General features: G+C 42.5%; 3 protein-coding genes, 1 long non-coding RNA gene and 1 other non-coding gene across 14 annotated transcripts; 3 read left to right on the top strand and 2 right to left on the bottom strand.

Annotated features, from left to right (window-relative positions):
• Nucleotides 1-32,488: 32,488 nt before the first annotated feature.
• On the top strand, nt 32,489-41,357 carry SYT2 (synaptotagmin 2). 2 transcript variants are annotated; one of them, XM_042926038.1, is made up of 9 exons: nt 32,489-32,681; nt 33,637-33,819; nt 34,859-34,863; nt 35,148-35,267; nt 35,737-35,904; nt 36,275-36,442; nt 37,773-37,890; nt 38,824-38,957; nt 41,072-41,357. In XM_042926038.1, exons 1-9 carry the CDS (start codon nt 32,504-32,506, stop codon nt 41,276-41,278), a joined length of 1,281 nt encoding a protein of 426 aa, XP_042781972.1. In that variant the 5' UTR covers nt 32,489-32,503; the 3' UTR covers nt 41,279-41,357. The 2 variants fall into 2 exon arrangements, with proteins under 2 accessions (XP_042781972.1, XP_042781971.1); XM_042926037.1 differs by lacking the exon at nt 34,859-34,863 and having other exon boundaries at nt 33,637-33,803.
• An 8,050-nt stretch (nt 41,358-49,407) lies between these two features.
• Nucleotides 49,408-268,844, bottom strand: PPP1R12B (protein phosphatase 1 regulatory subunit 12B). 6 transcript variants are annotated; one of them, XM_042925731.1, is made up of 25 exons: nt 267,723-268,831; nt 212,527-212,657; nt 206,820-206,938; nt 200,023-200,182; nt 198,600-198,744; nt 196,646-196,720; nt 193,935-194,014; nt 193,142-193,281; nt 187,297-187,409; nt 184,407-184,610; nt 183,259-183,341; nt 181,917-182,042; nt 179,035-179,217; nt 175,528-175,710; nt 145,988-146,078; nt 141,468-141,671; nt 139,412-139,601; nt 139,212-139,324; nt 137,177-137,218; nt 76,924-76,940; nt 73,779-73,929; nt 72,776-72,880; nt 69,268-69,321; nt 67,986-68,036; nt 49,408-56,917 (listed from the first exon to the last, which is right to left on the bottom strand). In XM_042925731.1, the coding sequence occupies exons 1-25, from the start codon at nt 268,404-268,406 to the stop codon at nt 56,831-56,833; spliced, it is 3,531 nt and encodes a 1,176-aa protein (XP_042781665.1). In that variant the 5' UTR covers nt 268,407-268,831; the 3' UTR covers nt 49,408-56,830. The 6 variants fall into 6 exon arrangements, with proteins under 6 accessions (XP_042781665.1, XP_042781666.1, XP_042781668.1 ...); XM_042925735.1 differs by lacking the exon at nt 49,408-56,917 and adding an exon at nt 62,586-62,819 and having other exon boundaries at nt 267,723-268,834; XM_042925732.1 differs by lacking the exon at nt 179,035-179,217 and having other exon boundaries at nt 267,723-268,830.
• On the top strand, nt 137,178-145,978 carry LOC122212062. The gene is made up of 3 exons (XR_006198963.1): nt 137,178-137,282; nt 142,249-142,408; nt 145,319-145,978. It is a non-coding gene; the product is annotated as an uncharacterized LOC122212062 (long non-coding RNA).
• LOC122212540 lies at nt 147,006-147,112 on the bottom strand. The gene has a single exon (XR_006199209.1). It is a non-coding gene; the product is annotated as a U6 spliceosomal RNA (small nuclear RNA).
• Nucleotides 268,845-273,913: 5,069 nt separating the features above from the next.
• On the top strand, nt 273,914-282,367 carry UBE2T (ubiquitin conjugating enzyme E2 T). 4 transcript variants are annotated; one of them, XM_042925738.1, is made up of 8 exons: nt 273,914-273,994; nt 275,657-275,814; nt 277,500-277,672; nt 278,242-278,311; nt 279,405-279,510; nt 279,629-279,727; nt 279,871-279,954; nt 281,995-282,367. In XM_042925738.1, the coding sequence occupies exons 3-8, from the start codon at nt 277,564-277,566 to the stop codon at nt 282,118-282,120; spliced, it is 594 nt and encodes a 197-aa protein (XP_042781672.1). In that variant the 5' UTR covers nt 273,914-273,994; nt 275,657-275,814; nt 277,500-277,563; the 3' UTR covers nt 282,121-282,367. The 4 variants fall into 4 exon arrangements, with proteins under 4 accessions (XP_042781672.1, XP_042781674.1, XP_042781671.1 ...); XM_042925739.1 differs by lacking the exon at nt 273,914-273,994 and adding an exon at nt 274,030-274,297; XM_042925740.1 differs by lacking the exon at nt 275,657-275,814 and having other exon boundaries at nt 273,932-273,994; nt 278,251-278,311.
• The last annotated feature ends 5,991 nt before the right edge of the window (nt 282,368-288,358 follow it).

Below are 288,358 nucleotides of genomic sequence, written 5' to 3'. Positions count from 1 at the left end.
GCTCTGGGGCGATGTGGATGTCGTGGGGCTGGGCCAGGGAGAGGGGATTCGCTGCAGGTATTGGGACTTCCCAGGGCTCCTCGGACTCTGTGGAGATAAGAAGCCCTGGAAAGCTCTGAGTGGGGCCCTCCCCAACACATACATATAAGGGATTTGGGGTGGGGTGGGGGGAGTCACTTCCTGGGTCAAACCCCAAACGTGATGATTCTTGACTCTGGGTGTGCAGTACAGGAGCAAGGTGAGAGTGAAGGGGAGGCTGTGGGGATGAGGGCAGGGATGGGGTGGGGCTGGGAAGCTCCAGAGACGGGCGGCGTCCTGACACCAGCAGAAATTGCACAGGGCTGAGCTGGGGGGCTGAGGTCTCAGTGGGTGAAGGCTGGGCATTGAGGGTGAGGCATCGGGGTGAGACTGAGGCACGGGAGCCATACCTGGGCCTCCAATCCTCCCTGCCCCTCCTGCCTGTTGAGTGTGGGAAAGGCCCCGTCCTCCCGGAGGGTTGAGGCCTCCTAGCCTGCAGCAAGAGGGAGAAAGCGGAGTTGTGGCCAGCGGGGAGGTTCCGGGTCTACCTGGGAGCCAGGCCCAAGTCCTGGGCAGCACACGCTTCCTCCTCTCTCCGCAGGGGCCCCTCGACCCGCTTCCTCCCTCCCCGGGAGGCTGGGGGAGAGCCCCCGGCTCCAGTCCCGACTTCACCCTCCCGCGCGGATGCTGGGGACCGCAGGCTGTCGGAGCTCCCCGGGCCAACCCCCCTCACCTCCCCTTCCCCTCCGCTCTCCGCCTTTTGTCTCTATCACTCCTCTTCTCCCTCCCTTTTCTTTTCGTCCCCGACTCGGGAAAACCTTCATCCGTATCCCCTGAAGCAAATCGGCTCCTTCCTACCCGCTAGCCCGTTCCCGACAGCGCAGAGATCCCCCTCCCCGCCGCCCCTCCCCCAGCCAATCCCCGCTCCCCAGAGGCTCGTAAAGCTCGTGGGTGGCGCGGGTGGGGTGGGGAGTGTCGCAGGAGGGCGCGGAGTGGGAGGGGACGCCTCCGCATTGCCCCTGGAGCCCCGCGGGCCTCCGGGGACCCGAGGCCGGCCCCACCCACCGCAAACTTCTCTAGGGGCGCGGCGGGTTGAACCCCTCTCCCGCACGCCGCGCGTTCTCTCTCGCACACACCTCCCCTTCCCCGTCGCCGCTCCCTCCCCGCCCACCGGCCATCCGGACGGGAGAAAGGGGGGCGCGGGGCGCGCGGAGGCGGCCTCCCCGGGGCGGGGATTGCCGGGGCGGGGGCCCTGCGTCCCGGTTTGCGGGGATCGCCCTCGGAGGGGCCGGCACGCGCTGTGTGCAGGCGGATGTGAGGAGCATCTCAATTGGCGGGCGGGGGAAGCGGGTTCGGGCTGTTACTACTGCAGAGAGAGAGAGAGCGCGGGCGAGCCGGCGAGCGGGGAGCGGGAGGAGAGCCGCAGCGGCCCGGCCGGCCGCGAAGTGGGAAGAGGGGACCTCGACTTCGAGACCCCGGCCGTCCCCGCGCTCTGCTCTCTCGGTGAGCTCTGGCCGAACCGCGCAAGAACGTCCCCGGTAAGAGGCGCCCCGGGCGGGGACACCCTGCGAGGGCAACCCGTGGTCCCGAGCGGAGCCGCGCTCCGACCATCGGCGGCCACCGGGAGGGCCTGGGGCGCGGGCGGGCGCAGGGTCGCCAAACTGGGACACTCCGACTTTCTGGGCTCGGCGCTCACAGCCAGATAAACTAAGTGCCGGACGGAGCCCGCGGTGGGGGAGTGGGCTCCGAAAATCCACTTGCGTCGGCACCGCCCGGCTAGTCCCGGGGGAGGTGTCCCGAATTATCCCGGGAACCCCTCGCCCTTGCCCTGCTTCTCCTCCCGGGGAGCCCGGGACGCGCGCCGGGAGAAGGCGCGAGAGGCCGCGGTGCATCTGCGCGGGCACCCTGGGCAAGCAGGGAACCGCGGGAGGCGGTGCGGGGGAGAGTGGATGAGGTGGGCGTAGGGTGAAAAGTGGGTGCGGGGCGCGCATGGGACCCCCCGCCCGCGCCGCAGTGAGGCTGAGCCGAAGCGCCCCGCGCTCGGAGCTCGGGAGCCCCCTGGCGCAGAGCGGGACGAGCTGGGGACACTGGCGGTGCGCGGAGCTGGCTTCTTTTCCGCGCCCCCTGCCCTGCCGCTGCGGACCGGGTCTGGGATGGGCGGCGGCATCTTCGCCCCTTCCTCTTCTCGAAACTTTTTCATACTCCAGCAAACGCCGCGGCTCCGTGCGTTGGAGGAAGCAGGGTCCCAAGAATTCTGGCAAACCGCAGAGCTTGGAGAGACCGGGGTGGGGGGTGGGGAAGGGGCAACGGGGCAGTAGGCGGGCATGCTGTAGTCAGTTTGCTGTGTGACCTTGGACGAGTCGTTGCACCTCTCTGAACCTCACGAAGAGGGAGACACTTGGTGCCCCCGTCGGGAACGCGGAAGAGGTCGGGGGCAGCGTGTTTGGTGAACAAGTCCGCAGGGCGCCTGCCTCTAGCCTTGGCGTTTAGGAATTCATGCCTTTGATGCGGGCCTCTCTGCGGAGAGGCTCACTTCCTGGGGAGGGGGTGGCAGTGTGGAGCTGTGTACCCAGCGTTCCACGGGAAGTCACGAAGCTTCCATTCTGACCTGGCCTATGACCTTGGACCACTCACTTACCCCTCTGAACCTCAGTCTCTTCAATGGGTTTTGGAGCTTATGGTACCCAAGGTCTCTCCCAGTTCTGACACCTGTATATGCCCCAGCATGCTGGGGAGGCCAGTGGAAGGAATGGGTGGGGTGTGGCCTCACCAGCTGCATTCCTCCTGGGACATAGCCTCTGGGGAAACTGTAGGTCCCCCCGCCCCCTAAAAAGTCACCAGGGCCTTGAGACCCTCAGCCTGCTCACCTATCAACTGTTCCCACCTGCAGAATCTCCAGTATGGCTGTGAGAATGTCGGCTTCCCTGCACTAGCACAGCCCTCTTGCAGGGCTGAGCCTTCCTGGGGGAAAGATGCCCAGTGACAGTTAAGAGTCGCATGGGTTAAAGGGGGATGTCAAGGATCCCCCTCCCCCCAAGATCATGCTGTCTGACTCTCGGCTCTAGGCTGCATCCACTGCAGGCAAGGATGATCTGAAGGAATCACGTTTAGAAAGATCCCTTCTCTGGCTGGGGAGATCTCCACTACAACAGCCCGTAACACCCCATTGTGCCACCGACCTCACAACCCTTCGCCAGAGGGAAGCCTCATCTAACTACTTCTTGGGTGAATTCTGGTTTGGTCTGCAGTGGAGATGAAACGTTAGTTTCTCACTGGGCCTTAGGGTGTTGTAGGGAGAGTCCTGGTTTAAGACAGGAGGCCTGAGGGGCACCTGGGTGGCTCCTTCGGTTAAGCGTCCAACTTCAGCCCAGGTCATGATCGCGCAGTTTGTGAGTTCGAACCCCGCTTCAGGCTCTGTGCTGACAGCTCAGAGCCTGGAGCCTGCTTCAGATTCTGTGTCTCCCTCTCCCTCTGCCCCTCCCCTGCTCGTGCTCTGACTCTCTCTGCCTTTCAGTAATAAATAAATGTTAAAAAAAAAAAAAAAGACAGGAAGTCTGAGTTTAATTCTAGGCTCTGCCTCCCAATTTGTGTGACCTTGTGTGACCTTGGGCAAGCCCCTTTCTTGCTTTCCTCACCTGTACACTGAGAGGGTTGAACTAGATAACTTCCCAGGGTCCTTCCAGCCTTGCTGTTCTGTGGCTGAAGTTCTGGGCTGGTGTCTGGGTAGCAGGAAGTGGGTTTGGCTGGGTGATGGGGGCGGCTGGTCTCCAGGAATTCCCATGCACTTGCCCTCGCACGCCCTTCTGTCCCCAGGGTGGAGACAACGCGAGACTAAAGAGTCCATATGAAGGGGCCACTTTCAAGGCCTTGCACACCCCTGCAGTGAACTCTCCCGAGACCCTGGGCTCTACTGGTTGCTAGCTGCGTGACCTTGAGCAAGTTACAGTATTTTACATCTTGGAGCTTCACGTACTCAGTTGTCAAAATGAAAGGAGAACAGTGGTGGGATTTTAGGACTGTTGTGAGGATTAAACACAAAACAGCACATAAAGTGCTTCGGCCGATGCAGAGCCCTCGGAGTCCTCAGTGAGTAGCATCTACTGGACATAATCACAATAAAGCCCGTGGGGAGCAGGTGGCGGGGCAGTGGCCCCTCCCTGCGCCCATGGCCCTCGGGTCTCCCCTGCAGCTTCCAAAGCTTCCCTGTGGGGTGGGAACAGCAGCACTGCCTCAATGCCTCTCTCCCTCTCTGCCTCTGTCTCTGTCTCTTTCTCTCTCTCCCTGTCTCTGTCTATCTCTGTCTCTTTCTCTCTCCCTGTCTCCCTCTTCCTCTCTCCGTTAGGATCATTCTGCAGCAGAAACTTCATGTGAAAGGAAAAAAACGGCTAGACTTTCCTATAACCTCACACCTGTCTGCCTCTAGCTCTCCCTTCCCCACTTTCTGCCACACCTCTGGTCCCTTCTGTGGTGAGGACACATGGGCATTTTGCTCCACTTCCTGAAGGAAGGAGCCAACTGAGGCCCAGGGAGGGCTGAGACTGGATCCCTGGAGGTGGGGGAGCCAGAGGCATGTCTGGGCCAGGGGGAAGGGGTGGCGGGGTGAGGGGGTAGAGGGGGGACTGGCAAAGGCTTGGCCTCAGGGGGACTCCCAGGACCCCAGATCCCAGAGCCAGACCGAGCGGGCTGGGTGCAGGGATGGCAGGGCCAGGACTTGGGGTACCCCAGACTCACTGTGTGATGTGACCTTAGGCAAGTCCCACCCACGGGCCTCAGTTTCTTCATTTGCAAAGTCAAAAGATGGTTTAGATGAATCAAAGGTCCTTCTAACCCTTTTGGTTCAGATCCTGGTTGGCACTGCCTCGGGTGAGGCTGGGTGGGGTGGGGTGAGAGGTTTGTTGGAGTCATTTGGGCATCAGCACTCACCGCCCCTTTGTCATACTTCTGTGACAACCTGGGGAGGTGAAGCCATCTCTTTCTTAGTAAGAATGCTGAGCGTTAAGAGCAGAGGCTTTGCAGATGGACAGACCTGGGTTCTCATGTTGGCTCTGTCTTCTTATTAGTTGGGTGAATTTGGGCAAATCACTTAATCTCTCTGAGCCTCAGTTATCTCGTCTGGGAAATGGGAATAAAATCACCTATCTCCTAGAGCTCTTATGAAGATTATGTGGGAATAACTTCTATAAAATTCGGGCAATATGGGGGAGTTCTTACTGTGAACTGGGTGCTGCACAAGGAATGGGCTTTTGAGGCTCTCTGTCATCAGGACGGGAGGCTCAGGTGAAAGGAAGGGTGGGGACAGAGCCCACAGTCTTGCACTTGTCATCATGCACAGGCTTCCAAGAAAGGGCCCCGGTTTCCCGCATCCTCTTCCTGCTGTGCACTGGCTAGGGGCTTCAGGAGTTTGAACTCAGCTGGTTTTTGTCACAGGGCCTGTGGAGGTGCCAGCTCAACCACAGGGGGGGCTGCAGGCAGAGTGTGGAGCTGCCAGAGAGAACAGCGAGGTTCACAGAACGCTTCTGGTGAGGAGGGGGATACAAGCCGGAAGCGTGACAGCCTTCCATGCGTTAGTTGTGAAGAAAGGGCGGTAAAATGTGGTCTTGGAGAAAAGGCATCGCCACTCACCGGGGTGTGTTAGGTGAGGGGCACCACAGCATGAGGCACTGCAGGAGGCCGTAGGGTTCATCTTATCGAGTCCCTGACTTTGATTATGGGGAAACTGAGACTCAGAGAGGGAGAGAACTTTGCCCGGTATCACACATCATGTTAGCGCCAGAGCTGGGGCTGTGCCTGCACTCGTGGACCCTCCTCCGGTGCTCTTTCCACTCTCCCCGTTAAGCACCAAGCAGATATCTTCCAGCCCTTCTGCCATCAGACCTCAAAGAAGGATGCCTTGACTGCAGCAGAAAGGACGTGGGCCACTGACGGGAAGAAACATCTTGACCTGGCACTGAGATCATCAAGTCTGACATTCCCATTTTGCAGATGAGAACACTGAGGTCCAAGAAAATGAAAAGACTAGCAGAAGGTTGCCCAGTGTCTGAGCCCAGAGCTCTTCTAGTTACGCCGCTTCCACGCAGCTTCTCTGGGGTCAGACACGCTACGTGGCCACGGGGTAAAGGCAAATGCACTCGAGAAAGGAACAGAGGACGGAAAGACAAAGCAGAAGAACGAAAGACAGAACTGTTACTCCCAGGACCGTGATTTTCCTTCTAGGCTTTCTTTCTTGACGTGTCTGTCGGCCGCTGCTTGGAGCTGTTCTGCTGACAGCCTGCCTTGCCCTCCCTGAGGAAGGAGACAATAGCCAGATCCGTTGGTCTCAGTTCCACTGGCAAGGCTGAGTGAAAGAAAGTCAATATTTGCCCAGTGGCAAAGGACAGGAAATAAGTCTGACTTGGGATGAGGGTTGGGGGAGTGGGGGCGGGTGGGGAGAAGTGATTCTGAAAAGGAAGGTTGCAGAGTATTGGGCCTCCTGTGTGAGCACTTGACTTCTAAAGGAGCCTTTGGGTTTACTGCATTAAATAACCCTTTGTATCTCGGACAGCTTCCGGGCCCCATCCGCAGGCACTGTCCTCCTGGCAGCGCTGATCCCTAATAAATTTCCCCTATTGTTTGCAGCTGACGCCTCCCCAGCTTTCAGCTCCCTGGAGAAATGGGACTTTTAAAGCTTTTGCAGAGAGGCCTCGGAGCAGATGGCCCATTGAGCAAAGCTCAGGCAGAGAACCGTGCAGAAGCTGCGAGAAAGGCTCGCTTCCTTATCTGGGCCCCTGAGCCCAGGGAAAGATGTGGAAAAAGTCCTTGGCAGGTCAGGAGAGGCTGTGAATGATTCCCCCCCACCCCCCATGCCTTTGTTTTGTTATCTTTCCTTTTTATTTTTTTCCTCTGCCTCCTGCTTCCTCTGGGTCCTGAAGTTGAGTAGGGGCTAGGGGGAGGAGGGCTGAAGCCCCCAGCCTTTCCTCAACTGAAATGAAATTCTTGAACCCGGCAGCAGCTGCCGGCTGCTTTAATGGCTTTTGTGATTGCTGTGTTGCTCATGGAGTCGCATCTTAGGGATTTAACAAAGGGTGCATTCGCAAGCAGAAGGCTCCTGGTCTGAGGCGACGGGGCAATACTGCAGCAGGAAGGGCTCATGTAAGGTGTGAGGTACAAGGGAGGACTTCCCATGCTGGGGACTCACCAGCCCTCGGTGAATCTGCTAGGGGGAGACAGCAGGGGGGGGGGGGGGAGAGAGTGGATCCATCCAGCTCACTCCCCACTCTGGGAGTGAGCTAGCTTTCTTACCTGCCGGCCAAGAGGCTTCCTGGACTAAACATGGTGCCATGGCTCCCAAACTGATCAGCAGGACTGGTAGTCCCTGGAGACCATAGAGCCAGTGTGACCTCCCATCCCAGGGTGGCCAGCTCTGCCGGCTGCTGTGGGCTTGGGGCTGAGTGACTGAGTCTGGGTGGGGGGTGGTGGGGGAGAGAAGGAGGGTCCTGGGCTTCTACCCAGCCAGCCCCACACCCACAGGGGATACTGCAGTATTATAAGCAGCTAGGAGGCAGGAGAGTCCCTCCCAGCTGCTGCTCACCGTGGGGCCGGCCAGGGCTCCCAGCTCCCAGCCTGCCTTCAGCCTGCTCCCTACTGCTTGGCTGGGGCTGGGACTCAGCTGCTCAGAGACAGATTGCAGCCTGTCCCCAGCCCCCACCTCCCCCCCCAGCACACGGCCCCTGGGCAAGAGCACAGCCCAGCTTCCCTGCAGCGGATTTCCTGCAACTATGCTCCATCTTGAGCAGACTTTCTGAGCCTGCCGTGGGACCTTAGCCCATCTTTTAGGTGTACTTGGAACATATAGTTCCTCGTACCCCATAGATACTTGGCACTGTTGCGCAGTGGTCGAGAGCTCAGGTGCCAGGGCGCCAGGTTGCCTGGGTTCAAATCCCAGCTCCACTGGGATCTTGTCGTTTAAACACTTGGTACTCAATTTCTTCATCTTTAACATGGAGTTAAATTCATTGGTATGCCTTAGGGTTGATATAAGGATTGAGTGTATTAATATTTATATTAAAAGCTCTAACAATAGTGACTACCTGGCATGTGGTGCTAATAAAGATTTAGCTATTGTTGGGGAGCTTGGGTGGCTCAGTCCGTTAAGCATCCGGCTCTTAATTTCCGGCTCAGGCCATGATCTCACAGTCTGTGAGATCGAGCCCCTCATCGGGCTCTGCGAGGACAGTGCAGAGCCTGCTTGGGATTCTCTCTCTCCCCCCCTCTCTCTCTGTCTGCCCCCTCCTCAGAATAAATAAACATTAAAAAAAAGATTTAGCTATTGTTATGGTGTTTCTTAAAACTGAACGGGGCAATTTGTAGAAAAAGAAATGTAACACTGGAGCTAGGGGTGGGGTGAGGCAGGGGTGTAACTGTATTTGAATAGAAGGATCTGGAATCCAGCAAATTCACTGCTAAATTAGTACATATGGTCCCACACAAGCTGTTTGGTCCCATTTGAAAATGTGGAGAAGGATGACTGTCCCCCTCACCTTTTCCAAGACATCCTGGGAAGTGAAGTGGGTGATGATAGTCTGAAAAAACCAGTCGGCCTGGAGGATGCACACATTGGTGTCTTCCTGTCACCATGTAGGACACATGCATGTGGGACATGTGGGACACATGCAGGCTTCCTGGCTGAGGCTCTGGCCTGTTGGACCTTTTTTTTTTTTTTTTAACGTTTATTTTATTTTTGAGACAGAGAGAGACAGAGCATGAACGGGGGAGGGTCAGAGAGAGGGAGACACAGAATCCGAAACAGGCTCCAGGCTCTGAGCTGTCAGCACAGAGCCCGACGCAGGGCTCGAACTCACGGACCGTGAGATCGTGACCTGAGCCGAAGTCGGCCGCTCAACCGACTGAGCCACCCAGGCGCCCCTGGCCTGTTGGACCTTCTACAAATGGCACCAAACCCAGTGGGCCGCTCTCCCAGGGAGGCCCCTCGGACTCTGGGTGACTCTGGGCTGAATCTGGTCTCTCTGTGTCTGCTCTTTTCCATCTGGCCGGGAAAAGGGGTGGTGGTTTTGTGTCTCCAGAAGCTTCTTAGCGGTGGGGCAGGAGTGTTTCTAGACACAGGCCATAGTTGTGCAAGCAGAGAACAGGAGGGCTGGAGAGAACATCTCCTTGAAGCCGGAACACCCTGGCCAGGAACCCCAGACAGACCGGGGTGATGCCTTCCCTTGGGGGGGGCCAAAGCAGGCAGCTCTTCCTCCTCCTACCCTCGGCCAGGCTATCTGCCGGGCAGGGCAGGCAGGGAAGGGGGCTGCCTGGAAGCAGGGCATCGACTCGACGTCATATTCAGTACCTGTCCTGCCAAGTAAGTCAGGGACCCTGGTTGATAGCGCTTTTGTCCCCTCCCTCGTCTGTCTCCTTCCCAGCGTGGGACATGGTGCCCACCTGACCTGCTGATAGTACTGGGTTGATGATTAGGCCAGGGGTCTCAGGTGTTGTCACCAGAGTTCTCTGCTGAAGACCGCAGGGATCCCAGACCAGCTGCTGAGTGATGTCCGCCGTCCTCCCGGGGCTGGTCATCTGGGGTGAGTGGCAGGTATGGAGAGGGGAGGCCACTTTATTTCAGAATTACTCAGGGCCTTGGAAATGTCGCCTCTGGAGCCCTCCTCAGAGCTTCTTTCCAAATATCATTTTACCAAGAGCCCCAGAGATGAGGTTGCTTTGCCAAGGTCACCTCCAAAGTCAGCCGTGAGCTCATGCCTCAGAGTCCACTGTATTTCATCTGCTCCATTTTCCCCAGGCTTCCTAAAGAAGGCATTGGGCATTGGCTAGAAATGCAGGGTCGCAGCCTGGTGCCTATCTCCTGTGACCTTGGCCTTGACCTCAAATTTCCCTGTACCTCATACCTCTGGAAGTTGGAAGGACTTAGATTAGATAGCAAAGAGAATTTGCTGAGTGGCCTTGCCAGGGGTGGGAATGGAAGATTTTCCCAAGACATTTGGGAGTCCAGGCTGGATTAGGTCTTAGCAGAAGCTTCAGGAAAGAGCCCTGGACTTGGAGTCCATTAACACAAAGCCCGAAGTCAGATCCTGCAACCGGCTAGCCGTACTGGGGCAAGTGCTGGATCTCTTTGAACCTCATCGCCCTCCCCCCCCAAATGTGATCAGACACTCCTTACTTTATAGGGGGCATATAGATTTTTTACTTAAAAAAAAAAAAAGATGTATCGAGATATTCACATACCACACAATTCACTCCTTTAAAGTGCACGATTCGGTGGTTTTTAGTACAGTCACAGAGTTGTGCAAACTGCCACCACGATCTAATTTCAGAACATTTTTTTCCCACCCCAAAGAGAAAAACTGTACACATTAGCAGTCATTCCCCTATTCTTCCTTTCCTCAAGCTTTAACCAAATGATAATCTATTGCCTGCCTCTATACATCTGTCTCTTTGGAACATTTCATATAAATAGAATCGTATAATATATGTTCTTTTGTGTCTGGTTTCTTTTCCTTACATCATGTGGTCAGGGCTCCTCCATGGTGCACCAGGCATCACTATCTCCTTTCTATTTACTGCTGAATAATAGTCCGTTGTATGGATATACCACAGCGAGTTATCCTTTTATCAGTTGATGGACCTTTGGGTTGGATTTTTTTTTTTAATTTTTTTTTAACATTTATTTATTTTTGAGACAGAGAGAGACAGAGCATGAACGGGGGAGGGTCACAGAGAGAGGGAGACACAGAATCTGAAACAGGCTCCAGGCTCTGAGCTGTCAGCACAGAGCCCGACGCGGGGCTCGAACCCACAGACCGTGAGATCATGACCTGAGCCGAAGTCGGACGCTCAACTGACCAGCCACCCAGGCGCCCCTGGGTTGGATTTTGACTATTATGAACTATTACAGGTACGATGAACATTCATGTAAAGGTTTTGTTTTGTTTTGTTTTTTAAGTAATCTCTACACCCAACGTGGGGCTTGAACTTACAACCCTGAGATCAAGAGTTGCACACTCTACTCACTGACCCAGCCAGGCGTCTTTCATGTAAAGACTTTTGAGAGAACATATATTTTCATTTCTCTTGGGTACGTACCGAGGAGTGGAATTGCTGGGTCAAATGGTATAGTTTTTTGTTTTGTTTTTTTTTTCATTCAAAATAAGTTTTATATCTTAGGTAGCCTTTATTTATTTTTTTTCTGCCAAATTTTTATTTAAATCCTAGTTAGTTCACATACAGTGCAATATTGGGTTCAGGAGTAGAACTCAGTGATTCATCAATTCAAATGGTATACTTATTTTGAAAGCTAACTTTTATCAGACCTGTTCTAAGTATTTTATATGGATTATCTCCTTATACTCTATAAAGTAGGTACAATTATTAGCCTCATGTTACAGAATGAGGTTCAGAGACATCAAATAACTTGTCCAAGGACACTCAGCTGACAGAGCCAGGACTTGAGCCGGATAGTCTGGTGGTAGCTGTTTCACCACCTTGCTTCTATATGCAAGTAAATGGGATAACGTACGAGAGTGTTGCCAGCCTACCGCCTGGCCTACAGTAGATACTCAATAAGTGTTGCATCCTGGGAAAGATGACCAGACGCCCCGCATTCCTCTGTCTGACCTGTTGTGTGGCTGTAGGAACCTCTGTGTCCCTTTGAGCCTCTGTCCAGTTCCTCCCAGTATATAAAGCTTTTCAGTGTGGAATTTAAGAGGCGGGGTCAGGGTGTGGGAAGTGCAGCGTAGTGGAAAGTGTCCTGGATTCTAGCTCTGACTCTCTCACGGACTTGAAAGCAATCTCCCTTCTCTGGGCCTGGGTTTCCCCATTGTTCAGTGAGGGGCTGGAGTAATTGACCCTGAGGTGCCTTGCAGCTCTTTCGTCCTATGTAAGTTCCATCCTGTCTCCTCAGCAGTCCTAGCCCCCCCGGGGCAGGGGCGGGGGGGTGGGCGGGAAGTGAAGCCTGGAGTACAAGTCCAGGGTCTCAGGTCACTGTGGGTGCTCAGACTTCACCCACTCAGTGTGTTGACAGGCCAGGTTGGGGGCTGAGTCAGGTGGTGGGCGAGACCTCCCACCCCCTTCATCATAGAGCCCTTGTCGTGGGCCGGGGACCTTCTCCTAGGATCCAAGCCAGGAAAGAGCCATTTGACCTCCATACCTCCCCACCTCCTTCTTGGTTACCCTTCTCCGGACTCCTGCACTTCTGAAATCCGGCTCCCTAGGGTCAACGCGGCCCTCGCACCTGTCAACTACCCAGCTGGCTTCTGGTGCTTGGCCCCACCTCCCGGTTTGGGAGTGTTTATGGCGAAGTGCTGAGCACGTGGTCAGTGCCCTGTGTCAGTTGACTCTGAATCTGGTTCCCCTGGTCTTGCGCCTTTTTCAGTGAGAGCGTTAATTGTGTTTTCCAAGCCCGATCTGGCACCACTGAGCAAGGCAGCCGCAGTTATTCTGCGTCCTCCATCCAGCGCCACCACCTTTCCCAGGCCTTCCGTTTACTCCTCATTCCCCGCTTCCTGGAACCTGCTGGTCAGAGGTCCTGCTGCAGCCCCAGTACATAATGGAGAGTGCATTTAACTCTATGCGGTGGGGATCAGTGGCATTTCTATCTCATGAAAGAGGAGCCCGGTCCAGGATAGGGGAGTGCCTTCTCCGAGGTCACCATGCTGGCAGGTGGCAGCGGGAGGGTTTGAGCAAAGGCTGTCTAGTCCCAAAGCCTGCACAGCAGGCCGATAAGAGAGGTGGTGTAAAGGCCTTTGGAGGGATGCACGGATCCAGGGAAACCAAGTAGAGTATCTCTGAGCGGGTGGCCTCTGAATTCCTCCGGGGTAGGCATGTGTCAGTGTGTCTTATCTCTTTTTACCTCTGCCAGGAGCTCAGTGATCCTCCGGGCCTCACCTTCTCCTGGCCCAGTGGGGCGTGGCATCTCCAACAGGGTCCCGCTCCTAGCTTGCCCAGAGAATTCGGGTGATGGCTGAGCAGCCTTCCTTACACTGGCGATGGCTTCAGCGTCTCCAGGGTTTGCCGTCCCTGCCTTTGGTGTGCCGAGCTGGAGTTTCGGTCCCCAGCGCCCCTCCCCCCAATGCCTGCATGCCTCACTATTTTTAAGCTCCGTGGGCTTAATGAGCTGCCTGCCATGACACGTCTTCAACATTCACCTTTTTCTCTAATGAACCTCAGAGAGCTAAGCTGGCTCCCTTTTCACTTGACAACCGCCCCCAACTGGGAGGCCAGAGCCGGGCTGTTGCCCACCTGGGTCCAGACTCCACTCACGAGGACTCACCCTGCGGTGTGCCCCTAAACTCCCCTGGTGGTGGCAACCTCGGAATCCAGCACCCCCGGACCTGGCCTCTTCCAGATATGCTGTCCTTTGTCCTGTGTTCCCCCCATCCTACCCCAACCCCTGTCAAAAACCCAGAAACGGCAAAATTTAAACCGCCAAACCATTAAATAGTATTTAGCAAGAGTTTATGATGCATTTAAGAACAGTTCGTGAACTGAGAGCTCTTAAATTCAAATACTGGTAAGAAGCTCAGGGACAGGACAGCACAGGACGGCTTATCAAATGGGAAGGAAATAGTCTACTCTTTACCTCAAGTGCTTATTACCGTGGGGGTTTCCGCTTGGCAGGGGCTTGGATAAAGATGATTATCTTATACCATTTTTAGGAAGAACGACTTGGTTTTGTGTTGTTTTTTTTTTTTTATGATTATCAGAGGCATTCACAAGAACTAATCTAAGTTAAAATTTGCTTGTGTTCATGAAATAAGCTAGATTTAGTTTTGCTGATGTGGCCTAAATGGTCTTGTCTGCTCAGGGAATTCTCGAGTCTGGTCTCCATTTTGTATTTAATTTCAGCATCCCCGAGCCATCCCTACGCGAGTGTGGCGTGTCATAAAGAGGACTGTTGAGCTCCCCCGTGGACTTGGGTGGTGGCCTTCCTTGAGGACGAAGTGCCTGGAGAGCTGGCAGGGCCTGGATGAATGAGGCCAATTGACAGTGAGGGGTGGGACGGAGGGGTGAGAGATTTGGAGACTCACAAGGTTGGAGACGGGACCTTGAACTTCATCTAGGCCAACGCTGTGTCCCCTGTCTATGGCCTCCCTTCCAGTAGTTTCTAATCTCAGCCTGAACACCCTTCGTGACGGGGCACTTGTTACCTCACGGAATTCGCCATCCTCTCAGGATTTTTGGAAGCGCTGTGTAGAACTCCTCCCTCATTTTGAGGCTGAATCTGTTCTCCCCACCATGAGATGGGGGAGCCCCCAGCAGAGGAAGAGCTCAGCTTCTGCTCCAGCCACACTGCTGGAGTCGGAGAGGGGAAGTGGAGGGTCCACGGCGCGGTGTCCGGGGCACGGGCTGAAGGAACAGCGCTGTGGTCCTCACCTGGGAGGTGACGTTGCTCGGGGGAGTGGGCACCAAGAAGAGGCGGGCGGGCTGGTAGAGAAAACTGAAGTCAGATGCCTGAAGCCCTTCCTGCTTCAGGTGTGTGGCACCTTGAATATGTGGCAGAAAATTAGAAATACCGAAACAGACCAGCTCCATGTGGGGAAAAGGTTAAATGCTGCCTCCCGCGCCAGGGACTGGGGGTCTGATGGGAGCCACACCAGGAGTTCCAGTTAAAGCTCTAACCTGGGGCCACCCCGCAGGGAGACCGAAACCCCTGGAAACTCTCCGACCAAGCCTGAGGATGTCACTGGCTTAGAAGACCACGGAATCGGGAATGAACTCTGTGGCCGTGGGCAAGTCACTTCCTCCCTCTGGCTCTCAGCGTCTCCTGCTGTGACATGTGTTGTGTGTGGACCTTCAGAAATGATGCGGGAGGCTGGGCGCCGAGGTTGGAGGTTGCTGTGCATGAGGGCGGCTGGGCTTCATCCAGGCCCGCGCTCCGCGGGGCTCGGTGCCACCGGTTGTATGAAGGGGAGGATCCTCTGTCCGCTTCCTTCCGGCCTCGGGCAGAGAGCTGGACACCTGTGCATTGTATACCTGGCTACCGCAGGGCCCATTCTCCGTGTGCTTGGCAATGGTGAGTGTAGAGTGATGCTTCAGCTCCCGTGAGAGAAAGCCTAGAGGCCTCTGGTGTCCTGGGCCAGGGAGGCTGTCCTGCCCCAGGTCTGGCTCTGTGGAGTACGTCCCAGAAGGCGGGGTCTCTCGAGGCGCCTGGGTGGCTCAGTTGCTTAAGTGTCCGACTTCGGCTCAGGTCATGATCTCACGGTTGGTGGGTTCGAGCCCCGCGTGGGGCTCTGTGCTGACAGCTTGGAGCCTGGAGCCTGCTTCCGATTCTGTGTCTCCCGCTTTCTCTTTGCCCCTCCCCCACTTGTGCACATGCTCTTTCTCTCTCAAAAATGAATAAAGTTAAAAACGTAACATTAAAAACAAACAAAAAAAAGAAGGTGGGGTCTCTCAAGCCAAAGGCAGTGTCGTGCTGTACCACCTACCCACCAGCCAAGGTCAGCTGTCATTCCAGCACCTTCCAGGGTCATGGTGGTGAGTGGTCCCATCCTGTCTTACAGTTGTCAGAAACCCACCCCTGCCATCTCTGCCAGATTTCTTGCCTAGAACTGTCCAGCCCTTTCTAAGCCCACCCCCATATCCCTGGCTCAGGGTTCCTTTCTAGGAAGCCTCCCCAGAGTGGTGCTTCTTGGCTCTTTATGCCTTCGCTCCACGGTCTCTCAGCGGGATCACCTGCACCTCACGGGGGAAGCAGGTGGGCCACCTGGTGCCCGGTGCCCTGGGCAGGGCCCACGGTAGCTCCCACAGCAGCCGTCGAGTCAAGCTCTTGCAGACCAAATGGAGCACGTAAATGCCGGGCTGGAGCACCGACCACAGGCAGATCAGCTCGGAGAGCTTTCTCTTCTGCCCATTCTTTGTTCTGTTTGATTGCAGTATAGTTTAGATTCAATAGCGTGCACGACTTATTGGTACATTCTCCTGCACAAGCACCCCAAAAGCCGCCTGTGTCCCCTGCCCTGTCACTGCCCACCACTGTCTCACCTCTGTCACCACAGATCAGTTTTCTCTTCTTCCTGGCTCTCCTTCCACCCTTGGCTGTTCTTCATGATGCCTTGCATTTCACCTTTTCCTGCGAATCCTCTGAATGTTGATGTTCCCCAGAGCCTGTCTCTGGTTTCCTTCTCCCCAGGAGACTGTTCTCCCGCCGCCATCCCCCTGCACCCTGCCCAGCCACCTGTGCTAATGACTCCCGGACATTAGTTCTCCCTATAGCCCCCATTCTGAGCAGCACACCGGCCCACCAGCCACCTGCTGGACGTCACGGCCACTTGGTGGCCCAGTGGCATGGCTAGGATGCGGCTGGGATGTCCTTGGGCATCAGTACGACCTTGCCTCGTTGCCTCCGAGCTCTGTCACTGCAGAATGGGAGTGATGGCCAGAGGAAGAAGAGCCTGACTCTTCTAGCTTCTGTGGGGAGAACCCTGTCAGACCCCTCACAGAAGAATTTGAAAACTTGAGCAAACAAAATGGAGCCCCAGTGGGCCCAGTCCGAGAGGCGGGCTGATGCTGAGTGATGGACAGCGTGAGCGTGTGTGAGGGCGGGTTGGAGGTGGGGGAGGGCTCGTCTGGACACAGGACAGTGCAGTGGCTCAGAGACAGGAATCAGCCCAGAGATGGCCTTAAAAGGCTGCTGGGCTGGAGTCGAGGGTACGGGATGGGGAAGGATGGTTTATTAAGAGAGGCCTGGCTGCCAGCACAGAGACCTGCAGTCTCCAGGCTCAACCTGGGCCACAGTATGGTGTTCAGGAGAAGCCCACCCGCCCCCTAGGGCTACCCCTGTGTGCTCCTTGTGGCTCCCAGCCCCTGAGGAACAGGCTCTGGGCACAATAACTTGCTTTACGTTCATCGTCTCCGAGCCTCACAAGCCTATGAGGCAGGTACTGTTCTCATTCTCACTTTACAGATGGAAGAGCAAGACCCAGAGAGGTTAAGCTACCTGCCCAAGTTCACAGGGCTGCAAGCGGCAGAGCTGAGACTTGAAGCCAGGTCTGTTGGACCCAGGGGCCAGGCGCTCATCTGCGCCACGTGGCTGCCCCCCAGGCTTGACCTGGCTCCGTTTCCTCGCTGGTTCTGCCTCCCAGGTTTGGATCCACAGAGAATCCAAGTTGGACTTTCCAACTTGGAATTTTCCCGTATCTCTTCCCTCCTCCAGCCTGTTGGCATTTTGAGGACATGGCTTGCCCCTGTGGGCCCCCGTTTCCCATGTCTGTTCTGGCTCCCAGGTCAGGCAGGAGAAGGTTGGCTTCTTCGGGGAATATAATTGTGCCCCCGGGATTTGCATGACCCACTTTAGTTTGTGGAGACCATGAGCTGTCAGAGGTGTTGGCGGTAATGGGCATCTTCAATGGAAAAGTGAAGGGCACATCTTTTTCCCCAAGGGCCTGTCCGGCCTCTGGGAGGAAGAAGGCATTTGTGGAAATGGGGGGAACAGACTGCATCCGCCTTGGCTGAGCCCCTCCCGGGTGCTGGTTCCCATCTCCCACTGAGGGCACACTGGGCTCCCCAGACTTCTGACTGTCCCAGCTCCCTCCTTGGCCCCAGATGAAATACTCTGCTACCTGAGGGTACAGTTCTTTCCATCCTGTGGGGAAGAGGAAACTGGACACAGTGTGAGTAAGCAACCTCTTTTACCCCACTTAGCCTCGGTTTCCTCATCTATAAAATGGGAATAATAGTATCTACCTTACATGACTGAGCATGAAATGAAATTGAGTGAGGCAGTTACTAGAACCTCAGGGAAGGTTTCCTTCCTTTCTCTTGGCACACACCCCCACCCCATGGGCCCAGGGCCTTCGTGATATCTCTCCCCCACAATGAGTCCCGTGAGCCAGGGCTGTTTGTTAGGAAGGAAAGAGCCCTGGGCTGGATGCCAGGAAGTCAAGGTTCAAGTTCACAGTGAGTGCTTGGGTAAGTTGATTTCTGAGCCTCAGTGATCTCTTGTCATGGGGAGGATCCCATCTGCTCCCTGAGAAGGCCTGAGTTTGTCATCTTCCTCGAGGACAGGGCTGAGTTCTATTCATCTCGTGTTCCCAGCACTTAGTGCTGACAGGGTTGGATGTGAGGGCTGACTTCTGCCTGGCCCCACAAAAGTGAGAGAAGTAATCTTCAGGCCCTTCCCCGGCCCTAGACTCTCGGGAGGTCTGAACCGCAAGGGACTCCCTTTCCCAAGGAAGAAACCCCAGGGAACAGTCTGCCCAAAGGCTGCCGTCGTCTCGTCCTTGTTGAACAGTCCATGCCAGCAGGCTTGCCCACCCCAGGCCAATGACCGTTCGGGCCCCGGGGTGGGGGGGGGGGTCTGGCCTTGACAGGCAGGCCCCCAGCTTCGGTGTCTCTCTCCTCCCTTCTGAAGAAGGGGGGCTTGGTGGACGTGGTTGCTGGAGGGGAGGGTGCAGTACCTGGTAAGACCCCCACCTTCTCAGTTCCCTGCTGCCAAGCTCAGGGCTCAGGGCCGGTGGGGCCTGGCAGGAAATACAGAGGCAGACAAGACACGTTCCACCTGTAGCCCTCACCATCCACAGGGAGCCGAGCCGCTCACGCAAGTAAGTCTGGCACGGGCAGGAGCGGTGCAGTGTCTCTGGGAGGAGAATCCCTGGGGCCTCAGGCTCTCCAGCCTCATGCCCTCCGAAGTGCCGCTCGCTTCCTGGCTGGTGTCGCAGCCTCCTTCCCGGGACGCGAGGCCTGACCTTGTGCCCACGGTCAGCCGGCCCCGCTGAGGAGCAGCGAGGAGAAAAACCACAGGTGTCCAGGGCGCGTTGTGACTGATTTCATTCTCACGGTGCTCTGGGGGGACAGGCACCCTGCCCTGTCTTTGTAGCTGAGGAAATGATGCCTGAAGCCCAAGCCCATCTCCCAGGGTTGCTGAGCTCTGGGCACCAGGTTCCAACTCAGCCCGTGTTCCAAAGTCCACATTCTCCTCACCACACTGGCACCCCTCGTGAGGCTCATGCTCAGAGGCTGAGTCTTCGAGCATCTCAGAAGGTCCCTGGACCACTCTGGGAGGTGCAAAGGCACTTTCCAAAGCGTGGAAGTGTCGAAGGGGAGAGGCACCAGGTCTCCTGATGCCTCCTTCGGGTCCTACACCCTGCCAGGAAGCAGGGGACTGACAAGAGGTGACCGTGATGCTGTGGGGGGTGGGGGGTTGCTGGGGGCCTGCTGTCTCTCCCGCCTCCGAGGCTCTGTGGCCCTTCAAGGTGACCCACGTTGGAGTCTGTCCCCGCTCGCTATTAAGTACGGGGTCTTCACATGTCACCCCCCAGTTCCTGGACAAGCGGTGTGGTCAGACACCCCCAGGGCTTCTCTTCCCAGGGCTTCCCAGGGCTTCTTCCCAGGGCTTCTCGCGTCCCTGCAGGTGGCTCTGTGGCACACACATTGGCTCGCTTGTGTAGACACATGTTCACAGTGCCGTGCAAGTGTGTTAGCAGTCACAACACACACACGTGCACACACGCAGAACCTTCCCGGCACCCCCTTCCCTATCCTGTTCCTTCACTGGCTGCTGTCGCCCCAGTCGCCTGGGCCTGAGAGATGCAGAAACTCTCTCCTCTTACAGCCGCTGAGCAAACACGGCCGCGCCGCGGTTCCGCTCCATCACTCGGCTAATGGAGCCTTCTGCCAGTTGCCCACCTCCTCCTTTCCAGGCCGTGAGCGTTGACTGGGGCCTAGGAGGCAGTCATCTTGGGCTGGGGGGAGCCCACTTCCCTGTCGGGGCGAAGATGGGGCCGTGGCAGGCTGCAGGCTCCTGGACAGACAGGAGCCCTGTCAGCCAGGCCCCAGGGAGGAGGCTCCTAGGTCTCTAACCTTCTCCCTCGGGGGCCACCTAGGGCCCCTGCCACCCTGCCGTGGCTCCCCGCCCCTGCCTGCCCCTTCTCTCCCCCGCCACCCCCACCACCCCCACCACACACATGCGCATGCTCACCCCCTCCGACATGCTCAGAAACACATCACACGCACTCACCCCACACCTCCACACTCACACACTCCAATTAAAAGACTTTTGCGTTCAGCCTGAGCCTCTCACCCCCGGTCTCTTAGCGGGGCTCCCTTAGCGGGGCCGTGCTTAGCAGAGCTAGTGTGTTCAAAGCTTGTAACATTTAGTCGGGAAGAAGATGCATCAATTTTTAATGGTTTTCAGCTCAAAATGAAGATGTGCATTCGCCACGAAGGATAACAGGGGACCGTGCTGGAAAGGACGGTGCGGCACAGCAGGGATCCCATTGATTTGTGTCAGATCATCACTGCTGAGCCACAAGGACTCCTCTTCCCCGCGCTGCGCAAAGCAGCGGCCCCCTCCCTGGCCTGGGTCCCGCCCTTGTGCCCCACACTCACGGCACACTCGAAGTCTCCATGACCCTTGGGCTGGCAGGCCTCTGCACCCCCTCCGCACCAGGCAGCCTGGGGCCCTGCTGGTCCCTAAGCTTTCGTGTATATTCCCACTCAGTCACCCGTCCAGGATCCCCCCACCCTTCCTGGCCTGTTCCCAAGTATCCTGACACCCAACCCATGGAAGACCTCTCCTCCGCCCCAGGAGAGCTGCCCACAGGTTTGGGAGACACTGTCGGGTGCTGGGCAGTGGGGGTTCTGGATGAAGGCCCAGGATTCTGAGTCTCGGGAGAAGGGGGAGGGAACGCAGCAGGTCTAGGGGTAGAGGGACCCCTTGGAGCGGCAGCGCTAGAGGCCCCGTAGACTGCCCTGGGCTGGCCAGAGCGGCCGGAGGTGACTCAGCAGCTTTTCCCCCTGCTGTAGTGAGCTGCTGTAGTCTTCACTCCCTGTGGGAAGTCTGGACTCTTCCCCCAACGCGGGGGTCCCCTGTCCTGGTCCCGGCTGGGGTCTTGGCTGGGGTGGCAGAGGGAAGCGGGACCCCAGGGGCCTGGCCTGATGGGGGCATCCCTGCCCTCCACCGCCGCACCCCCTGCACCCGGCTATCGGCTGTCGTTAACCAAAGATGAACTGGAACCCGTGGGCTTGCAGGGGGTGGAGGGAGGGGGGCACCAAGAGCAGGGAGTCAGGGACTGGACGGCTCACGCCGCTCTGCCCCCACTTGCCACGATACTTGTGAGACATGAGATAACACACGTCCCTTTGGGGCCTGTTTCCTCATTGTTCAGATGGGGGGTTTGGGCTGCATTGTCAGCCGGGTGCCCTCAGCGCTCACAGTCCAGGGCTTAATTCATCTGTGACGGAAGAATATCCACGCCCTGAGTCTAGGTTCAGAGACAAGTACCCTGTGGGGGGGTGTGCAGGGCTGCAGCGTTCCAGGGGCCTCACACAGGAGGCCCCTGCCTTCGTCATCACAGGCCAGCAGAGTGGCGTGGTTGACTTACGGATGTGCCAGCAGACCGGCCCAAGGTCACGCACAGCGATTGAGTGCTGGGATGAGGACTCAGCCCCGGCCGTCACATCCTGTGCTTCAGAGCTGTGACCTCTGCCCAGGGCCTCCTCTCGGTGGGCTGGGATTTACTGATCTCAGCCTAGATGCAAAAGAAAGAAAACGAGCGTCGTTGCAGCGGGAGAGATTGAAGTTAGACACTGGGAAGGACTTTTCTAGCTCTCCGGAAACTTGGAGTGGGTAGCTGCCCCGGAGCTAGTCAAGAGCAGACCCTGCCTCGCTCTGCCAGCAGTGACAACCTTGTTCCAAAGTGCAGGTGCATGTGGCCCGACCCGGGAAGGCTCATCAGGCCTTGGTACACAAGGAGCTCACAGACATGGGTAATTTATGTTCCCAATGAGCTAGAAAAATAATTCATTAAAACTTTATCCTCTGCCTCCCGGGACCAAACGTCGGACTGGAGCATGGGTTCAAAAAACAAAGAGATGCACTTACCCTTAGGCATTGATCTTTTTAGCCTGCTAGCTTTGGTGAGAGGCATCTTGCTGGTTAACCTATTTCCATCGCATTACTTTGGTTTCTGCAACTACAACATGAGGAGAGATTAAGTAAGTTAACTCCCCATTATCTGTATTAATGGAGGCCAGGCCTGAGTGTGACAAACTGCAGAAGCGTATGGTCCCCAGATCATATTGACTTGGTTTGGAGTGGCAGTTGGTAGCGAGTGTGTGTGTGTGTGTGTGTGTGCACGCACACACATGCACATGTGCTTTTGGTGAGGGGTGGGGATCAAACTTACTCATGTTTGTTGTGGGGTCAGAATCCGATTTTTTTTTTTAAGGTGGTATCTGATATGAAGTGCTGGGATAGTTGAAAGGGCAGAAATTACCTTTTTTTGGTATTTTTATGTAATTTATTTTTTAATTTGCGTCCAAGTTAGTTAGCATATAGTGCAACAATGATTTCAGGAGTAGATTCCTTAAAGGGCAGAAATTACTTTAAAAAAAAAATGTTTATTCATTTTTGAGAGAGAGAGAGAGTGAGCGGGCACAGGCATGAGTGGGGGAGGGGCAGAGAGAGGGGGGTGACAGAGGGTCCCAAGCAGGCTCTGCACTGATAGCAGAGAGCCTGATGCGGGGCTCAAACTCACAAGCCATTAGCTTATGACCTGAGCCAGAGTTGGACTCTGAACAGACTGAGCCACTGAGGCGCCCCAAGAATCTAATTAAAAAAAAAATTTTTTTAATGTTTATTTATTTTTGAGAGAGACAGAGCACAAGTGGGGGAGGGGCAGAGAGAGAGGGAGACACAGAATCCGAAGCAGGCTCCAGGCTCTCAATTGTCAGCACAGAGCCCGACGCGGGGCTTGAACTCACGACCTGTGAGATCGTGACCTGAGCTGAAGTCGGACACTTAAGCAACTGAGCCACCCAGGTGCCCCAAACCCCAAGAATCTGATTTTGAAGGGAGTCTCCTCTGGGAGGATATCAGTGGAGCCCAGAAGCCAGCTGGAGGCGAGTGTGGGGCTTTAGAGCTCCTGACCCATTCTAGGGCACAGGAGAAGCAGGGCGAGGAAGCAGGGTGGCCTCTGGGCAAGGCAGGGAATGTCTTGACGATGCCTCCCAGTCTGGGGCAAGTTAGACGACTCCTGGCTGAGCTACATAAGCCCCTCATTTGTTCTGTCTCTTGTGAGGCTGGGAACTGGGCTCCTGATTCCGAAGCACCCCGGGGAGGGGGAGGGGACAGGCAGATATATTTGTGTGGTTCGAAATCACAGAAATACAGAAGGGTTCGCAGTGAAATATGTGCCAACTACTCCTTCCCAACTCCCCTCCCCTGGAGCAACAGCCAATGTCACCAGCTCCCTGTGCGTCTTTCCAGAGCCAGTCTGTGAATATCTCAGCACGTATATACACACAGCTCCCCCCTTTCCCCACGGATATTATGCTTAACTCGTGTGCATATTCATTTTTTGGTTAACATTCTCTTGAGATCATTCCACATCAGCACCCAGAGAGTAAAACCCTGGAGCACCTCCACGATGCTCCCGCATCAGCTGACCACGAGCAGAGCAAAGGTCCTAAAAGCAGAGCATCCGGGAGCTTATGGGAGTGGGTGGGAGGCCAGCTCACGCCGCCTTCTGCAACTAGTCTAACCCCCTTCCCATCCTACCTGACAGGTTATGGTCAATGGCGTCTCCCTTTAGACACAAGGATTACCGCTCGGCTCTGAGCAACCTCTCCGTGTTTGGAGTCAAGGGGACGCAGCCTCCAGACACAGGCTGTTTTCACTTGTTAGGACACCCTACCTGGGTGTACCCCAAGGCTCTCAGTGCATATGACCCTTTTAATACCCACCGGTGGGCCTGCTTCCTGCCCTGCTTCAGGCCTCTTCCTCTGGGTTGGTCCTATGGTGACAGAGAGAAAAAGGGATAAGATAAAGGATTCAATCAGGTCGTCACTAGCCCTCCACCTCCTGCCCCACCACCAGGCCAAACGTGGCCGTTCCCCCTGCCAGAGGGGGCCAGAGGCAGCTAGCTAGTGCTCGGAGATCCCAGCGTGATCCCAAGCGTGTAAGGATCCTTAGACCACACACATCACCTCTCCTGGCCCTGTTCACCCGAGCCCGGCCCCTCTTGGTGCAGCCACTTCCAACAGCCAGGGTGTCCAGCAAAGCTTGGCTGAAATGGCCGTATCGTTGCTTTTCTCAGTGACGGTGCAGGGGTGAGGGAGGACGGTAAAGCCTAAAGCCGGGGGAGGACGTCGGGGAGGGGTACGTGCAGGGGGGGAGGGCTAGGTGAGTGGTGGCTGCAGCCCAGAGTGGGACTGACTTCCCCTGAGGAGAGACGCAGAGGCCAGGGTGCCCAGAACTGTCACAGGAGCCAAGTGGCCACCCTGGACAGACAGACAGACAGGTGGATGGCAGCCAGCGGGCTGGGGGAGGAGGTCCTGCATGGACTCTCCGCTCTAGCTAGCTCCCTAGCTTCCGCTCCACCCGTGCTCCTCACTGGGGGAGACCCTGCCTTCCTGAGCTACCCCAGAGGCCTGTCCCCCAGCCCCACCCCGGGGCGGGGGGTGGTGGGATAGGGATCCGGAGAGCAGGAGACTTGGCCTCAGGCAAACTTAGGCTCCAGTCTTGATGCTGACTGTCCGGCAGGCACTTAGCTGAGCGGAATGTGCCTTGTCTCTGAATTGGAGCTCACAACGGTGCCCTCCCAGACGGATTAACCGAGAACGAGAACAGAGACTTAACTGATTATTAAGTGTGTCGCACCTGTGGTTTCCTTCTGCAGCCTTTGATGGGAGCCAGGTGGAGGGCACTGTCCAGGTGCACAGAGCCTTCAAGGCTTAGTTTACTTCCAACCACTGGTCTTGGACTTTTGCTTCCCCTGGCAAGTCTTTCTGACTTCTTAGAACCTCGTTTTCCAGGGTGGCCACTGACCACCTGCATCAACGTGAGCCAGGGTGCTCGTTGTTAACCTGCGGGTTCCCGGGCCACACTTCCAACCCGCTGAGCGAGGCTTTGAGGGCGGGGTGTCGTGGGGGGGGGTGGTCTGCACTTCGACAAGCTTCCCAGGGGCTCCCCAGGAACGAGACCCTTCCTCATCCCTTCCCCTGTCTGTCTGCTCCTTGCTGGGTCTCCCGGCCCCTCCCCCCCTTCAGACCTTGACCCCTCCCGCTGCAGGTGCAGAACAGGTGCCTCCACCCAGCCCCCCGGCCTGTCTCCCAGGTGTCCTGGTTTTGGTGTCACGGCACCTTGCAGCCGTCCCTGCCTGATGATGCCATTTCATGCTTTCCTGCTCGGGTGATTCTGACCAGACAGAGGAGTTCAGTCTGTGCCGGGAGCCCCTGGAGCCTCAAATCATTTATCATCCTCAACCCTTCCAGCTGGCTGCCTTCCCCAGGACTGCAGCCTGAGCCACAAGAGAGGCCAAGACAGCTGTAAATCCCTGAGGATTTGACTTTTCCTCCTTGCCGTGCTTGTCTCCGCCTGTGCTCCGACGCAGGAAGCCTGCATTCTAGCGTGGGGAAGAGTCCTGGAGACGGAGGAGGCAGCTGTGCTGCGGGGGAAGGAACTGGACGGGGTTCCAGAGACTTAGATTCTGCCCCCAGCGCTGCCAGCAGCCCGGGCTGTGTGGCCTCGGACGAGGCACTTCACCTCTCTGGGCCTCTGTTTTCCGCAGGAGTCTTGGGAACTGGTGCCAAGTTTTCAACAGCTTGTTTCCTTAGCTTCCGGTGGACTGAGGAGGAAAGAAGAAACTGACCCCTTGGGCTTACCCAAGAGGGAACATAAAAGTCGTTTTTATTTTTTTTTTTAATTTTTTTTTTAATGTTTATTTTCGAGACAGAGAGAGACAGAGCATGAACGGGGGAGGGGCAGAGAGAGAGAGAGGGAGACACAGAATCGGAAGCAGGCTCCAGGCTCTGAGCCATCAGCCCAGAGCCCAACGCGGGGCTCGAACTCATGGACCGCGAGATCGTGACCTGAGCTGAAGTCGGCCGCTCAACCGACTGAGCCACCCAGGCGCCCCAAAAGTTGTTTTTAGAAACGCTTAGGAAATGGTTGGTGATGTCACAAGCATTCACAACTGCGCGAGGTCTGAGGCACGATAGCCCAGGCATCGCGGACGTGAGGGGTGTGCGACTCATCCATTTCCCGAGGATATTTTTTGAGAGCCCGCTGTGTGCTAGTCAGAAATGCCTACATTCGTGAGTCTTGAAGTCGAGTGAGTGGAGACCAGATAAAATGTGTGGTGTGTCTGTTGGTGATAAGTGCTGTGCAGAAGACGAAATAAAGGGGGGCTGAGATGCCAGTGGTCGGTGGGAGCTTGCCTTTTCAAAAATGGTCATCATGGATGACCTCGCTGCGCTGAACACACAGCTGTGTGGAGGCCTGCAGGGAAGAGTGTTTCAGGCCGAGGGAACAGCAGGTGCCAAGGCTCTGAGCTAAGGGTGTGCTTGGCATGAGTGAAGATCTGGAAGGAGGCCAGCGAGGCAGAGGAGGGAAGGAAGAGAACCAGGGGGGAGGAGCGAGGGCACGGGGCTGGCTGTGCAGGGCCTTGAAAACTTCTGTGAGGACTGGGTACTTTGAGGGAAGTAAGCCGCTGTAGGGTTTTGTTGTAGTAATAGGACCGCTCTGCCTGCTGGGCTGAAAACAGACTGGAGACAGACAAGAGGGAAAGAGGAAAGACCGGCTAGGAGCCTCCCATCATCCTTGTCCTGATAGAAAGGCCCCCTGAGAATGGTGGGCCGCAGAAGGCCTCAGCGTGGTTCAGAGGGGCAGAAGGGCTTGGAGGGTCCTCTGGAGGGCACCGTGGGGTCTTGAGGTGGGGGGAAAAGGGCTTGCTCGGCTTTCTCTCTTTTTGCATTTTTTAAACTCTCTCGACTCTGGAAAAGACGCAGAAGAGCTAAGGGATAAGGGTCATTGAGTCACATCGGAGGGAGCGTCTCCCGAGAAGAAATGCCCAAAGGGCAGCCTTGGAAAGATGAGAAGCACTTCTCAATGCTCTGGGCAGGTTCGGGCCGTGGAAAGGGCACTCACCATCCCCGTTCGTCTTAGCCTCAGCTGAAGGCATTAGGAATGCGGACTCCTTTTGACGGTTCGGCGGTCTAAGATTGGAGAGGTAAAAGAAACCATCCAGGGTCCAACGGCTCATAAGGGAATGTGCCTGACCCCGTAGCACGAGAGGCCAGCTGCAAAGGCAGAGGGTGGAGGGACGGCTCGCGGAAGCGTGGACAACGCCACTCACTTGTGCCGACTTTGGAGTCTCATCACGCACACGCGCGGGTGCACACACGCACACGCTCCCCAGGCCTCGGGGGGAGCTCCCTGGACCCAGCCTGGTGACTTGGAGAGGCTAGATCGAGTCTTAACAAGCCTGTGGAAAGAGCCCTGAGTCCGAGTCCTAGGCATTCATGCACCGGGTGGCCCTGGAAGGACGGGCTCCAGTGTCATCTTGCAAAATGACATGACGTGTCCAGTGGTCTAGAGTCTGTGTCCTGCTCATTCATTTTTTTCATCACGTACCACATGTTTACTGAATGCCTCTCATATGTCAGACAGTCTGGTATCTGCTAGGGCAGGGTCGGCAAAATTTTTCTTCAAGGGCCAGACAGTAAAGACACGAGGCTTTTCAGGCCACCCAACGTCGGTCACACCTACTCGACTCTGTTGCTGAAGCGCAAAAGCAGCCAGAGAGAATGTGTCAAGGGATGAGCGTGGCTGTGCTCCAATATAACTTTATTTACGAAAATCAGGCCGTGGGCCCCATGGGGCCCGTGGGTCATAGTTTGCCAACCCCTCTGCCAGGGCCGCGGCGGTAAACAACGCACGTGTGGTCTCTGCTTAAATACAGTCACAAGCCGTGTAAGTGCTGTGAAGGTAAGGACAGAGCTATGAAAGCATATCAGGCCTCAATCTGGGGGCGGTGGTGGCAGGAGGCACGAGTGGGAGGAGGGGCCGTTTGAGCTGAGCCGAGAAAGACGTGCAGGCATTAGCTCAGTGAAGTTGGGGGGTGGGCCACAGCATGTACCAAGGCCCTGTAGCGTGTGTGTTGGTGGGAGGAGAACATCTGTATTAGAAGAGAGAAAAAAAGCCATGTGTGGTTGGTATTTGAGACTCAGGGCAGGGGACGAGGAAATGATGATGCTGGATACAGGACACGAGGGCCTGGTAGGCCGGCCACCTTCAGGATTGTGGCTTATGTCCCTGGGATGGCTTGTACCCATAGTGACATGATCAGATTCATGTTTTAGGAAGATTGCTTTGGTGGCACCTGCAGAACTGATTGGAGGTGAGCAGGAGGAAACAGAGTATGGGTAGAATGGGTATATCGAGGGCCCAGCTGGACCTCTGCGCCTGGAGCTCAGGAGCGAGTCGGGCTTTGGCAGCCATCAGAATGGGGATGTGGCTGAGGCCAGGGTGTGCAAGAAGTCACCCGGGGGGACACTTGGCCTGGGAAGAGAAGCCTTGGGGGCAAACCTTGAGGCAAGCGATGGAGTCCGAATTATGATGACAACCAGGAGTGGTTGGAAGTGAACATGAGAGAAGTCAAATACAACCAAACGAAAAGCTCTGCTGGGTTTAGTGATGACCCTGTGGTCACCCGCGACTGTGCAGAGAGCCATTTCAGTGGAGTGATGAGGCAGAAGCCACAGTGTGGGCGCTGAGGAGAGAGAGTTGGGGGCGAGGAAATGGAGACCATTGGTGGAGTGTGACCCTGAAGGGAAGGGGAGACTGATGCAGCTGAATGAGGAGGGGTGGGGAGGCTCTTCATTGCTTGGCTGGTGGTATTTTAAAATGGGAAGAACTGAGCAGAGGGAACCTTTCTGATGCCCAACCTTTCCTGTTCCTGTTTTTGTTTGTTATTTGCACATTTCAGTCGTTTTGTATCACTCAATAGCTGCCAATGCGTAAAAATATGGTAGTGGCTCAGATGAAAACATTCACTGTTCTAAAATAATCACTGAGCATACAAACAACTTTTCTTAAAAGTGTATCCTCTACCATCTGAGAGGTTGTGTGGTCTAGAGGAAAATCGCATTGGGCAGGCATTAGGAGACCAGTCCCAATATGCTATAGGTCAACTAGATCTGAGCAAACTGGTTGACCAGGAAAAGTTGGGGATAAGAAAGCACATGCATCAAGAAGGTGGCCTGAGAAGGTCAGAGGGGACCCCTGCGATGTGGGGATTGGTCTTAAATAGGAGGAAAGTACTCAGCCGAAACAGGAGGTCAGGAGGAGAGGGCGGTTTATATGCAGGAAGGTCTGTGGTTTGGCGTAGGGTGGGACATTGTCAGAGATTTCTCTTCAATGGCTTCTGATAATGACAGGCAAGGTGTTGGGGCCATGGGAAAGCCACGGGACTATGAAACAGAGGGTCTGGAGTGTCCGTTGTGAAGGAAGGCAGAGCGAGTTGATGGGGAGCATATATTAAGGTTCCTGTGCAGGGTTGAAGGACTGGGTGGTGTTGAGAATCTACGGGGTGCCCAGCTGCCCTCATGCAGGATGCTCATCAGCAGTGCTTAGCACTCTGGGGGTGGCAATGGAGAGGAAAAAGCTGATAGTGGGTGTCTTAGGTCAGATTGCTATAACAAAATACCATAAACTAGGAGGCTTATCAACAACAGAAATGTATTTCTCACAGCCCTGAAGACCGGGAAATCTGAGATTGGGGTGCTGGCAACGTTGGTTTTTGGTGAGAGCTCTCTTCCAGGTTATAGACTGCCGACTCCTGGCATCCTCACATGGCAGAAGGAGCCAGCTAGCTCTCTGGCCTATTCTTCTCAGGCGCTAACCCCATTCGTGAACTCCACCATATGCCGGGTCCCACCTCCTAACACTATCACGTTGAGCAGTAGATCTCAATGTATGAATTTGGGGGTGGGGGCGGGGCACAAAAACCCAGTCCCTAATAGGATTTCTCCAGGAGCGGTGTTTTGCCAGGTGAGTGATGGTGCCTCCGGGAGGTCAAGGAGATTTCTGGAGGAAGAACAGTCTAGGCTGTAAATGCAAAGGCTGCGAGTTTGTTTGGTGAGCCTCTGACTGGCAGCAAGAAGGCCAACATGGCAGGAGCTGAGTGGCTGAGAGCAGAAGTGTTAGGAAATGCATTTGGGGAGCTAGCCAGGGGCCAGAGGCCAGACCATGCAGAGATTTTATCTAAGTGTGATGAGAAGCCATTGGAGGGTTTAAAATAAATGGATCTGGCTGCAGTGCAGAGATTAGACTAAGCAGAGGAGAGTGGAAAGCTTCCAGATAGGTGGCTATTGTAAGACTTCAGGTAGAGGGGTGGGAAGTGGCTGAATTTGGAAAACATTGCGAGTGGAGCTGAGAAGTTTGCAGATGCCTTGCACGTGGGGGTGATGGCAGGAGAGAAGCTTAGGATGACCCCAAATACTTTCTAGATGTGTAGCTGAGCAGGTGGGCCCTGAATCTATAGACCCCATCCATCTCTGGGCACATGGCCCTGAACCTGCCTTTTTAAAAAACATCTATTTATTTTTGAGAGACAGAGAGAGACAGAGCATGAGTGGAGGAGGGGCAGAGAGAGAGGGAGACACAGAATCCGAAGCAGGCTCCAGGCTCCGAGCTGTCAGCACAGAGCCCGATGCAGGGCTCAAACTCACGAACCATGAGATCATGACCTGAGATGAAGTTGGACGCTTAACCGACTGAGCCACCCAGGTACCCCTGAACCTGCCTTTTATCAAGAGCCACGTTCTCAAGCATCTTCGTTATTCCCCTGCTATCTGGGCAGCTTTGTCCTCATGTCTTTTGTTAAAGGTGGATTTAAAAGGGCCTTCCAGGCACCGGACCCTGGAAAAGCCACTGATCTGTGCCGCTGCTTTATTAACAGCCCTATGTTCCCTCCGAGTAGCTGTATGTCATTCCCCTCTGGTGATTCCCCTGGAACACTGGAGAATCTTTCATGGGAACTTGGGGATGACAAGACATCCATTATTGACTGTTTTAAACTCTTTGCCCTTCCCTCTGGAGTCATGGTGCATTCTAGGCTTTTCCTCACTGCCACCGAAGTGCAATTTTCAAGATGTAAATTTGTACACATTACCTGCATCCTTAAAACCCTCTGACAGCTTCCCATTTCTCTTTGGGTAAAGACAAAACTCTTTGCCGTGGCCTGTGAGGTTATGTGCCTGGGCCATACTGGCCCACTCTGCCAGCCCCATTTTGACCCATGCTCCTTTCACTCTGGTCTTCTTTTAAGGTTCTGTACTAATCACACTGCTTCCCACGTCAGGGACTTTGCACATGCTGTTCTCTCTGTTTAGGCTGCTTATTCCTCTCTTCCTCACCTGGATACTTCCCAGTATCCTTCAGGTCTCAGTCCGTTCCTCAGGAAAGCAATTTTTCTCTCCCAGATTAGGTCGCATATGCCCCATTATAAACTCATACCGCCAAAGATACCAAAGAATCTCTCCTTTTTGGCATTTCTCAGAATTACAATCTTACATTCACTTATGTGCAGTTATTTAATCCACTTTATGGTAAGTTCCACAAGGGAAGCATGATATGAGTTCAATAAATTTGTTTGAATGAATGAATAATGAATGGCTGTCACATTTGCCCTCTCTCCTCCGTCCCCTACATTCCTATTCTCATCTGGGTCCGTGTCATCTCTGGCTGGTCTGTTGCACCAGCCCCCTCCTGGCCCCCAGCCCCAGCCCCACCTCCTCCAATGCCTGTGGAGCTATCTTCCCAAAGCTCCACTTTTAACAGAGCAGGCCACTCCTCTGCCTTAAATGAATGCTACCACAGTAATATTTTTTACTAGCAAAAACTTGGAAACCATCTAAGTGTTTAATAGCAGAATATTAAACAAATATGGTACTTCCATGTAATGGGTATTATTTAGCTACTCAATAATAAAGGAAATTTTTAGTGATAAAGGAAAAGACTTATGATAAAATCTTATGTTAACAAAAGGTAGAATGTCGAATTACATGTAACCTGGTCTCAATATGTAAAACACACTCTGAAAATCTACTGTTATAAAATGCTAACCCGAGTTATCTCTGGATGGTAAAATTATGTGCAGCTTGTCTTTCAACCTCCTTTCCTCTGTTTTCCAGAGATGTTGATGTAGATTGGAGGCAGGGATGATGACATCCAGAATGTGATAGAGACAGGCAGAGAATCTAGGCAGAGTGAGGTCATGGAAGAAGTTAAGGAAAAGAGAGGCTCGAGAAGGAGTCTTTGATAGTAGAATATTGCCTCCTTCCTAGAGTTGTGCAGTTGGATTTAAACGAGATATATGAAAGTGATTAGGTTTACAGGCTTTGGAGTCAGGCTGACTGGCTTAAATATCTAAATGACCTTGGGAACCTCCATTTCCATATCTGTTAAATGGGAATAATAATCAAACATTAGGCTTTGTTTGGATTAGAGGAGATCATGCACAGTGCCTGGCACATATAAGTACTAACTTAATGATGACTGTTATTGTTGTTTTACCACAGTTGTTAATATTATGTTATTATATTATGTTAATATTATGAGAAATATCTTTGAATTATAATGGGATTCTTAATAGTCTTTAGCTTTTGAAGAGGGTTCCCCAGTCCTTTGGGCAGAGCTTTCTGCACTTGGACCTCTGGGTTGTTCATCTGCTCCCATCATCCCCTCTCATCTGCAGTGATCCCCTCTGCCACCATGAGGAACATCTTCAAGAGGAACCAGGAGCCCATTGTGGCTCCTGCCACCACCACCGCCACAATGTCAACTGGGCTCTTAGACAACTCTACCGAGAGTGGGGGCGCTGGGGAGAGTAAGGAGGACATGTTTGCCAAGCTGAAGGAGAAATTCTTCAATGAAATCCAGAAGATCCCCTGTGAGTGTCCCAGGTGGCTGAGAGGGCCGGGCAAGGCCAGGGTCAGTGCAAGGCCTTATGGGCAGGGCAGAGCTGAGGAAGGGTGGGGAACACCCCTGAGATGTGATTGGCTGAATGTTTGGATTCCAAGATGGATTATTTGGGGAGCCCCTTCAGGAATGGGGGGTGCCTGGCACTAATAAGGGGAACAAGGAGGCTTATGTGCCCCCGTCTCCTAAGGGGGAAGAAAGTTCTTACAACTTAGAAAACTGTCAAAATATGAAACCAAAAGAAGATGAAAAATTAGGAAACAGAAGCCATTGTTGAAGTTTCCCAGTCACACTTTGAAACTACCTTAGTTTGGAAGACAGAAAATACGCCCCCCACCCCTGCTTTCTGAATTCTTGGCAGTGGCTGTTCAGGAGTCACCAGACATTAAGGGGAGCAGCCCTATCGGGGGAGATGGTTCTTCAGGACCATGGAGAGCAGCCAGGGCCCATCCCCAAATATTTGAGCTCTGCAAAGCCAAGCTGCCTAGGTCCTTAAGGAGCTGGCCTTCTGGCTTAGGTCAGCCCTCTCAAGCCTGGGCATAAGGAATGGGTCAAAGGAGCTCTTCCTACACCTGGGTCAGATAAGGACCATCCCATTCTTTCCAATAGAAGCCAGTTTTCCGTAGATCAAATGAGTCAAAACCCAATAGAGGCAAATTGACGTTCTTCCTTGTTATACACCTGACCGCTATCTCTCAGTTAGTAGGCTGTATTCATAAGGACGGTAGGCTCAGGAGAGAGCAAGTATTAACGAAAAGGCATGCAAAGTATAGGCAAGTTGCATGTAAATCACTCATGGGTGTGTGGTTAAAAAATGTGGAGTGTGGACATTGGGGTTCATCTCTCCCCCCATTTTTGCTGATGCTTTGGGGTCAGGGACTATAAGGCAGAGCACTGCTGACTTCTGGGGTCCTCTCTGTGGGCAGTACCACCCTGGGCACTGATCGCCATTGCTGTGGTCGCTGGCCTCCTGCTCCTCACCTGCTGCTTCTGTATCTGTAAGAAGTGCTGCTGTAAGAAGAAGAAGAACAAGAAGGAGAAGGGCAAGGGCATGAAGAATGCCATGAATATGAAGGACATGAAAGGGGGCCAGGTAGGAGAAGACAGTGGTGGGGGGAACTGAGAGGGGCCCAGGCCAGGCATTCCAGGTGCTGAAAGGTGAAGCAAAGGCTTCTGGGCTGTTCTACAGCCAAACCGGCTTCCCTCCTTAGAATGCCACATGACCCTCCCTATTGGCTGCATCTCTGGTAAAATGTTGTCTACCCATCCCACAGTGGAAAGGGGGGACTTTTTCATGTGTGATCATGGATGCATCCTTGAAAAGACAGAGGAAGAGCATAATATATTGACTCCCCCGCCAAAGAGGCTATTGGGACAAAATGTTGGAAAGAGAGCCCCTCCAACCTGCCAGAAAGTCACCATGGGAGTGACCCTGTGTTTTCCTGCCAGAGACTAGAGGACAGAATCTCACTGGAGGCACCTGCTTGGTTGGGGTGGGTGGGGAATCGGATGGGGTAAAAGAATGGTCCTGAGGCACCAAGACCAGGGCCAAGGGGAATCCATCTCTTGTCATCTAATAATTTGGTTTCTTTACCCCTGTTTTGGGGGTGTTAATCGGCCTGGAAAAGTCCTTTGATAAACCCAAGTGCTTCCTTCTTAATGTTTAAGTTTACAAAGGCTTCTCTGTGCTTCTCTTTTGCCCACATCTGTTCTGAGAGTGACTAGGAGAAGTCTCTTGCTCAAGGAATCAATATGGAGGATGGCAGGAAGGGTCTGATCTCAAGAAGTCAGCCAGAGATTAAAATGGCCTTTGAGTGCTGTGTGTGCGTGTGTGTGTGTGTGTGTGTGTGTGTGCCTGAAGCCTGCAGTGCAAAGTCAGGGAAGGGGGACCTCCAAGAACGATCTGGGTGTAGCCCGACCTGGTCTCACCAGGTGGCTGTGACTTCAGGGGCTGGTCTGAGATGTAGGATGTTTTCTTACATCACTTTCTTCCTTCTCTTCTTACCTCTGGGGACTCACCCTGCTCCTGAATTCCTGGAATGCACTCCTGGTAAGTCTTGCCTAGAATGGGTGGGGCCTGAGCTGGGGGAACTTTTGGGGAGGGGCTAACAAGGGAAGCACCCCTCCCCCACCTCAAGAAGTCTAGAGCATTGGTGCAGCACCTGGTCTCATAGCACTGTGTCTTGAAGGGAGGGAGGCACACCAAAACCAGAACTGGGTCTTCCAGACACGGTCTGGGGTTCTGAGGGGCTGTCTGGGGACTTTGAGGGGCTGTGCAGAATCAAGCCCCCTGCACAGTGCCACATTCCTTCCTGTTGCCCCGCACCAGCTCTGAGTCAGGATCTGCACAGATGGGCTGGCTTCCTGATGCCCCTGCGCCAGGCCACGTGGCTCCATTCTCTCTTAACTCGCCCCTCCTTTCCTCCAGCCTTCACAGGATGACGACGATGCAGAGACAGGCCTGACTGAGGGAGAAGGTGAAGGAGAGGAGGAGAAAGAGCCAGAGAATCTGGGAAAACTGCAGTTTTCCCTGGACTATGATTTCCAGGCCAACCAGGTGTGAGGGTGGGGCTTGGCGGCAAAGTGGGGGATGGGACAAAAGGGCTGGGTGGGAGGGAGATAGAAACAGCTCCACACTTCCACAGCCCTCACCCCCACTTTGGCCCATAGGCATTCCTCCTTTCCATGGAGTGGGGTGGGCTGGAAACCGCAGGCAGGTACCCCTGAACATTGACTCTGCCTTGGCCACCAGCCTGCTCTAGAGAAGGTTCCCCGGCCCAGATTGGCATCCACCAACCTTGGGCAAATCAGTGGCCCTTTAAGCTACTGCTTCTCCTGATGTCATTGCAGATTCCTGGGGGTGGAGATGGAGACCAGTCTTGCTCTCTAGCACCAGCCTGTTCCCACCTCCCCAGCTGCCCGCCTCTGGTGGTGGTGGTGGGGGAGTTGGTGGGTGCTGGGTCTAGGGCCAGGGCTGGTGTTAGAGCAGTCCTGAGACTCAAGGCCCACCCTCACTCTCTCCACAGCTTACCGTCGGCGTTCTGCAGGCTGCTGAATTGCCCGCCCTGGACATGGGAGGCACCTCAGACCCTTATGTCAAAGTCTTCCTTCTTCCAGACAAGAAGAAGAAATATGAGACCAAAGTCCATCGGAAGACATTGAACCCTGCCTTCAATGAAACCTTCACCTTCAAGGTGATGTGGGCTGGAAGGGTAATGCCACGTCCCTCTCTGATCCCAATTCTGCTGGGAGTTCTACAGACCTTTCCTTGGTTCTTAGCTGTGGCTAAGGCCCTGGAATGAGCTCAGGCTGGAACAATGGCGGGCTGGACTGTGGGCTTATGTGTGAGGTCACTGCTCAGCCTCCTGTAGGACTGGGACATTCCCCTCCCTCCATCCACTCTGCTCCCCCAGAGCCTGAGGTCTTCTCTCTGTCTCTACAGACTCACCAGGAGTCCTGCAGGGTAGTAGGAACAGAGCTCTAACCAAAGGATCTGCCCACAGAAGCCTCTGGAGGTGCATGAGTTGGCTTTGACCCCTGTCTGATCTTGCTTGTGCCCTTCAGGTGCCATACCAGGAGCTAGGAGGCAAAACCCTGGTGATGGCCATCTACGACTTTGACCGCTTCTCCAAACATGACATCATTGGCGAGGTTAAGGTGCCTATGAACACCGTGGACCTTGGCCAGCCCATCGAGGAGTGGAGAGACCTGCAGGGCGGGGAGAAGGAAGAGGTGAGAGCAGAGACCATGTGGAAGATAAGTGTGGCTGCCCACCTGGGCCACCACCTATTGGCACGACGGAGATGGTAGGCTTTAGAGTTGGGTGAACTGGGTTAGGACCCTAGCTCCACAACCCCACCTGTGTGACCCTGGGCACGTCACTTAATCTCTTTAGATCTGGATTGTCTCCTGTAGTGTTTTTGCAGATGAGAATTAACTTATCTCTGTAATGCACCTGGCATCCAGTAGGTGTTCAAGTGAAGGAGAACACCATTATTATTTTTACTCCTAAGTTTCTGCTGTCACTTAGGGCCACCGGTTTATGACTTTGTGCCTCAGTTTACCCACAAGGAAAGCCCACATTTATTTTAAAAGATTCTCAGCATGGGGGCTTGTCCTCCCAACAACTGCTACGGCTTCAAGCACTTACCCAACACTTATTGGGCACCTACTGTGTGCCAAATATTCCATTTTAGCCACTGCTCCTTCCAAGCATCGGTCATGTGTCTTGGCCAAGCCCCTGCTGTGTGGCCAGCTCAGTACCAGGTGGTAACGGAGGGGGCGAGAAGGGACGCTGAAGACACCCTTTCTTACCTTGGGGCTCATGCTGTGTGAAAGCAGGGCTGGCACACTCGAGCCGGGATATTGGCCTGAGCGACCTGGTCTCTGAGAAGCTTGACTCTGGCGTGATGTGGGCAGAGCTCTTAGAAACCAGGAGTCCAGCAGGTTTCGTCCTGCCCCCAGTGCTAAATTGTTGTGGGACTTCGTGGGAGTCTCACTGGTCACAAAGAACCCTTGCCTTGTCTCCATGAAGGTGTTGCACTGACAGCACATAAGAGAAGGGACACACTGTGCTTTGAAGACCACAGGTCACACTGCGAGTGAAATGGTCGACAGGGGGCTATCGAAAGGGTTGGGAATAATCAGGGAGGAAGGCTTCCGAGATACTCACTTTCCCACTGTCCTTGGAAACGAACCCTTGGGTACCATGCCCACACCCCAGCCTCCTTTCCATCTCCCCTCGGCCTGGGGTGGGAGCCCGACCATGCCCCGCGTGTGTCCAGATCCACCCAGACATCACTCGCACATTCCTGCCCACAGCCTGTACTCTGCTCCCCTCACTCCTAAGGGTGTGGCTCCTGCAGCATCACTCTCAGGGGCTTTGTTGAACTGCAGCAGGAGGCCCTGCGACCTTCTCCAACATCACAGATGTGGGGACTGGGGACTGAGAGGGCTGGGGATACACCACCGCCTTGCTAGTCTTGACAAGATGGGGGTCCGCCGTGCTAGAGGCAGTGGGCTGACTAAGATGACCCTGGGTCCTGCTCTTCCCCCTGGACAGCCAGAGAAGTTGGGCGACATCTGCACCTCCCTGCGCTACGTGCCCACGGCTGGGAAGCTCACTGTCTGTATCCTGGAGGCCAAGAACCTGAAGAAGATGGACGTAGGTGGCCTTTCAGGTACATGCAGAACTTCTGGCTGCCATTGGGTGGCACCAGTGAGCCGGTCACTGGCCTGAGTTTTCTGTTCACATACCCGTTGTAAGAGCACTTTCCGGCCCTGGGATACAGAGAATATCTCCGAGCAGCTGTGGGTCTGAGCGCAGGACTGTGGAGCCGGAGATGTCTGACTTTCCCTCCTTTCTCCACGGGTCCCCTGCCCCCACTCTGAGCTGCTGGGCAGTATAAGCCATGGAGGGAAGGACCAGAGAAACTTGTGTAGGAAAGCTTGCCTCTGTCACGTGTCACAGTCCGGAACACTTCTCCGGAAGGCGCTCTGCTGGCCCTACCCTGGAAGGGGACTCGGGGGGTGGGGGAGCACACGGAGCGGGGCCAGCCCACAGCACAGGGTTCTGGTGGGACAGCGGAGCACGCATTTTCCCGAGAATCAGGCCTGTGCCTGGGCTTCAACTGGTGGGGCTGGCTGCCGGCTCTGTCACTGATCCGCTGTGTGACTGGGGGCACATCACGTCACTTCTGTGAGCCTCGGTTGCTCATCTGCGAGGTCAGGAGGATTGGATTGAATCGGGGATGGCAGATGTGTGTGGTGCCTTCAGCACTCCTCTGTCCCCTGCGTAGGACAGATATCACCAAGCGACCCCCTCGCTCTTTCTAGACAAGGCCTTACTTAGTCTCAGGAATGTCCCCAGTGTAATGCTCCAGGCGTTACACGAGGCCACAACCAATCAGCCCGAGGTGGTCCTTGAAGTGAAACCTTTTTGCCGCCCCTGAACTGGACGCTCACTCTGCTGCTTTTGGACTCAGCGGCCCACGCGTTAGGGCTTGCTGGGTGCCTGGCCTTGGTGGGGTGGGTGCTCTAGGCGGGCAAGTACGTTCGGTGGGAGGGTGGGGCACTAAGGGTGCCTTTCCGGGGCCGGGATTCTCCCTGCACAGACCCCTACGTGAAGATCCACCTGATGCAGAATGGGAAGAGGCTCAAGAAGAAGAAGACGACGGTGAAGAAGAAGACCCTGAACCCCTACTTCAACGAGTCCTTCAGCTTTGAGATCCCCTTCGAGCAGATTCAGGTGCTCGGGTTTTCGGGCCTGGGGGCACAGCAGTGGGGGCATGAGGGAACTCACCCAGACGCCTCGAGCCACCTCGCTCGCCCTGGTGGGAAGGGCTCTGACTCTCATGGTGCCGTCCTGGGTCCTCCTTCCCGGGGCCCCTGCCAGAAAGGGCTTCCCCCTTTTCTGAGACGAACAAGAACCACTCCAAGCCATGCTACCCATCATTCCTTGGGAACTGCGACGTACGCGGGCGTTCAGTGGGCCTGTGGGGTTGGAGCTGCCGGGGAGGTAGGGGTATAGCCTCGTCCTCTTCCCGCTCCTCCTGGTGCAGCCGCTTCCTGCCTTGGCCAGCCTTCTCCCACTTCTGCTGCCCCCTGGGTCTGCTCCCAGGTACCCCTCTGCCCCCTTCCTCTCTCCTCTTCCCCTCCATCCTTCCCTTCTCTACTGTCTCCTTCCTTCCTCCTACCAGCAAGCTCGGTAAGTGTTGGAGGTGAGGTCTGTTTTTCACCATGAGGGGGCATGAGTGAGATCTGAATGTGGCAGGACCAGACACCCACCGAGCCATCTGGAATCGCAGAGTGCTGGATCCTCTTGGAGTCTTGGTCCCTCCCTCTTTGGAGTGAGCTGCTCCCTCCTCCCTTCCTCTCCCTCCCTGCCCCCCCCCCCCCGCCCCCAGGACTGGGAGGCGAAGGTGTCAAGGGAATCTCAACGATAATGTTAGACCACGAGAAGTCCTTGTGGAAAACTTAAGACAGACATGAAGTGTACTGGCCAGGAGTTTCAAGTTCGACACGCCAAAAGCCAACATAATGATCTTCCCCAAACCCCTTCTCCTTCCCCCGCCCACACCCCAAACCTGCTTCGTCTGCATTCTCTTTTCAAGTGACAAACCTCGGCATCATCTTAGACCCCCTACCCTTTTGCCTTTCTCATTTACCCAACATGCTTTGCTGAGCATTCCCTAAGCGCCTCCCTAGGAACTGGCTAGGTGCTGGAGAAGCATGTGCAGAAAACATAGTCCTTGCTCTCGAGGGCGTCACACTCGCGAGGGGGAGCAGGGACAGGCCACTGAAACAGGTGAGGCTTCCTGGACAAGCTTGGTCCTAAAGGTTGAGCTTGAGTAGCCTGAGTGGGCTGTGGAGCAGGATGAATAAAGGTCCCGAGTGTCACCTCGGCCAGTCCAACTGACCACCAAGTCCTTTTGATTCTCTCCCCTCAGTGCCTCTCCAGCCTGGCCCCTGCTTCCATTCCCACCGCCCCCCCTTGGTTCAGGCATTCACTACCCAGCCCCCACAGCTCCCCCCTCGGCCCCCGGCCGGCCTCCCCACCTGTCAGTCCCCGTCCTCCTCCAGTGAATCTCCCGCCTCGATGTGAGGGGTCTCTTCCTGAAATATCCATGCCGCTCCTCCCAGGAGTCTTTGGGAGCTCCCTGTTGCTTGCCTGAAGAACAAAAGGCACACTCCTTAGCTGACCCCACCCTGCACAGCCCACCCTGCTGACCCTATTTCCTGCCTGGTTGTTCTCACACTCAACCTCAGTGACTCTGAACTTCTTCTGTTTCCAAGATACCAAGTGCACACTTCTATTTCTATGCCTCCGCCCAGGCTCCTCTTGCTTCTTGGGGTTCTCTTCTCTCTCTGCCTAGAGAAGTCCTCAGCCTTCACCTCCCAGTTTCTATGTCACCTCCTTGGCGAAGCCTTTCTCGATTGACCCAAGGAGGACTGTCGCCTCGTCTGAGTTCCCGTAGTACCTTGTGCTTACCTCTCTAGCAGAACCTGCATCACTTTGTGTTGTAAATTTCTGAGTATGGGTCTGCTGCTTTCGTTAAGGTGAAGTACCCCTCTTCCCTTGTCTTCACCGCCCTCCACTTCCAGGCACTCAACAGTGGCTGGGGCACAGCACATGCTGGGTAAGTGCCTACTGGTAGGGAGAAAGGCTGTTTCCAGAACGTGCAGCCTTCGCCCCCCTTTAAGTTCAGTCTTGGAAGTAAGTTCAGAGGTAGAAGCAAGCCGCCCTGGGAGGCCTCTCCTTGCGGGGCATTTGGAGTAGAGGATAGAGGAGGAGAAGTTTGGCCACGGGATCGTGCGTTTCCACCTGCCGACTCCCTCCCTCCCTCCTCTGTTTCCCCGCAGAAAGTCCAGGTGGTGGTCACTGTGCTGGACTACGACAAGCTGGGCAAGAACGAAGCCATTGGCAAGATCTTCGTGGGCAGCAACGCCACGGGCACAGAGCTGCGGCACTGGTCTGACATGCTGGCCAACCCCCGGAGGCCCATCGCCCAGTGGCACTCCCTCAAGCCCGAGGAAGAGGTGGACGCGCTTCTGGGCAAGAACAAGTAGGCAGCAGCGGCCGGGATCCCGCGCCGTTACGGACACTGACAAGATCCAGAGCTATCAATACCTCAGTTATGCAACCTTAGAGGTTTTCTTTCTCATTTGTTTGTGGTCGTGTCCTTGTTTTTCCTTCCTTTATCTCTTTTGAAAGACCGACTTCCCTCTGGTGGCTGTGTGAGGAGAGTCCCCTAACAGGTGAAAGAGAAGCCTGGCTCTTTTCATCGTCCCAGGAGCTGTCCTTGCTGCATGCCCTGTCACGTGTCCCTCTCACTCTTTCAAAGCTTCACTTAAACCTCACCCTGAGTGAGGCCCTCTTTCAGCAGAAAGTCACAGCACTTCCTGTGTTTTGAGTGTTCTGGACCAACAAAACGGCAGCACATCCTGTTTCCTGACAGGGAAGGCAACACAGTGGCCTATGATGTGTGTGTGTGTGTGTGTGTGTGTGTGTGTGCATGTGCGTGTTGGAGCATCTCTCTGCATTCCTGGGATGAACCACGGACAGCGAAGTTGTGTGGGAAGAGAAGGCTCTTCGGGGACCCTGAAGTGAAGAGACGTCCACTGTCTAAGTGGGAGATCTTCCGTCAGCTCGTGGAGAGGGCTCAGAATCCCGGTCGGGTGCCAGAAGCTCCCATACTCTTTGTGGGTGGCTATTTGGGAGGCAAGATGTGGAGACTGGACTTGTCCAGAACTAGGACCAAAAACCTGATGCCGTCATAGACTTCCTCTCGTCAGGCCTTGTTTCCCCACAAGTGTGGTTTCTGGGACATTCGTGGACATGAACTATTCACTAGATTGGTTAGACTCTAACAGGGACCATCAGTCCTGGGACCTCACTGTTGTTGACAGTTAACGTCAAACTATGAAGAAAGAAGACCCATTACCTAGAAAGACCAAATGAAACTCCTGGATCTTCTTTACCCCCTTCCAGTGGGAAACACAGATGCTTTCTCCCTTTCCAGAATATAAGCTGTGCGGTTCATTTGCATTTTTTCCCCATCATGCTTTTGCTTCTGTTTTCTCTTTTAATCTAAGTGGAGCAACACTATCTGAAGACTTTTCTGTACAGAGCCAGAGACTCTAAAAAGAAGGTTTGAATTCTTGTCCCCCTGAGGTCCAGGTAAGAAGGGGGAGGATGGTGGAGAGATGGCAGAGATTTCCCGGATGAGATAGGTGGGGGTGCTGAGATCCGTGCCCCCCAGCTCCCACTCCTCTGCCTTCCATGCCAGATAGTTTGTGGGTGGCTGACGTGGCCCAGGGAGACCTGTGGGGAGGCCCCATCCTACTATTCCTTGGGGAGGCGTCTCTCTATGAATGCCAAGAAGCAGGACATCCATTCCAAATGGGTGGTGGAGGACACCTGCCGGGGTTTCTACCCCACGCTCGGTTGTGTCCCTTTCCCTCTTCACCTTTTGTCCCCAGCATTGATAAAAAGCCATATATATGTCAGTCAAGTTTGCACTGAGCCTCCTTCCAAACCTTCAGCCTGGGCAGGAGAGTCAGGTCCCACATGACCTAAGGCCAGCACCACTTCCTTTCACCCCTTTCTCCCACCCTTGCCTCCCTTCCTTCAGCCTCTCTCTTCTATCCATGAAGCCCTCAGGCCCTTGCCATTTCTTCACCACAGAATACTCATAGCTTCCCCAAAGCTTGGGGATCTCTCTCTTTCCCAGCAAAAATGGCAGCACTTCCTGTCCTGTCCCATCTGGACCACCTCAGTTTTCTATAGGTACCTGAGACAGACGGACAGTGTTAGAGAGACTCAGGGTTTGAGGGTCCAGAGCATCTTTTTATTTTATTAAAAGAAAGGAAATGGGTTTTTTTTTTTTTGTTTCTGCTGTGCCATGTGTTTTGATTAGAGCAAGGAATGAGGGAACACCTCTGCCAGAAACAGACTGGGAAGCAGGGCTGAACCTTGCCCATCTCTCAGAGACCCTTCTCCTTCTTGCTAGTGGCCCTTGGCACATGGGAGGTCGTATTTTACTGGAGCCTGTGTGAGTTTGGGTGTGTACTTAATGATGAGAAGGTAAGACTCTGACAAGGACTATGAGCTTTGGTCCTCGGGACCAGAGTTGTGATCCTGGTAGAGAGTTGTAGGAAAATGGGGTGCCTTCAGAACCCAGCTGACTGCAGAGTAGGATGTCCTGCTATGGGCATCAGGAGTCGCTGGGCTCTTCTCCAGTCTCCAGAGCTGTGAGGTTTTGGTGCTTTCTCAGGGTCTCTCTCCCCACCATATCCCACAAACCTTGCTCAGAGGATTGTCCATCTTGTTTTCCTTACCTTCATTCTTTTGCCCTTTCCCGATGGGCTTCCTACCGCCTGAGATTCTTCTCAGCCCATGAACCTGATTCAGCCCTTCCAGAGGCCGAGATTTGCCACTCTCCTGATGGGGAGGAAAAGAAATGGTGGGCACCCCTAGGTGGTGTGGGTGCCAAGAGACAGGGGCTGCATTTTGTTACTCTGGGCCCACCTCTAGTGAGCAGGTGGGGACAGGTTGCTGAGAGACTGAGTGTTGTTGGCATTGGTTTAGAGCCAGGGCGAGACCTGTGTGTGGGCAATCATTCCCCCACCCCTGCACCCCACCTAGGTTCTGGCTGGTCCTGAGATGGGTGCTTGGCCCAAATGAGCCATCCTAGTCAAGGCATCTATCCAGCTCCATGAACTAGGCAGGTAAACTTAGAGTCGTGAGTTTTCTACACCTGAGGGCTGATGTTACTCTAACTCTGGAGCATCATTCTGAACCCTCATTGCCACGCAGGTTTATTTCTGGAGACGTTAGGGTGGGCTGTAGGCCCTAATTAGGAGCTAGGGTTTGATTAGAGAAGGGTTCTGGAGGCCTCTGTGGTTATGAGTTTCCCATCTATTCCAGGCAGGAAATAGCATAGAAGAGATTTTTTTCCAAAGGGACTGAGACCACAAAGACTCAAACCCAATCCCACCCAGAAATGGGGTGAAGCCAGAAAACTCGGGCTTCTTTCTCCTTGAATAATCATCCCAGAAGGGAAACTAACTCCGCCAGAGCCATAGGCAGATTGTTGGTCTTTGAAAGTGGAAGCTGAGGCCTGGGGAAAGCCGGGTAGAGAACCCTCGGGAAGCTCCAGACTGAGCAAGCAGATGCTTGGCATGGACGAGAAATGACTTTGCAGGGGTCCCTCAGGTGGAGGACGGGACAGCAGGGATTAGAGCACAGTCTCAGGTGATGATCTTTTTTTTGCTTCCCAGGCAACCATACATGGTTGTGTTTCTGCAGAATCAGTTTGGGATGATTTTGCTGGCCCAGGGCTTCAGCGAGAGAGAAGAGAGGGGTTGCCTCAGTCCCTCCGGTGGGTAAAACCAGCTCCCTGACAAACCTGCCTCCATGCAGCGGGGTGGTGGTGGGTGAGCAGAGAGGTTAAGAAACTCCACTGGGGTCGGAAGTGAGAGATTCCATGATCTTTTAATGTATGCTAACTCTCGGTCTCACCCAACCATATAGAGAGAGAGGCTGTCTTTTTGTGTCCGCCCCCCCCCCCCCCCCACGTAAAGGTAGGAAGAAATCAAGCCAAGACCTGCCCTCCCACCCTCCACTCTGTTCCTTCTACCCTCCCCCTTCCCACCTCAGGCTGGTCGGGGACCCTGTCTCCGACCCTGTGTGGTGGCAGGCAGCGAAGGGTCCCAAGGCCTGGTCTTGGTGGCCCAGAGCCCCATGACATGGTTGTCAGATTGGGCAAACAAAAATACAAGATACCCAGTTAAATTTGAATTTCGGGTAAACAGAAAATAATTTTAGGGCTAAGTATGGCCTAGGCAGAATTTGGGACATACTACGCCAAAAGTGATGTGTTGTTTACCCGGGGTTCAAATGCAACTGGCCGTCCTGTGTTTTATCTGGCACCCCTATTCTATGACCACTTGTCCCCTCTGCTCCCCCCCCCCCCTCAGTCCCAGGGGGCCAGAGACTGGTCACCAAGGATCTTACTGCTTTTCGAGCTGCAACATTGAGAAGGGGACACTGTGACTTGAAGACACACGAATATTCTTTATTTTTCAAGCGACAACAAAACAAGACCCTTCTGAAGCCATTCGAGCCTCATCTGACCCCTTCCGTGTGCATTTAGTTATCTATAAAAGACAATAGTGACCTATAAACATATGAACCGAGTCTTGTCTACTCAACATGCATGTCTCTTTCTGTAAATAGCCGCATGGCCGTGCCCCTAACCCCTAACCCCTAACCCCTGACCTCAGACCCATTTCACACCACTCGTTGAGGCTGCCCCTTCGATTTTATGTCACGTAAAGTCTTTGTCCCCAAGCCCCACCCGGTCTCACCCCATCGGGAATCCCCTAGTGGGAGCTGTCGGCGGTGGTGGGGAGTCGGCTTCCGGCTCTGGCACCAGCCCTGCCTTCAGGGACGTGGGACAACCACCGGTGCCCTGAAGTCCCGTCCGTCCCCACTGCCTGCCGCACATCCGCCTGCAGAGCTGACCCTCCGTGTACTGTGCACCATGTCCAGCCGGGTGTCTGGTGTCCCGGTGGCTTCCGTGTCCTGCGTGTGTGTGTGTGTGTGGTGTGCCCCTTCCTCCCACTGTTTGAATTAACTGAAAAGCCATAAAGGGGGCCTCCTGCTGGAGACCGCCCTCGGTTCCTCCCAGGAGCCCCCCGTGTCCCTCTGACTGGCTCCCCACAGAACACTTGTGAAGGGCTCACCTGTTGTCACCCCTCCTGCTCTCTCAGCCCCACGTCATGAGGACGGATGGTGTCCGGGGGTTCCGGCAGGACCCTAGGAGACGTCCCACCTGGCCCTGCCCGAGCAGGCTCCCTCCACCTGGGTTTGACAGTCCAACTCCATTTCCCCCCCTGCGCGTGGACAGGGCAGTGGTGGGGACGCCATAGTTTTGGGTAACTTTCCTAAGGGCACCGAGGAGGCAACCAGGGTTTTCAGGAGCAGCTAGTCAGCGGCTCGGGTTCCCATTACCATCTGGCTTTGACAGACCCAGCCCTGCGTACGTGACACCGCGGGGTCGGGGTGTGTGGGTGGCGAGGGAGGAGGGTCTCTTGGGGTGACACCGGAGAACGCCATGGGTTATGCCCTTCCCGCCGTGTCCCCTCCTGCAGGCTGACAGAGAGCGCCCCAGAGTGGGCAGCTGAGGGTTGCCAGGGCTCCTTTGAGAGTGGTGGGCAGGTCTGGCCCCCCCAGACCCTCCTGTCAGCTCCCCAGGGCAGCCCCAGCCAGGAGCACCCAGTGGTAAGAGGTGCTGAGAGGGACGTGCAGCTCCCGGCCCCCGGGGTGCCGATGAGGGCAGACAACTCGTGGGAATAATGCCAGGAGGCCTCAGGCATGGCGACTAGTAAGCACGAGGAAGAAGAGAGACGAGAACAGGAGGAGGACAAGGCCAAAGGCTGCGAGGTGACTGGGTATGCTCGAGCGCGCAGAAGCCCCAGGGATCTTTGCGCTGGGGACCATCTCCGGGTGGGCTGGGATCAGGAGCTTGGAGGGGTGGAGGGACGAAGTGTCTAACCTCTTTCTGGCTCTCTCCGGGACCCTCCCACTGTCCACACCCACAATGCAGGCAAGAATTGAGGGGATCTGGCCTGGGGAGGTGGCAGAGAAGTGTGCGTGGGGCCGGGGAGGGGGTCTCTCCATCCAGCCCTCCTCAGCCATCAGGACTCGAGGAGGACCCTCTTCAAAGAAGCCTGACTAGAAGTTCTGCCCTGACTCCTCCCCATCTAAGGACTGGATTTGCTGCTTTCTGAAATCCCAGGGATCTGAAAACTTCAAAACCAGGGTGGGCAGACTGCCCCAGGTCACCCCTGGAATGCATTGGCCGCACCAGGAACCCTGCCTTTGTCTTCATAGGAAGGACTCATGTATAGCCCTGCCCTCCCCCCACCCCCCCGCCACCGTCCCCGCCCCATGCTTGGCAATGCTCTCCACACCCCCCCTTATGTGGACTCTGTTCTTGTCCGATCTCTTGTCAAATTGTTATTTTGTAATGAGCTGCGTCTCCTTATTAAAGAAATGAGCTGAAAGAAACCTGGGGGTGGGGGCTGTCTCTAGTTTTTGCTGGGCTGGGGGGAGGGGGCAGGCAGGAGCTGCCTCATGAGGGTGGGTGAGGGTGAGGGTCTGGCCTCTAGCCCAGCATCTTCCTTCGGGGAAGCAGTACAAGAGGCCTGAGACCCATTCTCTTCTCGGGGACGCACCCCATGATGGGTGGTGGGGCACACATACCCTCACGACAGCTTTCTGGGGGCAGGACTGTGGTGCTGGGGAATGCATTGTGGGAGGTTGAGGGATGGACCAGGCCCTTGATTTCTTTCCATGGGGGTTGGGCTTGGGGAACAGCCACAGTCTGAGCACTACACAAGGAAGCTGGGCCTGGGGAGGGGGAGTTTGAAGAGTGAGAATGTCTTTTTTTAATGTGTTTATTTTTGAAAGAGAGAGTGTGAGCGTGAGCGGGGGAGGGGCAGAGAGAGAGGGAGACATGGAATCGGAAGCAGGCTCCAGGCTCTGAGCTGTCAGCACAGAGCCCGGCGCGGGGCTCGAACTCACAAACCGTGAGGTCATGACCTGAGCGGAAGTCGGACGCTTAACCGACTGAGCCACCCAGGCGCCCCAGGAAAATCTGTTTTGCAGAGTGTCCAGTTATCAAGAATGAGGACGCAGCAGGCCCGTTTTCACTCATATGCCTCTGCCTAGTTCAGTAGTTCAGTTCCTGTTTTTAAAAACAGAATGAAGTTTCAGTCCCCAAAACAAGTCTCTCAAGGTTTTACACAGGCTCACCACGCCCCCAAGAACCGGAAAGGGTTTAAGTTCCTTCCTCAGTTCCCTCTACAGCCCGTGGCCCTGTCTCCTGGTCTTGAAGACCGGCGAGCCTCTGCCATTTTGTGAGCTTAGCCCAGGCTGAGATCCCAGCTCTGTGTAACGACAGCCAGGTGGGAATGGGGCCTCCGGGCCCAGGCTGGGGCTGGCCGGTAAGGCCCAGGCTGGGGCTGGCCGGTAAGGTCCAGGCACAGATCTGGTCTTGCTGCTTTAGTTCCTGAGCAGGGTAGGCTGGGTGGCCCGGTAAGGTGAGGGGCAGGAGCCTGCTCAGCCCAGGGACTGGGGATTTGTCCAAGGCGACTCTCCTGAGAACGTGAGCTCTCCACCGTGGGCTCGTCCCCTCTGCAGAAGACTGGACCACTTGGCCGCTAGGGGATACTCCGGCTCTGCCTACCTCAGCAGGTCCAGCAGGGGTGGGGTGGGGGGGGGTGGGGTGGGGGTGGGAATCCAGAAAGAGAAAGGACACTTGCTGTTTAGAAGGCCCTCGCATCACACGCGCTGCTTTGCCTCTGTTTCGGGCCCCAGGGCAGGTCTGAACTCTTCAACCATGACATCATGTGTGTTTGTTCTGTTGCTGCTTGGGCTACAAGCAGCTGGGTGACAGCAAGGGAAAAGAATCTTTCCTCCCCGACTCCCTGTGCTTGCGCCAAGTCAGTGACCAGGGATTTCTGCTTGGCAGAATGCACAGGGCTGAGAAAGCCAGAGGCAGGGCTTGCTGGATGGAGAAACCAGACCCGAACGTTGGCCGAGCGAGGTCGGACCTGGCCTCCCACCTGCCAAGGCTGCCAGTGGGCCTGAGCAGCCTCCTCCCTGCGCATGGCTCCTTTGTTCGGAGCTTGGATTTAACCTCCGATAACCCCCAAGTTAGCTACCTTTGTAGTCTGAAGCTACAGAGTGGTTTTGGCTCTTTTGAGTCAAACAGCGACCTAGGGAGGGCCATTATGTATATGGCAGAGAGCTAAGGGTGAGAGCCGGGAGACCTCCAGGAGCCCAAGAAAGCTACCGCCTCTCTAGCCCTCTTTTGTCCATTCGCAAGAGGACAATAGTGTCCATCTAGCCTGCCTCCACACCTGTCAGTGAGCCTTGCTCTCTTCAAAGAAATAACCGTATTTCTAGTCACTCGACACTGGGAATCTTGATTTCTTCTAATGGTTCTTTTGAACCTCCAATCTAGGCTTTTCCTGGGCCCGACTCCAGAGACCCTGCTCTCAAGGACAGTGATTCACTTGCGGCTCTTCCTGGGACAGAGGCAGGAGGGGGAAGCCCTCAAGTATTGGAAGGGGCTGCCCCAGATGGGAGATTCTATAAACTCATTTCCTGAATTGTGGAGACGTAGTCACAAAGTTAAAACACGGTTTTATTTACTCATTTATAAATATGGTTGTGTTTACAGGCATCATATAGATGTGAATATTATTATTCCCAAACTTTCAAACACAGAATACTTAATAATACTATATAATAACAACCAGTAAAACAAAATCATTCATCTCAGGGTTGAAAGGCCACTCAAAATTGCATAAAAATACATTCAATTCACAAAGCGAATCTGGCTCCCCTCCCTAAATGCCCCTAGCCCGCCCCAGGTGTATTTACAAGGGACTGAAATTAATCCACACAACTCAGCTGGAAACGTTACTTCTGGCGCTTGAACTGCGGTGGAAGTGAGGTTGGGAGTAAAGAGTGGAGTGAGTGGAGAAGACACAAAATTCAACCCTGAAAATGGGAGAGGCATGAAGACCCCAGAGCAGTTCTTATAAGCTCTTCTCGCCCCTATCTGATCAAGGTCAAGGCAGAGGAAGAACGGAGGGAGGGAAGCCGTAAAGACAAAGGCTGAGTCTGAATGGCGTAAGTCCGTACATTCTCCGAGAGCAGGGAGTGCGTGGGCAAAACGTGTTCCCTCCCTCTTCAGGGAGATGACGGCCCTACTTAGGTGCCAGCTAGGTGGCAGGCCCGATCGTTCAAGGGCTCAAGGGACACGAACTAGAAGCAGAGTTATTGTGGATTTGTGCATCCTTCCAGAACCCTCTCCTACCCCTGCTGGTGTTCTGTGCTTGAGCCCCTACGTCCTTCTTCCTCTAATGGCTCATTATTTGGCCTTCTTCACCAGAGGACACACTGGGATCTGTCCCAGGCTTCAGTGGTGTGGGAGGGAGAAAAGGCAAGGTCAGATATGTTAAGGTGAGAGTCTAGTAAATGCTGACATCACATGTCCCTGTTCAGGATCTGCACTCATCCCCCAACTCTGGTTTTGTGGGACTTCAGAGGCTCAGACAGGCTCACTGCAGTCACTGTGCCTTTCCTGAATCTTCTCCTGCAAGGCAGCAATGGGCTGAAGTTTTCTTCTGAGAAGACACTCTGTCTCTAGCTGGAAATAGTCAAAACTCTCAGAACAAAAACTAGACACGGCTACCCATGGTCTCTCTGGCCAGTCTGTGGAGAAGTCGAACAGGCCCGCCATTCAAACCTCATTTCCGAGAGGCCATTGGCACAGCCAGGGACCTCTGAAACTAGAAGAGGGTGGTGGTGGTGGTAGTTGTTGGCGTATGGAACTCCTCCAGGAATCATGGCTGATTTGTGGAAAACCTCCTCCCCTAAGTACCATCAGCGCCAAGTGAGAAAAGCAAAGAACAAAGAATGGAGGAAGATGAGAGAGGAAGGGTGAATGGTATGTTTTCCCGGGGGGGGGGGGGGGGGGGAGAAGGACATAAGAGCACCCTCATGTTACTTTAAGGGGACACCCAAGAAGTTTATTGGAAGCGTGAGGGGGAAATTTGGAGAAATAACGGAAAGTATCACTCTGGAAGAATCACAGTCCAAAATGATAAGCAGATGGGAGAATGGCTCAGGGAGAAGTCCTTTAGGGGACTGGAACGGCAGGGGGAAAGCAAAATATAAAATAAAAAGAATGAACAGGACAATACACTTGGATAAAACTGGTTCATCAAGAATATGCCAGACTTCCTTCTGAAAGCTCTGTGCTAGCAAATGTGCATGTGTATGCACACAGGCTGGAAGCCAGAGTGCTCTCCAAATTGTTAAACCTCTTTAGGTAAGATCATTCGTCAATTTGTCACTCATCGGTGGTGCCTGTCTGTAAACACAGCCTCTTATTACAGTTCTTCCTGAGGGGCTTCCGGGACACTGGGTTGCAAGCCACACTAGGTACAATTTGACGCTCACCCACAAATCTCAAAGGACAAGTGAATGCGTCTCTTCCCCTGTAGTCGTTGGCAGGCTAGTCAAGATTCTCGATTTGGTTTTTCTCCGTCCCCAGAGACCACCTCCTTCCCGAGTAGCTGTGACAATAACAGTTCCTGGGCAGCAGCGAAGTTGATCTGTTTTCCAATCTAATCAGAACACAAGCGATCAATAGCTGTTCCCTGATAGGGTCCGCTGCTCCCAAGCAATGTCGATACCCATTAGGGAAGCTGATTAAAATCTGCGCTCCGCTGGGGGCCAAAGGATGAGGGCACCAGAGAGCCAGCACTCATTCCCCTGCATGCGGCTCCACGGCTCAGTGACCCCTTCCTCCGGGGCTGGCGGCCTCCACGCTGCTCTTTGTTCTGCCTTCTTCCCACCTTCCCACTGCAGCTCATGGCCACCTCCCCTTTCAGGGTCTCTGTCCTTCCACTCTGCTCACACCCGGTCCTGCAGGAGGCTTGTCAGGGCTGAGTGCTGTTCTATGCAATACGGCTGTGTGGACTTAGGGTCTAAAGCTTTTGCTGCCCTGGTAGAGTGCTCCTGCAGACCTGCTTAAAGGAAGGACCATCGTGAACAGCACTGGAACCTCCTACTTCTAGTCCAGAATCCAGAGGAGCTCAACAGAACTAAAGGCTGAGGTTCTCACTGAGGAAAATTCTCTTGCTGCTACAGGGCAGAATTTAAGACTATGAGCAAGCTGGTGCTAAGCAGAAAGGCAATGTCTGCTCTTTGGATGCGAACGGCCACGTAGACCACATTCGAGAAGGTGGAGGAAAGGTAGGTGGAGGAAATCTATGAAGGAGCAGCTCTATTTCCTATTAAAACAATTTGTCCAAAGGCTGCCTGCAACAAATTGCTTTGTATCCATTTCCCCATGAGCTCCAATTTCCACCTCTGCAGGTTTTAATATTCTTACCCAGCCATTAGGAGGAAAAGCAATTGCCAACACCATTCAATTACCCTCAGTATTAAATTCACTTTCTAACAAGGATGAGAAGCCAACCTTGACTTGCTGATGTTAAAACAGTTTGAATCCAGAAGAAACCAAGAATTTTTGCCCTTGGAAAGAGCAAAAATTCTGAGTGTAAGAAATATTCTGAAATTCCTAGGTATAAACAAATCACAGAATCTGAAGCCTAGAAGGGATCTCAAGGATTATCAGTCCCACCGCCATTTGCAGACAGGGAAGGTGCCTTTCCCAAGGTCCCAAGAGTTGGCCCTCGAATCCGATGTTCTGACTCCTAGGGGCTTATCCCTTCATGTTGCCTTATTCTGCCCTCAAAGCTGTCTTGCTTATTGGGCCAGAGGAATCACATCCTTTGATGGGTTGAAATCTGCCTTAAAAACCAGCATGGAGGCCAAGATCTGCAGTTACAGTTGGGCCTACATTTGGGCAGGGACCACCAATAATTGACAACTGTGTGTCTAAAGTTAGGTGCAGTGTTAGCACAAACGACGGCCCCTGAGAATGGTTGGAAGAGAAGGACACCAGCCGGGGTCCATGTAGTGTGACGTCCTTAAGCTCTAGTGGAAATGGTGGCTCACTGGGTGGGGTGGAATTAGGTGTCCCCCCTGCCTATTGGCTCAGTTGCCGAATCCTTTACACACTTTCCCTTTTGTGGTGCAAAGCAGCCTGGAGGCCGAATAGCTGACAACACATTAAATAGTTCTCTCATGTCCATGCCGCTTCTGCTCACCTTGCACCCACCACCGCACACGGAGGGCACCCACGTCGCCAGGACCTTCTCCTGTGCCAGCGGCCGGGGCTGAAACGCTGGCCATTCTCGGAGGGGAGGCAGTGTATCTGTCTGTTTGGTGAGGAGAGGCTGCACTGGGGCCAGAAATCCAGAGACCGAACCAATTGCATGGCCTTGAGAGTTTCTTTTCTCATCTCTGGCTCAGTTAAAAGCCCCTGATAGCAAGACAGTTCACACACATTTTTGTGGGATTCATAGGCTGATACGTGGGGTTTCAGCCTTCTTGGAACTGCCCAATAAGCACGTTTTGTTTTGGGCAGGGAAAGCATGTGAAATGATCCAAACCAGAGATCTGAAGCCTCCTTCCACCAGTGGCCTCAGACAGCAATGCATGCATCTTGGTCTCAAACATGGAATGGGGGACAGGAAGGCCCAGAAGAGAAGAGAACACATCCTGCTGTTGGATAGGACACGGCAGGGAGGTTCCAGGAAATATCAAGTGAGACTGCCCAAAAGAGAATTCAGTGCACTGAATAAGCCCAGGGCAGGTCTATTCTTTAGATTCTTTCAAGGCAACACCCCAAGATTTGCATAACCCTGTTGCACTAGAGACCGGGACTGGGGTCAGAGGCCATCATGCCCAAGAGCTATCTGGAAAAGAATAAGCAGCCCTTGAAAGACAAATAGGCAAGGCAGTGAAACTTCAGCCAGAGAATCTCTGGAATGGCCAAACCATTACTCCCAAAGGTGTGGCTTGGTTTTGAAAAATATCAAATTAATGAGAACAGAGGATATAAAGCTGTACTGAGAACCTTCTCCTCCTCATTCTGATATTTCATGTAAAGACTAAAGTGACACAGCCGGGCCCCAAATTGTTGGCCAGACCGGCAGTATTCATGCAGCTTTGAGCTATCTGGGGTGCTCATGGGCATCCAAACCAGCAGGTTGAGGACAGAAGTTCTGTGGCCACCAGAGAGACCAACAGCACAAGAGAAGGGAGGCCTGCTGTGGCTGGCACCCATGGTGCACAGCTGGTCATTAGGTCTCTAACCATCACTCCTGGGGCTTCCAGTCAATCCAACTGTGAAGAAAGGGTGTTTTATTTTCTGGAAAGGGACCAGAATTCAGAGTCTATCTGTCTAATAAAATTAATTGCATAGGAGAGAGTGCCTGAAATTACCTAGCGTGGTTTACACTTTCATGAGCTCTTGGCCATAGAATTCAATATTCCTGAGATTGAGAAGCTTGTTAATTTTTCATCACAAGGAAAACTTTTCTGGCAAGAAAAGGCATCTTTAATGTGAAAGGGCTGTGTGAAGCAGCAGGGGCATAACACCACCCTAAGAGTTTTTAGACTCTGTCCCACGCTTTTGAAAGACACAAACAGATCTGAGGGAACTCTCTGTAACCCCCTTTACCCTGTCTATCTAACGGAAGAGGGTCAAAATGTTTTCCTAATAATTCTTTTTCTGAGAAAGAGGCAGCAACCACCCCCATCCCTTGCCCAACGTCCAGGATGTGCCAGGAGAACCAATTACTCAACACCTTGTGTTGATTTCCCCTCTCCCTAGAATGAAGGAGATGTTTATAGTGGAAGCGAGGAAACATTTTACTCTAATTTAGCATTCCCTGAGAACTGAGTGCACAGCGCTCCCATGATCATACAAAATCCTAATCAGTAGCAGCTTCTCTTGGAAAATAGTTGGAAATGGAAGAGAGACTTCTGTATACTCTAAAAATGGGGTTTTGCCAGGGGAGACATATTTCCTATTTTGGAATTAGGATCTTGAATTATAGCCTCTGGTTTAAAGAGCATGTAATGTTTCAAAGAGCCATGGAGAACTATATTGTCATTTTCTGGAAAGAAATAAAAAATGGACAGAGGTAGTATATGTTAAGAGAATGGATCACTCAAAGCGCTGAATATCACGGGCAGCTCTAAAATGAGGAGAATTTAAATGACTTGCACACTCAAAATAAACAAACCAAGGGAGAATACCGATAAAGAGCAAATACGTTGAGTATTAATATTGGGTCATCACCAAGGACCAATGGTTTAATTTTGTGCTAATGGAGTATCTGTCCAGGTCTGGGCATATTTTAAAAGGCTGTTTTTTTCCAAGAGACGACAGACGAGATGTGACAGACAGGAAAAGTATGCCATGTGGGGAGTGCCCCAAAGGACTGGGGAAACATCAGCTGGAAGTAAGGTTAAGGGGAGATCCCCGCCTCCACATATCTGAAGGGTTGTCACATCAAAGGGCAGTACTGGACAACGTGGAGAATCCACAGGCAGACCTTAACTCATGTTAGGAAAAACTTTCTGGTTATCAGAGTTGCCCAACTTCCAAGGATTAAGTGCACAGCCACCAGGGAACACCTGACCGTGGTATGTGTGTGTGTGTGGGGGGGGGGTCCCTGTGACACAACAATGGAAAGCTCCATCATACGATCTCTGGGCTTTGCCAAAGATTCCATGACTCTCATGAATGGGTTGGAAGGATCTCATCACTTTCAACCTCTGTTAAGAAGTCATTGTTCCTGCTGGCTTCTAAGGAAACAAAGGTCTCTCCCCTAAATCTAGCCACCAGAAACAGTCACATTCACCACCATTATCACAGCACGATGGGCTGCCATCTTGTACCTTCTTTGTCACGAGGTTGCAAGTGTCCCCAGCTACTCTACTTTATACCATATGTCTTTCCAACCTGCTTTCACTCCCTAGTCTACCTCCCATCAATCTACCCTCCTCAGCTCTCATGCCTCCTTGCGAGGACTTCCTTTTTCATTAGGAGCAGGTGCCAGAGTGAAGAGAGGAAAACAAGGTCAAAAGGCGGTGAGGCGGAATGGGGTGTTCAGAGCCCAGATTTTCTACTAAAGAAACTCACTGTGTAGGGAAAACATGTAGGAGATGAGAACAGTGGGCTGACATTTATGCCATGGTCTGGCTTTTCAGCGAGAAGGCCGGTGGTGCTGCCACCAAGGCAATTCTTCTGGTCTCCAGAGTGCCCCAGGAGAAATGACTTTCCATAACGGCCAAAGGCAAGGGAGGTCAGATGCTCCGTTCTAGCTTTTACACCATGTGGTGAGGTGGTGGAGGGGAGACAGAAAGAAAAATAAAAGGATAGAAAGGAAAGGAATAAATGAAGCCAGGGTCATCTGAGCCCTGGGGAAGGGGACGAGGCATGAGGGAGGAGTAGGAGTTAAGACTAGTCAGGGATGTTACTGGGTTGTTGATAGAAAAAATAACAGTAACACCAGCAAGGAGTTAGAGAAAAGTCAGTTCCTGAGGTGAAGACTAGCAGAGACCTTCAATGCAGAGTCACTGTCACCTTGAATCTAATGGAAACACAGCTCCAGAAGCTGTCGGATGATTTTGCCAACATCCTGTTTCTCTTGGCATCCCAGACAGGATCCTGGAGTGGCCACCATAAGACTCACCTATATCAGAGGACACTGGAAGAGCGTGAAAGGCTGTGGGGTAGTGGTTTGGGTAGAGGCCTTACGTGTTTGGACCAAATCCAATGTGGACAAGTAGCTGAGCAGCAGGAAGTTGGGGTCCACAGCTGAGCCTGGTGTACTCCCCAAGGCCTTCTCCAGATGGCTCGAATGGCTCCAATTATCACAATCATGCTTCAATTAAAACTGTCATAAAACTCAGGGGGTGGGGGTATAGGAGGAACAGGGCACTGAGAGTGCAGAGGAAATGTACAGTGCAGAGAAGGTGACTGGAAGAGGGGCAGAAAGAAGTGGTCCTTCCACCAAAACATTCACTTCTTTTGGTTGGAAGACAATGGCTGGAAAAGAGGCATGGGGGCAGCAAATGCCGTCCTATCCCTCCTAAATCTGGAGCCTAGTCTATTTGGACAGTTTGCTGATGACTCTGATGAGGGCACCATTTTCATCTTTCAGCCTCTGGTTGTCGGATTTCAGTTCTGTTAACACCTGTAGGTGACAGAGGGAAAGGTGTGTTAGAGCTTGGCATGATCAACTCCTCTGCCCTCCCTGACCAGACCAGGCCAGCCCAGTGGGCGGGGCCTTTGGAGGCAGCTGATACAGTGAAGTGTCCCCATGCCTTCTCCCGGGGATGAACTTCCCCTGAATCTTCCTACTTATTGAGTTGGTAATGCTCGTATTAAGGGAGACCACAGCCCCTCCATCTTTTGAACTAGCATATTTAGCAGTATCTTATTTCTTTGTATGCAGGCTTCATGTTCCGCACCATGTATCCTTTCATTCTCCTGAGTCAGTTACTGTTTTCATTGATTCGTGCCCTTGAACTCACTTCAAGTCTGGAGAAACTGGGGAGAATGCCAAAGTGAGCTGCTAGGGGCACAGGGAAGAAATTTAGAAAGGAGCATTGGGTCAACTAAAAGAGTCAAAGACAGACACTGCTTCACACCCCATCAAAAATAGGAATGCAGGGGAGAGGGGGCACAACTCAGCTTTCTGTCACACCCACAGGATGATTTAAGGTCCTCCTTCTAGTGCCTTCTGTGATAAAAGCCACCAAAATTCTCGCTGGTCATACTACACGTATCCACTTTCAACCACTAAACCCAGGGGGCTTACAGATTTGGCCACCACAGAGCTGTGAAGCACAATGAGTGGTGGGTATATGTTTAATAATCCTTGCCCAAAGCTCCCCAGTGGTAGTTACCAAGGGATACCAGGGTGCCTTATTGGCAATTTTAGGGAATTCGTGTTACAAATCCAGGAAACAGGTGCTTTGGGGGATGGGGGAATAGAGGTTTCAATTCTATTGCAAAACAAAGAAAAATAGCAGCCTTTGTTTTCAATCTTTGCAAAACAAAGGCAAAATAGCGGCCCCAAGCCCCAGTCTGGATATCCAAGTCTTTATATTGTAAACAGGCACTCTGACAGGTATGTGACGCATCTAAAAACCATAATGGGATGTTGATGAGGATGTAGTTTATGTGCGGGCCCTGCTGGCAGTTTAGGGAGACTTAGGTTAGAGGGTAAGCACATCTTCACTGTGAAGGCTACAAAAATCCACATCTATTCGATACAAAAGTGCTTTGATTGATTCGTCATCAAACCAGTGGGACTCCTGCAGCAGGTGAGGTCTCTAGTAAAGGATGGCCTGGGCTCAGGTGTCATGAGGCCAGTTTCATTCTAGTTCTGGCTCTGCTATTAACCGCTTAGGGGATCTGACTGTACCTCAAGAAATAGAATTTTCGTTTCTTCAATCTCTTACGGAGGATGTAGATTAAATGATACAAATACATATGTGTATGCGCACATGTTTGTATCACAGAGACGAAAGGATTTGTATTAATGGAACAAAAAGAACACAGTATTGAATATCCATACTGTGGAAGGCACTGGACCAGAGGCTCTCACTCCCATGGTCTCGTCAGTACCTCATGAGTCTGTGACACAGTTGCTATCCTTATGTCTACAAATGAGGAAATGAAGAATTTCGTAACTAGTCCAAAGTACCCAGCTATTAAATGGCAAAGCTGATACTGAGCCCCTGTGTCCCTGATTCCGAAGATTATTCTTTCATAACAGAGGTCACGTGGGGGTGGAAAACAAAACACCAGCAGCCCAGAAATTCCAGCACTGTCACTGTCATTAACAATCTCTATTACTTTAAGCAAACTCAATTTCTCTGAGTTTCCAGTTTTGTGTCTAAAAACAATAATCATTTCTGCCCCAGCTGCGCATCAAGCAGGGACTCTGTGAGGGCCCCAGGAGGTCCTGGATGTGAAGTGTGCTGATATGCATAATGTGCTCTGCGGCACTCAGGACTCCAACTACCATGAGTCCTCCCACGAATATGGGATGGCAAAGAGCTAAACTACAAATCTTACTAAAAAGACTTTCATCCAGAAAATATCAAAATAAAGTTTTGGTCCTCTGACCCTACCTCTCCAACCTCCAACCTAATCAAAGCTGCTCTGGCTGCTCTCCTCCGTGCCTCTATCCCTGTGGCCTTGACTACCTGAACTCAGTGCTAGGAAACTCATTCCAAGAAGACTTTTAGAAAAAAATCAGCCAGGATGGCCTCACAATGCTTTACCTTCCCATTTGCTCTCCAATGGCCCCAACCTGGGTCCTGCAGCCTGGGTATCAATGAGACTCTGAAAGTCATATTTCCATAATAGGATTCCATAGGCGGGGGTGGGGGTAGGGAGGGTACGGGGAGAAGCTATACATGTCAATAGATTTCATTTCCCTGCCAGCAGCCCATCAAATCAGAACTGAGCTGACCCCTCCCTGCTTTTTAAATGTATAAACAACTCGTTGAACCTTGATGATTTATTTCCGCGTTAAGAACTCAATTCTTAAAAAAAAAAAAAAAAAAAAAAAAAAAAAATTGGACAAGGCAATTTCCCAGCTGCAATATACTACAACTGACATCTTGAGGGAGTGTCAAAAAGTCCAAGAAGTGGAATGTAGAAATCAAGCGGGGGGGGGGGGGGGGGGGGAAGTCTCATAAACTTGACTCTCAAAAGAGAGAGGAGGAAATGAGCAGTGTTATCTGATATTCACTTGAAGTTAAAGAATGATTAAATAAGAACACATGTGGAAGCACTGTACAAGTATGAGGTTTAACAAAGCTTTATCATTTCAACCCCCTGGATGTCAGCTTTCTTAATTTCTTTTTTTCTTTCTTTCTCTTTTCTTTCTTTCTTTTAATTTACATCCAAGTTAGCAGATAGTGCAACAGTGATTTCAGGGGTAGATTCCTGAATGCCCCTTACCCATTTAGCCCATCCCCCCTCCCACAACCCCTCCAGTAACCCTCTGTTTGTTCTCCATATTTAAGAGGCTCTTATGTTTTGTCCCCGTCCCTGTTTTTATAGGATTTTTGCTTCCCTTCCCTATGTTCGTCTGTTTTGTCTTTTAAAGTCCTCATATGAGTGAAGTGATATGATATTTGCCTTTCTCTGACTAATTTTGCTTCGCATAATACCCTATCGTTCCATCTACCAGCTTTCTAATTTCTAAATTTCCAGTTTATCATAGTTTGGCAGTAAGTTATCTTGGGCAAATAAAATTATGTACATGTGTTTTCCCAAATATTACTTCATACAGCCTTCGATGAGGAATGTGTTGAAGAGGGAGAGGATATAAGGGTCTCTGAGACCTAGGGCAAGGCTAGCTGAAGGCGGACAGGGGCTCAGAAGGAGCTGTGCCCAGGCTGCTTTGCTTCTGACTACTCGGGAAGTGGGAAGGAAGTCCCACTGCTCACATCCTGTTGGAAGTAGCCTGTACTGCACACCGAAGCAAGATGATTTCCCTAGTGGATTATTAACAAAACAAAAACAAAAAACAAAAAAAGGCAGGGCCAACTCTCTGGACCACACTGTCAGTCTGGCTGAGTTATCCAATCTTTCCTTCTGGTAGGGGTCGGCAGGCGTTTTCTGTAAAGGTCCAGATAATAAATATCTCAGGGTTTGCAAGCCACATGGTCTCTGCTCCAACTATTCAACTCTGCTCTTGTAGCACAAAAGTACTTATGAACATAAGGTTAAGATATAAACAAATGAGCATGGCTCAGTTCCAATGAAACTATTTTTGGACACCAAGATTTGATTCCATGTATTGTCATGTGTCGTGAAATATTATCCTTTTTCTTTTTTCCGCCAAGTGTTTGTATGGCTCACGGGCATACTGATGGGCCACAGTCTGCTGACCTGTTACAGAAGGCCATATACTATGTAACAGTTTCTTTAAGTGGTGAAAGCTTTTGGGAGGTAAATGGCTGTTTGGAAGTGAACCTCCACCAGGGAAGTCAAGAGTGCTGAGGAAGCAGAATGTCCTTCATCCTTTAGCTGCAATGGTGGGGCCACACTGTCGTTGTTTAATAGACTCTTGCACTGTTTAGGCCATATGCTTAACAAATGGCTAAAACTCTGTGCCAAATATGCAGACAGCTAATGTCACAGTGGCTGAGGGCTTGGGTTCTGAAACTGACATATTTGGTTTGAATTTTGGTTCTACCACTTACTCTTTGAGTGACCCTGGGCAGGTTATTCAAACTATAACTCGTTTTTCCCCCATATGTAAAATGATTGTTCTGGGGAATAAGTGAGAAAAAGCATATAAAGTGCTATGCATGGGCCTTAACAAATGACAAATGTTAACTTTACTCACTGCTGAAAGCACAAGATCTAGTTTTGCCCTATATCCTATACTATCTTGCACAAAGAAGGAACTAAAAATAACTGGGACATCTTCTGTGGGTCCCTTGTTCACCCCCATCAAATTTTCCCATAATCCTGAGGCTTATCTTAAAGCATGGAGTTTGGACCTTACAGGGCACTCAGTAAGTAGGGTAACTAAGCCGCTTGGTGTGCCAGGCCGTGGTATCCCTGCCCTTTCAATTTTCTTTCTGTGTGTGACAGCAGCTACAGCAGGATATTAGCCCAGCCCTTATGGCAGTTTGGGTGCTGCAGATCTAGTGGGTATTAGTTGCCAGCTACTGACCCTGAAGGCACAAGCGAATAGGCAGAGAAAAGAACAGGCGTTGGTCAGGACTAATTAGACTGTTGCTGAAAATTAAAAACTCATGTCAGGGAGTGAAACTGCTCAGCAGTGGTGACCCATCATACCATCGTTGGGTAGGAAAACAAGTGATCTGTGAGCTTGTCTTTCAGACCGACATCCAGAGAAAGGCTCCAGTTTACCAAACAAATTTTTTTGGTTCTCGGTTGAAAATAAATCCCCACTCTCTGCTCCACTGACTGTCATCAACTTTGCAAAGCTACCCCCATTAGGGAAGGTCTCACTGTGTGAGGGTCTCATTTATAAAAGCTGTGTTCTGCCTCACAGCCCACACACTGGCTAGGGGTGGGGTTGAGGGACACATCCCTAAGGCACCGAGATTTGTGGCAGGGATCAGAGTGCTGCCTCCCGAGAGGGGGAAGAAAGCAAAGATTATTGCAGAAGGGAGGCAAAGAATGCCTAACCAGTTCTACTCAAATGGTGGGATGGGCGGTGATTTTGCTGGTCATGGAGCTCTAGCCTTCAGTGCTAGTCGTCCCCATCCAGCGTCCTGTCAGATGCGAAGACTTAGTTCTGTCTGTTATCCAAAGGGCCATTTTCAATCCTGGTTTCACAAAAGAATCAACAGTGGAGGCTTGAAAAAATATTGATGCCTGGGTCTCAACCTGGACCGCTGATTTTTGGGGGTGTGGGGGTGGTGGGCCCAGACACTACATACAGCAAAAGCTCCCAGCCCAGGTTGAGAGCGCCTGCCTTTGCTTACCCCAGGCCCAGCTACATTTGGGAGTCTAGGACCAACCCCAACTGCTCTAGTGATCAGGTTGCACTTGGGCTGCTGCTGAGAAAGTTCAATCTCAATTTGGCAATGACCCCACCAAAGAAATCTGTATATACACACAGGTACGTGCATACGTATGTGTGTATCTATGTGTAGCCAAGTAAGCGAATCCATATTCAGTCTCCAGGGGAGGAAAAGGTGATGTGGTGATCTTACCAAAAGGACCACCAGCCCGGGCAAGGTTTCCCCCACTGCCTCCCTTGACCTCAGCTATTATGTCCCACTCTGTTTCTCAGTCCTGGCTCTTTCCATTTCCAGATGACCGACCTTTATAGGCACTCGCATATGGCGGCTTGGATGGAGGGGGATGAGCACAGGGATTCTGGGCCCAACAAGAAGACTGAACGTGCCTGGAGTGGTGGAGGAGGAAAGTGAGGTGGAGAAGAGGGGCAAGAACTAGAGCTCCTGGGTTTCCGAGGACTCGACGGACTCCGAGAGTCGGGCCACAACTCGGGTCAGGGCCCTGTTCTCAGCCTGCAGTTGCTCGTTCATCTGCTTCAAGGTTTGAATCTGTTTTAGCTGGTGGAGGTTCTGTAGAGTGAAACATGGAGGGGACAGACACACAAGAGAGAGAGAGAGAGAGACAAGACAGACCAGAGGAGATAAAAGTAGGACAAAGAAATCACGTGACTTTTTGTTTTTGTTTTTAGTTGGCATGCAAGAAAGGAAATGAGAAAGGCAGGAGTAATGGTGGGGGTGGGAGGAGGGATAATGGAGAGAAGCACCAACGAGGGGGGAGAGCCGGGCCTATGATTCCTGGCTAAGGTCTCACTATGTTGAAGATCAGCCATCTGAATACAACCACCAGGCTCTCAAATAGCACATCTGGATGGCTTTTGAGAAGGACAGCCCACCATGTGGCTTGGGGCCTTCTGAACAGGTTTAACATGGCTGAGCCATAGCCTTGGGGCCCCTTCTTCATCATCATTGGGACCTGGAGTTCAGGACTCGGTGTGTCCCCAAATCCAGCTACTGCCCTTTTCTTTCTCCCTCCTCTTATCTTGGCCCCCTACTCCTACTGATTCTCTTTCTGGGTCCTTCTCTTACCTCATTTATTTTTTAATTTAAGAAATAAAACAAGGAAAATAAAAGAGGGGCTGTTGTTCAAGAGTTTTCTGTACAAGGCATGTACTGTTTAGGAGGGTGAAGTGGCACATACCAAGATAAACCGGCAGCTGTCAGGTGGTCCTCTAACCTGTTTTGTGGGATGCTTCACTAACCCTGCTAGCTCTCCACTGCAGTCTGGAAGCTTGTTCCAGGACCCAAGAACTGCCAACCCACCTTTGACCTGCCGTACGACTACCTGCAACACGAAATTCACAGCTAACTGTGCTCTCTTTGTCCCAGTTCATGAAGAGGCTGGGAGCTGCTTCAAAGTGTTCACGTACAGATTCATCCTCTGAAAATCACAGCTGTGCACAAAAGTTGGAGAAATCACAAATGCCCACGATAACGGAATTGGTTGGACTGATGTACTAGTCCAGACCTCACTATTTGTAAGTGTTGCAAATGGAACAGAACAACCAGCCCCCAGATATTTTTCCTAACACCTCGTATCCTCTAAAGGACCTAAAGACTGCAATAAATGGCATTATATCACAGGCCTGCTTACTGTCACTTGTCCTTTCCTAAGTGGTCATCTGGACTGACCCTGTAACTGAGACCATCAACTCTTTGGGAGGAGGAAAATGATTTCATTATGCAAATGGAGCTTCACAGAGGAAGGTGAAAAATCCTGTGGGTTACAGTGACTACGAACCAGAGAGACGTCTCTCGTACCCACACAGATGTGAAGGACAGAAATGAAGGATTAGTGGAGTTATAGTTGGAAGTGAAGAAGCAAGAAAATGAAAGGTAGCATGAAGGGGAAAAAACAGTGAAAAGGAAAAACAAGCAGAGACAAACTGCTCAATAGCTCTTTCCCCAAAGAGGGAGAATGAGCGCCTTGGAAAAAAGGCTGAGCAGCCAAACACTTCCACGTGGCCATTGAAGGGCAGGGACCAAGCAATGCTCTTTACCCTCTGCAAGCATCTCGGCCACGAAGAGGACTGAGATCAGAGGAGATCATGGTGCAGCATATGGAAATATTTAAAGAAATGGGCAGGGACCAAACATAAGAACCAATGGAAAGTCCCTGGCTCTCACCCTTCTTTGGTGTTGACATTGGACCAAAGCTTTCAACGTAATCATTGTCATTATATAAAGTGGTCCTTGCCTCCTAGGGAATAATATTAAAGACATAAACTATGAAAAGTATTCAATCTAACATGTGAGTACAAGCAGATCGAGGTGGAAGGATTTGGAAGTTATCAGCATGAGGGAGAGAGGCAGGAAACAATCTTGTGGAATGTTCCATAGGAAAGAGTACTGAAAACAAGGCACGGCAAGTAGGAGGGAAGGGCAGGGCACAGAGCAGGGTGGGCAAGGGCAGGATCAGCTAGTGATATTTCTAGAGTGAGTAAAAATAAAAATTCCAAGACCAATCTAAAAGGGCAGTGGCTGCTGGGCCCCTCATGCAAGGACCTGGGAAAGGGAAGAGAAGGTCTGGAAAGGAGGCTGATGCTGAATGGAGGATGCAGTAGAAAAGTCCTCGGGTCAGATGTGGGCAAGACCAAGTGCAGCCTAGCACAGCTCACGCTGACATGCACGCCTGTCAGAGGCTGGCATATAATCCTACTCCATTCCAGGATCTGAGTGGAGTTTGTCCTGGGAAGAATTCATAAATACTTACCTTTCAAGTACGGCCAGAAAGGCACAACCTGTGTCATAAGCACAGAGCCTCACATACACCTGGATGAGCCCCTCTCATGGTTCATTTCACCTGGCCTTTGTACTTTATTTGCCAGAGTCACAAAAACAGGCACCAGAGTCACTTTCTGTCCTCGAGCACCTACTTTATCTTCAGGGTTCACTGGAGGTCAACTCTCAACCTGCTCCCTACTGATTGCTCCAAGAGGTTTGAGCATCTGTATGAACCAAATATGCAACAGGCATGGGGTCTAACTGGTCCTTAGTTCTACTGGGCCCCGGATTCGACAAGACAGTTACCTGTGCTGTTGCCTGACTACCTAGAACACACAGATTTTGCCCACTGATCACTCCCAAGATGTTGATTACCATAAACTGTAGCCTGGATGAAGAAGGACTTGAAGGCTAACCAAGCAGCTTCTTAGACTCCTTTAAGGCCAGTGATATTGATTTTATGATGTCTGTATCTATATATCTGAAGTTTTTGCCTATCTGAAGGTACAAACACAAGCATCCTGAAATTGGTGCTGACTGTGAGGCTTGTATGTCCCTCCCCTTTTGTCCTCTAGGGGGAGCTGGACGATTTGTAAACCTGGTATTAGGCTTTGATGTAAGCAAAGGGTATTTAGAGGCTTTAGAACTTGCAGGTGTTTCTTCATTTGACTTTGCAATTGGTAATAAAGAATAATGGAAACTGACTGGGTCGATTTTTTTAACTAAAAAAACAAACAAAAAGCAGTTTCAAATTGGTGTACCTATTGGCCTGAGGTCTAAATAATCAGGATCTGGTTCCACTTGATGATTTAAACTGAATTTGAAGCTGGCTGGCAAGTAACTCATGGCTGAGAGTGCCAACACTTTCTTTCTTTCTCTCTCTTCCTTCCTTTTTTTTTTTTTTTAAATGTAGGCTTCATGCCCAGTGTGGAGCCCAATGTGGGGCTTCAACTCACGACCCTGAGATCAAGACTTGAGCTGAGATCAAGAGTAGGACGCTTACTCGACTGAGCCACCCGGGCACCCTGGGAGCAAATACTTTCATGTATTATGATCTCTACTGAGGAAAGAAAGGAACTTGTGGCCTAGTTTAGGAAATCATAGCCTGATAGGATAGGGAGAGAGAAATACATAAGCCTGTCTCAACCCATAGGACTGAGAGCAAACAGAACCACTGAAGGGGCTCTCATACTTGGCAATTAGAATTGGAATGGAGATAAAGAAGGGCCTCCACTGCCCCAATTTGGGACTTTCTGGGTCTTTGTGTGTGGGCCTGGGTGGATGTGGTGCAGAGTTCTGTGACTAGTGGGTATGGGCTGGTTTTGGGCTCCTGGGTACTCATTAGAAGGCACCAGCTTTGGCCTCATTTACATGTTCCTGCTCAGCACTTAGGCTATTCTTTAATGAGTACCACTGACAGCTGCTTAATAGCAGAGTACAGATGGCATAGCTCAAGGGGTTTCAAAAATGGTGGAGCCCCCAGTGCAACCAAGAGCTGTGGGCATTCGTTCATCAAGAACTGTTTAGCTCTACTAACATACTGCTCTAGATGGGAGAGAATACTTATGTGTGGTAGGTGAGGTAAGTCTGGAAAAAGCAGAAGATGGAGAAGCTAATGGTGTTGGATCATCCTGTTTTTATCATCTCAGGAGAATCAATCATTTCTTATTTAAGTGCCACTTTTTGGAGATATAAGTAGGTATTGTTTGAAATTCTATGTGAATGTGATCAGTTATAGCCTTGGGATGGTAACAACAGAACTCAAGGACAAGGCTTGCCACATCTCCTTCATTCTGGAATTATAAAGAGTTACAGGACTATCGGCACTGCATCGTGTGTAAACTTTTACCTTGTCAGGTCCTGAGAAGTTTTCAGTAAATAATCAACTTTTTTGGACACTGGAATAATAAACGTCTCTCCTAAAGCGCTCCAATTGCATATTAGGGATGCTTGCTCACAGAAAGGGATTTGGGGCTCTGTCTCATTATCACCCCAGTGCTTCTGGTTCCCAGGTTAGAAAAAAACAACCAAATAAACCCCTGTGTTTCACCAGATGAATGCTTTGTATCACACGTCATAAAGTAAGATCCTTGAAGGAAAAAAAAAAAAAAAAAAGCCAAGCAAGCGCTAGGTGATTATGGGCATGTGGCATCACGCCCCGCAGGGCTCAGATGCTCCCAAATCATAGCCAGGTGGCTACCCCGAGCAGCTCTATATTCCCTGCTGCTCTACATCCCCTTTTCAAGGCAGCGAATTGACTCTTCTGGGTAGGTTACCAGTTCTTAGCACTCAAAACTGCCTATGATGGCAGTTGCTCGTTAAAGTGGCTAATGGAGATGATGGTCACTGTAGGTCATGGCAAAGAGAGAGAGGCAAGCAGTGAGCCATGAAGTGTCGCTGGTGGCATGAGCTAATTCTAGTGGGAGAATCCCGAATATTACTGAATGTTGCAGGGGAAATGGACCGGGGCAGAAGATTGACATGCAAATTAATCTGCATTCCACTGCAGAATGTCTCAAACTGTGTTCCTTCCAGCAAAGGGCTGAGACAGGGAGGGGCACCAGGCAGGAGAGTCTCTGGCCATGTTGAGCCTTCCCTAGGCACCTAGTGTGAGGCCTGGGAAGCTGGAAACCTTGTTTTAGCCTTTGTACCCAGCCCCTTGAGGGGCAAGTTATTGCTTGGAAAACCTTAGAAGTTCAACTTAATTTTGTCTCCAGCCTGCCAGACGCCTCTCCTTCAACCAAAGGCAGCACTGGCTCCCAGAAGGGCCTTGAGGTGTCCACAGTGGATGCTGCGTGAACCGAGAGAGTCTATGAAATGGCTGAGAGGCGCTCGGCAACTCTACACATCGTCTCTTCTTGAGGGGGTTGAGGGGTGGCCCTATGCTCAACCACCCAGTCCTGGCAGGCACTCAGAGAAGGGGCACACAAAAGGAGAAAGGAGAGTTCTCCATACCTTCATCTCCTCCTCCATCTCGGACATTTTCCGCTCCAAGGCTCTCCTCTCCTGTTTAGAAACAACGAGACTGTTGAACATCTACTGGGCTTAGAAGGGAGTCAAAATGCTGCCTTCCAGCTGCCACGTGATCAGCAGCGTCATGTCTCAGGCAAACTTCAGGCAGGAGACTAAGCACTGTCTGATCTGTGGATGAAACTACTTCACTGAGAGAAATCACACGATCTAAATCTCCCATCAGACGATTAGAAGATATACAAATGGTAGGACCAGGGTACTCAGGGCTATTCTGTGGAAGCTGAAGATTTTGTGGAATTTCAAATGACTGCAAGTGACCAAGACCCTTGCTCTCTAATAACATAAAGTCATCATTATTTTCAGCAACTCTCCCCTCAAATTCCTAAGAAACTGCTTCTACCATGATGGGGAGCAGATGGTGAGTGGGGAAGTAGCCATCATTGTCTATGAAGAAATAGCACCCCTCCCCCTAACCCATTTCTTTCCCAGCAACTGACTCCTGATTTAGCTTCGACTTGATGAAGATTCCTTGATTAGATGAGATAGCAAGGAGGTTTTGTTACAGGCCAAGGAAATAAAATATAAAACTTTGCTGCTTTCCAAATTAAACAGGAGAGATGGGAACATATTATACCCTTAGGGTCACGTCACAGCTAGGGTTCATCAATAAATCTGAGTTTTCCCAATCCAAGAATGTCAAATACTAGAAAAATATTCTGAATGCAGTCGGGAGGAGGTCAGCAATTGAACCAGAACCCCCCCACACCCACCCTCAGAGAATGTAAAAGATTCTGCCAGCTAGTATTTCAAGTTATAAAACCTAAATCAATGGCAGAGGGTCCTGCTGAAACTTCCTTTCTGTTCAAGGCGATGGGAAGGGTAAAGAGACCTTGGTCCTGGGTCTGTACATGTGTGCTGATTTACAGTAAACCAAAATACACTGTAGGGGTGTGTGTGTGTGTGTGTGTGTGTGTGTGTGTGTCTGTCCAGTTCTGTCCGTACGCCAAACCAATGCATGAAATGACCTTCCGAGGACCCTTCTCACTCCAAGACTGTAATATGTGAAAAGTACTGACCATCTGAAGAAGCCAAAAGGACTAGCAATCAAATTGCTGTCCAGAGTCACACAAAAAGAATTTATTATCAAGCTGGGAATGGAATGTGGCAGAACTCCCGCCTTCTTAAGATGAACTTTTTCCACTGGCATGAACAACAAAGTCAGAGAAACTGAGATGAAACAGAGGGGAGAGAAACACACACGTACCCGTTTCTCCATCTCCAGCATCGACGATCGGTCAGAGGTCTTTTCTTGTTTCTGCTAGTGCAAATTGAAGGGAAACAGTGGTCACTTAGGTTGTCTCAGGGTCACTAGGAAGCCCAGTCTGGTTCGGCTTCACCATTGGGCATCCAGAAATAGATGTCAGGGCTTTGGGCTCTCACTGTGACTGAGGCCCCTAGTAAACAGATTCTGACAGATCTCTAAGCCTAACGTTATCGCCTCTCTGAAGTTTACAGGATTCCCACTGGGGAGCGGAAAGCAGCAGTAGTGTTCCTTGAAACTTAACACTGCCACAAATGCAAAGACATTACCAAAACACACACACAAACACTTGCTAGGTCTTCAACACAACTATCTTCTTATACCTCACCACCCCCTCCCTTCCTCTTTTCTGTGAGTCATCTCACGACCCAGGGGAAATGAAAAGTGGCTTTCCTTCTTTGAAAGCTAGAGACTCATGAGCTTGAGTGTCTAAGCCCTATGGCACTCTTCTTCTTCCTTTTTTTTTTTTTTTTTTTTAATATTTATCTATTTTTGAGAGACAGCAAACACAAGTGGGGGAAGAGGGGAGAGAGAGAGAGATAGAGAGAGAGGGAGGGAGGGAGGGAGACACAGAATCTGAAGCAGGCTCCAGGCTCCGAGCTGTCAGTGTACAGCCTGATGCAGGGCTTGAAGCCACGAACTATGACATCATGACCTGAGCCAAAGTCGGATGGAGGTTTAACCGACTGAGCCACCCAGGAAGCCCTCGCATGGCACTCTTCTAAGCAATGCCTTTGCACTCTATTCTTTCTGCTTTGGGCACTGAGGCTGTTTTTCTTTTAAAGTGGTGGTTTTCACGTGTGGGTGGGCCTCCAGGGCTTTCAAGGAGCCCACTCATGGATCCGCCCTGCTTTGAACTCCACAGTTGCACTCTTATGTGTTTTGTATATTGAGCTTCCAGGTAAGGTAAGATTTTATCTGAACAAAAGATTAGAACATCTTATTGTTATTATTATTTCAGAACGTCTTTGACTGTCATTATAAATTTTACAGAAGTGCTAAAAGATTTAGCCACCGTAGCTAAACAGTAGAATAACTTCAGGTAGTGAGTGACTCTTAAACGAGGAATGGAAACGAACCCTTACGTTCTTTTTGGCCTTAGCATTGTAAGATTTCCTATAATTAAGAAACACAGGTGATTATTTTTATTTTGTCTAGTACTATGCACAGACAACATTTAACAAATATAGAAAGTATGCTGGTCTTCTTGCAGAAACTTCTTAGTAACTTTCAAAATACTAAGGAGTAGCTAGAACTAACAGTAAAACTCTTGCTTCCTGGCTCCTGTCCTGGGCTTTCACCTTCTGTTCTGAAGGTCATGGCCGTCTGCCTTGACACTGAATCTACTATGAAGCGGAAGGAAAAGCAAAAAGGCAAAAGTAGATGCTGGAGCTCGTTTATATCCTCGTCAGCCTGTGAAGCACAGAAGCCGTACTGATTTCACTATTTCATTTAGTCCACTTCTACAAAGAACTAGTTTCTTTCTGTTTTTTAAATCTCAACCCCCTTAGAGTTAGGGTGGAACTTTTACGTACAACGTCATGTGTGTCCATGTGGTAACTGTCTCCCTACAATGTGCGAGGCTGACAGGCCCTCCTCCTCTCTGTCCTGCCAAACGGCTCCATTTGTGGTAAACAGCAGAGACCTGGTTTGCAGCACCATTATTTCTTCCGAATTTCAATAACTTGTATTTGGCAAAACTAAGTATATTCTGACACACCCAGCAAAGCAGTTGGCTAGAAAGTAAATCGTTTTCCCCAGTGACTGGAAGGGCTGGTTTTATTTTCAGTGTCCTCTGTGCAAGTCAGTGTCAGCAGCTTGTTAGACTGCTCACTGCTCTGAAGCGCAAGCTGGTAGAAAAGCCAAGAACCCCTAAAGGTCAAGAAATATGCTGTCAGAAGAGGGCTTCTGGACAGAGTGGGGAGCCGGTAACAGTGGGTCCTCCTGTGGTTCCTCACATGACTGCTCCCCAGTTTTCTGTAAAATAGCCCCAGTAATTCCTGATCAGAAGCAGCATACAATCTGTACTAATTAATCACTGCTAATTGGTGGCACTCTTCAGAGTAAAAGTCAGTCCTAGGAATCTTCTGAGGGTGTACAGTGAATGAGACATTTTGCCCAGCTCAGTAATGTTGGGGTCAAAATACACCCTTGAGGTTTATTTAGTTCTGTCCCCCTGCCTCGTGTGTGTGTGTGTGTGTGTGTGTTTCCTTTTGGATGGAGACCCACTTTTCTTGTCCTACTAAACCACTTTATGCCCAGCTGTCATCTGTGCTGCAGTTGGTCTTACAAATCCCCAGCACAAGAGGCATGCTCAGCTATTATAACCAGGCAGAGGGGGTGCATCTTCCAAACTGACAGGTGGCTCACAGGCCAGGCCATTCGTTGTGCACCTGACCAAACCCTTCTCTGGAAAATGTGGGTGTCGTGGCTGTCCTGTTGAAATTCCATGCAGTTCCGTGATGCTGGCTTCCAAGTGCTGGCTTGTCCCACTCCAGAGGGATTGCAACAAGATGTTCAGAGGGCACTGAACCACCCCTGCCCCCACACCCTGCGTATCCAGTACTGTACAATCCTACCGTTTTAGTCTTTGCTTTTGGATTATATCAGAACTACGAGCCATCTCTGGTTTTCATTTATGCTTTCCCAGTAAACAGTCGGTTTTTACCTCAGTTCAGCTTTCAAAATTCTTAGTCCTGGGCATTCCAGGAAGGCAATAACTCAATAGGTTTCCTGTTACCTCAGCAATAACCCAAGATAGCACTTGTTTCAGCTTTCAGCTGCGGCGTCTGCCACACTGTTGATGAGGTTATTGCCTCCAGTGTCCTCCAGAGTGTCACCTAATTAAATCAGGCCTGGCAGTAAAAGGAAATGGTTTATCTGGTCTGTTTGCCACTAATATTCCTTATTCCTCGGCTGGAAAACACTGGTGACTCGAGGAGGTAACATATACTTTGGGACCTGGTCGTGTGTTCTAACAACACTTGTGTCCTTGATTTCTTATATGACCTATGCAAGCCACTTATTTCTCTAGGCCTAATTTGCTACCTCTCTGTACTGGGTTTAATGGTGTCTTCTTCATTCCTCTCTAGGAGGTGACTGTACATAAACTGGACTGAAACATGATGATCAAGACAGGAGACACTGTCTAGGACTAATCTTGTGATGCTGATTGATACTTTTCTACTAAGAAATCAATCAGTAGATAGTCCATAATATTAATTATTAGCATTCAGGCCATTAGGAATTGTTAGTGCAGGAATTTTCCATTTTAAGTTAAATGCTGATTGAACCCTGAAATCAAATTAGAATCTAAGAGGCTTCTGTCTCCCTGTCTCTGAGGAGGGTCAATCTTAGTTCTGTATTACTTCCCACCTCTAGCCCCCTAGGTTACTTTGCCTCCTCATACTCACCCCTGCCGCCCAATCTTTTTCTTCTTCTTCTCCCTTACCTGGGCCATCTTCTCAAGCTTGGACTTTATATCTGCTAGCTCTAGCTGGGCCTCTTGAAGTTTTGTTTTCAGTTTTTGGTTTTCGGTTAGGGCACTCTCGTAGAGCTGAGGGGAGGGAAAGAGAATCGGGTCACCTACTAGGCACGCCTCCCAGAATTAGAACCCACTCAGTTTCATCATATGAGAAACCCCCCAAACCATCACTGTGGGGCAGATGGAGAAAATCTAGGAAACAGAATACATTCAGCCAACTGGTTTCTTGCTTCGTAACACTGAAGTCCCAGGTCCCGAACACAAATACAATGGCTTCAATAATGTTAGTCTCTGGGGGAAAAATAGCCATTGTGGTTCCCCATACAAAGAGAATTATTTTTTTTAGAGCTGGCCTAGCGTGTATATTGATTTCAGTCAGGTTCTGCTTAACACAACATTAACAAAACAAACATTTCTAACAAAAATGGTTTTCTCCTCTGGTATCTAAGCACTTGAAAGGGAAGGTTTTAAAGTCTGCCCTGGGTGCTAGGTACTCTTCTGCAAGAACCAAAGGAAATGAACTGTAAAGTGTTTTAAACCCCCTCCAAACCAGATTACCATGTACTATCATCAAGAAGTATTCGGTTTGGCATTCACGGGACCTCATGAAAAGCATGTGTTCGTTAATAGTACCAGAGTCTACCAAATGATTCTCTGGGGCTCAGACACACAGCATGACTTTTATTTCCCCTTTCTACAATTGTCAATCTTCACTTTTTCCTACACCTCAACATATCTGATTCTAGGCATATATTTACTGCACTAAAAACAATCACGGAGTGGTCTTTAGGAAGCTGGTGGAGAGGTGGAGCAAACCGAGAACCTGAAAGGAATTAGATGCTACTGTTTGTCATGTAAACACCTTTTCTTCTGCCTCATCAGAACTACACTCATTTTTCTACATTGGGGAAAAGGCCAAAAGGTCTGCATGTCATAACCGAAGAACAGACAAGTTGACAAGGGATCCTACTTTTTTATAATCCCTGTTGGTGTCCTCTTCCGCGCGGCTGCTCAGGCTGGCGAGGCGGGCCTCCCGTGCCTCCCGTCGGGCTCTTGCTGAAGCCCGGTCACGGTCACCGTAAGAATCGCTGCTGGTAGAGTTGCTACCTCCTGATTCCAACCTGTGGGAGACACGTTAAAGGTAAACATTGGTTTTGAGAACAAAGAAATAGGATGAAGATAATGCTTAAGGGTAGTTTAACCCCCTTTCTAAGAAGCACTTGAATGCTCTGGCTGGAAACAACGCATGTTCCTTCCCTGAACCTCCCTCCTGTTCTCGGACTTCGGGGCTAAGCTGCGACAGCTTGGAGGAGGCTGTCATTTGCCAAGAATGGAGCTTACTTGAAAAGTCGGTGGTTTGGACCCATGTGCTGGCTTAAATCTTAGAGCTTTTCAAATTAGTTTAGGGTTGAACGGCTTTCCTCAAGAGTGAGCTTTTAAAAGCAGAAGTTTCTTGGATCTCAATGGCTCTTAGAAAATGATTCCAATGAACTTTCAATGAGTCAGAAACATATGGCCCCGGAGTTCTGAGCTGGAGGGTGGATGGGGGAGGAACGGAAACGAGGGCATGGTACGTACATTTTGTGAGGTGCGCTGCAGGTTTGTTGGAATCTCAAGCATTTCAGGGTACCACCACCGTGCCCAAACAGCTGTTTTCTACCCTCCATTCTATATTCCACATTGAGACTGGTGGGCTATGATGAGGATTTCTACATCTTGCAGCAACTGAGCTCTGAGAGTGGATGGTAGTTCATTTTCAGTAGTGGTAAGTGCATGAAGGGCAGGGTCTGTCAGCTGATTATCCATTTAAGTGCACAACTATCATCCTGATTCTTCGCACTGGCTTACGTTTTTCTCAGACTCTGTTCTTGCCAAATGAAAATGTGGCACACGAGACCTCTATGTACAAACCAGCCCTGCAGAGCTCTATATCCCCAAACCGGGATGGTCTGAACAGTCACGGCTGGGGAACTTCCATCTGAGGTCTCTGTCCTGTGGTAGCTATTGCCAAAGTTGGGGCTGGGGGAGCTGAAGTAAGTATTAAAAGAAGTAGACGAGCAATAAGGAGGACACAGTGAGGAGAGGCAAAGCTCCTAGTGACATTAACGATCGCTTTGTCTTACAGAGATGGTAAGCCCTACACCATTCTTCACAACTTTGTTTCTTCTTATGCTTCATTAAAAAAAAAAAAAATGTAAATAGAAACCTCCTTACTGACTTTTCTGATTATAAAAGCAATACATGCTTGTAGAAAAATTTAAGTAGTACCAAAGTATCTAACATAGGAAGTGAAAGTCACTCCATAATCCTGCCTAAGAAATAGCCCACTATTAACAGTTTACTTCGTATCCGTGCAAAAGGTTAAACACATAAATATGTTACAATATATATTGCTGTAAATAAAATCACATAATACATACAGTTGTCTAACTTTCTTTCTCCTCCCTACACTGATCACTATTCCTGGAGGCATCTTACTGTGTAAGTAAACATACATCTGCCTCATTAAAAACAAAATGACTGCACAGTCTTCCACCGTACTGCTGTATGATCATTTAATTCTCTACTGATAGACACCTAGATATTTTGATGATGCTGTAGTGAGAAGACTGGTCTATAAATCTTAGTGCATTTGTCCATTTATTTTCTTTGGATAAAATTTTAGAAGTGAAACTCTTTAATCAAGGGGTAAGTATATTTTCCCACTTTTTATTTCTGTTTATGGCACCTTTTACTAGCAGAGATTTTAAATTTCATGCAACTAAATTTGACAATTTTTACCTGCCTGGGAGTGTCTCTCCTATATAAAGATTATAAATATTCTCTTCTACTGTTTTTGTAGTAAAATCTTTGTCTCTTAAAAACTGTAATCCATCTGGAATCTGGTTTTGTTTTTGTTTATTTGGTATGGCTTCAGGGAAGGATCTACTTTCCCAAACAGAGAGTCAATTGTCCCAATGATTACTTATTAGATAACTCTTCCCCTGCTGAACTGGAAAATCACCTGATACACAATGACTCTGGGGGGGCTACCTGCTGTGTTCCATTAATATCTTTGTTTATTCTTGAACTAGTACCTCACTGTCTTAACCATTATTTTTATAGCACATGTTGAGGTCTGTAGGGAAAGTCTCTTTTCATGAATGGCCATTAATAATGTACCAGAATTCACAAAAAAATTAACTATAGCAAAATACTATTCTGCACCAATTTTACAAAACTAATTTTCTGCTAGGTTAGATGTAAATTATTTATCTTCAGCTGGTGCCTGGTGAGAGGGTAAGCAGGAGCAGAATGCATGCAAGCTGATACATTTTGAAATACACCATTAAGGTAGAACCAGCTCAATTATCAAACAAATCAAGACTCATTTGCTCTATGCTATCCCATAAATACATCTTCTCTCAGTCTCTTCTTAATTTCCCTATCAGAGGAGCAGTGGAAAAAGAGAGATTCATAGTTTTGACTCTACAGTCTTTATTATTTTTCATTTTGTTCTTCAGGAAGATGAGTTTGGTACCCTTAGATGCTAGGTGAAAAATTACAGAGGATCATGCCTCAAACTCTGATAGGCTTCCTTAGGATTTCAGCAATTGCAAAACTGCTCTTTAGTTCATTCAATAAATTATTACTGAGCACCATCTAGGTACAAGGAATTGTGTTAGATCCACTATTAAATGACAGTATCTAATAATCTCAATTCAGGCATCTCCCCTGCCAGCACCATGAACTACCAGATTAGGTTAACGGCCTCTTCTCTCTGTTCCTAATACCTGTCCATACTTCTATCTTGGCCCTCATGGAAGGTGAGGATAGCATTTTATTCATGTTGTTACCCCCACACAGTGCCTGGTAGGTGCTTTAGGAAAATTAACATAGTGGAAATACACAAAATGAAGTGGAAGTAGGAGAATATGAAGGAGGAGGTGAGTTGAAAAGGCACTGCATTAACTTAGGCAGGAAATAATAAAAGTATGAACTACTTTGGTGGCTGAGGAAATGAAAAGGAAGGAAAGGATGTGAGAAATACAACTACACTATATAAAGCTAAGTTTAATTAGACATGCACTTCTCACAAGTATTAAGCATGCATATAAAATAGGGAAAGGTCTTACCTAGAAAGTCTTTCATGCTAGAGAAAGGAAGAGACAAAACAAAAACAAAACCAGCATTAGAAAGGGACTGATAATTATTATTTCCATTTATAAATGTACTTTTCAAATCAGACGTCTCAACTTCACAGTTGCAGATAGGGGTGCAATTTAAGAAAAGCAATTCAACTGACTGCACAAAAGGCTACTTAGCTCACTAGATTTGAGACTTTGGGGGAGAGCATCTTTTTTAACTGGAAGTCAGCAAACTGTCAACTGACCAAAAACTACACTGTCTACCCCTATCCACCACATGACCAGCATCCTTGTGTTCTAGGAGGGACCAATTTTCTATATGGCATTTAACCTCTCTGGATATCAATATCCATTCTATTAACTTCCTTCAGTTCACCAACCTCCAACCCTGCCCTGAGTGAATACTGCAGTCTAGAAATATTAAAACTCAGGACAGTTCCTGGCTTTATCCTACATCTCTAGTAAAAGAAGACGAGTGAGAGGGTGCAGGGAGGGGGAAATCCCATCCTAGGATGTTGGTTAAAAATTGAAAAGAATAAGAGAGTACTCTGAAGTCTCAGAAGAAAGGAATTTTATAGATGCAAACTCTCAGCTTGGTTATCTATCTACGGTCACTGTAAATAACAAGAAATGATTATGTTGATATGTCACATTTTTAAAAATCATAGATGACTGTGACACTCGTTTCCACTTTTTTTTTTTTTTTTTTTTGAGGAACTCAGGCAAATAAAAACTCAGTTGATTTGAATATATTTACTTATTTCCTCTTTGGAGGTACGGAGGAACGACCAAGTCCTCAAGCACACACAAAAGAAGGAAGAAGAGAAACAAGGGCCCGATAATCTATAAAATGAATAATAAATCCTTCAACTACTGAGGAGCTACTCCAAGACACTGCTTTGCTGAAGCGTTCAAGTCCCTGGAAACCACTGGTTTGTCAACCAACACAGCATGACACTGCAATATGCCACCCCCAAAGCTGTCCAGAAGTGTGGTGCAACAGCACATCTGACTAAAGAGGGACCAAACAGGTAAGCTTGCTGAAAGGTGGAATTCTCTCTCTAAATCAGAGGTTGTATTCACCAGAATTCTTTCATGTACTTTTTAAAAATGTGCACATCTCAGCCTCAATCCTAGAGATTCTCTTTCTGTAGGTCTAGAGTAGGGCCCTCATACACATATTTATTAAAAAGTCCCCCAGGTGATTCTGTTGTACAGCCCTAGTCAAGCACCATTGTACTAAATAAAGGCTTTTTAACGTGAGGATGTGCCCCATTTGAGCTGGGGAAGCCAGTAAGAAAAGTATATGGTGTCTCTTTAACGTTCTCATGCACTTGGAGTTGAGTATACGAAAACTTGCAAATCTGGAATTCAGGAATTCCCCTGTCTCATATTTATAGCTAAACTTCAGTGAGAGTCATATGCATATCCTGCACTATCAATTGCTAACTTGTCAACACTAAAGTTTTTTTCTCTTACCTGAAGCCTATTTTCAAAAAAGAAACGAAATTTTAATCCCCTCCCAAGAATTACTTAATGGATAAAAATTCTTCAAGTATGCCCAAGTAAAACTGAAATGCTGGACTGTTGGCTATGCCCACTCACCAGCTTAGTGATAAGGTCCAGCCTTTAAGGCATCTGGGTGAATTTGAATTCACATTGCAGGAAAACTGTAAATTGTGACATGCCAAAGATTCATGAATTAAGAATGGACTCCACATGAGCAATGTTAAGGGTCTATTGAATTTAAGAACTCACTGCATGCAGGGGTGCCTGGGTGGCTCAGTGGGTTAAGCATCTGACTCCTGGTTTTGGCTCAGGTCATGATCTCACAGCTTCACGGGTTCAAGCCCCATGTTGGGCTTTGCGCTGGCAGCTTGGAGCCTGCTTGGGATTCTATCTCTCTCCCCCCTCTCTGCCCCTCCACCACTCATGCTGTCTCTGTCTCTCTCAAAATAAATAAACTTAAAAAAAAAAGAACCCACTGTGTGCAGAGCACTGTAGAAGAGGCACCAAGGAGGAATAAACAGAATCAGCTGCATGACAGAGTCAGGAGAGCACCATGAACATAATAAACACGCTCGTCTGAAGCAATGTACGGAAAACATGTGAGTAAGTGCTAAGGAGATAACAGCGGTAACCAGTGGGATCCAGCTACAAAGGCTTCCAAAAAGTCACGAATTTTAAGATAAGGTTACAGAAATACAAACACGTACATAGACACATTCTTTAAAAAAATTTTTTTTAATGTTTATTTATTTTTGAGACAGAGAGAGACAGAGCATGAACAAGGGAGGGGCAGAGAGAGAGGGAGACACAGAATCCAAAGCAGGCTCCAGGCTCTGAGCGGTCAGCACAGAGCCCGATGCAGGGCCTGAACCCACAAACCGTGAGATCATGACTTGAGCCGAAGTCGGACACTTAACCGACTGAGCCACCCAGGGGCCCCCATACACACGTTTTAAAAAAAACATGTTGTTATGGGCGGGGGGGGGGGGGGGGGGGGGGGAGGGGGTTCCTTATCTGTGATCCATGCACTTATTCCCAGTTATATCCTCAGGGCCTACAGTGCAAGAACATGATAGGTGCTCAGTAAAGACTCACTGAACTAAACTGCTAATGCTTCTGGGAAGAAGCGTGATATCGTTGGCTGCACCTGAGTTCTAATTGTTGCTCTGACATCTTACTATGTGACCTTGAGCAAGTTACCACTTACTCTTACAGTAAGAACTAAATGTGATAGTTATAAAAGGAAGTGCGTTCTTAAAATGTCAGCTTCCTCTCCTGCCCTCCCTCCCCTCCCCACCCCATTCCCTTTTTGGTTGTAAAAATACTATATTGGCTGCTGGGTTAGAGTAGAAAGTTAACTTAGGACCTCTGATGCAGGGAACTGACCAAATGAAACAATTTAGGAGACCATTTACTTTCTCTTGCTGCTTCTAGGCAGAACTGCCTCTTTCAAACTTCATTATCCATATGGGAGAATAATTATTAATTTTTTTTTCCTTGGGAGAACCATTTGTGTCAGTTTCTCCAAAGACATTTCACACCATCTCTTAGGTATGGAAAGAGACCTATTTACAATCCAACTGCTCTGCCTTGTGCCGTCTTTTGCTTCCTCCTACTGAAATATAAGTCTATCTTGCATGGTGTGCACTAAGGCCTGATTAACTTACTGACAAATCATGTTTCTTTATTGATTTTTTTATTCCTAAAATGTGGGACTTCACTTGAAAATGTATTAGTTTCCTCTTTGCAAATATCTAATTTGTTGGGTAGGATTTTAGTTACATTTTCAGCTTTAAGTTGGCAGGCCAGCAGTGTAGACTCTGGCAGTTGCCAGCACAGTGAAGAAACAGTGTTTCTTTTCACTAAGACAAGGACATTAGGATTTTACCAGGTATCCGTCTTAGCCATGATATATATATAATATATATATATATATATTATATATATATAATATATATAATATATATATTACATATATACATGAGTATATATATATATAATATATATGTATATATTATATATATATATATATATATATATATATATATATATATATACATGAGTATATATATGGAGCCCAATATATATGGAGCCCAATGCAGGGCTCAATCTCATATATATATATATATATATACATATATATATATAATAGCCATTTATACATATATAAATGGTTAGCACGCTAACCATTTCCACTGATTTATTCCTATAAGAAGGACATGTGATTAACCTTTTTTGATTTAGAATGGTCTGGAAGCACTATGAAGCTATTTATGTCCTGTCATCACACCCAACAAAGTTCTCAGATACGTGACAGGATGGTAGGGCTGTGTGTACCCGCATGGCCTCCACTAAGGAGGCTGATACAAAAAATGAACACTTAAAAACAAAAAATCGGTCAGAGCTACCAAGCAGCCATCAGGTTTCTGCATGTGAAGAGGTAGATTCCACAGGGTTTTCAAGAGGCCTAGACTAATGTCTCCACAGATGACAGCATGTAGGGGAAGGTAATACGAAGGGTGCTCCAACCTGGGTGCTCCAACCTGTGCTTGTCCTACTTGTTCTTGTCCCCATGGGCATGCTTGCAGGACAGGTTTCCCACAGACAGCCACTTAAGAAGCTGATGAATGACACTGGTTTCTGCCTGCAAGGAGGCAGCAAATATCACAGTCTGTTGTTTATCATTGTTTTTAAGGCAGGTTAAGATTTGTGTTATCAATTGATTTTGGGGTGAACTTTAATAAACAATGTCTGGGTGATGAGTGATCCAGTAGACATGAGAGTAGACAATGTGCCTAGATCCAGATATCAGAGGAAGCAGGACAGTTTTTAAAAAATTTATTCATTTTGCATAAAAATGAGGAGGAGGGGCAGAGAGAAAGGGAGAGAGAATCCCAGACAGTTAGTGAGAATCTGCACTATTAGCATGGAGCCCAATGCAGGGCTCAATCTCATAAACCATGAGATCATGACCTGAGCCAAAATCCAAAGTTGGATACTTAACTGACTGAGCTACATAGACGCCCTGAAAGTATGACTTCTTTTCCAAAAACAAAACAAAACAAAAAAAAATTTATTTATTTATTTATTTATTTATTTATTTATTTATTTAGTTTTGAGAGGGAGAGACAGAGCGAGCAGGGGAGGGGCAAAGAGAGAGGTAGAGAGAGAATCCAAGCAGGCTCCTCACCGTCAACATGGAGCCCAATGTCAGGCTCGAACTCACAAACCATGACATCATGATCTGAGTTGAAACCAAGAATCGGCGGCTGAACCAACTGAGCCACCCAGGGGCCCTCCAAAAGTAGGACTTCTTAATCCTTGAGCTCTCCTCACTACTTCTGATGTTTCTCCCCCACCCCCCACCCATGCTTTTACCTGACTTTTGGAACTATCTGGAATCCTTGGGTTTTTTTAAATTACTGTTTTCAAGGGCTACCTTAGCTATGTCCTGGGAAGGTCAACCCAACCAATTACAGGAGAATATATAAACCTCATGAATGGAGATGTGGATGCAGTAAGAGGTAGTGTATTACCATAACACAGTATCTTTTCAAAGAAGGAAGACAACTGGGATTTCTAAAGACGATGGTTTTCTCTTTGTAATAGAAATTAGCTCGAGTGTTCCTATAGGGCTGAAAGGCAAGCCAGCTTAAAAGTATACAGGATTTAGAGCTCAATCCCCCAGCTTCTGATAAAATGACTTTTAAGTTTTTAGGTCATACTTTCTCATTTTCACTGGTGGAATACCTCTAGAAACTATTGCTTTGCTTGGCTTCTTGGTATTCTAGATAATCTGGTATCTGATAAAAAACAACAACAACAACAACAACACTAGTTAGATTTAGGGAGAGAAAAGTTTGGGTTTCTTGGGTGAAAGGAACAGAGTTGCTGAATTGGTGGAGACTTAACTTCAATTTTCCCTCTTTATCCTGCTGTCAATCAAACTAAGCATAGTTCACTGTTACCCTGACACTGCTTCTCATTCTAAAAGGCTGACTGCCATCCCTGCAGGGAGTCTAGTGAGTGAATGGGGAGAGCGGGAGACAAGATAGAGTGGGAGTTTGCCTAAGTGGCCTCAGGGGAACAGTGAGCCAGGAAGTGACATCATAAGAGGTGAGCAGAACACAGGCTAGGGAAATGAACAGTGAAGGTTCTCCCAGAGAAGATTCTAAGAAGTCAGCCTACTGGGCAGCAAATAAGGAGAGGTCCTACAACACAGGGCTCAGGGACCCCGGCCAAATCTAGGATCTTTTGGAAGCTAGGAATGTGAGTTCCTCTTACCTGTGTTCTGGCAATAGCCCTATTTTTCTCTGTAGGCTCTCTTTTAAAAACAGAACAGTTACTCTTGTTCTATTCTTTCAATAGGGTCTAAAGAGCTTATCTGTACATGACGACACCATATATTTTAGAGAAGGCATGAGTTTTCTATCCTATTTGCAGGTTAACACATACATGTATTATGTCACATGCTCTAGTCAGGAAGTCTTAGAAGGAACTTCTCTAAGTATTTTAGTTAAAGATTGTTGCTCTACCTTCTACTGAAGACAAATGAGTGATGGCCATTAAGGCAGTATTCTTCAGTGTGTCTGAACTAGATAAAAACTGTTCACAGAAGAAATTACTTTCACAGCTTTTATGGCTCAACTGGGGGCATTAGATATTGTGAATGAGACCCTGGAGCGGAAGAGACTAAAAGTTGCTCAGAAACCGGTATGAATACAGAAAACAGAGATAAAAAGAATGATTAGCTAGATAGACCATAGTTTTTAAAAAATGCTCTAAAACCAAGAAGCAGGCTCTCTCCTTTCATGCCTCATGAAATTCTCCCACAGTAATCTCATTGGTTGGGACCTGTTTCTAATAAAAGAACAGAGTGAAGATCGCCAATAATTCAGATGGCAATCCTGGAAAGGGACAGGAACCAGGCCGGTTTTGATTTGTGAAATGTGTAGGGCTCTCAAAACACCAGAGACTGGCTTAGAAAAATCCCACAAAAGCTTTTAACTTGAAAGTTATCGGGAGTTCAGGAAGGCACATAATTAAAACCAAAACTCCTTTGACCAAGTTTAAAATAAAATTGTGGCTCTGGAAAGCTGGGCCCAAGGGAAAGGAATGAGACCAAGTCACATGTCCGCTGCCAAGACTGAAACGGGTTTAACTTATGTTCTTTTGGAGTTAGGGCCTGACCCCACAGTGATGGGAAAAAATCTCCTATTTACATTTTCCCTGAAAGGGACTAAGCAGAAAGAACATTTTATATCATGTTCTCGTGCACTAGCTGAGCCAGGGGAAACAATTTGAGCTATTCTGGGATGGCCTACAGAGAACCAGCCTTTCCCTTCGGTGTTCTCAGATTAATGACTGATGATGAACAAGTCAAGGATGGGAGTGTGGCTGCAACATGGACCTTTCAGATTTGTAGGGCTACTGCACATCTACTCATTATCTGAACTAATTGCAAAGTAATGTAATTCTATAACTTCTTGAGTTTAAGGATCATTCTGGTTTCCTACATACGCCTAGGAGAGACACAAAGCTTTTTTTAAGCTTTCTACCTTAAGGGAAGAATATAACCTTTATAACTCAAACAGATAGAGTTCTTGAGAAACTTGAGAGTCTCCTGGTATCCAATTTTGAAAGGGATCTTTCTGAGTCTCTGTTGTTTCTGAGTCTCTATTTGGAGATCCTGCTTAATTTGGAAATACAAAAGGGGGTGGAATAAAATTTTTCAAGATTTACATACAGATGTGATAGTAGAGGTCAGTGATGGGGAGGTCTGTATCAGGTTTTATTCCTCCACATCAAAAAAACCCGAATAATTCCTTAATATCATCAAATATTTCAATTGCATTAGATTTCTATTGCTGCTGTGACAAATATAATAAATATAGTGGCTCAAAACATCCGTTTATTGTCTCACAAGTTTTGTAGGTCAGAAGTCCAGCACTGCTCTACTGGGGAACCCTGCGCTGCTCAGGTTCTCCCCAGACAGAAATCAAGGTGTCTGCTGGATGGATTCTGATCTGGAGGCTCTGGGGAAGAGTCTGCTTTTAAGATCGTTCAGGGTGTTGGCAGAATCCAGTTTCTTGTGGCTGTAGGTCTTAGATCTCCGTTTCCTTGCTGGCTGTCAGCGGGTGGCTGCTCACTGCTCCTAGAGGGGCCCACATTCCTTCCCACGTGGTCCCTTCCGTCTTCAGGCCAACAGCGGCACACTGAGTCCTTTCCACACTTCAAATTTCCCTGGCTTCCCCTTCTGTCAACAACCAAGAAAGCTCTCTGCTTTTAAGGGGTCATGTGATTAGATCAGGCCCACCTAGAAAATATCTCCCTGTCTTTAGGTCGATTGTGTCACATAACATAATCATAGGAGAACTACCTCACCATATTTATGGACTCTGGAGATTAGGCCAGGACCCTGCTGGGGAGTCATTTTAGAACTCCAACTACCACAAGGACCCCCTTTAAAAAAAAACATGGTTTTATAGTTTATAACTTCTTCAAAGTAAGAAATGTCAAGAGTATATGGCCAATTAACTACAGCTGGGTGATCATATGCATTCACAGTTAGAATAATGCTGAAAGCACAGACTTATGCTGGAGAAAAGTGTGCATCTGTGTATGCAGCTGTGTGTTAGAGTATACTTCCAAACAAAATTTAGCTTTTAAAAATATTAAATTACATATAACTTTATCATATTATGCTCCTCGATTTATCCTTCCCAATTACTTAATACATAGGGAACAAAACGAACAAGAAATACAGTACTTAACATTCAGTTTATATCATAAATATCTCTGAAAAAATATTATTGCCAGACTGTGACTATCCAATGTAATCTTGCATGTAGAATTGAGATGATGTAATGCCACCTCATGTTACTCTAGTACATCTCACTTTGTTTCAAAAGATAAATCACTGTTTACTAAATTATAGAAATAGATATCTTTGTTAAATCTATAGATCACGCTACCTAAATATTATTGGAATTTTACAGTTCTTAGTATCTTTCTTTTTATTTAGTTTTGAGAGAGAAAGAGAGAGCATGCACACATATGCATGTACAGCAGAGGAGTGGCAGAGGGACACAGGGAGAGAGAAAATCCTAAGCATGCTCCACTCTGAAAGAGTGGAGCCCGACATGGGGCTCAGTTGCATGAACCATGAGATCATGACCTGCACTGAAATCAAGAGTCAGATGCTTAACTGACTGAACCACCCAGGTGCTCCTGTAGTTCTGCTTTTCTGCAGGCCTATACCTTTTCTTTGTCGATATTCCTAGCTATTGAAGAATTTCTAGATTTTTTGGAACTCACAAATCACACTTATTATGGAAGGAAATTTATGAATATACTAAGGCCTCTCTAAAATATCCAGGGCAAGCCATCTTATATTTAAGATAATTCATAAACTGTTATGATCCAAGAATATGTCTGAAGGCTCAGGCCCCTTCTCTATCTAGCCTTTCACATGCTGCACACCACATATGATGAAAATGAGAATGAGTAGCTCTAAAACTTGTGACTCTAGCACGTGGGCCACATATCTCACATTTAACACATATTTTTCCTTTCCCCATAGCTCAAGTTTTAGGTCCGTACTGCTGAGCACAGCCACCTGAAACTATGGCAGCCCATGAAATACGTTCAGATGATTTTAAAAAACCAGGCTTAGAGAACACATGAGAAGAGATGCCTGATCTTCGCCCTCCCCCCCCCCCCGCCAATATTGTTAGGTATTGCATGTAATAAGTCATAAATTTAGAAGCCTCTAAGTCAGTTTCCAGCTCTCAGCCTACTCCTCTGTTAAAGTTCTTCAACAGATGCTGTTACTGACCACCACTACACTTCTTTTGGGCATTAAGGTTTCCATTCCCAAAGCCTGGGAAGAGATGGAATTTTTTTTTTTTTTTTTTTTTTTTTTTTTTTTTTACATTATACATCGTTGTGTAGCATGCCTGTTTAGGTAGCAGTTATTTTAAATTTGGTGAATCAAAACCTTTGCAAAGGGGTTAGTGAGGCTCTCCATACCTCACATTTCAAGAGGAAATAAATACTTGGGAAACTAAATAACAATAAGGCAAAACTTTTTACTTCTAAGTAGGTCCCACACAAGGTCAGGGACTTTCTTCGTTCTTAGCCTTTTCTCTTTCTGTCCCCACAGAAGCTCAATTTTAACTCCCATACTTTAGAGCTATAGATACATGAGCAAATTGAAATAAACAGATATCTGAATTGTCTTGGGAAGACCTATGGTTGGCCTTCATTGCAGAAATGGGGATTTCTAGTATGTGTCCTCTGACTCCTTTCCAAGTGGCCAAATGGGGTAGGAACAGAGAGATCAAATGTTAATTAGGCAGTAGTGTCCATTTCTTATATTTATATTAAGTGTCTTTGTGTGCCCAGCTCTGTGAGCGATACTTAGAGGAATAATATGGATATTTGCAAGGGCGCCTGGATGGCCCAGTTGGCTAAGCATCCAATTTTTGATTTCAGCTTAGGTCTTGATCTCATGGTTCGTGAGATCAAGCCCTACATCACGCTCCACGCTGAAAGAGTGGAGCCTACTTGGGATTCTCTCTCTTTCCCTCTCTCTCTGCCCCTCCCTTGCTTGCATTCTCTAAACAAACAACTAAGTAGACTTAAAAAAAATTTAAAAATGGGTATTTGCAGAATCTGACATGGCTCTCTGATTTCAAAGAGCCTTCTTTGAGGAGGAAAGATAAGTATATCCATAAAACAATGAGGGTGATGCAAGAAAGCGATCCAACACTAGACTTCCTGCTACATATGGCAAATAAAAAAGTAGGCAGAAAAGAGAGAAACCAGTACTGACTAGAAATATTCAGCAAGGCTTCATGAAAAGAACAGGCCTAACGAGGTGGTCATGAAGACAGACGCTATCATGAGTGATTTATAAGATGGGACCTTGTTAGGGTCACAGTTATCGCAAAGTGCTACCGGAAGCTCTAGAAGATAAAGAACTGAAGCTTTTCTTGATTCTGCCACTAAATTTGACATTTTATACCCCTCATATGGATTTTAGGTCTTCAGATGCATAAGATTCTTTGGATTTATGGGGCTAAATTTTGCTCCCAGAGCAAAACAAGTATTTTACAATGAAGAAATTTGGGAGAGGGGATGTATTTGCAATTTGTTTGATTTTTGGCAGGAGAAGGGTCCCTCAGATAAGAAAAACTTCAGTAATTCAGGCTCTTCAAATTCAGGACTTGTTAAATTATAACAAGTCCTGAATTCAAGCATATTTTTGTGCCATCTGTTTAAAAATTACTTTAAAAGCAAATTAATAGCATAAACAAAATAAGAGAAATGACTTCACTTAAAAGGATCTACTTTTGAGCACTGATACATGGCCTTAGAGTAACTACTTATGTACAGTTAATACACTCACTAAAAATTCTAGACTATAACCCTTTAAGGGTATAGCAGATCTTTGCTCCTTAGCAACAGTTTTATCATAAACACTTAAAAATAATAAACTTATACTTATTTTAAGGCGATGCAAAATTCTTACTTTTTACTAATTTATGTTTGTTTCTTCCTAAATTATGCTGTGAAGTTTTTCCTCCTTTAAATAAAGTTTAATGGTCACAATCTCTCTTTTTGAAATAGATTCAGTAGTCAGGGATAGTAACAATAATTCAGGAGCTATTTAATGGAGACACGGTAGTTTTATTGGATTGGCTACACAGCTTACTGGTTAAACGCTCCAGCACAATTATATTCATTATTTAACTTCTCCCTGCCTCAGTGCCTTCATCAGTAAAGTGGTGGAAACGGTACCCAGTGTTTAATGTTATCAAAAACACTAAATGAGACAATAAACGTAAGGGCTTGACACTGTGCCTGGCATATAGTAAATGTTCTATAAATATTTAGCTATTGATATTCCTACAGTTTTCTCTGTTTTTCCATTCTCTCTCATTCCTCTTTGGTCTTTTGGCTCTGCCAATGCTTGTTGGCTGCAAGAGTAATAAGCTCGAACAAATTCCTTGGCACTCAAGCAAAGGGTTTTGATTATTTGTAGATTTTGATTATCCAGGCTAATTCCTACTTACCCTTTTTCACCTACAGACATTTAAGGTCATTATTTTATGTCTGGATAGTTACACTCTCTCCCAGATAACCAACCACGTGAAGTCAATAAACGCAAAAGTGTAACAACTCCTATATGAAAATGTTGCTTTCATAATGAACTATACAGAGGTTAAAGTCCAGACATACTCTCAGTACCTTTATCTAATCATTGAACTGGTAGAACCCCCTGCATTGTGTAACCAAAGACTGCTGTGCTGAGAAAACCCCTGGTTGTGGATAACTGCTATTCACTGCATAACAGGTTGAGAACAGAAACAAAAAGGGGCTGAAAAAGAATAAAAGGCAAATGAAAGCCAACTCTAGTTGCTTCCCTTGGGTCTTCTGATGATAATTGGTTGTCGGCTCACACAAATATTATGAGATTGCGAAAGAGAAGTAAAAAACACTGCTGATTAAATTGGGAACTTTTTCAAATTTGAAAAACCACCCCAGGTCACACAGCTGATGATGCACTGAAAACAAAACTAGAACCCTAAACTCTTAACTGACCCTAAACTGATCTAAATTTCTGGGTTCTTTGGGAACTAAAGAAATAAACAAACAATATATAAACATTATACATACATACATATATACACGCACACAAACAATATTATTATATAAACAATATATATAAAATATATATAATATATAAACAATATATATAAATAAAGAACCAAACAAACAATATATAATACCTGCTTTCCCGCATGTGACTCCAGCGATAACCGAATAGGAAAAACCATGGGAAGCCACACACCTCTATCTGCTTGTTGTTACTACCTACACCGCCAGCCCCAAGGTATTATCCTCAGCTTTTTCCTTATGCTACATCTACTTCTTAGACAAGCTCACCACTCCCATGGCTTAATCATAAATATCAATGTTTTCAGCCCATAATATTCTCCTGAGGGTTAGACCAATAACTTCCTAGATATCACTATCTAAATGTTCCAAAGTACCTCTAACTCGACATATCCAAAAGTGAAATCATTTCCCCACCTCACACCTTTTCTTCCCTCCCGCATATGCCAACTAAGTTTTGTCATGCCATCTTCTAAAGAGTCATCTAAACCAGAGACCTGGGAGTCATCCTTGATTCTGCCTCTTCAGGCTCATCCTTACCCCCATTTTATTAATCCCCAACTCTTGTCAATTCTGCCTTCTAAACAGCTGAATGCTTCTCTGTACTGCCCGAAGAATGTCTCTGTTCAGGACCTTATCATTTCTCAACCTGGAGTACAGCATTTGGGGCAACTGACTTAACCCCCAGGCCCTGCCTCTATAATCTAGCCTCCATACATGCCAGAAATCTCCCTCAAATAAGCAACTGATCACAGCAATTTTACTTCAACTTTTCAATCCTTTATCTACAGGATAACTCCCCAAATCCTTAGAGCGACATACTAAGAACACATATGACATGGCCCCTGCTATGTCTCCAACTTCATTTCCTATTATACTCCTAAATGTATCTTTTGTTCTAGCCACATTGATCTGCAGCTCAAAATAATTCTATACTTTCTCATATATTTTTTCCACTTTTGTAATTTAATTTCCTTCTTTTTTAACCACCAAGCCTCTACTGTTCTTTAAACATCAGCTTAATGTATTTACCACTCGATTGACCTCCTAAAACAAAAACACCCTGTACTTAATTTTTGTTTTTATCTCCCCAATTAGACTGTCAATTCCTTGAAGGTAGGGACTATAAATTTCATTTCTGAATCCCAGTGTCCAGTATACAGCCTATTGCATAGCAGATGCTCATGAAATGTTAATTGTGGGATGATTCAAAATAAAGTAGCTGGCCTTGATAAACATTTATCATGGAACAAGAAGACTGGAGGGCCACGGGTAGAACAGGGTTTGCATCTCTGTGTTGTCACCTGGAAATTCCAGGAAAGGAACCAATACCTTCAAAACTCCCTGTCTTTCTGGTCGAGAAACCATGACTTCAGATGCCATCTCATTCAGCTTTATGTAGAACATGGGTTAACTACTCTACTGTTTATCCAAGATTCCAGACAGGGAAACTGCTTTTGTTTTTATGGGTTCTACCACTCTTGCATAGAAGATTCCTTGGTTACAGAATTACTGCTTTGATTTTTCTTGAGTGGAATTTAAAAAAAAAGAAAAAAAAAGAAATGAAACAGATACACTAGTGGTTTTAAGAGAAAGAGAAAAAATGGTTAACAGATTGCATCCTTAATAGCCTTATTCACCCAGACAAACGTTTCTCATTCTATGACAATGGATTATAAAGTAAAGTTAAAAATGAATTCTGGATTGGTAGTGCCCAGATGCAGTATGAGAGGTAGAAAGGATAAGATAATAAATACACTAGGGGTGCCAGGGTGGCTCAGCTGGTTAAGTGGCCAACTCTTGATTTCGGCTCAGGTCACGATCTCACGGTTCGTGGGTTTGAGCCCCGCATCGGGTGCTGTGCTCACAGCATGGAGCCTGCTTCAGATCTTCTGTCTACCTCTCTCTCTCTTTCAAAAATAAATAAATGTTAAAAATATTTTTTTTCTTTATTTTTTTTTATTTTATTTTTTTTAATGTTTATTTATTTTTGAGACAGAGAGAGACAGAGCATGAACGGGGGAGGGTCAGAGAGAGGGAGACACAGAATCTGAAACAGGCTCCAGGCTCTGAGCTGTCAGCACAGAGCCCGACGCGGGGCTCGAACTCACACACCGCTATATCATGACCTGAGCCAAAGTCGGCCGCTTAACTGACTGAGCCACCCAGGCGCCCCAAAAATATTTTTTAAGAGATAATACATACACTAAAGAACTGTTTGGTGTTTGCCACAGGAGAGCAGAAAGGACATGCAAAGAATGACTATCAATGCTGACAGTCTGGAAGGCTAAGACGCAGAATGGAGCCTGTTAACCCGAGTGGCCACATAGACAAGGTCTTGTGAAAGCAGCAATCTTTCAACACTCACTTGTTTATCAAATGTTCTCTGATTAGTTTGTAGAGCTGGTTATAAAACAAGTTGGTTAGTTGTTCTTTTTATTTATATTAATGGCTGGAGTGAAAAACATTATGTAAAATCTTTGTATGCTTTTCAGTTGAGATATAAATCCTGAAGGAGTAGCAATTCAGATTAAATGGGAAAATGCTACTGATTTTGTTTTATAGATACAGGTCCAATCCTATTATCGTAAATACCAACCAATTCAAGAAAATCTGTCTAATTAAACGATTCCCAGGTTTCAGCTGATGACCTACTTATTTCAAGATGATTCAATATAATAAATATCAACTAAGCAATACAATTTGGACATTCTTTAGTATTGTTATCTTTGGATAGGCCTGTATTAAAAAAATTTTGTTAAATTAGCAAATAATTTGAGAGTATTGACCAATGATTACCTGGCTCTTGCTTTCAAGTTGATTTAAAACTGCTAAACCATCTAAATTAATTTCTAAGTTAAAAGAATTTATATACTTGAGACCCAATAATATAAACAGTGATTAAAAACCATGAGCCAGAGGGGCACCTGCGTGGCTCAGTCAGTTAAGCATCTGACTTTGGCTCAGGTCATGATTTCACAGTTTGTGGGTTCGAGCCCTGCATTGGGCTCTGTGCTAACAGCTCAGAGCCTGGAACCTGCTTCTAATTCTGTGTCTCCCTCTTTCTCTGCCCCTACCCCACTCACGCTCTCTCTCCCCAAAATAAATAAACATTTAAAAAAATTAAGAAAAAAAACCCCATGAACTAGAGGTGTCTAACATATTTACAGTTCAGAATTATTTTTTTTAATGTTGGAAAATTACATCAAAAGGAAGCTTTTCTACTAATTGTGTTAACCTGGCACATCAGGTGGTTGCTTCAGAGTATGAGAACAGAAGCTAAGCCTTCAAAATCTCGTAAATAAATACCTGGTGTGGTTCCTATTAGAAATCTGAATGAACCTGGAAGTTGTTCTGCTTTCCCTGAGCAAGAAAATCAGAGATGAGCAGATCCGTTACTCAGGGAGCTCCCCACATTTTAGAGACAAAAGAGATGTTGAACTAGAGTGAACCTAGTGTGGAAGCCAAAAGACTAGTTAAACAAAGTTATTTCACTACCCACGGTCAACAGAGACCAAAACCGCAATATTAGGAGCCTACCACTTAGAAGAGCCATTTTAGCGGAGGATGGGGGCGGGGGGGGGGGGGGGGGGGGGGGGGGGATTGGGGATACTAAAAGAATAAATGATGGATATTTTCTTTATGGGAAAAGAGGTATGTATTTTTAAAAACCATGTTTAACAGTGCGATTTTGTGTTCAGAGAATGAAAAATACTATTTTTGAAATACGAACCAGAGAAAGTAAACAAAATCTTAGCTGGTAAGACACATACCACCTTCCATATATAAGTGATTTTTTATTAGGGAGGATACTAGTTGTACAACCTCTAGGCAAGCATTAGATTTTTATACTATTAAAAAGGGTCCTAGGGGCACCTGAGTGGCTCAGTCGGTTAAGCGTCTGACTCTTGGTTTCGGCTCAGGTCATGATCTCATGATTTGTGAGTTTGAGCCCTGCATTGGGCTCTGCACTGACAGTGAAGTCTGCTTGGGATTCTCTCTCTCCCCGCTCTCTCTGCCCCTACCCCAATTGCGCACCCTCTCTCTCTCAAAATAAATAAACTTAAAAAAAAAAAAAAAGGGGCGCCTGGGTGGCGCAGTCGGTTAAGCGTCCGACTTCAGCCAGGTCACGATCTCACGGTCCGTGAGTTCGAGCCCCGCGTCGGGCTCTGGGCTGATGGCTCGGAGCCTGGAGCCTGTTTCCGATTCTGTGTCTCCCTCTCTCTCTGCCCCTCCCCCGTTCATGCTCTGTCTCTCTCTGTCCCAAAAATAAATAAAAAACGTTGAAAAAAAAAAAAAAAAAAAAAAAAAAAAGAAAATGATCCTAGCTTACTGAGTACAGAAACACTGAATTACATAATGTTAAAAGTATCAGAAGCTTCTGAGAGTTTAAAAGTAAAGGTAGGTAAGATCAAGTTTTCTAGTACTGACAAACCATCCTACTATTTGTTTTCTCAAGTTACAAATAATACCTGTTTGAGTTGCAGTTTATAGTTTGCCCATCACGCTTCTTGAACATTTGACTAAGAGAAAGGTGTCCAAAATACTCTTCCCATGTGAATAGCCACTCTTTAAAAGTTTCCTTTGAGGGCATTTTCCTTATATGGAAGCACTTAATATTTAGCCTCTTTAACAACAGTTAAGAAAAAAACCATAAATATTTATACGCTGGCTCAAGATTTCAATGTTTGTCTTGAAGAATGTTGGCTCCAGAGGCTATACCTCTTTGTGCAATTTCTAGCAAAAAACCGAAAGTGCACAAGTGAAGTTTGAGGGGAGTGAGAGTTGTTCTGATCTTAACTCTGAAATGTGCACAGACATTTCCCAGTCTCTTTAGTCAAGCATTTCTGCCTCTGAGAGAAATATGAAGACCTGAAGCCCACAAGGTCTCAGGCTCTGTGGGGTCCGTGGTTCATAGGCTCTAGGATTTGAGAATCAGGCGTGGGAGATTCAGGATAGCCTGTCAATGCCCTCCCTTGGTCTGTAGCTGCTGCCTGCCTCCTTCCTGCAATTTGTTTCCTGGGTCCTCATTATGCCTGAATTTTGGATTCCCACAGATACCCAAGCTTTTAACTGTCATCTGTGACCCTAGCATGTCCTTAACCTTCAAGTATATTTGATATGTAATCCAGTGTTGTGGATAAAGATGGGTTTTGGAGCCAGAGAGACTGGGCTCTATTGCTTATTGCTGGCTGACTGATGTGGGTAAGCGGATTTTCTTCCATGTATCTCAGTTTCCTCAGACATGAAATGGTCACAGCAACACCCACCTTTCAGGGTGACTGAGGATTAAATGAGGTAAGGAAAATGAAGTGGCCGTCAGTTAAGTAGCCAGGCATCAAAAGGCATATGAGCCCAACATCACCACCACGACACTAGGTGTTAAAGAGCACCACGTACTGAGTTAAGAGGGGGGATGGTCATAGTATCCAAAACCAGTTTGTAAGCAGCACCCCAACTAGTCAGTACACGAGAGGAAACTAGGCTACAGGGGAATCGTAGGAGATAAATCTTAGTTTTATAGCCCGTTCAGAGTGTCAACAGCCTCCAAATTAGTCTCACATACCTTTCACTCTCTCAGACAGTAAAGACACCAGCAGCATAATGGCACATGAATGATATACGAAAACCAACACTCTCTATAGTATAGCCTCAGGCCATGTGGACCTGGAAGCTGGTTACAGTAAGCAGATGCTATTATGGGAATCCACAGCCGCTGACCACTACAATTGGGAAGTAGTCTCTTATTAAGGCCATTCACATTTTGGTTTCCTGTAATCCAAATTTTCAATTTCTCTCCCACTGTGACCTCTGTCTAAAAAGTCAGGGATGGGGGGGGATGGTGGAAGGAGGGTGGAAAGGGTGGATGGCAGCTCTCAGGACCGAGACAAGAAGAAAACACTATTTAACTGTAAAGAAGAAATGCACTCAAACAGGGAAAAAAGGGGAGGGGTGTCACCAGACAGATTTTGTTGAATGTTCGCGAGCCATCTCGTGCACTGCCCTGGGAACGCTGGTTACAGTGGTGAGAAGTGCTAACAATGGGCTCTTTACACCAAAAGGTATTGCTGATTGGGTAAGAGGGAGGGGAACAAAGGGAAACACTAACTGAAGTAAAAGCGCTCCATTTTGTGGACCTTATTTGGTAGCCACCAAAAAGTACCCAACAGCTGCCGAGGAGGAAGCATTCTGTGGCTTCTTCGAAAAGAAAGGCACGCCATCCTACGCGTTGAAGAAACTGTCCCCGAACTCAGCGATGGTGGCACTGGAGCCTCCTAGTCCACTCACAACAAGAACTTATGAATGAAATAGCTTTTTAACAAAACGCTGAATATCCCTAGCTGATGTCCGAGACCAACGTCCCACGTACCAAATTCTACTCCATGGTAATTTGCCCCATGAGAAAGACATTGAAAATGAATATAAAATAAAAGAAACACAATAGTCAATTCAGGTTTCTTGCAGATTTTTTCCCCACAGCTCCCCAAATAAGGAAGCTATGACCATCGTACTACTTACTCTGTACATATACTACAGCACAACCTTGTTCCCTAAGAAGGAGCTCTACCTTGCCCGCTACCTAATATGCCCATCAGGGTTCTCATCACTTGCTATTGGTAGCACTCCTTGCTTTTGTGAGTTTCCTACAGGGGAAGACACTGAATCAGATGTAAATCACTTGTACAGAAACATTCACTAGAGGAGGAAAAAAAAAATCTCAGATGGATCTGCCTGGGGTATTACAAACACTTCCACACAGCTGGTTGTCAATAGCCAGGAGTCATTTAGAACTTTAGAAGCACAGGGGCGCCTGGGTGGCGCAGTCGGTTAAGCGTCCGACTTCAGCCAGGTCACGATCTCGCGGTCCGTGAGTTCGAGCCCCGCGTCAGGCTCTGGGCTGATGGCTCGGAGCCTGGAGCCTGTTTCCGATTCTGTGTCTCCCTCTCTCTCTGCCCCTCCCCCGTTCATGCTCTGTCTCTCTCTATCCCAAAAATAAATAAAAAACGTTGAAAAAAAATTTAAAAAAAAAAAAAAAAAAAAAAGAACTTTAGAAGCACAAAGTTTCCTGAGGGTGACTGAGAAGTAAAGACTCCAAGTGTTTTTTTCTCTCTCTTTATCACTCAGTGGACACACAAAATAGGCAAAGGTATACACTCTCTCATATACACACCTACACAAATGTTCATGAGGAACTTGCCCATAACTGAAGTTTAACATCTATAGTTTCATGGCCACTTGGGAGCTTTATCTCTGGAAACGTAGTATTTGACCCACACAAAAAACCAAACAGGAAACGCAGCAATTAAAAACAGCCACAGAAATTAAGAAACGCCTGTAGGATATAGTGACAAGGACTCTAAAATCGTACTGTTAGGCAGCTTACAACTGACAGTTAAAAGCTAAAATACAGAAACCGTGGTCTGGCATATTTAAGTCTGCTTTTACTTAAGACTACAGTAAGTATTATGAACCACAACCTCTTGCAGAAAAGCTCACAGGGTCTTTACTTGCAATTTTTTTCTCCTCTACTGATTCCCATATGCTCTGAAATGCCTTTGCTCTAAACCTAACTCCCCAAGTTACATATACGTTTTCCATCTCTGACCCAACTAAGAACATACGTAAATAAAAACTGCTTACTCGGAGCGTCTTGGCAGTCGGGGAGGGAGATGCTGGGGGAGAATCAGACTGAGACTTCCTATTCCGAGTGAATTCTTTACTTCGGGTATATAAAGAGGACATGATTCCTCAGGATGTAGACAGACACTCAACCACTGGATTCTTCACACAAAGCTGAGAAAGTGCCCCTGCAGGTTACCCTCACAGAATCTCTCCTTTTAGTTGATGCAAGAAGACTTTGGATAGAACTAAATAAAGGATAAAAGCCACCCTGTAAATTATAGTCTTGCGCTCTAAGCCAGTCCACAGTTAAACAGAGTCTGAGAGGCGTGCTCCATCAATATTTTCAGTTCAGCTTCAACCACAAGTGCCCAGGACTTGTAGCTTACGGTGAGGGTGCTGTGCTGAGCCACACCTTTTATGCCTAGATTGAGTCCTTGATTCTCCCAAAAGGACACTTCTTATTGAGACTTGCTCCCCAGTAAAACCTGAGTCTAGGTTCCCGATGACACCAGATTAAATCCCAGAGGAAAGATGACCTTGGATCCTGTCGGAGACGAGCCTGGGACGAACTACCATCGCTTTATCCAGAGGGAAGAAATAGAAATCCTCTGGAAATCATGCCGTCTTTCCTTAGCTGGACTCCACTGGGCTGGAAGGGGTTTAGAACTGCTGTGATAAATTCAGGTTAAACAACTCAAAAAAACCCCCCAAAAACAAAAAACTACAAATAAGGAACCAAGAGTTTATGAGAAGGAAGCCGTCTGAGGAAGTCAAGTTTCCCTGAGTCCTCCCAGACGAGGCTGCTTTTACATATAAACACTCACAGTCATACACACATCTTTTCCCCTCCCCTCTTCTATTTTCTGACATTCCAAATCCCTATTCGCTCAGCGAGGAATGCTGGAGAAGAGCCAAGGGCAAAGATTCACTTTCAACTCAGAATTCGGGTTGCCACTTGCAGGAAGAAAAGAAAGCCTGCCAGCTTCTAGGAATAAAGGGAGGCTCTTTGGGGACATGCTCAGGGGCAAAGCCCACCAACCTTCTGGTATCCACAGCTTCGGCTGGAGTAAGCAGCACGTTCAACGGCGGACTTCTCTGAACAGTTTGCTAAATATCAGATGGGGACTTTTCAACTTCTGGATCTCTTAAGTAACAAAGCCCTGACAGACACATCAGTCAAAGCACCTTCAGGCCCTTTGTGTTCCATTTTAATGACCTGTCGTTCCTGCCGCACCACAAGGAAGCCCAGCAAACTGAAACTTTGGCCCACTGCAAAGGAAGCTCTCTGTATATTGCAGACTTTCATGGCTGAGTCTCTAAGTATACAGCTTACCAGAGTTTTCTGAAACACCGTAATCAGGGAAGACCAAATGGGAAAGGGGTTACAGGTAAGGGAAAAGAAGGGGTCAAAAATGAAGAGAGAAAAGAGACAGTAGCAGAAATGCAAGACCACAGGACTGAGTTACCCACAGGGAAAATTAAGAGTTAAAAAGAAAGGAATTTATTTGCTTGGTGTTGAAGGTTTTTGGATTTGGCCTTGAAACATCTCAAATTTAATCTTTTGCACTCTGTTGTCATCACTACCCTATCCAACATTTCTAGGCCAAATGCTTTCTAAGCCAATGGGTTTATCCCCAAAGTAACAACTCACTTCTCTCTGGGCTCTTGGAAACTCTACCCTGCTCTCCCTTTTCCTACATGAAATTTATACTTTTTCCTTCAAATCTTCCTAGCATGCCACTCTTTTTTCCTCTAATTATCTTGATATCTTCATTATTCTTATGACAAATTTTGTTAAATTAATGAAGGGAAGTGATCAGCTATTTGGGGGTTGGTCTGAGGAATACAGGTTGACAAGGGTTTATAAGAGCACCTGGGCACCTGGGTGGCTCAGTTGGTTGAATGTCCTACTCTTGATTTTGGCTTCGGTCATGGTCCCAGGGTGGTGGGAGTGAGCACTGCATTGGGCTCAGTGCTAGGCTAGGCTCAGGGCTAGGCATGGTGCCTGCTTGGGATTCTCTCTCTCTTTCCCTTTGCCCCTCTCCCCAACTCATGTACTCTCTCTCTAAAATAAAATAAAATAAAATAAAATAAAATAAAATAAAATAAAATAGGCTTTAATTCATTCCCAATCTAAAAAACTTAAGACTGATCAATTCCACCACAAATCAGATTATACTGTGTCTGAAAGGCCAGTTATTTTGGGAATTCAGATCTATGAATCTCACGTTTTAGATCCTACTTATACAGTTAATCTCATCTGATAAGAATGAATTTTTCTCTATTAGATCTCTTCACCTAGAAAAGAAATATTGATGTAAATCTAAATAGTAACATTCCCACAGCAAGCATGATTGTCTAGGGAAGGATTAAGGAGGGATACTTTTCACTATCTAGAATGAAAGTTACCAGGTTACATTATTCCTCAAAGAAATGGCAAGAACAAGTCTGATCAGTTTCCTGACATGTTTCTGTAGGTTTATACAATGATTTCATTTCTCATTGGCAACTGAAGAGGAAATGTAAAAGCCTGTTACTCCCAATTATTATTCCTGTCTCTTTTCACTTCTATCTTACATCTAATTCTAGGCAGTACTAACAATGGTAAACTCTCTTATATTTTAAAGTGTTTTAACATACATTATCTCACTTGATCCTCTCAATGCTGACAGGCAGTAACCTGGTCTAGTTAGGAGATTGGCTTTATATAGGGGAGTTGAGCCAATAAATAAACATATTGAGGGTAATGGGACCTAGATTTCTCAATCTTGGAGAAGGAAGGTATAAATAAGAAAAAAGGTAAAGCTAGAATAAACCTTGTGATGATATGCAGGATTGAAGGTATCGGTGTGAACCAGTGATTTTCAATATATACCGACATAAGTAACTAGAGATGTAAGTGTGTGTGTGTGTGCGCGCGTGTCTAAGTGAATGTATCTATATGTGTATTTCCTAGCTCTCTCCACTGCGAGATGGGGGAAGAGCAACACTCCAGTAGCATTTCACACACCTAGTGCCCAGATCATCGTTTCCACATGTACTCTCCAATAAAAGGAACACGGCTCCCTGAGAAATGGCTAATTCCAGAGCTGGGGCAGGGAAAGAAAATGAGCCTGGGTCTCTTATGTCAGAAAATAAGGAAGCACTTTAACAATAATGGGAACATAACAAAAGGACATGGAGACCTGCTTAAAAAGCCAACTTGAGATAAATTGAGCATCAAAATATGACAGTGAAAAGTTATAACCCACTGAACAAAAAAGGAGTCCGTGAGCACACATTAATATAAATAAATGAGGAGAGAAAGTTCTTCCTTACAATAGAATACCTAATAATAATGTAAAGGAGTAATGAAATTTAAAAAAATCACCATTTGGTAAACACCAATGTAAAGTCAATCCAAGGAAGGAACATTAGTGGATACCAAAGCTAGTAGGTTAAAACAGGGTGAGGAACTGGATTTTACATAATCTCAAAGTATTGCCTATTAATCACAAAAGTGGAAAAGGGAGATGTACTATGGAGAAACCTAGCAGACACCATCTTACTCAAGTGGCCAAAGGTCAGCACTACCAGTAGTGGGGCAGATTGTTAGGGCATAATGAAAAGCAAAGGACTGCTTCTGTAACATTGTGGTAGAAAATGCATAAATTGGGTCTACTTAAGAGGAAACACTGGGCCCAAACTGAGGGACGTACTTGACAGGCCTGTCATCTTAAAAATATCAAGGTCATGAAAAGCAAGGAAAGATGGACTAAAGAGACATGAGAATCAGGTCTAATGTGTGATCCTGTATTGGATCCTTCTGCTACAAAGAACATGATTGGGACAACCTGGTAAAAACTGAATGTGGTCTCTGGGTGAAGGATATACCAGAGTTCTCTGTACTATTCTTAAAATATTTGAAATTGTTTCAAAATAAGAAGTTAAAAAAAAAAACAACCCAGTTCTTTCATACTACGAGGGTGGGAAATGGGCCAAATGAGATAACTTCTTTGAACTCCAGAGAACTTTTGAAAGACAGTCTCTCATTACAGATATAATTAAGATGGTGTTCACCAAAGAACTGCGTTTATTAGTGGCAGTAAACAATCACTTGGGCTAAAGACATAATGACTATGAACTAAGATTCAATAGATGGCCATGAATCAATTTCGTGGTTCACAATCAGATCAATAAAACGTGAAACAGAACAGCAAATATGATAGCACATGACACAGAACAGAGTAAGGGAAGGCTTCCATGGAACCGTTGTTTTAGTTAGGCATAATACGTTTATAAGCATACTGGGTCACAGTGTAAAATGCATTTCTTTTTTTTTTTTAACTGTTTATTTTTGAGAGACAGAGACAGGGAGAGAGGGAGAGAGGGGGAGAGGGAGAGAGGGAGAGAGGGAGAGAGAGAGAGAGAAAGGGGGACAGAGGATCCAAAGCAGGCTCTGTGCTGACAACAGAGAGTCTGATGTGGGGCTCGAACTCTCAAAATACGAGATCATGACCTAAGCCAAAGTCGGACACTTAACCAAATGAGCCACCCAGGCACCCCTAAAATGCATTTCTTATTGTGGGTCATGGTCAAAAAAGTTTGAAAGTCAAGAACAAAGAGCTAGTACAAGTCCTTTGCTGGTGAGAAGAGAAAGAACAGTTTCTATTCTGGCATGACAGGAGGAGAATTATCTCATCCTTGAGTTATCAAACTGGCAAAGGATAGGTGCTTTGAACTAAATTTGACCCAGTATTACACTGCTTCATCAGTAAAATCTGAAAACGCTATAAAAAGTCATTACTTATTCTGCAAAATTTGGGATCTGGTGGACAAAAACCAGACAGAATGATTTTGTTATGGTTGATACAATTCCCAGAAGCATCTCTAGTGTCAGACTGTCAGACTTTCACCATCCAAATATTCAGACTACTCAAATGCACCCTGCAAATCCTTTGTGTGTTCTATGGCATGACTGGAGAGTCCTTGAATGTCACTGAAGGGCTTTCACTAGAGGAACCAGTATACTCCTGACTATCCTGTCAAAAAAGCATGTTTGGAAATCCAACTCTTTCTCCCTAGTTGAAGAATATGGTTTCCCCCCTTTCCCCAATAAACTGATAATTCAAGATCAATCAACAGTGTTTATTACAACATGAAGGGGGAGACTGTAGTCAGAATTTGTAAGCATATTACATTTTGGGTGTCAAACATGGTATTAGTATTAAGTTCACAGAAAAAAAACATTTTATTCTGCTTGCTGTATTTGCTATTCAACTGAGACCGGTAGCCTGCAAAAGGGTCCTGATATTTATCCAGGATAGATAAAGTAATTAAAAATATTTCTTTAAAAACTTCATCTTGGGGCGCCTGGGTGGCTCAGTCGGTTGAGCGTCCGACTTCGGCTCAGGTCATGATCTCGCACTCCGTGGGTTCAAGCCCCGCATCGGGCTCTGTGCTGACAGCTCGGAGCCTGGAGCCTGCTTTGGATTCTGTGTCTCCCTCTCTCTCTGGCCCTCCCCCCGTTCATGCTCTCTCTCTCTCTCTGTCTCAAAAGTAAATAAATGTTAAAAAAAAAAATTAAAAAAAAATTTCATCTGGTAAAGATTTTGAGTAGGGCAAGGATTAAGAGTATAGAAGGTCAGACAGAATGTGAAAGCACAGGTAAAACAATAGCCAGCTAGAAAGAACATCATTTGCTCTTTGGCTCTGAGCCAAACTAAGTTTTAAAACTTTCTGAGGGTAGAGCATACAAATATAAATGGGTGTGCAGTGGAAGGGGGTAGATATACCCGCAAAATGGTATATTAACTATGAACAACTTCTAGAAGTAAACCTCATAATTCTATTAGATTGTAAAACCCGGAGGCTTTATATTATCATTCTGCAAGTCATGCAAAATCTAATTTCTTGGAATTAGTTACATTTAAAATTAAAATGATCTCAGAGTGGTTTCCCAATCTCAAATGTTCCCTATCTATATTTTTCAAGTTCTTTTGTTACAAAAAAGAAAACAGGACAACAGAATAAAGTTCTGAAGTGCTTCTGGCTAAGAGATCAGAAAAGACCCTCTCCATTAGCACTTGTGAATGTCAGAATCGAGCCCAAACTATGAGATGTGTAAGTCAATAAGTAAATGTTGTATGACTGTAGCCAGAAACTTCAGCCCTAGACTTTTCTATGGGGCCCCAAACATGAAACTCAATCATCTAGAACTGCAATCTCTAAAATTCTATTTTTGGCATAATGCCAAAAGAATCTTTACCAACACCCATTTCATCAGATACAGCAAAAGTATAGGAAAGTTCTTCTTGGAAAGTAAGTATGGCTTCCAAACCACAAGGTCTTTAAAGCCTAAAGGAGATTGTTAAATTGGCAGACATTACCTAGTCTTTCAAAAATTCTTATGCTGCTTGCTGCAAATCAAATTTTTTGGTAGCTTAGTTTAAAACTTCTGAGTAGTCACAATACACAGTATTTTAGTTCAGATTTTGGAAAGAAAGTAATGAGTCAAATATGAACAATTAAGAAGTATAAGTAGTTTAAGATCCCTGTGCCTCCTTTTGGAACTAAGAGTTTGAAACAGAGCAATCATTTTCAGTCCCATTTATGAATATAAGTACCAAAGAAAATACTTTTATTTTCAATCATCAATCGACACTTTTCTTACATCAATCCATCTAACCCTATTAAGTACTTACTCCATGCAACATACTATTAGGGTTATATAAAATTCTTTAAGACATGATTACTGTCTTCAAAGAGATTACAGGATATCTCAAGATTTATATAACTGCAAAGTGAGGGCTCCCTACTGCTAAAATTAACAACACTACAATCATCTCACACCAGTCAGAATGGCTATTATAAAAAAATACAAGAGGGGCGCCTGGGTGGCTCAGTCGGTTGAGCAGCCGACTTCGGCTCAGGTCATGATCTCACGGTCCATGAGTTCGAGCCCCGCGTCGGGCTCTGTGCTGACAGCTCAGAGCCTGGAGCCCGTTTCAGATTCTGTGTCTCCCTCTCTCTCTGCCCCTCCCCTGTTCATGCTCTGTCTCTGTCTCAAAAATAAATAAAGGTTAAAAAAAAATAAAAATTAAAAAAAAAAAAAGAAATGTTTTAATAAAAAAATACAAGAAATAACAAGTGTTGGCAAGAATGTGAAGAAAAGGGAACCCTCGTGCACTGTTGGTGGGAATGTAAATTGGTACAGCCACTATGGAAAACAGTATGGAGGTTCCTCAAAAAACTTAAAAGCAAAAATGCCATATGATCCAGTAATTCCATTGATGTAACTCATGGAAAGAAAATGAAAACACTATTTTAAAAAGATATATGCACCCCTATGTTTATTGTAGCATTACTTACAATAGCCAAGATATGGAGGCAACCTAAGTGTCCATAGAGAGATGAATGCATACAGAAGTGGGGTATGTATATACAATGGAATATTACTCAGCCATAAAAAAGAATGAACTGCTGTCATTTGTGATAACATGGACAGACCTAGAGGGTACTATGCAAAGTGAATTAAGTCAGAGAAAGAGAAATACCGTACGATTTCACTTACATGTGGAATCTAAAAAAAAAAAAACAGGGCACCTGGGTGTCTCAGTCAGTTGAGCATCCGACTTCAGCTCAGGTCGTGATCTCATGCTTTGTGAGTTCAAGCCCCACCTCAGGCTTTGAGCTGATAGCACGGAGCCTGCCTTAGATTCTCTGCCTCCCTCTTTCTGTGTTCCTCTTCTGTTAGCACTCTTTCTCAAAAATAAGCATAATAAAATAAAATAAAATAAAATAAAATAAAATAAAATAAAATAAAATAAAACAGAAACAGATTCATAAACACAGAGAACAAGCTGGTGGTTGCCAGGAGAGAGGGTGGTAGAGGGATAGGCAAAACAGGTGAGGGAGGTTAAGAGGCACAAACTTCCAGTTATAAACTAAATCACAGAGATGAAAAGTACAGTCGAGGGAACACAGTCAATAATGCCGTATTAACCTTGTGTGGTGATCGGTGGGGACCATACTTCCTGTGGTGAGCACAGCATAATGTACACAATTGTCAAGCCACTATGCCGCACACTTGAAACCCACATAACACGGTAAGCCAACTGTACTTCAATTAAAGAAAAAAGAATTATAAGCACAAAAAACAAACAAAAAACCCAGTCGAGCCATACTCTTCCATATGTTCTTAAGTAATCTCTAATTTCATACTGAACAAATAAGGTGCTTTTAAAGGAGACCACCAATAGCTCACAGCCAAGTCTGAAGAACAGAGTGCAGAAGAGCTGCATTTACCATTCCATGTATTTATACTGTGGTTTTTATTACTGGGCACCTAGAGGAGCCACACGCATTATTTGAGGGATAAAGGGCGTATGTGAGAAGTTCTGAAGAGAACAGGAAGTTCTTTGTCACGTGACTCTTTTGTCCTTCCATTTTTCCATCTTAATCCTCATTCTTAATTTATGTGTTACGAAAATCTTCCCCCTTCTTGGGGGGTAGGGAAGATCAATGATGTGAACTCATGTTTAATGATTTCTCCTGTGTAGATGATTCTGAGTGAGGTAGAAATACTAGGGATTTTACCACAAAATGAGTCTCTTACCCTCAACTTCTCCTTTGAAATGAATCACTCTAGAGTGAAGTATCAGCCTTATTCCAATATACGGAAATAAAGAGCAGAAAGAAGCCATGCAATTCTTTCCACTTAATAGAGGGCTTCCAACATGTGTTCTTTATGAAAAAGCAATAAAAGCTAAAAAATCAGACCAACAAAACACATTCACTGAAAACTCTGGTGGGTTGCTTAGGGGTGAGGGAAAGAGACAGTGCCATTTTCAGGCACGATGGTTCTCACAAAGACTGGAGGGTGCTATCAGCATTTAGCAAGCCAGGATCAGGGACAATGAATGTCCTACAACACTCTAGACAGAGTGTCATCATTATGATGAAGAAGTAATTACTCTGCTAAAATGCTCACAGGGCTCTGATGAGAAAAAATGCTGCAAACGATCAAGAGCACTAACAGAGCAAATTACATCTTTTTGATTAGCTTAGAAGTAGCCCAAAGAGCTTTATAGGTTACATGGCTGGTTAAACACCAAATAAGTAGCTTATAAGACTATGACTTATCTAAAACTTTTGTTAGAACTTACTACAACTATAGATGTTCAGGAAAGAGTTGTTTAAAAAAGTTGTTTATCTCAATAAGGTTGCTTTAAAAAGTCAAGGAGAAAGATGTTGAATACTACCATAGTTTTATAATACTATAAAATACTTAATTATATTTTAGAGTATCCTTTAAAATACATTTGTTTAGTGTGTAAAGATACGTTTGATATTTATGTCGTGCTTGTAATCTGTGTGTCAGGCAAAACACTACCATCTGGTGGCATGTCTAAAACGTAGGCTCAGTATTTAGGAACAGTGAGCTTCTTGATAGTGAAACCTATACTTAAAGGTATAAAATCAGAGAACCATCATAAGCCGTGAGTAGTAGAAGCCTATAAAAATAAATTATAAACAAAAAGGTTCAGAAAGTCTACTTTAAGTTCAAGTGTTTTAACTATCATCAGCCTGATTTAGTTACTTTTTAATATTTTGGTAATTTTCTTTAAAGCCTATAAATTTGGCTGAATGCTCCATCAGGTGGTAAGAAAAGGAAAAATATTTCCCATTACTTGTAGTTGGCAGAGTTTTAAGGAAGAAGGCCATTATTGTACTAAGAAAAGCATCTATGTATGGATCATGTAGAAGTTTTAATTCTTCAGCTACTTTTCCTAATTGTGAATTTATAGTTGGTTCAGAAATAAAGTCTACTCCATTCATCTAAGTTTACTGAGAACCCTCCTTCCTTAGCATTAAAAATGTAGTTACAAATTCAACATTTAATTTTCTTATTTTTTAAAAAGTTTACTTATTTTGAGAGAAAGGAAGAGAGGAGGAGGAGGAGGATAGAGAGAGAGAGAGAGAGAGAGGGCATGCATGAGCAGGGGAGGGGAAGAGAGGGAGGTAGAGAGAATCCCAAGCAGGCACTGCACTGTCAGCCTGGAGCCTGATGCAGGGCTTGAACTCACCAACCCATGAGATCATGACCAGAGCTGAAACCAGGAGTTGGATGCTTAATCAACTGAGCAACCCAGGTGCCACAACATCTAATTTTCTTATAATAATAGTACAAGTCCCAGAAAAGTACATAAACGAACATTCCTAGTCTACGATGAACTGGCATACACCCTTTCTGCTTTGCAGATGCTGTTGACAAATACAGTGTAAATGTTTGTCCATATGCTTTAGGAGTTGTCTATATACCATCTATATATGCTTTATGTCCATGCTCTCAGTTAAAAATACTTCAAGATAGTTGAAAATGGAAGACGCCATTGCACTGCTAGGTTTAGTTTTTAATGCTCTCATTTCTCTTTTGCTCAAATTATTTTCTTCTGTGCCAACTGAATCCTCTCAACATCTAAATTTTTCCTTTTTCTGCCTCTCTCATTTCCACTGGACATAAGTTTGCCCCTTCACTAGAGTTCTGCCAAAGGAAGTTTAAGCTTTCGTGCAGGCTAAACAGAACAGCTATAACTCTGAAGATGACATAAAAGTTTCTCCCTGGGCCTAAGATACAAGAGATTTAAAAAAAAAAAAAAAGCCATTCATTACAGAGAAAAAGTTGAAAGATAAAATATATCACAGGGAGAGTACTATTTTTTGTCCAGTTAATTCCAGTTAATTTACTGCCCAGGTAAAGAACAGTCTATGTGCTATTTAATAAGAAGTCCATTTCAAACTCCCACAGTAGAATCTAACCAGAAACACAGCTCCTTCAGTCAGCCATGGGGGGAGGGGGGAAACAACTCCCAGGGTACGCAAGTTAATAGTCCTGTCAACCCTGTCATTCCCACATTGCAATGCCAATGTAATTACACACAAATACAATTATGCCGAGGCAAACACTGTTGCAGAGTGTAAGAGCTACATATGCATTTCTCTAAGAAACACAACTTGTGAGGCCCATGAAGCATGGCAATGTTTGTGGCAAACAGGACCAATGTGGGGATCAAATTAATTAGATTCCGGGAGTCTGCTGCTTAGTATGCAATTTGGGAAAGAACTAAGCTCCATGATGACTGACTGACTGGCATACATCGAACCACATACATATTGTTTGTTTTGGCACAAAGGGCATATAAGAACTAATATTTGAGTGCCCTGGGCTCTGTTCTAATCAGTTTGCACGATTCTGCATGTAATGTTACTATCTGGTTAGTTAATTTGGGTGGTGCTAATAATGTGTTATTGGAGTTAAGTTCACAGTCTCTATATGTTTAGTTAGCACATATTTAAACAAACAAAACAACAAATAAAATACCTCTTCCATACCACAGACTATTGGTGACCTAGCTATCTTACAAATACATACCACTGGTCCTAATACAGACTGAGTGGCAATATACAACAGTGTCATTAAAACTGGAATCAAAACTCCAAGAGCAAAGCGTATCTGTTTTTAACCACTCAGAAGGATGATCACAAAGTCTGGTGTTCCAATCAGTGAAACTTGCACCACCTAGGTATAATTAGTTGAATGTCCTTTTTTTGTTAATTTTTAAATGTTCTGAGTATAATTGATACCCAATGTTACAACAGTTTCATGCGTACAACATAACGATTTGTTAGGTTTACACATTATGCTATGTTCATCTCAAGTGTAGCTACCATCTATCCCGATACATCACTATTACAATATCATTGACTATATTCCTTATCCTGTGCCTTTTATTCCCATGATATATTCCTTCCATAACTGGAAGCTTATATCTTCCAACACTCTCCCCTCTGGCAACCATCAGTTTGTTCCTAGTACTTACAGATCTGATTCTGGTTTTTGTTTTCTTACTCATTTGTTGTTGGCTTTTATTTTTTATATTCCACTTATGAGTGAAATCGTATGGTATTTGTCTTTCTTTTCAGTCTGACTTATTTTACTTAGCATAATATTCTCTAGGTCCATCCATGTTGTTCCAAATGGCGCAATCTCATCTATTTCATGGCTGCATAATATTCCATCGTGTATATATACATATACATACACACACACATATACCCCATATCTTCCTTATCTGTTCATCTATTGATGGACACTTAGGCTGCTTCCATACTTTCCTTGGCTATTGTAAATAATGCTGCAATGAACATAGGAGTGCATGCATCTTTTCAAATTAATGTTTTTGTTTTCTTTGGTTAAGTACCCCAATAGTAGAATTGTTGAATCATATATTTTATTTTTAATTTTTTGAGTAACTTCCATACCGTTTTCCACAGTGGCTATACCAACTGACATTCCCATCAACAGTGTATGAGGGCTCCTTTTTCTCTATATCCTTGCCAACACTTGTTATTTCGTGGGTTTTTGATTTCAGCTATTCTAACAGGTATAAGGTGATATTGTGGTTTTGATTTGCATTTCCTTGATGATTAGTAATGCTGAACATCTTTTCTTTGTCTGTTGGCTATCTGTATGTCTTCTTTAGAAAAATGTCTATTCAGGTCCTCTGCCAATTTTTTGTTAAAAAAAATTTTTTTTAATGTTTATTTTTTGAGAGAAAGAGCATGAGTGGGGTGGGGGGGGGGCACGGAGAGGGGGACAGAGGATCCAAAACAGGCTCTGTAATGACAGCAGTTGGCCGGATGTGGAGCTCAAACCTGCAAACTGTGAGATCATGACCCAAGCCAAAGTCAGACGCTCCACCAACTGAGCCACCCAGGTGCCCAGCCCCCCTTTCTAAAATAATTTTTAAAAGTTTATTTTATATATTTTTGACAGAGAGAGAAAGAGAGAGAAAGAGCAAGGACAGAGAGAGGGAGAGAGAGAATACCAAGCAGGCTCCATGCTGTCAATGTGGAGCCCAATGTGGGGCTTGAACCCACAAACCGTGAGATCATGACCTGAGCCAAAATCTAGAGTCAGATGCTTAACCAACTGAGCCACTCAGGCGCCCCTCCTCTGCCCATTTTTTAACCTGATTGTTTCTTTTGGTGTTGGGTTGTGTAACTTCTTTACATATTTTGGGTATTAAGCCCTTATTGGATATATCATTTGCAAACATCTTCTCCCATTCAGTAGGTTGTCTTTTTGTTTGGTTTGATGGTTTCCTTTGCTGTGCAAAAAGCATTTTATTTTGATGTAGTCCCAATTGTTTATTTTTACCTTTGTTTCCTCTGCCCTAGGAGACATAGCTAGGAAAATGCTATTATGGCCAATGTCAGAGAAATTACTGCCTGCAATCTCTTCTAGGACTTTTATGGTTTCAGATCTCACATTTAGGTCTTTAATGCATTTTAATTAGGCAAATATCTTTATTGTTCTAGTTCTTGGTCCTCTTCTCTTTCTATATTGTCTTCCCTCCATGTCATATAGTCTTATGGCTTTCCACTATGTCATATAGTCTTATGGCTTTAAATACCATCTAAATGCTCCAAAGATGCAAAGAAGATGCAAAAGGTCTGTCAATCTTTCCAGTTGGATATCTAATAGATATCTTAAACTTAACATACCTAAAACTGGATTCCTGATTTTCCTCCCCAACCTTCGTCATCTGCAGACTGCCCCATATCAATTGATAGCAACTGTATCTTTCCAATTGCTCAGACCAATAGACTTTGGAGTCATCTTTCCCTCACATCTCACATATTCAGAATCTTATCAACTCTCAGAACCTCCACCACTCCCACATGATCCAAGCTCCCATTATCTCTTGCCTGGATTACTTTAATAGTTCCCCAGCTCATAAACTTGTCTCAAGTCAAATCTCAATGCAGCAGCTACAATGATTCTTTATACACACACACACACACACACACACACACACACACACACACACACATATACACACACACTATATATAGTATAGTATATATATAGTAGATACTATAGTATATATCTAGTATATACTATATATGTATATATAAATATTTTTATATATGTATATATTTATATACTTATATATTATATATTTTTAAATTCTATAAATTTAGTGATTCATCACTTACCTATAACACCCAGTACTCATCCCAACAAGTGACCTCCTTAATGCCCATCACCTATTTAGCCCACTCCCCCCAACTCCCCTCCCGCAACCCTCAGTTTGTTCTCTGTATTTCAGCATTTCTTATGGTTTGCCTCTCTCTGTTTTTTATTATAAATTTTTTAAAATTTATTTTGGGAGTGAGAGGAGATAGAGTGCTAGCAGGTGTGCGTGAGTGCACACAAGTAGGGGAGGGGCAGAGAGGCAGAAGGAGAGAAAATCTCAAGCAGGCTCTGCACTGCCAATGTGGAGCCTTACATGTGGATTGAACCCACGAACCATGAGATCATGACCTGAGCTGAAGTTGAATGCTTAACTGACTGAGCTACGAGGTGTACCCCACCTCTGTTTTTATCTTATTTTTCCTTCCCTTCCCCTATGTTCATCTGTTTTGTTTCTTTTAAAATTTAAGTCAGATCATGTCACTCTACTCAAAATCCTGCAATGGTTCTTCATTTTCCTCAGAGTAAAAGACAAAGGCTTACAGTACCCTATACCCACACGATCTGATTCTCTTTCCTACTATTCTTCTCTATGACTTCTTATATGTGCCAGTACTTTCCCACCCTATGGCCTTTGATCTAGCTGTTTCCTCTGCCTGGAACACTCTTCCTCCAGATATCTTCGTGACTCCTTCAGCTTCTTTAAATCTTTGTTCAAATCTCAGTCTGTCAACAAGGGTGATTCAGACAACCTACTTGATACTACAACCAGGATCCTTTCCAGCAATCCTCCTTATCTCACTCTTTTCATTTCAAACTGCATCTATCAGTGTCTAACTTGTTATATACTTTATTATGTTTGTTGTTCACTGCCTGCCCCCTCTTCCTACTCCCTACTAGAATGTTAAGCTTCATGAGGCCAGGATCTTTGTTTATCTTGTTGACCAATGTATTCCAAGTGCCTAGGGCAATGTATGGCAAATATCAGGCATTCCATAAATATTTGGTGAATAAATGAGTGAATGTTGATTTTAAATTTAATGGGATCCCCATGGTGTACACATTCCGTATGTACTTTATATCTATTGGATCAAGCTGGTTAATTATGTTCTTCAAATCCTTTATGTCCTTATGTATTTTTTGCCTGTTTGACATTAGTTTCTGAGACAGGTATGTTAAAATCTGCAACTCTGAATGTCGATATACCATTTCCATGCTATTCTGTCAGCTTTTGGTTTATAAATTTTGAACCTATATTTTCAGTATCTGTAGTCCATTATTTTATATCTTCTTTGTGGATTGTTCCTTCCTTACAAGTAAGAAATATCTTCCTTCCTATAATTTGATGATTTTTCTTGAAATTACCTTTTGATGGAAATTAATGTTGCCATATCAGTTTTTTCCTGGGTATTTGCATGCAATTTTCCCCATATGTTTTTACCTCCTTCAGTGTCATTTTGAAGACCACATATAGTAAGTAGAATAATCTGTGTCTCTCTGGCTTTGCAGATGAATTTATATTCATTATGATTACTTACATATTTTATATTTCCTATTTACTCTGTTTTCCCTTTGCTTCTTTTTATCTCTTTTCCTGCCTTCTATTGAATTGAGTAAATAAATTTTAAAAATTACCTATTTTTTCCAGGGGTGCCTGGCTGGTGCAGTTGGAAGAGCATGCAACTCTTAATCTCAGGGTCATGAGTTCAAGCCCCATGTTGGGTGTAGAGACTACTTAAATAAGTAATTAAATACACTTAACTTTTTTTTTTTTTTTTAGAAATAAACTATTTTTTTTCAATGTTTATTTATTTTTGAGACAGAGAGAGACACAGCATGAATGGGGGAGGGTCAGAGAGAGGGAGACACAGAATCCAAAACAGGCTCCAGGCTCTGAGCTGTCAGCACAGAGCCCAACGCAGGGCTCGAACTCACGGACTGCGAGATCACGACCCGAGCCGAAGTCGGCCGCCCAACCGACTGAGCCACCCAGGCGCCCCTCACTTAACTTTTTAAAAAGTTATCTTTATTTCCACTACTGATTCAGGAGTTGTACCTTCTATTTATATACTTCTATTACTTTAGTGGTTATTCCTACATTTAATATACGTAAATATATTTTTCCTTTAAAAGTCTATAAAGTTAATCAGATTCCTCTCTACTCAAAACAAGGGACTTTGCATACTTTTCTATCTTTAACACATTGTGGTTGCTAGAATTTTAGATCCATCTTTTTTACATGTAAAAGAAAAAAATTAGCTTTATTACCCTATTTTAATACTTTTTGTTTCTAGTATTCCACTGCTTTCTGCATGTGCTTTTTTTTTTGCTGAAGAATATCCTTTGGTTCTTTCATTAGTGAGAGTTTGGGTGTTTAGAAGTTAGCCCTGTGTATCTGCAAATGCCTTTATTTTGCTCTTGCATATGGAAATCACTGCATGAACTGTAGGTTCATAACTGTTGTTCCACAGCACTTTGAAGATACTGTTTTCTGGTACCTACTGTTGCCAGAGCCTAACGCCAATTTGACTACTATTCTGTAGATACATTACCTATATCTTTTCTTAGCATTTAAAAATTTTCTCTATATCATTAACATCTTACAATTTCATTATGGAAATTATTATTAATTATTGGTTTATTTATCGTGCTTTACAGGTGAGGTTTTTCTATTCTGAGGACTCCTGCCTTCATGGATTAATACTCAACTGCACTCGTCATTATTATTATTATTGCCTCTTTTTCATTCTCTCTCTCTCTCTTTCTCTCTGCTCCTTTGTGCCTCCTGGCAGATGTGTGCTCGAGTTCCTCAAGCTATCTTCCCCATCTTAATTCTCTTTCATGTTTCCTACCTCCATCTCTACAATGCATTCTGAAAGATTTTCTCCATCTTATTTTCCAGTTTACTAATTTTTCTCTTAAGCTGTAACAGTATGTTGCACAGTCTATCTCTTCTGTTATTCAATACTGTAGTATTTTTTTTCATTTCAATATTACATTTTTCACTTCCAAAACTTCTACGTGGTTCTTTTTCACATCTTTCTGTTCTTGTTTCATTACCTGTTATTCTTGTTTTATGGGATCTAACTTCTTTTGTATGTTGAGAATTTTAACTTATTTTATTTTAAAAATTTTATTTTAAAAATTATTTTCAGACAGAGAAAGAGTGCAAGTGCGTGTGCAAGTGGGGGAGGGGCAGAGAATGGGGGTGGGGGAGAATCCCGTGGGTTTGATCCCAGGAACTGTGAAATAATGACCTGAGTGGAAACCAAGAGTTGGATACTTAACCGACTGAGCCACCCAGGCACCCTAGAGAATTTTAACTTATTTTAAAACCCTCTTTAGATTGCTCTATTATCTTTTTTCTCAGGTATAAATTCTCTGTTTTTTGTGGTCCTAAATTTTCTGAATTCTTTGTAATGTTTTGAGTTCTCAATTTTTAGGATTGTTTTAAAATACAAGTACCTGTCTCTATAGGGTAGTTTTAAGTTGCCTCAGCTTAGGCCTGATAAGATGCTGGTCTTAAACCAGATCTTAAATTGACAGCTCTGGGTTCTATGTTGAGTGAGTCCTTGTTCGTGCTTGCTTGCTGCCTCTGGCTGCTCCTCCTTATTTCTGGTCAGGCACAAGCAGTGTATTTCTGTGATGCTCCTGGGATGAGCTTAACTAACCCAGCCCCCATCTGCGGATAGCATTGTGGGTTCCTGGCTCCTGGATTCATGCTCTCAGTAGGCAGAATCCTTGCAAAAAAACCCTGACCCAATTGCCTATATCCATTTATAGCTCCCTTACCAGAGTGACTTTTGTCTCACTATTGGCCCAAAGAGACTTTCTTTCTTAAGTATTATTGTGTATTTTTAAAAATCTTTAAAAAAAATATTTACCCATTACTTTTTTTTCTTTACAAAATCAATTTATCTTGTCTTTATTTTTTTACTTTTTCCCTTTTAAAAATTGTTATTTATTTTTGAGAGGGAACATATGTTGGGGAGGGGCAGAGAAGCAGGGGGTGGGGGCAGAGGATCTGAAGCAGGCTCTACGCTGACAGCAGAGAGCCCCATGTGAGGTTTGAACTCACAAACCATGAGATCATGACCTGAGCCAAAGTTGGACGCTTTACCAACTGAGCCACCCAGGTGCCCCTCTTTTCTTCCCTTGTCTCTGTTCTTCCTTTACAATCTCACGCTCCTGAAGAAAATGAGTCTACTTTTTAAATTATGGTTTTTATATTGCTATTAATATGAGGGATTTAAAAAAGAAAATTTTACTAATATCTAATATGTATAATGTCCTCTCCTTTCCCCAACTCTCCCTACAAAATGGAATTGAGTGAGTCTCAAAAAGGAACAGTTGACACATCTATACAATTCACTGAGAACACATTTTGATAGACGTTTCCCCTTTGCATCTTAGCTGACTTCACTGCCTGGGGACAAGACGTACCACTTACAATGTATATTGAGGAAATAAAATTCCTTCTCCTATGCCTGCGATGGTATATTATTTACCGTACTGAGGAGTGACAGATTAACTACAGGATGCCCAATTAAATCTGAATTTTACATAAAGAAGAAATGTTTCTGGTATAAATGTGTGTCTCAAGTACTGCATGGGACATACACTAAAAATTAGTATTTGTAATTTGAAATTCAAATTTAACTGAGTGTCCTGTACTTTCATTTGCCAAATCTAGTAACCCTCACTGCACACAAAAATAAAATAAGAAAGTGTGGATTACTTGCAATGTGAGAAATATTTTTTGATCATGCAGGTTTTTGTGGAGTTTTCATCTATAACTTGAATGAACTATTGCTTGAGACTTCGATTAAACAAATTGCTGTGATGATTGACACTTACCTTGATGACAACCCAGGTATGGGGGTTTCTTCTCTAAATCTTAAGGATTGTTACTTTGATTCTGTACCCATGTCTGTTGGCCCTTTTGGTAAAACTCAAATTTACATTTTAATAGTACTGGGCCAGACACAGCTATTATCATAGAAAATGTGTTAGGACTAAAAAGAGTCTGGATTTCTCAAAATTTCTCCTTGGCTCTTCCATCATTACCAAAATGGGAATTTTGTTGGAAAAGAAAGGATGTATCCTACATCACAAACTTCAGAAACCAGCTGAAGGAGAAATACGTCAGAGAAAGACAAAGATCATATGATTTCACTCATATGTAGAATCTAAGAACCAAAACAGATGAACACAGGGGAAGGGAAGGAAAAATAAGATAAAAACAGAGAGGGAGGCAAACCATAGAGACTCCCAAATACAGAGAACAAACCAAAGCTTGCTGGAGGGGAGAAGGGTGTAGGGAAGGGCGAAATGGGTGATGGGCACCCACTGGGATGAGCACTGGGTGTTATATGCAAGCGATTAATCACTAAACTCCACTCCTGAAATCATTATACTATATGTTAACTAACTTGGATTTAAATGTTTAAAAGTTAAAAAATTAATAACAAAAAAAAGAAACAAGCTGAAACTGGGAGTTAGCAGCCTACTCCCATTCCCTGTGGTTTTCATCTTTACTCTTCCCAGAATGTTGATTTCACTCTTTTCCTTGCAGATTCTTGTCGGCTTCTCATTCCACATGATAAAACAGGAGCACCCCAAAATTCTAATTGTATATGTACAGGTACAGTCACAACCAAAGCCTTCATATCATTTCCAATTCCCTAAGAATAAAAAATATCACTATCTCAACATGGAACAGATGAACACCTCCGTGTTAATAAGCTATGGTCAGGGCTGGTGTTATCCATTATATGGTCAGCTGATGGTGGTTTACTCTTGGAGAGTAGCACCTGGTTCTGTTTCCCATCTCATTTCTTAAATGTCAAGTTTTCTCCGCTCCTTTGCCCTTTTTTCTCTCCAGGTTTTCTCAATGAACCCATGGTTTTCCAGCATCAGCTCAATCGCTTCCAGAGAGTTCCTGAGGAGTGCCCCATTCTTCATGGACTTTTCATTACTTCTTAATTTTGTATTGAGAGGGACAGGATTCAGTATCCTTACTCTGCCATCCTGAGTACTAGAGTAGCTTTTACTTTTTTTTTTAATGTTTATTTTTGAGAGAGAGAAAGAGTATGAGTCGAGAGGGGCAGAAAGAGAGAGAGAGAGAGAGAGAGGGAGACACAGAATCTGAAACAGGCTCCAGGCTCTGAGCGATCAGCACAGAGCCTGACACAGGGCTCGAACTCATGAACCATGAGATCATGACCTGAGCCGAAGTCAGACACCCAACCGACTGAGCCACCCAGGTGCCCCGCTTTTACTTTTTAAATAATAGTTCAATTCTCATAACCCCACCAGTCTGTAGTCATTAGCAAATACATCCAAGGTTCAAAATCAAAGTTGACCGTAGTAGAGGAATATTCTGATTATTTGGAAGTAGTTTGCATGGAAATAAACAACAGATACACTGAAAAATCAGAAATGGAGGGAAGTTGATTTTAAAAAGGTAAGAAACTTGGGACAGCAGCAGACTTTATTGTAGACCTTGTGTATAAACTTTACCACTGTTTTCCATAAATGGAATCAGACTGAACAAAAGAAAAGGGTGCTTTCCACAGCACTAGGCCCAGCACTGCAGCCAGCAGAGTCCTGTAATAAGCACCACCTGCACTCCTACACCTGGAAGACAGCCATCAGCACAGTGGAAAGAATGCTGGTCTGGGAATTCAGAACTGTTCTAGCTCATTCTCTGCCACTACGCTATTGTACAGCATAGGTTAAGTCTTGATCCCTTTTGGGGCCCCAGGTATTTTATCTGTAAAATAAGGGAGTTGGGCTAGAATAGCTTCCACAGTACCTTCCAGAAATAATTTTCTGTGATCTCAACAGTTTGGTACTTCGTAAGTATGCTGAGTCCTCCATTCTTCAGTTTGCTAAGTAAATAACCTGCCAGGTACAGGAAGAAAAGCATGCATTCCTGAGCTCAGTCTTCAAGAATGGAGACTCACCATCAGCAGACATGTGGCATTGTCTGATCACCACTCTGCAAAGGAACAGCCTACTGGTGCCTAGTGACTGGATGAAGTTTCCGTGTGGGTGTAAACACAATCTAAGTTTTAAATAGAGAAAAGCAAACCAACCCAGACCAAAACAAAACCCCTACACACAGTCTCAGGCACAGCAGAAGAAAGCATGTCTTTTCTACAAACATGTCTGTCACTGACAGTTGAGAAGACAATAAAAATAAATCGCATACTGAGCATATCAAAGCGCAGAGAGGGACAAAAGTAAGCAGCAGGCAGCAAAGTCATAGGATGTGAGCGGTCTGACCCTGCACACTGTAAAGTCTGCACAGCCAGAAATTTCATGTGAATCGAAATGCAGGGAAGAGAATCAGGAAGGAAAGAGAAAAGTTGGGAGTTCGACTGAAAAGAAGGACGAATGGATTAAGAATGTAAAAATTGGGTTAAGGTGGCAAGGAAAACTCAGTAATAAATCTCAGAGTTTCTCAGAGCGTTGACTATGGTTCCAGTGTGAATTTTTACGAACTACTTAATTTCACGACATTACACTAAAGACAAGTAGATTCCAACTTGGGAGGTGTGAAGGATGGAGAAATAGCATATAACCAGCCCCGACCCCAAGCAGTCTTCAGATAACATTCTAGAGACATTTCTAAAAACAAAAACAAAACACATTCATTGAAAGGCACCTTACCATCCACACTGCTACACGTGAGGCTCAGTACATTGCATCTACAGTGCTGTTTGTGTGAACGATATTAGGGGTGGGGTGGGTGCCCAGCAGATTTCGTAACTCCACTATCCAATACTTCCACTCCATCAGAAACACGCAACCCATCACCAGCCAGGGAAAAAAATGCTCTGGCAAAATTCCCACTCGGTTCAAGCAGTCTTCACTTGCAGGCAAGCCTTCACTTTCTGGAAGTTTGTGTGGCCAAAGCATTTAAGTAAAAAACAAGAAGAGAAAAAGAAAAAAAAAGAAACAAGTAACAGGGGAGCATTAAGGAAAGTAGAAAAAAGCCAGTCATACTTAGTCTCACCTTAGAAACACAATCACTGTTAACACTGTGGTGACTGTACCCCTGGTCTTTTTACTTGGGCCTGGGTATCCTCTATACCTCCTATTACATATATGATTGTGGATCTAGTTCATTCACTAATCTTTTATCATAAGCATTTATCCAGGCTATTACAGTATCTTTGTAACTCATTTTTAAATGGCTGCCTCATACTCTCATCTGTTCCAAGGAAACACTCCGAAATGGCTAGTAGGGAACAGTAAAGCAAACTATGATTCATAGTATTCCATTGCATGGATGAATCATAGTTTACTTAACTGCTGCCAGAATACTGGACATTTAGGTTGTTTCCAATTTTTCCACTGTTACAAATAACTAAATGGACTCAATTTGTTTTGTTCAATAGTACCTAGCAAACAGCTTTCCATATAATAGGTACTCAAGTATTTATTGAGTGAATAAACGTTTATAGAGCTACATACATACAATATATCCTGTGACAAAAATCTCTGTATATAAAGCTTCCCTTGACCCTTTTTATATTGAGGACTGTTTCTTAGTGAAAGATTTCCATAAGTGGAAATTCTGTATCAGTTTGGGGCTTTTCATAGTTTGACAATTTGCTTTCTGAAAAGGAAGTATTAACTTGCATTCTCAACAGTAAAATATGAGGAGGCCCATTTCATTACACTCTCACCTGAATTGAGCATTATCTTTTTACCTATGTTGGTTAGTAAAAAACAAAAAACAAAAAAAAACCAAAAAAACAAAAAACAAAAAACAAAAAAACCCCAAAACACTACTTCATTACAATACTAATTCATAGCTTTGAACACTAGTGAGGTTATATACTTCCCCTTATAGATGTTAAACAGTTGTCCATTTTGAAATAGTTTTCCAATAATCACTGCTATCTAAATCAAATTTATTCTCTGAAGCTCAGTGGTAGGTTACAGTATAAAAACATTTTTAGGAAGTAGATTCTGGAAGAACTTTCTTTAAGAAACTAACCTGAATATATAGCTGAGAACATTATAACCTGAATATATAGTTTCTTTAAGAAACTAACCTGAATATATAGCTTATTCATAACCTACTTGTTATTACGCTGCAATGTGCTTTTATTAATGGTAAAGTTGGAAGCTAAAACTCTCAGTTCTTGACTTTTCCCTAATATTTCTCTGTTACATAACTTTGTTTTGTTTGTGATATCTTTCTGGGGTAATATCATAACTGAGGAGGGGGAAAGCTGGGAGGAAAAAGTTCCCATATTATTCTTCTGGAATTTTTCTTTTAGGAAGCCATTCTAGATTAATCCAGAACCTACAACTGCACTCTATCAAACTTCTTTAGCTAAGATAATCTTGAGGTGGCTTAGCAGAACTTTGTCAAACTTGAATCAGGCTTTCTCTCTGAAGGCACTCCGTAAACAAGTGAAACACAAAAAAAGGGAGAAACACGGTCAGAGAAAACATGGTAGGTCTGGACAACATTACCAGTAATGAGAACATGACGATGACTGACAATCGCATCTCACTAGCTAATCCAATAACTAACTCCTTTCATAATTGCTAGCATAATGTGGAAAATGCTCCTCTGGGGTAGAAGAATGTTTGCTTTTCATTCCTTCAAAATATGCTTGCAGGATCAGGCAAGAATGTTGATCTATCGTCTGTTCTCAACAAGGGGAGGAAGCAGAAATGTGGAATAAGGATTGTTAGGAGGAAGCCCAATTCAGAGTAAAGCATGGAAGCAGAAAGTCATCACAATCTGCCAAATGATAGGATGATTAGATATGTCTGAACTCTTCAAGGCTTTATGAAGACTTTTCTTTTCTTTTCTTTTTTTTAACAGCAAACTATTTTGGAGCTCTGCCCACAAAGCAAATGGCTACTAACCAGATGCTATTAACCCCCAGGAAACTTATCAAAATCATTATTGCAGAGGATCACAAAGAGAAGGTACCACTGCTTCAGTGCCATCCAGGCCACCAAACTGTTCTCACTAGCCAGCAAAATCTCCTTATTGCCAAATCCACTGGGTACTTTGGGGTTCTCAGACTCTGTGTGGATTACAGAATCAAACTGGATGTGATTACAGAGGACTAGGGTAGCTATAGTTTGTCTTTCCAGCACTTTATCCCTTTCTCTTCTTTTGGTAACAGAACGCTTTCTTTCGTCCTGTGGGGAACCGGTCCAAGTAGCTGACCCTCTCCTGACCCCACCCCTACAAAAAGTGGGAGCCGCTGCTACTGCTTCCTCATTATCATTACCATCACTACTGTTGTCGTTATCATTATCATTACAATCACCGTGGTAGCTAACATTTATTGAGTGCTTACCGTGTTTAGGCACTGTCGGTAAGTTTTATCCGCATTATCTCTTTTAAAGACATGACCTATGTGATAGCTACCATTATTTCTCACATGTTAGAGTTAGGGAAACTGAGGCACAGAGGAGTATGTAATTTGCCCAAGGTCGTACAATAAGTCACAGAACAGGGATTTGAACTCAAATAACTTGGTTCCAGAGTTCTGGATCTTAACCACTGTGCTTCACCGCCCCTCTAACCATCTAACCTCTGGCTACAGAAATTGCTTCAGGCAAGTCTACCTGACCAAAGCCAGGTCAACTGGATATATGGACACTAGGATAGAGAAGGTATTCTTCCTCTGTGGTCTATACAAGAAGGAGGCAGAGCTCTGATGACCAAGTTTTAGCCTCCTGCACTTAGCTATGCCTGACACCAACCTGGATCAATGTGCAGATATCCCAGTTACATAGCCTTTTGCTTCAGCTATATGAAATTAAGTTTCTGTCATCTAGAGTCCCTGAAACTTTTCACTTCCTTTTTTGGTCGAACATATTCTTTCCTCGCTCTTTTCCTGCTCTGACCATTTCCTCTCAGATCTCTTTCATGGGACCTTTCCTCCTCTGCATATCCCTTAAGCACTGGTGTGGCCCAGGCTCTGTTCTAAACTGTCTATTCTTATTTTTTCACAGCAGTGCTCCTCCTTAGCATCCCACAGATGTTCTGATAGGTCTCCCCTGGGGATGGGCTCCTTTTGCCTTTCCTGCTTCAGAATCACTGTGATACTGACCCATGGTCATTTGAGTGCATCCCTCACAACACTGGGGAAGAAAAAAAGCTGAGAACCAACTGCTCTACAAGTTATTCTTGGAAAATATCCTCCCTTTCATAATTTAAAACCATTACCAACAGGCTGCTGCCCCTCTAAATTTTTATTTCTAGCCCCAGAACCTCCCCACACTCAGGCCTGTGTATCGAATTGCCTATAGCATATTTAATTTCATATGTCTGACAGGTACCTCAAAGTCAGTACATCCAAAAGCAAAAACATCTTCATCACAAACATGTTCTTCCTCCTGAATTCTCAATCTCATTAGTATATTATTCATGCAGTCATCAAAACTGGAAACATGAGGGGCGCCTGGGTGGCGCAGTCGGTTAAGCGTCCGACTTCAGCCAGGTCACGATCTCGCGGTCCGTGAGTTTGAGCCCCGCGTCAGGCTCTGGGCTGATGGCTCGGAGCCTGGAGCCTGTTTCCGATTCTGTGTCTCCCTCTCTCTCTGCCCCTCCCCTGTTCATGCTCTGTCTCTCTCTGTCCCAAAAATAAATAAAAAACGTTGAAAAAAAAAATTAAAAAAAAAAAACAAACTGGAAACATGAATGTCATTAATTGGACTGTTCTACAAATCTTCATAAAGACATAGCTAAATACTAGATATTCTGCTAGATCCTGGAAAGTTAACATAATGAACAAGAAACAGACCTTGCTTTTAAGGATTTTTGTTTAATTGGCAAATATAATAATAGTAACAATTATCACTGTATATTACAGGTTAATTCAAGATACTGAGGAGAACCTAGCCTACTCTGAAGAGGGGGTCAAAGGAAGGGTTCCTGGAGGCCCCAGGTGGGCCATAAACTAAAACATGAATGGGTGTTAAAAAGGGAAGTGGGGAGAGGAAGAGGCAATAAAGTAGGAGGAAGAGCATTCCAGGAAATGGGAATAACGTGTGTGAAAGCTCAAAGACATGGGGGGAAGGGGGGGGTGGGTTGGCGGCAGGGAAAGACTGGTGAAGTACTATTATACTAGCAGCTATTGTTTAACAAACACTTGCTAAGGCCGGGCACTATTTAAAGTGAAATACATTGTTATGGCCTTAAGCCTATAAGATAGGGATAACAATCTCATTTTTACAGCCAATTAAAGCACTTTTACAATTCCGAGAGGTTAAATTTCTCTTTTAAGACCTTACAGCTAATAAGAGATGGAAGTAGCTTTGGACCTGGGTCTTCTGGCTCCAAAGCCAATACCGTGTCTACCAATCCGTGCATCTTCTCAACCACTGTAGACTCTTCTTTATATTCACTCTCCACACCAGTAAAATATCAAATCCTACGGAGTTTTCATATTTCTTAGGTTCCTCCCATTCAAACCATACTTAGCATTAGTTACCTAGTTCATTATCTTTCATTCGGACACTAATAGGCTCTAATTGCTCTCTAGGTATAAAAAAAAAAAAGTGTGTGTGTGTGTGTGTGTGTGTGTGTGTGTGTGTGTGTGAGAGAGAGAGAGAGAGAGAGAGAGAGAGACAGAGACAGAGACAGAGAAAGAGAGACAGAAAGTCAGATCATAACTACTTCATTTTTCCCACATGAGACCCACCAATTTATCTGTATATGCTCTCCTGCTCCAATGGAAGAAATATTCCTGTTTTTGTCTAGAGCCAGCCTTGGAATAATCTAGGGCATAATCATAGACTCTGTTCCTTTCTTTATGCTCTTTTCTGGAGAGATCTCACCCAGTCCACCATCTCTAGGTATCATCTCTAAGGCAGTGACTCTCAAATATCTTTATTTCTAGCTCTATTATCTCCCATGAACACCAGATTCCTATGTTCAACTGCCTACATGATATCTCAACTTGCATGTCTAACAGGAATACCTCCTGGCCCATTAAAATGTGAGTATTATGAGGGGCAGGAACATTGTCTACCTTATACATTTCTGTATCCCTAATGCATCATGCTTGACATATACTAGGTAATAATAACTTTGTTGACTATATAAATGTATGCTGCTATGTAAGCAGTTCCTGAATGGAACTGGACTGTCTTAGAGGGCCTTTAATAATTTGGTTCTCTGTGGGTTAAATGTCCATTTCTGGAGGAGAGGAAGGAGTAGAGATTGGCTCTAAGTCCCTTCAGGGGGCCATAGTTAATGACTCTTTAATGATGACCTACCTGGGATATTAGTAATCCCTAAATATTATACCTCTAGGAACAGTCTTTGTCAAATTTGCCTGTTAAGAATCACCTGGAAGACTTCTATTACAATATAGATTCGTAGGCTTTCCACTCTCTACCACCACATCCCCTCCTAAGTCAGAATCTCAAAGGAAGAGGCCTGAAAATCTATATTATAAACAAATGACCCCAATGATTCTTACTGACAAGTTTGAGGAAGACTACTATAGAAGCTTTACCTATTAGGTAATTATTATTGAAAATGGCTCAGCTTGCTGGATAGCGGTATCCAAACTTGCCCTTAGCTCTAAGTCAAACACCCCAGAATTATTATTATGATTATAATATAATTAATATAATATAATTATGATTATAAGTTGCCCGAATAATATGGCATTAGTTTTATTCCAGAGAGCTAGAGGTCACAAGTGACTGGAGAGACTCTTCAGACAACATATCATACATTAGGCAGACCTTTATTCTATAGAAAGGATCTTGTTTTGTTTACTTGGCACAAAATTAATTGTGCCAATCCATCACTGATTCCTATACATGGTGTGAGTCTTTACTATGACATATCACTGTCAGCTCTCATCCTTTTTCCTTTTCAAATTTTTTCTTAAAGTTGTTCAATAACCAGAATCCACTCCAAAAATCCACTCCTCTTAACCATCATTTCAAGTAAGCCCAAGGCCAAAGCTTTGAAGATTTCTTTCACCCCTCCGTAAATCTCCCCAAATTCTTCTTACATATGTACTGCAGACTGAAAGTTAACAAGGCAAAAAAACCTAATAAACTCCATAACCTACTCCTGACTAAGGAATTCAAATGACAACCAGCAATTAAAATGAATGACAGGTACCCTTCCAAGAATCTGTGAGCCTTAAAGGCATGGCCATAACCTAAAAAGCAGAATTTCTCAAGTGTCAAGTGATCACATATCCCCAAACTATCATTTTAGCCAACCTCAAAGTCAGGTCTTTGGGAGGGAAGAAGGGATAGGATCAGATGAAAAAAGCAGATAGGGATATATTAGGAGAATCAACCATTTCAGACTTTCTCCACTTGTGGTGAGCAGAGTATAACATATAGTCTTGTTGAATTACCATGTTGTATACCTGAAACTAATGTAACATGGTGTGTCAACTACACTTCAATAAAAAGATTAAAAAATGTTTAGGAAAAAAAAAAGGTAATGAACTAAGATAGAACAGAGAAACTACTTTAAAATGACGTAGAAGAAACTCCTCCTTTACTCCTTCATCCAGGAATCTTTATAGCTTGCTTTCTGGAGCATGATCAAAACTGATGCTTCTCCAAGTGAGGACAAACAACGTGTATCCCCCTAAATGAATGACTTCCCTGACCCCACAAAGTGTCAATAATATTAAAGAATCAGAGCAATTGGAAAAATGCTGAATTACCAGAAAAGTGCTTAGATGAGAGCAAACTGACATTTGGAGTCATGTTTACATCAGCAAACATTTATGAATCTGTAACCAAGAGCAGAGGCTGGCAAACTGTGGCCCGGGCTGTAGGCCAAATCCAGCCCACCAACCTGCTTTTATAAATAAAGTTTTATTGGAACATAGCCATTCTATTTATTGACAGATTGTCTATTGGTTACTTTCCCACTATAATAGCAAAGTTGAGTAGTTGCAACAGACTACACAGACCACAAAGTAGATAATAATTACAATCAGGCCTATTATTATTATTATTATTATTTTAATCAGGCCCTTTATATAAAGTGTTTACTAAGCGCTGACCTAGAGTGTTATGTACCAAAGATGAAGATTAGGCTGGCCCTGCTGTCGCTGTCCCTCCCCCAACACATACTACTGGAGAACAGACAAAGACATTTGCCCTCCCCATGACCTCGGAAAGGCAATGTTGACCCTCACAAGAGCCAACAAGCACCTATACTAATCACTTGGAGAAATGAGAAACTAAGCATTCAGTTACCACGGATAGCCCCATGATCTACCAATTGGGTATATCACTTTTTTTTAATGTTTATTTATTTTTGAGAGAGAGAGAGACAGAGCATGAGCCGGGGGAGGCGCAGAGACAGAGGAAAACACAGAATCTGAAGCAGGCTCCAGGTTCTGAGCTGTCAGCACAGAGCTCAATGTGGGGCTTGAACCCACAAATTGTGAGATCATGACCTGTGCTGAAGTTGGACACTTAACCGACTGAGCCACCCAGGCTCCCCTTGGGTATATCACTTTTGAAAGTCCCCCAGCACCTAAGTAATTTTACTTTGAGCTACTAACTTGCCAATGTTGTTTTTTTTTTTTTAATTGGGGCATAAATGAAATGCATTATATTAGTTTCAGGTGTACAACATGATGATTAGATATTTGTATATATTGCAAAATAAATACCCCAATAAGTCCAGTTAATAATCTGTCACCATACATAGCTACAGAATTTTTTTCCTTATCATGAGAACTTTTTAAGATTTATTCTTTAGCAACTTTCAAACATGAGACACAGCATTATAAACTAGAGTTTCCATGCTGTTTGTTATGTCTCCATGACTTATGCCAATGGTTTCAAAAATGTCCCTCCTTTCTTCTCAGTAGTCAATAACACTGGCATAGTTTAAGGTATAAGAGCTCAGGGTTTAAGAAAACAAAACATTCTTAAAGCATTAAAAAAGCCAAGTATTTTCAAAAGCACATACTGTTAAGTCACATCTGTGTGAACATTTAAGTATCTTGAAAAATCATATTTGGATATAAAGCCACGGTTTTTCTGTGAAAGAAATTCACGTCACTACATGGTTGCTGATTCTTGAACTTGTTTCATTGAAAACTGAGATGGTATAGAGAAAATTAAGACGGGCAGATTGTACAGATTTATTTTTACGTTTTCACCCCAACTACCCTACCTTTCAGGTCCTACCAAAGTAAGACCTTTACAGGCAACATCTGTTAGTGCCTTGAGGGCAACATTCCTGCTGGGGCAAATCTAGAAACACTCCATTTGCTGAAAAAGAGCTGCAAATCCCACACTAAGCTTTTTACCTCAATCATGGGGCTAGAACTCTGACATTAGCTAAGCCTAAGCCATGGTTAAAGCTCTCTAGCCATGCTATCAACAGAGAAATGAATACTTTCATAACTAAGGTAACCCCTAGACTCCAACAGAAAGAGGAACAATTATTCCTAGAGGTTCTCTGTAATCAAAGCCATCATAGGACTATTTTGATAAAAGAGTTGAACCCAAGTGCTTTGAAGAAAACATTATGAGATTGTCATCCTGGTAATGATGGGGTCCCAGGAATTCTCCGGTTGGAAATGATCCTTTTCTTAAAAATGCCATTAGTCGATCCTGAATATGTTTTAAAAAGAAAAAAACAAAACAAAACAAAACAAAACAACTTCGCAAAAACACCAACAGAAAGTTCACCAGAATGCTAAACAGTAATTTCTTCTGAGTGGTATTTTTGGGCAATTTTTTCTTATTCTTTACAGCACAAAGAGTCCTCTTTCATAACAAATATTTCTAATACCTCTTCCAATCTTTACTATCCTGAAATAAAATTCATAGACATAAAACTTAGCTAAAATTGTTTTAAAAATCAAATAAACTTTGAAGAAAAACAAAAGGAATATATAATGAAATATGTATTTCAATGCATAAATTCTTGGGCCAATAACACTAGAAGGTATAATGAAGTAGTCAGAGGCTTAGACTCATCATAGATCATCATGAAGGTAGAAGTCACATGCACATCTGTAGAATGTTTTAGAACAATGCCATTATACAAGTGGCCCTGCTGTCAGGAATGAATAAAACTAAAACTACAGTTTTTCCTCAGTTTACATGGTAGTTGAATTTTTAGATTCTCTCTGCCATAAAATGGAAGTTTACACATAAAATCAAGTTTGGTTTTGGACTTTTTCATCCATGACTGTCCAGGGAGACAGCTGAAAGTCAAGGAAGCTGCAGGACAACTGTTACATGGGACCTATTAGGACAGGTAGTATCTCTGGGCCCTGTCCACTAAATGCATCCCCCATCACTGTGACCCCTAAAAGTACCCGCACGAATATTTATAACCTCTAGAAATGCTCCTGCTGCTTTTGAGAAGCACTGCTTTATACTTTTCTATACTTCATATATTTTCTATAATGAAATATATTACTTTTATAATCATAAAAAAATTCCAGCAGAGTTTCAAGCTCATCAGTGTCCCTCCAACAAAGAGACAGAAGGTCATGGGTCACTAACACAAACTAATACCTTGAAGGCAATCAGAGGCAGAAGAAAGATTTGGAAGAAAAGTAAATGGTCAAGGGTTAACTGTACCGTCCCTTAGTAGTTGATAAACCTTCCACATCTTTGGATAAGAAGTTTGAGCAAAGCCCAAACAGATACCTTGAAGGTCAATTTATTCTATCTTAAAAAAGATTTCTGACTAGAGCAGAATTCACTGATGTAATGGGACAGTGGGTCCAAAAATTACAGGGTCTCAAAGGAATACATGTGAGCTTTGATTACTGAGATTTCCTTGGCAACAGCACGACCTAAAATTAATAGAGTCCTTAAAAGGAAGATGCCAAAAGAAACTTCGTTGGTTTATACAGCTTGGGCTAGAACAAGGCACAGTGTGACCCATATATAGAAAATCACAGCATCTGCAGTATTTTAAGAAGCTACAGTCACAAAGCAAGAGCAAATGTACAGTGAAAGGAAAGATCCTTCCAGGCTTATATGGAGTCAACCACTAGAGAAGAGTCTTCAGTGCACATTGGATAGAAGGCAGCTTCCCACACACAGAGCTGGTTGGCTGCCATGTCTCAATCTTCATCTTTTTCCTTGGGACTGCCCACTGTCATCAATTGTACAAATCCGGGACAGCTTGCTTTTCTTCATGAGAATGCTTGCCAACTCCCAGAGGCTGGCTATGACAGGGCTGTTTATAACAGCCATCGCTTATTAAATATATCCTTATAAGCATTTTTATATAACCAAATTTCTCAGACTTCTCAAAACCTTCTCATTCTGGGGACAAACTAACTACCCTGTTCCCTTCGTCTCTTTTTTTTTTTTTCTTATCTGGCTACAGATAAAGAGGCTAAGGGAGGAAAATCTGTATTTTCTTATCCTTTCACTTGATTAAAAAGAGACTTGCTTTCACAAGATTGTGGCTGTTATATTTATATGGTATGCTGTGAAAAATATTACTTTGCTACATAAATAACTAACCCTGATAGCTCTGACAGCTTACCTTCGGCGTCTTTAAACTTAGTCAAACTGTTGTTCCCTCTCAACAGTGCAGTCTTGTCAGGGGACATACCTTACCATATTAGGTAATCAAGCCCCGAGAGAGGAGAAGCAAAACAGTCCTAGGATTTTACCTAAAAGGAGAATGGCAAAGATACTGCCCAGTGGCGGAGAGCAGACAGAAAATCACTGGATGCCCTCCAGCAGATTAAGGGGCTTCACGAGATTAAGTAACAAGATTAAAAAAAAAAATACTGCTTGAGAGAGGAAAGAGGATCCAGCAAATAGCCAGAAGCAAAGTTGTAGAAAATTAGAGCATACAGGCAAAGGGGCTATTATTTACCCAAAGAAAGGTGGGGGGGGGGGGGGAGGGGGGAGAGCGGGGTAAAGATCTATGAAACTAGAATTGTTGGAAATCCCTGCAGAAAAAGATAAACAGGAGGGCAACTGAGGCATAGAAATGAAAGCCTGCTTGACTAACAGAAATATGCGGGACTTGATTTGATCAGGTGCTCAGTTTCTAGCAGAAATGGAAACATTTAGTTCTTGTTTCTTCCCTTTCTCCTCATCACTTGTTCCCCCTACTTCAGCAACCCCTCTTAAGATTTATTTATCAAAATTCATCAGGTACATTTATAAAAACATATACTGGAGTTATATAGGAGCCTGGGCTACTTCTCTGACTCTCCAAAAACTTAATTCTTTGTGGATAAATTAATAAATAACTTCAAAATCACACGATTCTAAGGTCAATGGATGTATTCCAAAAGCCTTACTCTGATGCAGATTGAACCTGCAGATTTGGAAAACAGTATGAATGAATTTCGATCGTCTCTAACTATTTAAGTGTATTTATTCATGTTCACTTTATGACTTTAGGAGGTAGCTACCATGACTATCCCTACTTTATAGATGAGGAAACTGAAGTATACAGCGGTTAAGTAACTTATCCAAAGTAGTTAAGTGGCCCAGGGAGTCTACCTAGCTCCTGGGTCTGCACTCTTACCCACTATGCTATATTGCTTGTCGTAACAGTATATCACATGAGATATAGAACAGATAGAAAGATTCCCCTGAAGGTAGTACAACTGCCATGGACTAGGAACCCAGCGATGTGATCCTGGCAAGTTACTTAATCTCTCTGGACCTCAGCTGTTACCTTTAAAATGAGATGTTTAACTAGTTACCTAGAAGTTTAAGTCTCTTTCAGTTCTAAAATTCAGTCTATAATTGCCATCGTAGACATTACAGAGCTAACTCAGAGTTTAGCATCTGATAACACTCAGAAATAAGTTTTCAAAGAAACCCTCTTATCCGTAAGTGAAATGGAAGTGCTAGTTATTCAAAGATATAATAAAGCTGAGGAAAATCAGGCAAAGCAAAGGGGACCAAAAGCTGAGTGAACTTAAAAGATCACCTGCAGGGGCGCCTGGGTGGCTCAGTCGGTTGAGCGTCCGACTTCGGCTCAGGTCATGATCTCGCGGTCCGTGAGTTCAAGCCCCGCGTCGGGCTCTGTGCTGACAGCTCAGAGCCTGGAGCCTGTTTCGGATTCTGTGTCTCCCCCTCTCTCTCTGACCCTCCCCCCATTCATGCTCTGTCTCTCTCTGTCTCAAAAATAAATAAACGTTAGAATGGAGAAAATTAAAAAAAAAAAAAAAAGATAATCTGCAAAGATGGTTAATCAATAGAATTGTTCTGATTAAACAAAAAAGTCCTATTCATATTCCCAGAGCTAACTACTAAGATTCATCAGTTCTTCCCCTTTGTGGTTCTTCCCCTTCTCACATTGAATTTGGGAGTGTCCCAGGACTCTGTCTTTGGATTTCTTCTCCGTCTGCTTTCATTCTCTTGGTGATCTCATTCCATCTCCTGGTTTTAAATACAATCTATACATTTATTGACATTCAGTTCATATGTCCAGTCTGGACCACTCATCTGAACTCCAGACTCCTACTGCTAAGTCTTCTCTTGACATTTCCATGTGGATGTCAATCAGACATTAAATTTAACACTCCTAAAACCCAAACCACATGTCTGCTCTTCCCCCACCAAATCCATTCCTTCCACAGTCATCTCTATTTCAGTGAACGAAAACTCCATTCTTTCAGTTGCCTTAGCTAAAAGTTTTGGTGTCCACCTTGATCACTACCCCTGCCATTTTTTTTTCACCCTATATCCAATCCAGCAGCAAATTTCATTGGTTCCAATTTCAAACTATATGCTAAATATGAAAACTTCCCAGCAGCTTTACTACCCATTCTCACTTTGGTCTAAACCACCATAAGTTTTTCCCTGGATGATTCATAATAGCCTCCTAACTAATGTTCCTGCTTCCACCCGGATCCCTTTAGAGTATATCCTCCAAATAGTAGGCAGAGGAACTCCTTCAAATATTAAGTATAATCATGTCACTCTTCTGCTCAAGACTCTACAGGGGCTACCCACTCATTCTGATCAAAAGCCAGAGCCTTTCCAATGACTTATCAGTCTCTGCCTTTGGGCCCTTCTGCTCATTCTGCTCTACCACACCGGTCTTTTCACCTGTCCTCAAGCACGTCAGCTGTGCTTCTGCCTCAGAATCTTTGCAAGTGCTATTCCCCCTGTCTAAACTCTCTATTCCCATATGTCCACATGGCACCCCATCTTACTTCCTTTCATTCTAGGCTCAGATGATGCTTTCTCAGCAAGGTCTATCCTGACCACCCTACTTATAATGTCAACTTCCTATCCCACTCAGGCACTTCTGATTCCTTCCTATCCTACTCTACATGGGTTTTCCAAAAACACTCATCACCTTTTCACACACTATTTACTTCACACACTTACTTATTTTATTTATTGTCCATCTCCTCCACTAGAATGTAAACTCCTTAAGAGCAGGGCTTTTTGTTCATTGTTGCATCTCCAGTATCTGGAAAATTGCCTGACTATAATAGGTACCTTAATGTACTTGTTCAGCAAGTAAATGAGAGGAAGGTTATAGAGGAGAAGGCAGGACAGAATGGGAAATGCATTTAGTCACTTTTGGTAGTAGAGACATTTCTGGCGCCAAGTGGCTCCAAAGGCAAGTTTTATTTTCTATTAAAGCTTAGTTCAAAACCAAGTTTTGGCAGCAAATTTCTATACGCTTCTAGCTTTTATTTAATTTGGAAATCTTACATTTAATGGCCTACTTCCTTTGGTACACTTTATCAACACATCTCTCCACTAGCATGCCACAGCCTTCCAAGGCACATACCTTAATATCCATGAATTAGTAATTCCTTAACAATATCTCCTTTACCCAATGCATTTTGAGGGGTGATGAGCAATCCAGATCTACTATTCCACCCTGGACTGGGAAAACTACATTGCTAGTTTTGAGGGTGAGGTTTCAGTGATTCTGTTCAGACTGACTTGCCTAAAAGCAACAGGGCTGGAACGTAGGGATGCTGAGGGAGGCATCTTGTATGGAAATTCTTACTTCATGAAAGATATAAGTACCTATCTATGTCAAGGACAACAGAGGAATGCTGATATTCTACCCACTGACTGAATCTTGATACTCAGAGTAGGCTTTTTAGTCATCCTTCAAGGAGAAATTCCTTCACTTAAGGAAGTGAGATACTCCCAGCAAGTCATTTGGAACATATAATCTCTTGAGTAAAAAAACCAAATGGATAAATAGGGAATGCAGAAGGATGTAAGCCCCAATTTCAAGTCTGTTTCACTAAAGTCAAATAAAAAGGTTCCCTGATGCAGGGGTACAGGGTGTTCAACCAACAGAGTCTTCATGTCCCTGAATACTTCTTAACTTCTTTGGGTCTCAGTGTTCTTAACTATAACATGAGGTCCCTAACTCAAGTTATCTCAAAATTCCCAAAAGCTGGGAGGCAAGTAACTTTACTACACAAGCAGTGTTCTTTCAAAATCCCTTTAAAACAAAAGAAGCTGTCTACTGTTCAGCTTCTTTAGGGCACCATTCTGTTCATCAGCATCTTTTCTGTTGACCACTTGTGCCCTCTAGTGATAAACTTAATTATACAACAGAATTGGCTTGGCAAACAGTCTGCTCCAGAGGAGTAAATGGGGGAAAACAGCAAGAATGCAGTAGATAAACTCAGTGTTAAGCAAAAGAAAGGCAGGCCAAAGAGGTAGGTAAAAAAAGATGGAAAGATGCCAAATGGCCATCACGTTCTGCAGTGTGCCAATGACTGTGCCTTCCAGAGCAAACATTCAGTGCAATTACCTCTAGTAAAGAATACAAACACAGTCCTGAATATGTAATTTTTTTCACGTATCACTGGAATACCCTTCTTCCTCACATTAAGATCTAGATACAGTTTCTTTTTTCACTTAGCGAGATAATGGATATATTAAGACTTCTGGGAAATATCTACTACATACCTATGTGAATAATTAACAGATGTGCTCTAAACACACCTGTCAAGGAGGTGCTAAGACATTATATATCCATTGCCAGTCTCACCTGTCCATGGATTTTCCAATGGAAATGGGTTCTGACTAAAACTATGTAGTATGCCGGGCTTAAGCAAAATCCCCAGCCTTCTAAGTATCATTCCTTGGTGTCCCCACCATAAAAATGCACGACTAGTCTTTCTCTTAACACGTAATTGATAACAAATATCAGGGCCCTTCCTGGCAATAAATCTTACCTGTGTATAAGTGCTGGTTACATTTTTCTAGCATGGGTACACAAAAAGAAGAAATGGATTTCAACAATACCAACTGGGATTTAGGTTAAACAATAGAAAGGTCTTCTTAACCATGCTGTTGTTACTGATACATGGGTGAGAGGTCAAAGAATCTTCTTCTGAAATCTTTAAAAGGAGGAAACAAATCTGTACTTAATTCTAACCCTGACTGGAACACAAGATAGGGATAATAACTAGTAAAGTTTCCTTTCTACTCCTAAAATGAAATATGACTGTATGTTTCATATATATGAAATGCAAGGACAGGCAATACTAATCCATGGTGATAGAAATCAGAAGAGTGGTTGCCTCTTGGGACAGGGAAGGGAGCATGAGGGAACTTTTCAGGGTGATGGAAAAGTTCTATATCTTAATTTGAGTGGTCTTTACATTGGTGTATACAACTGTCAAAACTCATCAAATAGTACACTTAAGTTCTGTGCAGTTTATTGATTGTGAATTATATCTCAAATATATATATATTCAAGATATATATTATATATATGCCAGTCTTGGGAAGAATTAATATTAATTTTAATTAATTTACAATTAATTTATAATTAACAGTATTTTATAATATTTATATTAATTTAATATTATTAATTTTAACTGATTTAATATATAATATATAATATGTAATATATAATATATATAATATATGTATATAATATATATATAATATATATATGCCATAGTCTTGAGAAGAATTAATATTAATTTTAATTAATTTACAATTAATTTATAATTAACAGTATTTTATAATAATATTTTATAATATTTATATTAATTTAGTATATAATATATATATAATACATATATATATATGCCATAGTCTTGGGAAGAATTACCTTTAAAGAAAAACCTTTAAAAATAATAGATTCTGCCACACTTCAGGAATAGGCTAAGAAAGAGAAGGGTGCTGTCATGACCTCAGTAGCATATATAGTTTCACTGAACCAGAAACCAAGAAAAGAAGAAACCGCCCTGCCTTCTCAGCAGTATCCATGCTGATTAGCTAACAGTGCCATTTCAACAGAACGCCCCCTCCTTTGGCTGGCTCAATTCCACTGCCTGATGGAAAGACACGGAAGCTGGGGAGAAAGAATGGTCCTAAGATATTACTGATCGCCTTGAAGTAGAATTGCAGCAATTTACACTGGGCCACGGCCAGGCCTATTGCTCTGTGGATCCATATGATGATAATGGCATCATGCCTGCTAGTGTTAGAAGAGAGTACTTGGGAGAAAAACGGTTAAGTGTGTGGTTTGTTTTTTTTTTTCTTTTTTCTTCTTCAGTTAAGTAATGTTAAAGTTGTAACCCAATCTAACAGAAGCCAGACAAGACTAGGGCTGGGCTGGTTGTGCTCACCTGGGCTGGCCTACCTCCCCTCACAGAGTCTGCAGCCCGAGGAGATGGTGGAGCCCAGATGGGTGTGTCATTGAAATAAACTTGAGTCATCAATCAAGCAAATGTATGCCTTTTAAAGGATTCCTCACCCTGCGCTGACTTGTCACCAGTCTTTCCTTCTACGTGGCTGGTGGGGATGCAGATGGGCCTGTACCAACTCTGACTTGCCGGCATACATTCAAAGTGACCGTTCTAGAGATAACAGACTATTGATTCTTCTCTAAGGATTCACATTGGAGTCGGCTTGACACATGGTAGACACTAGTAGATGCTTCAAGCAACTGGATGAGTGAAATGTTTCTCAGTCCGACAAATGACTTTCATGTCAAACTTCAGTAGTCTCTGTGATTCCTCACCAATCAGAAAATCCTTTCTAGAATTTTCAGTCAACTGTCCTAAAATGAAATTCTCTGGAAAGCACTGCATCAAGAACATCTTAGCTTTCCTTACCTGGTGCCCTATGTTAGGATTTTCCCATGCCAAGTGCTTTGGAAAGGTGGAGACACAGATTTTCACTGACAAAAGACATTGTGTCACAACAAAAGCCGTCCTTGTTGGTATTCCCTTTATGGATTTAAATGGCCTCTGTAACCCTCAAGGGATTACAGTCCATTGCAGTGCTCTATAATCTATTATGCAGATCCTCTCTTTAGGTATCTTATAATTCCCCAAAGCAACTTTCCTACATCCACTCTGTGTCTCCAAAAGCCTTTCCCAGCCCCCCTTGAAGGACTGAAGAATTACTGTTATTTGTGCATGCAAATAACACACACACGAATACACACACACACACACACACACACACACACACACACTCACACATCCTGCTCCAACAGAACCTCTTTTGTGCTATTTCCACCTGACACAGCTCATCTTTGTGAAGTCACCTAGCTTCAACCAAGAGTAGGCAATTCCCACCTGTGTCACCATTAGTCACCTGGGCATTGCTTTTTGGAAGGCCACTACTGACTGTTTTGGATCTTGACTAAAATATAGGCAGGTCAATGGCATAATATAGTATTTTTATCTCTTCTGCTAAGAATGAGTTAGTTGTCAATTTTCAGGATGGGTTATCAAATATATTCTGAGAACATACTTTCAACTAACTGTAGGGTACAAGAAGGCCATCTTTTTACATAATTTCCAATAAAAATGTACATATAGTCTCAATTCATTTAGTCAAAACCACATTCCTTCCTGAACAACAGTACTAATAAGGGAACCACTAACTTTCTGTCATGTTTGAGTGGCTTTCAGGAACCTGGAGTTTCAAGAAAGCTGGGCCCGGGCTACGCACCACAGAGAAAAGTTGGATGCTAGGCTGGAGTTGTAGAAGAGTCAAGGGTTTAATCTTATTTCAAAGTCAAATATAAGTAGCTTTTGGATTGTGTAATGTTTGCATTCTTCACATTTATGTTCCTTTCTATATATAAGTGTAGATCCATAAGAGAAATAGTATCACTCTTCAATTTTCTTCCAAAGATTTCCAAGTACTTTCTATAATCCAATAACATATTCACAGGAGAGAAAAAACAGACAGATCCTACAACTGTGTGAGATATCAGCAGAAGGCATAGAGAAACGCAGGAAAATTGCTCAAGAGCATGGGCATTGTTACAGCAACTGAGGAAATACCACCAACCAACACCCGGCCACATCTCTCAGAGCGATGTCTACCTCCAAACTCTCCCTCAATGCAAATCTGCATTGGGCCTGCTCTTTTCTATTAAAAGTGTATGCACATGAGAAAGGCTGAACCAAAAGGGACAGGCCTCACTGACTTGCCACTTACCAGTGCTGCTTTTACCTCTTCAGAGACGTCAGTTTCATCTTCCTAAAAAGGAAGGAGGGAGAAAAACAAGAGGACCATGGTCACAGACATCCTTGAAAGCAACAAGGTCAGCTCCCATCAATTATGCATCTTGGCATTTCAAACATAGGCAATGAGAACTGACTGCCAAGTGACGCTCTGTTACTGCTGCTTTTAACAGCCGCCAAAGGCAGACAGCTTAGGAACATTGCCTGTCATTAAAAACGTCAAATAAGCCATAGCTGGAAAAGGGGGGTCATTAAGAAAGACAGACTTTATTTCATCTCTGTCAATAGTTATCTGTTTGGTCCTATAAAAATGAGATACTTTTCGGGGTGCCTCAGTGGCTCAGTTGGTTAAGCGTGTGGCTCTTGATTTCAGCTCAGGTCTTGATCTCGTGGTCATGAGATCGAGCCTTGTGTCAGGCTCTGCGCTGACAGCACACAGCCTGTTTGATTCTCTTTCTCCTTCTCTCTCTCAAAATAAATAAAAAATAAATTTAAAAAGCTTTTTTTTTTTAAAAAAAAGAGATACTTTTACCTAAAAAATAGTTTCTAACAGATGACTGTTAGACAGTCAGTTATATACTGTCTCATTTCTTGTCTCACTGAATGGTTCATCTAACTTTCAAATGATCATTGGTATTCAGGGACCTCCTGATTATTGGTCACTTGCATTTTTAAAATGCCAATAACAGGGGTGCCTGGGTGGCTCAACTGGTTGATTTGCACTCAGGTCATGATCTCACACTTCATTAGATTGAGCCTTGAGACAGGCTCTGCACTGACAGCATGGAGCCTGCTTGGAATTCTCTCTCTTTCTGCCCTCCCCACTACCACCCTGCTTGCACATGCGTGATCTCTCTCTCTCTCTCCCAAAACAAATAAACAAACATTTTTCAAAATGCCAATAACAAAGCTGAGTGAGAAGGGTATAGAAGAGGGGCTCCTGGGTGGCTCAGTTGGTTAAACATCCAACTCTTGGTTTCGGCTCGGGTCATATCTCACGGTTCCTGGGTTCGAGCCCCACCTCAGGCTCCATGTTGATAGCATGAGGCCTGCTTGGGATTCTTTCTCCCTCTCTCTCCCTCTGTCCCCCCTTGTTCACTCTCTCTCTCTCTCGCTCTCAAAATAAATTTTGTTTATTTATTTACTTTGAGAGACAGAGAGCAAGCAGGAGAGGGGCAGAGAGAGAGGGAGAGAGAGCATCCCAAGCAGGCTCCACACTGTCAGCACAGAGCCCAACATGGGGCTCAAGCTCATGAACCATGAGATCATGACCTGAGCCGACAGCAAGAGTCAGATGCTTAACTGTCTGAGCCACCCAGGTGCTCCTCAAAATTAATTAAAAAAAATTTTTTTTAATAACTTCTCTTAAATAAACTTAAAAAAAAGAGAGAAGGGTATATAACAAGAGGGTGAATTAAAGTACTGAATGTGTGTTTGCAGTTAGTAAGCACTGGTACATTTGTCTTTATTTTAAAGCCAAAGTTAATCTAGTTCATATTGTTTCTTTTTTCATAGTTTCTTTTACTCAAAAGAGTAAAATTGAGTCAGATGAACTTGTGTTACAAACAGATTTTAAGCTCCCTGAAATTCTTGTAATGCTCCTAAAGTATTTTGTTAGAGTCTCTGCTCATATGTGATATTAAGATATTGTTGTCTACCTGCATGACTTTTGGGCAATATTAGGGAGAACGGCTGATATTTGACAAGCTTATTCCCTTGTTATATTTGCTTACATGGTTGTTGCTGATTTTCAGTTTTTTTCATTCTTCACCAATTATTTACTGAGTGCCTACTATGTGCCTGGTACTACTGTTCTAGGCAGTGGGCATGCAGCCAAGAATACACCAAACGAGTCCCACACTAGGTGAGTCTTCTCTTTCCTCAGTAATGTGTCTTGATAATCTGCAAGATTTATGGGACCACATGCGGTTCTCTCTTTTTTAAAGTCAACATAAAGGACAACGGCCACGGGTGATGTGATATGTCCCAGCATGGACCAATCCACTCACATCCATTGTCCAGAAATTGATGCCTGTGCCTCTTCGTCGTTCCTTGGGCCTCCTCCTCTCACGGATGGACAGTCTATTAGAGGACTGATCATCCACATCTGCATCTTCACTCTCTGGCCAGAGATAAAACAAAGTGTGATCTTAGGAATCTGGGGCAGGCACACTAGCAAGGAGCCTGCATATTCTGAAGCTCCACATACCATTTTTGTCCATTTCTTTTGCAACTGCAGTGTTTGTGGTGGTCTCTGAACTCTCAGAGTCAGGGACTGAAGATCTGCTTGTCCGTAGCAGATGGGAACTGGTGTAGAGAGTGGGTCTTGATGCAGAAGGAGACACTGGTGTTGTGGGTTTGTCTGGTTGAGCTGAATACCTCAGGCGACGATAGACAGGCTGGAAATAATCCACAGGGTGAGATGTTAGAGGTCAAGTCCAACCAAATGATAAGGAGAGCAGGCTTCTTAAAGAAGGGCTTTTTTTCTATACCAAGAGGCTTACTAATAGTAGATGCTCAATAAATAGCCACTGAGCTGAACTACAGTCAGTTAGTTAGCCAGAAAGGAAACAGCTTCTGGATTCCTATTCTGATAATACCATCATGTTGACAGCAGCCCAGCCAGGAAAATTTTTCCTAAATCGACCAAAGGGCACGAGGTAACACTAATCTTGTTAATAAAAATTCCTTTGATTTTGGAATGAAAATAAGAAGAATGGTGGCCTTTTCAAGATGGAGCACTGAAAGGCAAGGTTTTAGTAGAAAAATTAGAAGTTCAGGAATATGAAGATACAATACAGTTACCTGAGAACAGAGACCAAATCTAAGCATTCTACAAATTTTTGAATATTCTATCAAACTGCCATAACAGGCTTACTGAAACTTAAAAAAATTCCCATTTTCCCCTTTGAACTTTTTTTTCCCAACGAAAAAGACAGAGTCTGATAATAAGTCTTAACTTGGTTTATTACAGATGCACAGATAATTATTGCTACATGTAGAGATTGTATACTTTTTTGTTTATAAAGACAGAAGCAATAAAATATAGTAAGCTTTGGAATCCAACAAAACTTGGTTCAAATTCTAGCTTCAGCACTTACTAGCTGTGTGGCCTTGAATAAGTTACTTAACTTCTCTGAGCCTCAGGTTCCTCATATGTAAAAGAGGGATAATATCTTCCTTAGAGAGGGCTGTGAGGATTATATGAGATCATGTACGTTAGGTGCTTACAACAGTAGCTAGTAATAAGTACTCAATAAACAAATAAACAGTAGCAGATAAAAAAAACAGAAAAAAAACCAAAATAACCTTAGTTAGTTGATATAGCTTAGCCATTCAGCAATGGACCAAGGGGATTCCTTTCTCCTCTAACTATGGTAATGGTAAAATTTGACATCCCAATTGAGACACTTCTCAGAGTGAAGATGAATGGTATCGCTAATTACAGAGATAACAGGTGTACTATGAACCATCCGAGGTAAACTGGGAGGAGTTACGTTCACCCTAAACATAACCCTATTTGAGAAAGGGAACAGAAGTTAACATGTCTACCTCAATAGTGACATCTTGTGGCATGGGACTGAGTGGTGCTTTGTAAAATCAGGTTTGTAGGAGTCTAGAGAACAATATAATCACGGCTGAGAGAGCACTCTGGAGCCTGACTGGCTACGTTCAAGTTCTTGTTTAACCGCTTCTCATCTGTGTGAAACACTGGGCAAGTTAGTTAACCTCTTTGTGACTCAATTTCCTCATATTTAAAGTGAGGGCTCAGAGGGCTGTTTGAGGATTAGATGAATTAATACATATGAAGGAGCTGAAATAATGCCCAGGATACAGTAAACACTCAATAAATCCTCACATTTCTATTTGTATTTTTATTATACTGTAACCTCTCTTTTTAGGATAGAAAGACATCATTAGTTTAAGAATTAGCTAAACTTACTGAGGCAATCATTTCACTATAAATATCAAACCATCATGTTGTACATCTAAAATTAATAAAATGTTTTGTGTCAGCATTTCAATGAAACCGGATAAAAAATAAGCATTAGTTAACTCCAAGAGGAAACAAGTGATCACTTAAGGACTGATAGCTTGAGTTCTTTCAGTCACACGGGTTTGCCAACTAGAGGGAGACATTATCAGTGTTTTCTAGGAGTTGTTCACGATAAAGCAGCACAGCGCCTGACTGATCAGTGAGGAAGGGATTCCCCACGTTAATGTCCCTGCTTTTAGCACAGTACATGCCCGCAAAAGTGACTTACCTCCTCATCCAGACTCCCGCCCCAGGGTTGACGGCTCTCGCCAGCTTCCTTTGCCGGGACTGCTGAGGGCTCATGCTTCTCTGTGCTTCCCTCAAGCCCTTCAGTGCCCGCAGGCTTCTGGCTAGGCTGCTCCTGAGCTTGCCGTTCTGCCCTCGACCGGCTGAACGTCCTTTCTGCTTCTTGAAGGTCCGTTAGTGTCACGCCCTGGGAAAACGGCACAAGGTCAGGGAAGTTTCACTCTAACCAAGGAATAACTCTTAATAAATGAGCAGGGAAACCGCCTTAAAGATCTGGTAGTACCAAAGTCCAGTATCAAAGCTCCCCAAACGCATGAGGCCATTTCAAGCAAGATATGCTTAAAAATGAACACCTCAGTGTGCAAAGAGCCCAGCCTGAGTCTAGGTACCTTTCAAATGCAATACTTAGCTTTCCACTTTGAGTTCCAGGAAACAGGGCAACATTGATGCCCATCTGTTGTAGATGTACTTCTCTCATACCCCTAGTTTGCAACATCTTTGTTTGAAAGCTCCATACCCTCCCAAGAGAAAACAGTTATCAAGAGAGATTCTCTGAAGAGCAGATACTAGAAAAACTTAATTTTACTTATGGGAAGAAAAACCAGCTCCAAAAAGGTGAAAGTTCAGAGGCAGGCTAGAACAACAACAAAAACCAGCCAACCAAAAACATGACACCACCTAAACTAGCTTTCCTCTAAGATGATTTTCTAAGTAACTCTAGGAACGTCACACAGAAACTTTCCAATAATTGATATTTCCCTCAGGCTCTCAGAAGCAGCCATACGGAAGAAAAGCAATTAGGAGGCATCTGTAGAAAAAGGGAGAAAGAGAGTAAGGACCAGAGTGAACGGATTCTAACTCAAGCAGTTATATGCTCAAGTCCTCAGGAGATGGGAGTTCTAAAGCTGGAAGGTAGTTGAGCAGGTACTATATCCACAACTTGTTTGTTTGTTTTTAAACTAATCATGAATTTAGTCACTCACTCTCTTAATAAATTACCAAGTGTCTTTAAGCACTGGAACTACAAAGACAAAATGGTTCCTGTACTCAAGAACCTTTTAATCTAGTGGAAAAGACATAAGAAAGCAGTTGGGTATAATGGAATGTAAGGTTTAAGACAGAATATATGATCCACCAAATTCCATTTTTGAGAATTTACTCAAAAGAACTGAAAGCAGGGTCTCAGAGAGATCATTTGTTTGCCCACGTTCATAGCGGTATTATTCACAACATACAAACGGTGGAAGCAACTGAAGTGTCCACCGGCAGACGAGTGAATAAACAAAATGTGGTATATACAGAGGAATATCATTCATCCTTAAAAAAGAATGAAATACTGATACATATGCCACAACTTGAATGAACCTAGAAGACATTATGCTAAGTGAAATAAGCCAGCCACCAAAGGACAAACACTGGATGATGCCACTTGTATGAAGTACTTAGATTAGTAAATTCATAGACATAAGAAGTAGAATGGTGGTTGCCAGAAGCTGGCGGGAGAGAGATGGAATTATTGTTGAATGGGTATGGAGTTTCAGTTTGGGAAGATAAGAAATGTACTGGAGACAGACGGTGGTAACAGTTGCAAAATAATGTGAATTACTTAATGCCACTGAACCACACACTTAAAAAATGGTTAAAGTGGTAAATTGTATGTTATGTATATTTTACCACAAGAAACTAAACCGAAACAAAAAAATTATAGTCAGTCTTGGTCCTCATGGAGGTTATATTCCAAGAGGGGAAGACAGAGAAATAATAATCAAGCAAAAATAAAATAACAGCTGTCATAATTACTATAAAGGAAGGATACCTAGCCTATTTGGGGAAGGTCAGGGAAGACAAGGGTACCTTTGTGGCTATTTATAAAGTCCCCTTTTCAGTCCTCAGCTTTCTTACTTGACCTCTGTAGTATTTAAAACTGTTACCTTCACCTTTTACCTGGAAACTGACTTTCTCTCTTTTTTTTTTTTTTTTTTTTTGAGAGAGTGCTAGCAGGGGACGGGCAGAGAGAAAGGGAGACAAAGAATCCAAAACAAGCTCCGCGCTGTCAGCACACAGCCCGACATGGGCTCAAAGCTACCAATGGCAAGATGATGACCTGAGCTGAAGTCGGATGCTCAACCGACTGAGCCACCCAGGGGCCCCTGGAAACTGACTTTTCATTTACTTCTATACCGTTACTACTTCCTGGTTTACTTTCATCTCTCTGGCTGCTCCTTTTAATTGTGCTTCATCAGCTCATCGTCCTCTGCCTCCTTAATGCCAATTCACAGCTTTCTCTCCCTTCTCCTCACCATTGCATACTGCGTTCAAGGTCTTGGTACTCCCAGCTTGGACTACTGTAATAGTTTCCTAACCGGTCTTCTAGTTTCCTGGCTTCACAAACATACTTTTGCCTACCATTCCCATCAGTTCTCTGCATGGTGGACTTCCACAAAATATAACACAGACTATATTGGACTCTTCCCTACTTCAATGGCTCCCTTAGGAATTTTTTTTCTTTTAAAAACATCTTTATTGAAACAAACTCACATATCATAAAACCCACCATTTAAAAGTACAGGCATACCTCAGAGATATTGAGGGTTTGATTCCAGACCACTGTGATAAAGGAAGTATCACAATACAGCCAGGCAAACAAATTTTCTGGTTTCTCGGTGCATATAAAAGTTATGTTTACACTACGTTGTGGTCTATTAATTGTGCAACAGCATTATGTTCAAAAAACGATGGATATACCTTAATTAAAAAATACTTTACTGCTAAAAAAAATGCTAACAATCATCTGAGCTTTTCAGTGAGTCATAATCTTTTTGCTGGTGGAGGGTCATGCCTTTATGTTAATGGCTGCTGACGGATCAGGGTGGCTGTGGCAATTTCTTACAATACGACAACAATGAAGGAAATGTGCTGCGTGGGTTGACTCTTGCTTTCATGAACAATTTTTCTGTAGCATGCGATACTGTTTGATAGCATCTTACTCACAGTAGAACTGCTTTCAAAATTGGACTCAATCCTCTCAAACCCTGCCACTGCTTTATCAACTAAGCTTAGATAGTATTCTAAATCCTTTGTTGTCATTTCAATAATCTTCACGGCATCTTCACCAGGAGTAGATTCCATGTCAAGAAACAACTTTTTTCGCTCACCCATAAGAAGCAACTCCTCATCTGTTCAAGTTTTATCATGAGATCACAGCCGTTCATCCTGTCTTCAGGCTCCACAGCTAACTCTAGTTCTCTTGCTATTTCCACATCTGCAGTTATGCATCCCACTGAACTCTGAACTTTCAATTTGTGTGTGTGTGTATATGTATATATATGTATATATGTATACACACACATACATATATATATGTATGTATATATATATATATATATATATACATACATATATATAAAGACAGTACCTGCAAAGTGCAATAAAATGAGGTCTGCCTGCATACAAGGCAGTGATTTTTAGCATATTCACAGACTTGTACAACCATCATCACCATCTCATTTCAGAACATTTTACCACCCCAGAAAGAAACTCCACGTTCATCAGCAGCCCCTCCCCATCCCTCCGTCTCTCCCACCCCTGGCAACCACTAATCTATTTTCTCTTTCTCTGGCTTTGCCTATTCTGGGTATTTTCATATAAATGGAATCATGTCTGGTTTCTTTCACTTAACATAAGGTTTTCTTAAGGTTCATGCACATTGTAGCATTAACATGTATGAGTACTTCATTTCTTTCTATTGCCAAATAATATTCTACTGTATGAATATATAACATTTCGTTTACCCGTTTCTCTGTTAACGGAAATTTGTATTCTTTTTTTCTCCAGTTATGTCAACTGCTTAATTTATCTGGTCTGCTCAAAGGTTCAGCTTGTGCCCACTACCACTGTGCCTGCTAAGGAGAGCTGAGGCACAACCAGCCACACAATGCTAAACCTTGCTGCAGCTGGGAGCCCAGGACTCAACTCTACAGCAAGCCTGCAAGCTCCACACATGGAGTTTGGTATGCGGAGCAAGTTAACTCTACCCAGAGTTCAGAGATGACCCTAAATTTGGGATTTGGGCTACTGTGAATAATGCTGTTATAAACATCTATGTACAAGTTTTTGTGTGGACATATGTTTTCATTTTCCTTGAGTAGATACCTAAGACTAGAATTGCTACATCGTATGGTATCTGTATATATAACATTTTGAGGAAGTGCCAAACTGTTCTCCTTTAGGGATCTTAAGATGTGGGTGGCCCCTTAAGCACAAATGGAATGATGAGTCTTGTGAAGGAAAGGAGATAAACCTGCTCTGAACCTGGAGATATAAAAGTGAGAGTGGGTAGGTGTAGCTATAACTTCATCTGATACCACGTGGTGGAAGATTGAAGACAGGTGAAAACTTTTACTACAGTGGCTGGAATAAGGCTCTCATCTTACTGTTTTTTCATCATAGCTCCAACAGAAAGGAAGATAGACAAAATGACATAAAAAAGAAGGTCACACTCACTTGAGTAGACCTTCGAGTCTGCCGAGCTTGTCTGGAGCGTGCTTTCCGTAAAGATTCTGCTTCCTCATCCCGTACAGGAGTCAGATATGACCTGCAAAGAAAAAAAGTAATACCAGACGTAAGATCTTTGCTACCTGTACTTGAGGAACGACAAGGGACTTCCACATACTGAAGTGATTTCTACACTCTAGGAATGAATTTGGGCAGAATCAAAATGATAGAAACGCTATCAGTGAAAATGGCATAATCCAACACATTACTTTTAAATGTATTACTTTTCATGCAGAATCATGTCATCTGTGAAATGAGAATTTCATTTCTTCTTTCCCTACCCTTACAATTTTTATTTCTTTTCTTGATCTAATGCTCTGGCCAGAACCTCCAGGACATGTTGAAAAGGAGTAATGATAGTAAGTTTCCATGCTTTGTTCCTGCCTTCAGAGAGAAAAAGCATTCAGCATTTTATTACTGTGATGTCTAAGATTTCTGTAGACACTGCTTCTCAATTAATTAATTGAGAAGTTAATCAATTATTTTTTAATCATTAGTGTGTGTCAAACTTATCACATGTGTTTCTTCCCCATATATTGAGATTATTATCATTTTCCTTCTTTTTTTGTTACTAAGGTGAATCACATTGCATAATTTTTGAATGATAAAATAACCTTGAATTCTTAGGATAAACTCAACTTGGCCATGATGCATCATATTTTTTTAAGAAATATTTATTTTATTTTATTATTTTTTTAAAGTAAGCTCTATGTCCAATTTGGGACTTGAACTCACAGCCTTGAGATCAAGAATCACATGTCCTATCGAACGAGTCAGCCAGGTACCCCTATATAGATTGACTTTTACATAAAGTCAGTATTATTTAATTTAGGATTTCTCCATCCCTGTGTATTAGAGAAATTGGTCTATAATTTTCCCTTTTTTTTTTTTTTTTAAATGTTTTATTTATTTATTTTATTTTTTTTGTGTGTTTCTTTTTTTTTTTTTTTCATGAAATTTATTGTCGAAAAATATGGAACGCTTCACGAATTTGCGTGTCATCCTTGCGCAGGGGCCATGCTAATCTTCTCTGTATCATTCCAATTTTAGTATATGTGCTGCCGAAGCGAGCACTATAATTTTCCCTTCTTATAACAACTGGGCAAGTCTGGAAATTAAGGTTATAAAAGTTAAGAAGTGTTTTCTCCTGGTCGATTTTCTGTAAGAATTTATGTAAGATTAGGGTTGTTTCCTCCTGGAATAATTAGTAAAGTGCACAATGAAGACGTCTGGATTTTAAGTGCTCTTTTTAAAAAATTTTTTTAACATTTATTTATTTTTGAGAGACAGAGCATGAGCGGGGGAGGGGAAGACAGAGAGGGTGACACAATCCCAAGCAGGCTCCAGGCTCCAAGCTGTCAGCAGAGCCTGATGTGGGGCTCGAACTCACTAACCGTGAGATCATGACCCTAGCTGAAGTCAGATGCTCAACCGACTGAGCCACCCAGGCGCCCCTTAAGTGTTCCTTATGGGAGGGTTTTAAATGAGGGGTTCAATTTCTTTGATTGATTTAGGCCTAGTCAGATGTTCTGTTTTGGTAGTATTTGTTTTTCAAAGAACTTTATATTTTTACATTTAGTGGCACAAAATTGTTCATAAAATTCTTATAGTATATTTAAAACATTTTTTTTAATGTTTATTTTTGAAGCAGAGAGAGACAGAGAGTGAGTGGGGGAGGAGCATAAGACAGGGAGACAGAAACTGAAGCAGGCTCCAGGCTCTGAGCTGTCAACACAGAGCCTGACATGGGGCTCGAACCCACGAACCATGAGATCATGACCTGAGCTGAAGTTGGACACTTAACCGACTGAGCCACCCAGGTGCCCCAATTCTTATAGTATATTTTAATTGTCATTTTAGTATCTGTAGCAATGATTCTCAAATTCTTTGGTCTCAGGACTCTTTTACATTTTTAAAAATTACTGAGGACCCCCGAAGAACTTTTGTTTATGTGTATCTTTTAATATTTACCTTAGCAGAAATTTAAAAAATATGCACTTATGTATTTAAAAATAATCAGCCCTATTACAAAAAGTTACATCAATAACTTATCTTTTATGAAAAATAACTGTATTTTCTAAAACAAAAAAATTTAGCAAGAGTCTTTATTTCATTTTTATAAATTTTCTTTAGTGCTGGCTTAATAGGAGATAGTTGGATTTTCATACATGCTTCACTCAATATGTTGCAATATGGTGTTTCAGTTAAAATATATAAAGAATATACAGTCTTGCATAGGTTTGTAGTTGGAAAAGGAAGGAGTATTATAATAGCTGGTAATTATGGACATTTTTCCTTGATACTATACCAAAACTGAAGTGGTAGTTTCTTAAAGATTAGCAACAATGTGGAATCTGAAACCATGTTAATTTATTGGTCTATTGGTCTATCTTGCACTTTAAATGGACCTCCTTACCCACGCATGACTTCAGGTTATTGTACACTGGTCCTTTGTAAAACATTGGTGCAGATCTTCCAAATGGTGACACATTTCATTACAGAATAATAATTTTATAAGTCACATTCGGTAACATAGGGGTAAGTTCCTTGACGTTGGCCTTGGCAATGATTTTTTTCGGATTTGATACCAAAAGCAAAGGCAACAAAAGCAAAAATAAATAAGTAGGACTATATCAAACTAAAAACCTTCTGCACAAAAAAGCAAACCATCAACAAAATGAAATGGCAACTTACAGAATGGAAGAAACTATTGGCAAATCATATATCTGAAAAGGGATTACTATCCAAAATAAAGAACTCATACAAATCAAGTGGGGGACTGAACCCATCACTCCTCAGAAACTGAGAGTCCAGCAAGGTTGAGTATAAAATCTGATCTCACTTACATGTGAAATATTAAAAAAAAAAAACCAACCTCATAGATATGGAGAACTGATTTGTAGTTAACAGAGGCAGGGAGTAGAAAGTGGGCAAAGTAGGTGAACATGCTCAAAAGGTACAAACTTTCATTTATAAGATTAGTAAGTCCTGGGTATATACAGTATGGTGACTATAATTTACAATGCCGTATTATGTATTTGAAAATTGTTAAGAGAGTAATTTTAAAAGTTCTTATCATGAGGAAAAAATTGTAATTATGTGTGATGATGGATGTTAACTAAACTTAGTTGTAATCATTTTATATTTATTAAATTACTAAGTTGTACACCTAAAACTAATACAATGTTATATGTCAATTATATCTCAATAAAAATAATGGAAAAATAAAACATAAAAAATCATTCTTTAATATCACCTTTGATATTTTATTTAAAAAATTTTTAAATTATTTTATTTTATTTTTTTAGAGGGGAGGGTAGAGGGGGAGAGAGAGAAAATCTTAACCAGGCTCCATGCTCAGGAGGAGCCCGACACAGGGCTCGATCCCATGACCCTGAGATTATGACCTGAGCCAAAATCAAGACCTGGAAGCTCAACTGACTGAGCCACCCAGGTGCCCTCACCTTTGAACTTAAGACAGTCTTTAAATATTGGGAAGCAGCAGTCAATAATACCACTCATAATGGGCAGACACAAGTTACCAAAATTCTAATTTCTGCTTGAAGTTTAAAGTTTTATACTTGGCAACAAATACTTTGTGACAGTCTCACTTTGTTCATTTTCAAGAAAATGTCTGCTGAATACCCAAGTCTGGAAAACCATAGCCTTCCCAGTCATTCTTTCAAGTAAAAATGGTATTCCAGGATAAAAGTAGTCAGTTCTTCTTTTTTCTTCCTCTGGACTCCAATTGTATCTACGTTAGATCTTACTGGCCATGATCTATTCATTTATTTTGCTTTTTCTGTATTTCCCATCCTTTTCTCTCTCTGGGTTTCATTCTGGATATGTATTTCTTTTTTAAAGTTTTATTTATTTAAATTGTTTCTAGACGCAATGTAGGGCTTGAACTTACAACCCTGAGAACAAGAGTAGCACACTCTTTCAACGGAACCAGCCAAGTGCCCCCATTCTGGATATTTTCTACTGTCTATCTAATTAGTTCACTAATTATCTCTTCAGCTGGTCTACTATAAACTCACCAGTTGAATTTCTAATTCCAATTATTAAATTTTCAGTTATAGAATTTCTACTTGATTCTTTTTAAAATAGATTACAGTTCTTTATTGAAATTTCCCATCTTCTATTTTCTTAACGGTATTAACCATAGTTAGTTTAAAGTCCACGTCTGATAACATCAATATCTGGATCTTTTGTTATTGTTTATTTTTCTTAGTCTTTTGGTAAATCAGTCTTTTGGTAAATTTGGTATGTCTGCTAATTTCTGAATTAATGCCAAATATTTTTTAAAATATTTGAATACATGTCTTTATAAGGAAAATTATAAGTGCGGGAAGTTGCCTTCTGGACCATTTTCATATTATCTGAGAGATGCAGTTTAAACAATAAAAAATATAGTATTTATCACATTTATTATTTTTATTTGAGAGAGAGAGAAAGAGGAGCACATGAGTGGGGGAGAGAGAGAGAAAGAGAGAGAGAGAGAGAGAGGGAGAATGTCAAGCAGGCTCCACTCTGAGCATGGAGGAGACTCAATCCCACAACCCGGGGATCATGACCTAAGCAGAAATCAAGAGTCAGACCCTCAACTGACTGAGCCACCCAGTATTTATCACATTTAACGCTGAACCCATCACTCCTCAGAAACTGAGAGTCCAGCAAGGTTGAGTATAACAGCCAAACACCTTTAATGAAAAATGCAGTGATAACTTTGCAGCTCTGAAAGATGTCATCCTCCAGAGAGGATATTCTTTTCCTCTGGCAGTTAGGTTAAGGAAGTGATTCTCAAACTTTCATCTACATCAGAATTATTTAGGGGGTTTGTGAAATACAAATTGCTAGGCTCTACCCCTAAAAGTCCTGTTTCAGTAGGTCTGGAGTAGGGGCCGAGAATTTGCATTTCTAGTTAGATTTCCGTGATGCTTCTGACATCACACTTTGAGAACTACAGGGCCAAGACAAATGACCTTAATCTACTTTGAGATTGAGATGACTGGAAGATAGCCTTCAGTCTTTGCAAGGGCTGGTCTATTTCTGGTAAGCCTTTACTTCTAGAATGTAGCCCATCAGTGGTCCCAGATGAAGGTATGGGGCCCCTCTTCCTGAACTCTAGTTCCCTCAGCTCCATGAGACTACTGAAAATCCCGCCCAGTTTCTTAGCCTTATTGCTACGGCTTTACTACTCAGCAAATGCCTCAAGGGGAAAAGCACAGACAAATGCTGGATTCACCTCTTTTTGATTTCCTTCTTTCCGGGATCTTGATCCCTCAAGTCCTCAATTTCTTAATCCCATATCTTCAAAGATACTTGTTAATATTTGTCCAGTTTTTTTAGTTATTCTCAGTGAGAGGAGTTTGTATACTAGATATGCCATGGCCTGAAGCAGAAGTCCCCAACCAAGCTATTCATTCATTCATTCATTCATTCATTCATTTATTCATTCATTCATGTAGACTCCATGCCCAATGTGGGGCTTGAACTCAGCACTCTGAGATCAAGAGTCACATGTTCTACTGACTGAGCCAGCCAGGAGTCCCCAAGCTTCCCTCAACATAGATTAGTAAACGGGAATTCTGATACATTTGTCAATCCACTGTAAATTTGGTATATTTGAGCCCTTCCTTAATATGCTCCTCTCTTCTGGGTGAAATGAAAAAAATTAAGTCTCCAAATTTACAAAGCTGTGGACCAGACCCTGGAACTGATGACCACACTAAGGACTAATTCTCTGTGAAATTCTGCCTCAGTTACCAACCAGCCTACTCACATGTCATTTCTACCTGCAAAATATATAGACCATCACTATTATACTTAATTTTTGACTGTTATCCTTTCTGTGCATAGTAGATAGGAGCCACAGTGAAAGAAAAAAGCTTCAAACTGGCTTATCCCACTGCCTGCTCTAGGGTTTAATAGAATGAGAGAAACAGTGTTAGTAAAAGCAGTTCTGGTAGGTAAGATCAATAACATTTTACCTGAGTTGAAGTCTTGAATATTTGAAGTCGTATATGTTTTTCATGGAAACATTAGAAAACAGACAAAAATGTAAAAACAAAAATAAATGAGAATTCCACCACATGAAAATAACCCATTTTCATTCTATAACATATATGTCTGGATTGTTATCTATGTATGTATCTATGTATTTAGGTTTTGTTAGTGAATATCACATATACTATTTCGTTACCTGTGTCAATATGAAATGTTTATGATTTAAGTTGAAAAAAAAATCCAAAGACAAAACCCAGAAAACTCCAGTACTTGAATCTATAAATATTTTTGAGGAAGGAAGAAACATTTTCATTCATTTTTCTTTACCTAGATGTGTATTCCAAGGTTCACAAAAGTGATGCACCTGACCACAGCTGCCTTGAGGACGCACTAGGGTTTTGGTAGAGCCCAAGTCCTTGTACTTTCTAAAGTCTAGACCATGTGGTGAGCAAACTCTGGTCATGAGCCAAATCTGGCCTGCCATATTTTTGTAAAGTTTTACCTAACTGCGGCAACAGAGTTTAATATTTGCAAAGAACACAAAATAGCCTGCAAAGCCTAAAATAGTCACTATCTGGCCTTTACAGAAAAAATTTGGCAACTCCTACACTAGGCCAGACCCACATTCAACACACCTTGCTCTCTCTGAGAAGCAAGCATTTGAGCCATCCATGAAATCTGAGTGCTATACGATTGCTATGAATCCTTACTGCTATGAAAAGAAGACAGGTCTGTGTTCACAATATAGTATAATAGAAAGTATAACAGAATCCATGGCTTTAACATATACCTCTGGCCCTCTTACATCTAGATAAAACTAGGCTAATGTCCCCAGTTCAGTGGCATAGAAAGGAATTCCAATGCCAAAATCCTTTGATTACTGTATCTGTCTACTACGTTTCCTTGAGGGCAGGAAGCATTTTTCTTTGTATTCACTATGACTTTGAGGTTGCATAATCAAATTCAAATTTGATTTGAATTCAAATAATTACAGAAATTAGCATGACTACCCAAAAATAATTTGTCCTCTGCATCTAAAATCCATAGGGTCCCTTTGTATACCACAGATGGACTAATTTTTCTCCAAGAAGCTGTGTAAACAAGATGCCTAGCAAATCACCAGTGAACATGGAGAAAGCCACAGTAAATAGAAGACCTAAAATATCTTCTGACAAGGACAGTGTAGTGATAAAGTACCCTGATATGGGACTCAAATTGCTTACTAGATAATCTTGGATAAACTATTTAAGTACTCTAAACCCAAGTTTCTTATACAACAAGGATATTAATAGCTGTAACAGATATTAGCAGGTATAGACAGGGTTGTTGGGAAGATTAAATAAAAAGCATATGAAGTACTTAGAACACTCGCTGGCACACAGTAGGTACTTAGTACGGCTTAGCCGCTGCTGCTACCTGAGCACCACCACTCCTCCCATTACATTATTCTCAATACTTCATTAAAAGCTCAGCAGTGGTATTTTGGAAAAGAAAGGCTGGGTGTACTGTAATATCGATCCCATCTAATCTAATAAAGGAGTTCCCCTTAATTATTTTTACCAGAAATGGATAATTCATTTGGAAGAGGTCTTAATTCCCTTGAAAATATTCTCCATGAAGGTTCAAAGAGCTATGTAAGTAAAATAAAACTACTTTAAGTAGAAGAATGAAAGAGAAATTGCCAGGATCTCCAAGGCAAGAACAAAAGCTGGTTTCCCTAGAATGATGAAATAAAATTTTTGTCTGGAATTACCAACAGGAAATTGATTTTTGAAATAGCTTTAAGGAGTCCTATATCTAAAATCTGCACTGAACAGAGGGTGCTTAAAAAGTTAGCTTGAAACAGGGAAGGACCACGTTGAGTATGTGTCTTTTATGGCACTTGTGAGGCCGTGGTCATTAATTACAGAATAATTAATGGTCTTTTAAGACAGCTTTTAATTCCTTGGACTACATCCTATGTATAAGGATACATAGATAAAGGTATTCCAGAAAGGTCAAAAAGAACTGCTTCAACATCCATCTGGGAGTACACATAGCTAGCTAGCTATAGGAGAAGGTGACAATTTAGAGGAATAACAGAATCATAAACCTGTGGCTAGAGGCTTTATGACGTCAAGAAGTCATCTGATTTAGGGGAGCCTGGGTGGCTCAATCAATTAAGCATCTGACTTCAGCTCCAGTCATGATGTCACAGTTTGTGGGTTTGAGCCCCACATTGGTCTCCTTACTGACAGTGTGGAGCCTGCTTGGGATTCTCATTCCTTCTCACTCTGCCCCTCCCCTACTCACGCTTTCTCTCTCTCAAAAATAAATAAACAAACTTAAAAAAAAGTCACCTGATTTAATTCTAAGACTGCACCTAGAGATGTCAGATTCCTGTTTTGTCAGATGAGTTGATCAAAGCCTAAGGAAACATTAACATACTTACCTAAGGTCACAATGCTATTCAGCCACAGACCTAAAGGGGCTATAACCATGGTCTCCTGCTTCCAGTACAACGTTTCTTATCTTATAGCCCTGCAATTCCACCCAGGACCATGCTATCCTAATTATGAGGATTTATGGATAAGACATTTTTTTTTTCCAAATCTAGCAATATCAGGAATTAGTGAATAAAGATGTCTGCCTTGCATTAGACTTCTCCTACCTTCCCCTGGTGTCTCCCAAAAGTATACCATAATCAACACTCTATCTTGGCAAAGAATGGTTTTTATATTTTCAGAGGTTGCTACCAACATGTGTCATAAAAAAACTGTATGTGACAGGTGATATGAGGGACGAAATTCTCCTTCAGAGGATGTAGTTGACTCTACACTTGCCAGGGCCCTATCAGGTAGGTTTTAGTTCAAGTTCTCCTTGCTATTTCTAATTGGGTATGGGATGCTAACACTGTGGTACAGTAGAAAGAACACATACCTGAGTTCTAGTTTTAGTTCTGCCATTAACTACTTGTTTGGCGTTAAGAGAATCATTTAATTTCTGGTACCTTAGCTTCTTCACTTACAAACTGAAGGGTAAGTCTATAGTTTTAAGGTCCCATGTAGCTTTAAATCACAGTGAATCATATTTATGCTGCTTCTAGACAAATAGCCTCTAAGTCTTCTCACTAAAATGCTCATTCATTGGTTCTGGTCAGATAATAAATTTCCTGTATCCTATAGGTCATGTTCTTTGGTATAGTCCAACAGAACTTTGTATGATAATGGAAAAGCTGTGTAATTTTTAATTAAATTAAATCTAAATAACCACACATGGCTACCGGCTACCATATTGGACAGCACAGCCCCAGAAGTCTTGAGAAGCCAATTAAGGGATGTTATCACCAAAGTCTCTCCTTAAACTTGAAAACTCGATTCAGCTCATATAACATAAGCCTAACAGAATGCAGTTTGTCAGCCAGTTAAGTTTAAAACCAATTGATTTTATTTTCTTCTCAAAGATTAAGTTCCCATTTTCTTCTGTGCTTCTCAGAGGCATTATTACATTAATTTTGCATTTTTATATGTGGCACTTTTAAGTTGTATAACGTAGTGCTTAAAGATACCATATCTTTAAGATATTTATAGATACGGCAAATAGGATCAAGCTCACAGATACAGCACACTTCAGAGATACTTTTTTCCTTACGGCAGCATTTATACTCTGCTAACCCCATATGCCTTACCCCGAACCACCCTGCTTTCCCTCTGCCCCCTTTACAAAGAGAGCGCCGAGAAAACAGACTGTTACCTCCTCGCGCAGGCCTGCATAGCAGAATGAAGGTCAAAAGATGTGTGGAGACGAATAGCAAGAAAGGTAAGTGGCTGCTGGGCAGGACTGCAGTCTCAGCACCCGGTCTCCCTTGGAAACTAGAAAAGGCTTGCTCTTCCACTGCTATCCAGCAAGCCAGAGGCAAAGCTTGCAATTTGCTAAGAACCTGCTACTAAGAAGGAGGAGGAAAGGAAGGGGAGGAGAAAAGGCAGGGAAAGCAAAATCTTGGGGCTCGGTAGAGCCAATGCTGTTAATAGTGCCCAAAATATCATCCCATTAGATGCATATTTTATACACTGTACCAAACCAATCAATACTACTTCTCATTTCATAGAGAGGGGAGGGGGAACTCTCTCCTTCATGTGAAAGAAGGTAGAGTTAGAGAGATGCAGCTTTCTCATTCTGGATATGATTTCATCTGCCCTTGGGCTATCCTAGTTGCTGCATCTACCCAAGTGGGCTGTAAATACTGCCTCACTAGAGGCTCAGGCCCAGCCAACTGGCAAATGTCAACAGTGGTAAAGAGAGAGACAAAAACAACACATGACAGACAAATGCAAGGACAAATTTCAGATCTGGCATAGATGGCTTAAAGCTAAGTAGAGGGAGAGTGTAAGTATTGCTCGATCGGAGAAGCTAATAACTACAGATCCAAAAGACTTCTAGATGTGATTTGTGTCACATATCAGGATATGATCTGATGTCATAGCTTAGGGACAACTGTATTCAGAAAGTGCTCCTGTGACATATTCTCCTCTCTAGTTCAACACTGAGATCAGAGCTAAAGTTTAAGCAAGGAATCAAAGCTACAACTCCGCTAATCAGAATAATTATTTAAAAAGGAGAGAGGATTTCCCTTGGCTAAATGAAGCATTTCCTGAATCCTTTAGAGCAGTAGTTCTCAACAGGGAATAATTCCACCCCTCCTCCCCCAGGGGACAATGACAAAGAATGATCTGGCTCAAAATGTCAATAGTGTCAAGGTTGCAAACTTTTTCTGTAAAGGGCCAGATAGCATATCTTTCAGGCTTTACAACGCTACTCAACAACTCCACTGTAGGGCCAAAGCAGTCATGGGCGACATATAAACGAAACGAATGGGCAAGCCTGTGCTACAAAGGCAGAATTGAGCAGTTGCAGCAGAAACCATATGGCCCACAAAGCCCCACATATTTACTGTCTGGCCCTTTACAGAAAAAGTCTGATCCCTGCTCTAAACTCTTAAGTTATATAGCACCAAACTACAGCTCAGAGAACACCTTTTGCTTTACAAACAATGTGAGTCTGGTGTTTCTGTGACCTAGCTTCGATAAGTACTATATCACCTTGAATTCTTGTACTTCTGAACATTTGTTCCATTAAAAGCACTCCAGCATCAAGTGCCAAAGCCAGTTTCACAAATGACAATGTTTTATGCATGTAGGTCACTCGACAGTTAGTTCATTGGTCAGACAGGTGTTAGGGAGGCCAAGAATGGCAGATTCAGGTGCCAAAAGCACAAGTGCTGCTTTATTTCATACCCACAGGCTGTACCAACAGGGCTTGGCCAACTGTCTCGAATATTTATTACTAACTACAAAATAGACCAGGTCAACTTCAGCACCACCACTAAATTTTTTTTTTTAAGAAAAAAATTCAAGAAAGCCAACACACAAAATATTCATGGCAAGAATCCAAATATAAAAAAATAGGGGAAACAATTGAATAGATTATGGAATATCCATAAGACACTTCCAGACACTGGAAGACAAACTAAAAATTACCACAGGTACATAACTTGCAAAATATCAGTATCTTGAATATGTAAAGAACTTATACCAATTTAAAAAATACCAAAAACCCAAGAAAAAATAATTAACAAAGCATATAATCAGGGAATTTGCAAAACAGGAAATCCCAAAAGTCTATAAACATAAGAGAAAATGTTCAGTTTCACTTAACGATCATGAAATGCAAATTAAAACAAGGAGAAACCACTTCATCTTCCTTAGGTTGGCAAAAGCAAAAACGACTGACATTATCAAGTATAACATTAGTTGTAAAGAAGTAAAAACTCTCATACACTGCTGGCGAGTGTAAACAGGAGAGCAATCTGGCATCTCAAGTAAAGACGTACTCACTCTTTACATCCAGAAATTCCATTTGAAAATAAACACCCTTGAGAAACTGTTACACATTTAGATAAGGAAACATGAACAAGAACGTACACAGCAGTATAATTAATTAGTATTAGAGAAAGAAAGAAAAAAAGAAAGAAGAGAGAAAGAAAGAAAGAAAGAAAGAAAGAAAGAAAAAGGAAGATGACCTAAATGTCCAAGAGCAGACAAAAAACAAAACCAAATTGTGGTATATTTACACAATGGACTAAAGTGAGCATTCAAAATGAAAAAATGCTAAGTAAAAACAGCAGGTTTCAGAATGATATGTACACAACAATACAATTCACATAAGGAACAAAAACATATAAAAGTAGTAATGTGCATATACATAAAAAGAATAATAACTAATAAAACTTCGCAAATGGTTTTACCAAATTCAGTATAGTGACCACTTCTAGGGAGGGAGTCCAGGGGATGATACAGGGGAGACATACACAGGGGCCTCAGCTATATTTTTAATATTTTATTTAAAAAAACACTGAAGCTGGGGTGCCTGGGTGGCTCAGTTGGTTGGGCGGCCAACTTTGGCTCAGCTCATGATCTCACGGTTCTGGGTTCGAGCCCCTTGTCGGGCTCTGTGCTAACAGCTCAGAGCCTGGAGCCTGCTTCCGATTCTGTGTCTCCCTCTCTCTCTGCCCCTCCCCCACTTACACACACACTCTCTCTCTCTCTCTCTCTCCCCCACTTTCTCTCTCTCTCTCTCAAAAATAAACAAATGTTAAAAAAAATTTAAAAAACACTGAAGCTAATATAGCCAGGGCTTGACTGGGCCAGAAAACTGATATGTTGGGTATTTGTAATATTTAATAATAAGAAAAAATACAGCATAATCTCAAAATCAATGCAACATATAAGGATGTTAGCAGAGATATTGCTGAATGGTAAGATTATAGATAACTTCTATTTTCTACTTAAAATATTCATATTGTAGAAGATTTTATAAACTTTAAAAACATTCAAAACTGATCATTAATATTCCAAGGACTGTTTCAAGCAGTAAGATGTACTTACTTATATTCCACACTTAGAAAAAAAACCTTTTATTGTCATAGTCAACAGTGACATAGAAAGCACAGGTACTTTCTACGATATACTAAAGTAACATAAATATTTCTGAAAAAAATGCCCTTGGGTCAACCTTAGAACAGAGAAGGAATGAGAGTTTAGGTTCAAGAAGGAGGCCTGTGTTAGCAGCAGGTGGGCTCTAAATACTAAGGTCAGCGGACTCACACACTCCTCTCACCCACTCCAGAAACTGGCCTCCAGCTGCTGTAATCATGAGTATGGCCTACCTTAGGAAAAAGGGGGCACCTGGGAAATAGGAAGAACACCCAAACCTGTGGGTTTTTAACCTTTACTGAACAGTAACATACTCATACCAATGAGATTTAAACTGTCATCTTTTCCCAAGGTGGGAGGGGGGAGGGTGGGGAATAATTACATATAACAAAATTTTGCCATCAGGTTCAGGGATTTCTGGACTTTTCTGAAGCTCGGGTTAAAAAGAGAAGGGTCTAGAATGGAAGAACTCCTTAAAGGACCCAAATCAGATTTATCTTCAGGAAGGCCTATAAAACAGATCAATTATCTTCCCTATCTAATCACCCCACTTTTCAGATGACTCAGATTCCTGCAATTAAGACTCAGTAGCACTTTTTATTTTTTTATTTTTTAGGTTCCATTGTCTTTTTTTTTATGTTTCTTTCTTTCTTTTTAATATATGAAATTTATTGTCAAATTGGTTTCCATACAACACCCAGTGTTCATCCCAAAAGATGCCCTCTTCAATGCCCATCACCTACCCTCCCCTCCTTCCCACCCCCCATCAACCCTCAGTTTGTTCTCAGTTTTTAAGAGTCTCTTATGCTTTGGCTCTCTTCCACTCTAACCTCTTTTTTTTTTTTCCTTCCCCTCCCCCATGGGTTCCTGTTAAGTTTCTCAGGATCCACATAAGAGTGAAACCATATGGTATCTGTCTTTCTCTGTATGGCTTATTTCACTTAGCATCACACTCTCCAGTTCCATCCACGTTGCTACAAAGGGCCATATTTCATTCTTTCTCATGGCCACGTAGTACTCCATTGTGTATATAAACCACAATTTCTTTATCCATTCATCAGTTGATGGACATTTAGGCTTTTTCCACAATTTGGCTATTGTTGAGAGTACTGCTATAAACATTGGGGTACAAGTGCCCCTATGCATCAGTACTCCTGTATCCCTTGGGTAAATTCCTAGCAGTGACAGTAGCACTTTTTAAAAGTCAGGTTTCCTGAGGTATAATTTACACACAGTAAAATTTGCCCTAAAAAGTATACAGGTCTAGGGGCACCTGGGTGGCTCAGTCGGTTAAGCGTCCGACTTCAGCTCAGGTCAAGATCTCGCGGTCCGTGAGTCCGTGAGTTCGAGTCCCGCGTCGGGCTCTGGGCTGATGGCTTGGAGCCTGGAGCCTGCCTCCGATTCTGTGTCTCCCTCTCTCTCTCTTCCCCTCCCCCGTTCATGCTCTCTCTGTCTCAAAAATGAATAAATGTTAAAAAAAAATTAAAAAAAAAAGTATACAGGTCTATGAGTTATGAGTTTTCACAAGTGCATATTAACCATCACCACAATCAAGATATAGAACAGTTCCATCACCCCCTAAAATTTTCATGCCTCTTTGTAGTCAGGCTCACCCAAGTCCCAGCCTAAGGAGAATTTTTTCATAATTACACAAAAGCTTTAAAACTTGCTATTGAAGGAATGCACTGACTTTTTCATTCACACTAAAAAGTAGTATGTAGGGGCACCCAAGAGGCTCAGTCAGTTAAGCATCTGTCTGACTCTGGATTTTGGCTCGCGTCATGATCTCACAGACTGTGGGATCGAGCCCTACACTGGGCTCTGTGTCGACAGCACCTAGCCTGCTTGGGATTCTCACTCTCCCTCTCTCTCTGCCCCTCCCCACTCACACAGTTGCTCGAAGTAAATAAACTTAAAAAAAAGTGATATATAAACCAACTAACTGCCCTAGCCCACTAAATTAGGTGTTAGCCTAACAAAAATGAGCCTAAGATCCAGTGAAAATAAAATTCCTTATATTCTATCTACTACTGGCCACTCTTTAAGTTTCACGAAAGAGGGGGCTATTTTTTATTTGTCATTACATCATTAACATTTAGCACTGTACCCAGACAAAGTAGGTGCTCTGACATGATTACTGAACTGAATTAAGGTTATGAAGGAAATTCATAGTCTGAGTTGGTCCCAATTACTTATTCACTTATTTACCATTTTAAAAGCTTGGTCAGCAGTGTGTTGGTCCATTCATCCATTTTCTTCCTTCCATTTAATCAACAATTTTCCCATCCTACACTGTTTTGTTTTTTTTTTTTTACCTACTCCAGATACTGTATTTCAAAAGAAAGAAGTGCTGATTTCCAGCAGGATCTTGTGATATATAAAGTAGTGATAATTAAGATTTAAGATAAGAAATGCCATGCCATAAAGAGATCATATTTTGGATAGGAAACCCAGTATTATCTGCGGGGTGAGAAGTAAAAATAAAGGAGGTGATCTGAAACGAATCTGAAGAGACCGGGAAGAGGCTTCCTAAAAAACAAGGTGGGGGACAACATTGCTTATGGCACCATTCTCGGATTCCCAGCAGGAGAGTGCATTGCAGAGGATGGACTGGGAGGAGGGGCCAGGGGGGAAGAAGGCCAAGGCCAAGGGTCCAGCTGGGAGGGCCGAAGTTAACAGAGAGAAGTGTGGATGGAGAGGAGAGGGTAGGTTTGAAGGATTCTTGAGAATGACACACAGGACTTGGTGAGACGTAAGAGTCTAGGCTTCTAGTTTCATTTCTAAGTTTCTCAATTGGGTGACACTTATGCAGAATCACTGACAAAGATTTTTTATAATACATGAAAACAGACCTCTCTCTCTAGCCTTTTTAGGTCAGAGGGAAGGGAATGGTTTGGTTTGTTTATACTCTCTTTCTATAGAGGGCTCAAGAACTCTTCAAGAAATGTGCATCTGTAACAATACTTTACTTTGATGAGGAAATATGGGGGAAAGGAAAACAGTGGCCAGAAATGGCTATCATTAAGTGTCAGGCACTATTCTAAGCAAGCGCTTTCCATACAGTGTCCTGAAGCTCAGCAGAGAGGTCTGGGCTAGAAATACAGACAAGAATGATAGCTGAGGCGACTGGAGTGGACAAGACCAGCTAGAGAGTCCTGAGAAAGGAAAAGAAGGAAGACTGAGGAATAATACGTAAAGTGTTTGCTGAAGCAAACAGGCTAAAAAGGACACAAACAAAGAGGAGAAAGGACAGAAGTGAGCCAAGAAAGAATGGTATGTCAGGAGTCAAGGTAAAAATAAAGATTTAAGAAGGCAGAAGCCAACATCGTAACGTGCTGCTGGGAGTTCAAGGCAAAAAATGAAGTGAATAAGGAATCTGATCATTAGGAATGCCACAGGGCCCTTTGCTAGAGCAATTTCACTGGGCCCTTTGCTAGAGCAATTTCACTCGACAGGCGGGTGGGGCAGGATTTCTATTTTAACAGACTGAGGAGTGAATAAGAGGCTAGGAAGTGAAATGAGAGGGCTTTTCAAGAGTAAAAGGCAGAGTGAGACATGGTAACCCCAGAGGGTGGTACAGTGCCAAAGGTAAGTCTATTAAGATGGGAGAGACAAGCACCTACCAAGGACAAACAAAATCTTTGTGCAGGAGTACTTTTGTCATAGATATAGCTCAGCTTGCAGCTCTGCTTCCCATTACTTATGAATTTTGTGTGCCAAATAGTTTTTCTTTTAAACACGGTAAGCTTCATTATAAAGGAATGTGTTTCTTCACTGGCTTCCTTGAGCTATTGCTATATTTTATTTACATATCAGCGAGCAGTAAGCCATTTTCGGCACAAGTGCACCAGACTTGTGAATCACATTCAATTTCCCTATTTCAGGTTAGAAGACTAATATTTATTCAGAGGAAACAAATTAAAGATCTGGGTCAGTATACTACCCAGGATTAACTAAGAGGCTCTGAGGAAGAGGGAAAAAAGTGGTTTAAAGATGAACCAGAAACAAGGAATCATTCAGGTAATTGCTGTCATCCAGTTCCAACTTTTAAATATTTCTTAAAATAGAAATAAACCTGCCCATGGCTCTGGAATTCTCCCAAAACTTCTTATATCCCGCATCCTCATAAAACACTGACTAAGCCAGGGGACCTACAAGACAACTTCTCATTTGTTTTCCCCAAACCCTTATTTCCTATTTCGATTTCAGAGAGGACAGAAAGTTTTCAATTTGCTTTATTTTCAGAAGTGGGATCTCCCAAGGCAAATACTCTTTTCCTAGAAGTTTTTTTCTTCCCTTCAAAAAATACCAAGAGATTGTAACCACTGTGTTCAATCAATGCTAGCTTATGGAATGGAACAGCCCAACTAAGACGGAGCCCTGGCATACCAGGGCTCAGTGGTGGACAGAAAGTATGGGCTTTGAAGTCCGAGAGACCTGGTTTTGAATCCTGGTTTTTTTATTTACTAGCTCTGTGACTGTGGGCAGGTTCCATAATCCATCTGAGCCTTAATTTTCTCATATCTTTCACGAAAATAATATTATTTATCTCACAAAACGATGACGATTAAGTGCATCTAGGAGGGTACTGACATATAACATAACAAGCTTTCAAAAGTATGAATCCTCTTACCCCCTTTAAACCTTTCGTATTTTTGAAAGCCAACTCAAATTCTATCTAAACTGGCTTCATGAAGTCCTTTCTAACCTCTCCATCCTACATCATTCACCTTCTCTGAACTCCTAATACACCTGAACACAATTTTGCACTCAAGGATATATTATTCCTTAATGTATACCCGTGGTTTACCATGTGTATATTTGACGTCCTTGATCTTCAAGGCACAACCTAGGACATATCTCTTTCTTATTATACCCATGGCTGTCAGCATAATACTGAGCACATAAAACGGTCAGACAGTCTCTGAATCCTGTGATTTTAGGATCCAATATTACCTGCGGATCTCCTAACTCCACTGATCAACCAATTAAGAAACTGAAACTAAAGAAGTTAAATGGCTTGCTTGAGACGGCAGAAATCGAGTGCTCAGCTGGAGAGTAACTCGGTCTCTGGCCTTGCAGCCCAGCAGCCTGCTGCTCTCTTGTGAAGAAGCATCACAGCAAAGTCCACAAAGGGCCTCCATATACTAGAAAAAGTCTGCACTCTCTATATTAAAACATTTAACATGGAATGGGGTAAAAATGCTTACCTGCAATCCTTCCTAACACAAAAGAGTCTTTGGGAGCGGTACACAAAGTAGACCGACTGACGTTCTGCTGCTGCCATCTTCTGGACGCGGAAGATTACTACCTGGGGGCTCCTTTTCACTGAGAAACCATTTCATTCCATAAATATTTACCCAACACCTACTATGTATTAGGCTCTGTGGTATGAACAACAACAACAACAACAACAACAACAAAAATCACCCTCAAGAAGCTCACGATGTAGCCATGAAGAGAGACAATTTAATGAATCAGTTAAACCAGTTCTAAGAAAAGTGCTACTGAAGAACACTGAGGAGAGAATACTGATCAGGCTGGAGCTGGGGAAGCACGGTAGCCAGTGGTGGGGTTTAACCTGCAGATGTTCTTAAAGGATGAATAGAATTTTGTTCATCAGGGAAGATGACAGAAGGCCATTCCAGAAAGTCGAGCACAGACAAAGAGAGGCATAAAAGCAGAACATGTTCACGAAATTGAGTTTTCTACCTGAGTACATAAAATGATGCAGATACAAAAATCCAAGAAGAGTAGAGAGAGGGTGATAAGAAAAGTAGAACAGTATAGCTCTTGGTAGGCTGAGTTCAAAGAGTCTAATGAATAGTCTCTCTACAGGGTTGAAAGGACTACCCATCAGATTAGATACCTTCTATACCGCCTGGCTCAGCACGGTTTTGAATTCTGTCTAGAAACTGGTCCTTTGAGCATAAAAGATCAATTAGGAAACGACTCATCTTATAGGTATGGGAAAACATTTACTTCCATGAAGATTCAATGTGACTGTACAGTTTGTGGTACGCAAACAGCTTTCACTCAGACCTCAAGACCTCAATGAGCTAGTCTCTGTGTTTTGTAATTTCCTGTTCAAAGGCCAGCTCCAGGAGCAGTCTTACCCTTCATTTACCTAAACCAGCTTCTCCCTGTAATTGCCCTACATATCCAACACATTGTTTCTTTGTTTTATTTACTTAATATATATTACATATATTTAAAAATTTAAAAGATATAAAGAATACAACCACTGTCTGTGTACTTTCATTCAACTTTAGAATACATTACCGGGGCGCCCGGGTGGCTCCATTGGTTAAGCATCTGACTTCGGCTCAGTTCATAATCTCATGGTTTGAGGATTCGTGCTGTCAGCACAGAGCCCACTTTGGATCCTATGTCTCCCCCTCTCTCTCTCCGCCCCTCCCCTTCTCATGTCCTCTCTCTCTCCCTCTCTCAAAAACAAATAATAAACATTAACACACACACACACACACACACACACACACACACACACACACACACACACCTACATTACCAGTATCGGTTTCCTCTTAAAAAGAGAAGCATGTTTCTACTTTTTGAAATTCTTAATCGTCCTCTGCTACCCTAACCTCCTGGGTGGGATCCTTAAGTCAGTGTACGTGTTTAAATACTTTAGGAATATCGGGGCACCTGGGTGGCTCAGTCAGTTAAGCATCTGACTCGATTTCGTTGCAGGTCATGATCTTGTGGTCCATGAATTTGAGGCCTGCGTTGAGCTCTGTGCTGACAGCTCAGAACCTAGAGCCTGCTTCAGATTCTGTGTCTCCCTCTCTCTCTCTGCCCCTCCCCTGCTCACTCTCTCTCTCTCTCTCTCTCAAAAATAAAACATTAAAAAAATAATAGTAAATAAAAATCTTTAAAATTAATAATAAATTCTTTATGAATATGAAGAAACAACAAAGAAGTTCTAAACCAGTTATTCTGAACACCATACATCTTATGTCTTACACATTCACCCTCTCCCGCTGCTCTCCCGACCACACCACCACCAAAACAACGTATGCAATCAAGTCAGCTTCCCAGAGGACCATCAGGAAGAGGACTGAGAGCAGAAACACACATCTAGGATATCAAAGCCATCAAGCAAAGACATTTTACCTGCTGCTTCTGCTATTCCATGCCCAGTACCTCCCGATGTCTCAACTCAGCACATCGAGAGTTAGCTTCCAAACACAGAAGATGTTAGTAAACTATGTGGCAGAGGCTTGTTTCCATTTCTCAGAACACAAAGATCAACTTCCTGTGCCTCGGATTTCCATAAAACCAGGAACAGAAAAGAACTCCACTGCCAGATCAAATCATTCTAGGGGAGAGCAGGTCAAGCTACCTCAGACACACCTTGCAGCACACCTGTGCGGCAGCTTCCCAGAAGCTGGGAATTTTCAACAAGCAGGTGGCCACCCCTCTGGTTGTCCTTCCCTAGTAACCTAGTAAACACCAGAGCTCATTTTATGAGATTGTTACAAGTGGCTGTCTTTTTCTAACATGGGAAAATCAACTGGTAGGAGAGAGAGGGGGAGGGGGTTTGAGAGAGAGCACAAAAGTTCGGTCCCTCCCACATGTCACCAATACTCACAGCTCTGAAAAAAGAACAACTTTATCAGAAGGAGATTAACTGTAAAAACATAGCTGATAAGGGCTTTGAGTAGCAGGTGTTAGGTGACTGCTCACTTTATGCTGAAGTGGTTGGGGAATTAGGACAGAACCACCAGAGCCTCTGCTGCATCAGGGAACGGATTCTGGTCCCTTCTTTGGAATGCGAGTGTCCCAAAGGGGAGGGGGAACATTTAAAACCTCCACTCCTGAGCTGTTAAGTGGTGTGCTGAGGAATTATGTGACAAATGCCACTGTCTCTGGAAAACGAAGTGAGTTTGTGTCTCAGGAGCTGTGTTTAGCAACAGAAATACAGGAAAAAGATAACAGACTTGGAAATTCAAGGCCCTTAAGTCTTCATGTAGTATCTCTCAGCAGGCCTCATCCAGGTCCTTTCCCAGAACAGTTCAGTGGAGCTAAATGATCTTAGTGTTATTTTTAAACAGCTTTATTGAGATAAAATTCACATACCGGGTTAAGCATATCATTCAGTGGTTTTCAGTATATCCACAGTTATGTAATTATCACCATAATCAATTTAAAAATATTTCCATCACCCCAAAAGAAACCACATATGCATTAGCAGTCACTTTCCACTTCGTGTTTTTAAATATAGATCAACAGCATCATTCTCACTGGCTGAATAGTACCACACTGCATCACATCTAAAATATCGGCAATCGCAAGACGCACAGCCACTTTACCACAAAAGAAACAAAAAGCAGTGGCAATCACACATGCTTTTTATCACCTTTTCATCACTTGATTTAACAGTTATTGAAAGCAATCTTTTTTTCCATTTTTTAAAATATAATTTATTGTCAAATTGGCTTCCGTGCAACACCCAGTGCTCACCCCAACAAGTGGTCTCCTCGATGCCCATCACCCACTTTCCCCTCTCCCCCACCCCCCATCAACCCTTAGTTTGTTCTCTGTATTTAAGAGTCTCTTGTGGTTGGCCTCCCTCCCTCTCTGTTTGTAACTTTTTTTTTTTTTTTATCCTTCCCTTCCCCCATGGTCTTCAAGATCCACATATGAGTGAAAACACATGGTATCTGTCTTTCTCTGACTGACTTATTCCACTCAGCATAACAACCCTCCAGTTCCATCCACGTTGCTGCAAATGGCACGATCATTTGCAAGCTAATAGAATAACTAATTTCATTCTTTCTCATTGCCAAGTAGTATTCCATCGTATATATAAACCACTTCTTCTTTATCCATTCATCAGTTTATGGACATTTAGGCTCTTTCCATAATTTGCGTATTGTTGAAAGCGCTGCTATAAACATTGGGATACATGTTGAAAACAATCTTTTAGACTTATTTAGACATATTTTGTACCAGCAATGCACATAACTCCATGGAAGTAACAGAACACCTATGACTAAATTCACACACGTGCAGGAATGGTGATTAGCAGTAAGACATGATGATTTCAGAGATACTGAAATGTGAAAAATGTTCACCCTAGAATCAACAGTATCAAATATTACACAGTATGGAGCGTCCTTGGTTACAAAACAACAGAAACTGACCTCGCTAACTTAGGAAAGGAATCACACAAGCACAATCCATATAAGCTAACAGAATAACTAATCATCTAAGCAACCCCCAAACCCCTAGAATGGCAATATAGTAGAAAATATATCTACTGCTATATACATTTCATTTTCTTCCTGTTCCATAGTCATAGTTAGGAAGAGAGAGATCGGTTTCAATAAAGAAAAACTTAGTAAATTCAGAATTTTTTCAGTCTTTTAGATATAGAAGGAAAATACTTATTTTAGAACCAAAATTGAGAGAGTAGAGGAGCTCGGGAATCTCTTTCTAGAGTACTTTTTCCATTTGACAACTGCCTGTCTTTAGCTTGAGACAGTGAGATGAGTCAAATGACTTTAAAAAACCATGACTCAGTGTTTAATTACTTGGTTTAAATTTCTAACATTGCAAAGATGATGCCAAATTAATTTGCTGATAGCTTCACATTAGCAGGAATAACTACCTAGCTTATAAAGACCCCAAGGGATTCAAGAAGGTCAATAAGTGTGGTGTATATGACTCAGTCAATACTGACCATATCCTGACCAAGCAGAGTTGCATGTGGGCTGGTTGGGAAAGAGAAACAATTATAGCTTCTTGTGGAGAAAAACTATTTTAGCCGTTTCTATAAAGAAAATAAAGGGCACCAATAAAAAAGATATAAAATTCAGGGCTGGGTTGAGAGACGGAAAAAGCTAGAGGAGAAACAGAGCAAGAGCATCAAAGGCAGACGCTATCAGACTCTAATATTAGCCAAGGGAACTGTTTACATTTTTGTTGCTAAGGAAAACTTGGAGCTTTGGAAAATGAATCGAACCACTACACTATTGTGACAGTTGCCGCTTGGCTCTGATATCCCTACAGAGTTATCTGCCAACTGCTTGCCACTTGCCATTTCTGTCCTGCCGTCTGCCGGTCAAGTCAACCCCTTTACAATCAGATGACCCTGTTGGGTTCTATAATCCTCAGGGGCATTCCAAAGACTGGAAGGCAGTGATTACAGTGCCTTACAGGTAGACTGTTGCATTCTGGGCTACAGATTAAGATGGAAGGGCCCCCGAATCAAAACCTTTATTATTAAATCCAAAAGAAGAAATGGTTAGCGAGTTCAGTGACAAGGGAAAAAGAGGCTCGGGTGATGATCTCCACTGCAAATCACTCCATGCTTTTAGGGTCTCAGTATTTCCATTTGTAAAATAGGAGCTTAACGCCTATTCTTTCCATCATGTAAAGAGAATACATTTGAGCACACTTGAGCTTTTCAGGAAAGAAAACCAAAGGAACTTTGCAAATCCAAAATCATGCCCTTCTCAAAAGTAATAAACCACTTCAGAAGTCCTGCCCTGAGCTTATGTAGCAAAATCATAAATTATCTAAAATCCTGCACACTTTGAATCTCTTGACTCTTGTGTTTATTCTTCAGCCATCTTCACAGACTTACATTGTAAGAGACTGTTGTCCCTGAATTAATTTTTTTTTTCAAGCTCTCTCCTTTCCCTGCCCTCCTTATAATGGTAATACTTTATCACTCTGGAACTTTGGAAAATACAGAAAAAAAAAGAAAATAGAAATTACTCATAATCCCTCCCCAGAAAAATCTAGTGTTAAGATTTCCATGTTTATTCTATTTGGTATCACAATGTATTTTTTTGCATCTAGCTCCGTTCATTTATTAACGTAACTACTATTATATAACGTTAACAAACTGACTGAAAGAACACAGCGTGTAAAGCTGAGACTGATCATGAAATGCCTGCACACACCCATTTATCCCTTCTTAGGACCAAACATTCTCAGAAAAGAAAAGCCAGCTGTACAGGTTTAATGGTGAGACCCACTCCCCAGTCCCCGTGCTCTAATTACACTGCAAATAGAGATTCTTTCTGAGAGGTGACTTCTCCACTGGTTAGGTCTTGCTGTGGCCAGTTTCAAAGCCCCATTTACCCCAGTGCTCACTAATTGTTTCAAATTGGACCTGTGAACTCGGGCTTCAGGCCTCTATCATGGTTCCCAGCAGGAGTCCAAATGCCTCCACAATGAGCTGATTACACAGAAAGCTGCAGCTTCAAGAGAAGAATTAGCACCCAGCATGCTCTTTCAGAAGGAAAATTTAGCTGTTTTCAAAACATGTGATTTTTTTTTCTTTCAGCTTGTGTTTGTCTAGAGGGAGAAATTCCAAATGGCTTTAATTCTGTGAAGGCTTAAATGGTATGTTTTATTTGATCAAGTCATTCCCCAGCTGAAAATACTTCAGTGGTATTCCATAGCTCTGCAAACAGAAGTTCAAGTTTCTTAGCATAGCACAACAACAAACATCTACATGATCTGGTTCCTGCCTACCTCTCTAACTCCACAATTTCCAAAGTATACCCAGTGGAATACCAGTCTTGGGTTTCTGTGAAAAAAACAAACAAACAAACAAACAAACAAACTATTCGATGGACACAGAAATTCGGGAAATGCTGCAAATTCTAACAAGCCCACGCTCCCCTCTCCACCGCCCCCCCCAAGAGAAATTATCCTGAGAAGGTTTTTGAATAATCCTGTTTAACTTCCTTTAACCCATTCTTTCACAAACTCATTTGGCCACAGGCTGCTTTTTTTTTTTTTTTTTTTTTTTTTTTCAAATCATCTAAATCTATTTCACATAGACACTTTCAGAAATGCTACACTGGCCTTGCCTTCTCCCAGCTTCGGGCATATTGAACTTGTTCCCTGAATTTCTCCTGTTCCCTCTAAAATATCATCCTCTTATTACCATTTATAGTTCACTTCTAGTTGCCTTCAGAATTCACCTGCAGCCACCTCCTCTAGCACACATTCTCTGTCACCCTACTCGGTTGAATTTAGATTCCCCTTCTTTGTGCCACCATATCAATCTATACATATCTTTACCAGAGCACTTAACAATGGACGATATTATGTGATTTATTTGCCTTCCCACAATAGATAAAGTTCAGCTCCTCAAGGACAGGAAAGATGTTTTTCTTTGACCTTGTATCTTTAACCACTGTGCCTGCCACATGGCAGGCTCTTAATGGTTGTTAGGTGCTTTATATACACGGCTTCCCATTTAAATGGGAGTCTATATAGACACAACACATCTATAAAATCTTTTATTCTAGGAACCACTTCTGACTAAATTACCATTTTTATAGATGCGTCTGTCTATCTTTAGTATAATTGGTCACTTCTAATTATTGGTTCCAATTTAAATAATAGTTTGAGGTTTCTGTTCTGCATTCAAAACTTCTATTAAATACTGACCTGCATGTAATACTTCTAAGAATATATCTGAGAAGCTGCATCTGTTAGCTCTGTCACAGTGATTCATTTCCTTCAGTGTTTATAAGGTTCTATGCAAGTTTGTCTTTGGTAGGCAACCGTTTTATAGGAACCCCTTGCACCCTGGTTTGTCGATGTGTTTCTTCATGGTGGCTTTAAATTGCTTGTGCCAACAGCCCCGGTTTCAAGAGTGCAGACCTAATTTCTGTGTTAAGCTCTTGGCTTGGGATTTCCACACTATATAGGGAGTAAAAATTACCCACAAATGATTTTTCTGTCCCTGTTCAGACCCTTGGATAAGCCCCATCCTTGACACTTCTTTAGGCCATAGACAAAGTACCCTTTTCATGAATTGGGCAGTCTTTTGAGAGCTCCAGCTTCTCTTGGTTACAGCTCCTAGCCTGCTCAAGTCCAAAGCCATGCTTCCTACATCCATACACCTCATGACAATCTGAGCCTCCAAATTCTAAGGTCTACTACATTAGCCACTTTTTTTTTTTTTTTTACCTAGCAGTTCCCTTTCACTTTTCTGAACTCACCTATATTTTCCTATGTTTGCAATGGGAAAGAGGTCCTTATAAATCCATCTACCATGTTACTAGAACTTCTTTCTTAAATAAATTTTGAGTCCATTCACTTTTCTCCATCTCTTTTACTACTATCTCAGTGCAAGCCATGTTCTCTCTTATGCAACTTTCTTCTGCAATGGTCTCCTTCCTGGTCATCTCACATCTACTTCTGTCCATCCTTCCCCTGTCTAATGCATATGGAATACTATAACCAGAGTTTGAAAGCCAGAATTTCAGAAAATGTAAGTCAGATCATGTTATCTTTTTGCTTAAAATCTTCTATTGGCATATTACCTGGCAATTTGACTCCTAGGTATATACCCAAGAGAAATAAGAACATATGTCCACACAAAAACTTGTACATGAATGTTTATGGTAACATTACTCAAATAGCCAAAAGGTGGAAAGAATCCAAATGTCCACCAACTTATGAATAGCAAAGAAAACTCAGTATACGCGCACAATGAAACAGTGTTTGGCCATAAAAAAGAATAAAGTGCTGATACATGCCATGCTTCAACATGGATGAACCTTGAAAGCATTATTCTAAGTGAAAGAAGATAGTCACAAAAGACCACATATTGATTCCATTTTTATGAAATGTCCAGAATAGACAACTCTATAGAAATAGAAAGGAGATCAGTGGTTGCTAAGGTCTAGAGAATGGGGAGATGGGGTGGGAGTAGGGGGGGACAATAACTAAAGGGTATGAGATTTCTTTTTAAGGTGATAAAAATGTTCTAAAATTGTGGTAAAGGATGCACATATCTGTGAATATACTAAAAGTGACCGAATTGGACATCTTAAATTATATGGTATATAAATTTTATCTTTATAAAGCTGTTAAAAAAAATTCTTCCAGTAACTCAACGTGGTTCTTAACATATAAATCCAAAATTTTTGTCCTTGGCTGTAAGACTTTGCATTATATAGCTCCTACTTATTCCTCAAGCCTCACCTTAGACTGCTCTTTCCCTAACTCTCTACAATGTCTTTTTTCAGATTCTCCAAAGGATCAAGCACCTTCCTACCTTAGTGTCTGTCTTTCCAACAACCATATTTTCTGCCTGGAATGCTTACCCCTTCCCTTGGCTATATTTGTCCTACAGATCTCAATTTGAGCAGGATACTCTTAGGATAACCGTCTCTGATCCTGCAGGAAAAGGGGAGTCTTCCGTAAGCGGATCTTCTGTAAAACTGTCATAACAACTCACACTACCTCTTCATAGTATATATCACAATTATTTGTTTAATGTTTGTTTTTCTTCACTAGCATATCTGTTTCCCAAGGGCTAAGGCTGTTCTTGTTTATGGCTGTATCACCTGGGTTTTTTTATAGTACTTTGCAATGACAAATGCTCAATAAATATTTTGACAAGAATGAATGTTAGTGACTGAGTCCAACAGCTCTTTATCTAATAACTTCCCATTTACTTATCTTGTATCATTACCCTATTTAACTTCTCTAATTAAATATTATTTGTTATCTAATAAATATCCAGTATCTTGTTTATTATGTTGCACCATCCTGAAAATGCACTTGATATACCACATTCACATAATTCACTGAAATTTTGATTTATTCTTATATTTATATTCTTTTATTCTTCTATTTGCTGCTCCTTGAGGAATTATATCCTAGTGATAATATGCAGTACATAGTAGCTAATCAATAAATATTTGTGGCCTAAATAAAACTCCTGAAACAAAATTAAAATCTATAGCAGGTGCTATCTTATTGTTCATAGGTTATAAAAATCCCAGAAGACAGTAACTGTCTCTCTTGGTTTCTCTAAATAATGATACATGCACCTAAGTATTTAATAATGTGATTTGATTAAAAACCTGACTTACCCATCCTTTCAGGGATCATGATCTTAATGATGAATTTAACTCATTTTACTTATCTCAGTCCAGAAGGATTTTTTAAAGGGAGTTTTTCTCAGCTAATGAAAATATTACTTTTGCATTTATTCCTAGATGAAACTAATAGTATCTAAATTATAACTGAGCTATTAAATTTATAAGCATTAAATATTCAAGATTGATTTATTAAAATTTCCTTGGCTGGAAACCAACTAAGAGATGATGCTCTGCAATCTGTTAGACCAGAAAATGGACTTTCTCCAACTTTTATATAAAGAAATGAAAAAAAGAAAGGAAGGAAAGAAAGGAAGGAAAAGAAAGGAAGAAGAGAAACACTATTTTTCAATTCACTTAACATCTCCCTTCCACTTCTTCTCAAATTGTGTTTTAGAACTGTCTTTATAATAAACAAACATCTAAACAGTTTAATTCAAGGGGTGCCTGGGTGGCTCAGTCGGTTAAATGTCTGACTTTAGCTCAGGTCATGATCTCACAGCTCGTGAGGTCAAGCCCCACGTCGGGCTCTTTGGTGTCAGCACAGAGCCTGCTTTGGATCCTCTGTCCCCTTCTCTCTCTGCCCCTCCCCAATTTCCACTCTCTTTCTTTCTCAAGAATTATAAATTTGGGGTGCCTGGGTGGTTCATTCGGTTAAGTGTCTGACTTCGGCTCAGATCATGATCTCACGGCTCGTGGGTTCGAGCTCCATGTCGTGCTCTGTGCTAACAGTTCAGAGTTTAGGGCCTGGAGCCTGCTCTGGATTCTGTGTCCTTCTCTGCACTCTGTCTCTATCTCTCAATAATAAATAAACGTTAAAAAAAATTTTTTTAAAAGAATTATAAATTAAAGTAAGTTTAACTTGTATCTTATAGATGGTAAGACTTCTTGATTTATTACGCATATAGACATTTCTAGTGCTGAAAAACTTAAGCATGGCTTGAGTTTTTAAAACAGCCAGATGGAGGGCACTCTATGTTTTACACTTTTTTAGGTGGAGAAAATGTCCTATTCTTGGTTACATCTTCCAAGGTCTCTTAAAACTGGCAACCAAAAAGTTACTCTTAGATTCTACCTGAAATCTCTCCTATGCCAATTCATGACTGCTCTCTCATAATTTTTCTCCAAAGAAACTGTAGAGTAACCAGTCACTATCCTTCTACCATGTCATCACATACTATGCACTTCCTTTTCTGGTATTCTTAAATTATTTAAAACTTTATATCCTAGCTTTATCTCTCTGAGCCTTTTATCATGCCACCGCTTTTCCTTGCTGCCAGAGAAATCTTCACGGACTCCTCAGAACAAAACAAAAGATCCTTCTCTGTGCTTCACGTTCTCCATCACAAAATGGGGAAATAATGCCTGACCATGATTTCTCTTACAAGAAAAATAGAAAAAAGATATGCCTCTATTCATAACAGAATAAGTATCTTTATTAAATGATCAGAAATAATTAAGATCTTTGCCAAAAATCTCCCGGAGGCAAAATACAAAACCCAAACTATAATATAAAGATCTACTTTCATAAATGTATTTGGGATTAGGGGAAAGACTTCACACCCACCGCTGTGTCTCCTACCTCAAAGCAGAACCCCACAAATGAAATCAGTACATAACATACCTCCTCTTCTCCCTGGCTTCCACAGAGGAGTCTGTTCCAGGAGTGGAGAGCAGAGTGGCAGTTGTAACCCCATTGGCAGTGTTAGGTGGAGGGCGATTAGTGATCACACAGAGCGGGGTGCTGGAAGAGACATTGTCTGCTGTTTTCTCTGCTGTTGAGTCAGCCTGTGATTTGTAAGGAGTCCTGAAACAAAACAAAACAAAACAAAACAAAAAAACCCAAAAACACAAGCAGAAAGAGAATGGTCAGGCATGCTACATCACAAAGCACTAGCACACAAAGGGCTGGAGGTAAGTTTAACTACAGAATCTTCTTGCTCAGATTTTGTTTGTTGGTTGACTATTTTTTTTAATTCTGAGCTCTTAAATCTTAGAACAGTATGATGATACATTTAAGTCTGATATCCTCTGCACAAAGAGTTCTGTTTCATGAACATTTTTTTTTTGCCTGAGATTAAAAATTTTTTTAAAAATTAGCTAGGGCACCAGGCAAGATAGTAACATATGCAAGACTGCTTTAAATGATTCCTGAGTACCATCTGGTCTCCACACACGCATACAGAAGCAGGGTCTCTCCACACACATGAAAACAACACTAAAGTCACTTACGATATTAGTCTCCACCTGCCCCTTAATTCTTGGCAGTGAGAGTCTTTGTGGTAGTCCTCAGCCTAGATTAGATGACCATCTTCTTGGATTCCAGAGATATTTGATAAATACAACCTCAGTATGTTCAGTTCTCTTGCACCTAGCTCAGCAACTGCTTTCTTCCCATTTAACCAAATGCCTAATTGTCTGTATTCTTAAGTGCACACATGAGCAACAGGAATAAAAACTATTAAGATTCTATATGTAACCTTAACTACAGATTTTCCAACAGCAAGCTGTATAATTAAACTCATTTACATGAAAACAAGATCTTTGTTTCTTAACAAAGAGTTGAGAGCAACCATTGGCTCTCCACCCAAAAAGCTATCATTTGTGATGTCACAGCTTGTTGCTGGGGTAACAGAGATCCAAAATTGATATTCACAGAGATGGGAAAAGCAATGAAAATAATGAATGCTAAAAATCTGTTTTTTTCACCTACTCAGAATTACCAGAAATGCTTCTAAGTAGCTATAAGCTCATTTTCAAATAATCACATCATTAGAATAAGCTTGAAAGCAATAATCAGATTGTAAAAATCTAAATATGGTACCTATATATGCAAATATAAAAATAGAACAGTTTTGAAGTGGTATCTAAAAAACACCAGCCACTTCTCCAGGAGCAATTAATGACTCAGAAAAAAGGTGAAATTAAATTCCTCAGACTTATAAGATGTATAAGTCTACAGGACATGCTAATAAAATTAGCCAGAAACAAAGCTATAAAAAATTACACCTATCAAAACCTTACCTAAAATTCTTTCTAGGTTAATATCATGTTTTGTTCTCTCTGCAATTTTTCCTGCTGTAGAAATGCCAAGGATTTTATTTTAATAAATTACAGGATAGGACTTGTACTATTATTTTGAAATGCAGAGTAATTTTATAAGTAGTTTGTTAGGAGCAGAACAGGAAAAGCTCCAGAGCAGGGGCCAGAGGCTCTGGAACCATGTGGGGCTACCTTTTAGCCAAGTTAACTTCTCTAGTCTCTTCATCTGTAAAATGGGGATAATGGTACCTTAATGTGTAGGGGTCTTGTGATAATTAAATAAAATAACGTATGTAGAACACTTAGTATACAGCCCTGAATAACATACAAGCTCCGTGGAAACAAAATAGTGAAAGAGACAGGAGCTCTGACATGGACAAATCTAGGTTCAACCCCTGCCTCAGTTTCTTACTAGATGTGTGACCTTGGGCAGGTGATTAAGTTTTGGGTCTCAGGTTCCATATCTATAAAGTGAGAATGGTATTTCATATACTGGAGGCCTCTTTATAAACAATACACGTGTGCCTGAGATAGCTAGTTGCCTAACCCATATTCATTTTCCTTTTTTCTCCTTACTAACAGAACCCATATATTATTGAGAGAAGGAACATATGTAGTTAACAATTCATATTTTCCAAAGTCTCCCTGGCTGCTAGAGGTAGCCAGTGAGATATAAGCATAATCTCAGTTTAAAGGCATTCCCTCTTTGTGCATTTCCCCCTTTCTTCCTTCTTCCTGTCTAGAAGGCAGTCATGACAGCTAGAGCTTCAGCATCTATTTTGCGCCATGAGACAACCCATGGAAATGGAAGCCATAATCTAAGGACTGTGAAGCAGAAAGACAGAAAGATTCAGGATCCTTTAATGACTCTGAAGTTGTGGTGGTACCTCTGCCTATTTCTGGACTTTCTTAAGTGAGAGAAAAAAAAAATACACCTTTATCATATTTAAGCCTCAATTATTTGGATTTACTGTTACATGAGTGTAAACCGAATGCTTGTGTAATTTTTGTACAGTATTTAAGCCAATGCTTGGCACATGATAGGGTTCAACAAATGGTAGCTGTTACTGGTGTTTCCTAGTCCCAGCTCTTAATAATCCAGTAACCTCTCTGTGTCAGTTTCTTCATCTATGGGCATAATATTTAGTATGCCTGTGCAGATGAACTATTAAGAGAACCTAATAAATTTCTACAGAATTGTACAGTATTATTATTAACAATCCATCATGAGCCTATCCCTCCTGGCTAAACAAATGATCACCACTTATTTTCGGGAAAGAATTCTAATAAACAGACAAAAATCAGTGAAGCACCACCATCAGCAGTGTCCTTGCGGCAACACTATCATCATTTATGTTTTTCATTTTCTTTGTATCAGTTCTAGAAGCGAGACCCCAAAAAGAGGTCCCTTTGCCCTGCCCCAAAGTGAAAAGGTCTCTGACCACATATAAAGGGTTGAAAGCCACAGTCAAAATCACAGCTAAAGTCCCACTGCGCTTTCGTGACAAAGCCCCACCCATGCTGCCTCCCTGCTTCCCCTTACACGGAGTAGACACCACTGCCTCGGAACAAAGTTTACACAAACACAAATCTCTTCCTTCCCCCTGTGTTTCCAGCAAAACGCTCTCACTGGCTGGGAATTTTCAGAAAGCTATAGGAAGCTTTTGGCACATGAGTTAGCTTTCCTTCTGATTTGGGTTGGTATACCATCCTCCAAACACAGAGTAAATAGAAGAGATTCCTATGCACGATTATAGGAAAATTAATGTCAGTGAAGTATGAGGATATTTTTAGTCTGTGCTTTACCATAATAGGATGACCCTTACATTGTAACCACACGAAAGCAGTCATTTTAAGTTGATGCCTAAACACCCAGTACAAAGATATGTACCCTATGATTATTCAATGAGCAACTGTTGACTGGCTAATACAAGTCAAAACAAAAGCATCCCTGTTAAATTATAGACATTTTCACAGGAATTCACACTTGCTTCCACAGTGACAAAGTCTCTTTGGTTCAAATCTCATATGTGTATCCAGAGGCGTTAGTTTTGATGACTGTAACTCAAATGGCTCCAAGAAGCCTTACCTGCCATGGTGTACAGATGCAGTAGTGTTTGCACTGATTGGTGCAGGGCAAGAAGAGGCAGGTTGCCACTTGCTGCCCCGAGAGGTAGATGAACCAATGGTAATGGGTGAGGTAGCAGGAGATGAATTGCGATTGGCTGAAATGTAGGGACTTGTGGGGTCACTACTTCTACCAAATGAAGCACTGCAAAACAGTACACAGTCACTTTCTTCAGGACGTGCTGCTCACCCACCATTTCCCAGCACCACCTTCCCCCCAGATTGTGCATTAAAAGGAATGTAGACCAAAGAGAGGGTATGGCAACTGGGAAGTGGAGTGACCAACTCCAGCTAGAGCTGGGTCACTGGCAGCAAGCAGGCATCTGTCAATCATCCAAAAGAGTGAAGGAATGGGGAGGAGAGATAATATGCAATAAGAGAGAGCAGAAGAGTAGTATATTGGAATAGAATATAGGCTAAGAAAAAGAAATATTAGGAAATAGAATAATCGCATTAGAAAAAGTAATTCCCGACAAACCCCAAGGCAAAAAAATCATGCAACCCCAAATGTCTACCTGATACAGAAGTAGCCCCGCAGAAGCTAAAGTAAGACCAAGAATTTGGAGAGGTTTCGGAGTAGAAATTTAAAATTAAAGAGTGGAAAGGAATAAAAAGCTCTGTGGGGGGAAAACGTATCTCTGAGAACCGTGGTTATTTAGCCTCAAACAAACACATCTTTGGGAGGATTCCAAGGCTGAAGTCTAGAAAGTAATATTATGGGCAATAGAAGGCAACTTTTTCTTGTTTCAAATGAAGATAAGTAGGAACCACCTCAACTGAAGTAAAAAAAAAATGATTTGGGTTAGAATTAAAAAAAAAAAACAAAAACTCCTTGACTACTACAGTAATGACACACTACAGGGGGTGGGCAAAATAAGCTATGAAGTCTTCTTTGGTAACGATGCATTTTACAGGGACATAGGAAAGGAATTTCTGCCTAAGGACAAGAGGTGAACTAGAAAATGGAAAGTATGCTGAGGTCCAGCACAGCCCAAGGCTGCCAAATATCTTCTTGTGCTTTCTTTTTAAATTAGTGATAGCACATGATTCTTCCCTTTTGAAAAGATCATAAAATGAGATTTTATACAATCAAAAAATGCTTATGGGGCACCTGGGTGGCTCACTGGGTTGAATGTCCAACTCTCGATTTTGGCTCAGGTCATGATCTCATCATGATCTCATGGTTTGTGGGACTGAGCCCTGCATTGCGTTCCATGCTGACAGTGCAGAGCCTGCTTGGGATTCTCTCTCCCTCTCTCTGCCCCTCTCCCACTCACCCACACATGCATTCTCTTTCTCTCTCTCTCAAAATAAATAAATTTTAAAAAATGCTTAAAGGTTGACAGAGGTTTGGAAATCCAAAGCATGAAGCAAGTTGTAGATCTTTTTTCAAAAAGCACTCACATTATTAAGCATGCTTTCCACCCTAAACAGAGGCAGTCCCTTTCTCTTCTGTTTACCATAATTATGCCAAACTACATCTAGCCAGATGCTACTCATTCAATCCATTTGTTAATGATTTGGATCATGAAAAAGAACAACTCTACCCTACCACAGTGTAACTACGTGTTAGGAAATTAAAAGGCAGCTTTTTCTCTTTCCTAGATCTAGAACATCGTTTTCTTCGAAAAGTTTTCTTGGTCTTGGATGCAACTATGAGGAGTAATAATGTATCTAGATGGATTAAGGCCGTAGCCTTGAAGACAAAGAGGTGACAGTTTCATTGAGCCAACAACACTGAGTTTGTATATAGAATAAGGCTTCAGTGAGATCACTGAACTATACTTGTGTACCTTCAAAGTTGAGCCTTTTCTTACAGGATGTGTCTGCAGAACTTAAAGACCATTAAAAGGCAACAGTGGCTGTTTGTTTTATAGGTCACCAGTTCCCATGTTCTTATATTAACTAGTTGATAAGATTCTTTTGATCAAGTGGGAATAAGTTTTGAACCCAAATACATAGTTTATAACAAAAGGCCGTTTCTAGGGCAGCCAACCAATCATCTATAAAACCTAAAGATGAAGCCCATGGCATGAAGAGGCAGTTGGAGGGGCTGAGTAAATGAAAGTGAAGAAAGAATTCAAAGTAAGCAATGAGAATCAGATTCTTCCACATCAGTAGCAAAGTTCAAATTAATATACTAATTAAGTATATCTTATAGCTTAATGGCTCTGGCAAAGGTGCTTTGCTTGCTGGCTGGTACACGGCAAAGAAATAATTGCAGAAAAGACAATATAGATGAGAAAAGGGAAGGAAACCCAAGTACCTTCTCTGCACCAAACTTGCGAGTTTCTCATCTTGATGGATCTGAGGGCCATTAAAGTCATAAAAAAAAAAAAAGACTCAAGTCCCTAAATTAACAGGCTTCAATTAATGAAACTTCTTTAATGCAATACAAAACTGTCCCCATTACCCTCCCCCCTCACCACCCTACAGGGTCCCTCCCTTCCTCCCCACGAAAATGTAACTTGAGATGAGAACTACTCGAGTTTTAGAAAAAGGAAAGCTAGCTACAGGACAAAAGTGATTTAAATTCAGTCCTACTCAGAGATTACTAGAAGTCACTTTCCAGTTGAAGATTTTAATAGGACTGAGAGGAGAGAGCATAAATTCAGATCTGTCTGTGGTAAGAATTTGGAATTAGCTTACCTTAACTCAGTTAGGAAAATAAATTAATGTTAATTTAAAATTAGTCAAGGCGTTACTCCCAAGAAATCTAAAAGTAATCCATTTTTTGATTCATTTTTGTGGTGCTAATTGGATATAAAACGACATGCAATTATGACCCATATACCCATGGCCAGAGTGAAGAAAAATCATCTCCCACCCCTGGGAGCCTGGTACCTTTTCAAGTAGGTTGATACATAGGTGGATGGAACAGCTGTCTGCGGAGTTTCCTTTCCCTTCGCTTCATCTCTCCACAGCTGCCGAGTATAGGACCCACTCCTCACTAGATTGACAGCTGATTCTCTGTAGAGGCACAAAAGAAAAACAAAACAGAACACTGATTCCTACCACCAGTTTTGTCCCTGATACAGTGCAAGCTGGGAGAGAAGAGCCAGAGAGGGAAAATGTAATACGGCTGAGGAAATAGACACATTTTCAAGTAATACTCTGTTTTATATACCTGTTTTCTTTATGGATAGAGGAGGAGTCTAGTATTACTGTCTGCTTTCTTTTATCAACTTCAAAGCTAACTAATTTCAATAGGTACCAAATCCTTATGTCAAAGATCTCCCAACTCTTTTGTAATGAGAAGTCACTTTTGTCTCTCCTTTAAAGGGTTTTACAAAGCAATAGGTTGTTCATAAGTAAGCAGAGAAGAGGATGGTGGGGAAGATAAAGTCTGTCACAGAGAAAGAGGTAACTACCACAGAAGAGGAAACGGAAGAAATTGCTGGAAGCCTATTTAGTGTTACAAATAATAAGCCATCCAGGAAAGGACTACAGTAGGATTTCTAATCCATAATTGTTCCCTCGGGGCTGTGGCTACAAAAGCTGTGGGTCTCCATCTTTCACAAAGCTCTCCAGAATAGTTCTTCTCAAACTTTAATGTGCATGTGAATCACCCAGAGAATTTTGTTAAAATGCAGATTCTGATTCAGCAGGTCTGAGGTGGGACCTGAGATTCTGCATTACTAACGTGCTTCCAGGTGACATCAGTGCTGCTGGTGGGGAGGACCCCACCTCGAAATGCAAGGTTCTAGGTCAGGCTCTGCTCCGAGAGGCAGCGGTACTTCCAAATCCTCACATTCATTTTAACTGATGAGGAAGACTTGAAATCTTATCTACGTACAAATTAGAAGTTGATCACTAATTAAATAACAATATTTCTGGTGTTTACTATGGAACAGGTCATGTGCCAGGGCTAGGGGGTCCTTGAGAAACTAGACAGACATAACCCTACCTTTCCAGAGCCTGCTGGTGTACCAGAATGAATTCACCCTCGGCAGGGTCAGGGAAGACTTCCTAAAGACAATAATACCTAAGCTGAAGTGAGAGCCTGAAGGGCGGAGAACTGGCAAGGCAAGTGAGTAAAGGCTGGGAGGTGTGCTAAGCAGAAGGGAAAAACAATTCATGATGTGCTAAGGGCACCTGTGGAAAGACAGCAGCAGAGTGATGGCCAAGACATCACCATGCCTAGCAAAGTTCAAGAGGACCATCTTTGGGCCTGTATCAGGATTACCTGTTCTCCTTTTCTTCGACGTCACTTGTGTTGCTGAGCCTCCGGGGTGCTAGTGAACTAAAATAGCTCTTGTTTTCTCTCTCCTGTAAAATCAAAACAAGTAAAGCACAGAGGAGGTACAATACAATACTGATTCAGTGTAACATTTTGGGTAAAAAGCAGAGCTTAATATACATATATAATCTTATTTCTATATCCAATACCAATTCTGGTTTGAGTGGTATTACAAAAGGTTAGCTTTCAAGGGCTAATTCCTACTTTTCCTCCATTAAAAACCAATATGTAGGGAAATAATTCTCGTGGGAAAAGCCAGGATGATCAAATAAGGAAAACAGCAGCACAAATTACACACAGCAGCAGCCTTGCCAAGAGAGACAGAGCCTTTGAAAAGCCACAGACAGAAAGCTCCCCTCTCAAGTTCTTGATGAAATAAGTCTTATTTCTTCCCCAGTCTATCTTCTCGTGGAAACGCAGCTTCACATACAACAAATATGTTGCGGAATTAACCCAACCAATACGCCTCACCCCCTGGAGGAGTCTCCAGAAACACAATATCGAGCAAAGGGACTCGGATTACAAGAAGACCTGACCCCAGAGAAGAGCATCAAGTGAGCCCTAGAAAATCTGGAACCAAAAGGTACGAAATAAAAATGCACTGATGGTGGATGATTATGTAGATGAGCTGTTTGTAAAGTTAGCCTGATCATATATCTAGTAATGAAAAGAATGAGACATTTAAACATTTTTCTTTAAGTGCTAATTTGCCTGAGCTTCATTAGGATTGAAAGCCCAGCTAAAGAACTTTGCTTTTGAACATTGAAAGAATATATCACTGGTATTGGCTTAAGGGAGCCTTTTAGGCCATACCCAAGTTTTTATGTTTCTAATTTTTTTTACCCTAGGTAAGGAGGGTAAGGAAGAATGAATATAAGGTATGCCAAAAGGTAAAGCATTTTTTCCTTTTATTGGCTGGGTAATGGCAAAAAAATAGCCACTGGATTAAACTACCATCGTGCCATCTCCTTCTAAAGACTCTGTACTTCCAGAATCAAATTAGGGACCAGAAAACACTTTCATGTGTTCCTACGACTGAATTTTCACAGAAGGGAACTGCCCTGGAGTTCTCCCATACCCCGCCTAAACGGCACCTTATCTTTGTTGTCCAGCAGAGCAGAAATCCGAGGGCTTGATGATGACCGGTAGACAGAAGAGCCTCGGTCCCTTAGAGCTTCCCTGGAATTGGCCACCTCACTCAGCATGTTGTGGCTGCCAGTTTTTCTGAGTCCCAGTCTCCACGAAGAAGGAGATTCATCTTTGGGCTCTTCCGGCTTGTTAAAAAGGCTCGAGGAGAACTATGAGGGAAGAAGCAAAGAAAAGAGAAGAAAAGAAAAGAAGGGAGAAAAAGGTCTTGATGATTCTTTTCAGTCTATTTGCCTTTCCCCACACTTAACTAAGTTCAGTGAGGCAATATAAGGCAGTTCAAGGAGGACAAATACATGGCAGGCTTTCGGCCAGTGTCGCCTTCCTCACCTGGCAGACGCTAATAACCTCTCAAGGCTCCCTTTCTCCCCGAGCCAGAAATAGCCTTAGATTTGTAACACAGTCAGAGTTGCTCTCTGAGAAATTAAACACTATTTGCTCTCTTAGCAATGAATGCTGACCTAGAACACCAGGAGATCCACATTCTAGTAAAAGCCTCTACTCTTGCTTGATTCACTGGGTAATTGAATACAGGACATTTTACTTTTCTAGGTCTCAACATGCTCATCTATAAAATGGTGTTAATGGGCTTAATTCCTTCTTATAATGTGTGGAGACTGGAAAACACAGAGGAGCCAACGTATAAATATGATTTAAGGTATTGTGATAAGACCGTGGGAAACTAAGTGAATACTAATAAAAATACTAAAAGCCCCTCCACTCAAATTCTAATTGTTTATTTCAAGAAAATAGTTTATTTGATCTTGGCCATGTGTTTCAGATTTCACTGAGCAGCCAAATTAAAAAAGAAAAAAAAATGGTAGAAGTCACAGAGTTGCCATCTTTTAGATTGTTGCCAGGAGAACATCTTTCAAAAACATCATTACCATTTCCATCACCATCATTTCATTAAAAAAAGAAAAACATTTTAACATCAGAAAAGAAAGCTTTCTGGAAAGCTTACAGCGTCTTTAATTACCTCATTTTACCATAAACCACAGAAAACATCACAGACTCAGTGTTGGCCCAAAGACCAGTCGGGGAACAACTGGTCTTTAGAGCAGGAAAGTAGTCCTTTCCTGGGATCGGGGGACCCCTCCGCAAGATAGCTGTGGTCTTTCTCCAGGTATCAGGCCACCTTTACTGCCTGGAGTAGCGAAAATGCAGTGGAACCATTAAATCACTCACCTCCAGCTCACACTCAGATTTTCTCTTTTTAATTAGTCACCTGAGTGTACGTATTTATGTACGCCTTCCAACTTTAGAGGCTCAATCATGCCAACTCTTTACAAGTCACCCTGATTCTGGGAGGAAAAATGTTTTTCCCAGCATTATTTTAGCCAAGTGGAATAAATCTGTGTCTCTCTCTCCCTCTCCTTCTCCCTCTGTGTGTGTGTGTGTGTGTGTGTGTGTGTGTGTGTGTGTATTTAAGTAGGCTCTATGCCCAATGTGGGGCTTGAACACATGACCTTGAAGTCATGAGTCACATGCTCCACCGACTGAGCCAGCCAGGTGCTCATGTATTTTTTTTTACTTAGTATTTTTATTTTATTTATTTTTTAAATGTTTATTTTTGAGAGAGAGAGACAGAGACAGAGACAGAGGGAGAGAGGGAGGGAAGGGCAAAGAGAGAAATGGACAGAGGATCCGAAGTGGGCTCTGCGCTGACAGAAACAAGCCCGATGCGGGGCTCAAACTCACAAACCATGAGGTCATGACCCGAGCCAAAGTTGGACGCTCGACCAACTGAGCCACCCAGGTGCCCCAATTTAGTAATTTTCTTTTTAGAAAAATAAGAAGTCTAGTCACACCTAGAAGCAGTGGGAGTATGCGAGGTACAGCTAAATGACCGGCTGATGAGTGAGGGCTGTGTTCTATCTGAAACATCTCTACGGATTCACAACGATGCTCTTAGGAATAATAAGTAACCAGACCTTTGTTTCCTCATCTCCACAACGATATCACAATCCTGTCTTTTCAATTCATGAGGTACTAAGAAGATCAGTAAGTTAGTATCTATAAAACCAGAGTTTTTTCATCAGCTTTCTTCCCAAGAACTCAGATCAATTCTTAACCTCAAAACTAACTGTTTACTTTGTAAAGCAGAGTCATTATTCAACTCCGTCTCACTGATTAGAAGCATTTCAGAGGCCTGGGCCGAGTAGCAGGAGGAGATGTCTCTGGTACTTCAACAAGTTCTTTCTACCTCTGCTCACCACTCATCATAAAGACTTTACTTGTTAAAGTAAAATTTTAAACAAGAAGTAAGAAAGGATAGAAGTCCTCAAGTCAATTAATACCGAATGCTAAGTATTTTCCTAGCCTAGTCTGAGATTTACATATATTTACCTTAGCCTTAGATATGAAGAAAATAGGCAATTGACAAAATGTCTTTGGTCCAGATTACTATATCCTATGTTATCTAAACACATTGTAGCCAAATTTGTTTGGTGACGGATTTGTGGTTTTTGTGAGCAATGCTATAAATGCAATTATATGTGCCCACCCTCCAATTCCATATCCTGAAGCCCTAATCCCCAACGTGACTATATTTGGAGACAAGGAGTCTGTCCGCAAACTAGGAAGAGAGTCCTTACTAGGAACTGAGTCTGCTAGCACCGTGATCTTGAACATCCTAGACTCCAGAATTGTGAGAAATAGATTTCTATTGTTTAAAGGCACCCGGTTGGTGGTATTTTGTTATAGCAAACTAAGCGGACTAAGACAGGCAAGAATCTATCTGAATTATCTTGCAAGAATGTATCTCTAAGGCCTTTCAAACTGTATGTTAGGATAGTAGGGGAAATATAATATTCAAATTAATTCCAAAATACTCACTCTCCTGGCTGAAGAGGCAGAGAAGGTATTCTGAGCTGGTGCTGGTATCTGTTCCGTAATAATACTCTTGCTTTCAGAGTTGGAATGGTTGTCAATGGTTTCTGGTTTTTTATCTATTATTTAAGACAAGAGAAGCAAGAAGTGCAAGTATGAAAATCTTATCTGTGTATATGTATGCACTTTTCTGCTAACAGAAAAGGTTTACCTATTATCCAAACAGATTATTAGGGCTATGTAATGCTTGGACTCAAACGAAAATGAAATCTCCAGCAACTATTGCCAAAAGGAAATAAACTCAATGGTATTCCTTTCTTGGTAGGCTCTAATTCCTTGATATATAACTGAAAACTTTCTCCATATTGTGTATCATACATAAAACTCATCAGTATGTACATACTAAGAATCTACTCTGTTTTGGGAAGTTGGGCAGGAAAAACCAGATAAGATCTTGCTTTCTAGGTAATTACAATCAAGAAAAGGGATAAGATGCATAATAATAATAGCAACAACACAAGCTCATATATAAGTTAGGTGCTAAATTGGTTGAGTCAGATTAAACAGGGCTTTATGAGTTCAGAGTAAATCCTCTGAGGGAGGAAACAACAAGGAAAGATGCCATAGAGAAAGCTGGAAGACAAATACCAATTGGCAGGAGAAAGAAATGCTATGAGTAATGACTCTGAAATCAAAATACATCTGTTGGTCAGTAAATTTAAGTCTAAGCAAGACTAATTTAAGCAGGCCTAATTAAAGTAAAGAATATTCTTGGGATTACAATAGGAAATAAAGGGAGAAAGGATTACAGAAGATATTATAAGGTAAACCATAGAACTATAGGAGGTGAAGCCTCTTAATAAACAGGAATACTTCATCTTATAGAGCCATCAAGTGGAAATCTTGTCTGTCTCATTCACTGTTATATATCAGATAACCAGTACAGAGCCTGCACCTAGTAGGTGTGCTGGGGCCTTCTGATCTATGTACTCTGGAAACAGAGTCCCAGAGTAACCCACCTATGAATTATGTGACAATTTTTAAATTTTCTTTTTAACTTTTATTTATTTTTGAGAGACAGAGACAGAATGGGGGAGGGGCAGAGAGAGAGGGAGACACAGAATCCGAAGCAGGCTCCAGGCTCTGAGCTGTCAGCACAAAGCCTGACGCGGGGCTCGAACCCATGAACTGGGAGATCATGACCTGAGCCAAAGTCAGATGCTTAACCAACCGAGCCACCCAGGAACCCCGAATTATGTGACAATTTTAAGTCACATCCCAGCTGTGTGACATAGAGCTGTCTGAACCTCTATTTTCCTTACTGGCTAATCAGGGATTTGATTCTTGCCAATAAGTTGCTATAAAGACTAGAGACAAGGAGTGGCTGGGTGGCTCAGTCTGTTGAGCGTCTGACTTCAGCTCACATCATGATCTCGCGGCTCGTGAGTTCGAGCCCCACATCGGGCTTTGTGCTGACAGCCTGGAGCCTGCTTCGGATTCTGTGTCTCCCTCTCTCTCTGCCCCTCCTCCCACTCATGCTCTGTCTCTCAAAAATAAATAAACATTAAAAAAAAAAAGACTAGAGACGATGTGTTTAAACTGCACAGCTCAATGTCTGGCCATAATGAGTCCCTAGTTATTAATGCTATCATTTTTTTTGTGGTCATTGTGAATATTCAAGGCATTCTTTAAGTATTACCTGAGAATCTCTATCCCCAGGATATATACCTTCCTAGCCAAATGCAACAGACCATTACAGTAAGAAACTCCCAGTGAATCTATAACCCTGTGTAGTGACCTCTCAAATTGACTCTGGGCTTGGCAATGTGACTTTCTATGGCCACTGGGACATTAGCAAATGTGACATAAGCAGAGGCTTGGAAAGTGCTTGTACACTGAGTCTTGCTCTTGCTACTTGTGGAATCCAACTGACGTATGAAGAAGCAGTGGCTAGTCTCCCTGATGATAAGAGAAACACTTGCTTCAAACATCCTAACCAAACACCAGAAAGGTGAGCAAGGCTATCCAGGACGAGCCATCCCCTAGCTGACTTACCAACTGACCACCAACACATAACTAAGTCCAGTATTACTACATGGAGGAGAGAAAAGCCATCCTAGTGAAGCCCTTCCCAAATTGCCAACTCCTAGAATTGGGTCCATAAAAATGGTTGTTTTAAGCACCACTAAATTTGGGGATGGCTTGTTATTCAGCAATAGATAACTAACATACCAAACGTTTAAGCCAAATAAATAAAAGAGGAAAATAGAAATCCAAATCAAACAGCTTACATTCACCTCAAAATGGAATTAGTATTCTTTACAAATACATTTGTATGTAAGACATATGAAAACTGTCATTTTATGAGGTTGTATCTATGGACCTTTAAAAACAGGATAAATGCAAAACCAAATCCAGGATAAATGCATTCAACAAATACCTGTTCAGTACATACATAATGTGTCAGGCATCATTTGGAAAGGTTTAGACATAATCCAGTTCCCCAAATTCTTCCAACATATATATATTTATTGAGCACCCCAGCATGTAGAAGGAAGGCCCTGTGCCAGGCTTTATGGAAGACAGAAAGATAAACAAGATACACAATACATTTCAGTGCTTCTGAAACTGGTCGGTAGGGGAAGAACAGAGGAGATGAGAAAGAAATAAATGGAAATAACACTCTTAGTGTAAGTAATAAAAAAGAGATTCAAACGAATAGCTACCAGTCAGAGGAGGGAAGAAACACTTGTATCTGTGATGATAAGACTTCATAAAGGAAGTTGATTTGAGCTGGGCTTTGAGACATGAGTAAAACTTCAAATGGCAGAAATGAGCACAGTGGCTTGCTGCAACCATCTGGCTTCTGCCTACGTCAGGCTCCTGAAACTGCTCAGATTACCGGTGACTCCCTAATTGCTGTCTCTTTCTTGATCTCTCCCTTCCCACTCCTACCCTGGCTTTTCTGATGCAGAAATACATACTCTGGTTTTCCTCAACCTTTCTGACCATACCTTCTTTGCCTCCTTTACTTCCTAAACACACCATTCTTTTTTGTAACATCTTTTCTCTACAATCTCTCCCGTGGGAAATCTCATCTTTTCCACAGCTTTAGCTGTCACTTTTTAGGCAGATAATTTCTTTTCTTTTTTTTTTTTTTTTTTATGAATATACCTTATTGTCAAATTGGCTTGCATACAACACCCGGTACTCATCCCAACAAGTGCCCTCCTCAATGCCCATCACACATTTTCTCCTCTCCCCTAAACCCCATCTACCCTCAGTTTGTTTTCTGTATTTAAGAGTCTCTTGTGGTTTGCCTCCCTCCCTCTCTGTTTGTAACTATTTTCCCCCTTCCCTTCACCCATGGTCTTCTGTTCAGTTTCTCAAGATCCACATATGAGTGAAAACATATGATATCTGTCTTTCTCTGACTGACTTATTTCACTCAGCATAACACCTTCCAGTTCCATCCACATTGCTGCATGATTTCATTCTTTCTCATTTTAGGCAAATAATTTCTATATTTCATTCTGCCCCTGCTACTCTGAGGAGTCCCAGACCAAAGTTAGGATCTTAGACATGCCACTTGCCAGGTATGAGACCCAATCTGCCTAACCTCCTACAGGGTCAATTTCCCATGATAATACAGTGATGATGATATGTATCTCAAAATATGTGGTTGTAAGTGCATTGCAGAGTAAAAAAGCGCTACACAAACGTAAAGTGTCGTTATAATCCCCCAAACTAAGTACAATCTTTCTTTTTTTAATTGAAATGTTTATTTATTTTTGAGAGAGAAGGAGAAAGAACAGGAGCAGGAGGAGAAGGGGCAGAGAGAGAGAGGGAGACAGAGGATTCAAAGCGGGCTTTGCGCTGACAGCAGAGAGCCTGATGTGGGGCTCGAACTCACAAACCGTGAGATCATGACCTGAGCCGAAATCAGACCCTTAACCCACTGAGCCACCCAGGCGCCTAAATACAATCTTTCTTACTAGTGAATACCACTGACTACACTTATCTCTGTCATGTGGCATGTATTTGATTCATGTATCTGCCTTCCTATTCCCCTGTATCTCCTAGATGTGTTCAACAAAAGCATTTAATGAATGTGAATGCTTGTCCTGTGCCTGGCATCTCACAGAGACCTAGTTACGAGTAAATGATAAACTAGAGTTCCCAGCCGAGATGAGGAGTGCTACAACACAGATAAGTAAAAAGTGTTAGAGGGATACATACAGGGGAGCGATTAGCATGGGGTGGGAGAACAGTGAAGTGGTCCGTTCCTTTTCAGCTTCTTGTATAGGAAAACTAAAGAAAGGCTTCTTCAGTGTGGTAAATCCCATGGTTTCTCACAGAAATCACTCAATAAGCACTTGACGGCCAGAAATGAATTCGAAGACACAAATAAATGTCCAGGGATAGGAAAGCTCAGGGCATGTTTGGGGAAACCAAACAATCCAGCGTGGCTAGTTGATGATGCTGCCTAGGCCCCGGAAAGCACTGGAAAGGTGGGCTGGAGACGGATTATGAAAGATCTTAAAGGTCAGGCGACGGGGTTTGGGATCACTCCACAGGCAAAGCCATGGGTGAGGAAGGTGATCGTAGACAGTTTCTGGACAGGGGTGTAGCATCACCTCTGCCAAAGGGTGCTGTGGGTGTTTGACTCCAACAAGCAATGTAGAGATGGGCTGCAGGGCACCAGAGACCTGAGGCATGGGTACATACCACAAAACAATGATAGTAGTTCAGGTAGCTCCCTCCCATTCTTCTAATAGTTTGGTAGCCAACAAAGTGATCTAGCACAGAGCAAGACTGGATAGTAATACCTGAAGCCTAAGACATGTAAGTACTCAAAAAACAGTAAAAACATAAAAAAGATGAGTACTTACAAATGTTGATGGGTACTACACCAGCATTTCCAGAGTAGGCTATGCCTACTTAATAACAGAAATTCAAGGCTCCATGAGTAAAAGGTCATCTCCCATGCTACCAACTTAGCTAGTGCTTATCTTCTCTGCACAGTCAATGGTCTCTAACTGCCTTCGGTGACATTCGATGAGCTAATACTAATACTACCAATACAAGCCAGTGAGCTCAGGACACAAGTACGGTAAAATCTTAGTTATCATGAACTTCCAATGATCCATGAGAGCTGTTGTGTTGCTTTTGAACCTCTATTGAGTAAAACCCAGTATTTATCTCCTCAGCGTTTGCCTGACTGTGTATCAAAACCTATGGGTGATTTTATAGCATGCTGATCTGACCACGTTTCGCAGCTCCCTCTCACTGTTGGGGGTCCTGTCTTGCCATATGATAAACTCAAGAAGTACCACAGGAAGCATATATAGTAAGAGTCATAAAGGTAAATATGATTTTGTTCCTTCTTGAATCCCCAGCTCAGGAATTGAAGGAGCTTCACATAATCAGAAGGAAAAATAAGATCTTGGGATTCTGTTTAGGGAATCAGATGAACCTGAAAACTAAATGCAAGTTTTCACCAGTTGGTCAAAGAGACTTGACCAAATGTGCCTCCGCAAGACCTCATCTCCTCAGTCTCTTAGCATAGTGAGGTTTGGAATCTGGTCTCTCAATCCCACCAACCCGAGGTCAGACAGATGGTTCCTTTACATACACAAGAATTTTTTGGGCACCTTATCATATGGCTACATAGAAACTCGTACACATATTTCTAACACAGCTCACAGCTTTTACAACCGAGCTTTTACTCAAAATTGGGTATCTTATCTTTGAAAAGTAAACTTAAAGCTCTTTTTGGAGCCCTCTGAGGTCTCCTAGCTGTGATAAGCAGTGATCTCCTTGCATTATGGAAACAGGATCTTCGCATTACCTGCCTCCTTCTCGGCTTCTGACTCAGAGGCTTCATCTTCACCTTCCTCCTCCTCTGAGCTGGAGCTGCTGGACTCTTTGCTTTCTTCCTCCATTTCTTGGGACTTGGGTATCTCTTCTTCATAGAGCATCTTCTCTTTGCTAAATTAAAGAAGATGATTTGAGTGCAATTCAGAATGGCAAACTATTCAAGTTCACTGATAATCAAGCATAAAGAGAACGAGTCTATAAACCTCTGTGTAGAAGGGGTAATAGAAATACATCAAATCCTTCTCAAGTCTAAATTTTTTTGGATCTTTGGGTTTTTGCAGACTAAGGTTTAGTATTTAACTTCAGAGTATGACTTAAGCAGATTTCACCTGTTCAACACACAGGAAAAAGGAAGGCTATGAATCTTGATGGTGACGAAGCAAGCAAATATGTTTTAAAAGCCATTTAATACATGTTTACTGAGTGCTTATTACGTGCCAGAAATCATGCCAGGCCCTGGAATGGTGGTGAACAAAACACACATGGTCCCTGAGTTCACAGAACATATAGTTAGGGATGCAATGAGGACTAGGAACCCCTAAGCCAGGGGGGGAAATGTTGCACACAGTCTCGATTAATTTCTAAATGTAAAACACATTCATCCATCCTCAGTGTTTCCCCATATCTCAGTGCCACCTCCTTGCCCCTCAAAGATTCAAACACAGTTTCTTTACTATATAAATTCTCAAGCTAAGTATGTCACATACACATAGCACCCACACACAGCAGAGCTCATCACATTTCACAAGCTCCGAATGTCTTACTTCTTAAAGAGTCCACTCTGCAACTTGCTGTTCAGGTCTGACTCAATGAGCTTATTCCGTGTCTCTTTTTCACTTCGAAGCTTGAAATTGAGAAAACAGAGAGAAAAGGAGGGAAGTTAACTGCTGATAAAAATTAGCAACAATGAGAACTCAAAATGGTACTGTCATTCTGAAGAAGACAGGACCAAAACCAAAAAGAAAGAACTGAGAAAAGAGAAACACATCAGTTGGGTCTCTTTAGAAGACAATGACAGAGAGCAATCTTCATCCAAGGTAGGAGAAAAAGCATGGGGTTAGAGGTTCAATAAAACTGCCCATATGAAATATCCAAACCCAATCTTCAAAAAAAGCCTGGCTTCTAGGGGCACCTGGCTGGCTCAGTCGGAAGAGCATGTGACTCTTGATCTGGGGGTCATGACTTCGAGCCCCACGTTGGGTATAGAGATTAATAAAAATAAATAAATAAACTTAAAACAAAAAAAAAAAAAAAGAAAGCCTGGCTTCTAGTAGACTAGGAAAAAAAAAAAAAAAGGAAGGAACTCTGAAAGAATTCTTTATGACCACATACTGAATTAGGTCGGCAATAGTACTAACGGGGAAATAAGCCCTTAGAATAAATCATCTGGTCCTTAGATACATGCTCTGCACAAAAAGTGTTTATATCCCTGGACCCCAAAGTTAGGCATGGAGCAAAGATAAGCACCATTCCCAACACAGAAATGTTATTCAGTGAAAACATTATTTATGTTCAAAAACCAAACCATGCTGGGTAAAGGGTACACAGAAACTCTCTATATTATTTTGGCAACTTCTATGTGAGTCTAAAAATTATTTCAGAATAAAAAGTTTAAAAAAAAAACACAAAAACCAGGGGCACCGGGTGGCTCATTTGGTTGAGCATCCAACTCTTGGTTTTGGCTCAGGTCATGATCTCAGAGATCAAGCCCCAAGTCAGGGTCTGCACTGACAGCACAGAGCTTGTTTGGGATTCTTTCTCTCTCTCTCTCTGCCTCTCCCCTGCTCATGCTCTCTTACTCTCTCAAAATAAATAAATGGACTTAAAAAAAAAAAAACACCACCACCAAACTATGCAAAGTATACATCTTAGGAAGGTTGCTGCTGCTAAACAACAGCACCAATACTGTGTCTGCAAAGTCCTAAGTTTTAGTTTCGATTCCAGTTGCTCACTAAAGAAAACAAAACGAACTGGAAGTTGTGTTTGTCTGAGCTGTACATATGCAATTTTCCAACTAAGCCTTGAGGTAACGAGGATTTTCACTCTACCGGTGCAGGTGTGGTGAACATGGGTGAGGTGAGACATGGCTGGTCTGTCCCATCAGTGAACTATATAGAATTCTTTCTTTCAGAGCTGCTCTACGTTTCTCTTATTGGTGCTAAACTTGAGTTCACATGCCCTGAGCCACAATCATGCGAAGGAAAGCTAGTGATTTTTTTCTGTCCCACTCTGTTCAAACATCAACCCTGATCATCAATAACTGATTTTTATTCTCCTTGCCCAAATCACTCATCCCACTTATGGGTAGAAAATGTAAATTATTTACAGTTTGTCTTTATATTGGGTGGGTTTTCTCATTCCACAGTCTATACGTGGGTACCGGTCTCCTATGTAGCACTAAGCAACAGAATGGTACGTGCAGCCAAACAATAAAAGATTTAGAATGAGAAGGGAGAAGTGGATTGAATTCTGGATAGCTGATGAATGCTGAATAAGTATGAGTCATTGACCAAGTACTGTCCAATGCCAAAAGGCAGTTTTAGTTTTGTGGCCTTGTTTGCTTTTTCAGAAAGAAATATATTCCTTTCTGTAGTGAATTTACTTTAAATAAAGATGTCCTTCCAGTCAATAGGGGAGAAAAAAGTTAATGAGATGTCCTCTACCCTGGTACTCCCTATTTGGAAAAAACTGATTTGAACATACCACATTCACTTTCTAGAACTCAAGGGTAATTATTAGCTTACTGTTCTTGTCATCTTTTTAAAAATAGATTTGATTTTATTTTCTTAATGTTTGTTTATTTTTGAGAGAGAGGGGGGAAAAACAGGAGCAGGGGTGGAGGGTGCAGAAAGAAAGGGGGACAGAAGGTCCAAAGTGGGTTCTGTACTAACAGCACAGAGCCTGATGTGGGGCTCGAACTCATGAATCATGAGATCATGACCTGAGCTGAAGTCAGATGCTTAACCAACTGAGCCACCCAGGTGCCCCTGTTCTTGTTATTTTTGACTTTCAGGTGCTTGAAGGCTATCTTATGATGAGTAAACTTTAACAACAATGGTTTTTGGAATATCTTCTAACAGACTATTGCTAGTCCCTGAAGGGAATAATGATCATCTCTGAAATGCAGATATGTCCATTTCAGCTCTCAGTAGACAACTAAAACAAGTGATTGAGATATCTGCAGTGGACTGCATTGTTATAAAAGCTTTAGAAATACATGTTTATTTATTTTTCAGAGAGAGAGAGAGAGAGAGGGAGCGAGTGAGCAAGCGCCAGTGGGAGAGGGGCTGGGAGAGGGGGAGAGAGAATCCCAAGCAGGCTCCACACTGTCAGCACAGAGCTCGACTTGGGGCTCAAACCCAAAAACCACAAGATCATGACCTGGGCTGAAATCAAGAGTTGGACACTTAACCACCCAGGCGCCCCCATTGTTACACTGTTACAAAAGCTTTAAAAGCATTAACTGAAGACTCACCACATTCTGCTTCTTCTGGAGCATCTCCAAGTGCTCCACAAGACCCTCATCAGCCACATCAAATGGTGTTTGGCCCTGGCAGAGAAAAGGGGTACCATGATCAACAGAAAACAGAAATAGCAATCACGTGACTTTATGGGAAAACGATTTAATACTCACTTTATGCCTTTGTTCCAATTGATAGCTGCTTCCCTAAAATCTATTCTGCATTATAACAATGCCTTCAACTAGCACAGAGGAAGAAACAAAACAAGGAACAGCAAGTCCTTTAAATACAAGTTTTTATAGTTTGTAAAACAGTATTGAGGAAAGCATCACATCATCTCTAATGCTTTATTGCCTTTTGGCAAATAATCAATTGAAGTTTCTCCTTGTACCTGTTCTAAAATGGTCTTAATTGCTCTGATAAATTCAATAAGGGGCTTTTACAAGCCTCAGAAGGAGGTTCAGGGCACATGTCATCTCCCTTGAAGTGAGAGAAGGGTATTTTTTTAGGAAATGTCAGCACAATTTAGGACGCTAACCCACAATCTGAGAGAAAGCTGGGTTCAGGAGAGATGTGAGGCAGGTAAGAACATTTACTAAATAAAAAGCCATGTCTCTGGATTCCTAGAAAACCAGTATTGTTGGGATAGGAGTTCCAAGGCTTCTAAAGTTGCTTGACATGAGGCTCAACAGCACTATTTTCAGCCAGAGACAAGGATCTTTGTCATTATAATGTTTTTTCAGTGACTGGATGTGAGTAGAGCTCAGCTATTAAAAGTCTTTGAATTAAAAATGAAGCAAAATAACACCTTTCTTTTTTTTTTTTTTTTTTTTATTTATTTATTTTTTAATTTTTTAATATATGAAATTTACTGTCAAATTGGTTTCCATACAACACCCAGTGCTCATCCCAAAAGGTGCCCTCCTCAATACCCATCACCCACCCTGTCCTCCCTCCCACCCTGCCCTCCCTCCCACCCCCCATCAACCCTCAGTTTGTTCTCAGTTTTTTAACAGTCTCTAATGCTTTGGCTCTCTCCCACTCTAACCTCTTTTTTTTTTTTTTTTTTTTTTTTCCTTCCCCTCCCCCATGGGTTTCTGTTATGTTTCTCAGGATCCACATAAGAGTGAAACCATATGGTATCTGTCTTTCTCTGTATGGCTTATTTCACTTAGCATCACACTCTCCAGTTCCATCCATGTTGCTACAAAAGGCCATATTTCATTTTTTCTCATTGCCACGTAGTATTCCATTGTGTATATAAACCACAGTTTCTTTATCCATTCATCAGTTGATGGACATTTAGGCTCTTTCCATAATTTGGCTATTGTTGAGAGTGCCGCTATAAACATTGGGGTACAGGTGCCCCTATGCATCAGTACTCCTGTATCCCTTGGATAAATTCCTAGCAGTGCTATTGCTGGGTCATAGGGTAGGTCTATTTTTAATTTTCTGAGGAACCTCCACACTGCTTTCCAGAGCGGCTGCACCAATTTGCATTCCCACCAACAGTGCAAGAGGGTTCCCGTTTCTCCACATCCTCGCCAGCATCTATAGTCTCCTGATTTCTTCATTTTGGCCACTCTGACTGGCGTGAGGTGGTATCTGAGTGTGGTTTTGATTTGTAAAATAACACCTTTCATACTTCACCACAAACAATAGCCTTAGGACTTCCAATGCTCATTTTTGCCAAGGACAAATATCTTTTTTTCCTGTTTATTTTAGGGCCTTCAACATAAATAGAATCAGAATGCTAGGTCAGTAGAGTTTTATTTAACATAGCAAACCTCTCTGTGTTGATAATGAGGCAGGGGGGAGGGAGGAGGATGTGGGGAGCAGAGCCATAGCTGCCTGTGACATATGTTTCCCTGGACAGTGAGCCTGGCCATTTAACTGAGACTTTAAGTTTTTGTTCTAGAGACCCAGCCACCAATCTCACTGCCCTTTTAGAAGGTCGGGCATACTAACCAGTTTGTTCCTGATATCCATATCACAGAGTGCTTCCGCCAGGATAGAGCAAGCCTCCTTCACACCCCAGTGCGCAGCAGCATGGAGGGGAGTCCAGCCATCATAATCCTGAACATTGAGTTCATAGCCAGCCTGGATTAAAAGTCTAAGAAGAAAACCCCAAACAAGATATTTATACCCTCTATATTATAGTTTTCTGCCACATAAACTATCACCTAATTGATATTTCAGATTTTGGCCCTGAACCACTGGGGTCTTGTGATTATTTCTGTCCTCTAAGGCAGAGCTCAGGTTTCATAGTTACTACACTGAAAACCAATCATAGAGAACAGTTACCAACCCTCTCTTAAAGGTCCTATGGCACTTCCTAGGCACACCCATGTTGCACCATGGATGCAAACGTTTAGAAAGGTGTACACCTTTGAGATTAACCAAAGCCTAATTATATTAGCCAAACCACATAATTCTGTTACAAGGTGTGTTTTCCACTTCTAGTGCAGGAAGGAAGAAACATGTAAAGTGAGAACTGCATTCTCTTCAGGGCGCTTTACTTACTACCTTTCTAGTTGGCCTTTCCAGGACCCTGTAAGTTTTACTGTAGGCTGGCACACTTCCAACCCTGCAAAGTATCTGCAGGGACTTCGTGCTAACTACAAAGCTATAATCTGTGTGCAAGGAGGAAGAAAGGTAGGACTCCTGAGGTCCCAAGCTGCACTGGCCTGAATGAGGTTCCCTTTATCACGGGCCTCCAGACACAAAGAACTCCAGAGAACATCAACCAGGCCAGGGAAACCCCACGGTGGGTGGAATAGGAAGCACTGGAAGAGTCTGGCCACGACTACACAGACAGTGCTATTAGCTACCCACGATTTGGGAAAGCCTGTCAACAGTAAGCACCAAGAGCTACATTCAGCATGTGTGGATGTAAGGAAAAATGGAACAGGCAGACGAGTAGAAACTAAATCCCTCATGTAAGTTAAACTCTCCTAGTCTAGCTGGACACTGCACACTCAGTATCTGTAAAGTTCATCTAAAGAGCCGAGGAAATGATCTGTGTCCAAAAAGGACCAAAATGACCTGACAGAAATGATTCTGTCCTGTATTACATGACACCAAAGGTGAAGATTGCAGGGAAAGTAGTGATAAACCAGAGAGGTCACCTAAGGTCATCTCTTAGGCCAGTCTACCTCAACTCTGTTTTATATCATGCACGTCAGTGAGAAGCTAAAGTGATAGTAGGAGGGTGGGAGACCATCTATGGATTCATATCAGCAAAACATAAGAAAAGACTGCATGATCAGAGAGGAAAACAACAAAGAAAGAAATGCATCATAGTTGAAAATCGAATTCACCCCCTGCTTCCAAAACCCAGCTCATTTTCTCCCAGTCTACCAAGTTCCTGATTGATGTAAATGCACCATACCTGAGGACCTCAGAGTAGCCCTTGGCAGCCGCCACATGGAGGGCTGTGGCCCCTGAACGAGGCTGCCTTACATCTTCTATTTTCCCACTGTTGAGCCACTGGCGGGCATCCTGTAACATCTGTTGTTCTTCTTCTTTTCTTGACTGCTCTAGATCAACTCCTGCAGAAACCAGATAGCCAGCATTACTGTAGGTCCATTTAAATCTGACAGGATATTTTCCTTAGGTTCTAAACACATCATAAATAAAACCACAAATAACAGTTTAGTCACCAAGTTGGGTATTCATCAAGTTTACTCCTTATTTAGAAGAGCAATGGCATTTATACACATAGTAGTAGTTTTGCCAGGGTTAAATCATCATTTTAAATACTATGTGATGGCAGTTCCATTAAAGGAACGTGCTTAAACTTGTTTTCAATTTTAAGAACATAAAGACCAAAAGAACACTAGTTTTGTATTATAATATTTGCACAATGCTGTACACTTCAAAGACCTTCTACATGTTATACCGTTTTAGTTGGCCAATAATCCTTTGAGGTAAATATAACAAATTACTATCACTATTTAACAGATGAGGAAATAAGCATAGAAAGGTGAGGTGCCTTTGCTCAAGGCCACAAAATACATCAGAGCTGCCACTAGAACTCTGATATCCTAGGTCTCTGTCTGTTGCTCTTTTCCACTTACTACACCATAAGATTGGTAACCAAAAATCTTGGTTTCATGGGGCATCTGGATGGCAGTCGGTTGAGCGTCCGACTTTGGCTCAGGTCATGATCTCAAGGTCTGTAAGTTCAAGCCCCAATCGGGCTACCTGCTGTCAGCCTGTCAGTCCAGAGCCCACTTTGGATCCTCTGTCCCCTCTCTCTGCTTCTCCCCCACTTACACTCCCCCCAAAATAAATAAGTATTTTTTTTAAAAAATCTTGGTTTCAGGTATGATATACTTTAAAAAAATAATCTACCTCTAATGTTCAATTCCATATGAAGGGAAATATACTGACCTGAAGTTATAGAATCTAGAGTAGCTGAGTAGGTCATGTGTAGTTAAACTTCCAAGGGAATTTAGCTTTTGTTTCACTTTAAAACATTATGGAGGAACTCCCAAAGGTTCCTTCTTTTAGCCACCAACTCTCCAACATCTGTGCCAGTGAAAAGGGACAAGGGTGGGGCATTCCCCCTTATATAAGATAATTACATGTCCCAAATACAAACATACCCATCCAAAGAGTTTTATACCCACAAGCAGGCTTTCTCTGTGTTTGGTCTACTCTCTTCCAACTCACTTCCTAAATGAGAACCTGTGAACTATCCAAGGATTATCTGTCTGATTTGGGGGGACAGACAGGGTGAAAGGGTAAGCAATTTATTTTATTTCTTTTTTTCCCAGTGTCACTGAGATACGATAGATATATAATACTATGTAAGTTAATTTTTACAACATGTTGATTTGACACTGACATACTGCAAAATGATCACTACAATAAAGTTAGTTAACAACCACATCACCTCCCAAAATTACCATTTCTTTTTTGTGCTGGGAACATTTAAGATCGCCTAGCAACTTTCAAGTTCATAATAGAGTATTGTTAATTATAGTTACCATGCTGTACATTAGATCCCCAGAACTTATTTTACAACCGGAAGTCTGTACCCTTTCTTTGACCAATATCTCCCCATTCATCCCCGCCCCCAGCCCCCCGGACACCACTATTCCACTCTCCATTTCTATGATATCATACAATATTTGTTTCTTTCTTTGTCTGACTTATTTCACTTAGCATAACGCCCTTATTTCACTTAGCATAAGGCCTATCCATGTTGTACAGAGCAATATTTCCTCCTTTCTCATGGCTGAATAATATTCCATTATACACACACACACATATATATACACATATATATGTACGTTATATATATATATATACGTTATATATATACATATATATGTTATATATATACACATACATACGTGTGTGTATATATATACATACATATACGTATATACATATATATACACGTATATACACATATATATACACATATATATACACATATATGCACATATATGTGTATATATATGTGTATATACGTGTATATATGTATAAAATATCTTTATCCATTCATCCATAGAATGACACTTAGGTTCCTTCCATATCTTGGCTATTGTGAATAATGATGCATTGAAAATGGGAGTACAGGTTTCTTTTTAAGATCTTACTTTTATTTCCTTTGGATATATACCATGAAGTGGAACTGCTGGATCACATGGCAGTACTATTTTTAATTTTTTGAGGAAATTCCATACAGTTTTCCATAGTGACTGTACTAATATACATTCACACCAAACGTGTACAAGAGTTCCCTTTCCTCCACAGCCTCACCAACACTATTTCCTGTCTTTTTGATGACAGCCATTCAAACAGGTGTAAGGTGATATCTCACAGTGGTTTTGATTTGCATTTCCCTGATGATTAGTGATATTGAACATTTTCTCATAACCCGCTGGCTATTTGTATGTCTTCTTTGAAAAAATGTCTATCCAGTTCCTCTGCCCATTTTTAAAAATTTTATTTAATTTATTGTTTTAACTTACATCCAAATTAGTTAGCATATAGTGCAACGATGATTTCAGGAGTAGATTCCTTAATGCCCCTTACCCATTTAGCCCATCCCCCCTCCCACAACCCCTCCAGTAACCCTCTGTTTGTTCTCCATATTTAAGAGCCTCTTATGTTTTGTCCCCCTCCCTGTTTTTATAGGATTTTTGCTTCCCTTCCCTTATGTTCATCTGTTTTGTATCTTAAAGCCCTCATATGAGTCAAGTCATATGATATTTGTCTTTCTCTGACTAATTTCGCTTAGCATAATACCCTTTAATTCCATCCACGTAGTTGCAAATGGCAGGATTTCATTCTTTCTGATTGCCAAGTAATACTCCATTGTGTGTGTGTGTGTGTGTGTGTGTGTGTGTGTGTGTGTGTGTGTATGTGTGTGTATACACACACACCTCATTTTCTTTATCCATTCATCCATCAATAGACATTTGGGCTCTTTCCATACTTTGGCTATTGTTGATAGTGCTGCTATAAACATTGGGGTGCATGTGTCCCTTCAAAACAGCACACCTGTATCACTTGGATAAATACCTAGTGCAATTGCTGGGTCGTAAGGTAGTTCTATTTTTAATTTTTAATTTTTCTATTTTTAATTTTAATTGTTTTCCAAAGTAGCTGCACCCAGTTTGCATTCCCACCAGCAGTTCAAAAGAGATCCTCTTTCTCTGCATCCTCGCCAACATCTGTTGTTGCCTGAGTTATTAATGTTAGCCATTCTGACAGGTGTGAGGTGGTATCTCATTGTGGTTTTGATTTGTATTTCCCTGATGGTAAGTGATATTGAGCATTTTATCATGTGTCGGTTGGCTATCTAGATGTCTTTTTTGGAGAAGTATCTATTCATGTCTTTTGCCCATTTCTTCCCTGGATTATTTGTTTTTTGGGTGTTGAGTTTGATAAGTTCTTTATAAATTTTGGATCCTAACCCTTTATCTGATATGTCATTTGCAAATACTTTCTTCCATTCTGTCAGTTGCCTTTTAGTTTTGCTGACTGTTCCCTTCGCTATGCAGAAGCTTTTTATTTTGATGGGGTCCGAGTAGTTCATTTTTGTTTTTGTTTCCTTTGCCTCCAGAGACGTGTTGAGTAAGAAGTTGCTGCGGCCAAGGTCAAAGAGACCTGCTTTCTCCTCGAGGATTTTGATCCTCTGCCCATTTTTTAAAGTTTATTTATTTATTTTGAGAGAAGAGAGCATGCATGCATGTGCAGGGGAAGAGCAGAGAGAGAGACAGAGGATCTCAAGCAGGTTCCATGCTGTCAGCGCAGAGCCCATTGTGGGGCTTGATCCCACAAACTGCAAGATCGTGACCTGAGTCGAGATCGCGACCTGAGTCAAAATCAAGAGTCAGACATTTAACCGACTGAGCCACCCAGGTGCCCCCATATATGGACTTTATAATGTTGAGGTACATTCTTTCTATATCCAATTTGTTCAAATTTTTATCATGAAACATTGTTGTCTTTTGTCAAATGCTTTTTCTGTATCTGTTGAAATGATCATGCAATTTTTACCTTTCATTCTATTGTTCTATATCATATTTATGTATATTGAATCATCCTTGAATTTCAGAGGTAAATCCCACTTGCTAATAGTGTATTAGCTTTCTTGTGCTGTTGAATTTGGTTTACTAACATTCTGTTGAGAATTTCTCCATCTATATTCATCAGGGATATTGGCCTATAGTTTCCCTTTCTTGTACTGTCCTTATCTGGCTTTGATATAATGATAAAGCTGTCCTCATAAAATGAATTTGAGAATGTTCCCTCCTCTTCAATTTTTTTGAAAGAGTTTGAGAAAGCTTGGTATGTATTCTTATTTAAATGTTTGGTAGAATTCACCAGAGAAACCACATGGTTTTGAGATTTTCTTGTTGTTTGATTATTGACTCAATCTCCTTGTTATTGATGTGTTCAGATTTTCTATTTTTTCCCGATTCAGTCTTGGTAGGTTGTATATTTCTAGGAATTTATCCATTTCTTCTAGGTTATCCAATTTGTTGGCATAGTTGTTCACAGTAGCCTCTTATGATGTTTTGCACTTCTGTGGTATCAGTTGTAATACCTCTTCTTTCATTTGATTTTATTTATTTCAGTCTTTTTTTTCTTAGTCTAGCTACAGGTTTGTCAATTTTATTTATCTCTTCAAAAAAACAGCTCTTGGTTTCATTTATCTTTTCTATTGTTTTTTTCTGGTCCCTGTTTCACTTATTTCTGCTCTGCTCTTTGTTATTTCCTTCCTTCTGCTAACTTTGGGCTTAGTTTCTTCCTTTTTCTAGTTCTCTGAGATGTAAAGGTGAGTTGTATATTTAAGATTATTTCTTTTCTCCTAATGTAAGCATTTGTCACTATAAACTTCCCTCTAAGAAAAGCTTTTGTTGCATGTAAAACATGTTTTAACATGTTGTATTTCCATTTCTGTTTGTTTTAAGATATTTTTAAATTTTTTTAAATTTTTATTTTTTTGAGAGAGAGAGAGAGCACGAACAGGGGAGGGGCAGAGAGAGAGGGAGACACAGAATCCGAAGCAAGCTCTAGGCTCTGTGCTATTTGCACAGAGCCTGACATGGGGCTTGAACTCATGAACCATGAGATTGTGACTTGAGCCAAAGTTGGAGCCCAACTGACTGAGCCACCTAGGTGCCCTTCAAGATGTTTTTAAACTTTTCCTTTGATTTCTTCTTTGACCCACTGGTTGTTCAGTAACATGTTGTTTAATCCCCACATATTTGTGAATTTTCCAGTTTTCCTCCTGTTATTGATGGAATGTTCTGTATATGTCTATTAGGTCCATAGGATCTAAAGTATAGCTCAAGTCCAATGTTTCCTTGTTGGTTTTCTGTTTGGATGACCTATCCATTGTTGAAAGTGGGGTACTAAAGTCCCCCTATTGTCAAAATAGACAATAATACAATAAATCTATTTTTCCTTCAGATCTGTCAGTATTTATTTAATACATTTAGGTGTTCCAAAGTTGGGTGCATATGTATTTATGACTGTTACACCTTCTTGTTGGATTGAAAGGAGTATCTAATTTAGAACATACCAGAATTCCATGGAAAGAGTGAACTGTCATGCTGCAAAGTTAAGCATACATTTGAATACCTCTTCCAACAGAGCATATTCCTTAACTGAAGAGTCAGAAATCAAAATAGAAAAGTTTGTTTCTTAAAGCTATTTTTAAAATCTCAGTTCGTTTAAAAAAAAAGTTTTTGTATACTGTGATGCCAATCTTAGGATAAGGCTGAGTGGGACTGAATGGTAAACTAAGTATAAAGTTCTTTAATTCAAAGGGCACAAAAAGTATACACAGGAAGGCAGTAAAAACAAGTATTTACTGCCCTAGAACATCATTATTTTAAGGTAGGCATTGGCATATTTTCCATAAAAAGCCAGATATCAAATATTTTCAGCTTCATGAGCCATTCAGTCTGTTCAACTCTTCTGTGGTAGTGCAAATGCAGCTTTAGGTGTTATGTAAACAAATGGATGTGGCCAGAATTGGCCTGCCTGTTCTAAAGGATCACATCAGGAAAGGCCACTGGAACTAAATCTTTTGGCATAAGTGCAGACTGTGGGTAAGGCAGTTTAATGGAAAGACTAAAATTCACTATAAATCAGGTCCACAAAGTTTCTTGATGGTTCTAGTACACTTCCTAAAACCTGTCCTCCCTGCTATCTATCTGCAATATTTTTTTTAAAAGAACCTAGAGACCTTCAGAAAAATTCTGGCTTATTCTCTGATATGGATTCTTCTGAAAATTAAGTCATAAACAGAATTTGGCCCATATTCAAATTTATATTATATATCATCCTTTCTTTAGATGTCATAATGTCTAGCAAAATCCAATACCATGTATACTCAGAAATGTTCATGCTCCTCGTCAGTCCAATTTGTATTATCAAAATAATCAGGTCACTCCCAACTACACAATGGGTATACATCCTCAGATATGTCAAAAACAAGGAATGACTGCTCACCCTTTTGGCATTTGAACCATTCTTATGTGAATTCTTAAGAGGACACACAACACTGGTAATTGATGACTAATACTGTGCAGACAGATCTAATCCTCTCCTATCATATGATGATGAAAAGCTCTTTACGGCAAATGGATTATTTTCTAAGTGGCAATGTTTGAGAGTCTCTCCTGGCCCCCTCTAATTGCTTAGTTTTTTTACCTTGTTTCTTCACTTGTTCCAGAAGAAGATCCTTCATGGCAGGCTCTTCTGCAAGGTCAGAGGGGACTTCACCTTCACTATTCACAATACCCACACTGGCTCCATGGTTAATGAAATACCTGTGTAGACAAGATCCAGGATCTATATTATCTGTCAATCTGATATCAATTTAAACTCATGCATATGAGTGAGGCCACTGTTTTGAGGTTTTAAATATGGTCCCAGATGATGTGTTCCATTATTAATTTCTAACTCCATTAACCTTCAATAATTAGGACTGGAAGTGTCTCTATTTCCTGATGAACAATGCCAACAAACAAGATTTCTTTTTCACACTCATATTCCTAACTTCCACCCTCTCATTCTTATTGGATAGCAAGAGACTTTCTAAATACCATAAGGAAGACATACAGCTCTAAGAATTCACCTACCATCCCTGAGGTCCAAACAGATTCCCAAAAGGATTTATTACACTTGTAATATTGAGAATGAGAGCTCTCAGAAGGTATGTAAAGAAGTAATTCTCACAAAAACTTTCTCAATGCCACATTAGAATATATTAAGTAGTGCTGGGGTATGAAAATAGAAAAATAATGAATTAAAATGTGCATGAATCTGCGTAAATCGTGTCTCCACAATACCTCTCTCTTCAACCATACATCTACATGAAACCTTCTACACTCTACGAGGAAACTAAATTACTAAAGAAATAAATAGTTAAATTCTAAATAGATTCTGTATTGAAATGCAATACTCAATTCTGAGGAAGAAAGGTCTGATAATTAAAAAAAAATTTTTTTAATGTTTTATTTATTTTTGAGACAGAGAGAGACAGAGCATGAGCAGGGGAGGGGCAGAGAGAGAGGGAGACACAGAATCTGAAGCAGGGTCCAGGCTCCAAGCTGTCGGCACAGAGCCCGATGCGGGGCTCGAACTCACAAACCGCGAGATCATGACCTGAGCCAAAGTCAGATGCTTAACCGACTGAGCCACCCAGGCGCCCCAGGTCTGATAATTTTAATAGCTTAAGTGGATCTTTTTTGATTTTCGAAGTGCTTTCACATAAAATTACATAATGAGTCAGATAATTTTATGAAGTAGACAATATGGGTAGTACTACCTCCACAAGAAATTGAGGCTCATCTATGTTGAGTAATTTTCTTAAAATCACATAGGTGGCAAATGACAGAGGTGACGGCCCCAGTCTTCCATCTTCAAGTCTAGTTCATCTGTTCACTAGATCAAGGTGCTTTGGGGCCAGTGAGAATCCCAGTAATGCTAGGAACTCTAACAAATATTGAAAAGTATTTAAAGGAGAAAAAAAAACTATTTAAATCAGATTTCAACAATTTGGTGAGCATTTATTGGACCCCTACTATGTTTAAGGCATCACATTTTAGATACTGTAGGAGATTTTCAAAAGATAATCAATATATGGTCATTCTCTCTTCAGACAGTTAGCAAAAGAGAAAGAATTAATGAAGACTATATTAAAATCATGTTTTTGCTTTCTTAGTGCCTAGTACATGGTATAACAGAGCCTCAATAAATGTTTTTAACTTATAGATCAATTGCACATATATAAAGTGCAAACGCATACACAATTCATCTAATTTCAGCCGTCTCTGTCCTTCCCTCAGTCTCAGAGGAAGACAGACTTTTTTCAATTCAAAGGTTAATATCCTCTCTTTGCATTCTTAGTTCTATCAAGTACCAATCCTCTGTCCATCAATTACTCCTTCATTTCTATATATTCAATATCTTCTCTCTTCTGGTTCCTCAACTTCAGGCCAGGGGAACATTCAACTACAACTGAAAAATCACCTTGAAAAATCAAAATGGAAATAATCTACACAGTAAGCGCTCAATAAAAGCTTTTTGTAGTGAACTATACCCTATACTCTCATCAAATTGGACCACTTAATGTTCCCAAACACATCCCACTCTCACTCAGCTCTCCTCCAAAGCTTAAGTAGTTTCCTCTAACCGAATGAAATACCCTCTCTTTATCCTTTCCCTTCTAGAAACTTTCCATATCTTTCAAGGTCCATTTAAAATGCTTTTGCCTTCACGTAGCCTTTGCCTGTTGTCAACAACTGAACTTTCTGTCTCCTTCCTAAAACTCCACCCTCTCCCCCGATCCCTCCCCAGCGCTAATTCTGGACCTCTGCCAAGACACTATTGATGCAACTGCCCAATCAGGCTGAAAGCTACTTGAGGGCAAGAACTGTGTCTTCCTCACTGTTATCATTGCCAGAACATCGTGACATCATCTCTCTTCTCTTGGCACTCCATAAATATTACCTGAAATAAATGAAACATCTTAACTACTGTGCTCTGACATCTATTCCATCTCTTATTGGATCAGTCACAGTGTCACTTGGTTATACAGGCCTCTCTGTTTTTCCCTTTTCGGACATGTTCTTATGCCAATAATCAAGAAAATTCATTTCTAGAAAGCAATCTGGCTCACTATGACTCAGGGATTACTGTTAAGCAAAGCTTCCTTCCTAGACCATTTTTAGGGGAAAAAAAGTAAAAACTTGTTTAGTTTCACACTTTTACCTGTGTAAGAATAAATATCAATCTATAGAGTAATATTTACTTTACCCCTGAGAATCTTTATAGTTATCCAGAGACTCAGAAATACCAACTAGCAAAATAAATATGCCCTTTAGAAAATAAAGCCTCCCTATTCTTCCTTACTCATCACTAATATATTAGTAAAAATACTAATATCTAAAGGAGGAAGAAAGAAAATTTAATGTGTTTAAAAACTCAGAATAAATTAACATCCCAATAAACTATAAAGCCAAACTAAATGCTGTACCCTTGGGTCAATCTGCTGCTTCTAAGTTAAACACTTACTGGTAATAAAAATATAAAACATCCTGCTAACTAGCAGTAAGCCTGAACTCAAATTAAAATGAGAAAAATAATAGCCTCTAAACCTGTTTTTAAAAACATATCAAACCGAGTTCAAATATGAGACAAAAAGATAATGGAACATGAAATCGAATGCAGTTGGAGTCTTCCTAGAAAGCTAATCTGCCTTTTATTTGTCTCTACTCCCTTGAAATTTGGAATTCTGATGATTCTGAGGATAAGAATGCAAAATTTAAGATACCAAAAAAAGACAAAATGACCAAGGGCTAATCTTATCTAAAACGTTGTTCACGGGCCCAAAGGTAAAGTAACCAAAATGAGTAATATAAGCAGTGAGGTTTTTTTTTCCATTGTACAGAAAATAATGCTACAAAATGCAAATAAATAAATAATTTCAAGATCAAACTTTCTCATAATGATACGCACAATGAAAGATAAATTAAAGAAAGCCATCCCTACCACCACCTCACCCATGCAACAAATTCTAGTCTAGATCATCTCTCTCCTGGTCAGACTTTCATTTGACTAAAGAGAAATAATTTGTATGAGGAAATAGTAACTCTCACTGATTCCTTTCACTCAAGGTAATATTTATTTGGGCAGGAGATTGTTAAATTTTGAACTTATTTCCAAAGGAACCGTGTTCATCCAGAAAGATGAATTAAAGAAACCACTGTAAAAAAGCATTTACAATCATTCTCTGTACTCAGCTTCACAAAAAGAGAAAAAAGAAAGAGACTCCATGGATAATGCCAACACAAGTGATCCTAATTCTAAGCATGAGCTCTGCTAGTTACCTGCCAACGGAAAAAAAAGTGAAATTCTTGGATGTAATGAGATTTGGCAACTCAGAAATCACAAACAAGCCACCTGAACAAATAATGAAATATAAAAAATGAGGTGCTAGCATGTTCTATAACTATTTCTTAGACAAATTTTTTAAGTAAAAATTGAAATCTAGGAGGAAGCCACCTTAACTCTTAGACATCAGATTGTTGGCATTAGTGGGTACGGCTGAGAATCAGAGCCTTTTCTAGGAGACTCTGAGAAGAGGACAGTCTAAGGGATGAAGAGGTGACTGAGAACAGGGTAAAGAACCGAGACTGAAGAAAACTGCATTGTTTGCTTCTGTTGGCTTTGGGGCCGATCCCGTTGTCCACTTTTTAGAACAAGCAGCCCAGTCAAACACCAGTGCTGCTGCCTAGTGTTTCTCTGGCTCTGACTCTCCCTTTGTTTAACTTCTCCCACTGAGCATCCTGGCTCGAAAGCAAAACAGAGACACAGGCTCTCCCCCAGGAAACCTGGGTAAATCAGATTCTGCGGGAAGCCATTCCCAAGCCTCTACATAGCTGCCAACATAATTCTCCCTGCTGTTTGTTGAATAAGAGAAATATAATAGAGCTCTAATTATATGGGAAAGGGTCTTAAAACAAGCATCTGATTTTCAAAGGATCACAGAATATCATTTTATTTAGTGAATTTACCTTACCAACCTAAATTTACTCTCATCTCTAGAAAACACTCAGTTGCCTCATTTTAAAGATGTTTCAACTGCCAAAGTCTCTTTCCTATTTAAAAATAACTGGGACACCTGGGTGGCTCAGTCGGTTAGGCATCCAACTTCGGCTCCGGTCATGATCTACAGTCCATGGGTTCGAGCCACGTGTCAGGCTCTGTGCTGACTGCTCAGAGCCTCAAGCCTGCTTCAGATTCTGTGTCTCCCTCTCTGCCCCTCCCTGGCTCACACTCTGTCTCTTTCTCTCTCAAAAATAAATAAACATTAAAAAAAGTTAAAAAAAATAAAAATAAAAATAACCTTGGGTGGCTGGCTGGCTCAGTCAGTGGAGCATGCAACTCTTGATCTCAGGGTCATGACTTAGACCATGTTGGGCATAGAAACTACTTTAAAATAAATAAACAAACAAATAAAATAAAAATAAATTTCATTCCTTCATTTAACACTTATTTAGTACCTCTTACACCCTAGACACCATGTGGTCAGGATTCTTCTGCCCAAGGCAAGGGCAACTAGTTGTCATGGAGGTCAGGAGCTACTTGTGTGTCTTAATAAACATACCATTCAACTAATGTGGAGAACAAACACATGCCAATCCCTACCCTTCCTTTGTTCCATGTTTAGGCTCATTCTTCTGCTATTAACCACATGGGTATCATGATCAGTATGTCAGGCATTCTCCACCTTCATTTGTACTGAACACTGATTTTTTTCTTCTTTTTTTTGATGTTCATTTATTTATTTTTGAGATAGAGAGAGAGCAGGGGAGGGGCAGAGAGAGGAGACAGCAGACAGAGAATCCCACGGAGGCTTTGCACTGTCCACACAGAGCTTGATGCGGGGCTCAGACTCACAAACCGTGAGCTCATGACCTGAACCCAAATCAAGAATCGGATGCTTAACCAACTGAGCCACCTAGGCACCCCACTGATGTTTCTCTTAAACAATAAAACAAGTTTACAAGGAAGTCCAGAAAAAATTTCTAGGCCTGCCCACATATGTTATAGTTGCTCAAAAAGTGACCCAGATAGTGCAACAGACAGAAGCCACCTCTAAGTATGCCAAAATGTATGTTTCCTGAAAATAGAAGCAAACAAAAAATTTCAACTGAAAAACTGGATTTAGCAGCTATATATAAAAAATAGTATCAATTATTCCTTAAAAATGATTCATCTTCCTGATGAATCCCTCCCCAAATTCCTTTATAATTTGTAATAGAAATTACAACTGTTTATGAATTCAAAGTTTTAAGAGAAGAAAAGAAGGCTATTCCTACAAAGAGTCCAAGCCCACACAGAGACTCACTCTGCTATGTTGAGATAGCCACAGGAAGCTGCTGCATGAAGGGGTGTCCAGCCCTCGTTGTCCTGCTGGTTTACATTGGCTCTGTTCTCCACCAGAAACTTCACCATGTCCAAATTTTCATCAATACAGGCCTGAAAAGAAAAGTCCATTCATTCACTCGACAAGTACTTATTGAGTTCTACTACGTGCCAGACACTGCTCTGGGCACTGACAATACTTTAGTTGTAATGATATATTAATTTCTATTTCTTGCAATTGCTGATATCAGCGTCCAGAGGGTGACTTGTAAGCTTTGTAATCTTATGCAAACCCCTGAATTGTCTTCAATATTCCAGCTGTGAAACAGGTATAATGACACCTAATCTTATTTACAGTACTATCAGGATTAATTGTGAAAGTGATTTCTAAAGGACTTCAAATGGCTGAGCTGTTTCATCATTATACTATAAAAAAGAGGACACGTTAGAAACTACTAATTGGCTTATGACTTTTAAAACAAAATAGTCATACAGAATCAAATGCAATTTCCTCAGTGGGAAGCTATAGTTTAAGATTCTAGGGTTGCCAAACAATCCCCGCTTTGGTGAGAAAGGATGAGGTGATCACTTCAAACTGAAGAAACGTATTTTCTTTCCATGTATTTTCTGAATGGCTCCAACCAATATGGCGAAGTATGTTTGTAGTTATGGGTAGTTATAGGGATCCTTAGCTGCCCATCACACAGCAACAATTAGGAGAAACAGCCACAAATAGCAATGAGATCTGCAGACCAAAAGGCTGTCTTAATAAATGTACAGAATAAAAAGGATCAATGCCCACATTGATAAAGGTAATCATTATCAGGGCTTTTATCGTTCCAAAACAGTTGGAATAATTCAGAACCTAGAAACAAATGAGACTCCTATTTTTAATGTCACAAAGTAAGAAAAATCCATTCACACGGTTTCAGATTCTGCAATGCAACTAATATTTAAGAAACTACTACTTGTTGGGAGTTTGAATATATAATATCCAAGAAGAGTATCCACAATTGTCTGTACAGGCTATTAAAATACTCCTCCCTTTTCTAAATATATATAAGGGACTTAAGTAGTATACATCTTACCAAGAGAACTTATGGGAACTCCCTCCAGAGATAAACCTCATGTCAATACTGCCTGGAAGCAGGGGCATGGATGAACAAAGGTTGATGCGCTCCGGATGAAAATTTAACTGGGTAACCCTAGTTACAAAAAGCACCTTTGTTCATTTTTCCCATTTGATACTCTTTTTACAGTTACTGAGATTAGCTAACATATCAGCCTAGATTTGATCTGATGCAATGGAATATATTCCTTTAACCTGACCTCTGGAAGCCAGATGACTTTTACAGCCACAATTCATAATGGTCTCTTTTTCAATAAGTAGCTCTAAAAGTTACATTTCTTCTGTGTGTTCTCTTAGGTTTATCAACTTCTACAAGCATTCCTAATTTACTTTTTACTTCTTTACCAGGTAGAATACTTCATTATTATTATCACTAAATTCTTCTCATATATTGCTTGTCTGCTAGTCTGCAAACCCCATAGAGTAAGATTTGGCCAACTCATTGCAGAGTACCTTGCAAAAAACTGTTAACAAAGACTTTTAAGTGAAAGGATGGAAACGGGTACTTTTAAGAAAGGTACTGAAGTCCAAGGAGAAGAAAGTGTCGTGCCCATGTAATAACAAAGGCCTGTATCACGAAGGTCAAATGTGTCATCGTAACCTGCGTTAAAACAGCTGGGTCAACTGCTTCCTGCCTGGTTGCAAAATTTCTTTAGCTCAACAGTCTAAAAACTTAGCTCCGATGGCCACACCACCACCAGGCAGACTTTTGGAAGCCAATGTTTTCCAGATCATTCTTTGCTCTTTGATGATGACAGCAACCAAATCCCAGGGGGCCTAAAATAAGCCCAGTGAGTCCAGGTACGAAACAGGAGAAACTTCTCTTTTCTTTCCTCTTATTTCTCTCCCTTCCTTTTCTTAATCTCCCTCACTCTATCACCACTTCAGTTTTATTTTTCAGTTTTGTGATATTTTCGTCTATAAATCTGAAATTCTTGAAAGAGTATTTTTAGAAGAATGACATTGTGACGATGTTTGGGAAGACAATAACAAAAAGCTGGCCTGATCTGCAATGTAGTCTGGCAGATCATCAATCTCCAAAGAATCCTCTCAAATAAAATAAAGTAGGTCAAGAGTGAAATTATCCCCCATATCCTCCACAAAGTGAAGGAGAGTATATTGTTAAAAACATCAGCTTTGAAGCCAGACAGCCCTGGGACTGCATACCAGCTCTGCCAATGCGGATAACCTTGAAAGAGGTATGTAACCTGAGTATCAGTGTACTCATCTACAGCATGAGAATACCACCTACCTCGTGGGCTTTTGTGGCATTGTTGTTGTTTTTAAGCCACCAGTTTAACAAATAGCAACTTCTTGTAGAAAAAGCACAAACTGTACTAACTCCTCACCCATCACTGCCTTCCCCCACCTCTAGTATCTTCTAGGAGGAAGGCAGTTTGGTTAAAAATGTCTTTGAACTATCAGGATTTTAGAGCTTGCTTATCAAGCCTGACTTCAAAAAATTCCCTTTCTAGGGTAAAGAATCCTGCAGGTTCCCAAATTCAGGAACAATGTGAATAAAATAGTATGTATCAATGGTTCAGCTGAAAGAGAATCATCCTCAGAGACATTCAACAGAGTTGTAGGGCACTCGCTCTCATGAAGTATCTTGGAGTGACCATTCCCTGTTCTTTTTGTTTCGGTCTCCAGAAGAAGGAATATGACTAAAGCCATGAAGGAGAGACAAATAATCACTGAAAACCTTCTCGAGTGAATAACGACTAAATTTAGATGCCCTTCTGCCCACTCCATCTGCAGCTGTGCTGCTGACTCATTCACGACTGAAGCCCGGTAGATGAGCAGATTCACCCATCTGTAAAACCTGGTCCAGGGCCGTGGGCTCCAACACGATGTCTCTAGGCAGAGCTGCAATGAACCTTCCAGACAGATGAGTCTTTTCCTTTCCTTGAACAGGCAAAGGATACTAAAAAAGTTTCTGATGTTACTCATGACATCACTGGGAATATTCTTCTTTGCATTTAGCCCAATTCCTTCTGCTATGGCTTATGTTCATTTCCTTCTGCTTTTCAGTCCCGAGGACACACAGAATATTACTAAAGTAACAAGTTCTTCTAAGCTCTTTAACAAAAGGAGATATTATTTAATTATTGGTCCAGAGAAATATTAGAAAAATTACCAGATAAGAATTTAAAGTTTCATAAAATCGGCATGTCACAGTTCCTTGGCAATGACAAGCTATCTCCTAAGAAAAAGACTTGATTTTACCAATAAAATGACAAAAGAGCACTATGATCTCTCTACTGTACCTAACATTGCTCTCTCTCTATATCAAAGACAAAAGTGGCTGATGGTTGATCAGTGCCAGAGTTAAATCTGGGAGTGCAGAGAAAGCCTTACAAAACAAAGCCTCCTCCATTCCCAAAATAGCCTGCAACTGTCACCACCACCAAGTGCCGCTGGCTCCAAGAGCTGACCTTGCTTGTGTATATCAGAATACTGCTAAAACTACCTACCTTTGCCCCAGAACAACTCTCTTCCCCACAAACCCAGCTCCAGGTGCCAAGGCAGATGACACACTAGAAGCTGGGCTTGGGGCAGCATAACATCTACGTGTTTGAATTTTTCAGCTCACACTTGCCTTGATTTCAACAAATCACACTGACAAAAGTGTTGGGAGATGATGATCTTTGTATTATATCCCCATTCCATACATGTCACTATTTTGTCCTTTAGCCTCTCCAAATTTACATAATTCAATAATAATTGAATAATAATTAGTACTATTAATTATATTAATACTTGATAATTAATATTATTATTTACATATAAGGTATATATTCAAAATTTATATAATCCCCCAAATTATATAATTTCAACTGATGCTAAAAACCCTAGCTGCTTGGAGATAACAGCAAAGAGCATAATTTCTTTCACACAAACATTCATCAGCCAAACACCACATTCCTGAATCACCTATATGAACATCTCAAGTCATTGCTAGCAAAGCTAGAACATAAATTCCACTAAAGGCTACTGGTTCACTGATGTAGCCCAAACACCTAGAACAGCATTTGGCACATAATAAGCCCTCCATAGATATTTGTTAAGTAGAAGAATAAATGCCCAAATGCACAGAAAGTCACATTTTCTGTACATTTAGTTGATTCTCAGATATCTAGAATCACCCAAAGACCTGTCTAGGATGCCCAAGGTGATTCCACCAAAATCATATAGCACATCCATGTATGGACTAGGGCCAGGTCAAGGATGTTATATATTGCTGCCTCCCATCCATTTTGTATTGTCCATGTATCTCTTTTCCAGTGGTGTGGTGTGTTAAATGGTGGCCCCCCAAAAGCTACACCCATATCCTAGTTCCTGAAACCTATGAATGTACCTTACTCGGAAAGGGGTCTCTGCAGATATAATTAAGGATGTTGAGATGACAAGGTCATCCTGAATTATCAAAGTGGGCCCTAACTCTAGTGACAAGTGTCCTTATAAGAGACAGGAAGGGGGAAATTTGAAATAGCCCAAGGGGAGGAGGCAATGCGACCACAGAGACAGAGACTGAGGTGATATGGCCACAAGTCAAGGAATGTTGACAGTCACCAGAAGCTGGAAGAGGCAAAGAACAAATATTCCCTTAGAACCTACAGAGGGAGTGTGGCCTTCACAACACCTGAGTTCCCCACATCTAGCCTCCAGATTATAAATTCTAGCCTGTGCAATAATAGATTTCTGTTTGTAAAGTTAAGCCACCACATTTACAGTAATTTGTTACTAAAGCCACAGAAAACTAACACAATTGGCAGAGAATAGGAAGTCAGAACCTGAAGGGTCTGCCTCATCCTTATTCCTTGGTATTGATGAAAATTAGAACTGTGATTCACCCCTTCTTTGCCAGATGAAAAGTGGTCAAAACATTAATTATATCACTTTTTAAAAGACAACTACATTTAATAGAAAGTTCTAGAACCACCCCCACCCCCCGCCCCCATCATTAGTCCAAATAGCAAATGCCTTGAAAGACCTGACTGTGGTTCTCACGTTAAGTATTTTGCGGAAAGTATTCTGGCTGCTGACTGAAACTGAAACTAGGATGGCAGTACTGATGAGGAGTTTGCTCTGAAACGCAACATTTCAAAGCTCAAAGTCCCCCTGCTCCAGTGAGGTCGCCTCCTCACAGAACAAGAATGTATACCAGTAAATTAAAGGTGGTAAAGGAGTTAGTAAATTTGGAAATCTCAATCATCAACAGATCATCACTACGAAAGGGCTTTAATATATTAGTAGTTAAGACAGATCCAAATGCTTGAGTCACTCCTTCCAAGTACCTGTCTCTCTATTCCAATCATGTCATGACATAGTATAACTACTACTCAAGTGAGAATCAGAATAGCATTCTGCTCCAACATGACAGGTGACTCGAGCAACTGTCAGCCCTGTGTGAAAGACTTACAACCCCACTGGCATAGACAGTTTGGCTCCCAGGTGGTGAGAACTATATCTGATTATGTACTCAGTGGTCAGGCAGGCTCTGGACACTGATCTGTAGCCTTTCAGGAGAGATAGCCAAGAGAAACAGCAGAAGTAAAGAATGTTCCATGGAGTGTCATACCGATTAAGATTGTGTTCTCAGTAAATTGGCATAGTACCCACAAGACTGTAAATGTTTACAATTTGGGACTAGAAAACACCTTCCTTCAGTTAAGAGCAAGTATCATATTGCCTAAAGGTTGACAATATTTAGATATCAAAAATATGTTCATTGTGGACGCCAATAAAGCCTACTCTAAAATGTCCCAAGGCCTGACCCTTCAAATGTTGCCTTCAACCTTCTGCATTCTCCATGCATTTATCCACTTGAACGAAGAAAGACCCATTACGTTGTCTTACAGGTATTAATTTGGCAACTTTGTACCATACAAGGTTATACACATCTGACCTACCTCTTGTTAGATCAAGACAGGTTTTTATAAAGTTGAGTAGAAGGAGAAAGGGCCCAGGAAATGGAAGCAGCATCTTCTTAAAGTCCATGGTTACTCTTCAAACAGAACTTTTAGAGTTCCAATGTCCAAATCTCTGTTTCATTACTCGTTGATAATCCTGATTTTGAGGAACAATAAATGAGGCCTAGTAATTATGGTAAAAATCTCAAGCATGAGTTCCTCTCAGGTCAAAAGAGTGTCCACAGCTTGTAGATACTTCTACAGAAATAAGAAAGCCCTTGCTGAGGTTATTTTCTTACAAATTCTGCACATAAGAGCTGAGGCACACTAAGTATTGGGATGATTCATCTTAACAGACTTGATCAAAAGAAGTTCCTTGGAAAAAGCATATTACAACAAGGATGTAAAAGGAAAGAACATGGTAGTTAAAGCAATAAACACTAGGACTTTTCATGTTACAGATGGAGAAACTAGTCCCAGAAAAGTTAAGTGACTTATTTAAGGTCACATATTCAGACCCACCTAAATGTTTTCTACTTACCAATTTAGAGGCATCCAAAATAGAGTTCATGGGCCAGTCTCCAGATACCACTTGGCTCATGGAACATTTTTAATACCTGATACTATCTTCCTAAAAATAACTTTGCTTTAGCATATATAGGGTAAACTGATATTAGTCTAACTCTCCAATAATTTCATATGAGGAATGTGGTCAATTGGCTGATTTGAGTTGGTCACTCTTGACGAAGACTAAATGCAAAACACAAAGATCCCATTAAAGTGCTTTGGTTACCACTCTGTTTATTAACATGAGTCTGGATTAGAAACCTCCCTCATATCTTGGCTACCTGTCTTAACCACAGCCCCCCAAAGGTCTATTCTGCTGCCAACTTGGCATGTAGAGTAAATTGCTGTCCCAGGGAGAAGGATTTTACTATTTAACTCCAGATCACTCCGTGCCCATAAACAAGTGTTTCATAAGCCGCAAGAGTACGGCCTGAAAGCTATGGCATGGGCAGTGCTCCATAGCTGTCAAGTAAGCCTTGTGAAAAGAAGAAAGGCAATTCTGGGATCTGAGTTAGGTAAGGAGTAAAAGCGACAAAGAAATTACAGGAAGACTGAATTCTCATAAAGCATAAATCGATACAGCAAATTTTATCCCTAAAAGGAGATACTGAAACAAGAGGTTACTATTTTCCCAGCACATTTGATTTCCATCAAGAGTTTTACACAGGCGAAGCTGGTCCTATGAGAATCTGTATCGCTTACTGGCATGTCTCCCCACACATACGGTCCCCTACCCAGTACAGTGCACTGGTTAAGAGGGCAGACTACGGAATAAAGACTTCCTGGGCTCCAATCCCAGGTCTAGTGGTTAGTAGTGTTGTGTTCTTAAAACAAATTACCACAGTATGCTTCAATTCCCTCATCGATAAAATTATCATACCAATCATGGTACCTACTTCATGGGGTTACGAGTGAGCTAGTGGACATAAAAACACTTAGTGTCCAGCATATGGGTAAATACCATGAAAGTGTTAGCTGCTGTTAGTATTATTATTACTACTACTACTTCCTCCTCCACCACCACCACCACTACCCTTGTCTCTAAGACTCAGCAGGAACATTCCTTTTCACACAAGACAGGGCAAGAATTACATACTTAAATATAAATATAGCATAGTCTCTATGTACGTTCTAGTAGGTGCCAACAGACCACAGTCAGGTTCTATTAACAAGAGAAGGAAGTAAATTAAAAGGATTAGAGGAAAGGGAAGACAATGAGCCAGGAGTGGAAGAATGACTCCTACAGCTGGCAAAGGAAATTCAAGGGCTGCCTACTGGGTTTTGCCATAACAGAGTCACGGCTACAGAGGGGTCCATCAAGTCTATTGTTAGCACAGGCAGAAAATCTGAGAAGACAGATTTAAGTTCCGGATCTGACACTGACTCACATTACCAAAGAACAGGTTAAGAATTTATCTTAGTAATATGCTCCTTGACTGTGAAGTATCTTTCCATTTATTCATGTAACAAACATTTACTGATGCCTATACTACGCCAGACAGAGTCCTCAAGGGGAGATAAAGGAATCAGAGATGAAGAAGGCTTTACCATTTAGTGGTAGAAAGAGGTATGTTAATGACACACGCCAACAGAAATCATACTCTAATATAAAATGAGTGATATGTACAAAGTATTATAACACAGAGACAGAAGTCACTAACTTTGGGGGTAACGGGGAACATTTCAGAGAATGGATATTATTCACCTAACTTATAAAAGGGAAGGAGTCAGCCAGTTTAAAAAAGCAGGGATGAAGAAAACCAGAAGCAAAGGGAACAGCAATATTGGAGAAAAGGAAAAGGTCTGGAGAAAAGAAAAAAAAAAAAGACAGTTTTTTGGAATGGTGAGAGGTTTGGCATGTATGTACTCAGATGGGGGTGAGGGCACACATGAAAATCTGAATAGGGCTTCATTTGCCATACTGAAGAATGTTCATGGGAGATGGAAGGAAGAAAGATAGGTAGGATAGATTGGCAGCAGTGAAAGTCCTTATGCCTCGTGATAAAGAGTTTAACTTTTACTCTGAAGGCAACAGGGAGATGCTGAGTTTTTTAAACCAGAATTGTATCTTAAGAATGATAACTGTGGGGGCACCCGGGTGGCTCAGTCGGTGAAGCATCCAACTTCAGCTCACGTCATGATCTCATGGTCTGTGGGTTTGAGCCCCGCGTTGGGCTCTGTGCTGACAGCTCGGAGCCGGGAGCCTGCTTCGGATTCTGTGTGTGTGTCTCTCTCTGACTCTCTCTTTCTCTCTCAAGAAATAAACATTAAAAAAAAAAAAAAAAAGAATGGTAACTGTAGTGGGAATATGAATATTGAACTGCTGGCAGGAAAAACTCACAACAAAGACACCACTGAGAAAATTATAATCAAGGGCTAGAGAGGATGAGGTCTTGAAGTGAAATATTAGCAGTAGAGACATTGAGGAGGGGACAGACTTGAAAAGAAGCCTCCCTGAAGCAGAAGGGACAGTGTAGCTGATTCGAATGCCTACAGTGAAAAAGGATAAGATTTTTGAGAGCTTAGGACCCTGGGTAGACTGCGACACCACTTAGCCAAAACAGGGAATATAAGGAAGTCTTAGAAGTCTTTTCTGTTGCTGATTCCTACCTAGTGCTAATTTCTGTTAAAGCCTGAGTGACTTATATCCAGGAACTACATCTGAGCAGCAAGATAGCATGTACTGCTTGCTGCCCTTTCCCTATTAAATAATCCTAAAGTGAGCCCAGGGAAAACATGCCAACCAGCCCAACCTCACAGCTGTTCTTAGCCCCCCCCCCCCCCCCCCAGCAAAGCTTCGTTGTTGGGTCAGTGTCATGAATACGGTGGCATGGCCCTGGCACAGCATTACTGTACAGGAGCCCACAGAACAGGGGAATTGAGGTTACGGTAGAAAGCTTCAGCTACTGCTGGAATCTCTTCAGAGTCACATGTTAGTGATAACAATGGTGACTTTACAACCCAAGAGGACACCTCCAATTTTTCCTCTAAAGTTAAAATCTTTGGGATAGAAGGTTGGTAAATTAGAAGCATTTTGTTTTGCCCTTGTGGTATTTTAAAAATAATGATTTTTCACATTAAAAATTCCACATTCAAGATTTTTAAAAAATTAGAGTATCTGGGGGCGCCTGGGTGGCTCAGTCAGTAAGCGTCCAACTCTTGATTTTGGCTCAGGTCATGATCTCATGGTTTGTGGGATTGAGCCCCCCTGTCAGCGTGGACCCTGCTTGGGATTCTCTGTCTCCTCTCTGCCCCTGCCCTTCTCACTCTTCCTTTACTGCTCTCTCTCAAAATAAACTTAAAAAAAAACAAAAACAAAAAACAAGGCACTTGGGTGGCTCAGTCAATTAAGCATCCAACTTCAGCTCAGGTTATGATCTCATGGTTCATGGGTTTGAGCCCCCACATCAGGCTCTGTGCTGACAACACATAGCCTAGAGCCTGCTTCGGATCCTCTGTCTCCCTGTCTCTCTGTCCCTCCCCTGTTCACATGCGTGCACACTCTCGTTCTCTCCCAAACATAAATGAACATTAAAAAAAAAAAATTAGAATATCTGACAATGCAAAGAAACAATTAGTTGAAGTTGAGCAGCAGTTACCTTCTCTAAGCAGAGCATGAGTACCTGACGCCCCACACCCCACCATTCTCTACTGTTTTATACCTATGCTGCTTTATCAAGTTATATTACTTGCCCATCCTCTTTAGGCATTCTTCCCAAATATTTTATTATGCAAATGTTTGAACATACAGAAAAGTTGAAAGAATTTCACAGTGAATACCGATTTACCCTAACGTGACCTGTAGTCCACCATTAACACTGTGCTATACTTCATCAGGTGTCTGTCCCGTTGCAGACATTCTTTTTTTTTTTTTTAATTTTTTTTTTTAACGTTTATTCACCTTGGGGACAGAGAGAGACAGAGCATGAACGGGGGAGGGCCAGAGAGAGAGGGAGACACAGAATCGGAAGCAGGCTCCAGGCTCTGAGCTGTCAGCCCAGAGCCCGACGTGGGGCTCGAACTCACGAACTGCGAGATCGTGACCTGAGCTGAAGTCGGACGCTTAACCGACTGAGCCACCCAGGTGCCCCGCAGACATTCTTAATAATGTCCCCAAATACCTCACAAACATGTCATTAGCAAGAGTTCAAAACTTGTTTGGAGTACTCTTTTTCTTTTGAAGTAAAATTTACATACAGTGAGAAGCACAGATCTTAAGTACACATTCACTGAGTTTTGATAAATGTATACACTTGTGCTATCCATCACCTCAGGCATTTCAGCATCCCTGAGGCATCTAACCCCTGGGACACAGAAATGTTTTCCTACACTGCTCTGACCTCAGCACTGTCAGTGGCCAAGGAAATTCTGGCTATCAGTGGAAATATAGTTGACCTCTCTTAAGGTAGCATCTTATTTCTGCTGGGCCTTAACAGACCAAATCTGGGTATAATCAATTTTGCTGATAATATGAATTCACTATGGGGGCTGAAAGAGAAGGCACTAATGGTTAAGACTTTAGAAATCTAAATAACTTGTTTTTTCCTGAAAGCATCAAGCTCAATAATATAAGTAACGTGGCCTACAGTTTAATCCTCAGACCGCTATATCCTAGATATAGGATAGTGGAATGAATAATAAAGAGCAACAGATAAGACAAACATCCCTTGAGGTCACACCTAGAAGAGTTACACTTCACTCTCCCTGACTAGCTTGGTGGTAGTGTGGAGGTCACCAGGAAAGCTCCTGTTATTTACTGATTAAGAGGCAACATTCCCAGGATGCCTGGGTGGCTCAGTCGGTTAAGCGTATGACTTCGGCTCAGGTCATGATCTCACGGTTTGTGGGTTCGGGTCCTGCATTGGGCTGGATGCAGCAGCATCGGGCTGCTCTGTGCTGACTGCTCAAAGCCTGGAGCCTGCTTCAGATTCTGTCTCTCTCTGCCCCTCCCTAGTTCATGCTCTGTCTTTCAAAAATGAATAAATGTAAAAAGATGTGTTTTTTTTTTTTTTTTTTTTTAAAAAGAGGCAGTATTCCTAAGCTCTAGAAAAGACCAGGAATAGCAAAAAGTAAAAACTTCACCTTTTAAAAGTAGAATAATGGGGAAGTGAAAACCTAAAAAAAGGACTCAAAATTTACCGTTAAGTCAAAGACTTTCCATGTAGCCCAACAATGCAATTGCATCCCTTTATGGAAACGAAAATGAGAAATGCCCCCTGTCTCCTTTGATGGTAAGTGCTTACTTATCTGAAATCAAATACAAGCCTCCTGAAGCACTTCACTGGCAGTGTGCTCAGAATAAGTTGAACGTTGCCAAGACAAAGAATTTCAGACACTGTTGCAGAGGTGCTGAAGGTTAAGGAAAGAGTGTGTGTTACCTTGTTCTTTCAATCTATCTCAACTGTCTCATCTATGGAGTGGCCTTGAGCCCCAGCTCTGAGCAACTGTATATCTAGGACAGAGGTAGAGGGCAAATTTCAGAACAGAATGAGGGACATTACAAGACACTGTACAAGCAAAAGAGTGTAACTTTAATGTCACAGCCCATCCCAGTCTTCCTACAATAGAGTTTCCTGGCTGTATGATAGAAAGCACCACCAAACTTAACCTTCCTTTCATTTCAGGGTTGACAGGAGGACACATGAGATAACAAATATGAAAACAGATTTTTAAAAAGGTAAGTAGTACATAAATCCAACTATTGCTATCAATGCACGCTCTCTGTGTTATTTTAGAAAACAAACTGAGTATTTTAGGCTTTGTAGGTCATATACACTCTTGTAGATACTCATTTCTGCCACCATACTATGAAAGCAGCCTTACATAATACTACACCAATGAGTATGGCTGTGTTCCAATAAAATTTTATAGATCCTGAAATTTGAATTTTGGAGAAGTCTCACATATCACAAAATAATATTCTTCTTTTGCTGTTTTCAACTAATTAAAAATGCAAAAACCATTTTCAGCTCATAGGCTGTACAAAACCAGGTAGCGGGCTGGATCTGGCCCATGGCTATAGTGTGCTGACACCCAATTTAGAGCACTGGCAAAAAAAATTTGAGTTCAAATGCTAGCTGTGAAATTTAATGGCTATAAGACCATAGGTAAGTTACTTAACTTCTCTCTGCCTCGGTTACCTCTTCTTTAAAATGGAAATAACAATAATAGTTTTCCCATAGTGTCAAGTTATGAGGACTATGTGACTTCCTATGTGTAATGTTAAGCATGTCACTGGCACAGTGTAACTGCTCATGCATGTTGCTTCTAGCTATTGCACACCATTCCCATAACAATTCTCCAAACGTGCCACACTTTCATACGCCTCTATGCATTTATACCTGCCATTTCCTAAGCCTGGAACGTACTTCCCTGCTTAGAGCTTCCACATGGTCTCAAAGACTTAGTTTTTTGTTTGTTTGGTTTTTTTTTTTTAGTCCCCTCCTCCCACAAAGACTTAGTTTAACATTACTCCTCTATGAAGCCTGCCTTGACTGTCCTTCCCAACCGAGCAGAGGTAGTCACCGCCACCTGTGTTTCTAAGGGCCTATTATAGTGCATTGCATTCTACTGCAGTTATCTTGGCAACTTCCCAACCAGACCGGGACCTCCTTCTATGCAGACTATCTATGCCTTACTAATTGTATTCCCAGGGCCTAGAATAGTGCTCTACACACAGAAAGCATTCAATATATATTTGCTTAATGGTCTTATTAACAATACAGAACAGAACCTAATACATTTAGTGTGACTAGGATAGAAATCTCCTGGTTACATGACAAACATGTGACTGTAACTAAATATGAAAATAACTTCAAATATCCTATTTTTAGTCTAATCAATCATGTTAATAGTCATCCCTAAGCATATCCAGTGAGCATCCAGTTTGTCCTGGCACAGTTAGCTGGTAGCCAACATCTCAGAATCCATACAGCAAAAATCGCAAGGCCAGCTTTTAGTAATACAGAAGTCCATCTCCCACCTCAATTTACACAAAATAATCTGTGTTTGGTAGTGAGTGAAAGAGGGAACTAAACGGTGAAATCTGAAATTTCCATCAACATAACACTGCATATGGCAAAAAAATAAGAAGTTAACAGAAGGGGAGCCCTTTTCTGATCCTGCTCTTAAACTCTTACAGAAATAGTGATCAAAAGGCTTCACCAAAGCCACTGAAAGAGGTATGTTTCCCTAGCCAATTGGGATCCTAACTAAAACAGAGTTACCTGGGCAACCCAAAGCACCGCCCTTGCCACTCAGCCTGCCAGCGATGTTCTGCCCCTCTGTTTAGACCTCTGCCAGGCAAGCTACGATACCGTGCCAGCCGATTCTGTGCCAGACACATTACCTCTGACAGAAGGTTCCTTGTGTCTGATAATATGGAGCTAACCAGCACACCTGGCATACTACCTCTTAAATGTCAAAGCTGTTTTGGAAGGGCAGGTTAGAAGGGGGAGGGACTTCAAAGTAACGAAATAGTGAACATTTCCTGAAAGGTAATTTAATGTCATCAGAATCATCCATGAAGGGGGTCCCATGAGGACTCAGATCACAGCCTGCCAGACAACACTAACATGACATAGCATGAAGTAGAAACTTTGCATTTTCTACATTAATGTCACCTTTGTAAAATCCCAGCTAGCTGCTGTGGAAGCAACATCATAACTGGTTTGTCCCTGGGTTTCCATTTTTGCTTTCTGTGCTGTGAAGGGGTGGGGGATGGTGGTGTGTACCATGCACTGGCTGAGAATTCTCAGTTTCTCCAGAGGTCTCTTTCCTCTTCTAGGCCATGAGATCGCACACTGTGACAATCTGCCAAACTTAAGGAATAGAAAACTCAACATATAAAACATATTTCTGTTAGGAATATGCTACATTTTTGTTATTGTCATTGTTCTTATTACTTCTATTATTATCCTCCTCCTCCTCATCATTACCATTTTCTTCAGTGCCTGGAAATGGCTTCATGTATAGTATTTGAACACTGTTGAATCTGGTGACTCTCATGATTGGCTAATTCATAACACAGTCATTCTAGACACATCAACAACTTTAAAAAAAAACTTTCTTAATGTTTTATTTACTTATTTATTTATTTAGAGAGCACATGAGTGCAAGCAAGGGAGGGGCAGAGAGAGAGGGAGAGAAAGAATCCCAAGCAGGCTCCACACTATCAGCACAGAGCCTGATGCAGGACTCAATCTCACGAACCCCAAGATCATGACCTGAGCCGAAATCAAGAGTGGGAAGCTTAATTGACTGAGCCATCCAACTGCCCCATTTTGAGAGGGGGAGGGGCAGAGACAGAGGGAGAGAGTCCCAAGCAGGCTCTGCACCATCAGTGCAGAGGCCAACATGAGGCTTGAACTCACGAATCATGAAATCACGACCTGAGCTGAAACCAAGAGTCAGACACTCAGTCGACTAAGCCACGCAGGTACCCCATCAACAATTTTTTTTATTCCAATACTGTAATAAAGTTGATCAGCAGGATTAAGTTTTGTTATATTTTAAAGCCAGATTAATTTCAGTGAAATAATAAAATATAAGTAAATTATAATGCCATTCTTTCTTCCAAAATACTCAAAGTTTAAATATATTCTCAGGGGTATTCCCCAAAGTCCTCCAAGGAAGGGAAAGGTGATGATATAATATATATAATAGATATTAATAATAATATATGTAATAATGATGATGATAATAATCTTGATAGCAGCCAATGTTTTTTGAGGACTATTTGGAGCTAGACACATGAACACGATATGGAAAAGAGAGTAGAGTGAGAAGACCCAGCACCAAGCTTTGAAAAATTCTGTCATTTAAAAACCGGGTAGAGAAGAATGTGCAAACAAGGAAGGTGTAACAAGAAGTGGGAGGAAAAGGCAAGAGAAATTTATCATGAAAGTCATAGGATAAAAAGGGTTCAAGAAGGAGAGTGGTTTATGTTGCTGAAAGTCAAGTAAAATGAAGAATGAAATGTCAGAATTAGCAATCTGAAGGTCACTGATGACCTTAGCAAGAAGTTTCAATGTAGCAATGATGCAAAATTGAGATAGGAATGGAATAAGAGTGAGGGGAAAGGAAAGCATGGATTAAGTCTTTAAAAATATGGCTGAGAAAGGGAGGGAAAAGGCAGGGTGGTAACTAAAGGCCAGGAAGGGGCCCAGGGGATTTTGTTATTCCAAGATGGAAGAGACCTGCGCATGTTTAATGACAAGTGGAAGAGTCCAAATAAAAGGAAAAGACTGAAGAGAGAGATTGAACAGTGTCTGGTTGCAGAAGAAAGGTTCCAAAACAAAGATGGGAGGATGAGCCTTAGATGGGAAGGCTGCCACTGCACTAAGAGGGAAGGAAAAGAGTGCTTCAGACTAAGGCAGAGTGGTTTGGAGGTAAAAAGTTAAAGAAATTCTAATTTCTCTGTTTTCTATCTTATTTATGAAGTAGTAGTAATAATCATAATAGTAATGAACATGGTGGTAGGATTAATAATGCTTATATTAAATAATATTTAATAAATACATATTAATGTTAATTATATAACTGACAGTGTTATTTATATAATTATTAGAATGGTGATTATTATAATTAACAAGTATTAATATTATTAATTTTTTAGTACTATGGGTTAAGCATTGTCTTATACATTAATTAATTTAATCCTCCTAGCAAACTTTTAAGAAGGATATTATTATTTTCACTTTTAAAAAGTTAAGCAACTTGTCCAAGGTCACATGGCTAAGCCAGCAGCATTCAAACCCAATCAGTCTGGCTCCAAAGCTTATACTAAGAGCTACTTTATTATGCCAACACTCAATTTAGAGATTTTTAACAAGTCTCAATATAAAGCTCTTTAAAGAGCTTTTTTTTGGTGCAGTGATGGAGACAAAAACCAGACCAGAGATTTTGTGGAGTGGAACACAAAGTAGTAGGAGGTAATATCTGTTGAGAAAAAAAGGAGAAAATAGGTGATCAGAAGGGTGGGGAGAGTAAAGAAGTGTGAAATGATCTTTTCAGGGAAAGAAGCAATGAGTTGATACATAATGAGGTTTCCAGACAATGGGAAGGATCTATTGGAATTTGGTGACCATGAAAATAAAGTGGTATAAAAATCTGCACTATTTTGTGATTTTTAGCCACTTAGGTGTAACCACAGAGAAATCAGAATTGGGTTCATCAAGGGTTAGGACTCTGGTGGATAAGTTCAAAAATTTCAGAGAGGTAAAGAAGTAACAGGGAAAGTGTTACTGAAGTGAACACAGAACCTAAACAAGATGATAAGGGAAGCTGATAAATTAGTAAGAAAGGAGATGGGAGAAGAACTGGAGGTCCCAACAAGAATTTGGTTACAAGGCAAATGACTGAACTAGAAATTACATGTTACCTTCAAAAAGCCAGATGCTTAGAGGAGAAGCAGTTTTCTAGGTGAAAACTGTCATAGATGTGACTGTGGAAGTGGGTGACACAGGCAGGTAGAGGGAGAAGTCACCGAAAATGAGGAAGCTAAGAAACTATGAGGCCAAAGCGTTGGATACTCTGATAGTAATGAGACGGAGAGGAAGCTGTGAGCGAGTGGTCTTTGAAGAATGAGAGGGTAAGAAGGCAGCCTAGCCAAATGGCATGCAAATCAAAGGAGCAGAAGGTATTTTCTTTTTATAAGAGTATGGAAAGTAATGCCCAGGAAGTGAAGAACACGGATACTAATCCTACTTCCTGACACAGAGCTACATGTGATAAAACCACTCAGGAGGGCTTATGTCTATGATTGATCATAGCTGAACTAATGCTCTGCATTTCTAACTCCCACCGCAAAGTTATACCCACTACCATGTTTTACTATAGACGTTTTCCTTCAAATTGATTTAACTAATTTGTTTAAGTAACACAAGAGTATATTTTTACTGAAAGAGTGAAAAAATTGGAAAGTAAGTATCTACAGTTTGGTATATATCCTTCTAAAATGATTTCTAAACACATACTTACACAGCAACATGTTTTTACGTATCATTTAGAATTTTTAACAGCATAAATAGGGGCATATTGTATGTGTTATCTGTACATTTTTCTTTTTACTTACAATATTTTTATGTTGTCCATGTTAGTAGAGGTCTACATAGGTCTACCTTTTGTTCATAACTACAAAAAATTTCCATAACATATAATTTTCCATAAACATAATTTATTTAACCATTCCCCTATTTATACAAACTTAACAGTTTTTTTTTTCTAATTTCTTGTTGTTATAAACAATAAACTAAAGAATATTTCTGCACAGGGGGGCCTGGATGGCTCAGTTGGCTAAGTGTCCAACTTTGGCTCAGGTCATGATCTCATGGTTTGTGGGTTCAAGCCCTGCATTGAGCTCTAAGCTGACAGCTCAAAGCCTAGAGCCTGCTTCTGATTCTGTGTTTCCCTCTCTCTTTCTGCCCCTTCCTGCTCGTTCTTTCTCTCCCTCTCTCAAAAATAATAAACATTAAAAAAACCCTGGGGGGGGGGGTCAAATAATTTGCATATATTTTTATAAATTGTTCTAAACCGCCTTCTGAAAAAATTTACTCATTTACAAGGCAATGTTTAAAAAGAAAGCCCAGTTCCTCAATTCGATACCAATATCTATATTTGACAGAAAGAATTTTAAGATTCCTATTAAGGTACTGAATAAATATAATCAGTGTTTCAATTTGCATTTTGCTGATAAATAATAAAACTCGGCAGTTTCTCATGGTTTTTGTTTAAATTTTAAAACAGCCTAAGATATAATTCACATACCATATAATTTACCCAGTTAAAGTATATAATATAATTCAATGATATGCTTACTTTTCAGTGTTGTGTTTAGGGATTTTTTTGTTTGTTTTAGTATAGCCACAGATAAGTGGATCTATCATCATAGTCAATTTTAGAAAACTTTGACGCCTCAAAAAGAAACCTCATACCCTTTTAGCTGTCAGGACCTCTCCTCCTAGCCCTAAGTAACCACTAACGTACTTTCCATCTCCACAGACTGCCCTATTCTGGACTTTCATATTAATGGAATCATATAGTACATGGACTTTGGCGACTGACTTCTTTCACTTAGTATATGTTTTTAAGGTTCATCCAAGTTGCAACATGTGTAAGTACTTTATTCCTTTATACTATTATAATAATATCCCATTGTGTAGATATACCACATTTTGGTTATCCATAAGTTGATGAATATTTGGATTATTTCTACCTTTTGGCTATTATGAATAATGCTGCTGTACACATTCATGTTTAAGTTTTTATGAGGACATATGTTTTCATTTATCATGGATATATACCTAGGAGTAGAACTGTTAGGTCATATGGTGATTCTATGTTTAATTGTTTGAGCGACTGCCAGACTGTTTTCCAAAGTGGCTTTACCATCTTGTATTTCCATCCAACAGTGTGAGAGTTCCAATTTCCCCACACCCTCATCAACACTTACCTGGCGTTTTGATTCTAGCCATCCAGCATCCGGCAAGTGGTATCTCACTGTAATTTTGATCAAATTTCTCAGATGACTAATAATAACAAGCATATTTTCATGTGCTTTTTGGTGATTTGTGTATCTTCCTTGGAGATATGCCTGTTTAGATCCTTTACCCATTTTTAAATTGGGATATTTGTCTTTTTATTACTGCATTGTAAGAGTGCTTTATATATCTTAGATACAAGTCTCCTCTCAGATATATGATTTGCAGTGTTTTCTCCCATTGCACGCATTGTCTTTGCTCTTTCTTGTGTCCTTTCAAGAATTAAAGCTTTTAATTTTGATGAGTTCTAATTATCTATTTTTCTTTTCTTTTTCCTCTTTGTTTCTCATGATTGTGGTGTCATATCTAAGAATCCTTTGTCAAATCTAAGATCATGGAAAATATTACCCCCATATTTTCCTCTAAGAGTTTTATAGTTTTAGCTTTTGCATCCAGGTCTATGATCTATTTTGAATTCATCTTGTATATGGTATGAAGTAAAGGTCCAAGTTCATTATTTTGCATGTGACTATCCAGTTGTCACAGCACAATTTGTTGAAAAAAATATTCTTTCCTCATTGAATGGTCTTGGCACCTTTGTCAAAACTGAACTGACAATTAATGTATGGTCTTATTACTGAACTCCCAGTTCTATTCCATTGATCTACATGTCTGTTTTTGTGCCAACATCACACTGCCTTCAAATTTGAAATCAGGAAGTGTGAGCTCTCCTACTTTATCCTTCTTTTCAGAACTGTTTTGGCTATTCTTTGTCCCTTGCTATTCCATATGGGTATTAACTATACAAATAATTGTCCATTCACAGCCTTTCTTCATTTTTCTTTTAGATAAAGTTTTAAAATTGCTTATATGGGTATTAATCCTTTGATCATAAACTTTTTTTCCTTGTCTGTCACCTATCTTTCAACCTTTTTTTATGGTGTCCTTTGTCATACAGAAGTTAAGTTTCATTTTATATAATATATATTTAAATATAAATATTTAAGTATACATATATTAATATTTACCAGTATTTCCTTCTAAAAATTAGCACATTTAAAAATACATAGATAGGGGCGCCTGGGTGGTTCAGTCGGCTGTGTCCGACTTCGGCTCAGGTCATGATCTCACAGTTCGTGGGTTCGAGCTCCATGTCAGGCTCTGTGCTAACAGCTCAGAGCCTGGAGCCTGCTTCAGATTCTGTATCTCCCTCTCTCTCTCTGCCTCTCCCCCACTCACACTCTGTTTCTCTCCCTCTCTCAAAAATAAATAAACATTAAAATTAAAAAAAAAGAAGAAACTGGTAGGAGAGAGGAGGCAGTGGAAAAAGATGTATAGTGTCCAGATAATATACAAACTAAATAATCCAAATGTGATTTGTTGTGATGTAGTTGTCTGATGCTAAGGAAGCTTTTCTGTAACAAACTTGTCCAATCTTTCCCTGATTTTCACAAACTTTATATGATGTTTAGTCATGCACAAACCCAAAATATCAAGCAATATTTTGCAGCTAATCACTAAGAAATCTGCAGCAATAGTCAATAGACATTTACAAATAGCATCACGCTTTGGCATTGTCTGAAAATAGTAAGCAATTATTTGAGAATCATATTAGTTTTGACCTGCCAAGTCAATGATACAAAAAATCTGACAAAATGAAAATGTGGAGCTGTAAGAACCTTCATACGCAGTTGGAGGCCATGTAAATTGGTACAGCCAAGAATTTGGAACAGCATTATCTGGTAAAGATGCACATAAACATCTGATCCTTCACATAAACCTCAGAAAAACTATAACACATTTACACATGGAACAATGAACAAGAGTGCTCACAGTAGCATTATGAGTTTTCTGTTTTTATAACATCTTCACTGAGATATAATTCATATACCATAAAATTATTTTAAAGCATACAATTCAGCAGTTTATAGTATATTCACAGAATTGTGCAACCATTACCACCATCTAATTTCAGAACATTTCATTACCCCAGAAAGAAATCCCACATCCATTAGTCGGCACTCCCCATTCCTCCCTTGTCTAGCCTATGGCACCCACTAACCTACTTTCTATCTCTGTCTTTGTCTATTCTAGACAGTTCGTACAAATGGAATCAATACACATAGGATTTTGTACCTGGTTTCTTTCACTTAGCATAATGTTTTCATGGTTCACTGAGACTGTAGCATATATCAGTACTTCATTCCTTCTAATGGCCAATCATACTCCATTATATGGATACACCACATTTGTTTATCCATACACGGGTTGATGGGCATTTGAGTTGTTTCCACTTTTTGGCTATCATGAATAATGCTGCTGTAAACATTCATGTACCAGTTTCTATGTGGACATATGTTTTCAGTTATCTTGGATATATGCTCAAGAGCAGAATTGCTGGGTCATATGGTAACTTTGCACTCAATGCTTTGGGGAACTACCAGCGTGTTTTCCAAGGTGGCTATACCATTTTTGCCATCACACAAGCAATGCATGAGGTTCCAATTTCTTCATTTTGTCACCAATATTTGTTACTGCCATCTTTTTATTAAACCATCCAAATGGGTGGGAAGTAGTATCTCTTTGTAGTTTTGATTTTCATCTCCAGATTATGTTTTAGTAGCAAAACAAACCTCATCATCCTAAAAACAGTGTATATATCCATCAACAGAAGAAGATACTTTTAGTACAATTATGCGCTGGGCTACCTACCATATGACAATGTGAAGACGGGTAAGTTAGTGTCGCATGTAACAATGTGCAAATGAATAAACTAGTGCTCTGCATTATCAACAGAAAAATCTTACAAATATAATATTAAATTGGAAAAAGCACATAGCAAAAGGATATGTAGAACATAGTGCCATTTATATAATTTTAAAAACATATAAAACAACATTATAAATTATTTAGGGATACGTTTATATGAGGTAAAAATATAAAGACATGTTAACTATATTGCTAATAGTCTATTTCTCAAACTAGTTGGCAGTTACACAGGTACTTGTTATATTATTCTCTGCAAGGTTTGAAAGAGTTTATTAAAGATAATAAATCAATGAGAGAAAAAGTCTGGTCATTACATCTGCTGTGTGCTTTCCACTGCTACCAAGTATAAACCAATGTTAAAGACTGGGAAATAGCTGAACAGTTAAATGACATCTCATCTAAGACTTCTTAGTTTAATAAGAAACAATTCTAACAAGCAATAGGGCTTCTTCCTATCAAAATTCAAGCCCTAAAAGAATGTTAACCTGCATGGCTTTTAAAATATGAACAATCAGGGGTGCCTGGGTGGCTCAGTTGGTTAAGCATCTGACTCCGGCTCACATCATGATCTCATGATTTGTCAGTTCAAGCCCCGCGTTGAGCTCTATGCTGAGAGCTCAGAGACCGCAGCCTACTTCAGATTCTGTGTCTCTCTCCCTGTGCCCTCGCCCTCTCACGCTCTGTCTCTCTCTCTCAAAAGCAAATAAACATTAAAAAATACGAACAATTGGATAAATATTAAAATTGAGTGAAAATTTGTACTTATTTGTCCTGGGTGAAAAAATTATGACAATTTCATTTTATTCTACAGCTATCTCTGCATAAGGAAATCCGTCTAAAAAAGTTAAGTGAATCAATAAGATTTAAACATTACTGATATCACTTATTAAATGAAAATATTATAAAGTACTCAGATTTAAGATACACTTTCACAACCTTTTCTTTTTTTTTTAAGTTTGTTTATTTTTTGACACAGAGAGAGAGCGAGCGTGAGCTAGGGAGGGGCAGAGAGAAGGAAGACACAGAATCCGAAGCAGGCTCCAAGCTCGGAGCTGTCAGCACAGAGCCTGATGCGGGGCTTGAACTCAAGAACTGTGAGACCATGACCGGGGCTGAAGTCGGACGCTTAACTGACTGAGCCACCCAGGCACCCCCACAACCTATCTTTTTGAAGTTCTCAAAGAAAGCCATTTCTCAATTTGAGAAATTTCTCACAGAAAACCCCAACACAAAATGCTTTGTATTTCTATACGTTTCAAGTTGGAAATTGGACTGCCAAAAAAAATAGAAAGAAAAAGAAAAAAAGTCACACTGCCTAAATCGACACAAGGTTAAAACAACTTGGAAATTTAAAAAGTAATTCCTAAAATAAACAAAATAAAATAACAAAATAAAAAGTAATTCCTATTGTATCTTGACTGTGTTGCTGTTATTACACAAATCTGCACATGTGATAAAATTACTATAACTATACATGTATACACATACAAATGAGTACACGTAAATCTGATTTTAAATCTGAATAAGGTTGGGGCGCCTAGGTGGTTCAGTCAGTTAAGCATCCAACTTCGGCTCAGGTCATGATCTCATGGTTTGTGGGTTTGAGGACTGTGTCGGGCTCGGGGCTGACAGATCAGAGTCTGGAGCCTGCTTCGGATTCTGTGTCTCCCTCTCTCTCTGCCCCTCCCCTCTTGCTCTGTTTCTGTCTCAAAAATAAATTAAACATTAAAAAAAATTGTTTTTTAATCTGAATAAGGTCTATGAATTGTACCAGTGTCCATTCCCTGATTTTGATAATAGCCTATAGTTATGTAAGATGTTATTAGTGGGAGAAAACTGGGTAAAGGATTAATAGGACTTCTGTGTAAGTTTCTATGAATCTACAATTATTTCAAAATAAAAGTGTTAAAGAAAAAATTCCTGGGATCTAACATGAGATACTGAGACAATAATTTGCTTATATCTCTCTGAGCTCTGCATGAGACTCCTTTATCCAGACATTTTCAATTCCACAGTTGTTGGCTTACAGATCCCCACTTCCTTTGTTTCTCCTCCTAACTTGCCACTGTTCTAATAATTCTGGCCTTTAAACTACTCACTAGCTCATGAGAGGGTAAAGAGAAAAAAGAAAGATGAAATTCTAATGATTTTAATATCTATTAGCAGATACTATAAAGGAAGGTTTTACAACTATCAGATTTCCTTTTCTTAGGCCATTTCTAGATACCACAGAAAATGACTTTCCTACTTAAAAGGAGTCTTCAAACTGGTCCTTTCAAAAGCACAGAGTAGGATACACTGGTAGCTAGATGCAGTCCCCTATGAAGAAAAACAGTGATGGAAATTCACAAGTCAAAACTGGAAGCCAAGATAAGCAGCAACCTGGCTGGAGAGCACTGATCCTTGAGTCTCAGCCTAGGCTACCGGAGGCAGTTGAGGGATGAGAAAACACATACACACTCATACACACAACCATAATAAAGTTCATCGAAAGCACTCCAATACTCTTTAACACAAAAGGACAATAGTGATAATCTAGATCAGGTCAAACCAAAAGGTGTGTTTTTCTCCCTTTTCTGTAGGAGTTAAAATAGATGACCAGTAGGGACTTCTGCCCCACTAAAGTTCAGAAGAGACATAGCTACTGTTCTTACGTTGAGTAATTGCAGATAATCTTCAGAGCCTTTTGGGGCTTTAATAACCTGAAAAGCATGCATGTATGTATGTATGTATTTCACTAGTGAAATGTGATTAAGGGGAATGGTATTAAGAAACAATTTATTTATCTATCAATAAAAGACAGCAATCTATGAATAAGATAAATAAACATGGATAGTCAGTAGTAAAGCAAGTAACTGCTTTACAAATCCTAGTGATATCAGTACCCTATTACCCTTAAGTAACCATATAAAACCCTGAAAAAAGGTGAGAGGGTGACTTTCAAAGACAACAGATACTGGAGACTTTAGTTCTTCAATCATTAGAACAGAACATGATTCAAATATGAACAGTTCAAAAGGAATATGCGTAACCATTTCCTTGGAGAAAAGGTCTCTTTTTTTTAAGTTTATTCATTTTGAGAGAGAGAGACAAAGAGAGTCTGAATGGGGGAGGGACAGAAAGAGAATGAGAGTGAGAGAGACAGGGACAGAGACAGAGACAGGGAGAGAGAGAATCCCAAGCATGCTCCAGGCTGTCAGTGTGGAGCCCAGTATGGCGCTCAATCCCAGGACCCTGAGATTATGACCTGAGCCCAAATCCAGCATCAGACACTTAACCGACTGAGCCACCCAGGCGCCCTGGAGAAGTAAAAGGTCTTAAAACAAGTTCAGAGAAATAACCTATCAGGACAGATGGGAAAAATCTTGGAATAAATCAGCAACCAAAGCAGACTACAGCAAAGCAGAAAGAAAGCCTCTATGGACACTGCGAAGAGATGGCCAGGAAGGACAGAACCAGGGATAAGGTGGGTTTAAGAGTATAAAGCTGCAGAGCTCTGGGGAAGAGGCAGGTGTATCCCCTCTCTACAGTGGATAGAAACAAGTACAATAATCCAAAGTTCAACTTATGTTCATAGAAATTGTTTAAAACACATTTTCCTCCTTATTCACAGGTCATCATATCAACAGCAGCCCTACACTGGAAACACTAGGTGAATAATAAAACTATTTTGCCTCCCAAGTCTTCCACCTGCCACAGCATGACTTGCTCAAGAAAATCTGACAGACAGCCTATGATGCCTGAAGCTACTATGTGGCTCTAAATGTTGACCGGAGGTTGACCATAATTTACAATAATAAAATTTATGCATTTGGATGCTGAATTGGAGTCCGGGGCTAAATTTTCCCCCAATGTTTAAAATATAATATCTTTGATTTTAGCAGGAACAAATAAGAACTGAGAAAGGCACAGTCTAGGTAATAAATTGCTGTTGGCAGCCCTGAACCCAATGGAACGTAATAAAATTGCCTTAGGATAGGGCTAAACAGAAGCAAAATAGGAATCTTCTGGAGGCATTACCAGGAACTCATTAAAAGCAGAAATCATAGAGGAGACATGTGACTCCTCACCCTTGTCCACAAATAATCATGAAAATATAACAGCCAGTCATAATTTCCAATCACGGTGTAGTCAGAGCTCCATAATTACATGACTACTGGATTTGGGACGGGAGAAGGGATTTCACCAACTTACTCTTATGATTTAGACCCCATAGGAAGGTAATGAGACAATTCCCTCTGGAGGATGTGTTCAGAAAAACTAGATGAGATGTTCCTCTCAGACCAGCTAAACTTCTTAAATGATTTGGTTGCTTTCCCCAGAATCTCATCAGAAAAAAATTATGATTTCTCAGATTAAAGGGATAAAAATATTTTATCTCTCTGCCTTCGTGTAAACTTAAGAATCTATTCCAAATAGGGAGGTCCTACTCCTGGAATATAACTTGATCCAACCTACAACTAATTGGACTTTACCATCCTTAGGGAATGATGAAAAATAACAGACCTGAACCCCTACAGTGGTCAGGCATTCAAGGGATGATGTGATAGTTACATATTGGTCCTCCTTCCTCTAAAAGATGGAGATAACTGACTGAACAATGTAGAAAGAAGCCTCAATTCTGAAACTCATTAAGATAAAATCAGATTTTTTAAGATTTTTATTTTTCTGTTTTTCTATTTCAGACACAAATACACACCCAAGTTCTCTGTAGCAAATAACATCCCTTGTTACCCAGAACAATGCCTGACACATAGTAAAAGCTCAATAAATATGTATTTTAGTAAACACCTGGATGAACGAGCAATTAAACAGTCTCTTTCAAGACTTCCTTGGCTTCCCTGAAAACTAACTAGTTCTTCAGCTTTCCCTATGACCACTCTTTCTCTTCCCAAACATGTAAATTTTCCAAGGGTCAGACCTCAGTCTGCTCTTCCTGAAAATAACAGAATTCATTTTCTTTCAGAACTTTACTGAACACTGATTCATTAATTTAAGGAGTACAGTCAGCACTAAGGAGAAAAAGATGGTTGAGACATGCTTTCTGCTATCAGGGACTCTTAGTTTAACATAAGGAAAAGTAAATATGAATTTGTGTAAGATAATATCACATGTAGTTGCTAAACTAGCACGAAGAACAAGATGTTATAAGGACAAGAAGGAAAGACAAATAAACTCTGACAAGGTAGGCTTCACAGAGAAAGTGGTATCAAAGCAGAACCTTGAAAGATTTAGTAGGGTTTTACCAAGTACAGAAGGGCAGAGAGGACAATGTAGGCAAAGAGAACAACATAAACAAATGTTCACGAGAAGTGCTCAGGAAATGGCAAGTAATAAATGAGCAGGTATGTGAATATGGTTGAGGAATAGTGGGGAAAGAAACTGATAAGACGGGTTGAAAAAATTTAGATGCCACAGAAAGAGCTAGCCTGTTTATTCTGCATGTCAATGGTTCCAAAATGCAAAATTGCATCAGAGTAACTTCAAATGCATGGAAAAAATACAGATTCCTGGATTCTACCCCCAAGCTACTGAAGTGGAATTGCCAGAGATAGGGCAGAGGCATCTGTATTTGAATGAGTATCCTAATGTGTAATAAAATTTGGTAACCATTGATGGATTGTTTTTTTTTTTTTAAGGAAAGTTATATTATTAGATTGATATTTTAAAGATAACTCTGAAGGTACTATTAAAAATGGACTGGGGGTGCTTGGGTGGCTCAGCCAGTTGAGTGTCCAACTTCGGCTCAGGTCATGCATGATCTCACAGTTTGTGAGTTCAGGCTCACTGCTGCCAAGACAGACTTGCTTTGGATCCTCTGACCTCTCTTTCTCTCTGCCCCTCCCCAGCTTGTGCTCCCTCTTTCTCAAAAATAAGCCATTTAAAAAAATGGACTGTAATATGTGCAAAATAAGAAAAAGGGAGACCTACAGCAGACTATGGCAACAATGCATTCATTTATTTGACAAGCATTTAAAAAAATATGTGCCTACTAGTTCACATAAGAGATGACACCTTGAACTAGGGTACCAGCAATGTTAATGGAGACAAGAGAGTCAAGAGACATGAAAAAGTAGAACTGACAACTCTTGATGAAGGAAGGAAGGAAGGAAGGAAGGAAGGAAGGAAGGAAGGAAGGGTGGGAAGGAGAGGAAGGAATGAAGGGAGGGAGGGAGGAAGGGAGGGAGGGAGGGAGGGAGGGAGGAAGGAAGGAAGGAAGGAAGGAAGGAAGGGAGCAAATCCCAGTTTTCATCGATGATTCCCAAATTTGGATGAGCATCAGAATAAAAGATTCCTGGCTCCTAGCCCAGACCTACTGAATCAGGTTCTTTGGAGGGTAGGGCTAAGAGTTTCTATCCACCCCCCCCCACCTTTTTTTTGAGAGAGAGAGACAGAGAGAACAGAATCTTAAGCAGTCTCCACACCCAGCACAGAGCCTGATGTAGGGCTTGATCTCATGACCATGAGATCATGACCTAAGCTGAAATCAAGCATTGGACCCTTAGCTGACTGAGCCATCCAGGCACCCTTCAGAGTCTCTATTTTTAACACCTGCCCCCTGATGATTTTCATGCAGTCAGTTGAGCATCAATGGTGGCATTGACAAATAAGAACTAATGTCTTAGATGACTGAGTAGTTTATGAAGAGAAGAAGAGGAGGAGGAGAGACAGCTTTTTGACCGGGATAAAAAAACAGTTTTTCTCTGGAATTATGGAGACTGAGATAAATCTGCAAGACATGGTGATCAAGATGTCAAGTAGACAACTGGGAATACAAACCTGGAGTCCAGAGAAAAGATAAAGTCTAGAGAGGTCAGAGCTGGATAGCTGGACATCATGAATACATGGCCCTAGATGAGGCCATGGGAGTAGGTAAGGTTACAAATGGAGAAACGATAGAGAAAAAAGTGGGCTGAAGATGGAAGTCTGGAAAAAGAGTGGGCAGAGGAAGAGGAATAGAGAAGAAAGTGCAGAAGAGTGATCAGGAGGTAAGAGGAGGATCTGGGGGGGAGGGGGCGGTTTAGAAGCCAAGGGTTGAGTTTTAATTAATAAAAGGGATCAATGGACAAAATATAAAATGGTCCAAAAGGAAAAGAATTAAGAAGGTATGGCATTTAGGAAGTCTGTGGTGACCTCTGAGAAAGCAGTATCAGTAGAATGGCAGGAACAGAAGTAGAAAAGTAGGTGTACACCACTCCTTGAGGAGAAAGGAGAGAAAGATGAGTCAGTAGTCTTAAAGAAGGAGTTAAGACAGAAAAAGTTTGCGCGGTAATTTTTATCATGTATTTTTTATTGAGGTATAACTGATATATAATAGTTTCAGGGGTACGACATGATTCAATATTTGTATGTATTGCAAAATGATCACCACAATAAGTCCAGTTAATGTAGTTTTTCTTTTCTTTTCTTTTCTTTTTTTTAAGTTTATTCATTGGAGAAAGAGAAAGAGAGTACGTGCAAGCAAAGGAGGGGCAGAGACAGAGGAACAGAGAAGCCCAAGCAGGCTGAAGTTCATGAACCATGAGACCATGACCTGAGCCAAAATCAAGTTGGATGCTTAACAATTGAGCCAACCAAGTGCCCCAATGTTGTTTTTTATTTCTGAGAATGAAGAAAACTTGAAGAATGTTAAAGAAAAGAAGAAGAAACGAGGGGAGAAGAGAGTGAAGACACAAATGAAGAGATCACTGATCTCGTAACATCCTGGAAGTAGTAGGGAAGGATGATACTGGACCCTGAAAGGAGAGGAGGAAAAATGACAACAGAAATGGTTTGGAGGTGGAGAGAAGAGTACTGGATGTGGGTTTTTTCTTGTTTGTCTTGTTTTGTTTTGTTGGTTTTCTTTGACTAGACAGTGATTTTGTCAGCTCTTACTAAGAAAGAAATAAAAGATGTGCTTAGATACAGAGCCACTAGGAATGATTAAAACATTGGTAGGTGGTAATAAAGGCCCAGATGAGGGTATTTCATTGTATTTGCTTAACAAATACATATATTAGCACTCTCTTTGTGCCAGGCAGAGTTCTGAGCACCTTACATACATTAACTCAATTATTCCTCATAACAACTCTGAGTTTGAAACTCTTACTGTCTTCATTACACATATGATGCAACTGAGATACTCAGAAATTAAGTGACTTACATAACCAAGATTTGCACCACCAAAACTCAAATCTAGATGGTCTGGCTCTAACGCTGTGCTTTTTGCCACTCTACTGTGCTGCCTCTTTTTTTTTTTTTTTAAATATTTTATTTATCTTTGAGAGGGAGAGAGAGAGAGAGAGAGAGAGAACATGAGAGGGGGAGGGGCAGAGAGAGAGGGAGACAGCATCTGAAGCGGGCTCTGCACTGACAGCAGTAAGCCTGATGTGGGGCTCAAACTCATGAACTGCGAGATTATGACCTGAGCCGAAGTCGGATGCTCAACCAACTGAGCCACCCAGGCGCCCTTGTGCTGCATCTTTAATATAAAAATCTGTATGTTTGCCATGCAGCCAATAAGAAATACTCTACAATGTTATCTAACACTGCTGAGCAGCTTAGGAGAGCAGGATTGGGAAGAGGTGGGGTAAGTGCTGTGAATTTCACAAATTGAAATATGTCCAGGGCACCTGTGGAAGAACAGCTGTGATGACTGCTGGACCAGGGAGTCCAGCTAATTCTGACTCCACAATCTATCTTAGACCCTAAACTCTTCTCTAAATTGCAACTGTTCAGTGCACATTAGCAGTTTGGTATCTCACAATCTTACCTGAAATTAAGAGAAAACTAAGCCCTACTCTTGCCCCATATCAGCTTCCTTTCTTGACTTCCCCATTTCTATTTACATTTTAGTGCAGAATGAAAGAGGACTGTCTTTCTCACCATTTTTCCCCCAGCACCTCGTTCAGTATGTGGCAGGGAATGCATGCTTAATAAATACTTGTTGAATTTCAGTATTATTCTCAAAATCTTAAAATTGTCTTTGACCTCTCCTTCTCCTGCTTTCTATATCCAGTAAGTTCTCAATATCCTGTATTTTTCCTTTTTTTTAATGTTTATTTTTTATTTATTTCTGAGGGGTGGGAGACAGATAAAATTCCAAGCATGCTCTGTGCTATCAGCGCAGAGCCCAATGTGGGGCTCAAACCCCTGAACCGTGAGATCATGACCCGAGCCAAAATCAAGGGCTGGACGCCTAACCAACTGAGACATCCAGGAGCCCCAATATCCTGTATTTTTCCTAAGTGCCTTTCCACATCTTACTTTCTTAGACTCTTTTCACTATTGCCATAGAGCCTATTATAATAAGCTATGGTGCATCTTAACTTTTGCTTCTCCCTCAAATCAATCTATCCAATACAATTTTATCAAATTAGTCACTTAAAATACTATTCTTCTCACATTATTCCTTTGCTCCAAAATTTTCAATCTGTTTATTTAATAAGAAGTTATGAGATGGCCAACCTGCCAGAAACAGTGCCTTTCCCAATTTCCAAGTAGTAACCTCTATTTTTTAGAACATCCATACTAATTATCTAGTCTAATCATTCCACAGTTATCCCACCTTGAACACCTAGGTTTTTTTTTTTTTCACGTAACTATGTCTTATCTCACCAAATGGTGTACAAGGTTCCTGAAGGAAGGGAAAGTTTCTTTTACTTTTTTCATCCTACGAGACCTTAAGCACAGTCCAGTGGACAGGAGTATCTATTGTTCTTGACAAACAGTGTCCCAGCATTCATAAAGAGAAAGATACCAGGTTGAAGAAAATGGTCCTTGATGTACTCTGGTTTGGACTAGTATCCTAGTACATTATTTAACATTTATATTATATTGAAAAAAACTTTAAAGATCCTTTCCATATTCCTTTACTACAAATAACAACTTCCAGTGTAATTTTTGTGTCAAATAAATGATAGACTAATTTTATTTAATTCATTATAATTTCTAAAAGAATGCAATTCATATCTTTATGTACAAGAGTGCATTTATATACCAAACCCCAAACTATGCTAAAAATATGTTTTAGTCTTATTACAACTCTTATATTTCTACCAATCCATTCAACTTATAGTTTTGATTTGCTTCCAGCTGATTTCAAAGCTGTAACACTAATGACATAGCAAACTGTCTGAACTTCGTAAAAACTTTCTACATCAGAGACACTTATTCCTAACAGTCGCACTCTTCACATTGACACACTGCCTGAAGGTCAAGGCTCTAAATTCTGCAATATTTTTAGCATCCAAAATCCTGGTTTATACTCTCCTTCTTGTTCTCTTGGTCTTTAAAAGACATAAGAACATGATATTCAATTCCTAATTCCCTCTAAATCCTAACCAACCAAAGTTTAACTAATTAAAAAAATCCAAAACAGAAACAAATTACTAAGGAAAAAAAGACATCCTTTGGAGCAAATAAAGTTTTAAGGTTTGAATTATGAACCCTAGTCCCAATTTTGATTATTCTCATTAAATTACTGGCTGGAACAACTCACTCCCCCCTCCTTGCTACCACCCCCTGCCATGAATTCATTTGTTCATTGAACAAGTATTTATTCTCAATGCCTAAAATTTAACAGATATTGTGGTAGATGCAGTTAACATAATGGCAAATAAGATGGGTAAAGTCCCTGCCCTTCCAGAGTTTAAAGTCTGGTTAAGGAAGATAGTCAATAAAATGAGAAATTCATAGGACTACATGACAAGTGCTATGACAGGAAGCCATCAATACCAAGGGAAAACACAGAAGTACCTATGGGGCAAAATACAGAATGGTAAGCTATGGGGAGGCTCCCTGGAGATAATGATGTTGAACCTGAGACCTGAAAAAGGGGTAGGCAAAGAGAGACAATAAGGATGAGAGAAGCAGAAGGAGATGTATTAAGAAGAGAACATGACATGATCCAGGAAATGAAATATAGCTGAAGTACAGAATTCAAAGCTGGGAATGGCAAGAAGAGACACTGGAAAACAGGGCACTGGCAAACACTGAAGCATTTTAAGGAAAGTATAAAATGTTTAGCTGTTCTTGGCTGAAGTACAGGAAATGATTAGGAAAGGCAAAAGTAGAAGCAGGGAAGCTATTCAGCAAATTATTTCTGTTACTCAGGTGAGAGATAATGACAAAGCAGACTGATTTGGATTACAAGGGGTAGAATCCTCAGGATATGGTGACTGTAAGCTCATGAGAGCACCATGTCTGTTTTGTTCCCTATTACATCCTCAGTGTTAATAAGCATCCAGCCATAGTAAGTGCTAGATAAACACTGCTGAACAAATGAATCAGGAAAATAAGGAGTTACATGGGGCGCCTGGATGGCTCAGTCGGTTAAGTGTCTGACTTCAACTCAGGTCATGATCTCTCGGTTCGTGAGTTTGAGCCCTGCATAGGGCTGGGCTCTGTGCTGACAACTCAGAGCCTAGAGCCTGCTTCAGATTCTGTCTCTCCCTCTCTCTCTGCCCCTTCCCTGCTTGTACTCTGTCTCTCAAAAATAAATAAATGTTAAAACACACACACACACACACACACACGTTAGGAAAATAAGGAGTCACAGATATTACTCAGGTTTCACATAACTGGATAGAGAGAGGTACCATTTACTAAGATAGGAAACACAGGAAGTGTAGCAGTTGAGTTTGAGGTACCTGTGAGCCATCCAATGACAGATAATGAGAATATAGACAGATATCAGTTACAAAGCTCAAGAGAAAAACAGATCCTGCTGGAAATGTAAAATAATGGCAGCCTCACTGCCTCAATTAAAGCTATCGTTGATAACTGGCACATTTACAGAATACTGTGTGATATCATTCCAATAATCTCTTTAAACTTCCCAGGGATGGGGCGCCTGGGTGGCTCAGTAGGTTGAGTGTCCGACTTCGGCTCAGGTCATGATCTCACGGTTTGTGAGTTCAAGCCCCGCATCAGGCTCTATGCTGACAGCTCAGAGCCTGGAGCCTGCTTCAGATTCTGTGTCTCCTTCTCTCTCTGCCCCTCCCCTGCTCATGCTTTGTCTCACTCTGTTTCTCAAAAATAAATAAATGTAAAAAAATTTTTTTAAATAAATAAAATAAACTTCCCAGGGTTATTAAATAATGGTTTTAATATCAAAAGTATAAAAAAATTAATATCCATTCTTGTTCTTTAAACCATTAGCAAATCCAGGGGCTCTTGGGTGGCTCAGTCGGTTGAGCGTCTGACTTAGGCTCAGGTCATGATCTCGCGGTTTGCGAGTTTGAGCCCTGTGTCGGGCTGTGTGCTGACAGCTCAGAGCCTGGAGCCTGCTTCAGATTCTGTGTCTCCTCCTCTCTGCCCCTCCCCTACTCATGCTTTGTCTCTCTGTCTCAATAATAAATAAACGTTAAAAAAATTTTGCTTAAACTATTAGCAAATCTTTAATTTCTGGACCAAGGTGGTGGTAATTCAAGCTTCTGCTTTATAAAAATCCACTAATTTGGACATTTATGATTTATGCATACTTTTCTATATGTCTATAAAATTTTGCAATATAAAAAGGTTTTTAAAAACCTTAACAAACCAGAAACAAGAAAATTCCTTAAATTGATCAAAAGAAACTACTGAAAACAAAGTAAACATAGTTTAATGAAGAAATACTAAAAGCAGTCTCATTAAAGAAAAAAAACAGAGGCGCCTGGGTGGCTCAGTTGGTTAAGTCTCTGACTTCGGCTCAGGTCATGATCTCAAGGTTCGTGGGTTTGAGCCCCGTGTCAGGCTCTGTGGTAACAACTCAGAGCCTAGAGCCTGCTTCAGATTCTGTGTCTCCCTCTCTCTTTCTCTCTCTCTCTGTCTCTCTCTGTCCCTTCCTGCTCACACTCTGTCTCTCTTTCTCTCAAAAACAAATTAACATTAAAAAATTAAAAAAGAAAAAAAACCAAAGATACCTTCTATCATTGTTATACTTCAATACTTTTGACGTTCTGGTCTAAAAATGAAGACCAGAAAAGAAAGGTTTAAACCTTAGGGTCTTTGCAACAAATGATGCTGGAACAACTGGATATTCACATGCAAAAGAGTGAAGTTGGACCCCTACCTCACACCATATGAAAGGTTAACTCAAAATGGATCAAAGACCCAAATTAAGAGCTAAAACTATAAAACTTTTTTTTTTTCAAGATTTTATTTTGGGGGTGCCTGGGTGGCGCAGTCAGTTAAGTGGCTGACTCTTCAGCTCAGGTCATGATCTCGGTTCATGAGATTGAGCTTCACATGAGGCTCAGGCTGACAGCACAGAGCTTACTTGGGATTCTCCCTTCGTCTCTCTCTGCCCCTCTCTCACTTGAGCATGCTCTCTCTCAAAATAAATGAACTTAAAAAAAAAAAAACTAAAAAAAAAAAGATTTTATTTTTAAGTAATCTCTGCATTCAACATGGAACTTGATGTTGATTCAACATGGTATTTTGTAGGATTTCCCATTATTGGAATTTATCTGATGTTTTTCTCTTGGAAGACTAGGTATATGGGCAACTGACATTAAAAAATTTATTTATTTATAAGATTTTATTTTTAAGTAATCTCTACACCCAATGTGGTGCTCAAATGTACAAGAATCAAGAATGGCACACTCCACTGACTGAGCTAGTCAGGCACTGCTAAACCTATGAAACTTCTTAAAAAATTTTTTTATGTTTATTTAATTTTGAGAGAGACAGAGCACAAGTGGGGTTGGGGCAGAGAGAGGGAGGCACAAAATCCAAAGCAGGCTCCAAAACCCACAAACTGCAAGATCATTACCTGAGCTGACGTCAGACACTTAACCAACTGAGCCACCCAGGCTCCCCAAAGTATGAAACTCTTAAAAGAAAATACAGACGTAAATTTTTGTGACCTCAATCAAGCAATGGTTTCTTAGATATGACACTAAGAGCAAAAGCAACAAAGAATTGATAAACTGGACATCTTCAAATGTTAGCTTCTACGCCTCGTAGAAAAAAGGAAAAAGACAAAAGTCATCATTGTTAATCAATGCTAATATCTAACTGGAAAATGCATAACTTAATAAAACTGGTAAATAAATAGTTCAGTAAGAAAATCAAATAAATGATACTATTTTTTTTATTTTTTATTAAAAAAAATTTTTATAATGTTTATTTATTTTTGAGACAGAGAGAGACAGAGCATGAACGGGGGAGGGCCAGAGAGACAGGGAGACACAGAATCCGAAGCAGGCTCCAGGCTCTGCGCTGTCAGCAGAGAGCCCGACGCAGGGCTCGAACTCATGGACCGTGAGATCATGACCTGAGCTGAAGTCAGATGCTTAACCAAATGAGCCACCCAGGCGCCCCTTAAAAAATAGTTTTCCTGGGGCACCTGGGTGGCTCAGTCAGTTAAGCGACTCTTGATTTTGGCTCAGGTCATGATCTCATGGTAGTAAGATCAAGCCCTGCATCAGGCTCTGCAATGAGTGTGGAGCCTGCCTAGGATTCTCTCTCTCCCTCTCCCTCTCTCTCTGCCTCCACCCCGCTCACACGTCTCTCTTTCTCTCCCTCTCTCTCTCAAAACAAACAAACATTAAAAAAAAATAGCTTTTCTAATCCAGGTACAAACTGGTGAGAAAATACAATAAGTTAAATACCATCTAGAACATCAATAAAAAGATGATACTTAGGGCACCTGGGTGGCACTCTCTCTCAAAAATAAACATTAAAAAAAAATTTTTTTTTTAAAGATGATGTCTCAGTGGGTTAAGCATCTGACTCTTGGTTTTGGTTCAGGTCATGATCTGATGGTTTGTGGGACTGAGCCCCACATCAGGCTCTGCACTGACAGTACAGAGCCTGCTTGGGATTCTCTCTCCTTCACTTTCTGCCCCTCCCCACTGCATGCACACAGTTGGTCTCTCTCTCTCTCAAAATAAATAAATAAACATTTTTTAAAAAAACGATACTTTTGACAAAGGTACCACAGTTATGTAAGATGTTGATACTAGGGGAAGCTGGGTGAAGGGTATACAAGAACTTCCTGAACTATCTTTGCAACTTTCTTAGAAATCTAAAAATTTATTAAAAAAAAAAGATAACATGAAAACAAAACACAAAAAGTTAAGAACATGAAAAAGAAGTCATAGATTCATAGATTGAAAGAAAAGATTTACAATACCGATCTGACCAAGGATTTGTAACCAGAAAATATCAAGAATACCTACAAATCTACAAATCAATAATAAAAAGACCAAAAAATATTTTTAACTGTAAAATATTTGAATCAGACACCTCTCTCTCTCTCTCCAAATGACAAATAAGTACATGAGAAGGTGTTTAACATCATTAGTCATCCCAAATTAAAACCGCAATGAGAGCAATATACAAACACTAGAATGGCTAATATTAAAAAGACACAACAACAAAAAAGACTGACAATATCAAAAATTAAGAAGGAGGTGGAGCAAACAGAACTCTCATTCATGGATAGTGCTAGTGTAAAATGGTATAACCACATTGGAAGACTGGAAGTTGTTAATAAAGTTAAAATTCCATATACTTTACAACCCAGCAATTTCATCTGTTGGTATCTACCCAAAAGAAAGGAAAACATATATCTACAAAAAGACTTATACAGTAGAACAATATTTATAGCAGCTTTATTCATAATAGAAGGAAGAGGAGGAAGAGAAAGAGAAAGGAAGAAGGAAAGAAAGAACCCAAAAGTCAATCAATATCAAGATAAACAAATTGTGAAATATTCACAAAATGGAGTACTGCTCAGTCGTAAGAAGAATGAACTACTGATACACAAAAAATGGATAAACTTCAAAAACATGTTCAAGAAACCAAACACAAAGAAGCACATATTACATATTCCACTTTAAGAAGAGCCAAACTAACCTAGAATGATAGGAATCATAATAATGATTGCTCTGGGAAGAGTTCAAACGGGAACTTTTCAAGGGTGATGAAAATGTCCTATTTCTTGACTTGGGTGACAGTTACATGGTCGTATACATTGCCAAAAACCATCAATCTGTACATTTTGTTAAGTTTATTTATTTCCTTTGAGAGACAGAGAATTCTAAGCAGGCTCCACACTGCCAGCATGAAGCCCAATGTGGGGCTCAAACTCACAAACCACAAGGTCACGACCTGAGCCACAATCCAGAGCTGAACTCTTAACCGACTGAGCCACCCAGGTGCCCCACAAACTACATTTTTAAGATCTATGCATTTTGCTAAATGTGAAATATACCTCAATTTTTAAAAACAAGAAAATGAGGTAAGTTCATCTGAAATTTTTCGATAGATGGCCAGGGAGTGCTTTGTTGCAAAGGTAACATCTGAGTAAATATCTGTAGGAAGTGAAAAAGCAAGCCATGTGGCTATCTGATGAAGCCACATTCTAGGCACAAGGCACAGATGCAAGCCCCTTCAGCAGGAACAGCAACTGGAGTTTTTCAGAAACAAGAAGGAGGCCAATGTGGCTGGAGTGGAATGAAAAAGAAGAAAAATGAGTTCATACAGATCACATGGGGATCAGATCAAATAGTGATGGGGATCAGATCATATAGTGCCTGGCGGGTCGCAACAAGGTCTCATTAAAGATTTTGGTCTTCATCTCAAGACTAATGGAAAAATCACCTAAGTGTCTATTGAGAATCAGGCACTGTGCTCAGACAGCTTACATAAAGCTGATGTAAAATGCAAAGCTGGGACTAGAACCCAGGTATATCTTAACCATAATCTTAACCATTTTGCTACACCAACTCAACATAATAATAATAATCAATCTTTACTGAGTGCTATTAATGTATTTGATCTTAAAAGCTTTCTATCAGATCTTACCAATCATATATTGTAATACAAATGGGTTACAAGATGACACAAAGATCTTCTGAAAGTTTGTATTGTTATTAAAAAATGTTTTACAACCAATACAAATTTTAAATCGGTAAAATTATATTTAATTTATATGGCTCCTTCTGTAGACTTCCTAAATTTAGAAATAATAATTTTGGCATATAAAACACCATTGCCAGAGAGCTTGCTATAGTGACTTCATAAAATAGCCCTTTCCTTGATCTTCCTATTGAATCATTTTCAACTATATTTTAATTTTAGTCTGCACTGTTCAACACCAGTGAAGTTCTGTTTTGCATGCACATATAAAATATTTTGCTTTTCAATTTAATTTGCTCCAGTTTTCCCACACTGTTTCCAACTAGAGAGAAGATAGATGTGTCATAATTATCATCATGATCAAGATCATCAGTACTGATATGTCTGCTATCATTAGGTGTTCCTAAATAAGCCATAACTAATTTTGCTCATTTCTTGATTGTTACTTCTTGGTCTATTTATTTTTTAAATACTGATTTTCTTTTCTTATTGTTTTTTTAAAGATTTTATTTTTAAGTAATCTCTACACCCAACATGGAGCTTGAACTCACACCCCAAGATCGAGAGTCACATGCTCCACCAACTGAGCCAGCCAGACACTCCTATTTCTTATTTATGGATCTTAATGCTAACAATTAACCGAAGTCTGATTTTTAATAGATTTTATCATGATATGTTAAAGAGAATACAATGAATTTTTATACCAAACTATCATGTCTTCCAAGTTTACCAAGTGTGCTATATACAAATGTCATTTTCTGCACATGCCATGCCATGAAAGAGGTAGGGAAGCAATGTATCATCTCACAAAATAGACATAGAATTCTGACAATGTAAAAATCAAAGGGGCAATAGAAGGCAAAAAAGAAATCCCCTCCTCAACTCAAAATGGTATGCACCTAAGAGGCCTTTTAAAAATAAACAAAAGGTCTAGGGGTGCCTGGCTGGCTCAATCAGTGGTGACTCTTGATGTTGGGGTCATGAGTTCAAGCCCCATGTTGGGCGTAGAGCCTACTTTTAAAAAAATAAACAAAAGGTCTAAATGGAGATCAGAAAAGCAGCATAACCTAGGTAGAAAACTTGAAGCTTCTGAGTCACACAGACCTGGATTCAATGAGACCTAGGTGAGAGCAAATTACCTTCTCTGATTCTACTTCCTTATTATTAAATGGAATAATACCACCTATGTGGTAGAGTTGTTGATGTAAAAATAATTTATTATTTTTTAAAAATTTTTTAACGTTTATTTACTTTTGAGACAGAGAGAGAGCATGAATGGGGGAGGGGCAGAGAGAGAGGGAGACACAGAATCCGAAGCAGGCTCCAGGCTCTGAGCCATCAGCCCAGAGCCCGACGCAGGGCTCGAACTCACGGACCGCGAGATCGTGACCTGAGCTGAAGTCGGACGCTTAACTGACTGAGCCACCCAGGCGCCCCTAAAAATAATTCAAAAAGCAAAATGCATAATGCAACACTTGGTACGTGGACACTCAAGTAAACAGTGTTTGCTGTAATTATGACATGCTGTGAGTTCTACCATATAAAATATTTGTAAAAATCAACATAGCCTGGGAAAGAATAAAGAAAAATGAAAATAGTTGATATATTAGGGCAATATTTGTACTAACGAATTGTTTTTTTCCTTTACGTAATTTTGCTTTAATGCTATGATGCTACTTAGCAATAAGTACAGACATGAATAAATTAAATGTAAAATGTGAATAATTATAGCATGAGGTTTCTACTATATTGAAGTCTGCAAAAGAGAAATAATAAGTTGTCATCCCAAAGTAATGTTGCAAACAACCACATTTTCACAGATAAAAAAGAGTATCAGCAGAAACTGGATCACTCATTTTATAAATAAAACATTTCATTATATTTTATTTCTCCCATGCTTATGGAATTCTTTTAGCTTCTTTCTAGGCCTCGGATTATCTCATTTGTAAAGTGACAGAGGTGGATCAGATGTTGTCCTCTAATGTTCTTTTTGCTACCAAGTCCTCGAATTTGATAATCCTGTAACAAAACAAAAACATAATGGCTAGTCCTGCAACTCTGCTTTCAAGTGGCCTGGTAACAGTCTTTTACCCTAGAGTCAGTCCCCAGAGCTGGAGCCATTGCTGACTCTTCAGCCCAAAGGGAGCTGGAGAGTTTGAAAATCCACAGGACAGATAGCAAATTATTATTGACTTGGAATTGATCTTAAATTAAATTAAAAGGATGGTCATGTTCATTAGATTAGAGAAAGCTAATAAGGACTGAATTACACAAAGCTGAGGGCAAAGATTTGATAATCTAAAAATATACAAAGGCGGGGTGCCTGGATGACTCAGTTAGCTAAGCAATTTCAGTCATGATCTCACGGTTTGTGAGTTTAAGCCCCATGTTGGGCTCTGCGCTGACAGTAAGGAGTCTGCTCAGGATTCCCTCTCCCTCCCTCTCTCTCTGCCCCTCCCCAATTCGTGCTCTCTGCTCTCGTGCTCTCTCTCTCAAAATAAATAAATAAACTTAAAAAAAAACCCTCAAAAACTAGACATTTATAAATAAATATTAAAAAATAAAAACACACAAAGGCAAATTATCGATAATGATCAATACCCTTTTTCCACTTTTACTATGAACAGGATAATGGGAAATGGATTCAATGCTAAATGGGAGCAATATGAACCAGATCATATCTTTAAAACTATGAGTTTCCCAATAACTGCAGAATCCCTAAGGGCAGGGACTATGCCATCTTTGTATCTCAGCATCTACTATAGGATCTGGCATCTAGAAAGACCCAATAAGTAATTGGCCAAAAACAATTAATAAAGGATCATGCAAATTTTTAAAGATCTAAACCACAGAAGTGCAGTATAGGCAAAACAGGAATTTTCTCTTCTCTTGATATTAAAAATAAATAAGATAAGAGCCTTCTTAATAATAACTTAGATACTGAGTAGAAACAGAAACACAAAAGTCATTATATTTCTAAGTTATTTCCCTATGAAAACCTTTGAGCCTTGATCTTGTCATAGACTGACTTATAGCACAGAAAGAACTGAAATAAGGCAAATCAGAGTCTACTCTCAGCTGAAAACTGATAGCAATCAAAAATATGTTTCTTATTTTAAATATCTACTAAGAACTTAAGAGTTCTAGCAGTAGGGGTGCCTGGGCAGTTCAGTTTGTTGAGCGCCTAGCTCTTGATACCGGCTCAGGTCATGATCTCATGGTTCATGGGTTCGGGTCCCATGCCACAGGCTCTGCACTGACAGTGCAAAGGCTGCTTGGGATCTCTTCTCTCTCTCCCTCTCTCTCTCTGCCCCTGCTCCTCTCTCTCAAAATAAATAAACTTAAAAAAAAAAAAGAAAAAAGGAGTTCTAGCAGTAAAATTCTCCTCATACTAGCCCAGTATGGCACTTGGTGAGACACGAATGGAAGGGCCTTCTCACTTGGGCCCATGTGCTGCAGGAGCTCCCCACCAGGTGAAACGTTTCTCAACAGTTAGAATACAGCTCAGTCATCCTTCAAATCATTTTCCATTACCTCTGGTGATTTATAATGAAGTGAGTCATTCTTTTGACCTCATTTTTCTTGCTATTTACTGTCAAAGAAAAACAATCTAAACATGGGGAGGAAAATCAATACAAGAGGAGTGACCATAAAACACTGAAGCTGTGTCCAAAAGACCCAAACACAATCCACCTTGGCACTTTACAGTCATCTCTCATAGCTAAGCCAATTGATTTAAAAAAGAAATAAATGAATTAAAATAGCTAATAAAAATAAGAAACCTGGCAAAAATGTTGCAGAGAAGCAGAAAGAAAGTAAACCTGCTTCCATGAAATGTTCATACAAATAAAACACAGTTCATAAAACCATACACCCTACTGTGAAATTCACCTTCAATTAGAAGGGCAAATCTCTCCTCTGCCTCAAAGAGCACAACACAAAGTCAGCCAACCCAATCTCCATATAAATGTTCCAAATGTCACTTCCATTTTTTAAGATAAGCACATCATTTGCCTACCGTTGACTGCCCCAAACATGCACTTCAAATAGACACTCTTCTCTTCCTATCTTCTCCCTTATAAGGCCAGGTGTCTATAAAGAAAGTCTCTCTTCTTGTGTAGCCAATTTACTCTCTTTATTTTTTAAAATTTTCTTTGGAGGCTTTCAGGCTTTCTCTTATAATGAAAGCCAAGGGCTGGTGGTTATCTTAGGGGACAAGAAACCACATTATGAACTGGAACTTTTTTTAATGTTTTATTTATTTTTGAGAGAGAGAGACAGAGAAAGAAAGAGCATGTGAGAATATGAGAGGGGCAGAGAGAGAGGGAGACAAGAGGATCCCAAGCGAGCCCTGCACTGACAGCAGAGAGCCGGATGCGGGGCTTGAACTCATGAACTGGAAGATCATGACCTGGGCCGAAGTAGGACACTTATCTAATGGAGCCACCCAGGTGCTCCATGAAAGTGAACACTATTTCAAAACAAGAGGAACTTCAGTTGAGAGTTAATGAAATGGATATGAAAAGGTAATAGAGAAAGCTTACTCCATTGTGATCATCACTGACAAATATTGACACATGAAGGGTACTAATCTAAATGGGCTAAGTACCACATCAAGCCTTCCAACAGTCAATATACTATAACCTATATTAACCATTTTATTCACAATGCTCACAATTTACATTATTTGATCACTGGTATCCCAATTAGAGGGTCAGCACAAGACAATGTGATGATAATTAAAAGAATGAATGAATTCCTAAAATTCAGGTGTAGTCAAGACTGGCTGGAAACATCAAAATTCTATTAGGCCACCAACGCCATTAAACCACAACGAGAGAGATAACTAGATATTATATGCCCCCTGAAGGTAATATACACCACCAGCCATGATGTACTTTTACCAAAAAATTTAAAACTGAATCAGATCAAATGTCTAGATCTGATTACCAATTTATAGAAAATACAGGAGACAAACGAACATGTTAACACTACAAGCATACAGTCAGCAAAATCCAGATTGTGGGAAACTATAGTACAAACAATCCTGTTTTTCAACAAATAAGATGCAGAGGAAAAAAGTGAGGAGGAAACTATAGATTAAGAGGGTCTTAAGGTACATATGAACCAATGCAGACCTTATGTGAATCCTAATTTAAATAAAACTGTAAAAAAAAAAAATCTATGAACCATCGGGGAAATTTAAACACTATTGAATATTTTATAATTTTAAGGAGTAAGTGTTCAATTTTTAGGTGTGATAAAGAGATTGTGATTGTTTTTATTACATTCCCATTTTTTAGATATACATATTGAAATATTGACAAACAAAAGTATGTTATATCTGAGGCTGGATGTAAAATAATCCAGTATATTGGGGATAAGGAGAAAAGGACCTATAAATGAAATAAGATTGGTCATGAGTTGATGTTTTTAACTTTGGTTTTTTCATTTTGTTTTTGCTTTTGTTTTTTGAGTCAGGGAGAGGGGCCGAGAGAGGGAGAAAGAATCCCAAGCAGGCCATGGAGTCCGATGCGGGGCTCGAACCCACAAAACATGAGATCATGACCTGAGCTGAAACCAAGAGACAGATGCTTAACCAACTGAACCACTCAGATGCCCCGAGTTGATAAGTTTTGGGAATTCATTTATACTATTCTCTTTACCTTTATATTTTGAAATAATCTATAATAAAAAAGGTTTTTTTTAATGTTTATTTATTTTTGAGAGAGACAGAGACACAGCATGAGCAGGGGAGGGGCAGAGAGTGAGGGAGACACAGATTCCAAAGCAGGCTCCAAGCTGTCAGCACAGAGCCTAACATGGGGTTTGAACTCACAAACCATGAGACCATGACCTGGGCTGAAGTCATACGCTTTACTGAGCCACCCGGTTGCCCCAATTAAAAAGCTCTCTAAAAAATAAAAAGAAAGTGGGTCATTAGACCAAAAATTCACATGTAACAGCCAAGTTGTATACTATATATATCACAGATGGATATTCAGAGCATGGCAATATAAAATGCCTTCCCAAAATTGCATTTAAATATAATTCCAAAAGATTGCCAGAGTATGACAATGTTTAAGATACTAGGTACAAAATCTTTTCTAAATTTTTACACAAATCCATCCCATAACTACAATGTACTACAATATTCATTAGAAGCCATATGCAGATCAATTTTCAATATTAAGAACTAAGGATTCAGTTTTCCAATTAAATTGACTCACGAAATGAATATAAACTCATCATTGCCTGATAAAACTTCAAGCCCCCCAAATTTACTCAAACTGTTTACAATCTAAAATCTAAGATTTAAGGGGTGCCTGGCTAGCTCAGTTGATATAGCGAGCAACTCTTGATCTCCAGATTGTGAGTTTGAGCCCCACAGTGGGTGCAGAGATTACTTAAAAAATAGATATATACACAATGGAATATTACTAAGCGATCAAAAAGAATGAAATCTTGCCATTTGCAACAATGTGGATGGAACTAGAATGTATTGTGGTAAGAGAAAATAAGTCAGAGAAAAATAAATATCACATGATTTCACTCATATGTGGAATTTAAGAAACAAAACAGATGAACATAGGGGAAGGGAAGGAAAAATAAGATAAATACAGAGAGGGAGACAAATCATAGGAGACTCTAAAATATAGAGAACAGGGGCTCCTAGGTGGCTCAGTCAGTTAAGTGTCAAACTTTGGGTGAGGTCATGATCTCATGGTCTGTGAGTTTGAGCCCCGCATCAGGCTCTGTGCTGACAGCTCAGAGCCTGGATCCTGCTTCAGATTCTGTGTCTCCCTCTCTCTCTTTCTCTCTGTCTCTCCCTGCCCCTCCCCCATTCGCACTCTATGTCTCTCCCAAAAATAAATAAACATTAAAAAAAAATTTTTTTAATAAAAAATATAATACAGAGAACAAACTGAGGGTTGCTGGAGGGGTATTGGGTCAGGGGATGGGCTAAATGGGTGATGGGCATTAGGGAGGACACTTGTTGGTATGAACACTGGGTGTTATATGTAAGTGATGACTCACTAAATTCTACTCCTGAAAATAAAATAAATAAAATCTAAGATTTAAAAAACAAGTTTTTACATTACATTTCAGGGGCGTCTGGGTGGCTCAGACAGTAAAGTGTCTGGCTCTTGATTTTGGCTCAGGTCATGATCTCACCATGGTGAGACGGAGCCCCAGGTCAGGCTCATACAGGGTGTGAATACAGCCTGCTTAAGATTCTCTCTCCTTCTCTCTCTGCCCCTCTCTCACTATACACACCCGCTCTCTTTCACTCTCAATAAATAAATAAATAATGCTTCAAAAGCGGGGGAGGGGGGAATCCCCAACACATCCCCTGCCCCAAGTTAACAAACTTAGTTAGCAATCCAAACGAGGTTTCAATTCCTTGCCCTATATAAAATTCTGGGTCAAGATCGCTAATCTGGATTATTACTCTGTTAAAACATAAAGATATATTAAAGGTCTCAAACTTCCACTTTTCACCATCTTTAAGTAGAAGTGTGTGAATCCACAAGCATAGATGAAAATAATCACAAATACGGATGAATAAAATACCCAAAACCCAGAATGCTAAAATAGAAAATCACTAGGTAGCCAATTTCCTATTATAAATGATAATAGGAACCAGCTCTCCTGGAGAGCATTCCCCAAATTCTAGTTCATTTCTAAAAATGTATCAATTGCTAAGTAACAAGTAACAAGAAGTACAGAGTCAAGCACCGAGTAGAGATTCAACAAATGAATGTGAAAGAATAAATGGCAAAAGAAATTGTTTATTGGTACTAACCTCCCTACTACTGCTCCCCTAAGGCTGCCAGTGCTAATGAGTGGGAAATGGGCCAAACCAGAACTGGGAAATAAAATAATCTCAACTAGCTAATCAGCTCTTCAGTAATAGGAATATAACCTTTGGGGTCCAGTATCACATTTAATATTCTAAAATATTCTTAACTCATAAATAATGAAACCATTTTCATTATTTTGAACTAGCCAAAAGCTAGCTTTTTAGGAGTCTTCTCACATATTTTGGGTCCTAATTCACAGAATCATATTGATGGCAAATCTAGTTTTTTACTTCCAAAAATCAACAGAAAGATTAACTTAAGTTATCCTTAATATGAAAAAACCTCATATAATCTCCACAAAAGCCCTCAAAAACATCCTTCTATTGAAACTGTTCTTTAACGGTTATATATGACCAAATCCAACAGTTTTTGCTTTTGTTTTTTTGTTGTTGTTTTTGTTTTGTTTTGTTTTGGTCTTCTTCTTAATTTCCTTTCACATTATTCACCATCCATTCCTTGAAACTACTCAATATCACTGTGCTTTCTTGGTTCTCCTCTGTATTAGTTTCCTATTGCTGGTGTAACAAATTACTACAAATTTAGTAGCTTAGGGGCACCTGAGTGGCTCTGCCGGTTAAGCATCCAACTTCAAGTCATGATCTCATGACTGGTGGGTTCAAGCCTTTGTGGGGCTCTGTGCTGACAGCTCAGAGCCTGGAGCCTGCTTTGGATTCTGTGTCTCCTTCTCTCTCTGCCCCTCCCCCACGCATGCTCTGTCTCTCTCTGTCTCTCAAAAATGAACAAACGTTAAAAAAATATTTTTTTAATTTAGTAGCTTAAAACAGTACATATTTATTATCTTACAGACCTGCAGATCAGAAGTCTGAACTCGGTCTCACTGGGCTAAAATCAAGTTTTCAGCAGGGCTAACTCCTTCTTGAGACTCTGAGGGGAGGCTCCATTTCCTTGCCTTTTTCAGAGGCTGCCTGCATTCCTTGGCTCACAGCCCCTTCCTCAAATCACTCCAGTCTCTTGCTTCTATCATCGCATCTACTACTGACTCTGATCTCCTGCCTGCCTCCCTCCTAGAAAGACCCTTGTGATTATATTGGACTCACCTGGATAATCCAAGATAATCTTCCCATTTCAAGACCCTAAACTTAATCACATCTACAAAGTCCCTTTGCCATACAAGGTAACATATTTACAGGTTATGGGGATTAGGATATAGACATCTTTGAGGGGACATTAGTCAGCCTACCACACACTCCTATGGCTCTAATTGGAACTCTGCATCCTCTGCCTACCACCTAATTGTGTTTTTTGTTCTTCTCTTTTATATTTTCTCCTCTTGTCTTCCACACTCACTGCTTCGACTCTCACCTTTATGCTAATATCCAACTCTCTCATTTTAAATATGAGGAGACTGGACCCTATACAGGGAGGTGATGACTAGTCTTGAATCACGGATACAGTATTTCTACTTGGATGTTCTCAGAGCTCCTTGGTCCACAACTGTACTAACTCCTATATCCATCTGAATAACAAAATTCTTTCAGACTCACAGGCTAGAACTGTATTATTCTTTCCTTTCTCATCTCCATCCTCTCTGCTGGTTCTTTCTTTCTTTTTAAGTTTATTTATTTATTTTGGAGGGGGAAGGGGCAGAGAGAGAAAGAGAGAGAGAGAGAGAGAGAGAGAGAGAATCCAAGCAGGTTTCGTGCTATCAGCGCAGAGCCCGACATGGGACTTGAACTCACGAACTCTGAGACCATGACCTGAACCAAAACCAAGAGTCGGATGCTTAACCAACTGACCCACCCAGGTGCTCCTCAGCTGGTTCTTTCATCTGTGTCCTTCCATTCATTCTGAAATCCAAATGCAGCTTCATATTCCTTAATGCTGCTTTGGTTGGGTTAACTCCCCTGCTCAAACCCACAAAAGTCTTCTGCTAAGGACTCCATCAAGCATTCTTGGTCTGGTGTTTGATACTCAAAGTCCTCTAGGATGTTATCCTCACCCCTTCCCTAACTCTCCAAATGCATCCATTTGGACCCTGCTGTGTCCCCTCTGCCTGCACACCAGATTTACTCCTATTTCTCTGCCCACAATGCTGCACCATCATGGACTGCCTTCCTTTGTCCCTCCACTTAGGAGTGCATCTTTGCCTGTTATCATAGAAATTATCACTCTAAAACTAATTGTTTATTTATTTATTTATCTATCTATCTATCTATCTATCTCCAAACCAGGCTCTGAGTTCCTTGAGGGCAGAAACTATACCTATCTATCAACAAACATACACTTTAGCACACAGACAATCTGCTATTGGGTATTCAATATTAGCTACAAATTAACAATCTAATAAAATCTCTCACAAGGAAGATAATACAGTAAACCATATCCAAATGATGATATATTATTCAAACATCAAAAACTTTACTTTCAAAGAATATTTAATGATACAGGAAAACAATTACAAGGAAAATTAAGTGAAAAAACCAGGAGACAATGTATGATACCAACTTTGTAAAGACGTTCTTACACACATACATATAAACTCAATATAATGTTAAAAAAGAAATCTGAAAGGAATATACTAAAATGTTAATAGTATATTAACTATTGGAGATATATATTGGAGATATACTCCAAGTAGCCTGATTTTAAATCACTTTCAATTTTTTTTATAATTTCATTTCCTAAATTTTTTAAGAATGAGAGGCAATTTAGTCCAGTAAGAGGCAACATATAGTTAAGAACACGGACTCTACAGTCAGACTGCCTGGGCTCAAATAAATTCTAGCTCTGCCATTTACTATCTCAGACTGGGCAGTGTCTCAGTTTCCTCATCTCTGTAAAATCCAGACAATAATACTAATAATAATACCTTACTCATGAGCTGTTTTAAGTATTACACACAAGTTCATATATTAAAAGAACTTGGAAGAGTCCTTGGCTCAGAGTAAATACCACATAAATGGGCGTTACAATAACTACTACTAACTACTACAGCTCCTGTTACTACTATTATTACTACAGTCATTAAAACTGACTTATCACTACGTAACTATTAGAAAGAGCTTAAATAAAAAGATAATACCAAGTACAGGAAGGATGAAGCAACTGGAACTCATACATTGCTAGTTGGAATGCAAAATGGTAAAGCCACTTAAGAAGTCTGGCAGTTTCTTTTAAAGTTCATTGCCACATGACTCAGTTATCCCACTGCTAGGAATTTAACCAAAGTGAAATGAAACATATCCACACAAAAATGTGAATGCAAATGCTTCTAGCAGTTTCACTCATTATTACCCAAAACTGGAAATAATCCAAATGTCCTTCAACTGGTGAATGGATACACAAACTATAGTACTTCCATATATATGCTGGACTACCACTCAGCAATGAAGACCACTGAGCTACTGACACATGCAACAAAATGGATGGATGTCAATGCGTTCTAGCAAATGAAAGCAGCCAGATTCAAAAGGCTTCATGCTGTATGATTCATCTATATGGCACTGTGGTTATGGGAACAGAACATGGATGAATGACTGCCATGGGCTGGGGGTGGGAGGAGGAGTTGGCTACGAGGAGCACAAAGAAATCTTGGGGATAACAATAATCCTCTATATCTTGACTGCGGCGGTGGTTACACAACTGCATGTATTTGTCACAACTCACAGAACTCTACATGTAAAAAAGGTGAATTATACTGTATATACTGTATATATCCTTTAATTTAAAAAAATACTTAAAAATAAAAATAAGCAAGCAATGACCTAGTTTTAATTTACCAACGAAACCTGTCCAACCTTCTACCTTTAGCAGAATTATGCTTAAACTACACACACTGACAGCTTACCTATTTAAAAATACCCACAGAGAAGACTCTATAAGCCCAAATGATAGCATACAGCTACTCTACAAGATGGATTTTAAGATCGGGGCAACAAAAACTTGGCTAGGAAATGAATAAAAGTCACTTACATCTGTACTCAAACCAAACCAAAACAAAACAACATGGAAAAATACCCCACCATAAAATAAGCCTATTTTTCAAATCTGGCTCTGAGGTCCACTATGGCATGGAAACTTGGGACTAATACTCATAAGGCAAGGGGCCAGGTGCCCAACATAGCCTGATGCATCATATCAACCAATCTGAAGAGTAAATGACTCAGGATGACTATTCTAGATCCACAATAATGAAGTAGCCAATAAGATTTCCTTAATCCCATATTGCCTTGGGTCCTGACACTAAGCAAAATTCAATATATAGGGTAAGGCAAAGTCATTTCACAGATGGAACTATAAGTGAAATAAGTAATAAACCTGGAATAAAAGAGAAATGGTTAAAGGGTGTTGGGTGACTCAGTCAGTTAAGCGTCCAACTTCACCTCGGGTCATGATCTCATAGTTCATGAGTTCGAGCCCCATGTCAGGCCCTGTGCTGACAGCTCAGAGCCTGGAGTCTGCTTTGGATTCTATGTCTCCTTCTCTCTTTGCCCCTCTCCCCCTTGTGCTCTGTCTCTCTCTGTCTCTCAAAAATAAATGTAAAAAAAAAAAAAAAAAGAGAGAGAGAGAGAGAAAGGTTAAGAATACAAGTTTTAGGGACACCTGACTGGGTCAGTCCATACAGCACGTGACCCTTGATCCTGAGGTCATGGGTTCAAGCCCCACATTGGGCATAGAGATTATTTTATTTATTTTTTGTTTTTTGTTTAAGTTTATTTATTTGAGAGAGAGAGGGGGAGAGCACGTGGGATAGGAGGAGAGAGTGAGAGAGAGAATCCCAAGCAGGCACTGTCAGTAAAAAGCCCAACGTGTGGCTCAACCTCATGAACTGTGAGATGGTGACCTGAGCCGAAATCAAGTGTCAGACACTTACCTGACTGAGCCACCCAGGCACCCCTTATTTTATTTTCTTTCAAAGTTTATTTATTTATTTTGAGAAAGAGAGAGCTCAAGCAAGGGAGGGGCAGAAAGAGGGAGAAAATCCCAAGCAGGCTTCACATGATCTGTGCAGAGTCCGATGCAGAGCTCAAACCCACGAACTGTGAGATCATGACCTAAGCCAAAGTCGGACACTTGACTGAGCCACCAAGGCGCCCCGAGATTACTTTAAAACACACACACACACACAGACACACACACACGTTTTATTTCACCATACCTATTGGCACACATACATACTATTTTATACTGAATTGAACACATTATCATCTTAGTCTTCTGCTTAACCCTGTCTCACTCTGAATATAAATTGTTCTGCCTTTCCTCCTTCCCTTCTCATCTGTTTCTATCTCCACCTTTCTTCCCGAGAAGTAGATATTTTTAATCTCCCTGAAGCTACAGGTCAGATTGGGGCAGCTCTAGAATAACAGAAAACACTAGGAGTTGAATTCCAGTCTGGGATGACTCTGAGGGTCCAAACTCGGACTCTGAGACCATTACAAAACCAACCTGAGTTTCTGAGTCAAGTATAGACTCATTCTGGTCTCTATGTGGACTGACATTAGCATCCACTACACCCAACACAGATATAAGTCCCAATAAACTATATTTTGAAGAAATAAGCAGGCATTCATTCTAACAAATCCCAGAAAATCTTTCTGAAAACAAGCACCTGTCTCTTACAGCAGCCCAACAAGATGGCAGATACAGTTTTAAGAGCTTATATCTAGACTTAGAGCACCCAAGATCATAACACTAAGGATACAAAGATAGGTGATAATAATCAACCTTGCAAAATAAATAAATAAAAATAAATTTCAAGAAGTACCACTGCGCACAAAATTATTAACCCACACTTCATGCCCTATAATGTATATAAATAAATGAAATGGGAATTCCTCTGGGAGCAAAGAAATGCTTTCAAGGGTTATCTGATCAGATTAAAGCCTTTTTCACTGGTTGCCCTGGGATACTAAGAACATATACAATTTATTCACCCAAGCTTAGTTAGTCTGTATCAGTCCCCAAGACTTTCATAAGAGAAGGTCTAACCTTTGAGCTATTTCTTACCTCAGTCTATTTCAAGTATTATTAATAGGCCCCCTGGAGCTTATCATTGACTCAAGCACCTCGTGGCCTCAGCAAAGGCTGCCAAGAAAGAAAGGTCTCTAAGTCAAAAGTAGCATCAAGGCACCACAACCTGAAGTGTAAATCACCTACTTGTGACCTTGTGGGGAAAGGAGAAAAGTCAACCACCAGTATCATCTGGGGGTTTCTTCCAACATGCCAAGATGGTAATTCCCAGTTGGTCAAGAGGCCATGGCCAAACAAAAGGGAGAAAGAAAGCAATTATCCTGATAATTCATATCGTGCATATATAACAGGTGGATATTTTAAATAATTCGGATAATTGTACCACTCTCCATTTCACAGAAGGACAGAGTCACAGAGTCACAGAGTCAGTTGTTCAGCTACTGGCAGCTCCAGTCTCACATTTTGAATATAACCTTTTATACCTTAAGAGTTCTTCAGATCATGGAGAAACATACTGTCACTCTATGGAAACTAACTTGAGAAAGAGTTCCTGAGCCAATAAAGGCCCCTTGTCTTGGTTCAAACAAAGAGATTGTTTCTCAACATAAGATTTATTAGGCCTCAAATCTTCGAGCAGTTTAATCTTTAGCTGAATTTGTCTATTATTGAGTAAACCTATACAAGTCAACTCATTGCCAGCCCTATAAACAGGGAGGAATGCCAATATTACATATGCAGGTGTTTTAAAAAACAGAACCAAACACGACTCAGAGCTGTCATCTCCTTCCTCTCCTATTTCAAAGGATTACTGAATGTGAAGAGCATACTAAGTGAGAGAAGTTGTACTTCACAATCTGGGATGGTGGTTAAGATAGAAGAAAAGGCACCAACAAGGTCAGCCTCAGGAGAAGGGAACAGAAAAGTGGTCACCTTGTATGAGAAGGAGACCTACCAGAGTGACGTCAAAGTAGGTGCTTTTCTCGGGGCATTATTAAAATGTGTATGGTAAGGACCAGGTTCAGAGAGCAGAGTCATCTTAGAAGAAACAGGGCTACTGCGTTACACTAAGAAAAATACTTTGATAGAATCATGATTCAATAAAGGAACACAGGGACCAGAAAACTGGATTCTATTTCCCTATCATCTATAAACCCATGAAATGGTTCCTTCCAGAATCTAGATCTCAACCTCCTAAATAAAAATTCACCTTCTCAAAGAGTTCGGAAACTTAAAATAATGAATATGGTCCCCTTAGTATATATCTTATTTATACTCAGCTTCTTATTAGGTGATATATAAAGCTCTGGAATTTAAGTCTGAAAAATCCATGCCTGAGGGTAACTTCTCTCCTTCCTAATCTTGCACAAGTAACAATTTTCTGAGCTTCAGATTCCTCATCTGTAAAATGGGAATTACAACACTACTTGCCACACCTACTTCAAGAATCACTGCTGAGATTCATATAGGGGAGAGACATATGAAAGAATTTTTAAACAGCAAAGGACCACACAAATGTTGGTTGCTACCTTAGGTGGGGCACTGTGATAGCAGGAAAATAAAACAGATACAAATAGGATGAAAAGAAGTTTCCTCCATCTGAGAGAGAAGGGTTGCAAACACAGTGAGGAACAATTTTAAGCTATTGGCTGATACATTCAGTGAAGTGGTAGGACCCAAAACGGAATTATTATTTAGAAGTGGGTTCTCATGCCAACACGTTGACTTTGCACACACAGCAGAAAAAGAGAAATAAGAAAGACTAAGAGTGGGTGTCCAGCTCTCAGCTCACCAAAGTAACTGATGAAGTTCCATTTGGGGAGGGAGAGTGGAGTTAGTTCTGACAGTCAGTATATATTGAACGTTACTGCATAAGTAAGAAAATTGTTGCGTAAGGTGAGAGAAGTAAAAGTGTCATTACTAAGCACAGCATTGTTAAGTTATCCGCAATCCACGTACTATAGCTATAGATAGGGCAAATGATTTCTATAGAAAGCTTTAAGCAAAAAGAAAGGAAAAAGGCTATTCCACAAGTATCAAACAAACATAAGTGATTCAGTAGGTTGGTTCTCCATAGGAAGCTCTTAGGGAGGTAATGCTCCTAAGAAGACGCCTACGACAATGAGGTCAGGGGTGTTCTAGGAGCCTGTAGGAGACACAAACTGTTTCTGAATCATTACAAACCAGCAAAACAAGAGGTGTGGTTCCAGAAGATCTGCTTGCCTCAACCCAGCACAGGGCTTTGCTCTCTGAGTGATCGAAGATATTCTATCATAGGGTCACACAAACGGAAAACTGAATTTTCTGAGAAGGCATCAGACAAATGACGTTGACTATGCTTATACCAGTGCCGCGGTGTCCAGGCACACCAACCAGACCGAGTGAAGAAGACTAATCTATAGGGATAACACCGGAGACCAAATCATCAGTAACCATGACAACTCAAGTAGGTGGAGGGAAATACAAACACTGACCAGGCAGCTGGGTGACACTATTCCTTCAGGTAGAGACCCCGGAGTCTGAAAAAGACTTGATTAGTGGAGGAAGCTGGCCAAGAATGAAACCGACTAGCCCCAAAGGACCATGCGGGAGGGCTCGGCGGTGACACTAACACTCTCTCCATGGGCAGCCCGCAGGGGTCACAGGTTCATCGGTAGGAGACTGGACGCCCATAAAGCCGAAAAAGGAGTTACCTGGTGCAGGGCTGTCAAACCGTCCACGTTGACCGTGTTGATGTCTGCACCTCTTGCCAGAAGCTTTTTCACCTCGTCGGTGTCCCCGCTAGAGCAAGCGGCCAGGAAGACAGCACCGTCCTCGAAGCGGACTCTTGGGCTCCCGCGACGAGTCTGCGCCTGCCGCCCGGTGCCTCGTCGCTCCGCGGGTTCCTGCTCTGTCAGCGAGCCCCGCCAGCGCCGAAGCTGCTCAGCCCGCCGCATTCGCGCCGACTCCGCCCGCTTCCCGCCTAGGTGCTCCAATTCTGCCATTGCTCCGGCCTCAGCAGCCGCTGCTGAAACTACCACCACTGGATTGCTATTGCTGCCCCAGTTGCCGCTGCCGCTTCCCTCAGAGCGCTTCAGCCGGGAGCAGAAGGCGGAGACCCCCGCACCGCCATCTTTACTCCTCCCGCCACTAGCACCGCCCGCACGCTCCCTCGGCTTCAACACGCAGGCGCTGCCCACGCCTCGGGTCATCACGGGACTTGTAGTAAGAGACGGGCCCTGAGGGCAGGCCATGGCCTTGAGGGAACTACAAATCCCTGGATGCAACATTGAAGAGGCGATGACCGCCTCTCCCTGCTTAGCCGCGGGACCCAGAGGGGTCACCTTTGCCCTAAAGCTGGAATTGTTTCCCGGACCGGCGTCAGCCTCTTTGGGCATTTTGGGAATTGTAGTTTATTCTTGTAGTGACTGCCGCCTAATCTTGGGTCCCTAATTATCACATCAGTCCTTTGAAGTGCAAAAGAGGCAGTAATTATTCCTATTTTCTGTTGGGGAAAACTAGACATAAAGTACCCGAAAGACTCAAATCTATGCCGTGGTTCTAAATTTAGAGTTTTATTTACATTATAACGTATAATACGTATTAATCCCAGTAAACCTAAAGGTGCATGGGGAGGAGGAGCATGGATACATATACAGTGGTACATATTATACATCAATTCCTTGAATGAGACACTTAAATCTTAGGCCCTAAAAAGATCCAGGAAAGGATGCATCCCAGGATAGCGGAAAGAATATAAGCTTTCAATTCAAATTGAATTGACTTCTCTAAACAAGTTACTTGATTGCTCTGAGCCTGTTTCCTTATTTGTAAAGTGGGAATAGTAACACCTCACAGAATAGTCCTGTGGATCAAATAATACATTCAAGGATACCTAGTAATATACTTGGCACATTTATGCTCACAATAAATATTAACTTCCCTTCTTTCTCCCTCCTCCTCTTCTACCCTTATCCTGGGTCTTAAATTCTTAAGAGACAGAGTGGATACCTTGTCTTTCATGATTTCTAACCCCACCCCCCGCAAAGTTACAAAACGACAACTATGGGGCATACTAAATTCCCAAGGCTGCAAACAGGACATTTTCATATTCACAGTAAACTTGGTTATAAAACCTGTAAGCCTGTTTTAATACCTATACCAGGGCTAAGGCCATGGACAAAATATAATTAAATGTGGTGTCCATAATGAAAGAGAACATATACAATTATTAGGTTCTGTATGTTTTCAAATAGTCTTCTGTATATATAAAATTTTTCATTAAAAATTATTACAAGTGATTAGGTCATTGTAAAGGGAAACTTTATTATATTCCATTGTGAACATTTGTGGTTGCCTCAACTTCCCCTGAGATGAATTGAGAATTAAATGAACAATGACGTGCAAATGCAAAATATTATGTTTTAGAATACCATGTGTATGCACAATAGGCTTTAATTAGATATTCTTGAATACTTTATAAATATTGTCCTACTACGGCATCTTTGTGAATGGTGAATAACAATATGCATTAAATTGTCAAGGGGCGTCTGGGTGGCTCAACCAGTTAAGTGCCTGACTCTTGATCTAGGCTCACGTCATGAAATCATGATTTGTAAGATCAGCCCCTCTGTGCTGAGCATGGAGCCTGCTTGGGGTTCTCTCTCTCCCTCTCCCTCTCCCTCTCCCTCTCTGTCCCTCCCCCACTTGCTCTCGTGTGCATGTGCTCTCTCTCTCAAAATAAACTGTAATAAATAAATAAAGGGGTGCCTGGGTGGCTCAGTCGGTTAAGCATCTGACTTCGGCTCAGGTCATGATCTCACCATTCATGAGTTTGAGCCCCACATCAATCTCTGCACACGTGCAAAGCCTGCTTGGGATCCTCTCTGTCCCACTCTCTCTTTTTCTGCCCCTCCCCCACTTGTGTGCATGTTCTCTCTCTCTCTCTGTCTCTCAGGATAAATAAATAAACTTTTAAAAAAAGGGTGCCTGGGTGGCTCACTGGGCTCTGTGCTGACAGCTTGGAACCTGGAACCTGCTTGGGATTCTGTGTCTCCCTCTCTCTCTGCCCCTCCCCCACTTGCTCTCTCTCTCTCTCTCTCTCTCTCTCTCTCAAAAATAAACATTAAAAAAATTAAACAAAAAATAAAAATAAAATAGTTAAGATGTAATCATTTATACTTTATATAGCCTTGTTTTCCTTACTACTGTGCAATAATATACACTCACTGTAGAACTTGTCACCCCTCTTCATCTACTGCAATTAAAAATATTCTGTATGAGGGGCGCCTGGGTGGCTTAGTCGGTTGAGCGTCCGACTTCAGCTCAGGTCACGATCTCGCGGTCCGTGAGTTCGAGCCCCGCGTCGGGCTCTGGGCTGATGGCTCAGAGCCTGGAGCCTGCTTCCGATTCTGTGTCTCCCTCTCTCTCTGCCCCTCCCCCGTTCATGCTCTGTCTCTCTCTGTCTCAAAAATAAATAAACGTAAAAAAAAAAAATTTTTTTTTTTACTATTCTGTATGAGATTCATTTTGTAACTTGTCAACATTAAACCTCTTATTACAACTCAGCCTCTTGCTGATAATTAACATTTCCCACAAGCTCTCAAACAGAACTCTCCCTATAGGATAAAAGAAACACTGATATTATATCAGATAGGAAAGAATATCCAGCTAGATGCTTAACCTTCTTCAAGAAACCATCATTAACTAAACTCTGCCAATCTAGATAGAAGCCAAAAAGTAGAGAGGGGCAAGGTTTTGGCATAACACAAATTGCTGAAATCTCAGACACATCTCTGGGCAGCAATCCATGTATACTATCTTAATATTATGTTCCTGATACACAATGGCTCCTCAAAAAAAGCATGTATTATTGTATTGAACTGTATATTTTACTGACCTAATGGTTTTCTAATAAGAATTTTTTAGCTGGGGTAAAATTTTCAGAGATCAATAATGTTACATTTCTTTTGGCTGTATTATTTTCACATTCAGAATCAGGGAAGAAGAAACATCTGGTGCCAGTTGTATAAATACGCTAAAATTGAGCAAGTCCAGGTTAAATCCTTTCATTCCTAAGAGGTACACTTAAATTTCAACAGGAAGAATTCAGTCTCAACACTAGGAAGTTCCAGGAAATGCTACCTTACTATATCTATTTTATTTGCTTTTGTTATCCTGAGGCCATTAGAGTGTAATGTCTTCTTTGGAGATTGTAAAGAAAAATATAAGTAACTAAGTTCTTTGGATAATTTAAGTGCATACCTACCTGGAAGGAGAGGAATGTATCTTCAGCTACGTGATTACAAAAAGCAGTAATAAGTATTATAAACCAACTAATTTAACTGGCTCAGGCAAAAAAAAAAAAAAAAAAAAGCCATGCCACAAAAAATAAAACAAAATTAATCTGTGTATAATGGCTCAAAAAATTTTTTCAAAATTAAAATCATGGAAGTTTTTCTGAAACATCTTCCCCCAACCAGGAATTTCTGAGAATAAATTTATATCATCAGTCCATTAAACAAACCTGATAGTTTAGATTTACTAAAAAAATACTCCATATTAAAGAAAATATATTTTATATTCAAATGAGTAAATACTGACAAATAATCCTGTGTACAAATATGTTTTTGTTTTTAAATGTATTAAGGGAACTAGCTATGATGCATATATATTCTTGTGTGAAGAAATTTTTGTTAAGTAATCTCCCACAATACACTTAAAAAATAAATCATAATATTAGAATACTTCCTTTATAAAAGCAATAACACCTGTATACGGTTAACAAAAATTTTTCAGCCTGGCCTCTATTCTCACCAGTTGACATACCTCCCTCTGGTGGACAAATGGAAACTGTACATTTAGCTCCTGGAGTTCTCTTATACCTTTTTTCTTTTATTCAATCCTTTCAATTTGGTTGCCAAAATTTTTGGCATTCGCTTCCTTTATGATACTATCTCTCCTTTCCACCAGACTCAACACAGTTCCTGCTTTTTCTAAGAGATGTCTTTAATATTTTTTTTATTTTTTCTTTGAGAGAGAGTGAGAGAGAGAGAGAGCCAGTGCAAGAGAGTGGAAGAGAGGCAGAGGGAGTGAGAGAGAGAATCCCAAGCAGGCTCCACATGGAGCCCAATGAAGGGCTGGATCCCATGATCCCGGGATCATAACCTGAGTAGAAATCAGGAGTCGGTTGCTCAACCAACTGAGACACTCAGATGCCCCTTTAAGAGACATTTTTAAGACTCATTTCTCAGACGGGGCCTGCTTGGGATTCTCTCTCTCTTTCTTTCAAAATAAATAAAAAGAAAAAGATGTTTAAGACTCATTTCTCTTCCGAGGAAGTAATCCATTTCAATTCTGAAGATATAACTGTAATTGAGATTCAATTACAGTTGGGGTAGGAAGAAAATAAAGACACTGGGGCGCCTGGGTGGCTCAGTCGGTTGAGCGTCCGACTTCAGCTCAGGTCACGATCTCACGGACCGTGAGTTCGAGCCCCGCGTCGGGCTCTGGGCTGATGGCTCAGAGCCTGGAGACTGCTTCCAGTTCTGTGTCTCCCTCTCTCTCTGCCCCTCCCCGTTCATGCTCTGTCTCTCTCTGTCTCAAAAATAAATAAACGTTAAAAAAAAATTTTAAAAAAAAGAAAGACACTGAAGGGATTAAAAAAAAAATCAGCAGTAACATAAGCAGCCAACTCTAGAAAACACTTCATTACAATGAGGAAATACTAGCAATAAATGCAAAACCCCAGTAAGTGAACTGGAAATTAGGTTGAACAGTCCTAAGACTCCTTATGTTTGTAATTCATAAGCTACTTTAGTTGATTCATTCTTAAAATCAACGTGGGGATCCCCAGGGTAGAACCATGGACACAGAGCTAGTGAATGTGTGGGTCTCCAGGGTAGAGGTAACATACCAGGCAGTGGGCTCCCGGAACCACGTGCTACTTAACACCGTTCTGGACTAAATGCAGAAATCGCTGCAGCGGCCAGAATTATATTGGTTTGCAAGTTTAGGAAGACTGGTCATTACTCCTATGCCACCATTGTTCCAAAGCCACACAATGAGCTGAAAGCAGGGAGATGAAGATTTCGTGTGTGTGCTGTTGTTGTTGTCTTCCCACCCACAGTATTCCCAAAGGCTAGTCAAGTTACAGCCGTGTCCTTTAGATTCAAGTCAGGTCCAAGCCACCATGTATGCTCACGGAGCCGAGGAACCTTTGAGAAGTCAATGCCAGCTTAGCCATAAACAGACACCTCCTTGGTCAGGTAGTACCACACTCTTAGAGTTGGAAGAAAGCCTCAAAGTCATCTATTCTAAACTTCCACCCAATGCAAGGATCCCTTTTGCACTATCCCTAATTAACTTCCACTTGAACCCTTCCACTGATGAAGGAATTCACTACCTCTCAAGTTTACCTGTTCTGTTCTTCAAGGTTCTAATTGCTACAGTGCTTCATTGAGCTAAATTCTGCATCGCTTTAGCTTTCATCCATTGGTCTTTGATGTGTCCTCTGAAGCAGAATTTTCCATGTGAAAGAACACTTAAATGAAGAGACGTATCACGCATTCCCTTCTCCAGTTCAAATATTTCCGGTTCCCTTCATTGTTCCTCCTATGAGGCGATTTCCAACTTCTTGCCTGCTCTGACAAAGAGAGCTGACTTCATAACAGAACTTGTCACCGCACGGGCCACACCAGTTGGTGCAGCCGGGCAGAACCTACGAGCGTCTCAGCCCTGAATGACAGCTTCGCGTAAGAGATGGATGGGTGGCGTCGGAAGCGCGCTCCGATTTGAAAGCGGCGCGAGCGGAAGTCAGGTCAGAGCGCTAGCCAATAGGGCGCTGCGCTCCTCCCCCGGGCATTGCTGCGGGCCAATCGCAAGCCCCTAGGGGAGGGAGGCGGAGCCGCACCGAACTTCTGGGCTTGCGCAGGGGCGGGGAACAGCTGCTTTGAGCGCTGCGGTGTTGCGAGTTGAGTTCGCCCAGGTAAGAGGGGAGTTTTCTGGTTGCGAGGTGGTGAAGACGTATGCCAGCGTTGTTCCCTGCGGTGCTAGGTGGAAAGGAGTCCTGTTTCCACTCTTCCGAAGGGAGAAGCTGGGAAAAGCGGAGGCTTTGTAGAATCTCTGCAGCCCTTTGGTGGCCCGAGCTCCCCGAGCGCAGCAGGAAGTGTGCCCCTGGGAGATGTATGCCTCGGGGCCACGCACAGGCGGTTCTGCCTTCTTCACCATCTGGTCCAAAGTTCACGTTTCCTTCATTAGCTACTGAAACTTATTACAGGGCTGCATACTGGTAGGCATTGTAGATTAAAAAAAAATTTGTTTTAATTTCTTTTAATGTTTGTTTATTTTTGAGAGGGAGAGAGAGAGAGAGGGAGACACAGAATCGTCGCAGGCTCCAGGCTCCGAGCTGTCAGCATAGAGCCCGAAGCGGGGCTCGAACCCACGAACTGGGAGATCTTGCCCTGAGCCGAAGTCGGGCGCTTAACCGACTGAGCCCCCCGGGCGCCCGTGATTCAAAAAATTTTTTAAAAGAAAGGAGAAAAACTTACATAGATAGACTAGACCTGCCCTCAAGGCATTTTGCCCTAGGAGGAGAGGCTGTCAGAGATGAATTACCACTCACGATGCAAGTTGGTGTGGAAGCAGAGAGGGTGACCTTTGAAAGGAGTAGAGGATTGGGATGCATTATTAGAGAAGGGCAAGAAGTGATCATTTAATGTGTATATGTCTGTAGGTATGAAAGAATGAGACTCTTGTGGGCAGCAAGAAATCGGTGTGGCTGAAGCACAAGTTTGTGGAGAGTAGTTACTGGAAATGGAGTTGGAAATAGGCGTTGGGGTTTGATTGTAAAGAATCTTTGTGCCCAGAAAATAGGCAGTAATTGATGGCTTTTGAGCCAAGGAGTGCCATACACCAATTTGTGTCAATATCGTGAGACTGGGGTCTGGTTGAGGCAACCAGAGAAATTTCTTTAGAGAAATTGTCTGGCTTGTTCTCACCGTATTCTAATCCCTTTACCATGCCTTTCCCCTGGGTTCTCATTTTATATAAAACTACACTCTGTTACTTGTGGATTCTTACTGTCCTTGCTTTCTCAGTATCTGCTTACTGAGAAAAGTAGTAAGGATCTGTATATGAAAGGTGAGGTTAATTATCTAGTAAAATAACTGCCTCCAAAAGACGATACTCTTATAATAGTTCTTTTTTTAACGTTCTTATTTGTTTTTTTTTTTTAACATTTATTTATTTTTGAGACAGAGAGAGACAGAGCATGAACAGGGGAGGGTCAGAGAGAGAGGGAGACAAAGAATCTGAAGCAGGCTCCAGGATCGGAGCAAAAGATGATACTTGTAATGGGTGTGGCTAAGGAAACTTGGAAGTACTTTAAGGAATAATTTAGGGGCACCTGGGTGGCTCAGTCGTTTAAGCGCCTGCTTCAGATTCTGTGTCTCCTTCTCTCTCTCTGCCCCTCCCCACCTTGCCCTCTCTCCCTCTCCCTCTCTCCCTCTCTCTCTCTCTCTCTCTCTCTCTCTCTCTCTCTCTCAAATAAAAACAAAAATTTTTAAAGAATACTTTATATGGAAGGTTGTTGTAGTATAATTATATTTAATGATTTAATTCACTTGTAATATTATTAATCTTATTTAAGTATTTCCGGAAGAGTTTGTTAATTGTGGAGGAGCAGCAAACCTGAAGATTAGAAAAGAAAGACCCAAAGGACCCATTTATCTGCAACACAGTGCAGGAGAGTGTCTTTACCTAACCAATACACAAATTTACTCTCCTTTAAACATCCCTGTGATTGAGGTAGGTGCCTCAATCTAAATGTATGATTATCATAAATAACAACCATTCAGTTTACAATCTGTGCCCACCAGGTAATCTTCTGATTATAATTAGTTTTCCAAGTAGAAACAACTTGAGAGACTGTGCGGGATTAAAATTAAAGATTTTACTGTAGTTGTACAAATTAATTAATTGACCTTTTAATGTTTAAGCCTTTGTGAGTGAGCCTGGGAACCAGATCCTGAGGTGTATGTATTTGTGGACTTTTATGAGGTAATTCTCAAACTTCATATGGAAGAGTAGAGGATCAAGAGTAATCAAGACATTCCTGAAGAAAAAGAACAAGGTGGAGGAACTCAACTTGTATATATCAAGTCCTATTAATAAGTTATAGTAATTAAAATAGGTATTGGCTCAAAGATAATCCAATTGACCAGTGGAACAAATTGAAGAATCGCAAAACAGATCTACCCATATATGGAAATTTAATTTATGACCATATCAGCAGGGAAAGGATGGACTTTCCAATAAAAGGGACTAAGACGATTGGTTATTCCTATGGAGGAAGAAATCCAAAATTGGGCCTCTACCTCACAGTATACCCAAAAAGTGATTCCCACTGGATTAAAGACTTAAATCGTAACACATTTAGAAGAATATGTAGACAAATAGCTAAGTTTGGGGTTAGGGAAAATTTTAATACACAAAAGTATCCGTGTAAAGGAAAAGGTTTTAAAATCGATTATGTTAGAGTTCATAGTTGTGCGTCGGTTCAAAGACATCAAAAGTTTGTCAAAAGACAAACTGGCAGATGGGATATGTAACTCCTCTATCAAAAGATCCGTGTCCTTTGAATAGTAGCTAAAGGGAGAAGTAGAGTTAGGAAGGGTGTTGAGTGGGTGTGGATGTGGGTGTTTGTTTCAGGTGAGAGAGATTTTGAGCATATGTGAATGTTGATGGGAAGGAGATTGGAAATACTAAAGAACTGGAAGGATGTGGAATCCGAGGTACATGGAGAAAACAGACATTTAAGCCTTGGCTTGTAAATATCTCAGAGTGAGACTACCTCCATATCATTCATTCCTTGCTTTCCTCACAAAGCTTATATGGACTTCCTCCCGCAGCTAATATTTGTCAATCCTTTTCTATGCCAGGCATGCTGAGGGGGCGGTGGGGGGTAAAATTAGACCCAGGCTCTACCTCATGAGTTTATAATTTGTCAATGGAAACAGACATTAATTGAAAACTTGTAGTGTGTTTGTTGTTTGTAGAACTTTTTTCATTATTTACACTTTATTTTTAAAATTTACTTGCTTTTAGAGACTGTTAAAAACTGAGAACAAACTGAGGGTTGATGGGGGGTGGGAGGGAGGGCAGGGTGGGAGGGAGGGCAGGGTGGGTGATGGGTATTGAGGAGGGCACCTTTTGGGATGAGCACTGGGTGTTGTATGGAAACCAATCTGACAGTAAATTTCATATATTAAAAAATAAAAAAATAAAAATAAATAAAAAAAAAATAAAATAAAAATAAAAAAAAAAAATTTACTTGCTTGAATAGATAACAAGAAGGAAATAGAAAAAGCGTAGATTCCCTTCTCAGAATGGGGACTGATATGAAGAATTTGTTTTTTACTATATTGAAGCCATGTGCTAAAAACCCCAGTCACTATTGCTGACTATTTCATGGTTGCCCCTTTTCTCCCTAGTGAATCCCAGCCAGCTCCTAGGGTGGTGCAGTGAACTGTGTGTGGTTCCTTCTGCCTGGGGACCATGCAGAGAGCTTCCCGTCTGAAGAGGGAGCTGAAGTTGTTAGCCACAGAGCCACCCCCGGGCATCACTTGCTGGCAAGATAAGGACCAAATGGATGATCTGCGAGCTCGTACGTATCATGTGTTGCCTATGATGACCCTACTGGAGATTGTGCTGAAATCTGAACATTTGTATACTCTAAAGTAGAGACCAATGGCAAGGTCAAAGTGCCCTGCCACCTTTCTAACCCTAATTTGTTTACATGTATAAAAAGATTTGCTTGACATTGCTTCTTTGGTCTTTTATTACACCTTTTGCTGACTTGTAGCCAGGATTTGGGCACCAGCTCTGAAGCAGTGTTTAGACCAAAGGTCACCATCTCAAATATCTGTGAGGCCAGACAGGAAACATAAATGATTAGAATACTGCAGTCCATACAAAACAAATCTGCAGCTTGTATTTGATCTATGGTCAGTATTGTCCAACTTCTGTTTTGATCTTCCATCTCTCCTTTGTTTGACACCATGAAACAAAGTACATGGGTACATTGGTGTCTTGCATGCAAGCTTATTAAAGCCCTGAAAGAGAATTACTGTCCTAGACCTAGCTTTTCTTTAGGACCGTCAATTTTATTAGGTCTGTATGGTGTGGTCATTTGAATCATCCAATTACCTTTTAACTAGGTTTTTTTCTTTTAAGAAATATTAGGTGCGGCTGACACACCTTATGAAAAAGGTGTTTTCAAGCTGGAAGTTATCATTCCTGAGAGGTTAGTATGAATTAGATTCTAAACTTACTAAAGCACAGTTATTGGAAGATAGAGTAATGTAGTAGAGTGTTAAATGTAGGAGTTAAAGGTCCTAGGTTTTAATCCTAGTCTTAGGATTTAATGTGACCTTGGGCAAGTTATCTCTCCGGAGTTCAAATTCCTTCTCTAAAACTGGGTTAGATCACATCTAAGGCCCCTCTTTTTTTCATTGTGCTAAAATGTACGTAACATAAAATTGATCATTTAAACCACTTTTAAGTGTTTGGTACGGTGGCATTAAATACATTCACATTGTTATGCACCTATCACCATTCTTCTCCAAAACTTTGTCATTTTCCCAGACTGAAATTCCATACCCATTCATCAGTAACTTGCCAGTCCTCTCTTCCCCCAGCACCTGGCAACCACCATTCTACTTTCTGTTTCTATGTTAAGGCCCCTTTTAATTCAGATCTCCTTCAAGGTTCTCATCGGGTGAGTTGCAGTTGCAGATTTGTGCAGAATGAAGAAGGAAAGAAATGAATGTCTGTTATGTAGATGTCTATTCACTAGGTCAGATCCTGGCCAAACTTGTTAAAGTCCTGAGAGAAGTTGCATAATAATCATGTGATAGATCAGTTCTGAAAATAGACTGGGAATTTTCCAAGGTTTGTGTCTCAGTAAAAAGGCATAATAACCAAATGGCAATGTATAAATCTTAATTGCATCCTGTTTTTCAAAAAACCATATGTAAAAAAAAAAAAAGACTGGGGAGCAATTGAGGATATCTGAATAGTAGATGATATTGGAGAATAAATTTTTAATTTTTTCTTAGGTATACTGGTAGCACTGCAGTTATATAGGAGAATGACCTTATTCTTGGGAGACACATGATGAAGTATTTAGAGGGTGAAGTGGCTTGATCTAGGTGGTGGGTATATGAGTGTTTTTAATGCTATTATTTCAACTTTTGTAAGTTTTCATAATAAAAACTTGAGGAGAGAAAAGTTTTGCCTGTCAAAGGCTGTCTTCCTGATTAGTCATCAGGAAACTTTATAATACAGTAAGAAGCAATATTTTAATAAAAATTCTCTATTGTCCTATGCTTTCAAAGGTATCCGTTTGAACCCCCTCAGATCCGATTTCTTACTCCAATCTATCATCCAAACATTGATTCTGCTGGACGGATTTGTCTAGATGTTCTCAAATTGCCACCAAAAGTGAGTGCTGGGTAAAGGGTGGACTGTATAGCCGTCTGTGGTTCTCCTCTATATAACTTGAATTAGAGTATAACATTTTTAGTAATACACAAGTATCTGCCTGTTTGTCTGTGTATAGGGTGCCTGGAGACCATCTCTCAACATTGCAACCGTGTTGACTTCTATTCAGTTGCTCATGTCCGAACCCAACCCTGATGACCCACTCATGGCAGATATAGTAAGTATCTTCTTTTCCTCTGCGGCCCATATCCTACTTTCTTTATACCTCCGACTTCATTTGTGAGGATAGCTGTGGCAGCTGCAGCTGAACCACTACAAATCATTTTTCTTTCCATTGACTCTTCTTTGATTTTGTCTCAGTCCTCCGAATTTAAATATAATAAGCCAGTCTTCCTCAAGAATGCCAGACAGTGGACAGAGAAGCATGCAAGACAGAAAGAGAAGGTATGATGATTGTACAGTTCTGATTTTGCTCCTGTTGTTAGCCCATTAAAAGTGTATCTGTTTATAAATGTATACATGTTTATGAACTTTGCTAAATTTGTACTGTACTCTAGAGTAGCTAATTGATCTTTTTCTCCTATTGCAACTTTCTAAATACTTATTCAGCAAAACAGGCTAGTAGTTCAAACACAAAGTACATTTTTCCTTAATAGTTGTCATCTATTGACAACACTAGAGGGTAGGCAGCATCTGGTTAATTTTGTGTGTGTGTGTATATATATATATATATATATATATATACTTTTCAATTTATTTTTTTTTAATTTACATCCAAATTAGCATATAGTGCAACAATGATTTCAGGAGTAGATTCCTTAGTGCCCCTTACCCCTTTAGCCCATCCCCCCCACACCCCCTCCAGTAACCCTCTGTCTGTTCTCCATATTTATGAGTCTCTTGTTTTGTCCCCCTCCTTGTTTTTATATTATTTTTGTTTCCCTTCCCTTATGTTCATCTGTTTTGTCTCTTAAAGTCTTCATATGAGTGAAGTCATATGATACTTGTCTTTCTCTGACTAATTTCACTTAGCATAATACCCTCCAGTTCCATCCACGTAGTTGCAAATGGCAAGATTTCATTCTTTTTGATTGCCGAGTAATACTCCATTGTATATATATACCATATCTTCTTTATCCATTCATCCATTGATGGACATTTGGGCTCTTTCCATACTTTGGCTTTTGTTGATAGTGCTGCTATAAACATTGGGGTGCATGTGTCCCTTCAAAACAGCATACCTGTATCCCTTGGATAAATACCTAGTAGTGCAATTGCTGGGTCATAGGGTAGTTCTAGTTTTAGTTTTTTGAGGACCCTCCATACTGTTTTCCAGAGTGGCTGCACCAGCTTGCACTGCCACCAACAGTGCAAAAGAAATCCTCTTTCTCTGCATCCTCGCCAACATCTGTTGTTGCCTGAGTTGTTAATGTTGGCCATTCTGACAGGTGTAAGGTGGTATTTCATTGTGGTTTTGATTTGTATTTCCCTGATGATGAGTGATGTTGAGCATTTTTTCATGTGTCAGTTGGCCATCTGGATGTCTTCTTTGGAGAAGTGTCTATTCATGTCTTTTGCCCATTTCTTCACTGGATTATTTGTTTTTTGGGTGTCGAGTTTGATAAGTTCTTTATAGATTTTGGATACTAACCCTTTATCTGATATGTCGTTTGCAAATATCTTCTCCCATTCTGTAGGTTGTCTTTTAGTTTTGCTGATTGTTTCCTTCGCTATGCAGAAGCTTTTTATTTTGATGGGGTCCGAGTAGTTCATTTTTGTTTTTGTTTCCCTTGCCTCCGGAGACGTGTTGAGTAAGAAGTTGCTGTGGCCAAGATCAAAGAGGTTTTTGCCTGCTTTCTCCTCGAGGATTTTGATGGCTTCCTGTCTTACATTTAGGTCTTTCATCCATTTTGAGTTTATTTTTGTTTATGGTGTAAGAAAGCGGTCCAGGTTCATTCTTCTGCATGTCGCTGTCCAGTTTTCCCAGCACCACTTACTGAAGGGTTAATTTTTTTATATATATTCTTGGGGGTAGCATGGATAAATGAGAGATGACTTAGATTCTTTTTTCTTTTTTAATGCTGAGAAGCGACTACTGCAGGAATCAGGAAGGAGTGAGAGAGGTAGAGGAGGGAGGGGAAAATTAACATTTCTTATGGGACCATTCATGGAAGAAGGAAAATTTCCCTGATTTAAATTGATAGAACTTCCTCCTTTAACAATACAAATTGCAGGAAAACAAAGATTTGCACGTTCTGTTTCTTGCTGAGTTATAACATCCTTCAGATTGAGTTAAGTAGCGGTTACTTATGAAAAGAAACAAAAATTTAAAATATACAAAAGATTGAGGAGGATGCCTTTGGAGGGAAAATTATATACAAGAGGTAACAAAGAAGTACTTGGAAATTATATTACAGCACTTCATTGTTCTCCATCCTGGTTTTAGTGTGAACCTTCTATCTTACCGTATCTGCTCCTTTTTAGGCTGATAAGGAGGAGATGCCTGGTGATCTGCCAGAGGCTGGTGACTCAGAAGTATGCAACACAGCACAGAAAAGGAAAGCCAGGCAGCTGGGAGGCACAGAAAAGAAATTTTGCCCTGATGCTTAGGGGTTCGTCCTGGTCTATCTTAGTTAATATGTTCTTTGCTAAGATGCTCTAATTTGCTTACCTTTCTTGACTGTTTGTCTTTGTATTTGTTGACATTATCATTTTTTGTATCGTCTAAAACAGACCTTGTGTATTTACATATTCTGCTCTACATAGATGCTCTGAGGGTAGTTTGTTTTATTTAGCTTGTACATACGTATTTTGAAACCTTTTAAACCTGAAAAATAAATAATCATCTAATGTTGAATGTGTGTTTATCCTGAATGTGTGTCTGGAAGCAAACTGTCCAGAAAGCTATATAATAAGAATGTTAAAATATTTGGAATTTTCTCTTTTATTTTGCCAACTTTCCAACATCACTCAGGACACTGAATGTTTGACGTAGATGTAAAGTAGCTATTGGAAACAGTTCAGTTACCACTAAGCTTTAGGGATTCTGGGTTTTCAGATTTTTGTTTTATTTTATTTTATTTTATTTTATTTTATTTTATTTTATTTTATTTTATTTTATTTTGTTTTATTTTGTTTTATTTTATCTTTAGAAGGGTTTTTTGTTTTTTTTTTTTAATGTTTATTTGTTTTTGAGAGAGACAGAGACAGAGCTTGAGCAGGGGAGGGGTAGAGAGAGAGGGAGACACAGAATCCGAAGCAGCTCCAGGCTCTGAGCTGTCAGCACAGAGCCCGATGCAGACCTGATCATGACCTGAGCCGACGTCGGACGCCCAACCGACCGAGCCACCCAGGCACCCCATTTTTAGAAGTTTTAATACAATGTGGGAATAAGGTAATGTACCCTTTTGTTAATTTTTTTGCAGCTTTAACTTTTTGTGATTTTTATAGCTGGTCAGAATTACTAGGGTATAATTTTCATTTGTTCAATAAATTATTGAACACCTGCTATGTACCAAGTATTGTGCTAGTGTTTTAAAATATAATGGTGAAAAATTCTGACATGAGATTAACCAAATAACCATACAAATTTAAATAAGGATTTTTGTGTCATTTTCTGTCCCTAGCTTCATTTCATGGCAAGTACTACTCTGAACAAATAGGTGCCAAACCTGAATCCCCCACTCACAATTTTATAATATACTTGGATTTTGTTATTCTATTTAGATGACAGGGAAAACAGATTTGAAAAAGCAGAAATCAGTTGAAGTGGAAAGAGGCTGCCCATGCCAAGTGAAAGACTTTCTGAGGAATACAGATACTAGGAGTCTACCTAGAAAAATAAAGACTGTAATGTCCCTGTCCATATCCCAGTGTACCAGTTTTATCTCAGTGATTTTATACCTAGGCCAGGCACCACCCACACAAAATAGTGCATCTCTGGGGGCTCCTGGTTGGCTCAGTTGGCTGAGCATCTGACTCTTGATTTCTGCTTAGGTCATGGTCTCAGGTTCATGAGTTTGAGACCCGCATCGGGCTCCATGCTAACAGTGAAAGCCTGCTTGGGATTATCTCTCTCCCTCTCTCTCTGCCCCTCCCCACTCATGCCCCTCTCAAAATAAATAAATGAACTTTAAAATCGTGCCTTTCTGAATAGGCAATTTCCATTCATCCACCTCTGAGTTACCTTGTATCCTTCATTCAGCACAGCCTGCCACAAAACACGTAGGACTCAATACCCAGAAGATAAGAAATGGGAATTTATATAATCCATTGATGACAGATGATGGCCTAAGCTGAAAATATAAATTTCTTCTGTATCCCCCACTTCATCAATTTCCAACTTCTATAGAATTCATTATTTATTTATTTATTTGATGTTTATTTTTGAGAGAGAGAGACAGAGACAGAGCACAAGCTGGGGAGGGACAGAGAGAAAGGGAGATACGAATCTGAAGCAGGCTCCAGGCTCCGAGCTGTCAGCACAGAGCTCTTCACAGGGCTTGAACCCATGAACTGTGAGATCATGACCTGAGCCGAAGTCAGCCACTTAACTGACTGAGCCACCCAGGTGCCTTATTTATTTATTTGTTTGTTTATTTATTTAGATGTCCAACTTCTATAAAATTTATAGAATTCTTTAACACATTTCTTTAACACTATTCTTTGACACATTTCTCAAAATCAGTTCTCTTTTTAAAATATTTTTTTAAATGTTTATTCATTTTGAGACAGCAAGAGAATGTGCATGCATGGGCAGGGGAGGGGCGAGAGAGAGGGAGAGAATCCCAAGCTGTCAGCACAGAGTCTGAAGCAGGGCTCAATCTCATGAACTGTGAGATCATCACCTGAGCCAAAACCAAAAGTTGGATGCTTAACTGACTTGAGCCACCAAGGCGCCCCCAAATCAGTTCTCTTTTTAAAGCCCAGAATTGATTTTATTCCAGGCTTGTCTCCTACACTCATGCATATTTAGTTCTGATTTGGGCTTCCTAGATAACATTAGCGTATCGGTTGGGATGCTTTCAGTTGTGAGTGAAATCCAACTGGTGACCCTAACAAGGGAAGCTCTTTGCCTTACTAAGTAGAAAGTCTGGGGGTAGGGAGAGCATCTGTACTGGTATGTTCAGAGGCTCAACAATACCAAGATTTCAGTCTCTTTCCATCTGCCATCCAGAGTAACAACATTGTCTTGACTCTCTGCTCCTTAAATATACTCCCCTTTTAGAGTGACTACTAGCGGCAAGTAGGCTTATGTACTCTCTAATTTATACCCAGCAGGCCATGGAGCAAAAATTCCCATGATTGGACCATCTTGAAACCAATCGCTGTGACCAGGGAAATGCCACATGCTGATGAGGGTGAAGCCAGATGTGAAGTGTGAGATGAACTTAGGGAACAGTGGTAGGAAAGGAGCACCTCCTATAGGACAAACCCCCTACACAACTGATCCATCACCAAGTCTGGTCAGTTCTGCCGGCCACTTCTCTCTACCTCTTCTAACACTGGTTCAAGCTGCCATCATCCCACTTGTAGCGCAGTCATAGCCTATGTCTCCTTGCCTCCAGCCTTGACCCTCTCTACAGTCCATTCTCACAGCAGCAAGAACAAACTTTTGATGGTCTAAAAGCCAGATTTTATTTCCTTCCTTAAAACTCTCCAAGTGGCTTCCTTTAGCAATTAGGGTGGGAAAAATCCAGTCTCCTTCCCTGAGCCATAAGACATTGATCTAGCCCCTGTTTTGCCTTATCTATCCATCCTTATCTAGAGGCATGCCCTCTACCCCTTATCTACTCTAGCCACAGAAGCCTACTTTCAATCTCTTGAACACATCTAGCTCATTCCCCCTCCAGGGATTTCTACATTGTTCATGATGGTCTCAGCTCAAATGTAGCTGCCCCAGAAAGTCCTTGTCTATTCCATCTAAAGGAGCACCTTGACTTCCAGGCACTCTGGCCTATAGCCCATTACCCTGATAGACTTTATTCATAGCACTTGTTCTTACCAGAAAATGTGTCCATTTTATGCACATTGTCTGATTCCAAGTGCTGGGGATATAGTGGCAACAAATTTTTCTCTCTAATTGTAATAAAAAGGGCCAAAAATGATTAGAAGTCATCTATTCACCTCTCTGACTCAGCAAGTACAGAGGACTCGGGCTAGAGAACCGAAAGAAAGAAAATGAGAATGAGAAAAGCCCAGGTCCCTAACCCCTAGCCAAAGGAACGACGGCAAGGGTTAAAAGCATGGACACTGGAGTCAACGAGACCCCAGCCAGCCCAGGCTGGGGATTATCAGTTGGTACTGCTTACCAACTGTGGGCCCCCGGTATGCTACTCAATCTTTTTGGACTTTGGGTTTCTCCCACAGAACAGGGATAATGATAGTACCTAACTCATGAGGTTGCTGTAAGCATTGACTAAGATAATGCACATAAAGCACCCAGTACAGGGTGCAGCACGGCGCTGACATTTACTGAGTGCTTAGCTGGGGACTGGGATGGAGACAGCAGTCCAACCACAGTTCAGTCCCAAAGAGATGCTCTGCCCCTTGCCTACTCACCCGTCTGCTCTGTTCCTAGGACAAGCAAGCTGAGCAAAGTTTCCTAGCTACAAACCCCTAATTAAAGAGGAGAGATGACATCCGTGACTGATCATATAAACATTGCAGATTCCAAGCTCCCCTCTCCTGCTGCCCCCAGTCCCTCTCCCCACCCCTCCCCAAAAACTATTTAAATAAGAACAGATTTTACCACCCACCTTGTGGGCAGTCTCTAAGCTAAGCCAGGGGACCAGCTATTTATCCTTCAGCTGCTGTGGGAATTCAACACATACAAATAAAGCTGCTTTTCCAGCCAAGTGTGTATTTTTCCATCAGCATGTGGCCCCCCTGCCCAGGTTGTCTTGTTTAGGTTGGGGTGGCCTGAGGGAGGGAAGAGCAGGGTGGGGGGTATGAGGCTGTGGTTTCAGAACCTGCTCCCCAGGATAGCTGGCTGCAGGGCAGCGTGGAGCCCCGCACAGGGCTGCGAATGAAGCCCCGGAGAGGCTGGGTTAAGCCCGGGGTGATGGATGCAGATGTGCTATGCCCAGAAACAACACATTCCACTTTTTCCTTGCTTCTTGGCCAGTCGCCCCTTGTTTCTGCCATGGCCCAGTGAGCACCCATCCCTCTCTCCAAGTCTCAGTTTCCATCACGGATGACAGGTTATCCAGTGTCTCCCTCATGCCCACCCCCATCTCCCACCCTGACCCAGGATTTCTCCCCTTCATGTGCTTTCCCTACTTGCCTTTCCCCCTGACCCCACAGTCCCATAGACTATGCCCCCTTCCTTCCACGGCCTGCGTCCTTTAACCAGGACCTTGCAACTCTGCCTCAAAAACAGGCCTGCTAAGGGATCTTTCTCCCCAAACCTCCCATCAGAGGCAACTTCTTGGGGGGAGGGTTTGTTTTTTTGTTTTTTTTTTTAATATCTATTCGCTAAGTTCTCTCCAGACCTGGGAGTTATGTTTGGGGAACCGCCCAAACACGGTCAGGTAGTGAAGTGGTCTCTTCTGGGGGGATGTCTGGGTTTCCTTCCCCTGTGAGCCCACATACTTCCTGCCTGGCTTCAGGCCCCAGGTGTTCAGCCTTCCTCTCAGGAGTAGCTCTTCTGGGTACCCTTCTTTTTCCTTCTCAAGTGTCCTCAAGGCTGAGCATGCAGACAGCTCAGAGCCCCCGGACAGACCCCTCACTCTTCGGATTGGGCAGGTAATAACAACCGCAGCTAACATTTCTCCAGTACTTCCTACATGCCACCACTGCTAAGCTAAGCTCTTTACATGAAAAAATCTCTTTTAATCTTTTCGATAACATTCAGAGTTTAGGTACTATTATAATCTCCATTTTACTGATGATGAAACAGAGAGGTTAAGTAAAACCTAAGGACAACTGGCTGTTAAAGGGTAGATCTGGAATTCAAACCCAAGCATGCCTGACTCCAGAGTCATATTTAACAACTGTATGGGTACTGTTCCAATATTGAAACCTCTGTCTCCTCAGTTCCCCGAGAGCAGAGGCAGGATAAGGGGCAGGTCCCCTCATTCAGTTTCCTCCTCTGCAAAATGAGAAGGGAGCTAAGATGACTTCCAAGGTGTCTCCTGTGCTGCTCTTTGGCAGTTCTGTGATTCTGAAACTAACTACTTGTGGGATCCGAGGGCAGAGCCTGCTGGTCTCAGGCTCAGTGATGAACTAACGTGAGGTTGATCTCAGCTACCCTCTCACCTGCCCTTTCCGTTCTCTCCCCTCTTCCAGCACTCTCTTGCCCTGTGACGTTTACTCCCTCGGGGCCTCCCACCCAGGACACCATCCCCATACAGCCTATCCTGACAATCCTCCTCACTTCCTTATTCCCATTCTACAACTGCCCTCTCAGCCCTAACAGTTGGTAAGAGGTTAGTGGGTTTATGCCTGGGCCATGGGGAGGAGGTGATCCAGGGAGGAGGGTGGCAAAGAAGCCTCTTTGCAAGTGACAGACTCTAACAATGTCATGTGAGCAAACAAACATCATTGCTTCACAAACTGAGAGGTCCAAATGTGCCTTCAGGTAAGCCATTAGAAGGATGTGAGACATGAGGCCATCCTTGGACCAATCACTGTGGCCAGGGAACAGAATAAACTGAGAAGCTTGGCTCACATACCACCTCTGGAGCCTGGAGTGGACCCAACCCCACCCGAACAGCATGCATTAGGGAGCAGTGGGAATAGTTGCCTTTAGGAAAGTCCAATTGATGTTTCTGGAGAAAGGGAAGTGGTTCCTGGTCAGGCTAAAGCAAATGATGCCCCAGGCAAAGGGCCTAACCTGAAGGAATAA

This window comes from Panthera leo, chromosome F3 (assembly GCF_018350215.1).
Source record: "Panthera leo isolate Ple1 chromosome F3, P.leo_Ple1_pat1.1, whole genome shotgun sequence".
In the NCBI taxonomy this organism is placed as follows: Eukaryota; Metazoa; Chordata; class Mammalia; order Carnivora; family Felidae; genus Panthera; species Panthera leo.
This window is presented reverse-complemented; position numbering and strand designations above follow the sequence as displayed.

Bases quoted from the DNA above. Each gene is read 5' to 3' on its own strand.
- SYT2 (XM_042926038.1), top strand. From the start codon at position 32,504: ATGAGGAACATCTTCAAGAGGAACCAGGAGCCCATTGTGGCTCCTGCC. The intron at 32,682-33,636 runs GTGAGTGTCCCA...CTCTGTGGGCAG, and splicing joins TGAAATCCAGAAGATCCCCT to TACCACCCTGGGCACTGATC. The intron at 36,443-37,772 runs GTGAGAGCAGAG...CCCCCTGGACAG, and splicing joins AGGGCGGGGAGAAGGAAGAG to CCAGAGAAGTTGGGCGACAT.
- UBE2T (XM_042925738.1), top strand. From the start codon at position 277,564: ATGCAGAGAGCTTCCCGTCTGAAGAGGGAGCTGAAGTTGTTAGCCACA. The intron at 277,673-278,241 runs GTACGTATCATG...TTTTCTTTTAAG, and splicing joins AATGGATGATCTGCGAGCTC to AAATATTAGGTGCGGCTGAC. The intron at 279,955-281,994 runs GTATGATGATTG...GCTCCTTTTTAG, and splicing joins ATGCAAGACAGAAAGAGAAG to GCTGATAAGGAGGAGATGCC.
- PPP1R12B (XM_042925735.1), bottom strand. From the start codon at position 268,406: ATGCCCAAAGAGGCTGACGCCGGTCCGGGAAACAATTCCAGCTTTAGG. The intron at 212,658-267,722 runs GTAACTCCTTTT...TTTTCTTTTCAG, and splicing joins GTTTGACAGCCCTGCACCAG to GCCTGTATTGATGAAAATTT. The intron at 200,183-206,819 runs GTAAAAAAACTA...TGGTTTCTGCAG, and splicing joins GGAACAAGTGAAGAAACAAG to GAGTTGATCTAGAGCAGTCA.